This window comes from Centroberyx gerrardi, chromosome 10 (assembly GCF_048128805.1).
Source record: "Centroberyx gerrardi isolate f3 chromosome 10, fCenGer3.hap1.cur.20231027, whole genome shotgun sequence".
NCBI lineage: Eukaryota > Metazoa > Chordata > Actinopteri > Beryciformes > Berycidae > Centroberyx > Centroberyx gerrardi.
Window position 1 is genome coordinate 29646721 of NC_136006.1, and position 288358 is coordinate 29935078.

At 41.9% G+C, this 288358-nt stretch overlaps 4 protein-coding genes across 5 annotated transcripts in view; all 4 read left to right on the top strand.

Annotated features, from left to right (window-relative positions):
- Positions 1-81939: 81939 nt before the first annotated feature.
- thsd7ba (thrombospondin, type I, domain containing 7Ba) lies at positions 81940-209514 on the top strand. The gene is made up of 28 exons (XM_071915740.2): positions 81940-82087; positions 112924-113761; positions 116292-116540; positions 117542-117711; positions 121615-121773; positions 128451-128651; positions 141577-141768; positions 148282-148513; positions 151429-151544; positions 153267-153399; positions 154391-154494; positions 161420-161611; positions 172015-172281; positions 173019-173197; positions 183415-183420; positions 185388-185521; positions 186674-186830; positions 192323-192467; positions 193483-193598; positions 195168-195285; positions 197242-197387; positions 201065-201236; positions 204019-204192; positions 206027-206122; positions 207298-207380; positions 208389-208581; positions 208933-209020; positions 209348-209514. The coding sequence occupies exons 1-28, from the start codon at positions 81940-81942 to the stop codon at positions 209427-209429; spliced, it is 4890 nt and encodes a 1629-aa protein (XP_071771841.2). The 3' UTR covers positions 209430-209514.
- A 5503-nt stretch (positions 209515-215017) lies between these two features.
- hnmt (histamine N-methyltransferase) lies at positions 215018-222808 on the top strand. Its single transcript, XM_071915768.2, has 7 exons — positions 215018-215109; positions 216429-216575; positions 217110-217162; positions 218071-218178; positions 219735-219865; positions 220050-220143; positions 222265-222808. The coding sequence occupies exons 2-7, from the start codon at positions 216439-216441 to the stop codon at positions 222624-222626; spliced, it is 885 nt and encodes a 294-aa protein (XP_071771869.2). The 5' UTR covers positions 215018-215109; positions 216429-216438; the 3' UTR covers positions 222627-222808.
- A 15585-nt stretch (positions 222809-238393) lies between these two features.
- On the top strand, positions 238394-242714 carry LOC139924695 (histamine N-methyltransferase A-like). Of its 2 annotated transcripts, none has more exons than XM_071915802.2 (7): positions 238394-238432; positions 238632-238774; positions 239582-239634; positions 240826-240933; positions 241177-241307; positions 241701-241794; positions 242199-242714. In XM_071915802.2, the coding sequence occupies exons 2-7, from the start codon at positions 238641-238643 to the stop codon at positions 242549-242551; spliced, it is 873 nt and encodes a 290-aa protein (XP_071771903.2). In that variant the 5' UTR covers positions 238394-238432; positions 238632-238640; the 3' UTR covers positions 242552-242714. The 2 variants fall into 2 exon arrangements, with proteins under 2 accessions (XP_071771903.2, XP_078142333.1); XM_078286207.1 differs by lacking the exon at positions 238394-238432 and adding an exon at positions 238490-238513.
- Positions 242715-278275: 35561 nt separating this feature from the next.
- The window catches only part of spopla (speckle type BTB/POZ protein like a), an 11092-nt gene continuing 1009 nt past the window's right edge, over positions 278276-288358 (top strand). Inside the window, exons 1-12 of the mRNA XM_071915706.2 lie at positions 278276-278432; positions 279651-279732; positions 281084-281202; positions 281986-282107; positions 282321-282472; positions 282614-282741; positions 284862-285039; positions 285657-285712; positions 285965-286087; positions 287018-287160; positions 287265-287318; positions 287852-288358. The exon at positions 287852-288358 is cut by the window's right edge and continues 1009 nt beyond it. Of these exons, the coding sequence (XP_071771807.1) occupies positions 281125-281202; positions 281986-282107; positions 282321-282472; positions 282614-282741; positions 284862-285039; positions 285657-285712; positions 285965-286087; positions 287018-287160; positions 287265-287318; positions 287852-287996 (1179 nt within the window). The 5' untranslated portion in view covers positions 278276-278432; positions 279651-279732; positions 281084-281124 and the 3' untranslated portion in view covers positions 287997-288358. The remainder of the gene's footprint in view (positions 278433-279650; positions 279733-281083; positions 281203-281985; positions 282108-282320; positions 282473-282613; positions 282742-284861; positions 285040-285656; positions 285713-285964; positions 286088-287017; positions 287161-287264; positions 287319-287851) is intronic.

A 288358-nucleotide genomic window follows, 5' to 3' on the forward strand; every position in this document is an offset into this window, starting at 1 on the left:
CCTGAGTACATAATGACACTGACATCCATGATTATTTACTGCCTTTATTTACGGAGGGGACAAGAGAATGGCTTGGATTAACACATTAATCTCGGTTGGTACAGGCGGTTTGTCTGGGAAAATGGGTTTACACAAATCAAGGTAAATAGCAGATTGTTTTTCCTAATGTCAGCAAAGCCATTTGGGGGCCAGCCGTCTTAGCGGACTGTTTTGTCAGAGGTTACAAACGCCTTTAAATTACGATGTCAGCATTTATATCAGTTGTTGTTGGCGGAGTGGCACTCATTTCTCCTGCTTTAAGCCCTGTCTGGCTGCTGGTTCCATTTGCTAAACCGCCATAAAGTCTCCAAAAGGAGAGTAAAGCGATGAAGACAGGGTGTTGGAAGAGCCGTAGGAGCATTTATCTGAATGAAATGGAAAGTCTCCTGACAGGTATATGCCGGAGCCACTGTGTAATAAACCAAGCACTGGAGTTTGCTGCTTAATAAAGCCACCCCCTCAAATCTAATAAATTGGCACTCGCTTCATGACGTTGGCACAGGATGGAAGGGTTTTAATTTTTATACGGCAATAATTAAAGCCTCAGCTTTGTCTTGACAAGGCCTCCCTTCAATGGTTTCTCCCCTTTCTGCATGGATTGAGATTCCTCTAATAGTGTAGAGGATTGAAGTGGGCAGGTCGGGGAGCACTGTGTCCCGGGATATTGGGAACAAATTGACAGGGCCGTCTATTCTGTCTCACTCCTCATTCAGGCTGGAATGATCCAGGCCAGCTGGCTGGCAGCCAATTTACCTCAAAGAAGATGAGAATGTGAGGGGGGGGTTCCTGTTGAAACGATGTTATTCCATAGGACTTCCTGAAATGCACTGATGCACACTGGGGGGAAACTTCAGTCTGCAAATCTTCCATTATTTTCAAAAATTGTTACTGCCAAGGAGGTTATATTTTTGTCCCGGTTAGTTTGGTTGCCTGTTTGTCAGCAAGATATCTCAAAAACGTATGAATGGATTTCCATGAAATTTGGTGGGCAGATAGGCATTGGGCCAAGGAACAATTGATTGATTTTTGTGTTGATCTATATGTGGGATAGACAATTATAAGTTTTTAGTTTTAGCCATAATTATGAAACTAATGGAGATAGAGACTTGATTACAAAACATAAGGTTGACAGGTATTCTCTCTCTCTCTCTCTCTCTCTCTCTCTCTCTCTCTCTCTCTCTCTCTCTCTCTCTCTCTCTGCCATTGTCTAGCAGATCAGGGATGTCTATTAATGTGAAACCAGCTCCTGCACCCTTCCTGTTACATAAGGGTCAAGAAATCAATTATTAACTTTAACAAGACGGCAATGATGTCTCTGAAGTTGAAGAATTGTTGGCGGTTTGTGCTCTCCGGCTGCCTTCCAGTTTGTGTTATGGAATCCATTTGATGATACAAAAAAGTAGCAAATTGTAGGTTGTCAATGTAGTCTGACTGCAGCTGAGAGTGACAGATCTTCAGCCACCAGAGAAGCACGTTGAGACTGACAGCAAATAGAAATGGGAAGGAAATGACAAGTGAAAGTGTATTGTCAGTTTACGAACACGTGAGATGTAACTATTCCATGTGTTGGTTGTGTCTAAGGTGAATGCTAACACAAAAGCCTAGCTTGGTTGCTTGTGTAACAAGTTGAGCGTAGGTGTACTGAATCATTCAGTGTCCCTTCACAGATGTTTTGTTGAATCGGGCCCACAACACCACTCTCAACAGTAAAGACCAGAAATACTTCTAGAATCAGAATCACTTCTATAGCTGCTCTCATGGCTGAACTGACCTACATTTATCTACACTACATCTACACAAACACTATCAAAACACATGTGCCTTTGGTTGAGTTCTTGGTGTTGAAGTAAACTACTGTTGAGGAAGAAATGGAGAAGTACCTATACTCAGCAACATTCCTATATGCTGCACTTAATATGTAACCTTTGACCTATAGTTACACCTTAAGTGCCTAAAAGTGTCACAGCACTGTGAGCTTGGAATGTGCAAATGCCCAAATCTCATAGATAACACTGACAAAATAACTTGTCTTCTAGAACAATGGTTCTCAACGTGGGGTCCGGGGACCACCAGGGGTCCTTGGGGGGGTTCCAGGAGGTCCCCAGCAAATTAATGAAGTGTTAACTTGACCATTATTTCATTTACAAGAAGTTAACACAATTAGAGAATGTAGAAGAATGACTGTTTTGATCATAGCTTCACTGTTATCTCTCTACCTACAATACAGATAGTCATGGAATTCTGAACAAAATCATATCTAACAATAAAAATATTCTCAGATTTGGGTCCGAGAGACAAAATCTCATAAAATGGGGGTCTGTGGCTCTAATGTGGACTAAATTAGGGGTCCCTGATATGAAAAAGTTGTAGAAGAAGGTGCTCACCTCTTATTACGCATCTCCTTAAAGTGCTAGAACTACAATTATCCTTGGTTGTTCAGTCTTGTTCATATGACCTTATACTTTTTGACCAATAGCTTCATTATATTCTATCTGTATTAACATAATCATGAATATTCAACACTATAAATCTCTGTGTAACCATCCAGATTTTGAGTTCCTTGGCTCCGAACCTGCAGATTGAATAAACCTGTCAAACTGTCACTCTCTTTCCTGAGTTTTCCTCCACACTAGCCAGACAGAACCAGAATCCCCTGTCCGGTGGCCTTCCTACCGATAAAATCTGAACAGTTGCATACTTCATTGTTCTTCCACACAAACTGATGCTATCTTGTCATTTTTGATCACGCATAACCGGATCGGCGTGGCGCATTTACACGATCGAAATGATCACAAATCTCTCGTCAAAGGCTTACGCTATCATCCCCCGGCGTTTCCAGCTGATTGTTTGTCGGCCCTTTTGAGCGAAGAAGAGCCTTTCACGCGGGGAGTGGTGTGTTGTCTGAATGGTGACCTGCCAATCGTTGCCCCTGATCAGTGCGCTGAACACGCTCCGCCTCCCCGCCTCCCCGCCTGCACCCTCGAGTCTGATTTCCAGCTCCCCGGGTAATTACAGTTCATTTGACTGTGTGTGAAGAGCAACAGCACTGCCCTACTTCCCAGGCTGTTAAGGCTCTGTTGAGGAAACACTGCGCTCAAATGGCACTACTCTATTCTATTCCATTTGATTCCTGCGTAGTCTCGTCGGGCGAATTCTCCGCGCCGAATCAAAGCCTGAATAAAATGTACTTCTTCGGCAAATAACCTCTCTTGAGCAGTGAGGATGACACCCCGACTATCAGGCTTTTCTATCTTTGCAGGCGGTGTTATGAGGGTGCGCGTCGACACGGCGCGGTATGAAAAGCCACGTTCAAAGATGAAGGACTTGATATCCGGAGAAGAGAATGCAGCAGTGCCACGGCGGGCTAGGAGCCATATCTCGCCATGGAGCTGTGACTATCATGAATAGGGATGAAGCAGTTTCTGTTTAATCACTGCGGTGAAAGGTTTATATTCTGCCTTCATCCCTTACAAATGTTCCTTGTTTTGCTCAGTATCTCTTCTTCATGTTTTTCCTGTTTGAGCCTCAGGTTCCATGTTGTTCATCTAAGTGTTGTTGGTCCCCTCTTGATCCATGGGAAATCAATGATGCCATTGAGGATCTATTGGAGTTTATCTCCAGGCCGTGATCCATATTAGCAGCCCCCCTGCCCTGGCACCTTTATTGTAATGATCTGTCATTTTTGAAAAAAAAAAAAAAAAAGCCGCACCAGATTGATCAATGTTGTTTACAAATTCAGCAGGTAGGGCTGCAAAATTATCCCCGATAAATCATGCAACCGTCCCCCGCACCCCCGAGATCCCTAGATAGATATCCAGTAGCAGCAACATCCCTGTCAGACGGGAAGGGAGGGGGGGTGGGGGGTGGGGTGGGATGGCTGGCAAAGTCAGCTCCCTGTATTCTCAGATGTCTTCTAATTAATCTGGACAGCTTCCAGCGATGTGAATGGCCCACTCTGGTTCATCTCTCACCCGGCGAGAGTGACAGATACGCCGTGGCCAAACTGTCACTTCTCAGCACAGCGCCGCGTGAAGACGGTCGCGCTTGCTCACCTCGGCCGTGTCGGCCTGGCGCTCCGCCACATTCCCTAAGCACGTGTTTAGCGGCAGACCTCATGCCAGTGGAAAGTAATAGGCTCTTCAGGGATGAGGAGGGGGGGAGGGGAAAGTAAATATGTTTTTTTTTTTTTAGAGGAACTTGTTCTTGAAGGCGTCTCCATATCTGGCAGAAACAGCAGATAGAAGTTTTGAATCTAACATTCCACGTGGGAAATTTCAGCTTGGCTTTATTGACTTGTACTTTTGCTGTTCAACAAGATTTTATAACCTCCGTCTTCTGTCCCGTGCACATCCAATTATAAGGGAAAGGTACCCCGTGTCCCCGAATCACAGAGGAAATCTCTCTCATTTTGAGATGTGGCACTCAGCCTTGCATCATTGTTATCAGCAGTAAATCTCATAGCAGGATTTCATTTTTGTAGATTGACTTTGTTGAGGTCAAAAGAGAGTGATGTCAGTGTATATCTCAGATATGAATTGTCAAAGCCTGAAGGGAAAACTCTATAACTAGAATGCCATAAAGTACCTCAGGTCCATGTTGCTTGGCAACCAAGAGTCTCTGAGAAGATTTGAAGATGCCAATTTAAATGCAGCTCAGACATGGTTAAATGAAAAGCTGCTTGAGGTAAATATCTGCCTTAGCTGTTTCTTCTCTATGATGTTCTCTAATTATAAGGCAGGAGGCATTTTGAGTATGGAATATGGTTGCATCAAAGCCAGAACATATTGCTAGTCATTCCACATCACGTCTGACATAAATGATGAAGCGTGTTTGTTTTATCTTACAGCAGCTAGTCAAGGTAATTAGCTGTTTGCTTAAGAAGCATAATTAGCATTGTTTAATTACCTTCATCAGATGCATCACTACACTAACAGTTTTTTGGTCAATGAGAACTCAGAGCTCTTAATTTGCAGTTTATCTCATTCAAATAGACACAAAACATCAATACGTTTCTAACTGACTACTTTAGTGAATCATAAACTTGTTTTCACTAAGGTGATCATTCCAACATTTTTCCTTATGACATTACGTTTAGATCTTGATGGTCAAACAGCCAAAATGGGATATTCCATGACCTTTAAAGGGTCTCTGAAAACTTTTAATTTTCCCTATACTGAACCCATAACAACTAACTTTAGATTCCGCCTGACGATGCTCTTCTCTGCCGCCGATTACTTAAGTAAACACACCCCAAAACCTTCACCAACTTATAATAAAAGGAAAATCAATTCTCTGCTTATAGGTTGAGGAAAGCAACGCAGATAAGATAATATGAGGTGATGAAATGCGGAGAAAACCATCTTCACAAACAAACAGACGCACATGGAAACTGATCCGCCCCCGTGCTTAGATTCCCCCCACGTTCTCGACCGCACTGACAAATCACCTTTGGCTGCATTCAGAATCAAACCCCCCCACCCCTCTTCTGAACAGCCCAGAGCTTCATTACAGCGATGGCGAGCCAGCCTCGGCGATCCCCTCCGCTGAGCAGGATGACACATGTTGAAACTCCTGCCCTGTAGTCATACCAGCCACATACACGCCACACGCAGCTCTCCATTCCATGCTCATTGATGCAATTAGAACGGAATTAACATGAAATATGCATGCCGGCCCGAGACGCACCAGACCCGCCAGACAGAAAGTGACGGCCTCCACTTTGGAGCTTGAATTCAGACATCGTAACGGGGGAAAGAACTGGCACCCAGAGACTCAACCCCCCCCCCACTCACCCATATCTCCATTTGTTCTTCATTCTTCTGTGAGTGAAAAGAGAGAGCATAGTGAATAGATTCACCACCACCAGGGTATTATTTGACTGAACCAAATTGGAAGCCAGACAAGGCCGGTGATGTGCTGACAAACGCTATCTATAATTCTCTGAAGCGGTGCCAGTGTAATTCATTATTATATGACATAATTATCTCTCTTCTTTTTTTTTTTCCCCCTCTGCGGGTGAATACTGCTGTTAATGCTTGGTCAGCAGAAGCAGATGCAGGGCTGGCCAGCCTGTGTGTCAGATAGCATCTTAAGGCTCCCAGTCTCCATCTGCCATTTCCTTATTATATCCTACCTCTAATTTGTCCATAGGACCTTATCTACATTTCCATTAGCCTCAGGCCAAAGCTTTGCCATGATTGCTAATTGGATGCACTGTCCAGGCCTCTGGGGTGGATAAGCGTCAGTAGGCCACTGTCTGTTGCTATTGCCCAGGTCTGCCTGCTGTCTCCCATTAGTCTCTGTGGGACTCTTGAAGGCAGAGTAGAAAGTGAGGGCTATTATTCTATTCCTATTTTATATCTGCTGGAGCTGTACTTGTGGCTCTTATGTTTCTGCTCTCCAGCATCTCCGCAGCAGGATTCCATTAAGCAACAGAGGATGTGTGGCATGATATGTAATTTCACAATCCGAACTAACCTGGTACTGAACTAAATGAATTACCTCTACGACCCTCGAGGAGTTCTGATGTCAACGCGTCCCACTGTATACCTCTGTGTAAACTCCCATGTGGCTTGTTTTCAATTCAGCGAAAGGTTTTCACGCCAGCGTGCAGGGAATACCTTCATCTGCTCCCGCAAATACAATCTTGCCTGTTTGAGCTCTGTGGGAATGAGAAGGTCCAAAGCGGCTAAACTGGAGGTCGGGAATCAATGCAGTGTCCTATTGGTAACCAATGACAATTACACTTGGATGCACGTGCTCATTGGAAACCAGCTCAGTTTGGCCTAAGCAGACAGGTGCACGCAAACACTCAAATAAATTGAAGCTATTTTAATTTCTAAAATTCAGCCTCAGATGAGAAGCCCGGGATAATAATAAGCTCTGAATAAGTTCTGTGTTCCTGTCCGCAGCTCCTGCCTCATTACCCCAGTCAACTGTATTGTCTGGTCTTGTTTGGAGAGATAGATTTGTTTTATGGGATTAGCTGGATTTCGACAAATAAATGCAAAGCTTGGATGCACACGGAGCTACCTGTTTATCCCAGGCTTGGTGTGACTTCTCCTTTATTGAAATGGTGTCGTTTTCAAAGCCGCCACTAGATGGCACAGTGTCTTCTCACTATGCAGCAGCAGCAGAGGAGGGGGCTGCTCTCAAATTTAATGACAGGATTGATCTCACGCAGCCTACAAAGCACATTTTGCCCTAATATGTGTAGCAAAGTCTGTATCCACGTGAGGTCATTCCATCCAGTTGTGAATCTTTTGTGTATACATGATCGACTTCTTCCAGTTTTATGCATGGATGAATAACTATTCTGTCACTATACTGTCTCTATTATAACCAGGTCTCATTTAAAAAAGAAAGATATATCTCAGTGACATCTATCTCCACGGATAACTGTTTAAATTGTAAATAGACTGAGCATCACTCGTCTTTCAGGTCAGCCACAGATTGAGATCCTTTGCTTTTGCACTCTCTTTTGTCTATCTAAGATTCAGTGTGTGGAGCAGAGAGAGGGAGAGCTTGTCACAGTAGTTGCTTACCGACACCAGACAGCATACTGCAGGAGTAATGCAGGTAAAGTCAGACAGTTCACACTGAAAGCTCATTCCTATACACTCCTCTATACGCTCCTTTCACTGTGAGTGAATGAGTGCATTTACACAAACACCATCTGGAACAAGCTGCCAGTAGCTTGCCTTTTTCTCTCACTCTCAGTTCAAACAAATAGTATTCTCCTTGTCACCGTGTCAGGCATCCACAGGAGCTTAGAGTTAGTCCTGTTGTTGTCTGAAGGTGCAAGAAGAAGAAGAAGGAGAAAAAAAAACGTTTTCATTTTACCTTAACGTGGCTGGCCTGGAAACAAACAACCTTTCCCTTGTCAACAATGCAGGGCGTGTAGTCAAGCTGTAAGGGTTCACAGTGTGTCCTTTGGCTATTTCTGTACTGGCTGTGTCTAACACGTTCTCGAAGATGTGTTTCTTATAGGGGTGCATCTGCTTCATTGTCATGCTCGCGGTGGCTGATTCTGTTTGGGGTCTTGGAGGACAGCTGGGCTTTGGCCAAGGAGAACAGAGCAAAAAAAGCAGGCAGACGTCCAGTCAATTACTGCCTAGACCTGCTGAATTTCCTTTCCCAGTCAAAACTGATGACAGCCATCCCGCCTTTGCATTCTATTCTGTTTTTAGCCCGTGGTACGCTTGTCACCAAAGGTGCTCGCCGATATCAGGTGGTGTAATCCTTTGGTTAGCATGCAGCATTTTTCTCCAGGCTTTGGCGGCGGAGTCTGGGGGGGATTGACTTGAGTCTGCAGGTGTTCTCCTGCACGCGCTCAGTAAGCCCCGGCTCTATCTCAGGTAATTAGGAGATAATGAACCCCCCCCCACCACCACCCCCCTTCCCTACCCAGCCAAATCATCTGCCACAGCTGAACTGTCAAATCTACACGGGTGACACCCTTAGATCCTCCACGCAGCTTCTCCCGGCCCCGTCATCCGACTTGTCAAAATGGCTCCTTTTCAGCATTCGCTCAATGAAGCAATTGCTAGTTTTATCTCTCACCAAGCACAATTAAGCCTAGCAAGGAAATGTGGGCAAACAACCAATATGAAACGACTCCAAATAGGGTAATATTATAATGTTTCTGTTTTATTACTTCACAATTAAAAGAAAATAGCTTTTCACCTGATTTGGTTACATATAGCCTTTAACTGAGAATTCCATTTTAGTTGAACAGATATACCACAATTGTGTTATTGTGTATAAAATCAATTCAAAGAGAATCCTAGGTATTTTGTATTTGAGAAAGAAATCTATGATGCTTTATTGTTCTGTTTTTCTTTAGGTCTTTGGAGAAGTGAAGAGGAGGCTGTTAGTTGAAGCTGATGATTCAGGAAAGAGCTTGATGCCTTGAGGAAGCACCTGTACCTGCAACAAGTACAATAGCTGTCAACAAATCTGTCTGCCCATTAAAGACGGTGCTGGACACATTTGGACACACTTTGCCCTAAAGTTCTGCGTTACCACCGCTCAGCTTTTCCAACCAGCCATCAGGAAATCTTCCACCGCTGTACAATGATATGTCTGAAAAGCTGAGTCAGTCATGAAGTGTATAGCAAGAACTACTAGAGGTACGGGCCTTAGGAACTCCAATGCAGAGCCTCAGCCTTTTGAGAGAAAACAAACATACACCTGTCAAGGAAAGTTAGGGCCCCGTGCTTAAAGGCGCACCGGTGTTTCGACTCTGCATGTACCTCCGCTGTTCCTTTGTTCAGCCCGAGAATGATCTAAACACACTGTGAAGATTTGATTTTGAACATGAAAACGGTTTGAACCTTCCCCCGTTTGCGTCTTCAAGAGTGGCCAACTTCATCCGGTTGCGAACGTGCATGCAGATCGCTGTTATGTAATAGCAATGAGTCAGTCCGTTTAGACGCCCGTAATTCATATCTGTCAGTGGGTTAGAGAATGCATCTTCTTTTAGAAGTAATATGGCTTAGGAGCAAAATCATAATTATTGCAGCGCCGTTAATCGTGGAGACTGTACAAAAATAGAGACTGTGATGATTCCCTGATGAGTGAATCTCTGATCAGTGACTGGCAGAAAAACCTAAGTGGGACAGGCTGGATCTGAGCGTGCGAGCAAATACATTAGGAATTTGGAGCACTCAATTACCATAGTAAATACAGTGTGGTGAGGAATTTGCTTCTGCAGATCCCTCTGAATATGCAGGACTTTACCAGAGAGGTCAGAATGGAGGGTCTGCTGCTGTTTGGTAGACCATGGATTTTACCTCAAGAACTCTCGACAGATATGGACACACTCTGCTAACGTAACACATTTGCAGAGCCGGGAGATGCCACAGCTTTGCTTCGAGTGCGAGGCTCCATTTGAGCTTAACCGCCACGCTGCAAGGTGATAGTTAGATCCTGTGAGCTCTCTGCGCCGCGTGCAAGGCTGCTCAGTCAAAGGTTTGTCTTCTCTGTTTGCTCGGTTCCTCCAGAGGCCTAGGTGCAGTTGTCGAAGCACCAGCCGCTCTCTTCCAATTGTTCTGACAGCTCAGGTGTCTTATTTAGCCACCAGCAACTGCATCTCTCTCCCAGGGCTTGTCGTCACAGCTCTCACTAAATATTTACCTCCTGCTGTTTAAATATAGAGGTTCTCAAAGCGGCGTGTGAGTGGGAACATATTGTTTAGGGTAATTGGCTATCGGCCACACTGCTATCGCGTAAATATCCTCCCGCACGAACGCTCAGGCATGCAGCAGAGAGGAACCGGGATGATTTCCACGTTGGAGATTTTTCCCTTTAGTTATTTTAGTGATATTGTTTCTCTGTAGTTATTCTCATTTACAGTCTCTCTCTCTCATTTATGGATGTGAAATTGTCTTTTGTTTATAGCCTGTACTCAAAAGGAAAGGAATGAAAGAAGTAAGCGGAAACACTCAGTTCTGATTTGGCATGCCATAAGAGAGTGAACATGAATGCTGGCAAACCAGACAAGGACACAGAGTTATTCTATTATTTTACACTCAGTTTGAAGTGGGTTTATGAGTAAATCGATGCCAAGTGTTAATGATACTCGAAAACTACAGAGAGAATTTTAGATAGCGTGCCATGGAAAAGTATTTCTTATTTTGAATCCAAATTGAAAAAATGTGTCATTGTAACTTCTAGTATACATTGTGATATGTGTGATATGCCAATTAATATACAGTAGAACAAACAAACAAGTGAACCCTCAGATCATTGTCATGTAAAGACAGCCTGGGAGGAAATCTGGAATAGAGAATTTGGACTTCTCTTTGACTTCTGCGCGGATCATGTTAGCTCTTTATAATGCATCTCAATGAGCTTTTAGGCTGCGGCCCAATTCCGCTTAATGGTGCTCTGGTGGTACAAATGCTTGTGGCTTTGTGATGTGGGCTTTCTCCAAACGCATCTTCCTATTAAGTGCAATAAGAAAACGAACCGCAAATTAGTACTGATGATTTACTGGTCGTGGTAGGGTTTTTGAGAGTGAGTCACTCATCCAGCCAGAAATGATGCCACAATTACACTGAAGCAAAATCGTGCCTCTGCTGAAAACCACCAACATCAATCTGAAAACCCTCATATGCGCTGCAACTTGCATGAATCAAATTGGAAACATTTTCCCAGAGTTGCAGAGTTTCCTCCTGGCTTTTTTTTGAGAAACTGATCAACCCCCAAGGAACTTTGACTTCCCAGTGCCTGGAGTTCACTTACTTTTCCTTCAGGGATGCTAAATGTTAAACATGCACACTCTGCATCAAACCCTGAGCAGCAAATCACACTGACATATACTATGGGCACAGTAGCAGCCTAAATGCAGCTCTGTTCTCCCTCACTTCGTCAGCAAGATTGAAACTGAAGATTCAAATTTACATGAGAAAAGTCTGCAGGTATGAGAGAGGGGGGGGGGGGGGATTATTGGTCTGTGTGATACAATACAGTAAGATATTGCTAATCAAAATATGAAGCATGGCATGGACTATACACCCATCTACGCACTTCATATTTACAAGCAAATGGCTTATTTTCATGTTATCATTTGAGTATTTCAGAATAGAATTGCCTCTGCATCAAGGGAATCCACCATTTAAAGGTTGCGGTAAAGGGCAGCGGCCACAGAGGTGGGCAGGGCCCCGGCTGATATTGGCAGCATCTCTAACTGATGTCTCCAGATCCTTTATGCATTATTCATGCATCGACTTGGTGGTGGTGGTGGTGGGGGGGGGTCTAGTCTCGTCGACTAGACTTCCCTCAGAGACTTCACACCGGCCCAGGCCTGTGTCAGCCTTGTTTAGGCTACAGAGCACACCTGGAGGAAAATAACACTAGATTTACCCTCTACATAATTATGTGCACATAGGCCATTGAGAATAAGCCGGGCTTCTTCCTCTGTTACTTGGGAACAAAACTGTGAGGATAGAGAAGAGTAACCGTCTGGTAGTAAAGCAAAGAAAACCAGCAGAAAATATTGAACTAGTGCGCAATATTTTACAGTAGTCTATAGATGTTATATTGTAATAAACGCAAATCTTCACAGGTCACCCCTACGCTAATTAATACAGATAATGAATAATCTGGTCTTATCTCCAACACCTGCTAATTATGTTTAATAGTTCAGAAATACATTCATTTAACATGCTAATTAAAGGCTTAGCATTTTATGGCCCTGCCTCAGAGGCAGATCTCGTTAAAGGCACACAGCCCGACTAATTTTCAGCCACTTAGGTGCCTAGTCCTATTTCTTTTGGTCAATGTTACTCTTTCTTCAATTGATGACCTTTTAGCTGCCACACAATTGTTCATTTATCTCAACAACAAGGGAGACGTTTGACCTTCTCCTCCTGATGAAATGGCATTTGTACCGCCAAGTTGCACCCACAAAACCTCTTGTCGTTGTCACAACAGTGCTTATGTGCCGCTGTAATTCCCCGCTGTTTCCCCACCCTGCTCTTACAGGTGGAAAAAATTGGTACCTTTACAATGAGTGGCAGACGCATATACAGAGTCGTTGTGTTGAAGTGGTAGATTTGCTTTTTGCAGCAAATTTGTTGGTGGGGGCATGCTGACGGAGTTTATCAAACTGCAAGACTCAATTTTTTCCTTTAAGTATTAAGCGATTAGGGTATTAAATATAATATATAACAGCATATGTTCCTTCCTGTATCTTGTTTCTGATTTGGGAAAAATTTGACATTTGTAACTCATAACAGTTGGTACTTTGTACATCTGAGTACTGATGTTGACAAGTACATAGGTAAATACGTGGTAGCCTATAACAGTGGTTGTCAACGTGGGGTCCGGGAACCACCAGGGGTCCATGAGGGGGTTAGAGAATGTAGAAGAATGATTATTTTGATCATAGTTTCACTGTTATCTCTCTACCTACAATACAGATAGTCATGGAATTCTGGACAAAATCATATCTAACAATAAAAATATTCTCAGATTTGGGTCTGAGAGACAAAATCTCATCAAATGGGGGTCCGTGGTTCTAATGTGGACTAAATTAGGGGTCCTTGATATGTGAAGTGAAACAGGTGTGCACAGGTGCAGTTATGAGTCTTTGTCACAAATCAGTTAGAATTAATCTCCACACTCTGTATGATCACGCAGTCTGCTTCTCAGCTTCAGAAGTGGTCAGAAGCCACAATGACAATTGGGCTGACAGCTAATTATTTTGCGTGATGAAATGCACTGCGGATGTGCCCATTCAGTTAGAGCACACTCTATGGAGAGAGTGATGAAAAAGAGCCCAGTTTTCTCTCAAAGCGCTGATGATCTGGGTTGCGACATGAAGGTTGCGTTGCCGTCTGCTGTGAATACTGAAGTGCCTTTACTCCAGTGTAAGCAATCATTTTTGCCAACACTATACTTCAAGATAATGTCACAGTAAACAAAACCACTTTGAGTTCCTTAGAATTTGTAAATTCTCTGGTTGCACCGAATCCTTCTCCTGTCTTGCAGCCATTGCAAACAGGTTTAAGTTATGGAATGAATTAGAAAGGCACAATAAAAGATCTGTTTCATGGTTATATCATGAAAGAGAGAAGTTAAGATTCGATCAGTCTCAATTCTTATGTTATTTGCAATCAAGAAGTTACATAAAGAAGAAGAAGAAGAAGAAGAAGACGGTATGGACGTCTTACTGAAATCTGGCATGAAACAAAAGAAAATAGCGAGTTACTTTATTAAAAGATTGTAAAATATCGACAAAAGCTAGTAGATGCTCCTGGGAATTAGACTTGTGAATTACTATTGAGGATGACGAATGAAAGAGGATTCTTCGAAATGCAAAAAAAAGATTAATTGTTCCAATTTTAGCCGAGAGAAAATGGTTAGACTTGGAGGACAGAGGTTTTTTTTGCCAGGCCTCTAACTGGAGGTGACCGCCTGATAAATGGGAGATGTCATGGCTGTAAAGTTTTATGTGCCATTCCAGATAATGTGGTAATGGACTGTCTGTCACCTTCCAGGGTGGTGACACTGGGTCATGCTCAGGGCTTGATAATAATTGGCCAAGATGGAGGGGTGAGACTCGCATTACTGTATGGTATTCAACAAGCCTTTTTTACCCTCTCGAGCACCCTTGTGGCTTTTGTTGCTCCTGTGTCTCACTGCATGTACTGTTTGTTCTCAAATAGTAGGGATGGGACCAAATTCAATATATCGCAATACAAAAACGTGGGGCAGAAAAATGAATCTTGATATTAGCTCCATTTTATTCTGCTGCCAACATGAGAGTGCTGTGTGCAGTGTACTGATGTCATCTTACAGGATTTCTGGGTATTAAAGTTCAAATTTTTCAGTTACGTTTCGCCATTTGGAGCCTCCAACGTTCGAGGTTGCCTTAAATAGATAGCTTTACCCATCAGCTATACCCATCATATACCCATGTAATCTTCCCAGAAGATGCAAAAGAAAAATACTCCATATAATTATCCAATTCCCTTTAGAGCTACATTGTATACATGCCCTTCGTTTTTTTCTATTCCTGCTTGACTCAGTGAATCCCTGTTAAATGATAGACATTGTTCCTTTGTCAGAGCGGTGGGAGAGCTGGGCTGACATTAAAACAGTCCTTTTCTCTCCCGGGGGAGCCACTGGTGTTTCTGTGCATCAGATTTTCCCTCTAATCCGTTTCCTCCCTCATCTCTCTGTGGGACCGACCCTTATCTGCGGTCTTGATGGAGGAAAAGGGCCACAGACCGAGAGAGAATGGAGCGCCCGCTGCACTGCAGCCTCGGCACAGAGAGCCCGCCGTCAGCCTGCCATCGCCCCGCTCCTCTTTTAGCTCGCCGCGACTCTTAAACAGCTCTTTGTGCCCGGCCAATGGCTGTTATCTCCCATTCACTGATTTACCCCCTTGAGCAGCTGTACAGGCCATTATCAGATCCAGATTCAGCTGTTTTCATTCCCCTTTATTGTGGAAACGTGACCAAAGTCGGCGCCGAAATGCTTAGTGTGCACAATCGCAAATGGCTGCATGCTGGGACGTGCCATAAGGTTGCTGTGAGATTGAAGAAAAGCACATTGTTTCCACACCATTTGAGAACACTAGCAGTGGTTGTGGGTTTTATAAAGTATTAATGTAGGCCAGTCTCCTTGCTGAATGATTGTCAAAGGAGGGCTACTGGTACTTGTCTGGGCCTCTGCTCTACAGCCTGCTATATCTTGTCAGCTAATATTTAACACAGTTTCCCACTCTGCAAACAAATACAATCTCCTGAGAAAATGGAAAATGGACGCTCTATTCCTATTGTGCAATGTCCGATCTGTGCATCCTTTTCTGCACCATGTAACCAAGGGAAAACCTTGAGCTTCAGTTTGTGGTCATTGAGAACTATAATTGGACAGGATCATTGTCGTCTCAGTGGCCTTGTTGCCCACTGAAAACTCCCAAAAATAAACTCTGGTTTCAGCTTTCCAGATTTGAAAGAAGAACTGAAGAACTGAAGAACTGAAGGTGAAATGCTTGGTTTCACAACTGTCACTGTCCTTCAACATTTTGCACAGCCCTGTTACTGCAAATATTTGAAATTGCAATGATTTCATGCTATTAGGGGGAAACCGTTTACAGCTAACAGTTCCTTTCATGATGAAATAGAGTGAAATGACAAAGGTTTAATAGCCCTGGTGAATCTACATTACACTTTTGTCAGCTCGCACTTCCTTATTTTGATGTTTCATTAGCGCAATGTAGAGACTATGCTCAAAACTTCAATTACATCATCTGTGAGCTTCAGTAGGCTGTAATTTGTGGCAATTATACTCTTTCCAGTGACGTGGGTATGAATAATGAATAAGTGGACAAGCTGAGCGCTGCCACTGCTGGAGAGTTCATTGATTGTGCAGCATGGTTGACCTATGTCAAACGCCATCTGTCCCCCGTCGCTGAGGTGCATGGTGCCCAGCTACACACTGCTGATCCAACAAGACGTGAAGGAAGGAGATGGTGGGAACTGTCATAGTGTGCATAGGGATGGGCAGCGAGGCCGTGCTCAGCCACTGTACTGTACAACATCTTTCACTGATCCAAGGATTAGCATTATTCTATTTCCAAGGTTGATTCTTTAGCTTGCTGATGTCGGAGTTGTGAAATCGCCATGGCAATAAGCGTTCAATATAGCGCTATGTTTGTTTAATCGATGGCTTATTATTGCTTATTGCAATTTATAATTTACGGCCTGGCAAGAACCAGAATGGCTCTTGATGGGGGAATTGGGGGAGAAAAAAATAAAATAAAAATACAGTCATCATAATAACTAGTGACTCCTTGTGGTAAAAAGACATTGTTGATTGGTTACTGCAGACAAACATTTGGCTAACCGAGGTTACAGAAACATGGAAGATTTTTTTAATTACTGAATTTATTCAGAGAGTACAAAACTTTTGATTACTGGTTAGAGGCTGAACGTCAATATTACTGGATTCCCTACAGTTCTGCTACAGTGTAGCCAAGGGTGCTAGCTACACTCGTTTTGCTGAACTACGTTTTGGCGTAAGCTTATATATTACTTCAACCACAACTAATTTAAATTAATATTTTGTGTCAAATGATTAAAGCCTTTGATAAGTAACCATGTAATTAGCAGGATAATGTACACCAAGCCTCTACTTTGCATTGGGGTCTTGATTCACCCTGTCGGGGCTTAAAAATACATCCATCTCACCAAGCACAAAATGGGGCTGCAGAAGAAGACTGTCCCATCCCCACTAATTGAGACACTGTAGATTCACACTATTTGCCCAAATCAATTTCTGGTGTTGAGTATGGACACTGGACAAATCTTTTCCGCCAACAGGAAATGACAAATTGAAACCCAGAAGTGTCTCATAAACAGCAGTGAGTGAGCGCTCCATCCAGAGAAAACTGGACTCACCAACGTTAGATCTTTTCCTCTCTAGTCCCTTCAGTATCCTTTGGTATAAAAAATCACAGACCGGCCTGGCTGGTAAACATGAGTGTGCTGTGTGATTTCTGGGTATTGAAGATGAAACTGTTTTCAAACTGTTACTGCCTCGCTGCCATTTGGAGCAAAGCGCCATAACACATTTTAGACAATTTGAGGAGGGGATAATTCTTCAATATGTTTTCATTATCTTTTATTTTTCCCTTTGAAATTTTGATGCATTTCTTATTTTGCCGCTGCTTGATGAGTACCCTTGCGTGGGTCTCCTCTTGGATAATTGTGTATCATACCCAAGACTAGTTTATGGTAAAGGATTTCAGATCCCAATTGTGGGAAGAATCACTCCAATAACTCACGCCTGGTTCTAAGCGGCATGTTGGTGTAACGTTGCTGCCTCAGCACATTAACTATATTTACTACCACCCGTTTCCACAGGAAATTGCCTCGGCGGGGTGAAGAGCCGCTGGGAAGCCATTCTCCAAATTTCGATCAAGTGACAATTTATAAACGGGCATTTTCCGAAGCGCACGTCGCGTTGTAATTCCGCCGCTGTGCCGCCTCGCTGTGGCCCTCGATGAGACTCTTTCCATTGTGATCTGTAAATGCTAATGGTGAATGATGTCAGGGGCAAATGGGAAGCGTCAGATGCACTGTGTAATAAAGCATCTGTCATGGTGGGGTGACAGAGAGAGAGAGAGACGGAGAGAGAGAGCTGCATTGCATTTTCTAAGTTCATATTACATCATAGGAAGCAGAGTTCCGTATGAAAATATGTTTGCACGCAAGAGAGAGTATGTGTGTGCGCATAGAGCAACTGGCTCATGGAATTGAACAGATCATCAAAAGTATCCATCTGTGGTATTTCCTGTATCCTGCACAGAGTTGTTGTGCAGCAAGTTGTCACCCCGACAGGTCCTGTGTCTTTCTCTTCCATCTCAGTGATGTGCATTGCCCCTCAAATTTGGGTGCAATCGTTTCTGGTGTCCATCTGGATGTGAACTCCTGGATAGATTGTCGGTTTAGATTTGACTCCCCCCCGTGCGTGTTTCCAGAAAGCTTGTTCCTCGGTCATTCTCTGTCATGCCATCCTACCCTGTACCCCTCGGACTATTTACTCCTCCACCCATCCATCTCTCTATAGCTTCACCACAGGGGCAATCGCAAGTAAACCCCGGCCCGATCCGTGCGGCGTCAGGCGAAGGCGAGACCGATTGCGGGTGTGAAAGTTCGAGACCAACCTGACATGGGAAGAGGTGCCAGAGATAAAATACTGGCACAAACAGTTGCCTAGAAACTGTCACAGGAGATGAGGGAGTGCTGGATGTGCTGATACAGCCAAAGTTCTTTCGGGACAGTGATTAAACAATAATTTTCACTGAAGGGAACGAGATAAACTGTACACAGGATGGGGAGTCTTTGTGTCTGCGTGGAGAGCTCGGATGAAGAAAGGATCAGATATTTTCTTTCTCCGCAGCTCGTCGCCGGCGTTCTCAAACATCCTTTCATGGAAAATCGGTGAATTAGTTTTGACTTTCAAATAGATAGCAATCCAAGATCCTCGTTTTCTCCCCCCGCCGATTCTGGGACGTTTTCCTCATTAGTCTGTTTTAACTGTTGATGCGGACTTGACATTGCGGCTACTGCAGGGAGCCACCCACACTGAGTGAAAATTTGACTTGGCTGAAAAAATTTCAATCAAATCGCAATGCTCAGTGTGATCTTCTCCTCTCCCTGTGATCTTTCCAACATCGTGCCAGGAAAAGAAGCCCAGTGGTCCTACTGTGAAAGCAATCTGATGACCCCTTCCTCATTTCTGCTCTAAAGAGTATCGCACAGGAGACATCACCCTGAATCCAGAGGCAAATTTTCTGATGTACATGCAAAGTATGAATAATACAGCAGTGAGCGGAATTGCATGTCTCTTGCTCACGTTTCTGCAGCCGTCTGCTATCAGATGTAACGCAAATAAAAGCTTCTGATCCGAGAGCTTCATGCAGAGATTTCATGTTCAAATTTCATCCAGAGAGTGAGGCTTTGCTCTTAGATTTATTTCTATCTACAGCTTTCGTTTTGTGTTCATATGTGCACGCTATTTCACTGTGTGACACGCTATGACAGCCTCTATGACAAACGAATGAGCAGTGGGCACCATGAGCATGCTCCAGCTATAGGGCACACTGATAAAAGCTGTACAGCCGCAACAAGTTCATTGTGGTTGCAGAATAAAGACACATTTCTTTCATTTTTCAACAGTGATGAAAAATGGCTATCCTTCTGGTTTTTGCAGGTTTTGAATCATTTTGCATCTCACTTTGTTCTTGATTTGAGCACCTCCAACCTCTATTTTATGTGATACCCTCGATTCCCTATGCAGTTTAAAGGGCACTAAATACTTGGCATGCATTTTAAATGCCATTTCCCTTACAACACAGAATTTATTGATTCAACAGTAATTTGAGTAATCTGACTTGGTAAAGAATGACCTCGCAGGGGACATTATACCAGAATCAGCTATTACACATACTGTGGAAAAAACATTATTTGGCATGAGTTCATACTCTCTGACTCTGACTTGAATTGCTGCTCTCTAGCAGCCACCCACATAGTGTTCTTCAGAACGAGGTTACACACACACACTCAAACAGACATGCACAAACATGCACATTTATGTTATTTCAGGTGACAGGTGAATGAAAAAATAAAAGAAAAGAAAAATGTCACCTTGTCTTAAAAATTATTGCTGTACAAATTGTTGTAAAATACTATTGACGTTATTGGCCAAACTTACACCTTGATATCCTTATTCATGAAATGTTATCCTTATTATGTATGTAACTACATGGAGACCCTTGAAGTTGTGAAGCCTACACAGATGTGTTTATGTTTGCACTGGATACTCTAAGGTGATATGGAGCATGGTATTCAACTGCTGCATCTCCAACACTAACCAAAGGCATAGAATTACTATAGAATAAAATGGAGAGGTTATAGATTCGGAGGCACCCATGCAAGTAAGAGAGAGTACAAGTGATTTTCTGGCATACTGAATTAATTGGATTGGCTACTACACATTCCCTGTAAACACATTTGTAATTGTGCTCACTCAGGAAACGGTCGTCAGTGTTCCACAAATTACAGCTTACTGATGCTGTGTCTAAATACGGCACCCAGCTGTTCTCCAAAATCCAGCTGCAGAGGTATTTCATTATGATGATGCTGTAGGGCCGCCATTGTATTCAGCATATCAAGTCTGATTTGGGTCTTCAACAAAAACAAATGAGCTCTGCCTACTGCTCAATGACAGCATTTGCATCAGCAAGGACACTTATCAGTGGGGCCATTGAAGTTATTCTTTTGTATGCTGAGCGAATGTGCCACTATGAAAGGGCGAAGGGGAGAAGTTATAACTCTATTGTAGTTGTCTATTCACATGGAGGTGTGTAGTTAGCATTCATTTCTATCATTGTACATCAGCCTAAAACATGACATTGTACAATCACAGCTCAATGACTTCAAAACTCGACACACAAAAATGCATGTGCACACACACACACACACACACGCACACACACACACACACTAACGCACACACACACACACACACACACACACTTCATTCCCTGCACAAAATGGATCCCTGAATTTGTGAACATACCTTCATACATTTTTGAGATGGATATTATAACAGTTTCAAGGCCAGAAATAAAGTGCAATAGTTGGGCTCTGTTTTGCCACACAATGGCTCTAGCAGCGTACACATACCAGCCTTTCCTCTGATTGCCTTTTCCTAATGATTTGTAAGATCAACAGCAAATGATTAATGAGAAGGCCAGGAAATTAAAGCTTGTGAACATAGATGTCATTGTCCCCAAATCATTCTGTGGCTACCTGGGAAAAGCCAGGCTCTCCTTAATCACTCCCAACACCGCCACCACACAGACCCACCTGAACCTCAGCTTGACAGTCACATGACTGTGCCTCTCAAGAGCAGATTAAAAAGATTGTTAACCCTGTCATGAGGGAGAGGGGGCTTGGCTTTAGAGAAAGACTTGTCTAAATGTAAATAAGAGCAGAATTTCTGGTGGAGCCTACCCTCCTCCCAGTACTCGCAGCTGTAATGGATAACACTGCCAAGCCTGTAATTACTCACTGTCTCTCCCCTGCACTGTTTTCATTACTCCCTTTAGAATGTGTCTGGTGTCAGGGCAAGGTGGCTTCACATCTCCCCTCCCTCCTTCCCTCTCTTTCCTCCTACTTCCTTCCCCCGTGCCCCCCTCCCCCTCCCCCCTGATGAAACTTATGAACAGCCAATCTCTTGAACCACATCCTTGGTCTCCACCCTTGACTGTAGACATGCAGGGGATAGACCCTGGCAGGATATAATCACTGGAATTCAGTGGAGATGAATCCACTGTCAAAGTGACAGGGTGACTTGGTTTTCATGTGGACTCTGCAGTCCAGGAGTCTTTCTGGTGTCCGTCTCAGCAACAATGCAATCGACAAATGTCCTCTAGCTCTTCTGGGCACATCTGCATGACAACTGACTACTACTACTAATGCTTCTGCTGCTACTACTACTGTTACTGTCACTACTAGTTATACTGCTGCTACTGCTACCACTACTACTACTACTACTACTTCTTCATCTTCTATCAAGTTGTGTCTACTAATGCTTCTACTCACAGAACTTGAATGGATAGAACGGTCATTCCCATTCAAATCAATGTTCCTGGATGGTCAGAGCGGCGGCTAGCTTCCGTATAAAAAGACTTACGGCAAGTCGCTGAGGCGAGAGGTTTTGCAGCAAAGACCAAAGTAGCTTCTCACCTTGCTGCCATGGATTGCTAATATGCTAATGTTGATGAAGAGCTAGCGAGAGAAATACAATCTTCGATACGATACGTTAACCTCGTCGCTAACGTTAGCTTTCAGTTGAGTTTTGACAGTTTGCTAACAGACATGCACAGTTCTCAAGCAAGTGTGACAGACTTTACCGCCTCAATGCCCAGACTTGCGTTGTAATCATAGCAATTAACCCTTAAAATTCTATAATCAACATTTTATGCAGTAGGCTACTAGCCAAATTACCATGACAAACAGTGGACGGACCGTTCTGTCCATTCAAGTTCTGTGCTTCTACTACTGCTACTGTTAATGTTACTACTTTAACAACAACTACTACTACGGTTGCTACTACTACAGCTGTTCTCGCCCCTGCTTTGCTCTCTCTACTCACTCAGCTCTCTACACACCTCCAAACACCCATCAATAAAACCTTTCTAGTTTGCAGCAGAAGATATCGTCCAATTAGGCCTCATAGCCAGGAATTGAACCAAAATGAGTGGAAATAACAATAGACTTGAGGGAACAACCACCACCGCTCCTAGATGGCTCAACCTTCAGCAGACTTCAGCCATTAAAAGTCTTGGGAACCATTATCTTCCAGGACCTCGGGTGGGAGGAGAACAACCGCTCTATAACCAAGAAGGCCCTGCAGAGGATACGTCCTCTGGCAGCTGGAGAAGTTCGACCTCTTTAGGGTGGCATTGGTTCAATTTTACACAGTCATAATGGAATCAATCATCACCTCCACCATAACTGTCTGGTTCAAGGGCAAACTGCAGCACACATGCAGTGAGTGGAGAGGATTATCAGCTGTCAGTTCCTCTCCATCACTGCTGATCCCACCCACCTTGACCACCATTCGTTCCAGAAACTTCTGTTGGGTGGTGTCAGTCAATCATGGCCAAATCACACCATCACCATGACACCACATGTGCTGTGGCCCTTACTAACCAGCCACCACCTTGATACATCCCACTACATACAGAGGTACAGGAAAGACTACCCACTCACCCCCATCACTCCCTCACTTTAAGTCTGCGACTGAATATTTACATTTTCCTGTTTGTATTTGGACTATAATAAAATGGTAACACTTTATAATAAGGTTAACTAACATGGGTTAATACATTAATTAATGGTGAATAAATGCATACATGAGGCATAAATAAATGACTTCATGTTAACTAATCAACAAATGCATTTGTAATTAAACTCTGTTCATGACCTATATATGACCGATCTGTCTCAGTTTTGGAACTTTGCATCTTCCATTAATAAACAATTTACTAACATTAACAAAACATGTCCAAAACTCATCACAACCCCCTTTAAAAGATCTTCATCCTTCATTAATGGTTTCCTGCTGATTAGTAGACATTAATTCATGCTTGTTAACTTGTTAAATAATCCATTTCACATGTGAAATATTACTTAAGGGTTCCTCAACAATGATGCATCCAGTTGGACTTCCAGAAGGCAAGTATAATACTACCGGCTTACTACAGTCAATGAGACATGAATGCATGCTCCTTAACTCTTCTTCGTTAACTCATGCTTCTTAACAGAATTCATATAAGTTCATATCTGTTCCACTCTGATTTGCAGATCTTTCATGTTTTTACCTGAACATTTATACAAGTACAGAGGGTGAACAAAACAATGGAAATACCACACATAAAAGACTTTAATTGTGAAGTAACAAAATCACAAATATAGTCGGTGTCTGATTTGCAGGAGCATTGGTCACAAAAACAGCAAAATTATTTAATGTTTAAAGGGAACAGTCTGGAAAATCATGACAACATATGTTAAATTAATTGGATTGGCAAAGAGGAACAGCAGTGGCAAGTCAAAGCTCACTCACAAGGATAGATAGTTGTTAAACATCACAAAAGTATCAAAAATGGCCAAAGAACTGAATCAACACCTCTTTTGAGGTGTGTGAGCTGGTATTAGCTGGTATAGGGCTGCTATTCAGGAACTGTTTGTATCCGAGGCCAGCCAACAAAGACACAACCTGGTGTAAGGAGCACAAAACAGCAATGGAAAAGGTAACGTGGTCTGTTGAGTCTTTCAGCCTTTTTCTTCCATCCAGACAGGTTTACATTTGGAGAAAGCCAAAGGAAGCCTTCAACCCACAACTGTTAAGGGTGGTGGATCTGTAATGGTATGACAGCCGTCTACTGGGAACCATTAGTTGTTCCCTCAAGATGTTCCCATATTCCAAGATGAGAATTCCCCCATACACACAGCTAAAGAAAGTCAAGAGAGTTGCATGAACAGCAGGATGAAGTCTAACAGCCTCCATGGCTCCAGTCAGCAGAGCTAAACATCACTGAACCTTCATGGGCTTCATGGGATTTCCACCTCCTCCATCTCTCGAAGAACTTAACCCTCTTGAAGAAAATGTCCACTACACACAGTTCAGCATGCAGGATGACAGCAGGACAAGGAGGACTGAGGCTGTTCTGAAGGCTCTACTCCTTATTACATACTTCACATTCATATATCGTTAGGTATTTTAGTTATTTTCTCCACCCACTACAAGTTTTAAAGATTCTCATGCCCTCTCATCCCCTATTCAAAACCCATTATATGGTTTCAAATATGTATCAGGGCCAATCAGCTTGGTTTCTCTCAATTCCTTAAAGTTGGCTTATTAGAGTCATGCGGTTTAAATCTGACAGCAGCCATATAGACCGGGCCCCGCTGTACTCTAATTGCCTGCATGGTGGTACATGGCAGGGTGTGTTGGTGTAATTGGTGTGAGAGGTTACAACTTCGAGAGCTGACCCACTGCCACCTAATCTTTTACAGGAAGCACTTTAGGCTCCTGCCATCCTCAGTCTTTAGAGAAGTCACAGGTATAGGAAACACAGTTGTGACTGTAATTTGGAATGTTGTGTTTATTCACACAGTTAACGACAGGAGAGGTTCTGTACTTTCACTCCAAATGATCTGGATTAAATTTACAATTTTTGCAAGAAGTGGTTCAAAAAATGTCACAGCAGACTGCCACAGTTTTTCATTTGGAAGACTTCACAGGTTATTTTCTGAGACCTGAACTGAATTCAGGGATGGGCCACTGTGGAAGGTCTGAATACTGGTGGCCATTATTGACTACTTTATATCTATCAGTTAAAACTGACTTCTTGTGGCTGCATTGCAATCTGGTCTGTTGAGCCCACTGTCAGTGGAGAAATTGGTCTCTCTCCTCTTCTACGATGGATTTTTCCCTGTATGATTATTGAAAGTCTCTTGGTGCAAAATAGTGTCTCTAGAAAGAAGCCCTCGCTCTTTGATTCTGCGGGACTGACACCAAAACCTGACCATTTACCGTTGATGTTTTACATCACTGAAACATTTTCTGCTACCAAACTCCATTGTAGCTGTGCTGCAAATATCTGGACAAGATGTCATGTCGTCTGTGGTTGGCCAATTATCTGCAGGAATAAGAAAAATACACCACCAAATGACGTCCACAGTCCAAAGACATAGAAGTCAGGTGGATCGGAGACTCTAAATTGCCAATAGGTGTGAATGTGAGTGTCTGTCTATCTGTGTTAGCCTTGTGATGGATGGGTGAGCTGTGTGGAGTATTTCCACACCTTTTGCCCGATGCTTGCTGGAAAAGGCTCCAGCCCCCCCAATGACTCTGAATAGGACTAAGGGTGAAGTAAATGAATGAATCACCAATTGCTCTTTGGAGTTTTCCTTGAAGTGTTGTGTTATGTATTGGGACAACTGTTCTTGCTGATGTGGACACTAATAGGAATACCTTACAGAGCAACAGCAGACAGCAGATGAATACAGTGATTGGCACACTATCATTAAACCTTCCTAACAGAACACTGTTGACACCTTTTCACTTTTCTCAAGCAGGAGTAAAACAAGTTCAATGGCACCTCGGAGTACTGACCTATGGCCATCAATGAACATAGTCTAGTGAAAAGACACTAGTATGCCGGCAGCATGAATAAAAGCATGGCATTCATCAGAAATCTATAGTTGTTTTAAATGATGTTGTAGCTTTTACTTGACACGCAATGACTCCCTTTTATTATTTCTCCTCTCCGTCTCCCTGGCTGTTTATCACAGCCTCTATGTTTTGCACCGCCATCCTCTTGGGATTTTCCCATAGTCCCACGCAGATTTTTCCCTCCATGTTTAAGCCATCGTTGCCTTTATTGAAGTAGATTTCTGAATGAAACCTGCATGCACGCATATGCCAGTGTGCATTTACAGGCAGATTCTGTTATGCTGACAAAAAAATGTGCATTTCTTCTTACCCGGTGCTTTTTTTCCCTTTGCCGTTACCCCTCTAAGAAAAAGCCAAAATGTTTACTCCTACCTTGTCTGACTTTAATTAATCCAGCAAATGTCAGGGGGTAGGTGATGTGTTCTATTTTAAAAGCAGCTGATAATCTATCTCCTTCGCCGTAGCTGAGGCGTAATTAAGGAGATATGCCACTGCATTAAGAAGCTGATAGCAATAAGTTCAAACAGTACTTAAAAATGAGAAGTGTATCCAACCACAGGCATTTTGAGATATGGCTCCAGGAGCTCGCCTCTAGCTGACTGTGAGGTGCGAGGTTAAACAGACAGGGAACTTGATAGAAAGCCTGGTTGGTAGCTTGAAAGAACGTCTCTAAATAAAACGCATAATCAGATAGCAAACTGCAGGCAGCCATAGTGCTCCTTATGTGATTCCGTGGATGGGAAAAGAGCATCCAGAGGCAGAGATGCAGAGAATCATCTATCAGCCCCAGCAGCACTGGTTGATTTGAATTTACTGTCAGGATTAATGCCATCCCCTAGATTTCGATTTGGTCTATGGCTTTTCAGTTTGTGACTGATTATTCCGAGAATGTTTTTCCATTTTGTACCGGTAAGGAGAATACTGCGGGAGTTCACTCAGTGTGTCTTCCCTTTGTGAGGGGAAAACATCGACAAAAGGGATGCCTTGCACCTCTGATACAGTGTAGCCTACTCGCATTATGAAATTCTTTGTGATATCAAATGAACAGAGGGGACGACACGCAGAGTCCACACTGCTGCTTTATTCACTGCTTGAGGAGAACGGCAGCTATTGCTCAAGTTTCCTCGCCGCATCATCAATAAGCAAAGGAATAGCTCTTTTAAGCAAAAATAAAACAAATCTATACCTGTGACATTCATTTGATTCATCAGTTTTGAATCCTTCCGTTAGATACGAGCACACAAGTTGGTCAACTGTCTTGTGGCTCTTGTCAAAGGGGAGTTTCTTGTTTCTGAGGAGCCACTTACTTGAGGAAGGCGAGTTGAAGGATCCCCAGGCTAGAGAAAAACTTCCAATTATCCCAGAGTATATTTCTCTTTGGCAAAACGCGTTCTATGGCAGAGGGATGTCAGGGCAGAATGACAGCAGCTCAAGGGGGTTATCACTAGCTCAGCCAATTACCCCACAATGGGTCAGGGAGAAAAGTGGTACAGTATAGTCAAATCAAAAGGAGTCCATCAAACATGCAATTATGGCGGACATGAGACCGCCAGCAGACATGCTCGTGTCACAACAGCGAGACGCTCCAACAGTGCGATTGTACAGCAAGAAGACGATGAGGATGGCTCAACCTATCTGGTCATTAAGATGCATGATGAATTGAAAAAAAAAGGAAAGAGAAATGACAGTTTTTGGCAGTGCAAAACACTAATGATTTGACTGTGACAAAGATAGCATGACATCAGTCTCCACTGCATACATCAAGCGATCAATCCAGTGAAATATAAGGTTATATACAGTATAACAGATGTTCTGCAGCTACACTGTTTTTTCTTTAGAAAATTTCCATCACTTTGTTTCTTTGTTTTTTTGCATTCATCCAACTGCACTTTCTTGTTTTCATCTACTTTTTTTTTTCTTTATACGGTTTGATTAACTGCTCAGGCTGTGGAAATTGGAGGGAAATTGGAGGCCACATATCTTTTCACTGTGTGACCTTCTGTCTTTGCTAGATTGGATGCTATTCAGGTAAGAAGTGGACCGTGTTTAGAAACCCTCGATTCAGATCTGTCTGAATCGAGGGTTCAGTAAAGAGTAAAATCTAAAATGGCATCATGGAGCATGAGGAGCTTCAGTTGTGGCTTTGTGCACATTGATCCTGTTATACCCTTATATGAAGTTGAACAAGCTTTCTTCTTCCACATGCATAGCTTAGTGAATCAAGTCACTTGGTCAATGGGAAAATCACAATGCCAGGAACTTTTTTGGTGACTAGTCAAAATCTGATTTATCAACTATTTACCCACCCAGTGTCACATGCATGTGACATTAACTTAGTTAATAGAGTGGCTTTATCGTACTATTTTGCCTTTTTTAGTGCAGAATTTGTAAAATGCTACCAGTGTTGTAAAATTCAGATTTATGCATTTTTTGAAAAACAAAAACAGAAAAGTAATTAAAAAAGACAAGCACACATCTGTGATAAGGATACTAACTGGTTCCACTAAAAACAATTGGTGCACAAGGGCGAGAAGCAAAGCAACTGACATAGTTTCTAAAAGACCCCCAGTGAATGCCCCTATAACTGCCCCAAGAGATGAACCACAAATTGTATACAACTGCAGAGCAAAACAAAACATAAATGGCGTGGGGGAGAAACTAAACTCTTGACTGAAACTGCAAGCTGAAAATATTTGAACTGTTGCCTTCTCTTTTGGAAAAGCTCAAAACAGAGGTGTGCCCTCACCAGCATCTCCAGCTGGAACTCTGATTAGCTTGTCTAGCCAGTACTGGTGAACCAGGGAGCACCCAGACCTTAAAGTCACAATGAAATGAAAAATGACTTTTTCGCCTTTTTAGCTCATACCATACACAATTTATGCCCAAAAACTGACAAAAAGATTTATTTTATTGTATTTTTTATATCAAAATATCATGCCTTACTTCCTGGAAAATAAAGGATCTTTAGTGAATTTCTTCATTGTGTACCAGGAGGCGTACATACAATTTCCAACCAATAAATCACAGATTTTTGAACAATCCTGCCCCTCCGCCTCTCCCATCAAAGAAGTTAGAACGAAGGACGATGCTCTCAAAATGTGTTTTCACTGTGACTTCATTGTGACTTTAGCAGAAGCCAGCTTCAGCATAGAGGGTTTGGGTTACAGCACCATGGGAAGCAAGTCCTCCCTCATTGGCTTAGGAGACTGTAAGTGCAGCAGCAGACGTGGCAAGTGTCTTAGGATCATTTCCATGGTAGATTCTGCGCTCTTGTCCATGATAGCTTGATGAATGAGGGCCAATGTGATCAAGTGAGGATGATGAGTTACCTATAGTGACAGAGAAAGTTCTATTATAGAGGTAGGAGCTGAAGCAGATCAGTGCTATTCAGGGTTCAAATTGAGTCCCAAGGCTTCGGAGGTCCCAAACAGAAAGGGGGTAGGGTGGGAGCAGTGGAGTGAACTCATTGGTGTATTTCTCAGCAGTGCTTTACTACTGAGATACAATATATATTTTTTCTAGCTAGACTGAGGTCTTCTCTAAAAAATGACATTTTTACATTTTGAATAATTTACTGGAAACAAAAGTTATTAATGATGAAATACCACTTGACAACTTGTGACAACTTACCCCACGTCGGGGCATGTTGTCACACATGACAGGGCATGTTGTCACATAGACAAGTGTGCTGTGTTGGTGTACTCAATTCCATTTCCTCTGAAATATACATATTATAATAACATGAAAAACATACTCTTGTATTGAAAACAACATACTTCATCTCAGAAATCCACACCCACCTCACACCAGGTAAAATAACCCATCTGGGGAGGCACAGAAACACAAATTCTGATACAATTTCTTACAGTGTGATATTTTAATTTTAATGTAATATATACACATTTAATTTGATGTTTTATGATGTAAAATGGCGTCTTAGTCACTTAAAGAAAACAGTAGTAATGGTAATCTGCCTATGCAGCCTACCCTCTGTGGCTAAGACTGTTCAGTCTAATAAGAGGTTACATAGGTAACCTCTTATTAAAAAAGTAAACATTTGTGTAGTTGGACTTTTGGCTATAAAATATTTCATTTCAGAAATAATGGCACCGAGACAACTTACCCATGTGACAACTTGCCCTGCTCTCCCGTACTGCCCTGATGCTGAAGTGTGTTGGAGTGCACTGGGCTGACCTGGGGTGCTATCGCTGCTGAACTCTACAAGATGCAACTTAAATATGTTCTAAAGAATGTGTTGGTATCAATGGTACATTATATTTTTAAACATAAAAACACTACATTCATATCCTAATTGAAGCATAAATACAGTTTTATGACACGGTGTTAGAACACATGGACAGGCAGAACACTGAAGTCGTGCATGCTATCAGCTGATTGGCTATCAGCTGACTCTCAATCACCAATCACATTCAAACAACTCAATGAGGCGGTCTTTATAATCTGACAGCCCACACTGCTGATCATTCATGCCGCTGCTGCTGTTGACCCAAGTCGATTCATAACCTCCCTCCACCACCCCAACTTCCTCCTGCTGTTATCTATTTGCAGGATGTTGTGCAAGCTATCTCTTATTATTTGTGCTAGTTTTCATATTATTGAATAATATATATCTGCTATGCCTTGGGGGGTTTATTGCGCTCCCCGCAGAATCTCTGACATGCTGCTTGGATTCATTGGGGAGCATCCTCAAGAGCACAGCCATTTCTGCCAAATACAACTGTATAAGCATTTGTGCTATAAAAGGTCCAAACTCCTTTGACATAAGTGTCTCTTACTGAATTTTCACAACAAGTTGACCATTTCTGGGGAAAGAAATTGGCCTACCCTTCAAATGTCTTCGGAAGCCTCCTCTTTTCCCCTTTCTCTCTCTTTCCATCCATTTCTGTAGACAGCTGTGTTTTCTGGTCAATATTCAATTCTTTTTATTATTTTTTACGAGGCAGGTCCCTTAAAGAGTAACTAAACCCCACCCAAATCTGTGGTGAAGCCTGACACCTAATGGTGAAAATTAAGGTAGTGCACTGGCCATCTGCTATTGGCTGGTCTTTGTGCCAGGTGATGTCACCTTCTACAGAGTACAAGAAGTGGTGACATCACCTGGCACAAAGACCAGCCAATAGCAGATGGCCAGTTCAGTACCCTACTTTTCACCATTGGATGTCAGGCTTCACCACACATTTGGGTTTGGGGTTTAGTTATTCTTTAAGAACAAAATCTTATTGACAAGGATGGCCTGGCAAGAGGTTAGCCTCTTGGGGGGAAGGGGATGGGATAAAATAAAAACTCAAGACATACAAACGTTCAACATTAAGGGACATAACAGACAGACAACATTAAACAACATTACCATTAACAACGGGCAGTAAAACAAAAGGAGAGAGGGGAGCAAAGGGGAGAGGAAATTAAAAAAATTGACAGAGTCAAGCAGAAACACAGTATAAATACTAATAAAACAACACAAATCATACAACAATAGAAATATGAATGAATGAATGAATGAATTTTTTTTATTTTTGTGTCATACCATATAAATGTCCCATCCCACATGGGATTACATGCCACACAATTACAACAACATATAAAACACAGACTTCCAGGTCACTCAACGTATAGCACAAATTAAGACAGCCAATATAATACAAAGCAACTACTTATACAACATGTATTTTCAGAGTGTCCATGCTTTATCTAAATCGTCCACAAAAGCAAGTGTTTCCACCTCGCACAATTTTTTCATGATTTCCGAGTCTTCCATCGATAAACAATTAAGATCTTCTCTATTGATCTTATTAATCGAACCAATTCTGTAGTCATGGTACAAGGGACAATATAAAACAAAATGCATTTCATTTTCAATTTCATTTAACCAACATAAATGACAAACCCTATCCTGTTCATCAGTGCCACCATAACATCCCGGTTCCAAATGTAAAGGCAATATTCCAGACCTGATCTGGGAACATAGAGATCTCTTCCTCTTGGGCAGATTATATTTCACATAGTTTTTAAATTAATTAAAAGGATCATTGTGGGGGTGGAAAAACAGTTGCATGTACCAGAAAGAATGTCTATGAAAGAATGTCTATTCTGCGTGAGCTTTTCTATTACTGCCCATGAAGTAACTGTTAAAATATTTATTGGCTATATCGCACAGTTTATTTATAAAAATCTTCTGTTTCTGTTTCAGTGTAAGAGGCAGTGACATTTGTCTTCCTTCCCATTATTTAATTTACAGTCAGATCTGTGTGCCTGTTTTTTGCCTTATTTTTTTGAGCCGTTTACAGCCGATTCTTTACATCACTAAGCCAAGGAGCGCTCTTGATCTTATTGTAATTTTTTTTTCCAGGGACACACGCTTGTCTAATTAGTTTGTTTACTTCTTCTACAAACAGATCCTGTTGAGACCTTTTGTAAGACCTGTGATAACAAACCTTGGTACCTGCCTTAGGTATGTGACCATAGGCTATGAACAGAGAGAACCTCTGGCATAAACCTGACAATATTAACACGGCGACAGCATAACGTGAGGCCTAGGGCACTTCAGCCAAAGACAACGCTACAGACAACTTTACAGGCAAAACTCTGTAAGCAAGCAGTGTAGACAAAACAGCAGTTACTGTGGTCCAACTCAATGAGTGCACAAGCTGCCCCCATTAATCCCGTTTTACCTTATCGGATCACACAAGTTGCCTAAAATACATTAAAAAAAAGAATAAATAAGCACAAATAAAACCCATCAGGTAAAGTACAACAAACAAGTTAAAACAGCAGCAAACGAAAATACCTTTAAAGTACTGCCACCACATTTCGGAGACTGAGAGAAACCATGCCTAGCTCCTCCTCCTCTTCTGATTATGGCAGAATTAATTGATGATTCTTGCCTTGGTTGAACAAAGTATTAAAATTCAGAATCAGAATCAAAATCCTTTTATTGGCCAAGTATATTTGCACATACAAGGAATTTAGCTTAGTGATTGCTTGTGTACTTTGTTAAAAGACAGAAAGAATAAAACACAATATAAACCAAAAAAATGTAGGCCCCATTCATATTTTGAACAGAATTTTGGATGGAAAAATATCTTCCCCTTTTTTCCATTATTCCACTTTTCCTGCCATTCCTTTTCAAGTACCTGCTTGATGATTCTGCGGCACTCTGCTCTGCCTAGTGGCACCTTACATGTCTTAGTCTCTTTCCATACACTTTGCTATTCTATCTGCTTCTTCATTTCCCTCCACCCCTACATGTCCTGGGACTGGATCTCATTAATAAGGTCAGGTGGAGCTTCTGAATCACTACTCTTTAAAGCCATCAAGGCAGCTGCTGATTCAGAGCATAGTACTTTTGGTCCGCCCCCCATAATGCCCAAATTATTGCTAACAATTCTGAGGCAAAAACTGATGTTTGATTGCCTTGATGGATTTCAAGATGACCTACATTAAAACCCAACCCTGTTTTTCCACTCTCTGGGTCAGTGAAAATCTTTAAATAAGGTCCCCCATGTCTGTTTTAAATGACTTTAAACATCTAGCTCTGAGACACTGACATCTTTATCTTGTCGCTTTTTTGTAATAAAGAGAGAGATCCATCATTGGTTCCGGAAGCCAAAAGGGCCAATATACAGATTTAATCACACTGATGGCTTCAAATTCTAGCTTGCTGATACGACACAAAAATGACCTGTCTTATTCTTGTTCTTAGCAGGAAATTCGGGAACACACCTGGTGCCTGATTGAACTCCTCCTTAAGGTGGACCCATGTGTTAAGGTGGAACAGTTCACCCTGCTACAGGTATTTTAGTTTTTCTTGTAACTGCTATTAGGGCTGAAAGATATTGGCAAAAAATCGAATTGTGATTATTTGACAGAATGGCAGAATTGCAATTGCGATTTAAACTGCGATTCATATCAAGTTTTTCTTGTCGTAATTTTTTTAGAACTTTAAAAAAGAATAGTGATTTTGTTACAAAAAAATAGATGTCAGTGTGCAGGATTTGAGTTTGAGAATGATGAAAGGTTTTCACCAATATTGGACTTGAGCAATAATAGCAGCCTCTGCGATTTGGAAATTGCAGAAGTTCATATTACGATTTCAATTTTTTTTCTATTAGTTGTTCAGCTCTAACTGCTATCAAGCGCCACTGATGCTGCATTCATCTAGTATATTTGCAGGAAAGTGATCTACACATGCATTTGTGACTGTGCGAAGCTTCTCCAGTGGACGTGTGTTATTGAACCAGTTGATATTCAGATCATCCACAAATGATTCTCCATCTAACATTTCACAATTTCCACCTAGATACTGAATATCAGCACTAGCTCTACAGTGTTGGTTTTATGTGGGGAAAATGTAGCTGCATCCACAGCGCATCAATATCACATAACATTAAATCACTGCACTTCTTTGCTGGAATATCCACTCCACCTCTATCCCTGCTGAACAGTGTATATCCTGATATCGACAGTTTTGAAGTAGGTTTCAGATATTGCCATTATATGAATATTATTTGCCTTTATTGTGCAACTTATTTCCTGAATTTTGTTCTTCAGACTACAGATATTTGGCTGAGCCATCAGGAAACCTCTCTTACGTAAATTGAGTTTCCTAGTTATTCTAGGAATTACTCATTTGTTAGACATGATAAAATATGCACATTTATAAATCAGTAACACAGACACTATGTCATTGCTGACACAGATTGCTTGTTCCTGTCAGGCCTCTTAGTGTTTGGGTTTTGTGAGGGGGGTTGGACAATGAGTTTGTCATAGTGCAAATATGCAATGTCGCCATTTTTTCAGGCCTCTGTTAGAGCTGGTATGAGTTCTCTTCTTTTCTGGCACATTGCCTCCTGGTAGTCGTCACTGATGTACGTATGTTTGTTCCTTTAAGTTCTTTCGTCTTTTCCGGCACTGCCAGTTTATCCTTACATCAGAGAAAATTTCCCTGTGATCTTGTTTTAGGTTTTCACTGATCACCTCTCTCACCCCGTTTTCTGAATCCACCCATTTCTCACCGTACGATTTGGGAATTCACTCAAAACTTCAAGGTAGTCCACCTAAGTTGAGAGAGTTAAGGGCTTTCACATATATTAATGTCAGAGTAACACTTTACATTAAGTGTTCATTAACTAATGTTAACTAATGTATTTACTAACATGAATTAAACATAAATAACAACATCAACAAAGATTCATTCATGCTAAATGCACATGAACAACTGTGTTAATAAATGTTGTTTTACATGTTTGTTAATGTTAACAAAAGTTTACTAACATGAATTAGACATGAACAACATTAACAAAGATTAGTTCCTGTTAAAACTGCATGAATTAATGCTGCTATACATGTTTGTTAATATTAATTAAAGTTTACTAACATGAATTAAGCATGAACAGTGACATTAACAAAGATGAGTTCATATTACATACATAACTACATTAAGTAGTTATACATGTTTGTTAATGCCAATGTATTGTCTAAATTGAAACCCTAATTCTTCATGTATTACTTAAACATATCCTGGCTTTAACGAAAGTAAGTCACAACAAGCATTAACTAACATGAACAGTGTGTTATTCGTGTAACATCTTTGTTGATGTTGTTATTCATGTTTAATTCATGTTAGTAAATGCATTAGTTAACATTAGTTAATGAACACTTAATGTAAAGTGTTAACGAACTCTTCTGTCTGGTCTTTCTTTGGGTGAAAATCTCTCCAGTGTGCATTGTACTGCCCCCTTAGAAACTTTCAATTTAGCTGCGATTTGGCACTGGGGTCATTTTTCGGCACTCAGGAGAACAATTTGGCCACAAACTGCTTCACTAAGCTCTTTTGACATTGTTATGAATAATTGGAAAATATTTCTCAATGGAAGTCCTTTTTCAAAGTTAAAGCACTGGCAGTAGCGACAATAACACATAAAGGACCATATTAATTTAGTCAATATCTGGTATTAGTTGTTAAAAGACAGTGTGTATGTGTGTATTTTGAATGAAATGCGACAACAAATTGAGAAAACATTACTAAATGGTGTGTGAACAAGATATTCAGATATTTCAATTTCAAACAAACATTTCAAGTTCTAAAAATTGTGATTAGATTCGATTTTTTTCATTTTCCGCATGTGGGAGAAATATTGTCTCCCGACATACGCATTTCCAACTTCTAATTACTATTTGTAAGATCATAATCCATTGTTTCTTGTCAGTTCTTTGTGTTTATAATAACCTCCCTCTGATGTGAACACTATAACTACGTGACACAGTACATTAAATGAGAAGGCAGGGAAGTATGGAACCGTAATCAGAGATCTCTCTTCATGAAATATTAAAACTCATTTTTTCCAGATCGTACGATAACAATCGTTTTGTGTGTAGGTGACAACAACTTCTGCGTCATCCCTTATTCCAGTCATTGACACCACTTCAGAATATAATTTGATTTATGCAGATTCAGAATTCCATTAATTTGGCCTCCCACACAGCTGTTATTGTTGTTGGTTACATATCTTAATTTTTAATTTTTTTTAATTAAAACCCTCAGCAGATATAGTGTGCTGACAAAATAACTGACCATTCTAATGCTTCAAAATGGTTGATCTGGTCCAGTTTTGACATGACATTCAAAATACCAAGACAAGCAAAAGTTTAACATCTGAAATGAAAGCAATGTGTGCCTTTACTTCAAAATGGTCATTTAGTGCAGTGATTCTCAACCTTTTTCATATCAAGGACCCTAATTTAGTCCACATTAGGGCCACGGACCCCCATTTGATGAGATTTTGTCTCTTGGACCCAAATCTGAGAATATTTTTATTGTTAAATATGATTTTGTCCAGAATCCCATGACTATCTGTATTGTAGGTAGAGAGATAACAGTGAAACTATGATCAAAATAGTCATTCTTCTACATTGTTTAATTGTGTTAACTTCTTGTAAATGAAATAACGCTGAAGTTTAACAATTCATCAGTTTGCTGGGGACCACCTGGAACCCCCTCAGGGACCCCTGGTGGTCCCCGGACCCCATGTTGAGAACCACTGGTTTAGTGTGATTGTGGGTAATATATACGGAGAATGGTGCTGCCCCTTAACAGCATAAAAAGCAGGCTTTCAGCCACAGTCAGAATGCCAGGCTGTATGATATATCCTGTTATGGGATGGGCCTAGACATTGTATAGACCATGCAAACCTAACCATCTTCCTTCATTTGGTGAAAGCTGTTTGAAAAGGCTGGGAAAAAGAGAGAAAAAGAAGACAAAATTGAAAGCCTCAGCAATTGAGAACTGCAATGTTAAAAAAAAAAAAAAAACGCTTGAGGAACAATTGTAAAAATAGACAATGCACATGGAGAAGAGGACTTGAGAGAATGAAGAGACTTGTGCAAGTGCTGGAGAGAGAGAGAGAGAGAGAGAGCGGGAGAGAGAGCGGGAGAAGGAGAGAGGAGACAAAAGGAGTGGCAAAGAGATTCCTTGTAGGCTGCACAGAAGAAGGAATATCTGTGGGTCTCTCTCTCTCTCTCTCTCTCTCTCTCTCTCTGTGTGTGTGTAAGCGTGCGGCTGGAAAGGAGGAGGAGGAGGAGGAGGAGGGGGTGTGTTCACTTGGAGACAGCGGGGATGGCTTATTAGGAAATCATCCCTCTTAGCCAATGGTTTTTAAGAGAGAAGCAGATGTCATTTGACTGAGAAGTACCACCTCCCCGCGCTGGCACATCCCTCTCAGTGTAATGCAGAGCGCTGCGAGAGCACCACTGTCCCTGCTCTCCTCTCTCTCTCTCTGTGTCTCTCCATCATCCTCCACCAACACTTTCTCCCCTTCTCTCTTATTTCCCTCTCGCTCTCCCCTCTCTTCCCTCTCTCTCTCTCTGACTCTGTCCCATAGGCAGAGATAGGATCAGATACACACACAGCGGCGGCAGCATCACTCAGAGCCCAGGTAAGAGCTTTTTCTTTTTGTGATTCATTCTACTTTCCACGAGACCCCCAACGCTCGCTCTCCAACTGATTTCTCTCACATTTTCTAATCTTGTCCTCGCTCTGTTTTTTTTGCCATGGTTAACTTGGAAGTGGGGAGCTGTGAGTGTGAGGAGGGACGGTTGGGAGCTAAGTTGTTTCATACCTTGAAGAAAGGGTTATGTAAGTGCTCTTATTGCCGGTGCGCTGAGACAATGACAACTTCAGGATGCGTGGCTGTGTTTGTGAGAGTGTGTCTGGGAAGCCTCTGTGCATATCTGTGGGTAGAGATGCAGATAGACATGATACAGAGAGAGAGAGATGGGGAGAGAGAGAGAGAGAGAGAGGGGGGGGGGGGGGGGGAGATAGGGAAATGGGCTTTAGTGGATGGAAGCTGAAGCAACTGTTTGGAGTTCAGAGTTGCTGCTCAGGTGTTTCGCTCACACAGCAGCAGGTAATGAGTCCGCCGTCTATTGATCTGGGAGCCGCCGTCCTCCCGGAGCCGGAGCTAAACCCGGAGAAGCCGATGTGGGGGAGCTCATCCTGGGAAAATGCCTGTGGTGTGTTTATAGATTGCTCAGATTTGACTTTTTGTACAGACAAACAAATCCTACTGGGGGAGTCTCTGTGTGTGTGTGTGTGTGTGTGTGTGTGTGTGTGGTGCAAGAATAAAGCAGCAGATGTATGTATAGTGAGCAGGGAGGTGTGCCGTCATGCACAGCCCCTCTCTCTCTCTCTGTGTGTGTGTGTGTGTGTGCGTGTGCATGCATGTGTGTGTGTGTCCATGTTCAAATGGATTTTTTTGCCGCCGACTAATTGACACAAGTTGTAACTCTGTGTGCATGGAACATTAACGCTTAATGTGCTGGAGACAGTGAGGAAAGGGGAATAATTAGATTCAGTCCACTGCCGTGTCACACAGGAAAAACGCTGGGTCATACACTAGGTTATAATTGCTCCTCAGTGATATTTATAGCATTTGCAAAAAGATTCCCCTTTTCAGACTTCAAGCTCCGAAATTAATTTGCGTATAATCATTTGCATAAAGGACTGAAGTAACCCTTTATTCTTGCTCTTCTCTCTCTGTCTCTCTACCTCATTTCGGAGATGTGTAAATGAGTTGGAGATCACCCAAAAGCAATGTTCCGCCTTTGAAGTTTTAATAAACAATAGGGAGATGCTATGTTACTGCTGAGATACAATAGTGGAGTCTCCACTTGAGTCGTGTCTGATGATGGGCTTTGGCTGCCTGGGAAATTCCTTGTGGAGCTTTTGCTTGAAGCCTTTAACCATAATGATGGATGCAGACATTACAGGTTAGTTGGAAGGTGGTCCACGCTGATAACAAATCTCTCAAGTTCATCTTTGGCTAATATTTCCTCGAGGATTAATCCCCCCTCACCCCATCGCCTCTGTCTGCGGTATGGGAATATTCATCACGCTGATGGAAATTTAAATGAAACCTGAAAATAGCTCAGAGCAAAGTTGTGTTAGGCCTCATAAGTAATACAGCCGCGCACTTTATATTTCATTCATGACAGAGTTTGCGGCGCGCGCTCGGACTGCGGAGAGCGACGAGAGAAATAGCTCTGTGATGCGAAAAGACATTGGTTGTTGAGGTGAGAGAACATTTGGCTGCGCTGCGGCGGCAACATTAGCAGCGGGAGCCGGAGCATCGGCGCCACTTTAATCTGGGGGAGCTGCACTGAAACGGACTAGTCTTTACCAGTCCACAGCCACAGAGCCACAGTGGAGTTGTAGCGTGGATGCCATGCGGTGGGCACATCCATCCAGGCTGCATGCAGTATTGAGAAACAATACATTTAGCATGGGTTCCCCCCCCAGTGGGAATCAAACACCCAGCCTCAGCAATGCCACATTTCAGCTGCACCAGGCCAAAGATGTGATATATATAGTATTGTAGTACTGTGTGGAGTAGGCTATATATCAGGCACCTGCGATGTAAAATGAGTATGTTAATGCTATCTGGAGCAACAAAAAGCTGCCTCAGCTCCCTGCCTCACCCAGCCCCAGTCATTAACCCAGCATTCAGCCAGAGACCCAGAAAAATATCCACGTTTTGAGGAAATTAGAGCCAGAGAAATGGGGGGGGAGGCTGCTGCCTTCTCCGTCCGCTGAGGGTTCTCAGCTGACAGTTCCACTCTGTCTTTTTTTTTCTTCCTTCCCCCGGCTGGTTTTGCGAGCCGCCCCAGGTGTGACAGGCAGCCAGAGTAATGGGGGACGTTTGACGGATGCATATTCCCAGCCTTGAATGCTTCATATAAAGAAGATAGACGGCGGGGGACCGGGGCCCAAGTGGGGCGGGACAAACTGTTGGGCCGTGAATCACCCCAACGAGCGCGCCACCTCTCTGCTCGATTGATCCGTCACGTGACTCCCGCGGCCCCCTCCGAGTTACTAATTGCGTCCCGCCCCGATTATTGATTGAAATATGAGGGTGGTGTATTGGACTCCTGGAGGCAGGCGGCGGGTCGTGTCCGCTGGGGGGGGGGGTTTTGGGAGGGGGGGGGGGGGGGGGGGGGGTAACCATCCAGTGATCAAGGATTTCATTTTACAAAACAAACATCCCCAGAATGAAAAGGCATGACTTGGTGCTTGGGGTTTGAGGGAGGGAATGATATTCATTCCTAGGGCGTCACAGGGGATTTGTGCTAATGTTGGAGGAGATTTTATGTGATAATTAATCTTTTATAAGCCTATCGGAGACCGTAATCAGGAGCCGAGGCCAAGAGATTACATTACAGTTTGTATAGTAGAGCACGGCGCTTCTTGGCTAACGGAGCTCATCTGCCAGCCTGAGTCTGAGTCAGTGGCGAACTCTCCCACCATCCAGTGATGTGTCCCTCGCGGGCTCCCGTATGATTTCATCCCCCGTGAGGTTTCACTTTACAGATCCATCTGGCGCTGTTTCATCGGGCCCCCATCGATTAAACCCGTTCAGGCTGTGAGTGATTTGATCTTGATCTCGCTCTCCTCTCATTTGCGCTCATTTTTCACTATCAAACAGCCTTTTGTACAACTGAAATCATCGCATTCATCCCACCAAGGTTATCCCAGTTCAGACTGAAAGCAACGGGAAAAGAAGAGCCGCGGCGCACAAAAAACTGAAAATGATGTGTGAAAAATGTAAATCACCGTGAATCACTTTCGCTTTCAGTTTGTTGATTGTTGCCACACTGAGAATGAGGCGGAGGGAGATGAAAGGCAAATTCTCCATTTGTGTGTGTGGAGAAATTGCCAACACATGGGTCTAAAACTTTAACCGCACCTATGAATCAAATGATAAACGAAACATTTCTGGAAGAAGAAAAACCAAACCTGAAAACAGCCGAAAAAGAAATCAAATTCTACACTCTAATTGAGAATTTGATTCTTTTTTCAGCTGTTTTCAACTTTCACTTTTAGATATTACAGAATGGAACAGATACAGTAAGGGATTAAAATGAGGGCGGAAAAAAAGCAATCTACACAGAAAATACAAAACTATTACAGCCTCGCATTCCACTCAGAGTAAAAGCTGTTCAGGGCCTTATTACCATTCATTTCCCATAGTATGTTGCCCATTACCTACAGGATGAATAGCAGCGGTGTTTAATCCCAGGTCCAACGCATTATTATCACAATCAGAGGCAGTTCTTCGCAACCATTACAGCCCACGTAAGTGCGCTTACTGCATCAAATAGCTGCATATATACTTTGTGGGAACTTGCTATAATGCTTTAACGGCACTTCACACAAATAGAGCTGATCAAAGTGAGTCTGCTGCATCAAATCTACGATGCACCGAATCTATTTCCTCACATCATAACTGCGAGTGACTGCGCTTCTTCTTTGGGTGTTTGATTATTTATTATATTAAGTTATCATATTGATCGCGAGCATTTATTGTTAGCATTTCCAGCTCCAAGTGTAATCAATAGTTCTGTCTGTGATTGAGAGCACATCCATAGGCAGGGGTAATCCTACATGTCTGAAATTGGTCATGGACAGTGAATGGCTATCTGTATAGCCCATGAACCATGAATAGGTCTCCTTTGTTCCCACTGAGAAGCACATCACACAACTGTGTTTTCTTTTTTTTTTTCGTGCTAGAGCTTTGCTCGTTACGAAAAGATGAAAGGGAGGGAAGGCTGCTCAGCGCATACATATTTAGCACTCAGGGCCCTCAGAATTATATCTCTGGTCCTGATACGGCACAGTGAAAGGACAAAGTCAGTAGAAAGCTATTTGTCAATGACATCCTTCCGCTAATATGATCGGTCGCGTTTGAAAAGCTTTCGACTGTTTGCAGTGAATATGCATAGAACTCTATCACCGCAACAATGCTGAATAACAGATGCGGAGCGGAAACTTTGGATTCCAGAAGTGAATTTGCCATTCGTTTTTCACATAGGGGATTTGATTGTTAGTCATAATGTTTTAACAGTGTAAGGTCGACTTACCATGAGCTATCAGATTGTGAAATGACATCATCCCAGGTTCCTTGTGAAATACTACACTACCGCAGGCTTTAGTGAGATCCCACCAATCTAAGATGTTGCTGTTACCATAGAAATGTTACCCACTCCAACTTGGGTGGGTAGCCAGACCAGAGCAAAGGAACATTAGTAGGCTGGTAACCTGTATCAGTCAGACATGATGTCTTTTCTCAGGGATACAATCAGTAATCACTATTATATTATCATATTATTTAGTGTCACTGTTGAAAATAAGGGTATGACATGAGTAGTTCATTCTCTTCTTCAAAACATTAGGTACAGTCTTGGCTTTGTTTTCATTTGTCATAGTATATTGTTTTCTGAAGTTATTAGCTTGTGATTCCTTTTGTAGCTGGTTGCTTTGATTCAAAGCTGAACATTCTTTATATGAGGATTTTCTGAAATGTCTATGGGGAAAATGAATGGGAAATTTACTTCTGGACATGAAAGAAACCCTAATATAAAGTTTTGTTTTGGTGTTGAATGGCTCTTTTCATGTAGCTCTCTCTCTCTTATTGGCTGTCATTGACCTTAATGGACTTTTGACAACTGAACTGATGAAGGTCTAGGGTCTGAACTGATGAAGGTCTAGGGTCTGAACTGATGAAGGTCTAGGGTCTGAACTGATGAAGGTCAGTGTATGTAGTGTATAAATCTATTTTGCATTGGTAAAGCTTCTTTTGTTTGGATATGCCCTTTTTGATAAGGGCGCGGGTTTCCTTTCATGTTTTTTTGTGCTGAGCTTTTCGAAACTTTAGTTTCAAAAAAGCACTTTTAGTACATTGTTGATCAGATGAGGAACGCGGCGCAGGCTTCAAACATGTTCACTGGAGGCGCTCATTGGAAATATGGGGAGTCCATATGTAGAGGAAAAAAGATTATTCTTGGCTGTTAGAAAATGGCCTTCTTGAAACACTGTCTCACTGTTTCAAGCACTTTTAGTACATGTATAGGTCAACATCAAAATCTCAAATCATTAGGGGATATTCTAGTGTAAACATATGTATAGAATATGAACAATCATGCAATTTAATATGCACCGGATTCTTGCATATATGAGTAAAATGCATTGGGATTCAAGGAACCCTCTGGAAAAGAACTCACTAAAGAAATCTATTGAATTAATATTGTTCTTTTTGAAGCACCACCTCCCTCTGCCCTTGCAGTGCTATTGAAATTCCTCTGGACATTGATTGTGTTTTACCATATGCTTTTCAATGAGCCTCTCACAAACTGCTATGGTAATCAACAGTGGGAAGACGGGAGCATGTGTGTGCGGATGGGGATTTTCTTCGGGGTGGATTTCCGGCTTTCTTTGTGTGTGTGTGTGTGTGTGTGTGAGTGTGTGTGTGTGTGTGTGTGTGTGTGTGTGTGTGTGTGTGTGGTGTTTTCTTGCATGTGTGTGTGCTGCTGAGAGCACCCAGTGATTCCCTGGTCTCATTACCTCCGCTGACACAGGGCAGGAGAGCGTCAGACAGACATCAGATGAAGGTCAAGTCACTCAAATAGTGGACCGCTAGTGATACCCACTGCCTTTTTTTGAATGTTTTATGTTCCTACATGTGTTTCTGTACATGCACATGGTAAACATGCATGTTGGGTGAGTGTTTGGGTAGCAGGGGGGTAAATAGACCAGAATAGTGTTGTTGTCATATTGAGACTTTAGGAAACCCCTTAGGATAAGTTCAATGACGACAAAGTATGACTGTGCAGAATTCTGTTTATTTCTGAGCCACAAATCCTTCTAGTGATGCCATTGGCTGCTAGAATGTAAACAACAATTTAAAAATGTCATTAGAAAGTGACAATAATATAATTTGGATGGAGAGCTTGTGAAATTGTGATGGTCAAGCGTCTCATTTGTGATTACTACAGCAGAATAAAATGGAGCTAATATCGCGAATAATTTCTCTGCCCCACGATACGTATTGTCACATTTTTGTATTGCGATATATGATATATTAAATTTCGATATATCGTCCCATCCCTGCTGTCCACAGATCCTTTTTTAGCGGTGAAAGGGAAACTTGTGCCATGCAGCTGAAACTGAGCTAAAATGCTAAGCTAGGTTATGGCTAGCAATTCCCCCCTCCCTTTTTTTTTTTTCATTGCAGCTTCAAAAAATGGTCAAAATCCACCTTAACAAATAAAGAAACACATATTAGAGAAATCGTTTAAAGCAGAATAGTCTGTGTTAACCTTGGATGTAGTTGGAGACAATAATTTTACAGCTTTATTCTCATAATTTCCACATAAGTCTGACAGAAGGTGGGATCCGGAATCTCTTATTTGGGCCTGAAAGATCGTCACGCTCGGCGGGTCTATTGCTACATCGCATTGCTACTCAGAACACAAACACTTATTCGAGTCTATTGGATTTGCTGACCCCCAACACTTTTCAATTACATTAGCCCCCCCTCGGTTGGAATACAAATGCAGGAGCTTGAGTGCATCTTATCTCCGGGGTCTTTGTCAAGTAGCCGGCTTATTTGTCTGCGGATCTTTCCGACTGACCACACAGGTTACGCGTCAGGTCTTATGCATGCAGCTGTCCGGCAGCTGAAGGAAGCTGTCACAAAACCCCGTCTGCCCGCCTTCAGCCCGGATCTCCCGCTTCCATCACCCCTATTACCTTTGGATCACTGGCCATATTCACTCAATCTCCCCCTTCACATAATAGAATTAGCGCGGCGATACGCTTCTCTCTTAATGGTCCGATGTGTCCTTTTTTTTGCCTCCCGTCTCGATTGACTTTTCCCTTTTTTGCTATTCCGCCCGCTGTCTTTGAGGTGTCAACGGTAATTACATCTAATGAGAAAGGAAAGGAGTTGTTCACCTGGAGAGAACACATGACCTCTGGTGAAAACACGCCGCTCTCGCTATCTCTCTTATGCAAATGCGGCCTGTCCGATTTGATGTGACACCGCTTTGATATTCACAGGGGCGAGCGCCCGACGTTACACGCGAGGGCCGAGTTCAAACAGCGCTCTGTGTCCTATTGATTCTGAAAGAGAAATGATATTTTACATGAGTAAATGTCATGATTAATGAGCGGTGATGAAGATGTATATACCACTCACGGCCCACTCGGATGCAGACTTCATGGTGAGGTGAGAGCAGGGTGATGCCATTCTTAGGGGAAAACGTCTCGATTCACTGAGTGACTTTTTAATGCCATGTTGGATTTGCCATAAATACAAGCTGCCAACTGAGAAAAACATTCACGTCAGCCTCCTGGTGGTAATTACTAGTGTTTGTAAATAATTTTCTGTAGGCGCAGATATCTCCTACTTGGCATTACAAATTGCAATGTCCAACATGGCAGCGAGTACAAGAACATTAAAAAGCTGTAAACCATCCAAAACTAAAATTAGCAGTTGTAATCACACTTATACAATCAACTGTACTTACAAAAAGTGAACTATGTCTGGTGCAGTTGGTTTATGGTTGATTTTAACTTCATGAATACAAATGATTTTGATGCTTGACGATTGAAGTTCAATGACGACAAAGTGTGACTGCAGAATTCTGTTTATTTCTGAGCCACAAATCTTTCTAGCGATGCCATTGGCTGCTAGAATGTAAACAACAATTTAAAAATGTCATTACAAAGTGACAATAATATAATTTGGATGGAGAGCTTGTGAAACTGTGATGGTCAAGCCGTCTCATTTGTGATTACTACAGCAGAATAAAATGGAGCTAATATCACGATTCGTTTTTCTGTCCCACGATATGTATCGTCACATTTTTGTATCGCGATATACTGAATTTCGATATATCGTCCCATCCCTGCTTCCAAGTATTGGCAACAAGATGTCGTCCCATTCTTCCACTTCTTCCCATATGACGTGAACGCGGTATAAAGACTGCAAACGGAGGGATGGATCATTATCATTCCAGCTATTTTGACTGATCTGTTACCTCCACACGTCTGTTCCAGTGAGACACGGTGCATCGCTGATATGCAGGCCAGTGCTTCATGCAAGCAGGAATATGCAGTGCTATGCCGCTAAACTGTGTGCAATCCGTATCCTTCCATCTATTAATTACCCTTATTAACAAGCCATGTCTCTGGCACTGTGTTATTATGTGTAAATAGACAAACCCACCCACACACACACGCACACACAATCCAAAACCCTCACGTTTTTTACTGGCTTTGGAAAGAACATTTCATATGACGTGAGTCTATTTGCAATGAGATCTCGCCATCGGTTTTAACAGTTTCAAAATACATCTATCAGTGTATTTGAAGGGCAAGCACGTGTGTGTGTGTGTGGGAGAGAGAGAGAGAGAGAGAGAGAGAGAGAGCAAGAAAGAGAGAGAGAGAGAGAGATGGCTTGGTTTAGCCCAGGGCCCAGGTCTTCAGAAGTTGTTAATCTATTGATGTTAGTGTTGTCTCTCTCTCTCCCTCTCTCTTTCTCTTTCTCTCCCTCTCTCTCACCCCCACCCCCCCCTCTCTCTGTCAGTCTGTCTCTCATCCTTGCGCATGCGGTGGATGACTGACAAGCGTTCACTTTAAGAACTTAAAAAGCTAAGACTCATGAGAATATATGAGAGGGTTTTATGGACCATTGAGAAGCAATTCCTCAGATCTATCAAGTCTGGCCCCATCATAACACTTTCTGGCCCGCAGATTTGGAATACATGCTGTTCTTAAAGGATGATAATGTGAGTACTTATAACCAGGCCATGAAACTCTTTCATCAGCGGGCCACAGTGGCAAGTGGATTCAGAATTTCCTTAACCTGTTAAATTTAGCAGCAGCCAAAACAGTGTTGAGGATAGAAAGGCGGCTTGAACAAACTCTGGCTACCTGCCTAAGTGGCAAGCGGAATTGACAGACACAGCCGAGTTGTAATTTCAGGCTCTGCTGATAATGTTTGAATGTTTATGGATGCAATGAAACCACTCGGCGCTCTTAGAATTGGGTGCTAGGCCGGTCTATTGTGATACAGTCAAGGGTCGCGGAGGCATATCAGCTTGGAGAAAAAGCGGCGGAAACGATGCCTCCTTCGGATGCCAAGTTTTGCGAGGACTCCAGCCAACATCACGGAAAAAAATATGTTTCTCTGCTGTTTCTGTTCAAGGAAACGGTTATAAATAAAAGCTGTTTCGGTCTTTTTGAGATCTGTGGAGGTGCGACTGTGAGGATCTGTCGTGGTATCGATCGCATTCGCCCTCCTGCCCCAAGACCTGGGGCTCTAAATTCGCGAATCAATGGCGCACGGTGCAAAATGTAGTGGAAAGCACACGGCGTGAGCGCACGGCGTGAGCGCACGGCGTAAATTTGTGGCCAGAGGTAAGCGGCGCAACTGTGGCGCAATTGGAAATGGGGCAGGATTAGGGGGAATACATTACCAGCAGGTGTGGTAGGGGTTGGCGTCAGTCACGACCAATCAAACCACCTCTTTTTCTTCCCTTTAACTGCAGTGCGCTCTGTGCCACGACGCTCTGACAATTCGGTGATGGGAGAGAACTTTCTGCCACAAAAGCTTCTCCTGAGAGGAACCTGATGTTCCTGCGCGGGAGGTGTAGAATCGCCACGAGCGAGTCCCTGACATAGAGGACGCAGCCGCCTCCGCAGTCCCTGCTCCGGGCATCATGGCGCATACTGACAGCTCTATGTTGGATGACACTCATTCACACCGCAGCCACAAAATGTTGCATCTTATTTGTTCCTGCTTGAGGGATTTACATCAAAGTCAAATTGGCACATCATCCACAAAAAGGGTTGGTAAGCTTGAATAGGATGTGTTCACGCGTGCATTGCTTGGTAAATCCAAGGAAAGAGCACAGAACACGACTGTGCCTTGCATCAAGCACATGTGACCCGACACCAACATTGTACTGCGCTGCTTGATCGTTCCTGACACACCCTCTACTCCGCCTCTCCTCCCCCTTTGCCGCAGTCTAGTTCATAAAATACAAAACAGGCACAGGCGAGAGAAAAAACTTGTGTACACCTGACAAAAATGCCACTTCGCCAGCGCAAAGCCCCGGCATCCGCCATCAGGAAAATAGAGCCCCTGGGGTGCAAAGATCAGTGCGATGAGTCCTTTGTGATGGGCCTTGGCTGTCTGCTACATTGGCCTGTTTTAAAAAAAAGCAGCCTGTTGGTGTGCTTTGCTCTCCACAGGAGAAGATCCCCTGGTAGTTCATTATTTCATTACACTCCAACCTGCAGCGGCAGGCTATGTGACGCGTCTCTCTGTCCTCATTTGCAGTGCCACTAGATGCAGTTCCTCTGCTCTTTTGCATCTAATTAGTACAGACTGTGTGCCTGCAAACAATGGGATAATGACTGGCACTGGCTGGCTTCTTGTGCCGGTGCTGAGTGCCTCTCGGCTGAGCGCCAGAGCCTTGGAATGGGAAAAATAGCCCCTTATCCACAGTCGTGCTCCAGCTGTGGGTGCCGGGGCATGATGGTGCTTACTGGTTATCCACACCACCTCCTGGGCTCTAGCGGGTCTCTGGATTTGTTCGTACTTTAAATGTATTGTTTATATTCCCTGAAGTTTTTTGGGTTTTTTTTATTTGAAAAGGTTTGAGTCTGCAGTTGGAACGGACCCAATTTGTTATTTTATAAAATATGGCATAGTATGTGAAATCTTCATGCTGGTCATGAATATTCTCTAAAAATAACAAACCAGGCTTCTCGCTGCATGTCTGTGGGTGTGATGGAGGTTGCAAAAGTGCTATTTGTAATTAAAAGTTACTTTTGGCTGTAGAGTTTTAGTCCCGCGGCAAACACACGGCTCTGTGACCAGCAGGTTGTATGCTTTTACCATGCAGTCAAAAAGAAACTAAGGACACATTATGCAAGTACAAGAAATACATCGGCATATACTAGAATATGTCTCCTGAATCAACTGGAATTGCTTTTAGTCATTTGTTTTGACACAAACTGATTTCGCTGACATTATCATACCTTCATTAGACACCACAATGTAAAAGGCACATGTTATAAAGTGAAGATTCAAAGTAATATTTGTTTCCCCCTCACACTGACAGGTTTGATAACATTTCACAGCCATCAAAATCTTGCATGTTGTTTCTGCTGCGTGATCGAAAAAAAAACATACACCTGAATTGATTTCATGTCACAAGCAATGGCATCAGTGCAAATGTGAAAAAAAAAGATTCTCGGTTTCTTCTTCTTTTTTTTCCAAGAAATCGTGAATCCTTTTTCGAAAAGGTTTGTTTTACGTAATGTTCCTTTTAGTGCGTCCTCTGCACCCGGCTTCCACTCTCACTTAGACGGAGTGACCGTCAAATTATAACAAGGGAAGGTTACTTTCGCTGCTAAGGGCCATGCAGGGCCACTCATAGATGCTCCTCGGAGTTTCGCATTGAGAACGCCGTTGGGGGAATAACGGTGTGTTTTTTTGCCCCTGAACGCTCTACTTGATGAGCATGCCGTGTGATATTGAACGCTTTTTCATTAGGGGCGGCAGGAAGTGAGTGAGACTGCGCTCTTGAGAGAGGAAATGCATCATTTCCATATGAAAACAACTCCTAAGTTATTCTGTCAGCTCTCCCCACAATTCCAGCTGTAGCAGCCGCCGTAGCGCTTGACTTCCTCTCCCAACATGTCAGAATTTTCTATTCTACGGTCGCCCCTCGCTAAATGATCCAGGGATCCGGGGATTAATTATAACAACTGGAGGGGCAGAGCAGGGGAAACCAATAAAACCGTTCACTGACACTGGGGAACCCTGCCGATTCCCTCTCAACAAGCTTTTTAAGATCCTAGGAGGAATATCTTTCGCAGGTCCATAATTCCGATTTTTGTTTTTTTCACCTGACATTCAGATGGTTCTTGGCTTAAGAGTCATGTAAGAGTCAAGCGAAAGCTCGTGGGTTGGTTCTTTGATTAGAGCCATCAGTAAAACTGCCGCCGCTAATGCTTCGCTGGGGAAATGAATTGTCACAGGGGCAATTGGACATACATGGACGCAACTGTGACTTATTTCACCTTTAGGCACGAATCAACCTTGTTTAGTATGCGATAAAGTACTGTTGTGGATTAATGATGATTTAAAGGGTAACACCGGTGTCATTTTTTTTTTTTCCTATCGACATTATTGCTCATGAAAAGTCTAAACCCATCGATTTGCCACAGTCAGAAGCTGCTGCTGTCTGTTCTACTGCAGGTTTGAGGTCATAAGCTCCCATTGTTAAAAATACATTCAAAACAACTCCTAACTCATACTCTTAACAGAATTTTACAGAATCACAAGGAGGATCAGGCTTGAACCAGTGTGAATGAAGATGTGTGTTTGCATTCAGTTTGTGGGGAAAGGGTTCTGAATTTAGCCTAACTTGCGTGTGAGCGCTTTATGAACGATAGCACTGTCCTTGTTAAACCTTAAAAATACCTTCATCTACTCATGTAAATATCTGTTGTTATCACACCTGTTGGGCTTGTTGTCAGGCTTTGAATTCCTTGTAGAGATCGGGATGGTTGTCAGACAGATGCTTTGCTAAATTAGATGTGTTGCCTCCCTTGGCGACACAAACTTTTAAAGATCTTTTGCAAAAGGGCGCAGCGATAGCTTTAAGTTCGCCTTATCATTGGCATTGTAGGGAAGATACTGTCATTTCACTTCGAACATCCTGCTTCTTTAAACCGCTGCCATTTCCAACCTTTTTTCTCTTTCTCTGTGAGGATACTGAGCTACGCAGCTAGCTCTCTCACTTCCGCTAGGGATTCTCGAGTCGACTCCAGTTGCAATCTCGACTCCAAACTCTGGAATCAAAGAAACGGTTTAATTTAAACAAGTTCATTCTGATTTAGTCCTATCTATACTAATCTATGTTTGATTGCCTTGGTCTGATCCATTTCACAACAAGTGGGAGGGGGCAGGAAGAAATTGGTTGGCTTATTGGTTGATTGCTGTAAAAAAAAAGTATTAAAAAATTTGTGTTGATTTTCATTTGGAATCCGAATCGAATCCCTTGAATCCTTAAAGGCACAGTCTTTATTTTCAGATGGATGGCATTCAGCAAGTATCAAATTTAGCAAAATTCTGTATAGTCCCGTTTTACAGTACCGGTATACCCTGCGACCCTAGCACACATTAATATGAAATGGTGAATGGAACTTCTTTCAAAATGTAAAAGTGTATAGGCTGATATTAGCGTTCTAATGAAATTCTGCAAAACGCGATTGTGGGCTTCTCATTTACACTAATGCATTACCTTTACCGACCAAATTAGAAGTTGTGGGAGTTGTTTTCTGAATGGGAATGAACAAGCCTGAGAGGTATGGCAAATATTTTCACGCTGGAACTGTCTTTGCGGGGACAAATAATGAAACCTGACGCACTTGCCCCTTAGGTTCCACTTCATTTAACATGCTAAATTTGTCCGATGTTTGTTAGGCGATTGCCAGACCATGCATTCCATTTTCACCTAGTTCTTATAGAGTACTGACAGGCCAACGAACCACATGGAGAAAAGGAATTACTCCGTACTGCGACACGGCATGGTTCTCTGGTTGGATAATATGATTGGCCCTAACTTGTTGTAACAAATCCCTCAAAGCTGTCTGTAGTTCTGACACGTGCTGCTTTGTAGTTTGTATGATCTTGCATACCCGCACTTAAAAGTACAGGGCTGACACAGCTTCAACACTTCAAAATGAAGTTCTTAATTGTTCTCCGACAGACAGATAAGGATGTTTTACATTTGTTGGTTTCTTGATCTTTGTTCGAGAGTTGCAAAGCGATTCATCTCTTCCCGCTGTCACTTAAATCACACATGGTGAACTGTAATGTATAAAGCATCACAGTTGACCATTATCACTTTAAAACATCATTGTAGGTCCATATTAGCAGTCATTTTTTTCCAGTGATTTTTCCGTGTTGCTAGGTTACGAGTTCCTGATATCTTGACCCCACGCCACACCTTCAGCGGACGCCATTGATCAAACAAGTTACGTAAGATGTCAGTTTCAAACTCGCTGGCATTTTATCACACTTTTCACGGCATGCAAATTATTTTGTCACAGCCCTTTCAAGTTCTTGTCTTAAAATTGCACAGAGAGGTGGATGAAGCACAGCAGAAAATCATTAGAGTTCTTTGTGCTGTTGTCTTCGAGGATAGACTGATATTATCACTGACCTTGACGAGCCAGAGAAAATTCAGGCTGTCCTGCTGAAGCCACAGATGGCATGTGAATCTAGATTAGCGTGTCTATTGATTGTGGCTCAGGTTTACTACAACTGGCAGATGGAGCATCAACATTGCTTAATCTGATGAACAAACTGCGCCATCGGGGTTATTTATTATTTATTATTATTGATATCAGAATTATTCTGTGTAACGTCTGAATCGCCTCGTGTACTGTGCTGTATGTATATAATAAAGATTTATTCATTGCAAAAACATCAGGGTTATTAACATTACTGACCATGAATGTCAATCACTGGCTGCATACTGACAGAGCACAGCACTGTGATGAAGTCACTCCATAATAGCATTATATGATTACGATTGCACATTAACTTCTCTATTAAGAAAATCATTAGGTTTTTGCTCTTGACAGTGATTGGCTTGTGATTATACACTGATTGGGCTGAGGAGTAATTGTTTTGGCATATAATAACATTTTTTTCTTGTCACCTGTGTGGTAATGATAACAGCTGTTCCTATTCACACTCAAAACAAATCTGATCCCTCTCCCTTTAACTGTAGCGAAGCATGATGGACTTGTCTGCGCTCTTCGCTGTAATAGACCTTCTCTGGTGTTCATACCAGTTAAGAACACATGAAGAAATAGCTGAATATGAGCAGTTTGCCCTCAGTTCATTTTGTTGCGCTAGGCTTTCTAAGCATGAGGAACTGCTGGCTATCACACATCAACATCTGTCTCCTTATACCCATAAACCCTTGCGTTTTGGGGTCATTTCTTGTAGTTGGTTGGATTACACCTCTTCTTAGAGGACTGAGACTCACATTTTCAGGTGTCTCAGTTCTGTTATTTGGTGCTACCTGAGATCAAATGGCATCGTCCTCACCTGGTTAAACCAACCAAACTAAAGGAGTAAGCGCTCCAAAGTTTGAATAAACTGTTAAATGCTTATGTGAGCACACCCTGACTGGAGATCTCAAATTGCGCTTATCTCTATAAAGACAGGCAAAGTGCTCCCCTGCTAATCTATACTGTACTTTAACATGCAAGTCACAGATTGGTTCTGTTCTGTGTGTAATCCTGTCCTTGGCCCAAAGGTGCTATTTATCAAAGCCATTGATGGTAGGCTTCTGGGGGCGTTATCTCCCACAGTATCAGTACAACAGCCCAGATCCCTCACATCCTCACAGGAAGGCTGTTTAAAAGGATAGATTTCAAACTATAAATCTGAGGTAATGGTCATAAGATGCTACTTGTAATAGTCATATGGGGAGAAGAAAGCTTGTTATGTTCGTGCCCGCTATATTGCAGCTGAAACAGCTTCCAAAAATATATATATACTTGCTGTGTTACAACCAAATTGTTCTGTTGGAATGACGGATCGGTTCAATTTATCACTTATGATGCAATAAAAAAAAGCCCGGCATCAAGATAGCAGAAGCAGAAGAGAAACATCGTATTTTCAATTTCATCCTGTTCTTTTTCCGGTGATTTTTCTCCGGTGTTGTTTCAGCCCCGCGTCTGTAAAAATCTGGAACCAGAAGGCAACAATAGTTATCTTTTAGCCTACCTACCAACCTGAACCTGAGAGCTGAGCGACAATCAGCCGCTGACTGATTGGACCTGTCAGCCCTCAAACATTTGATTGGATTTGGCCGCGGTGAGGTCTCTGCTTTCGCGACGCCAGGCAGCCCTGGGTTCACCACAGAGACAGAATGCTCAATAAAGTCCCACTTTCTGCCTTTCCTGCCTTGCCTCCTGCCTCTCTTATCCGGGAAGCACAATCAGATAAGTGCCTCACCCAACACCGAAGATAGAGCACTCACACTGCGAGTCCATATGTCATGCCGCGTCGCACGTTCTCCACCACGGGGCTGTTAGCACAACAATTAGACCTCTAGTGTGAGCAATTTAATATTCCGTTAATGGTTATTAATGTGTAATACGGTCCTGAGGGCTTTATATCAAAGCAGCAAGTTTAATTATGACGCAGTTACAAAGGAAGACCTGTTATCTTTGCGAGCTTGGAGAGACGCCACTAGTGGCTGTAACTATTTTCTTGGTAAAGCTTCATCTGACTCTTCATTAGCACGCTTTTATCATAGAGACTGTATCTGTGTTATCAGCAAATTCCTGAACATAACCTGGCTCAGACCTGAGAGAAAGATTTTTCAATCAATATTTTATATAGCTTAACTGAAATATTAAAGCTGCACATCAAAGATGATCTTTCTTGACTTTGCAGCAGGGTTCCATTGTAGTCTAATAATTCCTATCCATATATAATGAGGAGGAAGTATTGGCTCAACAGGTTTTAAAAGAAATATGAGAACTTTAAGCTGAACTTGTACGGATTACTTTTACAGTTTGCTTCTTTGTAGTGTGGGCCAGGTTAACAATGAGTAGAGCAGTCAATCCATTGCTAACTCCAACGCTCTGAGGTGCAAACTAATTCACAAAGCCAGTGGCAGTGTCATAGAGCTATGTGACAGGCAGTGGTGGGTAGAGTACTGAAAATCTATACTCAAGTAAAAGTACAATTACTCCCATAAAAAATGACTCAAGTAAAAGTGAAAATTACCATTTGAGAAACCTACTCAAGTAAAAGTAAAAAAGTACCTGGTTAATAAATTACTCAAAGTACAAGTTACTTTCCATTTTAATATTTTTTAGGGTGTGCGGGCCAGTGCAAAATAATGAAAAAACAGCACTTGTTGATAAAACTTTCTTAGCCCTTTATAAAACAGAATATAAGTCTGTTTAACTCTAGTATTTACAGACATTATCAAAGTAACCAAACCTATTACAGCCCCAAAATGCAGTAGATACCGAATACAATACAATTAATTCAAACTCAGATTTTCTGTTCTGTAGTATTACTCCCTGTACCAAGGCCTCAGTCAATCAACTAGAGAATGAAAACTTCTCTCCATTCACATTTTTCATTTGGGGATACCCATTTGTTGGAAGCTGCCTCTTGTTCTGGGTTTTGCTCCGTCATCATCGCATCGTGGTCAAAAGACAGGTGGTGCTTATTTTTCTTCCAGGCAGCTGGCAACTTGGCATCTGCAGTAGAGGTGCTCCTCGCGTGCTCTCCCCCTACACTCAATCTCCGCATTTAGAGCAGACTAGTTGTAACAAAGGTATAAATGGCAAATGTAGTGAAGTAAAAAGTAGATTACTGGCTCAAAAATATACTTGAGTAAAGAGTATAAGTACAGTTTAAAAAAAAGAACTAAAAGTACTCGTTCCTTAAAAAAAACAACTTTTTTACTCATGTGCATTACTGGTGACAGGCGATGTAACGTTGGAGACAAATAAGTCAACATTCAGAAAATCACGAGCTCGGCTATGTTGTAGTTCTAGACATGTTAGACATTCATAATTAAATACTCCCAATGGGCCTCAAAATTTCTCCCAAAAGTCTCTTAAGCACTTTATTCAAGAACAAAGATGAAAACAGCAAATGTAGGATTCATGAACTGTGCATATAGCTTGAAGTTATTCTTACACCAGCTCATGTTTAATGAATGCCAGCTGCTCTTAGTTCAGTCACATGTTTATGCAGCACCTTCATTTCCATAACATCACTCGCCGATCCCCCATATTTTGCAGATCTGGAGTTTGATAATAGTTTCCGTTTTTACTGTGATACAGTTCGTTGCTTTGCCTTTGGTGCCAGACCACTTCCTGATACAAGAGCGATGTTTCTGTCAAGAGCTCTATGCTGACTTCACAGTGTGCTAGGCTATATGAACTGTTAATGACATGTGAAACCACAATAGGCGGAGCCAAACAACAAGTTTTTCTGGCTAAGTAACATAGACTGAAGCCCAGTGAAAAAGACAAGAGGTAAGAGAGGGGGAAGCTAATATTATGAAGCCTAACGCTCTGCTACTAACTGAAAAAATGCAACCTAGCCATACTAAGATATCTAGGTTAGCTAGTTAGTTAGCCTAGCTGACCTTCAAGTTCAAACTAGCCATTCTAGCCTATAGCCGTACTAGCCTAAAGTAATTTATATTTTTAACTATATATTGACCAGGGGTTCCTTCTTTGCCAAATCATGTTTTCCAGTTAGCTAAAGCTAAGGACACACTAGGTGACTTTCCCAAGGATTTTCAGTCATAGCCTTCATTTGCATAATCCTAAAGGTTTTAGGAAAATCATAGTGCGCACCTGTGATATGCAACTAGTGTGATGCCCCCAGTGACTCTTGTTTTATCGCTCTTAACAGCTCTGTGACTGTTTGGTTTGATCTGTTATCTCCAGTCATAGGGGCGGGCTCTCGCGACCACAACAGTCAACAGCCAATGAGATCTCAAGCGGAAGTACAATAGAGAGCCTAAGTCCCTCCCCTTCAGCTGTCCCCCATGGGACCTTATTTCGGAAAAAATATGTACGGTAGTCAACGGCGAGAGACAAATAATTGTTTGATCCCGTTTGAATTGTGCCATGACTTACACATATGATGTTTTGTCAATTTAAAAGATAATTTTGCAAGTCAAGAAAGTCGCAGTTTGTTGTAAAACAGTACAGTAACGTTTAGTTTTGTGTGAAACCGCTCAGTGAACTACATCTCTCGTCTCGCACAATATACGTCACCAACACCAACATGGAACGAAACATAGGAAACACACACAGGCATCGCGTTAACGTTAGCCCCCACTGTACTAAAACTATCCTAAACCAGTTTAAATCCATTCTTACTGTCTACCTTCCAGGTTGTGTATAATACTCCTGCTATCTGAGAGGGACTTCGCTTCAGCGGCTCTGGGTAGCTTGTGGAGAGAGGAAGTTACGTCACTTGCGCGACCTTTGGGTGTGTAGTCTTTCTAATTACGTATTTTTACAGTCTTATAGTTCAACAGTTTTACCACAAACTGCGACTTTCTTGACTTGCAAAATTATCATTTAAATTGACAAAACATCATATGTGTAATTCATGGCACAATTCAAACGGGATCAAACAATTATTTGTCTCTCGCCGTTGACTACCGTACATATTTTTTCCGAAATAAGGTCCCATGGTGGTCCACCGGAAGGGGAGGGACTTAGGCTCTCTATATACAAAGCAGCATGTCTATAGCTTTCTCTAAAGGAGAAGGGAGCAGGCATTTTGGACTTTACATATGGAGGAGAGTAGTCAGCCCTTAATTTCCGCATCCAAACAAATGTGGTCTGCTTCCCGTTTTTCATCTAATCTTCTTCTTTCTTTTATCTGTGCAAATTAGGGCGCACACTGCAGCATTTTGCTTGTTTGTACTTTCGCGCGGTGCTCCTCTAATTCCGGTGTGCCTCACGGTTGGCTGTGAGGGCATGGCGAGGTCGAGGTACTCTCGCAGCGCAATACCAGACTTGGAATCACGGGGAAATGTTGTGAGGAAATCGTGTACATAGTCACCCATCCCCTATGATGCCTAGTCGTCAAATCTGACACCCTCTAGGACAGAGAGAGCAGCAAGATTCAGAAAATGCAGTCGTTAAATTTGACATACTCTCCGACTCGAAGTTGTGTCGTGTACCTGACAAAAACTGTGGTTCTTTGGCTCCGCCCATTGAGGTATAACTCAACCAATGAGATTATTTCTGCCTCCAGAGCAGCTCTGCCTCTGAGAAATGTTTATATAACTAAAACTCCAATCTGCAGATAAATGCCTGACCTTTCTTTCACCTCTACGCTCAAGACAAAACACTCTTAACTGAAGTCACTGAATATTTGGTGCAGAATATGATGAATCTGAAACTTCAACATGTAGATATTAGAATAGATATAACACAATATACTGAACAGATTCAACAAGGTTACTGATATCTGTAAACACTGTCCAATTTCTGCATTTCAGAAGTGTATCTGGAAGATTGAGAGCAGTGTTACTTGTCAGGTTTTCAATTACCATCTGATTCACAGCTGGCAGTGCCCTTCCCTACTCGGTCCCACATGCCTTTGCTGCATACTATGAGTAATGCATTATTCAGTGCAGCAGCCATCGGTTAGTGAGTGTTGATCCAAGACTCCATTTCCTGTTTTAGCTCCGTTTATTCAAATGTGACACTTGCGAAGGAGCCATCTAACACTCTGCTACTGAAGGTCTGAGTAGATTATAAGACGCAACAGAGACAAAGAGGGGCCTATCTCCAGACTGTAGACTGCTATGAGACGGATGAGTCAGATACCGATGAAATCCCCCAGAGCTGCTTCTACTGTATCGCTTTAACAAGACATCCTCGTCTAATAGTGACAGGATGATGATGGTTCTGAAATTAATTCTCCATTTCATAACCAGCTCGGAAATTATGCGCTGCTCCCGAGACAATTGAGAAGAAAAAAATTCAAAATGAAAATGTAGTTTACCTTCCCGGAGTTACGGCTTCCTTGATACGACTTTATATAATCCAAAATTGTCACAGAACATTGTCTACATGTAAAAAACGCAAACAGTAGTCATTTCCACCTTATCGTACATAGAGATAAGACACGTAGAACTTTATTTTCCTTGGGTAACTCAGATCTGAGTTAACATTCATAAGATTCACAAAGTTCCTATAGTTCTCTTCTGTGTCTATCTGTCCTCTGCACAAGTTCTGCTGACTCCACATTCAAAAAAGGGGGCTCATTAAGAACCCAAGGCATCCTAGTGAAGGGTAGTGGCTCTACGAGAATGCTATACATCTGCAGCAACGGTAATGCTGCTAGCAGAAAGTGGAGAGTTATTTCTGGCTCTAATGGAATCGGGACACTTTTATCTCAAGTTTTTATCAGTTGATTAAGTAATGCATTGTTCCTGGTTGAAATGGAGGGGTTGTTTCAGTCACCCCGGGTCGCACGGGTCAAATCAAGGTGAGATCCAATCAAGCCAACCACACTGTCCTAGGCCAACAGGTCCTGGTGTAATTACACTCCGCGAGACTCATGGTGAAGTTCCAGATAAGGTATGGGCATTGTTAAGGGGTTTGGGGAAAGCTTGGCGACACAAACGTATTGTTTCACATTCTTCACGTTAATTGCATTGTCAGGATTTGAGAATAAGAATAAGAACCAACGTTATAAGAATAAGAATAAGAATAAGAACCAACGTTATAAGAATAAGAATAAGAATAAGAAACAAATGTTACAAAGTGCTTTCCAAAACAAATAAGATAAATAAATACAATATAAGAGTATAAGTGTATATAACAGAAAACAAGAGTAGATCAAAATGAAACCAGACATGAGAATAAAGATGAAATAAAATAAAAAATATAAGGAGACAGACAGGATTACAAGCAGGGATAAGCTGTCTTGCAGTTATGCTGCTGCATTTTGCACTAGTTGCAACAGGGAGAGGGAACTGTGACTCATGCAGGAATAGAGGGAATTACATCTAATCTAAATGTAAAGAGATAAAGGCATGGATAACTTTTTCAAGGTCAGCTGGGGATACAAAAGATTTTATCTTGGAAATGTTTTATAACTGAAAAAAGCAAGACTGGACAACCCTCTTAACCTGATCATTAATAGATCTGAATAAAATATCACACCCACATTCTTAGTTACTGATATTGTCGGACAAGTTACCAATATTGATTGCATTTAATATCTAAAAGGCAGTCTTTGAGGCAATTGGGAGTGCTGGAATCTCCTGGTTTTATGGGTATGTCTATCTGAGTGTCATCTGCATAACAGTAAAAATGAATATTATGTCTGTGGATGATGTCCCCCAGCGGAAGCATGTAAATGGAGAATATAGAGATAATAGAGGGCCTAAGATTGACCCTTGTTGAACACCATGGCTGATTATCAAAACCAAGAACGCCAAGTCGATACTTGTGTCCTTGTGGAGAACGTTCTTCCCAAGTTGTCTTGGGGAGAACGATCTTCTCAAGAAAGAAAGCACAGAGAAGCTTCCTTGCAATTTAAGATGGACTGTGTGCTTCACATCGTGCACATGATTAACTAAGACACACAGCTGTTAATTTTCCCAGCTGTTAGCCGGCTCTGTACTGTAGGCTACAGCGCTGCTCGCCGTTGTCGCAATGAATCTTGGGGCTTTCAGTTCGTTCTCATCGGTCAAGTCTCCATCCGGTGCATCCTTGATATTTTGAGGTTGGCAAGGAAACTTCCGGGGTTTCTATCCATCCTCTGTCCTGTCGTTCTTTTGTTTTGGAATCGTACTTCGGCGGTTAGATATTACGTAAAACGCGTCACGGAGGACACAAGAACGCACAAGAACAGAACAACAGAAATCAGAATCAGAATCAGAATCAGAATCAGGTTTATTGCCAAGTAAAGTTCACAATACAAGGAATTTGCCTTGGTATGTAGGTGCATACAATAAACATGGAGGAAAATAGAAAGTAGAAGTAAAAAACACAACAAGTACTGTAAGTCAAAGTCAAGAACATAAATATAAAAAACAAAAAGAGATATTTACAATACAGAATATGAAAAAATATAATAAAAAATGTGCAATATATCTGCTATTGAAGTGAAATGGAAAAGCTGTACAGTTAGTGCAGGAATGTGCAAAATATTGACCAGAGGAATGTTCACTGTACAGAATGCATAAATGTAACGCATTGAGTCAGATGTGGAGACTGTACATTACTGTAGCGTGTAGTGTCTATGGGGGGAGGGGGTAAGGGTCCGTGTCAGTGGGGGTCCCGGGCCTTGTTGATGAGGCCAGCTGCAGACGGGAAGAAACTGTTCTTGTGGCGTGAGGTTTTGGTCCTGATGGACTGCAGCCTCCTGCCAGAGGGGAGTTTTTCAAAAAGTTTGTGTCCAGGGTGGGAGGGGTCGTCCACAATCTTTCCTGCTCGCCTCAGGGTCCTGGAGGCGTACAGGTCCTGGAGAGATGGCAGATCGCAGCCAATCACCTTCTCAGCGGAGCGAATGATACGCTGCAGTCTGCCCTTGTCCTTGGCAGTGGCAGCAGCGTACCAGATGGTGATGGAGGAGGTGAGGATGGACTCAACAATGGAGGTGTAGAAGTGCGCCATCATTGTCTTTGGCAGGTTGAACTTCCTCAGCTGCCGCAGGAAGTACATCCTCTGTTGTGCTTTTTTGGTGAGGGAGCTGATGTTCAGCTCCCACTTGAGGTCCTGGGTGATGATGGTGCCCAGGAAGCGGACGGACTCCACAGTGTCGACTGGGGAGTCTCTCAGGGTGATGGGGGTGAGTGGGGCCGGGTTCTTCCTGAAGTCCACAACCATCTCCACTGTCTTTACAGCGTTGAGCTCTAGGTTGTTCAGTCCGCACCAGGACACCAGGCGGTCGAGCTCCCGCCTGTAGGCTGACTCATCCCCACCAGAGATGAGCCCAATGAGGGTGGTGTCTTCAAGAGCTTGACAGACTGATGACTGGAGGTGCAGCTGTTGGTGTACAGGGAGAAGAGTAGAGGGGAAAGAACGCAGCCTTGAGGGGAACCGGTGCTGATGGTCCGGGAGTCAGAGACATGTTTTCTATTCAGAAAACACGATTAAAAGATTAAAAGGCCCGGGTATTCAAAAGAGCTGAAACGACTAAAAGCCATTTGGGAATATTTGTAGTCATTTTTATGAATGACCGCTAGGCCGCCTCCTCATCCTGATAATCTGGGTTGATGACAATAGGAATTGCCGGGAGGAGAGGCTTCGATTAGTGGTGCAGCTTCACCCTGATTCAGCCATGACTCAGTCACCATAAAAATCTAATTCATTTGACATAATACAGTTCTGACACTAGATCTAACGGTGATTTGAACTGGGATGTGTTAGGAGACGGGGCAGTATATGTCCATGGGATGGGGCAGGTAACAAAGGACAGTCATTTCCTACCTTAAGTCATGTCAAGCATTCACGCAAGCTGCGATGTTTTCAGAGAGGAACAACGCCCCAGACTTGTTGGGATGGAGGCCATCCCGGTTTAGCAGAGACATTAGATCATTTGTCTCTCTTTGGTATCTTTGGTATAAAGCATCACGGATCGGTCGGGTTGGTAAACATGAGCGTGCTGTGTGCAGTTTACTGACGTCACCTTACAGGATTTCTGGGTGTTGAATATCAAACAGTTTTCAGCCTCCAACATGTGAAGTTGCCTTGTGCAGCTTTAAATTTATAAAAGGAAACCATAATCACCCACTCAACTGATTATGAAAACAGCACTGAAAAGAAATCCACCCTCTCCGCAATGCTATAAACATGAACTTAGAGTATCCATTAGCTGAGAGAATAGCCACTAATCAGATTTTTTTGTTGCACACGAAATCCAATTACCCATATGGTGAAGCTCAGCAATATTTCCTATTGGCAGGACATACCATGAAAGCCTCATCGCGCCCAGGTCACGGTCCCCACTCCCCACTATTCTCCCCCCCCCCCCCCCCCCCCCCCCCCCATATGTAACTGAGTCAATTTGTATCCTCTTGTGCAAAGGTGTGTCTGATCGGTGGATTCAACTTTTGCGCCCCTCCACCCCGTCTGGGACTCTTATTGAATTACCACCATGTGGGCCCAGCAGCTGTTCCTTCTGGCCGCAGCAGGCCGCTGTCGTTAATTGAAGCGTAATGGGCTCAGCAGCAGGGAAGGTCAGACAGAGAGCTCTGCTGATGCACAGCCCCTGTCAGACCCTATACAGGACACACTTAGACACTTTTCAACTCCATTGTAGGGTTAGACCGATATTGGCCTTGTGTTAAAAACCACGTCGTCCACCTCTGATATGATGGAGGTTCCTCCCTGACTACAGCTACATAAAAACAGCCTATAAAACCTGCAATCAAATTAGATTTTTTTTTTGCACATTTATCTAGTCATTCAATTGTTCAATACTATTTTTTGTAAATCAATTCTTCATTTATAAGCAGTAATCTATCCCAGAATTTTCTCCACCATTGAGTGTGGGTCACCTTGCTGTAAAGCTACAATATGCAACTTTTCTCCTTGAGACAGGAGGTGTATTGTTAGTCCAGTCCTCCTCCCCCTCACTTAGTCAAGTTCCCGTGTCACTCATCTTGATGAGCTGTCATCTATCCTGAGGCTGAGGTAACAACATCTGTAAAGCCTCCACAGGTGTTGAAGAAGCAGCCAATCTGCAATTAAAAAACACAACACCAACCGAGGTTCACCGTGTTTTTGAACATTTAGCTGTGGCTTCCCTGCTCTGTGGCTGCTAGCCTCACCTTGATAGCTTCAACCAGCTCACCACTGGCCACGCCCATACAACATGTCCACAGCAAATGATTTACGCCGCAAAATGTCCCACATCACTGAAAAGACGATTTGAGGCAAATGGGACACACAGGGTCACAGACAGACACAGACTGATAAGGTATAAAATACCCTATTTATTTATTGTTATTTTAATGTATATATATATATAAAAAAAAGTTGCATATATTGTAGCTTTAAGGTGCTAAAAGAATTTCATTAGTCTGAGTTTTAGTGTCCCATGATGGTCTAAATGCTGTTTCAGAGGTTTTTCCACCCTGGCAGGAATAAAACTGTAGGGGAACACTGAATACTTGTATTTTTTTGGGAGTGAAAATGGGAAAATTAAAGATCCTGAATGTAATATATACTATATGTATGTATATGGCTATTGGCAGCTTCAATAGAAAAATACTGGTATTAGCATCATCTTTCAAAAGTCCATATTGGTTGGACCCTATTCCATTCCCCTCAAAAATGTGCAAATGGACATGTGTCTGGCTCTCTGATTATAACACATCAAATGGCAGAAGAGAGCTTGAGTTCATTTCCCTCCAGCTGTCTGACAGATTTGGATTACACTGGGCATTTTAAGGTACAACCCAGGTGACTGAATTTGAAGCATAACCTAGTTAGAGAGATCATTTCGGGCCGATTTAATTTCCAGTGTAATTTATGTCGACTTTTTATGTAGCCAGACCTCCCCGAAAAACAGTATTACCCTGGGCCCATCTACCCAATGAAAAATTAAAGTTAACATGTTCCAGTAGAACTGAATTAATTTGTGTATAACAACATGAAAAGCTACAATTCCAGGCGGAGCGTGTGTGAGCTTATTATCCTCAGATCAATTTCAGAGATTTGTAAATTGTGCTTTAACCACCCCCAGCCCGTGTGCGGGTACCGGTCTGCATTGCTGTTCATGACTATTCCCTAGCCTCTTTCATTGTTGCCACCCCAGCCTCTCACAATGATGTCTGTTAGGATCTTGTACAAAATGTGCCTCGCCAATTTGGTGTTCTACCCCATTAGTGACTAACAACATCAAGCCGACTTGGGCTGCTGCTGGTGCCTCCTCGCTGCTCGGTATTGTAAGAGCGGATTTCCATATATTCATCAGTTCTGCTATCAACTCGTGTGGAAGTCTAAATCTATTTGGGCATTTCTAATTAAAGTGTAGACAACGTGGAGATGGGCTGAAAAGCTGTTTTCGCTTGTGCTCCTCGCGCCGCACGTCTCGGCGCTGAGGAGTGTCAGCTCCAGTGATAGCTCAGCCATTCATCTCGGTGCTGACACCTCAAAGCACCTTGAATTATCCTCCAGGCTCCACTGATGTTGGAGGATTCAAAAAGATATCATGGATCATTGGCACGAGATCAGAGCGTCGGTTTTTATGAGTCGGAAAATCACATCGCTACTGAACACGGCACAGCGACCGCAGGCGTTGTATGGCTAGTTGGAACTAAGATTTTATTGTGCCGCTGTCATACGGAGCCTTTCCGCACAACATGAGCCGCTTCCATGAAAGGGGCCTTTGAATTTTGGGTTGTACTGTAATGCGGGAGCTATGAAAGCTTTCCGTCGCGGGGCATCCTGGCGGAGCAGGCGGTGTGACTTGTGATGTGCCTCTGCGCTCGCTGTGCGGATGCGTGTGCATGGGTTCGAGTCCCGGTTCACGCTGTGCCGCCACGTCTCTCCGCTTTTTTTCTGTCACTCTTCACCGACACTCGTCAGAAAAGACGAGCGAGTCACACGACTTTGGGCTGCCTTTAAAACAGAGAGAAAGACCGGTACGAGATCAATATTTGTGCCCACCGACAGTTCGATTTCATTTAATTCACCGTTGTTTTCATTCAAAATGTCGGTGCGGCGCTCTGTAGAGGTCAGGGCTATAAATTTGAAGAGACCTGCACTCCAAAGTATGTTGTTTTCTCGCTAACTGGAATTTGATTTAGATAGACTTCTTTCTGAATGCTCGCCGCTGGTGAGGCAGCCATACCCGAATAACAGGGAAGCAGAGATAAGGCAGAAGGATCATTCTGAGTTCTGTATTGTATTATTTATTTTTGAAAAAACACATAGATCTTAGAAGAAAAAACTCCCACTGAAGCATTCCACCCAATTTTCACTCTGAAAATTTAAGAGCAATCCTTTCCGTTGTCATTTTTGGACGCTGGGCACTTGCATCCGCAGGGTCTGTGATCCTGCATTGAAAAATTGTGATAATCAGGACACTGCTGATATAGACAGAACAGAATACGTTGGTAAAATACAGAAAAAATACAGTAACGATGAATGCCTGTGCTACTGGGAAGCCGCTAAGAGGATGGATCATTCAGCTCCATTGTGTTTATTCCAAATCCTCCCCACACTATCAACAATTGAGCCCTTGAAAGTAAAAACCAATTACAGAGACAACTCCTGTGTTGCATTAGTGATTGTTAAATGGGTGAGTAATATTGTCCCTGATGATATGAACATTAGACATGACACATTCTCCATTTCATTCAGTGATTCAAGACTACAGCTTATAGATGCACCACCTTTTTGGATACACTTTTGAAAGATTCCTCTCCCATCATAGGAGGTGAAATATCAGAAGTATTGGCACAAACATCAAATGAATCTTTACGAAGTAGAGCCTCACAAAGAATGTAGAATTAACTGTGTGCAAATAATGGCTAAGTATAAAGAGAAAGAGAGCGACCTGAAAACGATTGTTTTGGTGTGGCTGTAGGTCAATTCAGTGATATTATAAGTAAAAGTATTAAAAAAAGTATAAAGAATCGTCTGAAAAGGGATTGGACAAATGGATTTGTTTCGTTTTAGTTAAGGTTTCTGTGGCACTTTAGTCCTTGCCCCCTTTGTCCCAGTATATACTGCAAAGCTCTAGGAGTTGTCACTTGACAAGAGTCAAATTTGTTAACCTGAACAAAATGTTTTTTGGCTTTGTTAGCCAAGTTGTATGATTAGTAACACAGTCAGCTGTTCACAGCCACTGTTGCCCCAGAGCTGAGGACCTCCAATATGGCCGCCAGAGTGGGTGTTATGGCATCTGAAAGTCTATATACTGTACAAGGTTAACACAAATGGAGATTTATTAGTTGACATTAGATGTGATGTGCCATTCCCTTTACATCATACACAAGAGATAAAGCTAAGCTAATGCTTTTTTATTACATTTATTTACTACATCATATTCATTGATTCCAGGTCAACCTGAAAGCTATAGCATCTAATAAGTCTGTAGCAACAATTAATATACAAATCAATTCTGATGTTGTATACTCATGAAGTGAAATTCACAGTTTAGATCACGCTTCCAATCCAATCCAGATCCTATATGTTATATAAAAACTTCTGTACAACTACAATATTCACATTCCTCCAGCATGGTATCAAAATGTGTCCCTAGGTAGTGCCACTGATGTGCTATTGCCACATGTTATCCAGAGTTTCTGCTGTCTTCTATTTCTGTCTGTCTTTCATGCTCTGACTTGGCAACGTTGCAGGATGAAGCGGCTAAACTAAAGGAAACCTTTCTTTGTGTCTCTCATTCACTTTGTAAAGGTCTCGGCAGCAAATAATGAAAGAAAATACAATAGGGGCTATTTTTGTTACAGAGAGTATAGACTGAGAAGCAGGTTATTGGCCTTTCTGGAACTGGAATTGGCGTACCCTTTCTTAAATCCTAACCTCTATCAAGTCAAGTCAAGTTGATCTTTATTATCCCTGAGAGGGGAATACTGCCAGCAACAGCCTCCACCATAAGAACACATAAAAACATGCATCACAAGAAACTAGCAGCTATATTTCCAACCTCAACCTACACTGGGTCATGCTTAAAGGAATACATAGTACTGTATGTATAATAGTTTAAAGGAGATTACCGTTACATGATGACAACATAGACACTAAAATCATCCAAGTGTCCCAGGTAGATCATTAGCCCCATGCTAACACTTTAGCATACAGGCCACTAGCATTAGTTTTATTCTGTTTTATTAGTTTTATTTTTTTTTATTTTGCTTTGAGCTTGAAAAGCACATAACTCTGTTTTGAAACGTGCTATAGAAATAACGTTTATTATGATTATGATTATGATTATGATTATGATTATGAAGACTGACCTTTTTGTCAAATCTTTTATCAAATCTTGTTAGTGGTTTTTATTATATAGGCAGCAGATTCATACATTTTTTAAATGAAATATCATTAACCAGATACAGCTAATGTATGAGTTTATTTTTGGAACTATTTCAGGTGAACAACCACGTTTTCATCCGCTGCACAGTGATTTTTAGCTGTAGGCCTATACATTCTCCCATCACCCACCACCTTCACGTCCTAAGGAAATGGTGAAAGTAGTACCTGCTAGTTCAAAACAGTACATTATTTATATATCATACTTTATGTCAATTTCACCAATCTCCTACACAAAACTGTCAGACTTATCATTTTTATTTGTCATTTAAGATTACTGACCATTTAGCTGTAGAGCTGCTACAAGTTTTCTCAGTTTTGAAATAATGGTAGTGACCCACTATCACTCCACATATTGAATGCTAAAGTGTTAGCATGCAACACTGGAGCCAATGATCTACCGGGGACATACCGAGGAGTTTGATGTTTATGTTCTCATCTCTTAAACCGGCCAATCTTCCAGAAACGTTGTATTCCTTTAAGGCCTGCACAAACTGAAGCGCAGTGCCTATCAAATGCTCACATGCTCAGTGAAGAGTCTAATTGCTGCTGCCAAAACATTTTGTGGGTACTCGATAGTGGAGTAGTCACTTATTCCCTCTCCTGCTGTAGCCTACACAAACACCCATGGAGGAGTGACAAACTGTATTCTATCATCTCCATTCCCTGCTCATCAGCCCTGTGCATAGGGCCGACACTGGTGACTGACACTGGTGGTCTTGCTGACATACTTCACAGCTCTGTCTTATTTGCACTGCGCATGACTGCTTGTCAGATCTGGGTCAAAGATTATTTGCAAACAAACAATAGATATGATTTTGATCCAGAATCCCATGACTATCTGTATTGTAGGTAGAGAGATAACAGTGAAGCTATGATCAAAACAGTCATTCTTCTACATTCTCTAATTGTGTTAACTTCTTGTAAATGAAATAATGGTGAAGTTTAACAATTCATCAATTGCCTGGGGACCCCCTGGAACCCCCTCAAGGACCCCTGGTGGTCCCCGGACCCCACGTTGAGAACCACTGATCTATTATCGATCACAGAAAAGTAGACTTCATTGGTTTTCAAATACTTTCCTGTGAATATGTGACATTTCTTGCACTTATAATGCACCTGTAACATGGGAAACAATCCCATGTTATATGTTATATCCTCTTAAAGTCGAGATGAAACGGCATTTCGAGAGTATCTAACTTCCGTATCGTGACGTATTTCCGAGTGAAACAGGAAAGACAGGCGGGACATAACGTTGGGAGGAATTTGATTTGAACGTTGAAAAGTGGGTGTGTCATAACACCCGAAGACACACCGAAGTACCATGCTGTTGCTAGCTAGCTAACTAATGAATCTTAGCCTCTTAGCTCTGTGCGCTAAAAGTTGAAGATTGATTGATGGGTGGATGTCATGATATTATTGGTTGAAATTAGTTACGGGCATGCTTACGTAAGCACACGGCATATTTTGTTTTACAGGAAGAAAACATGATTGAATTTTGATATAAGAATACAATGAAATTGATTTTTGGTATTTTTTTTGGCATCTATTGTTAAATAGGTGCACAGTATGACCGGGGATGTGATCTAAAAGGGATAAAAAGGCATTTTTCATTTCATCTCGTCTTTAATGGCACAATCATTTTGAAAATTACCATAAGGAAACACATTAGATGAAGTGAAGTTAGCTACTGAGACCATAACTACTTATGGAAAAAAAAAGACTTTTTTTTACTTTACTTTCACTTTAAAAATTAGATTTTTCGTTTTTGCTAGGATTTGTTTCACTACTATTCTGCCATCCACTGGTCCATGCATACAAACAAGGGAAAATGGGCCTTTGGCAGCACTTTACCCAACAGTCTGATCAACATTATAGGACCATTGAGGCGAAATGGTAAAAAACTGTCTTGAGACCAGTGCTTCCTCCCCCTCGTATCCACACTGGCAAAGTGCATTGGATCAATATAAGGTTAGGGTTTAATCCCTGAATCACCCGTTCGATCAATAGAGGAAGTCACCCATTTGAGACACCTTCCTCTACATGGAACCATAATTCCCAGTAACAGATCCCGGGCCAGCTGCCTCCCCCTCTCCTCTCCTCCCCTCTTCTCTCCATCCATGGCTGCACTCTGATAATCCAGACGGACGTACGGACTAAGCATCTGCTCTCCCAAGCAGCCTCTCTCAATTGTCCCGAGCCCTTATCGCTCGGCACAACACCGGTGCCTCCTTAACTTGTTTCCCCTCGCCCCCAACAACACGTGAACTTTGAGCTCTGATAAACTCTACGCATGTTATGAAAGCGACTTGAGAAGTTGCTTTGTGTGTGTGTGTGCCTACTTGTGTGTCTGTGTGTTTCAGGGTCTACGGTTAATTGGGTGTTCGCGCGCTCAAGTGTGTGCGCGTTTGACGGAGAAATCGGAGTGTTTGTGTGCGCCTGCGGGCATGCGCTGCGATCTTTTGATTGTTTTTCTGATAAATAAAAGAAATGAACTGTTTTGAACGTCTGTGAAGAGCAGACCTCGTTTGATAGAGTGTCTTTTCGAGTATATGAAAAATGACTGCGCTTCCCTGATGTGTGCCAGCCTCTCTCTTTCTAATCCACCCCATAGCTTTGGCTTGATAATGTCACACATATGTTGTCTTTTAGCACAAAAAGATTAAAAGCAGAACTGTACAGAACAGAAGGACGCATCATTGTTTCAGATATGCAGATATATCACAATATGAGATAGTAACATCACTGTGCTTGTCTGGGTTATTAGTGCCACTGGCAGTGTTGATGGGTTTGGAAAGGTCAGTGAACATGGTGAACATAATGTTTTGACATTTACCACTGTGAGAGTGGGAAGGATAATAATGTTTTTGATGACTCAAAATACAAAAATAGCACCTTTATGCTCAAATTCAGCCTTTTCTTTGAATCAGCGAAGCGCTACTTGATTATCAACTCATCACTTATGTTTTCAAGTCCTAATTTACTTTGTTTTGAGCATTGCTTCACTGTCAGTGCCCTACTTTGTACTGCTGGTTGACCTGTCACAGCCTTGCCGGCGAGCTCTCTCCATTTTCAAAACTTTGCATTCTTTAATAACATCTAAACTGCGCCTCGATCTATAAATAAATTGCGCTTAAGATGATGACATGCAATTCTACTTTGAAGACTCAAATTTACACTTTTATTATGCAAAGCCCGCTTTGAAGTGGCATAAGGGAATCAATTTCTCATACAGAAGTTTTCTTTTTAATCTCGGAAAGTCATGGACTGCAGCACTTGATGGGCACCGGATGGGTCAATTGAGTCTGATCCATCTGTAAGAAAAAAGTCAATACGAACCTTCTCCAGTGTTGATTTTATATAGGAAACTAGCTATTAAAGTTGGCATACTGCCTTTCTGGGGCTACTTTTTAGTGTGACACACATTATCTCAGACTGCATTACTAAATCTCGGTGTGATAAGCTATGCAACCTCCTCTTCTTTCTCCAGCATGTTGGAACATGATTTCACACAAGCCCCAGATTACTGCACATCACCAGGACTGGGCTTTTAATTTCACCCATGGTTCCCCTCTCCTCCGCATCTTTCGCCTCTGTGTAATTGACTTTTTACAGGTTCCAGCCATCTCCGGACATCTTCTCCAGGCTAGACTGGTTTCCATGTACCCCCTCCACCCCCCACCTCCCCCTACCTTCACCCCTCAACACACACACACACACACACACACTCCCAGTCCATTAACAGCTATTTTCCAGAGGGATGCCTGTCGGGGAGCGTCGGGGTCCAGGTGTCTCCGTGACTGGCGACCCGTGTTATCAGTCTGCCTCAGCAGCCAGGGCCAGAATAATCCTACCACCCCACACACACACACACACACACACACACACACCGACTACCCCCTCTCTCCCGGCGACAATTCCCTCCGGACCCTCAGACTCAGACGTGGTCACCTGCATGGCTCCACCACCACCGAGGCCCTCTTATCAAATGAAACCGGAGACGGATGGAGCAGGATTACAGCCAGCACTGTGTTAATTATAAGCCGTTTTAAACAAAAGGGGATAGGAGGCCAGGTGGCCACGCAAAACAAATGTGATTATCCCCGGAACTATGTGTCCCTTTTTCCTGCCTGGAACGATTTTCCATCTCCGCTTTCAAAAAAACCACAAGAGGCATCCTTGATGCACTCAAAGACAAGTTATTTTTTTATTTGGTGTCTATTTCCACTCCAAGTGCTCTTTGCTCTCTTTTGCACATACTGTCACAGCTTCCCGAGGGGGAGCCGTTTCTTCATCTCGCTGAAGATGAACTACCTGAAATGCAGCCAATTAAAATTCCGGGTGAGGAGGACTGTGTGTGTTTTTTTTTGTTTTTTTTTTTGCCTGGCAGCGAAGATGTCCTTTCACCTGCAGCAACTTCAGCTGTTTGTTCTGCACTTTCTCCTGGGAGACTTGTCTTATCCCGATCAGCCAAGACATTGAAATAAAGCTTATTATTTTACAGCTTTTTTGTCCCGCTCTCGTTACGGTCTGCTAATTTTTTTTTCCCGAACATTTTCCGAGATCTCTTCTCACGTCTTTGATCAAATGTTTATGTTTAAAATGAAACATTCAGTGAGAATCATCTGGTTAACAGCACGACGTTGTGCTGCTTTGTTTTTACGCGCCGCATCAATTAGAGATGTTTTATTTCGAAGGCTATTGATTCGCTTTGAACAGGGTGATGAGTGAGTTAATGGTGCATGAATATCTAGTTGTGTGCCTTGAATATGGCTAAAGCAGCTTGATGCGTGCAGATATTCAGAGGGAAGCATTCGCTCTGTTCACTTTACAGTGCATCCGTTTGTTAATTAGAATCTCCTGCTCCTTGTCTCTTCACACTCTGCAGTACACAGTTCCCCTGGTTTCACTTTTCATTCCATCAAACATAAAGATCACAGCTAATCCCTCGCTAAGAAACACTGCAATTAAGACTTCTGCCTGAATTTTGCACATTGTGACTCTCATCGCAAAACACACTTCAGCGTGTTGAAGTAAAGATTTCCTCCCTGCCACAGTGTTTGGCATCATTAATTAGATTCAGAGATTTTCAGCGGCTCGTCCATATTTAAACATCCTTGTGCCACATCTATGCCTCTTTCAAATTTACCCTGTCTGATCACATTTGCTTTGTAATTAATCATTCTAATTCTGCAATCTTCTAGAGAAGCATATGCTCCCAGGCCGGCTAATTCAATCATTCAATTTCTGACGCTCCAAGCGATTTCTCATCGCCGTCCGCGCATTGTGGAAAAAGGGAAAAAAACATCAAGATGCGCCGACTGTTTAAATCCAAAATCCCCAATTTTATGGGAAAGTTGATCCTCAAGAGTAGGCGATGGATAACTGATCTTCATGTGGCGAGGCCGGGCGAGTTAAAATTCTCTCCTCACCTGTTATCGATGCCACGACCCCGTCCCGCTCGCTTAACTAGCCATACCTTTGCACCTACAGCACACGGAGCCAGGCAGGCGGAGGCGTAGTATGTTCCGCGGCACCGATGATAAACATGCAGCTGATTGAGTTCATGACCTTGGCTTTGGGAGCAGCTGCTCGGGCTGCCAGACTTTTTCTGAGGCGCCGGCAGAGCAGAGATACCTCTCTCTTTCACACAGTTTGGGATTCATAGGAAGGGCCGCCAAGTCGTTGTGACGTTCAGATGTGATGTCATGAAAGGGACGTATTCTGATTATGGTCAAAATATTCCATGTATAAACAATAAAGTGCTTTCATTGCGAGAGAGAAGACACTCAGCAATCATTTGGATGGAAGGTGATGTGCAGGAGGCCAACTTCAACGTCAGCTTACACAAGCACATCATTTTCACAATATGATATTATGGCAAAAATTCCTATTAAAAGAGCTTTGGAAACTGACTTGAACTGATCAGAAAGATATTTAGGTCCCGATTTCACAAAACTATGAAGATCTCAACAATTTTGCCGATATCTTCACATGGGTTTTCAACGTTGGTGCATATCAGCATCTATTCACCATCAAAATGTTAGCTGGGCAGTGTTCATATTTTGTGTCAGGTTGTTTTGCACCAAGTTGTACTCATCTCTGAATGTATTTAGGTTTGCAAAAGTTCCCCTATAGTGAGAAAGGGACACTAGAAAGCGCCTCCTTTCAGTTGCAACAATAGGTGGCAATTGGGTATTGTAGTGTAAGAGAATGTAACATTAGCTTCAGAGAGTACAAATTTAATCTTTTTTTTAACCATAAAGGAAATACATGATGCCATTCATTGCTGGGTTTGTTCTCCTGAATTTTGTCTGCATAATCAAAATTTGCACTGCTTGCCAAAGATATTACGTCTTCGTTTTAGGTGAGATAACAACTCTTACCGCCCCCTCAATAGTCCAGGTCACAGTGTTAGCAGGAGACTGGATATAACCAAACGTGTAGTATTTTTCAAGAAAATCGAAATTAATTGCTCGAACAGTTGTAGCTGAACAGTTCTGTCTGGGGGACTTTCATCAGTCTGGGATACAACAATAACTACTGAATAATTCAAGGGAAGCCTGATGCAAGTGGAGAGCAGCACAAGCAGCGAGAAGTACCACACACACACTCACACTTACTGAAATAGAAGTCGAAAGTAGAGATTGAATAAAAATTCAATCGTTTGTCCTCACCTGAAACTGCATGTTCGAAATTGATCTTGTTCCAGCCACCGGGAACACCTTCTCTCCATTTGTTGGCTGTTATTTAGTTAGTTGCTAGACATAGGAGGGGGGCGAAGTGCTTGCTGGAAGTGCCTTCCATTTGAGGCACAATGGAAGGCACTTAAAAGCCTTGGGAAATAAGGCCTGGGTCACCGGGATGCGGGGTTTGTGGGAGCATGGCCGGGAAAGTCAATATGGAGTGGAGCTCAGAGCCGGGGCCACAGAGGGAAGGCGGGGGGTGGGTGGAGGGGGTCGGAGGGGAACGGGGAACAAGGGCGCAAGGCGTTAATAGAATCAGGGATTCTCCTGGATGAGCTATCAGAACTGGCTTGGCTGGGGAGTTGACAGGTAATCATTGAATGTCATTGGAGAGCAGAAATCGGAGCTGCGGCTCTCGGATTGCCCTCTTGTTTTCGCTATCACTGTCAGAACGTGGCACCGGCGATGACAAATCATCACTGTAATCCTCGCAGTTTTATGTGAAATTTACAAACAACAACGCGCCCTGTGCTAATACGACGCACAAGTGACGTCGCCTCTAATAAGTCTAAATTTGGGACGCCTAATCATTTTACTTATGCGCAGAAGCTTCCTCTGAGATCTTTCAGCCAGGGTGAGCAGTTGACGGAATAAGAGGGAGAGAAGCTGAATGGATTATAAATCACAGCGAAGTCATATCTCTGGACCGATGCGTGCTGATAGTGTACAAAATGAAAGGACGCTGCCTGTGGGGTCATGCATCTTTATGAAGCCTTGGCGCGTCTAAACACTGTTGTTCATTCCTCTGTTCTTTTTTGCAGCTCTTGTGCACACCGGCTGATGCGTGACGTCGCCATCAACAATGCAATGTATCATGTGAAAGAAATATGATCTTGAGAGTGTCATCGCTTGAAGTGTGAAATTCTACTCCGCCGTAGAATCAAATGTTTATATCAATGTATTTTATTAATAGCGGTACATTTCCCATCTCTTTTTGTGTCTGTGTGTCTCAGAACCTCCAGCCTCGCTGACTCCTGTGCCAGCCCCGGTAGGAACATCAGTGGGTGGATACTTGACAGAGCCAGCGCCAGGGGGTTATCACCGCTCAGTGCTGCTGGAGGTGTGACACAGTTCCAGCCCTCTACACATTGATTCACACAGGATTAAGCCACTGCATGATGCTTCAGGCAGAAGGCCTGGCCCAGTTGATTTACCGTCCCTGTCAGACTTAGCGTCTTGGGAGGCCCTCCTGTGCCCGGCCCCAGCCTTCTGCAGAAGGACCAGCAACCAGCGCCTCCCACCGCACCAACCAGACCACCAAAAGGGATGACTGGCAGTCATCTCATTCAGGTAGAGTGAACAGCAAATATATGCAACAGCATGTAGTAATAGTGATTTACAAAGAAGAAAATGTCTGTAGTGTACAATGATTAAAACACTTCTGGAGTTGTTTACAAGGACAAGTTACCATTTCACAAAGTTGCTCCGGCTTGTGATCAAAGAAACTGGAAAAAAACAAACTGTGTTGTGCATCACAGTTCTGCTTCTTTCTATGTTGCCATGATCATTCCTGCCAATGAAAACAGCTGCAGAAATCAGCTTGTATAGGTGCAGATGGATTTATCCTTTAGCGTTGCCAAACCTTACCAAAAACAATGCACGTGCCACATCATGGACAAAATACTTTTAATCATTTTGAGGTGTACACAGTGTTTGGAAGCAGCAGAATCTACTGGATGCAGCACACAAAGAAGAGCACAGGGATGCAGGCAGGAATTTGAGCGGAGAACACTTGGAGAATGAGCTGGTTGGCCGGATAATTGTATGGAAATCCAGGCAAGAGGGTGGCATCTGTGGTAAACGGACTGGGCTCAAACGCCTTTGTTTCCTCACCAGCCAGAACTGGCTGCTGCCCTTATTTAAGGAGGCTGGAAGATAGCGTGGTGATTGTACAGCGTCCTGGCATACCAAATTAGCTTTTGCCATTGATTTGGGATGATCTAATCAAACATTAATTATTGTGACCACCTGCGAAAGGGGAGGGTTGGGAGTGGAGTGGGTGTGTGTGTGTGTGTGTGTGGATGCTCATCTGTTCCCTGATGATAACTGGAGGGTCTCTCTCCGAACCCAGCGAGTGAATCCCCCAAACAAGGGCCACAGGAGACAGAGAAGCAGATTGCATTCCATCAGATCATGGGGTATCTAATAGGATGCACAGTGAGCCACACTGCTGATTGCCAGGTTTCCTGTGGCCATTGAGAGCCGGGCATGATTCCTTTGACCCAGATATTAAGCAGCTTAAGAATTTGAAACATGAGATTTTCAGGATAGCTGGCACTCTTGTTCCACTGGGCGCAGAGAGGAGGAGAATGAGGCTGAGCTGAGCAAACTCTTCAAAACTTATCGGCATGATGAAAAATATAGCCTACCGACCAGTATGGGTTTTGCAAACTATATCTAATCAGAAGGTAATCTCAACTATAGTATGTCTGTGCACACTTTGAAAAACATGAGATGCCTGGGGGTCATGCTTGTTTTCCATGCTTGTTGGAAGAGAGCGTTTTCCAATCAGCCGTGGCATGCTCGGTCAGCCTATGGAGAGTTGTGCTTGTCCTATGAATAGTCAAATTAGACTGGCTGGAGGAACGATGTAATTTGGGTGCAGTCAGGTATGGCTTCCAGCGTGGTGTGGCCTGAAAGGTTGGCTAGTAATCAGGAAGCAGAGGTGTCTAATTGGCATATGGCTGTGTAGGTGCCAGACTACGCTGCCCATTCATCCAAATAGAATGAATTCTTTGGCCATCAACAACCTGAAACAGAGGTAGCCTTTATGAAAACAGTGAATACATTGTAATTCAGAGTGGACAGGTCCGTTGAAGCAAGAAAGATTACCTCTAGCACTATTCCTAGGGTTGCCAGATTAGGAATTTGACAAAACTGGACAATGTGCCGACATGCATGTGCCCATATGTGAGACCCTCCAATTTGGCGCATGGAACAGAATGGAGACAGATAGACTGTGTAGGATAGACGGTGGCCAATAGACAGAGCAAACAAGAGTTGCATGCTGAAAAGACAAACCCTGATGTATGCTTCTGACTACAATTAGACATCAAACCTAGAGGAAAACTGCAGTCTGGTCAAAAACCGCGCATCTGGCAACCCAGTTCTGAGCCCCCGAGCAGCCATCTCCCTCACAATTTACCTTAATTATTCCCACAGCGGCCATTTTCAACACTCGGGTGGGAAACTCTACCCAAAAGATTGGCAAAACAACTGTTACTTCAACACGTATGTGAGGACTTCAGGTAAACCTAACAGTTCAAATCATTCAGATCAAATTAGCGGTCTAGGGATAAACAACTACAATGACTGTTTGAATTAGGGATGTTAGCTAGCTACTATCTAGCTAGCTAGTTGGCTACTAGCTTGGCTGTACTTGCTCTTAGGGGAGAGTTTCCCAACCCAGTTTGACGTCAAGTTTAAAATGGCCGCTGGGGAATAAAAGACTTCACAGCAAGTCCAATACAACTTTATAGTCTGAAATCCAATAGAAAAACTGGTGCGAAAAACTGGTGCAAGTCCAATGTGAATTTTTTCCTGAAAAAGTTTGCAGCAGAAAAAAACACAAAACCTCTGAAAGGTGGGGGGCAGTGTAAGTAAGTGGCAGCAATACACCTGGGTCTAGTCTTCCAGAAGAAGAAGAACAACAACAAAGATGGAGTTGACAAGTAGCAGCAGTGACAAGGGGCTTGTTATTTATCTCTTGAGCAAGGCAGTTAAAAGACGGCGACACTGGGTACATCCCATTCTTAAAAAAACGGCAAGAGCACGGGGAATTGCACAGGCAGATACAAGAGCTGAAGCTCTACCATGAGTGATTCAAAACATAATTTAGGATGTCTGTGGGGGAGTTGGAGGCACTGCTGCAACTGATTGCACCATGTATTAAAAAGCTGTGGACAAACTACCAGGAGCCAATGGACCCCGAGTAACGTCTGGCTGTATGTTTACGGTGAGTTTGGATTTGAGTTTATTACCAAGTTTGTCTATTGCATGAATTATAATGTTGAAGTAACTTTGAGGAATCTGTGAGTGGAGTTTGACCATTTATGTGAACTTCTCATATCTTAATCATTATTAGGACGGAGTTTGGTACAAAGCAGATGTTGAGTTCTATATTTACAGAATCCTACCAGATTTAAATATCCAGTTTGGGTAATCAATTAGTTTAATTTCTCATTGATCAAATTATGTTTCTACGAAATAATGTTACAGATCTGCTAACCTTATCCATTTCTAACTATACAAACAATTTCAGAACTATACCCTCCATACTATCCATACCTCCTCCTGCCCTACCCAGGACAACACCTAGGCTATCTGAAGACATGAAAATCGCCGCCTGTTCAGAGCAGGCCGACTTTCTGAAAATTGCTTTGTCATCCTAACCCAACGGTGGAGAGTTTTCCATCATCAGCCCTGGTGTCGCAGACATCATCATCTCTGCAACTACTTGCGGCTACCTGGAGCAGAAGAGCAACCAGGACCACAGATTGAACACAGTGAAGAAGATGCCTGTCATGACTGCCCAAATCTGTGGTGTTCAGTGCCTGCAGGGAATTTGGGCATCTACTAAAGCCATCTACTGAGACCATGTCTGCTGTGGTCTGGTTTAGAACACATAGGCCTACACAAGAATTCACTTGCTACGTCCAAATACCTCGAAGTGTGGACTTTGTAGTACAGATGTTCAGTAGACTGAAATTTTATGGTGGTTCAGTAGGCATTTTTGGGTCCACCTTTAGTACCTTGAAAATGCCAGAATGTTTACTGTTTTCCAGGTGTCATATAGTATGTTTGGCATTATTACTTTCAGGTGATTTTAGGGCAGTAGTTCATATTATGATTTTCAATTTATTATATCAATTAATTGTTCAGCCCTACTGCTGTTGTTACAAATAACACATTTTGCTTGTTTATGACCAGTCATTATTTCGAATGCCCCCAGTCAGAAATAAAATAATTCAGCAAAAACATTCGACTCGACTTTAATTTTTAGGTTGAACAAACAGACCGTACGCTGTGGGTTGAAGTGTTGAAGATTGCAGTGTTGGCCTATGTCAGTGGAACATTGGTGAAAAAAAAACAACATAATTGTTACAACAGAAATTATGGGCCTATTTTCTTTCAGTCAAACAACTCTTTTTAGCATAAAAAAAAATCTCAGTTTCTTTTTTCAGCATCATCATGCTCATTCGCCTGTGAAAACATAATTGTTACAACATAAACAATTCTATTCTTTCAGTCTAACAAAACAAACAAATCTCACTGTATCTCCTTTTAGCATCACGATTCTCATTTGCATCCGCCTGTGCTGATTATGAGCTACGGATATATGTATGTATGTATGAAACGACTGGAAGCACTTGGTGTTTGCTCGGGGCGGGAGGAGGGGAACGGAGGAGCGAGAGCGAGGTCGTCTGAACTCAGCTCCATGCAGTAATTGTTGAAACTGCAGTTTGAAAAAGGTTGTGAGCAGGCATCCCTCTCAGTGCGGGGGCCAGGCTCATTAGAAATGAGGTAATATCATCAGCATTGCTCTGTTCCTCCTCTCTGTGCTGCTGCTGGCAGATAATCTGTCGCTCCCTTTCCCACGCATCTTTTGCCTCCAGATACCTGTCCGGCATGTCTCACGGTGTCCCTTCTTCTCCTCTCTGCACTACCTGATGTGCTTGCTGTCACTGTCTGTGTCTGTATTCTCATCTTCCTTAATATTGCTGTGGACTCCAAATAACTCCATAGCCTTCATGTATTTCCATTCTTTTTTCATTCCTGCTCCATGCCTGCTTTTAGTATCGTGCAGCCCTCTTCTCCTCCTAATGTATGTATTAGTATCACAATCTTTTAACCTCATCCACTACAGAAAACACAAAGCTGGAAATGGTCAGAGCATTTTAATAGACTAAGGTTAGTTGCCATAGTTAACTAACAGAGTAGCATGTCTATCAATAGAGACTGTAAACACCCACTGTCCATATTCCCCAGCTTGTCAGCAGTATGTTTTCTTTTAATTGTGTTTTTTTTATACTTTTTTTTTATACCCTATGAGACCCCATGAAATGGCATTTTTACTTCCTTGATTTGATGCATTTCTTGTTGAAACAGGATGTTGATGGCGGGACATAACACAGTGAGGGAGCATTCAAAAGTCAAAACCAATGGAATATCAGTCAGGGAGTTTTATTTGATGGGAGGAGCGGAGGGGCGGGATTGTAAAAAATCAGTGATGGTTTAATTGGTTGGAATTTATATTTGCACCCACTAGTGCAGCATGAGGTCACCGTTAAAGATAGTAGATACAAGTAATGGGAGTGCATTTCATGGGGACTTTAAGGTCTATTCTTTCTCTTAAACAAATCTTACCCCAGCGAGACACAGCAAAGGCAATGAGATCAAAGTCCCATTTTCTCGAACGGAATTAAGCAAAAATCAATTGGCAGCCGGCACCTCCACTGATAAACCAAGTGGAAATAATCCTAAATCTCAAATACATATTACCCTTCGATAGCTCACCTCCCATCAGCCACCCCATCATACTCAGTTACCCAGATAACACTGAATGAACCCAGTGTGTTGTGCTCTGCAACTGTAAAAAAAGGAGATGAATCTAAAATCTAATCTGTATATTGACATGATGCAATATACAGTGAGTCATAGTTTAATATTCAGGACTGGTGGAATAGCCCTTTCTGGGATGACGCATATGACAAATCTGTAAAAAAAACAAAAAAACATGTATCACCGTTTAGCAGAATTCTTCCAGAAACTGAATCATCACAGCCGATCGAGCCCAGAAGATGACTCTCTCTTGAAAGCATCAGGTGCTACAGATCTAATGTCATATTCATTAATTTTGCTGTTCTCGCAACACAATTAGAGGCAGAGTGAATCCCGGACTAATCCCCGAAACACACTTAGGACATGAATCACAGTGGCAGGCGATAGGAATAAATTAGCTGTAATAAAAAGGTGCTAATACCCTCTATTATGCCGAGCTTAAAGTCTCCCCCCCTCCTTCATTACATGTTGCCACTTCTACCTCGGGAGGCTGAGATGTTTCGAGCCTCTCTCTGACTAATTATTTGCGGTGTATGTGGGAGAGAGGCAGGCATGTAATCACACTTGTACAGTAAACTTCTTTCTCAACTTCCATGTTGTTAGGCTGGAGTTTGATTTATTCGACCGGGACGTATTCTGCACAGCGAAACCCTCTCTACTCTCTACTCCCCCACCCCCCCACCCCACCCCGTTTCGAACGAGCGTGGCACAACGTTTAATCTCCCACTCTGGGCTCTTCCGCCTACGTCTTCAGCCGCATGTATGAGCGAGATATGCTGATATATATATATATTTCATTTCCCCCTTCCCACAGGAGTAAGAGAGGAAGCGAAGTCAAAGGGCCGGACTATGATTCTAAAAGATGACCCTGGGGTCACTGCCTGGACGCGGCGAGTGGGGGACCACCTCCCCCTCTTCTTCCTCCTGTCTCTCATCTCCATTCAAGTCCAGTCAGACATCGAGTTTCCCAAGGACCATCATTTCTCATGGAAAACAGGTAAGATGGTGCTTGCTCTCATCGGTTACCAGTGTGTTAATCATAGCCCTCTGTTTGAGGATTTGAATACTCGTCAAATCCGTGGCATCACTGGAGCTACATCATTGCATTTAGTCAATATTAATTATCACACTGTGATACATAATTCCATCTTTGCTCTATAGGCTATTTGCTGGGGTTGTTTTGTTGATATCGCAGGAAAATATATGTTATTTTCCTACTTGCTCCAATGTGAGGAGTCAACAAGAAAACTTCTTTAAACCTCTCTGGGTTCATGCAGCTGGATGTGTTAGCTGTACACACACACACTCCATTGTGGCTGGTTTTCACACCAGAGTGAGGAAGTCATTACTACTTCTCATTACAGGGAAAAAAAAAAAAAATACTGTATAACTAGATTCACCTACAGTGCAACCAATTGTGTGGTGAAAGAGGCTATTTTTGACAGCGCATATTCAGCCGGGCTCCTATTGGTTCAGATGATCAAGCCACCAGGCCAGCACTCCTGGGTGGTTAGCATAATAATATATCCTTCCTGAATGCCTATCCATCTCCAGGCCTGTGGTGACAAGCTCTGCTCGGATTGTAATCATAATGATGTGTATGCTGTGGTAATGTGACATGGTTAATGAGACATCACTGTACAGTAAATAATGATGTCCAGGTATGCACTGCTATGGATTTATGGCCCCAGTCATGGCTTGTGGAGACGGTGTGCTGCATACATGCATTTGAATGTTGAGTCCAAGGGTGAAGCTTTTCCATTATTTACATTTGAAGAAATAGATATTTTCTACAGTTTATTAACAGCTTTATATACGTAGCATTCTGTATGTGTTTACATACAAAAGTAGATTTTGTATCAGCTTGTGCAGGTTTTAGTTAACATCTGCGAATGCATCATCTTTCGGCAAACGTATTGAAAAATGATGCAATCAGTCATTCCCTGATAATGGGAATTTGAGATAATCTTACGATTCATCTATTACTCGCTCCACAAATTCAATTGAAGATGCATCGCCGCAGCAGCTTGCGGAGGAAAAACCTTGCCTTCCCACACAAAAGCCCCACTTGCTGCGCGATTAGCACTTTCATTTCTCACTCTGTGGTTGGGTAATGATACTGCCCAAGTGATAAAGAGATTGATTAATTTCACTTGAAAGAGCGTATGTTCAAAAGGGGATGTAATCGGGACGCCAGGAGTGAGGATTTGACATCCTTACAGGGCTAAGATGGGCTTATGAGTTGTTGCTTAACTGGAAATGGGAATCACTTTAAGAAGCAAGAAAATAAATCTCACACTTAAAAGACGCCTCACCTCTGAATATATCTTCCCGATGTCAATTCAATGCCAGGGAAGGCTATTTAAAGCGGCAGAACAATTGGTGTCACGTCGCTTTGAAGTTAAATCTAATGCCAACGGAAGCCTCAGCTTGAAGAACAGTCAGTCGGAACATGTGGGAAATTAACCGTGTGTCGTGTTACCAGGCTGGATGGGCTAGAGTTTGGTCTGAATGAGGACTTAACAGCTTTTAACAGTCTTTAAAAGGAGCCATGTAAAACTAGGGGGCGACCGATATGTGTTTTTGAAGGCCTTTTGGTTTGATGCTGTTGATAGCAGCAGCTATTTTGTGCCAGTACTCATTATCTCAAGATTGGAGCATTTTAATGCCAATAAAATCCCCCAAAATGACAAAGAGTCAGTGTTTCACCTCAGAGTTTGGTTCTTTGCAGGGTGGAAAAGCCTCTGAAACAGCATTTACGCCCTTACTCAAATTTGCTATCCATAAATGAAAGTGTACTCAGCACAGTGTCGCTCTAGAGTTGCGTATCTTGCTCCCACCACTTGTGTTTGCCTACAATACTATGTGCATCTTACTGTTTTGGAGCGAGCCACTTATAGTGGCGGTTGGGCTTGAAATAACTGGAGACGCATTCAAGGGGAGCTGTGTGTGTGTGTGAGAGACAGAGAGAGAGAGATAGTTTGTTGATGCTTTGCTTTTCCTTTTTTTAGGGGTTGTGCAATGTGGATGTCATTTGTGTGATATTGTCACCAGTTTAGCTCAGATGTTGGGATTTATTGGAAATTTTGGATGTACAATTGATTTTTTTGGGTGGGGGTTTTCACTTGTTTTGTGGTGGGTTGGCTCCTACGCCACACTGGAATGATTTCTCTGATCGGGCATGACTGGCCGATACCCAATATTTGCTAAAAGGCTAATATCAGCCTGATATATTGGCCAACTGATAGATCTTCCGAACCCTATTTAAAACATAGAGCAGCGTTCCACATCCTCATAAAGCAAATCAACGTAGATTATGCACAGCAGTCCCGCCTCTGAAAGATATACAGCTTGCCGCAGCGTATAAAGAAATATTCATGATTCCGCACCACTTGTATCGATGGCTCCGGCTATATTAATGTTGAACTTGTCAACTTAGGGACGATGGGCTCTAAATTATGCGTTGCCAGCCTATTGTGTGCTTGGTGTGTCTCTCCAGGCCAGCAGGCATTGTGGGGTAAATCTTTGTGTGAGCCAGTTCCCAGAGCGGTGGCTTAGCCGGGAGTCTGTGGCCCAAACAGAGAGCCGGAGAGCCATTTAAGCTTGACCTTCATCAGTGTCTCGGAGAGCAGAATGGAGAACGGCTAACAGAACAATCACTCAGCTCTTTAAAGAGAGCGTTCAAAGACACTTAAAAAAAACAATGCCTTTTTAAATAGCCTCAGCTTGCCCTTTTTTTCACAGCGATTTACACATTCATAACTCATTTATGGGACAGCTTATTGCAGTGCAGTACCTCATCGCATTAGAATTTAACATGAGATGCTCATAAGAAACCGAAAGGGTTTTTGCTTAACGACAGCGGCTAGCACATAGTCACAGCCCCAGCTATAAAATCTATTCTCTGTGTATTTCTGATATCAAATTACTTTTGAAAAAAATAAAAAAATAAAAAATAACAACCTATAGGAGCTATCACGTACAATAACGTACCGCTTGTTAACATGTTCCCTGTGCAATTACCCTTACAGCAGCAGTGCTTTTGATTGATACCACAACGTGATTTGTTTTTCCCCATACGTGATTTGTTTTTCCTAGTCATTTCATTACCGCACTCACATGTGGGTTGAGATTGGTTTGGATTGAGACACACTTTTTACTCATTGGTGTATTTCTCAGCAGTGCCTTCCTACTGAGATACGATATATATTTTTCTAGCTAGATTAAGGTCTTCTCTTTACATTTTGAATAATTCACTGGAAGAAAAAGTAATTACTGATGAAATACCCCTCGACAACTTGTGACAACTTACCCCATGTCAGGGCATGTTGTCACACATGACGGGGCATGTTGTCACATAGACAAGTGTGCTGTGTTTGTGCACACAACTCCATTTCCGCTGACTTTTGGCTCTAAAACATTTAGTTTCAGAAATAAAGCCACTCAGACAACTTACCCACGTGACAACTTGCCCCGCTCTCCCCTACTGCTGTAGATTGCATGCAGCAGAAGTAGTAGAGTGAAAGTTGGCAGGTTCATTGGTTGATTAGTATGTGCTCCAACATATTGCCACCTAAACACTTGAGTACACCTCTTAATGTTGTTTTTGAATTTCAAAGATTCGTATAAAGTCTCGTCCGCTTCAGTAGGAGAGCGTTAATATCCTCCGAAACAGCGTTTCAATTGGATTTAGTTTGACTTGCGTCTTGAGCATCTCCATTTCAACGCGACATTGATCCAATGTCAGCTTTAGTCTTCTCAAGAAGTTAGATTCTCCTTTCTCCGGGGGGGTTGGGGGGGTTGCATTTGTCATCTTTGAAATGAGTGTAATCGTTCTGTAGAAGCTCTTTAAAAAAATGCAGGGATTCATCTTTTAAAAGTTATTTATGCGTGTTTTTTTTTTTACAGCCTAGTTGTGCAAACAGGAAGAGAGCTGCTTTATTCTCGGGTAACAAGTGCGAGCTCATCCCAGACGGGGCTGTATGCTGTACATCAAAGCTCCTTCTCTTTTCTCAAAAAGCGCTTTTATTGATTAAGTTCCAACTGAAATACATCCACCATAAAGATGTTTCAGCACACAACATGGGGCTCTACTAAATCTGCACAAAAGAGAACTTAATTTCTTATTGCATTTTTTTTTTTTTTGACAAGGGCATCCAAGCAGTTTGGAGAGTGCAGTATCTTTATCTCTAAGCAGCAAAATGTGATATTTCAAAAGGAATACAGCGGAGACTGCACAAGCCTCTAGCTATCACTACGGTTGAAAGAAGATATGCATTATATTTGTTTAGTGACTATGTATTCTCATTTATGCTCGCTTGTTTTGTATTCATGTTTTTTTTTTTTCTGTCGGCGGTAAATTAAGAGTATGTGATGTGTCGTTGTTTTGATAAATCCTGCCAAGGTCCTCTGGCGAATCAAATGATTAAGCCTTTTCTACAGTTCATCTAAATTATGTGGGAACTTTCCGCTGTACGAATCGGCTGAGGGGCAATGATTTTCAGACAATGAGAAATCAATAAAGGTTTTCATTAATGAGAAGGGTAGCTCCTGGCCCGGATTAATGCAAGGGCTTAAGGCGGCTGAAGCCTCGGGACCCGGGCTTATAAGTGGCTTCGAGGCTTTAAGAAAAAAAAACACATAAACATACTGTATGCATGTGCAGTCACACAGCCAGGCAGCATTTACATGTCATTTCAGAGTCTGAGTGATCTATTTGCAGTTTCACCGCACCTATGTTGCACCATCAGAAGCCGAAATCAAACAGTATCGCTGCACTGTGAGCTTCTGTTGTTTGGCTCTGCAAAGCAAGCTTAAAGGAGGCAGAGTGTGCTAGCTGGCATCTAGCCTACCAGATAATCAAATTTAACCAAATGGCCCTGGGTAATTTACACAGGGCTTATTGCTTTGTGGGGACGAAGAGGAAAAAAAAAACCTTAGATTAGGCAAGCATCCCCTAGTTTATCAATAACTAGTTACAAGAACAGAGTCGAGAAAAACAATAACAGAGATTAAATTAGAGAAAATGCAATTTCATCATTATAAAGTAGTGTGTTGTGGTTCGGGGACTACCCACAATCCCTCATGTTTAGGCTCCTCGGCCCCTCTCACGTGGTTGGAAATTACCTGCGGTGATTGCCCTAAGCGAGCTGGAGTTGCCATGGCTTTCTTGCTGATGGTGAGGAACTATAGGATAATAGGGTTTGCACTGGAAGAGATACTTTATCATTCAGTCTAATTTTGGCTTCTACTAACAACTGCAGATGCATTCTGATGATAAAACACCAAAAGTGTTGCAAGTTGGCAAATTGGTTAATTTTATAGGTCTTGCTGGAAAGGATATTCTCAAATCTCATTCATTTCTTCATTCCTGCCTTCCTTATTTCATTCGTTCATTCATTAAAATCATTCATTAAATGATTGCTGTCGCCACATGTGATTTGTCCTGTGTAGTTTGCAGCTTGAACTTAACTGTGCACATTTCTTTCAAAGTGGGGTTTCTCCTGAAGCATGAGGAGAGCTGCAGAGTCGGCCACTAGAGGCAGTCATTATGAATGTTGCAGGCTAATTTTGGCTCCAGGCGATGTCTCTAACACGCGCACACATATACACAGATGCACATATTTTCGCACACGTATGCTTGCAAAACAAACACAAACATACATTTGAATGAGTGTAGCCAAGGTCTTATGTGTTCACCCATCAGCTGGTGTGTGTGTGTGTGTGTGTGTGTGTGTATCTATGTCCTGGAGCAATGGAATATTGGAAAACAGAGACGAGAAACATCATGTTTTGTGGTTTGAAATCAAGGAACTGTGCTGATGCACTAAGCATCATTCAAGTTCTCTGAAACATCTGACAGGCATGTTTAATTTCATTTTTATTGTTTGCAATTTAGAATTAGGGAAATCAGGGAGCCAATTTTATACCACATATCTATGTGGTCCAGATTGAAATTGAAATGATGTGACTCTATGCAGCTTTTTGCTGTTTACACTAGTTTTACAGTTCTCCACAACAGCCTGGTAATCCTAAATTTATTATCATCTAGGCTAATTAGTGACATTTTGTTCATTTCATGGAGGTTGTGCTGTAGGCTGCTTGTCTTCCATGCTGTGCCCAGATTGAAGCCAATGAACCACAGTTTTTCTTGCTAAGTATCATTAGACTGAAGCCATATTAAGTTATCAAGGTTAGCTAGTTAGCCTAGCTGACTTTCCAAGTTCAAACTAGCCATACTAGCCTGTAGCTATCTAGCTAAGCTAGTTAGCTAGCTGCTGACCTTCAAAGATAATGAATGCCATGGTCATGAATTATTTTTTTATTTATATTCTTACCAGAGTTCCTTCTTTGCCATTCAAGTTTGCCAGTTAGCTAAACTGCGCTAAGCAAAACTGTGGTTCTTTGGCTCCGCCCATTGATGTTTAATTCGACCAATGAGATTTTTTCTGCCTCCTGAGCGGCTCCGCCTCTGAGAAATGTTTATAATCTTCATCAAGACACAGGATTCATTCATTATCCTCTGATAATTTTCACAGTACTATGTAATCACTTAGAAAATAGCGGAGTTTTGACTGCCCAGTCTTCTTGAACACTTTTACTCTTTCTCTTTGTTCACCCTATTGCTCTAAGGCTACAATTGCCGCATTTGTTGAGAATTCAGGAACTCAGAAGTGACATTAGCACACTGTCATTCTTGCTACATTTTAGATGGAAAAGCAGTAGGAACGTTTGGTCATCAGGCCTTCATCAAGGCGTTTGAGTTTTCTCTACTGAGGCATCTGTTTCTACATCAGTTGTGAAGCAGCGTGAACGCCAGTGCGCCCGAGCCGTTCTTGTCTTCTATTCTAAGCACCTAGAACAAACATGGGATGTGCAAGCTTTTTAAAATTTCACACATCTAAAATTCAGCATGCTCAGTGGTCTTGTAGATCGAGTTTCACCCCGAGATTGAGAGCTTGGGGGTTCATTCCCTGTGGAGTCATAACACGCCTCTTTACTTGGCACTGTACAACATAAGATCTCTGTGAAGTTAAGGCCTGTAACAGAATGAAGACCTGTCAGGGGGTGCTGAGACATCAATCTGTCCCTGACAATGCTGTTTCGTTCGAGGCTGGAGTTGCGGAGTAAAATTTTATATAGGGTGCAGACATTTCAGAAGGAAGAGGATTTCCACTTTTATAGATATGAGTTCTGAAGAGCTCTGAAACTCTGAAAGGTGTCTTAAAGCATTCGGTTTTTATTGGTGTAATGAAACGCCAACTTTTTATAGGTTTCAATGCACTAATATTTTCGGTCAAAATACTCACCATGCGGGAACTTGGTACTTTGCGAGTTATTTCCGAAACTGGCAAGATGAGTTTTGATGTCGTTCGGTTGGTGGCAGCTCAGTCACCGCTGTCCCCGTCTGTTTGTAGTGACATGCGTTTTGTGAACACTGTAATGCTTTCAAGGTGTTTCCTCTGTTCTATTCACACAGTATCAATTATGCAGCTTGGTGTTACATCTCAGCGGATTTCTGCAATTGTGCACAAATGTTATCTCATTAAAATTTGAAATAAGGAAATACCATTTTTATCTGCCTCCTTGTCTGTCTCCCATGGGTCGACCAAATCTAGTACAGCAAGCTAGTCTGCCTGATTAGGATCAAGGTGGAGAAAATTCAAAGTTGACTATTGATCTGAGGCTGAAAGATGTTGCTCCAATCTCAAGCTTTTTAAAACCTACGCTCTTCTACATTTACTTCATTTTTGAAATAGTGTCTTCTGACAAAAACAGTAACAAAAAAGCCAATAACTCTAGCAAACATATGCTTAGACTTATTTTGTTTTGATCGGCGTTGAACGCACCGTATTTGTAATGGTCAGCTGTGTGTGCCGGCTATCAAAGTAACCTTGACAGAAGTTGAAGGGGTCTCTTCAAAGGGCCCTTAGCATTGATTATGCGATCGAGATCTCTTTTTGAACCCCGCTGTACCTCTATCTGACTGGGAGCGAGCTGATTGAGGTTGTCATAGAAGCTGGCGGCCAGTCTCATGGGAGCCACGAGGCGGGAGTCTCCTCGTAGTCAGATCCCTAATCCCATGAGAATATTCTCAGAGGAGAGTTAGCTTTCAGAGCAGCTCTCCTCTCAGAAGTCCTTTTCAAGTGGTGAAGGGCTTTCACGTCAACCTTATGCAAAGTGCACCAATGCTAGTCAAATCTCCCAACAGTTGAATTTTTTTTCCATGGAGGCTTCGACGAGGAGAGGGGAGTGACGCACAGCCAATAACAGTTTGTAACCGAGGACAGGAATAATTATTAAGACTCGCTGTAGCAACTGGAAACATCTTGCCTGGAGTGAAGGAGACACATTCAAGAGGAATGAAAGATGTAAAAGGTCATTATCTCATCTATGAATGGCTACTCCTGCTTCTATTAATATATATTCTTACCTGGAGCGTACATTTTTTTCCTATTTAAAGGGATCACTCAGATTAATATGTTATATATCCTATGGTGTTATTTGCTTTCTAAGATACGTGCATGTTTCATATCTAGCTGTAATTGATGTCCTCCTTGACTGTTTTTTTTATAGATTATTTCAGAAACTGTCTTAGATTCTCTTTCAGCTAACATCAAATTGACATTGCACTAACACTGTACACTAACCATGGTTTGGCTAGCCAACATAGGGATAAACAGCATAAGGACCCTATGTGAACCCTATGTGAACCTACAGTACACACAACCTTTTAGTCGTGTGCACTGTATGTCTATATGAAGGTCTATGTGTATAGATCATTTGCCACTGAATGGAATGAACAGGGCATTTGACAAAGCATCTAGCATCCCCCTCTGCTACTATAGAATGAACTCGGTCGCAGTTTCATATAGCATTATTACTTTATCATTCTGTTGCTCATGTTTTTGCACCGTACAAATGCTCAGTGGAGAGAAAATCTGGAAATTGGAATTTTAATTCCTCCAGAAAAAAAAAAAAAAGCCATTTGCTGCTTTAACAACACCAGTCACACCTGTTGTAATGACAATAGTTTTAATAAAATACTCCACTTTGCTGGTGCGAACTCTGTAAGCCTGAGGGTCTCAGCCAAACTGAGTCAGTATGTGTCCAGACAGGAGCAAAAACAGTTTTTGGACAGCATTTACGGCGGTGTTAAAAAATCCCCAAATTAATCAAAAACGGTCTGGAAAATCTATATGCTGTCTCCATCTTCGTCAGGGTGCAGTTTCTTTGACAAGCTGCTCTCCGCGCTGTGCTGCTCTGTCTTTGTCAGCACAAATGATTATCCTCCCTACTGCAGAGGGAACTATAAGTAAATAGGTTACCGAGTGATAAGATTTCTCATTTCTTTCTGCGAGTTCTACTCCGTCTCCGGGTTTAGCGCTCTGTCTTCCTGTGTCTGGTAATTAATAACATGCTATTTCATGGCCTGGGGTGGATGTGTCACGTAGCAGGAAAGATCTCTTCACAATTATGGAAGGTGTCAACTCCTTTCTGATGCACTGCCCTGGGTAAGAGGAAAGGGAAATGTTAATGTTCTCTTTATTTAAACAGCAGCCTCCGCAGGGACGTGTTAAAATAACCAACTCTGTTTTCAGTCTGTTTGACCCGGTGGGGGAAAAAATGCACCGGAGAGGCTGCGAGGAGGAGAAACCAGATGGATTTTATCACTACCTGAGAAACACTCGCGTATGAGTCATTTTCTGATTGCAGAACACTGTCTATCAACAGCACTTGTTTTATTTTGTCCCTTGGCAAAGTGCTGCGCCGGATGAGACGAGTCCTCTGAAGTGATGGACGGAGGAGAGGAGATGACAGGAGAAGAAAGGAGGGGAGGAGAGGGAAGGTGAAGAAGGGATAGGAGAGGAATGATCCAACCAGCACTAATGAGATGTGTCTGACATGCCAAGTGGTTATTATTTAGGCTTGGATATCGCAATATTTTTCGCAGTGTCGAATATTTGATGCAATATAATAAATTATGTAAATAAAATAAAATACCAAAAGAAATGCCCCACCACGATAATATCGTATATCGCGATATTTTGGCAGGACAGTATCACGATATTAAATTTTGGATATCGCCCAAGCCTATCACTATACATTTCAAATGTTAAAGGAACAACTTGGATCAATAGATGTATACAATGAAAAACAGCCAATCTATGACATTGCAAATCAATAGGAAACTCAGATGTCAGATGACCCATATTGATTTCAATGCGACTTTGCAATCAATAGATTTAGATGATAAAAAAACACAGCCAATCATGAAAGGGGGAGGTGCTTAAATTACATCACCAATTGACAGAAAACTCGAGTCCAATGAGCCGTCACACATTTCAATGTGGTTTTCAGACTCGCTAGATATAGATGATCAACAAACAGCCAATCAGGAAAGGGGAGGACCAATCTATAGGACGCTCTGTCCCAGGTTCAACAAGCCATCAATGCCGTCAATGTGACTTTGGAATCAGTCGAAATAGATAATCAAAACACAGCCAATCAGGAAAGGGGGAGGGGCATGTAATCATGTAATCAACACAAAATCCTGTCCTGTGTCTGACAAGCCGTTATTCATGCCAATACAACTTTGGTATCAACAGATATAAATAGTTAAACGTTTCAATGTGACTTGGGGATAAATAGATATAGATCATCAAAATAAACCCAATCAGGGGGAGGGGCTTATATGACATCACCAATTGAAAGGAAACTCTCTCTTGAGTCTGACGAGCCATCACTCATGTCAACATGACTATGGGATTACTAAATATAATGATGAAAAGCAGCACAATTTTTTTTCAAATTTCTGGGACGGACAGACGGACGATGAACAAACAGCCAATTGGGAAAGAGGGAGGGGCTTAAATTACATCAGTAATCCATAGGAAAGGCTCTCCTTAGTCCCATGAGGCAACTTGCAAGAAAAAAAACAGCCAATCAGGAAAGAGGGAGGGGCTTAAAGTGACATTACCAATCGATAAGACACTCTCGAGTCCAACAAGCCATCACACATTTCAATGCGGCTTTGGGATCGCTCTCCTGAATCCGATGAGCTGTCACTCATGTAAATGTGACTTTGGGATCAATAGATATAGATGATCACATTATCTCAATGCCACTTCAGGATCAATACAGCCAATCATGAAAGGGGGAGGGGCTTAAATGACAACCAATTGATAGGAAAGTCTCCTCCGAGAAAACTAAAAACATCAGCCGTAAACGTCAGGTTTTGGTGTCAGCCCCTCAGAATCAAAGAGCGAGGGCTTCTTTCTAGAGCCGCCATTTTGCATCGATGTTGAATAATCATACAGGGAGAAATCCATCGTATTAGAGGCAGACAGACCAATTTCTCTACCGACAATAGCCTCAATAGACCAGAATGCAATGCACCTACAAGACATGTTGTGTTTTGAGTAAGGGGCACATCAAGGGGATATTCATTTTTCCAACTTCGATAACTTGTAACCCAAACAAGTAAATCCACATCAATAATATATTTGTGATTACTGACAAAGAAGAATTCACAGTCACTGGTTTGAATATTTTAGAAAATATATCCACATAATATCCCAATATCAAGCTAACTTTATTCTGGTCATGTACAACCCACAGCTAAATGAAACAAGTCTGTTCTCTGGAGATTGTCAAAAGGGCTTTTGAGAAACGTTGGAAATCACTAACTGAAGAATAAATAGACGAGGCAGGTTGAGGGAATGTGGGTACACCAAAAAAGTCAATTATAACACTTCATCGCAAAATATTCTGGAACGCATTCAACATCACAGATTGATGATATATAACAGTGGGTGAAATTTTCCTTTAAAAATAACGGACGCCTCTTATGTTTCAAAGGAGGTGTTGACTTGAGCACGGTTCATACATCCCACTTATATATTTCCCATTTGAAATGAATTAAATATAGGCTATTTGATTTGGGCTAAGTTGGAAGTCCTGCTATGTCTCTGCAGCAGTTCATTTGTTCTCATTCTCTCTGACCATTTGTTCATTTTCATTTGCCTTGCCTTGGGATGAGAAGCTGAATAATTTGAGAATAGAGGGAGTGCTGGAGGGACCTATTGGACTTGATGGGCACAACAAACCACTATGACTGATTCATTCTGCTAATGCTCCACTCTCCAGCTCTTCGTTTTGTTTAGCAGAGCTAGTGAGTAATTCTTAATCACAGTTTTGAGGAATGTTCTGCTTTATTTTCAACACTTCAATTTACAGGAACACAATTCTTTTGCTGAACTGTATTTCAAAGCAAGCATTCTACGTTTTACTCGCTTTCATATACCAGAAGCACTATAACTGCTATTTTCACAAAGATGATTTTGCCACATATCTGATGTACGTTCCAACTTGAGTCCAGTGACCTTTAAGAGGAGGCAATCATGTATGAATACTCTAACTGCACCACTGAAGCTACACAGGTTAAGCAAGCAGAAGGTAAATGCTTCTTAAGACTGATAAACTACAAGTACTTCAATAAATTTACTTAGGCAGTAGATTACGTTCTGTTTTCACAGTTATTTCTACTTTTTCTTGATAAAAGATTATTGCACTTCCTCCATCCATGCTTATCATTAGCTAACACAGTGAAATAGACTAGATGATCCCACCAGAAAAAACCTAAAATAACCTTAAGACATTTGATTTATGTTAAGATTAGAATAATTCCCAAAACATTTTTTTCCAACCGGAAAGCGTGCAATTATGTTGAAATTACATCACCCTGCAGATCATTTGAAGTCTTTTAATGTCTTTAGAGAGGTCAACACAATTGGTTTTAGAATTGTTCATCTCAGCAAAATGGCTTCACCCAGGTTTTCCACCACCCCAGCCTGGAGTCTGTGGAAAATCTTATTTCAAGTTATGCTGAAGTTGTGTGGAACTCAACTGGGAGCGCCATTCACAGATGCAAGGTGTGAGAAATTTAAATGAGGCGCACTTCGTAGTCACATTTCAATAAAACAGCACTGAGGGGCAGAGCGCTAGTGTAGTGATAAACAGACAGGGATGGGAAATGGGTGCTGGTGGGTTTTGCTCTAAGGGTGCTTGGGGGGCTTCCCTTGATCAGGGATAATGCTCTCAGACTGGTTTGGTTTTGGCAGCACAAGGCCTGAGCTGGTGAACAGCAGAGGCAGCAACACAATGACAGAATATCCAAAGGAGCTACTCTTCACTGCTAGGTTATGTTTTAAAAATGAATGTCATGTACTAGAAATAGTACAGAAAATAGAAATAGAAATAGAAAATCTGATAGTAAAATGTTAGCACTGGGTGTAATTCTTTGGATCAAAGCAGTAGTATAGCCTTTACGTCTTATTTACAGCTGAAAATATTTATTTGCACATCAAAAATAGAATATCAACGATTGTGCAAAATAATTTGAATATTCCAACACAGTCTCATAAAATTTCTTGAAATTACCACGGACTCTGAAACACAGATTAGCCTACACATAATTTGTGTCCACAACACGTTAGCTACATTATGATTCTCCACCACAGAAGGATTATGTGACAATAGTAAGGTTTTGGTCATGGTTAAACAAAAACAAAACTTTCACTAAAAAGTAAAACTTAACTGACAGTAGAAAACTTGCACACCCGTACTTTCCACCACGTTATTTCAATGTCAAACTACTGCCTGTTTCTAGTCGTGTTTCCATCACATAATCCTTTCATGTTGGAGAAACATATTTCTATGACTTTTCATGTACATATTTGCATATTTTAAAGATTAAATGTTAATATAATAATATTTCTGCTCAACATAACATGACTAGTAAATATTAGCAGAGGTTCAGGTAGTGAGTGAAACAAAGAAGACTTGGACACAGTTCTCCGCGAGCTAACATTATGCAGCTATCTTGACGGGAGCGTGTCTATGTTCCCTCAGCCCTATGTTCCCTCAGCCCTATGTTCCCTCAACCCTATGTTCCCTCAACCCTATGTTCCCTCAGCCCTATGTTCCCTCAGCCCTATGTTCCCTCAACCCTATGTTCCCTCAGCCCTATGTTCCCTCAACCCTATGTTCCCTCAGCCCTATGTTCCCTCAGCCCTATGTTCCCTCAACCCTATCCCAACTTACCTTCTGACAGCCTTGACCGCAAGCTTCCTCTAACCTTAACCTCAGTGATCTCATGCCTCAACCCAACCTCATCTGACCTGGAACCCCTAACCTCAACCATACGAGCTCCTTGCCTAAACACATAGGGCTGAGGGAACATAGGGATGACCCCATCTTGGACTAGTTAGCCTCCTAGCTAACCAATAGCAACAATAAGTGGCTCGTAAATAGCAGTTCTGCCATTATTGAATATGTCAGCTAACCTCACTAGAAAAATCTCCTGCACGTTTTCTAATTCATTATTTTGTTAGTGTTCTACGTTAGCCTTTGTTATGGCTAACGTCTCCACGCTGCTTGTAGAGAGAACATCAGGTCAAGATCTGTTCAAAAATCTGGCAATTTGTTTCTGTCTTGTATATCGGCAAAAAACATAGGCTACATCAGAAAATATAACTTGAGACTTTATTACTAACCAGTAGGGTGTTCTGGTAAATTCGGCATGTATATAATCCTCCAAACAGCTCGAATTTTAAAGTGGTGCTACTTCACACACAAAATAGCGACTCCTTACCTTCGATATGTTTCAAAAAATCCACAGACAACAGGAATCGTGGGAATGTCAGTATTCTAATCACAGCAAGTGTCCATGGAACAAAAAATATTTATAGAATAGAACGTTCATTGTTGTTGAATTGGTCGCTATTTTCTGAGCCTTTTATCATTTTTTGCGGCTGGTTCTTGCAGGTTCACTCTGCTGTGTTACCGCAAAGCAGGTTGTCAGATCTCATGAGAGAAACAAGCAAACTAGCATCCAGACTGTCAAAAGAAGGCCTAAAAAGGGTTAGGGTTAGGCGATAAAACATTAATCACTTACTGGATAACACTATACAGAGAGAAAGTAGGCTCATTTATGAACAGTGGAAATGTAACTCATTTGATTTATTTAGGTATTTATGTCACTCTTTATATTCAGTAGCCTACACCCTTCTCACGTTCATCATGACTTCTTGCATGTAAATAAATAAAAAAATATAGATTGACTATACACTACACTACACTATACACTATACAGGCCACTATAGACCAGACAATTGGGTATCTCTAGAACAGAAAATAGTAATTTTGCCCATTTTGTAGGTGGCATCTTGCGTTGTCAGACAGCTGTGCCTGCTAACATCACTTGAGAGAGAGAGAGAGAGAGAGAGAGAGAGAGAGAGAGAGAGGCAGCTCTGTGCTGGCAACAGGTTGGGATGATTGACAGCCTGTTTTTCATCTGAAATCATCTCACTGATTTGTTTCTGTGCATTTGGGGGACAAACACAAATAAAATAAAAGCAGTGGAGGAGCGGCCAAGCCTTGACATCACTGTATTATAGAGGTCAGCACTGGACCAGAAATTACACCTAGACCCTTTAATAACATTGTGCTCACCAAGCTCAAATATTTCCACTCAGCTTTTCCTTTCCGACTGTTGTGATTTACTGTGAAGTGAACAAAGAGGCAGCGTTCTAGTATTTGTTTGGTGCTCTGGCTTAAAAGGCGTCAGGCACATCTGCGCCATTCCTCTCAGGAAAACACCATTTTCCTGTACGCCATCCATCCCCTTCCATGGCCACTGGAGAAGAAATTGTAATGTACTCAAACTTCTCTGCGAAGTGTGAATGATGCTAACATCTCTTGTTTATCAGAACGTCTGAAAGGGCCCCGGCCATCTGAGACAGTCAATGTCATTAATCTCGGAGAATAAATGAGCAGACATCCTCCTCCGTTCACCGACGTCCCAAAGTTGTTGTCGCTCCTTTTCCTCAGATGGTCTGAAGTTGCGTTCGGGGGTGTAGACGCGCCGGTGTATTGATTGCCGATCCTCTAAAGTGCGATGTGAGGGAAGACCGTTTACGATTAGTTTACAGGATGTCATTTTTGCCAGACACTAATGGCAGGTAATTAGTATACCTGTGAAATGGCAATACACCATGCATCAATTTCCTTCCTCAAACGCCCTCACTTACTCATGAGGAAAGATGCCAAGAGAATCTTAAACTAGGATTGGTGGTAGAATGATATTTTGATCTTTTTTGTTTCTCATTTTTTAATATTTGATCCAGAAATACTTTTTGCTGTGGTTGCAGGACCTCAACAATAGTCATAGCTCTGCTCTAGTTTACAAGCTTTCCTCTGGAAGGGGAGGAAAAACTGATTGAATTTTGGGGGAGAACCGAAATCCGATGACAAGTCGGCTGTCACGCCTCTTCCTGACAAAGACCACGTAACCCTTGGAGACAGCCGCAGCTTCTCCATCCTAATAGGCAGGGGATTTGAAAGGCTCATCATTATCCAATTATCCGTGCTGCTGCATCTTTGAATCTGCATGGTTTCACATCGCAGCGTGGAGGCTGATTCCCGACGGGGGACGGGAGGAGACAGGTGGGGATCTGCGGAAGGTCCCGGCAGACGAGTTCTCAACAAGGTCATTGCTTCTCCAAATTCCCTAGGCAACTGGATGGGAGAATTTGGGCAGGAGACATGAGTGAGAAGCCCTCTCACCTTTCTTCAGTAGCTAACGTAGAAATGTCCTTGACCAACGTCCAGTGGAGCTCCTCAAGTTGAAGACTGTGGTTAAACTGGGCAGTTCCTAAGTGGGAGTGTTTGCATGTGTTATCCTCCCTCTCTCTGCATAGACTCCCCTAGGCTGTTACTGTAAATGAGAGTGTGTTCTTCGTTAACTTGCCAGGTTAAACACAGGTTAAAAGCATTTGTCTGTGAGATCTAAAGAGCTAACACAGCTATAGCTGCCTGAGAAGCAATCCAAAAATATGGTTTCAGCCTTGGGATGTTTACTTCTAACGTCTATAGACATTCATTCTATCTGTTGGAGGCAGCATTCTGCATCTGTGACCCATTTAGGCCATTTATATTCCTTGTGTGACATGGCTGATATCTAGTGAAATGCACTGTCATTAGATGTCTTCGCCAGCTGCATCAGTCCTAGTTATTGCCTACAGTAGTCACACAAAGCACCACACGACTCCTTTGTGGCGAATATCTTACAACAGCTTCTTTGGATCAGGCCTAACTTTTTTTTTCGAGGCTTCTGGTGTCCCTCCAATATCGCGGTGGATATTCGATTCACAGCTAGTGTTATGAAGACGCCATCTGTCCAGAATCAAGAGCTCCCTTCCCGCAATGCCCGGTCCCGGCGTCTGCCGTGCTTTAGGAGCTGTCTTAACGCGAGCCACACAGCTGCCTTTCAAGGATGGGCTGCGGCGAGATGTTGTTTAATGTAGTTTAAAATCCATGCATCACACCGGCGCCCGCTCTACGACGCGCCTCTGCGCTTACGTAATTGCCTCTCCAATCTTGTGTGAATTCGAGGATGAAGACGACAACGCCGTGAGTGCCGAAAGGAATGTTTTCAGCATCCCATGACACATTGAGCAATGTTGTCCTCTTTAACGGCTTTTCTCGCAAGTTGCAAATGAGACGTTCCCCTTGCGTTCTGACGAGGCGTCAAATGCACACAACAAGATTGCATCACAGCTTGACGGTATGTGTGTGTGTGTGTGTGTGTGTGTGTATGTGGGGGGGGGGGGGTCTTACATTTACCAATCAAGTGTATATTATAATTTCGACGATACATGGCTTTTACGCTTTGGACTGAACTGTTTTGACCGAAAGTTATTCTGTGAGTTACGAGTCCCATCAGGCAAATTAGACCTAAGGGTAAAACAGATTAGCTGGAGGTAAAATAATTGATAAATCCTGAAACCTAGTGCAATAAGCCCATATTACCCCGTAGAGTGCAGTGCATTCTAAAAACAATACTCTCCTGTAATTTGTACCATACCGTGCATTCCTTTGACTCAGCTTTGGGTCATTTGCACACCACAGCAGAAGTGTCCTCCATCTTATCAGGGGGAGATGAAGGAAGGTACATCTCCAACCTGATCTATCGGCGCTCCCGGACTATCCATTAGTCTTCTGTCCTTTCCAATAAGTCTCATGGAGGAATGGAATCTGAAGCGTCTGCACATCTCTAATGGACTCGGTGATAACAACTAACATGGCTCCACCGCGGCTGATGACTTTGTCTCCCTGATAAAGACGGGCCAGGGTCTGTGTTGTTGTGTATTTTGGTTGAAGTTATCATGCGAGTACAAATGTTCATGCAGCATATGGCAGCCTTGCACTGTACAGGGAGTGATTTTTCAATTGAACATTTGAAAGTGCACTGCATATGTCTAGGTTTCTGCGTCTGTGCCATGCTTTCATTGTGCAGGAAAAAAATGGAAAAAGCAAAAGCAGTGTTCTTGCGGCTGTATCCTCTGAGACTTTGCTGTCTTTCACAGCGGGGAAGCAGCAGCCTTTTCTCACAGTGATGTAGGAATTGTTTCCTCAAGTGTCACGTATCCTTCATTGTTTCCGAGGATGAGGACTCATCGATCGGGCTTGTTGTTCCAGAATGCTGAAATTGCCGACAACTTTTGAAAGGAAGCGATAAAGATGCTGGGAGCTGTGTTAGTTTGTCCAGTCATTATTTATTTGACCTCCCACAGATGACCATAAAACGAGGTAGAGGCTGATTAATAACCGGGTAATCAGCAGGTTACATTGTGCAGGCTACCTGACTTGGGTAATCACCTCCTCTGTCAGGGAAACTCTCTTGGTTTTCAGTCCGCATAGAATTGGTCTACAACACAGCGGAATTGGGGACCATTTTGTTGTTGATAGAAAACAGCTGGTTCTGATTTAAATCTGTAACACAGAATGAATCTGGGACACGGAAACTCTCTGAAAAAAGGTACTTTCAAACGCAGCAGCGGATTCACTAGTTGTCATTCGCTTTGGACAAGTGGTGCAGAAATCAGCTCAGCTGTGGTGAGGAGGGTGAAAAAGTTCAAATCAATTGAGAACTTAATCTCACAGCCAATCAAATTTTAGTAGTGGTTGACATCAGTTCCTGCTAAATCATTCAATTTGGCGACTGCTGACTAGCTAACAGCTTAGTATGCAACCAAATAGCACCAATGTTAGCAAGCTAAACAGCTATCTTTGTAGGTTACCTGCTTGTGTGGTAAAAGCAACATGATCTCATCAAATTTTGTGAAATGAGCACAAAGTCTGAAATGCAGATTATATGTTGTGGACACAAATTATATGAATATAAATTCCTCCACCACAAATTGGATTCTGTGACAATAATGACGAATTAGACACGGCATTTTCACCTAAAGGCTGACTAGCGGTTAAGATTACTGATGTATCTGACTTTTCCTTCTTTATAGATTCCTTGGTAGCACGCAATGATCCTGTTCAACAAACGTTATGACATTACAGTTAAAGTTAAGTATATTGGACATCTGTCATGCGAAGCATAATTTAATAGAGAGAAAATGTGTCACTCATAAAATACAGGTTGTATCAGTTGCTACAAGGTAGCCTACATACATAATGTGGCATTTTATGCTACATTTATGCCTTCATATGCCAACAATCTTTTATGAAAAATAATATAAAATTGAACATGTAGTCAGACTTTACATGTTAGTCAAGTAGCACTTTACTTGAAGTCAACAATGTACTCTAACATGTTTATATCAAGGTCCACAAGTGGTAATTTTAGTATGAAGGTTGGAGTGTACATTACTATGACATAAGTACTTTTACCGTATGAGTTATACATTCTTGTGCCTGGTGGTTATACGTCCTTGTATCTAGTAGCATCCATTCCCCTCTGTGTTCACCACTTGCCAATGTGCCCCATTATTTTATTATTAGAACTAGCAATAAAACCCTCCAACATACAGTGAGTGTACAAAACACGAGGGCCACTTTCTCTTTCCACAAAACCGACTGACCAGGTGAACCCAGGTAAAAGCTATGATCCATCACAGATTCCACCAATACAATCCTCTTCAGCCTTGAAGGGGGATCCCTGGTGAGGACTGGAAGAACTGCCCTCCAGTCCGCTGCTCTGTCTGAAAGCACCTTAAGGATTCTCTCTCGGGTCCATCGGTAATCAGCATTCACCTATTAATTGCTGCAAAGTAACTGGGGGGAAAAAGCAACACAACAGCACCGGGATCTCCACCGTTGGATTTAATTACAGTCTTCTTTTAACAGCATAGTCAGCAGGTGTAGCGCATGTACTGTAGCCTACTGCATCGCCGTTGTCACTTTATCTCTGTCACACGCTGACCCTGGGGACCTGCATTATCAAAACACCCGGGTCTTTCCTCAGGTTGCCGCCTGTAGATATGGCCATTAGTTCTGCTCCTGTGCTTATGAGAGAGAAATCCCAGGTCAGCGGAAGACAGTCAGACAGAGGAGTGAGTGACATCCTATCCAATTACTTGTCACCTCTACACAGGCTGGTGCCGGGACTCATGAGACAAGCAATTACACTGAAAAAGATTCTGATCACCACAGAGGTATAGCCCACTTCTGCCTGGCCCCTACTGTAGTCTCCGTGTCTTACAGTGATACTGACTAAAGTGCTGTGGCATTTGTGAGTGTAAACACATTGATTCCCGCAGAAGCCCCCGCGAATAGATTTTCCAGCTTAAAAATCAAAGCGGGGTCTAAGTGTATAAGCGAGAACTCAGAAGAAATACAATATCTGCTTTACAGATGAACTGCTAGGGCTCCCAAGGCTAGTTAATAGTAAAGTCAAACACTGATGTCAGTGGGAGATGAGGTGCTGTGTAGATCGGACCATAAGTGTACATTTATTCATTCTGCATTTTTAGACAAAGCCTTTAAAGCGCATTTCTGCAACAAATTAGACTGTCATGTTTCATATTTTGATTCATGTTCACCCGTCAGATCAGGGTTTAGTTTAGCAACGTCTTACTGCATTTCACACTGACCAGTAATTCTCCTCCCTCTCTCTCATACCTGCAGACCTTTCTCATGTAAATTTGAATCTTTTGTTTCAACCTTGCTGACGAAGTGAGGGAGAACTACGGAAGAGGATTAGGGCCACGTGAAAAATGTATTTGAGTTCTGAGTTTAAAGTCAGAATACTGAGATTACAGTAAAGTCAGTATTCTGCAACTCAGAATTCAGAGAAAAAGTCAAAATTCCGAGAAAAAAAAGGGAGTTTAATCTGAGAATTAGGACTTTTAACTCAGAACTCCAATACATTTTTCACACTCTAATCCTCTTCCATAGAGAATAGACTTTATTTAGGGCGCTACTATGCCATGCTATGCCTCTGTCAGTGTGAGTTGCTGCTGGGTTTGATCCAGAGTGTTAGTTGAAGTCGAAATGAAACCTGCGTCCTTGGATTCAACCAAGCTGCTACCACTGCAGCCTGCTGTGAAGTCTGAATGGAAAAACAAACGCCTTACTGCAGCACTCTCCATCTATAACAGGGGCCTAAATGAGTTTAGTGCTGACGTGGCTTAACACAAAACTGAATGGCATCTGTCAACAAGTTGCATGTCTAACACAACACATGCTGGCTTTTTTTTTTCTTCTCCGCCTTCTCAATTGAGTAAGCTGTTATGAATTAGTTATCCGGGGTTTTTAACATGAGGGCATGGAAACGTTTCAGGCAGACGATGTTCATGTCAGCCGCTTTTAACTATTTATCCATCTACCTGCGCTTGTTTGTTTTGTTGACTTGTGAAAGGTGTCAAGGTTTTCTGAGCAGCACCCATTCGAAAAACCTCAGAGAACAAACCGCTGTGGGCAGGTTAGGGGAGAGAGATTAGAAACAAGGACGAATGTGACTCGAGCAGTGACCCAGAAAAATATGTCTAGTTTGGAAGAAAATAGGGAATGGAGGATTATTCACCCGACTGCGTGTGTGTGGATGGATCTGTCTTAGCCACTACTGAGCATGAGCTTCACTTTGGTGAGCGACCATAATGATCAACAAAACTCTGAAGAATCAACCAAGCACACACCAGAGTGATGGTGTGTGCTTTGCTCTGGCTGAAGTGGGGAATTCCCTTTAAAAACAGGCATGTGCGAATTCATCAGACAGCATTACTTTCTCATGACCCCTGATATCGCTTGTGGTTTCACCTGACTGGGCCGCCTGGCAACCTGCTGTGCAATTTAAAGACTGTCTTCACCTCACGGCGTGATAACTCTCTGAAGGAGTCATGCAAGCACCGAGGTTACCGACAAAAGATGATTGATTATTCACTTAGAAGTCTTCACGGCGGTATTAAAATGATTCTCCGCGTGATTGAGCGCCGTATTGATTTGCGATAAATCAGAGCAGAGGAGCTAGTCAATAGCGCATATACTGTAGTGTACAGTATGTGGGACTGGCTCCTCTCATTTATATCGTCGGCCGTTCAATTACAGATGAGGCGTTCAGGTGCATCTGGCATTAACGCTGTGAGGCTAAATGCTAAATTATAACAGAAGCCCATCGGAGACAGTAATGCAGCCTCAAGGTAATTCATTAGTGCGGGGTGTTTAAGCTGCATCTGATGCTGTGCCTTAGGGCAATGCTATGCTGCTATGATTCACCTCATTACACGGGCAAAAATACCAATACTGAACCCCATGCGCTTAATGAACGTTTACGGAAATAAATCATTAATGTTCAAGCATACGAGAAAGTCAAATAGATCACAATCGCTGCTTATCAATCTGTTTTTTTATTTATTTTTTTTAAGTTAAGGTGGCGAGTGCCGCTTGTTTTGCTTGTGAACTATCCCCCCGGATAATTTAAACATTTTTTGCTCATTTCCCAAATCTCCTCTAACTTCGCTAGTAAACACCTGGTAGAAATTAGCTGATTCAGGCCTTCCCGGAGATGGATTGACTGCCTGATGATAATCTCATGAATTCCTGCATATATGAATGTTGTAATTAAGGATGCACCTCACTGCTCATAAATTACATCTGATGGAAGTGTGGCATGGGGGACGGCTCTCTGCATAATGGCGCTCAGCGGCATAGGTATCATTTAATTAAAAAGTGTTGCGACAAAGGACCCGCGCATCTAAACAGTCAAACTCAGCTCAGGCGGAGAAGTTGAAGATGGATGGCTGGAACACTCAGCAGATGTTTGCTTATAGAGGAAGGTGAAGGAAATGTATGAAGCTGCAATGCAGATTAAAAAAAAAAAAAAAAAAAGCAGGTTTTTCCATCCCACATTAATTGGCTGCCCCAAATGAAACACATGCCTTACAATGTTTGGCTCCCACTGAAAATGTGTGTAATAGCATGAATCTGGTTTCACTATAGCAAATCACCAACTGAATCTCACATCAATAAACATGGAATTATATGCGTGGTGCCGTTCTTCATTTTACATTTCGATATTGAGCGTTGTTAACAGAAAAGTCTATCTTGAGCTGAGGTAATTGATTTGGAATCCGATACAATTCAAGTTGAATAAAATGCTCCGGACAAAGCAGCAGATTTTGACACAGATCAGCATAACGATTTCACTCTTGCATTATTGGTGAGTCTTTTGGTGTCTATAAGTCTATGGAAATGACTGCATTATGCTTACAGTATTCACATAGTAGCAATAGTCTATGATTGAATATGATGCAATCTCAATTTATTGCATTATTTATTGTTTCCGTCATAGACCTTTTTCAAAGCAGCAAACGTGGAAATGATACCACCTGTAGGCTACATATAGATTAGGTCATCATTGACAACAGGTGCAGGACAATTGTCAATCAACATAACACATTAGCCTATCAACATACATATTACATCAATACATCAATAAAAAGGTCAGCATTTATGAATAAAAATCAGTGAATAAAAATAATAAAAATCAGTTTGTATAATAAGAGATAAAGTATAAAGCTCCTAGCTATACAAAATGGCCTACCTTGAGCAAATATGTCTAAATGCATATAAATAGTACAAAAAAATTACCTTCAAATATTCCCCTATATACATATACATTCATACACATACAATAGATATACATGTATGTCTATACTCATAAGCATACATATACACATTATACACATTATGTTAAGCAGTAATTCGTCATTTAGGCCTTTTGATCTCAAATAACTGTAATGTAAATATCCAAAAGGCTTCTCTTTCCAACAGCTATTCATCTAGATTGCCACCTCTAGGGGGGTTTTAACCCGTTCTGTACCGCAAAACCAGAGTGTAGATACAATATATCATATCTGAAGTCATTAAAGTGTACTGCACCAGGGAACAGAAACAGAAATTCTGTAGTGTGACGTTAGTAAACTGCACATAGCACACTCATGTTTACCAACCGGGCCGGTCCGTGATGCTCTATACCAAAGATACCAAAGAGACAAGAGAGGAAAAGATCTAATGTTTGTGTGGATTTGACTCTTAAGTGTCACTTCATCACTTCTTGTGTTTGGAGAAGATTTCCCACCAGTGACCCTACTGACACCAGAATTTAATCTGGGCAAATTGAATCTATGGCGTCTCATTAAGTGGGGAGGGGACACTGCTCTCTATCCCAGCCCCGCTTTGTGATTTAGGCTGATCAGACCGGTGTATTTTCACATACAAATCTTGCCTAGTGCACATTGAAGTGCAGCTCTATAATTGTGGCATTGATCTCACGATATCACAGTTAAAACGCCTTGTAACTCTACCAGGTTTCTGTTGTTTTCAAAAGCATTTCAACACAGCTTTAGACATAGGAGAGACAGAAACTTGGTCCGGGGACCACCAGGGGTCCTTGAGGGGGTTCCAGGGGGTCCCCAGCAAATTGATGAATTGTTAAACTTCACCATTATTTAATTTAAGTGAACACAATTAAAGAATGAAGAAGAATGACTGTTTTGATCATAGTTTCAATGTTCTCTTTCAATATCTCTACCTACAATACAGATAGTCATGGAATTCTGGACAAAATCATATCTAACAATACAAATATTCTCAGATTTGGGTCCGAGAGACAAAATCTCATCAAATGGGGGTCTGTGGCTCTAATGTGGAATAAATTAGGGATCGTTGATATGAAAAAGGTTGAGAATTATTGATCTAAGGGACCTGACTCAAACATTTCCACTGGAACTGAGGACTTCGGACTCAGATTGGACTCTAGGTTTAGTGATTGTATTTTTGCATAAAAATCCTCCCTAGCGCAGCTTTAATATTACAAAGAAATGTGCAACTAAACAAATTTACTGTCCGAAGTTGCTGCTAATTGCCTGTCAAGCTCGGACATGATCTCTGGCCATGTTTGTTGCCTTCCGAAAGACTTGCAACTTCAAGTTTAGCGCGATGGAAGACGAACGCACTGGGAGTTGTAATTGCTTTGAATAACTTGTTGACTGGTTGTCAGAGAGCGCGGCGCTGCTGTTCTCTCTCCCCCTCTCTGTCTGTCTGGTTTCGGGGCATAATGGAGATTGCTGTTGTTATTTCGGTTGTTATTGTTGTACAACTTTGCTATTGGTACAACTTGAGTATTCAGCTGAAAAAGAGCGCTCAGTCGGGTTTAATTTGTGCCGTTTTTTTTGCCATTTTAATGCGGTATTGTAATGTAGACAGCCCCAATTCTTTTTTTTCTCTTTAATCAGGACGTTAATGGAATAGTAAGTATAGCAGGGAGCCCCGGGGGTGCAGGGGACCCCCGGAGGTGCAAGCGAGTGGACTAAGTGCGACAGGAGCGAAGGAGTCGTGGGCGGCCGGCGCCTCCCGAGACCGAGCCGAGGGGGCTGACAGATGCTGATGCTGACAGATAGAGAGAGTGATTATTCAGAGCTTAGGAGAGGAACCGGTGCTCGTGTTAGCCGGCTCCCCCCTGTCAGTGGAATCACTCCCGATCACACCTCCATAAATCACGCGCGGCGATGTCTCGGCGCAGCTGGACGGAGCGGCCCCCGCCGAGCGAAGGTGGCGGCGCTAAAAATATGCGCGTTGACCGTGAAATACGGCCGCCAGTGACCACAGAGGAAGAGGTTGTGTGAGAATGCAGTGTGTTCAGCGGGAGAACAGGGAGGAACATTGGCTACAGTCACACCCAGGCCTTCATGCTCAATTACAAATTACTGCTCATGTCTGATTTTTTTTGGATGAAATCTATTTTAGAACATAAACCATATCCCATACTAATATGAACTGACTGAATCAAGTCCTGTATTTGGCTTTCTTTCAGAGAGTTAAATTATTGAAGCATGAACCTGTAAGAAGTATTTTAATGTTGTCGGTCTAACTGCTCCATATACTGTTGGAGAGTTTAAACTCTCTCTAACAATGCAACATATTCTATGAGCTTATCCTATGTTTTGCATGTAAAACCTTATTCTGCAAAGTAACTAGTAACTCCAGCTGTCAGATAAATGTAGTGGAGGAAAAAGTACAAGATTTCCCTCTGAAATGTAGTGGAGGAAAAGTAGAAGTCTCACAAAATGTACTTAGTTACTTTCCACCTCTGGTTGTGTGTCTCAGGTGAAATATTACAGCTGTTATACATACAGTACAGTACAGTAACACCTATTTGGTCTCAATAATTAACTTTATTCACAGAACAAATCAAGGAAAGCAAATGTGTGTGTGTGTTATCTAAAATAACTCTTAAAATTAGGCAGGTGAAATGTGATGATTGTGAATTCCTGTCCTGTGTGCTTTGTCATCAGTTTGACATTTCGTGTTTGTTGTATCGTACCTGCTTTGAAACCAAAGCGAGCAAATGAGACAAATGATAATGCGAGCGCGATGACTTGAGCTACACAGTAAGTCTCCATTAATATCGCAAAGCTGGGACGAATAAACTCAATGATGTGCTCCGATGAACTATGAAACAATTCAGCAGTTTGAAATATTGCCCCCTTAAGCAGAAAGCAACAGCTTCAAAGCAACGTTGTGTTGATCGCGGGCCGGGGAATATAGAGTTAACAACACATTTCTCTGGCAACGCCTTTGAAAAAGCACAAAACTGTTTCAGTCAGTCGTCATTTGAAAGCAATTTGTGAAGCACTAGGATCTCATTATTATATCAATTTAATTCCAATTAGAAGAGATGAAACAAATTATCCTTTTCATAGCATGTGGCAAAATGACGATGAGGATGAGAAGTGAACGTGACCGACTCGGATAACCAAATTAGATCAGCAAATTGATTTCGTTTTTTTTTATTTTTTTTTTTATTCTGAGTCATGTCTATATGTGTTGAAAATGAGGACCAAAGGACAGGGAAACTAAATTAACTGGGCAAACATTTCAATTAAAGTTATTAACCTCTCTTTTGGATGGGGCTTTATGAATCACAAATTAATGGTTCTATTTATAAAACTGTGGTTGAATGGACAAACTTTTTCCAGCCAATTAGCTATTTGGGAGTGGATTATTACATCATGGTATATTCTGGTATAGACTCGAATTTGAGTCCCTAGTCCTCAGTTCCAATGGAAATGTTTCAGTTAGATCTGTTAGAAGTTTCAGTCTCTCCCAAGTCTAAATATGTGTTAAGATACCTTTCAAACAACAAGAATAACATTTATGAGCAGTTAAAAGGCATTTTGATTGTGTGACTAAAGACACAATTATGGACGCTTTACAACAGCACAGTAGCATTTTACGCATTTTAAAGCTGCACTAGGTATGAAAGAATGTCCCGCTGTAGATTGATCCTATTTGTCCAAATTAAATTCTAGTGTCAGTACGGTCATTGGTGGGGATATCTGCTCCACACAGAAAGTGATGAATCAAAACTAAACAGCAAAATCCAAACTGTCTCCTAAACTAAACAGCAGTGAGCGAGCGCTCCGTTCAGAGAAAGCTGGACTCACCATGTTAGATCTTTTCCTCTCTCTCGTCTCTTTGGTTTCCTTTGGTATAAAGCATCACAGACCGGCTGGGTCGGTAAACATGAGCATGCTGTGTAGTTTACTGATGTCACATTTGATGATTTCTAGGTATTAGTCCGCAAAATTCAAGCAGTTACCTCTCCATGCTATTTGGGACCACCGATGTGCAAAGATGCCTAAGTAAAGCTTTAAAGCCGGTGGCAAATAATACTAAATAAGGTTAAATTGTGTGTTTAACTTAAGCAAAGCAATCCAAATGTGACTGAAAGTAATCCAATTATGTTACTGATTTTGAGTAATCCAGTGGATTATACTACTCAATGCTGATTTTTCACAGGTATTAAGTAGCCTAATTAGTAATGGATTACATTTAAAATTAACTTTCCTGCGGGTGAGGAGGAGGAGGAGGGTTTGGGAAGTGGGAAGTCGATTGAGACTGCCAATCAGTCAAGTTGAAGGAACACAAGAGCATGCCAGCCAGCAGATAAATAGATTAGAAGAGAAGGCATGCAGGCAATCGCTGGGTTATCAGACGTGAGCGATTAGGAGAGAAGATGCTTCACTTTGGCCTCCTGGTGAGTGACAAAGCTGTAGGAGGAACTTTGTTTTGTCTGTCGTACTTAGTGAGTCCAATTTGACTCCTAAATCATTCTAATTGAGTCAAGGTCCGTTGCCTCTGATATATTGTTGTGCAAAAGTAAAAATGGAATGCACTCTTTGCGTCGAAGTGAAGTGAAATCTGGATTTTCAAATCCACTCAGGAACCCACGTCACGTCTTCTGCACACAGAGCGAAGGGTTGCTGTTTTCTGTACGTTTAAAGGGATCTTTGATGGTTTGCCTTTGAGCCTCCTGCAGCCAGCCTCCACATATCTACACTGGCCCTCACTGTCTAGTTGTGATGGGAGGTATCACCCACCGAGTCTGCATGCCATAGCCTCTTGAACCAGCAGGTCTCATCTGGAGGGCAATTAGTTCTATAATGTTATTGTCTGTGTTGGGCAGAACTAGTAATTGTAATCTTTGGGTTGGCTTTGGGTTAAATTGCTACTTGTAGCATTTTAATGCCAATAAATCATTACCACATTCATTTTGAGACATTAGTATAATTACCGTAAACAAACAAGACCAAAAGACGGAAATCTGCTGGATTGCTTTATAGCACAAAACTGTTTTACTTTGCAATTAATCCACAACTTTATTCCAGTTCCACTATTCTAAACTGCATTGTTTCCACTACCATTGTTACCAAGAGCCTTTTTGCCTCTTGCCAAACACTCAATGTAAATCCAATTTTGTTCTTAATTGACTTGGCTGGTTAATTAAAGGTTAAATTAAGAAAAAGGTTTGAACTTCACGTTAGCTTACCTCAACTGAATGCATATTGGCTGTTATCAAGGCCTGTTATCTGCTCTACTCCTTCGTCTTGCTCTTTAAAACAGAGTGGGAAACAGGCTTTATGGGAAATTTTGAGAAACACCTTTAACCATACCACAGAAATGAAAGGCGTAACAATGGTATTGCTGGTATCAGATCAAAACCATGTGTCTTCATATTGACAACTTTTAAGTCATTTAGAAAAACAGCCTCATATTGACAACGATGCCTTTTAGGTTTCATGGGCCCTATAGTCTACAAAGCCCCTATAAAGGACTATGTAAATCTTCATTTCAAGTAAAAATATGAAGGATTGTCTGTTATTCCTGCAGCAGCAGCGGTATTCAGTGTATAACTGGATCAGTGGGGCATTTTAGGGATTGCAGTTACATTTCAGAGTACTTAATGATTTATTTATTCGGAAAATTGGAAGCTGCAATTGTGACAAGGGGATTAACCTGCGGCTAAGAAAATACAGCAATTACATGACCTCTCCCCCCATTTTGTCAAACTTCATATTGTACAAACAGCCCTATCAGGCAAGAATTGAGCAACTTTGGGAATTTGGTGAAATATGAAATGTAGTTAAGCACACGGGTTACAACAGTGGCCAATTGACCTTTCTGAACTGTGATCTTATTACCATTTCCTCCAGCTATCAACAAACAAAAAGTGAATTGTGCTGCCCTTTGGGTTTTTGCTCTGTATACCGAGAATTCTTCTCTAAAGGGCAGCACCATATTATTAGCAACTTGTGGGAAGAACATGTTCGGTGTTAAGTCACAGTCAACCACAGGGATGGAGTGGATAGACATTACGGGCCTGAATTTTTAAACTAGCGGAATCGCTATGCAATCGGTAATTAGTAAATACTTCCTTTTAAAGACGGATAATTAGTCAGGATTGCATTCTTAATTCATTTTGGCCAACATTGTTAATTGCACATTATTATAACTCAAAGTCATCTAAGAGTCTACTGTGGATTTCAGCAGTGCAAAGAGTCAGACCACAGCAAAATATCATACCTGTCTTTGGTTGGTTAAGGTCATTTATGGTGGAAATTAATAGTCTTTGTCACAGATCTATGAATATCCTCCACACCCGGGTTGGCCTTGCTTGCCTTTTGTTCTGTCCTCCTTGACTGTCTGTCTTTCTCAGACAAAGCCATTGCATGTCGGAGGTCTGGCTTTGTATGAGGTGAAATAGTTGGCTTAAGCTAATATTGATCTGAAGCCAGGCGATGGATATTGACGAGGCTTCATTTTGCAGTTCGGCAAGGTAGTGACAAATCTTAATTCCTGATTGAACTACAAATGTGATTGCACTGCTGGCTAAATCTTACATGAGACGTTGGACGAATACTCATTAGTCTGTCCTCAAGAACTGAAGTGAATGTAGCCCTTTATGAGCAAGAAAATAGTCATGTTTTATATTGATGTCCACTGTTGGTGTGATTACTTTGTGTTCCTTTCTTCCTCTGCTCATGAATAAGGCAAACATGAAGGTTAAGTGAATGGCCTTGAATTGTGCTTGATTGCAAATTGCTTGATAGCTGCAATTTAAACCAACACCCTTTTTTTCTAAAGCTCCAGTTTTTAATGAAAATGTCCTCTCCGTGTCTCTTGTCTTGGTTGCAGGCCAGTGGGGGCAGTGTGTGGGGGAGGAGTGTGGCTCCGGCGGGGTTCAGACCAGGACACTATGGTGCGTCCACACGGAGGGCTGGACCACGCACCACTCCCACTGCCAGCACACCGACAAGCCCGAGAGCCAGCGCCACTGCTTCAAGGTCTGCGAGTGGCACCAGGACCTCTTCGAGTGGGAGGTGTCCGACTGGGGGGCCTGCGTCCTGGTCCCTTTCTTTTCCAACGAGCTCAAGCTGAGGACGGCCGAGTGTGTCACGGCACAGCACGGCATCCAGAGGCGCAAGGTCCAGTGCGTGCGCACCTCGAACCGCACCACGGTCACCTCGAGGATATGCGAGTTCTTTTCCCAGAAGCTGGCCACGGAGCAGGCGTGCCTCATCCCCTGCCCTCAGGACTGCGTGGTGTCGGACTTCACCTCCTGGTCGAGCTGCAGCAAGACCTGCGGCGTTGGCCTGCAGCATCGGACTCGACACGTCCTGGCCACGCCCATGTACGGAGGGGCCAACTGCCCCAACCTGACCCAGACCAGGACTTGCTCTAGCCCCGCGGCCTGTCCCGCCGGTGAAAGCGAGCACCAGTACAGCCTTAAAGTCGGGCCCTGGAGCGAGTGTCGACTGCCCCATCACAAGGGCGTCCTGCTGAGCGGCAGGACCACGGTGGATTTCAGCAGCAGCTCCAAGGAGAAGAACACAGTTAAGCGGCACACGCAGGCTTCCCACCAGCACCACCACCACGCCCACAACACCCACCCCATGTCATGGGAACTGGAGGTGGGATACCAGACGCGACAAGTCCGCTGCACGCGGAGTGACGGCAAGAACGCCATGCTGAGGTAAGCCAATCACACGTGGCAACATGCAGCACTTTTCATTCAGTGAGACAGAATGTGTGTACCTGAGATGAATACTTGGGAGATAAACACACTGTGGAAAAATAGGGCATTTCTTAAGGTATAAGTCCCAGATTATCATGAAAGCAAGGTGCCTGTGTGAGAAGAATTGGTTTGCAGTTGGTTTGGGGAGCGGGGCCTCTATAGCTAAATCACTTAGTCTTACATTAATCTCTTTTTCTCTGATGCAACATATGAGGTGAATGGTAAGATGTGCTCTGTAGGTGAATGGGGGGCCCTGATTGAGTGGATTATTTTTAATATGTTTCCACACTCGTTTTGTTTATTAACACGAGTGGGACACAGTCAACGGTCATTCCCCTTCATGATACCCGTGTGGCATGTTCTCGGTACTGTGGAGGTGTGTTCAGTGAAATAAGCAGTAATGAAAAGCAGTTATTTTATGGCTGTTAACTTTTCAATTATAGCTAGATTGCGGGAGAACCGGTGTTTCAGCACCCTATTTGCATGGCAATGCCGCGCTATTGTGGTAAATGTCAAATGCTGCTCCCCTCCAAGCCCTGCTGTTCGGGCTAACCCTGGTATTTGGGTTTGATAAGAATGGATTTTTCTGCATAACGTGCACACACACACACACACACACACACACACACACTCATACAGCTTCCTCCCTGTGCATGAAATACAGTAAACAGCATTCCATCTTGTGAATTGTATGCATGGAGAGAGAAAATCATTGCATGTACATTATATTGACTAAATGCCACCTTGCCATCTAGTTGGTGTAAAGTGACATGATTAGCCGACTGCTTGAATACAAATGACTGGATGACAGCCACTCATAGTAACCATGGTATCAGAAACAGACTGAGGCTGATTTGGAGGGGAATTAAACAGTTTTATTGTTTGATGTTGCCTTCATATTTGTCACTGTAAACACTGCATTCCAGTGGATTGATAGTGCTCAGTTAAATGAAGTGGCAACTTTGGGGATTTGAGCTCTAAATGCCTTCCTGTGAAGCACTGTCATTTCCTTTCATGTGCAGCTTTGAATTTTTGTCAGTTTCGATGGAGAGTTTTGTTCGCCCCACGCTGTTTGGGGGACAGCGGGGACGCAAAACATTTAAAAGATAAAAAGGCGTATGATATCTTTTAATATGTTTGATATCAACATGTCATCCATGGCGAGGCAGAATCAGTGGCTCTCACAGAGAGTGCGGAGATCACTTACAGTGCCCGATTAACATATTCACTTATGAGTGGGCTCGGAGCTTTTGAATATATATTTCCCACCTGAGTTCTGCTTCATTCTGCTTTTCTAATTACAGCCTAATTACCAAGTAAAATTCCTCCTAAAATGAGCATTGCACTCTCAGTATAATACACCTAACTAATTAAATTGTCCAAATTAAACAATGGAAATTGTAATTACGTGACTAATGCATTTATTCATATTTCTAAGTGAGCGTACGAGTTCTCCTCATTTTAAGGCTGGCTTTATAAACTGAGCGTTGTGTGATTATGATGTACGATACTGGTAAATATGACTTGCTTTAGATGATAATGTCATGCTCTGGAGTGGAACCTGAAAAGGTCATTTGTCCGTCAGGAAGTCCAGATATCCACCAGAAGGTTCTCCAAGCAAGATGGTATTTCTTCCATCTGATGTGTTATTTCCACTTCTAAAGAACCGCCTGCCTTACAGAGGCAGTCTAATCAAATCCCAACCTCAGCTGACATCTGTCATCCTTCTGCACTGTTCTCTCCCACCCTTTGTCTGGGAACCCTATTTCTCAAACGCTGAAAGAGGTGACAAAGGCATTACTTTATGAAATTAGACTTTCTTTCATGTGTCAGAGATGTATGTTTTTCTCGGATATATATTTATGTCAAAGTCCCTTTAAGGAAAGTTGGTTCACTCGGGCTCCATCTTGGTAACGCCTCCTGGGCAGTAAGTTCGTGGCTAAGAAGACAATGAATGGGGAGTCGTCTATATCTAAAGTTCTGACACACATACAATCTTTTGCATTACACATTTACAAAAAACCAATGCTTGTATGCAGCGCCGTCCACTGCTTCATAACAGTGAGATTGTGACATTCAAGACAAATCTGCTTTACGGCAGTCCCATACATACATTTGTCATTGTGTCAACAGTCATGTCATGCATGCAGTCCACAGTAGGGAGCTGATGGTTATATATCTGAGAATATCATGTTATTAAATTATTTCAAATGTATTAACAAAACAGTTGCTGGCAGAGATGGTTGATGTTGTCCCCACCAGTTGTCGTAAATAACAAAGTTCTGCTGTTGCGTACACTTGAAAGTATGATTGGTGGATGTTCTTTACGATATGCACAAAAAGGTGTGTCGATTCGCCGATGACGACACGTTTTACATTGTCGCGGCTGGATTTCCCCATTCAAAACTGATAGAGCGCACTGTCTCTCTATACAATACTGTCTCTGTTTATGTCACTGTGACTTATTCCTCACCTTCTCCTCCTCCAGTCTCTGTATGCAAGACAACTCCCCCCTGACCTTCCAGGCCTGCGTGATGCCCAAGGATTGCGAGACGTCCGATTGGTCGCCGTGGAGCCCGTGCTCGAAAACCTGCCGGGCCGTCGACCTGTCGCCCGGCTACCGCCTCCGGACACGGATCATGACACAGATCCCCATCGGCGGGGGCAAAGGATGTCCTGCCCTTGAGGAGAAAGAAGCTTGCAACATCATAGGGGATTTACTTCCAAACTGCCCCAGGTGGTCTAATCTAAGTGCTTAATATTGATAATAATAATAATAATAATCCTTAGAAACAAAAAGACTGTTCACATGGAACCTCAGGGGTTTATGCACAGAATGGCAAACTGTAAAACCAAACAATGATTTTTAATTTTTGCCTTTTCGGGCCATTTCACTTGAATAATTACGAGAGAAAGCCTAGAGGCTACAAATATTCATTGTTTCACCATAAAAAATGTCCCATGTAAATACGTTTTTGCATGTATTTTTGTCATTTCTTCAATCATCTTGTGACCCCTAAAATAACCTTGTGTGCACCTGGGGGGTTCTGACCCCAAGGTTGAAAAAAAAAACATTCTATAGAACCTCATTCCTATAGGGGGGGTTGCGTGATGAGATGGGGTTTGGCTGATATTACGTGCAGTAAACAAAGTAGTCAATAGAGAATTATTTTCCCTGCCGTTAGATTTGATTTTTATTTGCTAAAGCTACATGGAATGCCTCAGAGCAGAGGATTTACATGATTAGGGAAAACTCATTACGGAAATTAAGCATTTGATAGATTACTACAGGCTGTTGTTCCATTAAACTCCACGAATATTATTGCTTTCTGCATCACAACATTTTTCATAGTCAAAGCCAAACAGCTGGTTAGAAGTTTTTAAATCAAAATAATCATGTCCCCCCTTCCTCCTGATGTGAGGAAGCCTCTTGCCAGAGAAAAGCTGCTTTTAATCATTTTTCTATGGCATATTGTGCCTTATCCGTAACTGTTGCATCGGCTGTGCTGTACATACGCTGCTAACTCATTTTATATACATTCATTTATCAATTCATTTTTGAATGGATTGCAGTTTCCTTTCTGAAAATACACAACTGTGAGACTCTCTTTCAACTTCATAAGGCATATTATCAAGCAGGGAGGCGTTTTTACTGTAATTGCAAAAGACAAGTAGTATCAACATCTGTGTGCAGTAACCAATGCTATTATGGGTGTTTGCTTCTGTGCGCTTTATCAGGTATATTTGGAGAACCACGGACTGGGGTGAGTGTCGCATCGCCCCCCTGCTGAGCCAACAGGACCGGCGGCTGGCCAACATCAGTATTCTGTGTGGAGGCGGGATCCAGACCAGGGAGACCTACTGCGTCCAAGTCCCTGACGACTCAGCACCACATCACAGGAAAGAGGGTAGGGAGAACACCTTCATCAGAGTTGACCTGAGGCTCGCCAGAAGCACGCGGAGGCTCAAGAGATGCACCATAAATAAAGTCTGCTGCGTGTTTTGGTATAAGCTGTGAACATGAATTATTAAGGTGAAAGTCAGCGCCAAAGCATTATGTTGGCTATGCAATTGGAGAAATGAGGCTCATGAACATGCTGTGTTGGGTAGCCAAAGCATCTATATTTGAAGTTGAAGCGGACAATGAGGATCATAGTCTTAGACTGTATTTTCTATATCTAAACATTAGCTAAGGCACTGGACTAAAATAAGGATTCACTGTATGTGAAAGACCAGCAAGGGACCGTCTTTGTCTTGGGTGTATTGACCTTATTCACGTGGCGGCCGTTTGGAATACTCGGGTAGGGAAACTCATTTTAATATATTTAGTCCTCTAGTTAGAGTCTCCTAGGTAGCTAGTAGCTTACTAACTAGCTAGTAAGCTAACTAACTTCCCTGCTAAATTCAAGTGTTGTTCTCAACATTGCTGGCTAATCAGGTAACTGTTAGGTTTATTTGTGTTTTTGTCCTGACTTATGTGTTTAAGTAGTGCTACTTTTATGCCAATCTTCCAGGTAGAGTTTCCCACACCAAGTGTTCAAAATGGCTGCCGCGTGAATGTCTCATTCCCTGTTTACAGCTTCCCTGTTTTATCTCTTCGTATAACCTGCCTCCACCTTTCCTCTTAGTAGGACATCTTCATTAATGTCCAGTTATTTCACAATATCTATAACCTAATCTTAAATGGAAAGAAACTGAAAACTAAAGTTGTGAATGAACTTGAAGACTATACAGAAGACTATATCAAGGATGCCAATTACTTCCTACCATTTTTCCTAGGAAAAACCTACCAGACACCGGGTGTTTAGAACAGCAATTGTAAAAGCTTTCATGGCTGTAGGTTGAATCACTCTGGTGTTATAGCAATCGGACATAGAGAGTAGCAATATGAAAATGTCACAGATTCTTTCTCTTTTTTTTAACAAACTCTGGCAACCCAGAGTCACCACCTGTACTCTGGCTTTTTGTCTGACTTGTTGGATGAATAATTCCAGACTAAATTACTTCTGGAAAAACATGAATATGAATACAGAAGAAAAAAAAAATGAATCTGAGTCACACCTGCATAGTTAGCAATAGTGATTTTTATGCCTCTGTGCCGGCGACAGCTGTGGCCAGAGGCATTATGTTTTCGGGTTGTCCGTCCATCCGTCCGTACGTCTGTCCCATTCTCGTGAATGCGATATCTCAGGAACGCCTTGAGGGAATTTCTTCAAATTTGGCACAAACGTCCACTTGGACTCAAGGATGAACTGATTAGATTTTGGTGGTCAAAGGTCAAGGTCACTGTGACCTCACAAAAGACATTTTTGGCCATAACTCAAGAATTCATACGCTAATTATGACAAAATTTCACACAAATGTCTAATAGGATAAAATGATGAAGTGATGACATTTTATATCCAAAAGTTCAAAGGTCAACTTCACTGTGACATCATAATGTTTTGCTTACCACTGTACCTGAGAAAACGATCTTGGGTCATTCTACCAAAACGGTGGAAGTGCTGTCACTTACTTTTGCAGACACCAAAATCCTTTAAGTTGACCTAATAATCACATGAATTATATATGTTCAATAAATAAAGACTGTCCTTGCAATGATGAAACAAAGTTTATTGGCGGAGGCATACAACCGCGAGGTGGTTATTTCTAGTTAGACTAGGATTTCAAAATGAAAGCATACATTTGACTTTACTGCAGATCACCAAGGCAGCCAGCATAGTGGGTGAGTGTTCATGAACTCAAATGGGTGTGCTGAAAAGTTAAAGTGTTTCCAACCAATTAAAGAAAATGAATGTTTTTAGACTTATAAATCTATTAGTAAAGTACAAAATGAAGAGCACTTGCGTAACTGCTATTTCATTTATCTCTTTAATTAAGCACACTGGGTAGTTTTTAATGGCTTCCATCTCTAGGTAAAAACCTCTTCTTTGCAAATCAGACTCTTTCATGCCTAATAAACATCATTACCATTTATTTCATTTTGCCATATTAAATCTCAATCCACTGATTTTACAGCACGTGCTTGATGGCCTCATTTCATACCTGAGGTGTATTTTTCTGATTTATTGTCTTACATAAAGTTGCAGTAGGATGTCCCTTTATTCATCAACCGTGTTAAGATCAGAGTGGTATTTGGACAGTGGATGTGCTGGCTGGGTATTGAATATGAATGAAGTTAGCTCTTTGAATCAATGCAATCGTGGGACAAAGATCAATAAAAGTCAACAGTAATGTTTACCTCAGCATGACCCGCACAGCTTTAGCTAATGTAAACAGATTGTACTACGTGCCTGCAATATGGACAGCAGCTCGCTTTGGTAATGTGGAAAACAATTTGCACCTCTTGGATGTCGACGGCAGTGAGGGAATTGTCAAACACGAGAAATCACAATTTAGCCAACAAAGCCGAAAGAGCTGTATTATGCACTTTAACAGTCAGGTTCAAGCAAGCATCTCACTTTTTACAAAGAAGATCAAAGACCATGTAAATTACTTTTGGTAAGAAGACAAAATCCACAATGGACATTTAGTGAATTTCTCTTTGGGCTTTCATTTAAATGGAAATTTGCCACTCAATGATGTGCAGAGGTGCATCAAAATGGAATATTAGATTTAATAAATCCCCCTGTTGTGGACAGGCAAGAAAAAAAAATCCCTTCTCATTCCCTGAAAAATTTGTCTGAGAGACTAACGTCAGAGCCTATTACAGGTGGCTGAGCTCCCTGTGATCTCCAAATGATGCCAGCTGTGCTTAGCAGTGAACTCGTTATGCCGTGTCTAGCCTTAACGTCTCCATATCCAGCTCCTGTTTACTCCCCGAGCTGGGCACTGCCCTCCATTAAATATTCTCTAGAGCTCGACATGAGATGAGACCAGCAATTTTCCTTCTGTTCCTTCCTTTCTCTCCTTTTTTTAAAACTCTTTCCTAAACTGTGCTAAAATGATTCTGCCTCTCACCACAAAAAAACATCCACAGTACCCAAAACTTGAAGCTTTAATTGCCTGTGCTATCCAAATACACTATGTTCTTTCCATTATATTCAAATTACGCCAGTACCTCCCATCTGATCCAACCCCTAAAATAGCATCGCTGCTTCTCTATCTTCACCTTTCTCTTCATCTAGCTCATACTTCTATTTGGATCTCATCCATTGTAAGAAAGATGCCATTTTTATCCCACTTGATCCAATTTTTAGGGTCATTTTGTCCTTTTTGGGGGCAATTTTATTGAATTACGAAATAATAGATTTGTAGGCTACCACTAAGATTTTACTTATTTTAAATTATCCCACACCTCCCACACTTCTCTCCCACTGCAGGATACTCGCAGCAGGCCTTACAGAAGATGATGGTGCTATTTTTCTCTCTGTCCCCAACTCACCCCTCCATTGTTGAGTTTTTTCCCCCCATATTGATTGTTTTATTTTTTGTTGAGGCAGTGGTTTGATTGGGGTTGGGAACTGCTTCAGGCTACGTACGTGGGTGTTTTTCTGATCAAAAAACATTAAATTTTTCTCTAAATATTTGACAACTCAATTAAAAATTTGAACACATGAGCAAATTTGAACCGGGTGAAATGCTAAAAAGGATACTCCTAATTATTGGAGCATTTTTTGCACCCTTATTCTTAATTTTGTGAACTTCCAAAGCCTCCGAGCCACCGGTTAATTTCCGACCCTGATCCCCAACACAGTACTTGAAACCTTCCAAACACACACACATCCTCCAGCGCTGCCTGTGTGTCCTTCGGCTTGACTTAAGCCCACTTATCCTTGCCTGTGTCTCTGATGTCCCTGTTGTTTGTGCAGTGTCCAGGCCTGTGAGTGCGAGGCTGTGTGCCAGCGGGGAGCCTCCCTTGGCCGTCCAGCACTGCTCCGTCCCCTGTCAGCACCACTGCCCGCTCTCCCAGTGGTCACCCTGGGGTGCCTGCCTACACGACAACTGCGAGGAACCACAGGGGAGGAAAGGTACGGTGGGGGGAAAAAATGGGAAGTAAGCGAGAGAGAGTGAGAGAGAGAGAGAGAGAGAGAGAGAGAGAGAAAGCAAGAGAGACTACAGCAACATACATAATTGTACACACACATGCAGATACACACACATATGCACATGTGAAAACAAATGCAAATAATGAATAATAATGAATTTCCCTTGCTTTTGAATGATTTGCAGAACTACATATTGTACATTTTGGAACTGTTTTATGTTATTACCTCCGCCAAGGAGGTTATGTTTTCGGTGCCGTTTGTTTGTTTGTCTGTTAGCAGGATTACGGAAAAACTACTGGCCCGATTTTAATGAAACTTCGTGGAAGGGTGTAGCATGGGCCAAGGAAGAACCCATTAAATTTCGGAGCGGATCCAAATCCGACTCACGAACAAGCAATAATAGCACGAACCTTGGCGGAGGTCTGCGCTCTCCGAGTGCCCTTGGTACTACTGTATAGTACATGTACATACAAGATCATGAATGACTTGTATTACAAGTCATTCATGATTATTATAGTTACTGGCGATCATGTACTATAGAAGCTTTGCAGTTGCATCACAAATCCCCCAGCAGCTGTGGTGTCAACATGGAGGTCTATTGGAGAACTGACTGTATGCGAATAATGTCTTAATCAGGTTAGAAAAGAGAGACCTGAAAAACATTGGTGTGGTGTCGGTGTTGGTCAATTCAGCAGTATTAAAAGTAAACAGTGAGTAGTCTGATAATATAGATGTGTTGTCCAAATTTATGAGGCCAGGTCTCCCAAAATGCAAACACATGCTCCATGCTCGAAAATTACTCCCACCACAAAAGGATTAGGTGAAGGATACATGACTATAGCTTGGTGGATGGGCATAAACATTTGCTTTCAACTCCATCTATCTGGGTTCAAGTCCCCAGTCCTGTGAAGAAGTTTTCTACTGTGAGTTCATTTTTAATTTTTAGCAAAGGTTATTTTTATTGAACCATGACCAAAGCCTTAACCTTAACCAAATTGTTTTAGTTGTCTAAACTTAACCAAAGTTTTAGTTGCCTAACCTTAACCCTAACCTTAACCAAAGTTGTTTTTGGCCTACTAAAGTTAGCTAACCTTTTCACATGACAAATAGTTGAAAATGGTGTGTCCAATTTGTGATCCAGTTCCATAACACTGAGTTGTAGCTTGAGAAGAGTCAGCTCAATTAACCTGAACAAACTGTTGGTTTTAAGCTTTGTTAGCTAGCTAACTAGCCAGCAGGCTAATTTAGCAAAGAAACTGACGTTAATGTTAACATGCAACTACTAGCCGCTACTACCACTAGCTTCTATGAGATATGTTAGCTAGTTTGCTAATCAGATGGGTTTAAAACAAGACCTCCCTTTGGGCCAATCTGTAACAAGATGCATCATTCCTACAAGTTTAAAAATTGGACCGACGTGGCAATTATGGGCTGTCAAAGTTCGAATTTTGGGGCTCAAGTTCCATAAATCAACAATGAACATACACTCACAGAAGTTCCAAATATGTAAAACAAAAAAACTCATGCATGTTGCACGTATGCAAGTTATTCCCAATCGACAAAAAAAAATACTTTTTCACTTGTGACTTGTAAACAGACATTTAAATGAATATTAAATGGCATTGGAAAAAATCCATCTTTTGCTAGAACATATTTTCCAATCAAAAATGCATTTGTGGATCATCAAATATTTGTGTGTCCCGCTGCATTTTTTGTGTGGATTTTCGTCCCTTTGGTTTCCCGTTTGGGGTGGTGGTAATGACACACAAATACCTAGGTTCTCCTGAAGTGGAGAAAAATATAATTTTTTGGAATAGCCATCGTTAAACAGTCAATTTTGGTGACTTTAAATGGGAGACTTTCATGAGTTTGATTTGAATGAAATAGCCCAAATTCTTCTGCTTTCAGTGTGTGTGTGTGTGTTCCCTTGTCAGTCTTGTCACTCTCTCAGATGCCGAATGTCTGCATTCCTCCATAGCAGGAAAATTAATCCAGTGAATTATCACTACACCTATTAAGCTTTTACGTTTTTATCACAACTCCCTGGAGAATTTACACATACATAACAGTTAACAAACACACAATTTGTGAAACCAAAAGTTGCTATGGTTTGACATTTTCATTAGGCATTTGAAGGCTCATTTAGCATAGGCCTACAAGGGAACTTGAACAAATGTCACCATATTTGAATAGGCTGTATAAATCTAGGTCATAGGCTATATTTCAAAGCCAAAACTTGAATATCTGACATGTCTCAAAATTTTGCTCACACATTGCCAAAAGTATGCTGGAAGGTTTTCATCAGGGAGCGAATATCAATCTTACCTGAAATGTCACTGTGCACATTCATTATGGCCAGGTGGGTAAGTCTCTCCTGTGTCACAGTGCCTTCAGAGAAAGAGCGCTCCAAACCCGCGACAGAGATGGCGACTGAACTAGATTTTCCACCTTTAACAGCATGCTCCGGGTTTTGCGGCTGCAGGCCTTGGAGAACAGAACATGCTTTGGCAGAGAGCGAGAGACAGAGATTGAGACTGAATTGAACTAAGAGAGAGAGAGAACGAAAGAGAATGACAGACAGTGAAAGAGAGATGTTGACAGAGAGAAGGCAGTATGTGTATGAATGGTAAATAGTGTGTGGATAAGTGGCTGGCTGAGAGAACACATGCTCTGGAAGAGTGCAGTACATGTATAAACCACAGCTGATGAAAGACAGAAAGAGAGCAGACCTGTAGTTTAAGCTTGAAGTCCCAAGGGGGGGAGAATGGAGCATCAGCAGATGCGATGCTTCCTGTCTGTGTTTGTGTGTGTGTGTGTGTGTGTGTGTGCTCAACTGTTTGGTGTGCTTGCACTGTCTGAGTGTGCTTGTCTTTTTGCACAGGTGAATGCGTAGTCATATCCGACCGCTTTAGGCTTTTGAATGTGAGAGTGCGTTTGAGTGAACGAGTGCGGCGGCACCGGCGGAGCTGTTAGTGCGTTAGCGCTGTGCTAAAAGGGCAGCGTGACCTCGTCCCTGCCGTGAGTAAATGTGCATGAAAGCCCCCCGGGGAGCGACTGAAGTGAGGATTGTTCAGGTCAATGACCACACAGTCCAGCACTGTGGATCTCTATGGGACGAGCCGGCTCCACTCCACGACAGTATCATTAATATATTTCAAGGAGCGGAGAACACGGCATCTGTTGTTTTGCGCAGGCCTCTCTCTTTCTCTCTCTCTCTCCCTGTACTCTCTTTTCATAGCATTCATAAAAGCCCCATAACCCACAATAGGCACAACTATGAAACCAATAGAAAATCACTTGCACTGTCCCCTGGTAGTGGCGAAGTAAGGAAGAACTATTAAGGAGCCGGGCATTGTTATGATCCAGGTTGTTCACCAGCGGACCTTAAGCTCCAGAGCTTTTTCTTTCCCCTCTTGAATTTGTACTTTACCTTTGTGTTCCGAAACATCAGAGTGAACTGTGATCCCTCTCTAACTTGAAGCCCCGTATCATCCCAGTGTTGTTCTGGCACAGGAGCTAGCCAGGCATCAAGAAGAGGCTTTTAAATTTAAATTTCCCCACAGTAACTTCATGTGCTTTTTCAGGTTATCTTGTCCTATTGGTTTTTCGCAAATATGCAGGGAAATGAATTGAACACAGAAGGTTCTTGGTAATGGCATCACATAGCTAATGCTAGGAAGGTCTGAACAAGGTGGTGAAACCCAGTGGATGGCCCTGTTTTCCCTGAAATAAATCTTGTAAGACCAAGAAACCTTTCAATTATTAATATCCACGGGGATTTGCCCGCGCCAAATTGTTTTTCACGGTTTGCGTGTGGGCAGCAGTGAGTACCCAGGGCAACGCTGCGATCGATCCACAGACTCTCCGCTCTTCGGGAGCAGGCCCGGGCCAGGACCCTTAGGATCAGGCTCCTGAACCGGTGGCTCCCACTACTAGATGATTGGTGGCTGTAATTTGTTCGGCGGGCATCCTGGGGTTGGACAGCCTTGTCTGTGGAGGGAAAGAGTGGGGGGACCTCTCAGTTGAGTGTCAGGAAACTGTGGTAGAATTAGTGTGACACAAAAGGAAAAGCTAGATTTTAGCTGCCCCCAAAGTGTCAAGGAACAAGCGCTGGATCTAAGAAACCAGCACTTGCCACTTTTTCGTCTGCAAGAACATTTTGCTGTGCCATCGGGGAATTGGAAGCGCTCTGTGGTAGATACAGAGTCGATTAAAACAGTGTGGTGTCCACTCAATGATAACTTTTTTTTTTTATGAAGAAATAAATATTTTCTGAAAAAGCTAGCTAGAGAATCAGTGCTTCAGTGGAAAGAATAACAATCATGATGAGGTCCAATTAGGTAATAATTGTAATTGGCTTCATGATAATGATTGTGTCAAAGTGTTGATCATGTTATTTGATGATACCTATTTGCTATAATTGCATCTGTGAACCAGATTTAGATCGACTTACTGTTAATGACATTGAGCATGCTACCCCCATTCCCATTTAGATCTCACTGCCTTGTCATTTGTTTCTTTCAAGACCACAACATGGCGGCCAACAATGTGTCCACAGACAGGAATGATCTAATGTGTGCTCAAAGTGCTTTACGGCTGTTTCCATGGCTACCCCATTGCACCAGTGATACTTGAGATTTATTAGGGGAAACAAGGCAGAGAGTAAAAAGTAAGAACCCAGTGAGAAAGCTACACAAGGCTCCAGCCCCCCAGGTAAACGACATTGATGTATGAGAGAGTTTGTGCTATTTTGTGTTTCCACAATACTCCAGACTGCAGGGCTTTAGTGATTACTCCATAAGCTCAGATCTCTACAATCACTGTCTCTCGTCTTTCAGCACAGAGCTAACACACTGCTTCTCTCTGTCATGATTTATATTTAAAGTAAAGAACAGAAGTGCTTCAAGTTTTTTTTTACTTCGCATTTGAAAATCAGATGAGATTAGTCTGCTCAGTCTCAGCGCTCAGTTTTATTCATGTTTTATCTGGAACGGAGCAGAAATGAGATGAGCATGTCCTTTTCTCTCTTAGCTACTATATGCATTCCAATGCCATGATACAGTGGATGTATGCCATAGAAAGAATGGGACCTCAAACTGCCTTACACCGTATGCCTTATAAATAATAATAATAGTTAAACAAACTGTGCATTTTAAATGATAATCAGATGCTCAGATTATATTATTTGTATTTTGTAAAGACATTTTAAATTGTTGTTTACATGCTGGCAAACCAATGTCATCGCTAGAAAGATTTGTGCCTCAGAAATAAACAGAATTCTGCACATCGTATCATGGTTGTATTGAGTCGTGAACCCCATATTGTGTATCGTATTGTATCGCATCGTATCGTATTGTAACGTAACATATCGTATCGTGAGATAAGCATATCATCCCATCTCTAGTATCTAATAATTTAATAATGAGTCTTAAAATCTTAAAGTAAAAAGCATTCTGCCAGTCAGGTGGGATCATTTCCAATGCAAAGCAACCTCTTGTTTGTGAATTAAGCGTTTTTTTTATTTTTTATTCTAGTGGAGTAGTCTGCCTTATTCTGCCTTGTTTCAAGATATTGACACAGTGTATCTAAAGAAATAACCATGAAACAAATTAAACTACAGTGGAAAAAAGTTCTGAAATTGGCAGATTTTTTCACTAGAAGGGTCAAGCTCTCAAAATGTTCCTCCACAACTTTTCCTAAACCTTTGTGTACAAACCAGTGTTTGTACCACAAGGAAATAATTAGATTTATATTTATCAAATGATGGTGTTAAGAAAATTTGCATTTGAAGACTGAATGTGAGCTGAAATGACTTGTTAAGATGGACATTTTATTTTTTTTTCGCAGCTTGGACGACAGAGAAGTGCAGCAGTAGGTGTAAGAGCCAGTACACCTTAGCAGGCAGACCCCAATTTAGTAGCAGAAACAGCAACAGCAGCAAAATGACAGCGAGATTCAATTATTGGAGAGACAGGTGTCAGTGTGAAAGTGTCGCCAGCTACTGTACCTTGACCCCGCTCACCCACGCTCTCTCTCTCGCTTTCCATCTTTACCACCTCCTCCATTTCGCTCATTATCTCCCTCACCCCGTCTTTTCTCATCTCTCACTTCGGGGGGGGGGGCAACAATGGATCCGTCTCCGTTCGTTCGTTTGTTCTGTTCGTTCATTTGTCCCTCCATCGCATGTGATACCTCAGTCACCGCTAATTGGATTCTAACAAAAAACTTGAGAGAATGACGCATCGCACGACTGAGCTGTAGCACTTTTAAAATGTTAGCTGTTCAGTGGCCAACAGTAGGAGACCGTGGTTTTTCCACATACTCCCACCTGTATGTGGAATTGTATGAATGTGAAGCAGGATGCTGCTTGGAAAAGACTAAGCATGCTGTGTTGACTTTTCTTGGATAAATAAAGGTTAAAAAAATCTCACTACTTTGTTCTGGAATCTTCAATAATATACTGATTGGCTCAGGAGGGGGTTGCTACAATTACCGTTTAAAATAAAATGTCAAAATTTGTTGCTGATTGGCTCCGAGGGGGTATGCCTCATTTGTGGGAGATGACATGTTTACTCTTGCCTTGTTTCTTTTTGTGTTGTTGTTGTTTCAATGCATTACAACTTCTTCCGTTCTCTCCCTCCCCACTGTTTATACCTCAGGTTTCAGGCAGAGGAGGAGGCAAGTGGTGTGGGAGCCCAGCGGTCCTCCAGAGACCTGCCCTCACCTGGTGGAGTCCATCCCCTGTGAGGATCCTGCCTGCTACCTGTGGCAGGTCCAACCGGAGGAAAGATGCATTCCCGCTAAAGGCTCTTGTGGTCCCGGGACTGTCGTCCAGAATGTGACCTGTATCAACGTGGAAGGTACTGCCATCAATCTGTATCTTAAACCTGCAATAAGCGATATCAGACCTTATAACCAATCCTGAAACTAATGTGTGCTATGTGGAGATTTCATTGAGACATAATGATATAAACCAATATCCACACAGCAGCAGCAATGTTGCACTTTTCACCTCTTTTCTAAAGAAGATCCTCCTGCTCCATTCAGTAGCTTCTCATTTTTTTTAGCTTGTCTCCTCCCTCGCTGTTTGTGGCACTCACCCCCTCCCATTGCTGAAAGCTAGTAAACTTGCTACCTACCTTCACTTGTCATTGTGGGACATGTAACCTTCAGTGGGAGAAAGTTCTAGCAAAGTGAGACTGGAAACCGGCAACACTTCTCTGTAGGTACAGTTAGCTTAGCTGTTAGCATTTATGGATGGTGTTTTGCTAGGTTTCTCCTTAGTAGGCCTCTGTAGTGCAGTAGCTTTGCTGTGCTTTATTTACAAATGTGTTCCGGTTTCTGTCACCCTCTAGTAGTCAAATCTCTTCTTGCAGCTTTAAAGGAAACGTTCATTCCCATGGAGATATTCCTGAATCCGAATACCAAATCCGTCAAAGCACGAATAATGCGTTTTAAATGAATATTTGTTCCTTTTGAAAATTTTCAATATTATTCAGATGTTTTAATAGTATGCCTTAGGGCTGAAACGATTCCTCGAGAAACTCGAGTAACTCGATTACTAAAAATCATCGATGCAAATTCTTTGCATCGAAGCTTCGTTTAATCCATATAACTATATACACGCTCAGTGTTTCGCACGGATGGTTATTACTGTTGCACAACGCGCTGGAGAAAGAGAGAGAAAATAGCGAGGGGCGAAGAGAAGAGACACACACACACACACACACCTACTCCCCTCACAGTGATGCATAAAATACCCCAGAAAGCAAAATATCAGGTGGTGTAAGTAGCAATTGGAGCCTAAAATGCACCAGTCCAATACAGCAGGTATATTCAGTTTAGTTTGATTGCAGTGAGTAGGGTCAGCAGGTGTAGGGCAACCCTTCAACATAGCAAATAAATGTACATTAGCCAGTCTTATGAACTTGTATGATATTTAGGCCTAGTAATAAATATCAATAATAATTATTATTTCACCTCGTTTTCAGTAAATCACAGTGTCGTATGGACAGCTTCGTGCGGACAGCTTTTCTCTTTTGTATATTTACTATTGCTCTTTAATAAAGCAAAAGTATTTCTTATCCGATTACTCGATTAATCGATGGAATAATCGGTAGAATACTCGATTACTAAAATAATCGATAGCTGCAGCCCTAGTATGCCTACAGTCATGGAGAAAACATTTAATGAAAATAACGTGACTGTTTTTTCTCATTGAACTCAGCAGAGAATGGGCGACATTTGTTTGAGTTCCTCTGTCAGTCTGCTAGCGCCTGCAGCACACATGGAGCTGCAATGGAGAGACAGAAAGAGAGAGATGATGTCTGTACACTTTTGGTTTGCTCTGGGAATAGTTTTGAATTATTTTGATTACTAATTTAGCATTAGTGAGGCCAGCTTTTCTCTTCTGCTCTGCTGATAGACTTTGCAGGGGGAGTTGGTGTGACTGGGATGAAGACTCCCTGTCTGTCCTCTGAGTCTGTTCAGTACAGCAGGATGTTGTATCTCGCTCCACACTACTGGTCTTCACAAAATACAACTTGGAGAAATATGACTAGGGACACAGTGGCAAAAGATAAAGGCTACTCCTCCTATGAAAATTTTTGATTTTTCCTCATTTTTATTTATACCAGAATATGCAGATTAAGCAAAAGGTAGAGTTGTAGTAAGAGTTTTTAAAAATAGGTTTAAACACAAACATACTATAAACACTAAAAAGAGCATGCTATTTCATTTGCACTTTCCATGGTTCAGGGTGGAGATTTTTTTTCCTTCCTTCCTGTTTATAATTGTTTATGGCAATGGTTGTTTCTGGCTTTGTTTATAAAAGCTTATGTTTATGGCTACATAACATCTAGGTTGTTGTTTGTTAAGTGCAGCTTTAAAAGCAAACTTGATAGGTTGTAATAATTTAGTTTAATGCTTTAATATGTCAAGAATAGCAATGGCAATGATTTCAAGGTAAAAAACGAAGAATTTAAACTCTGCTCACTTCCAGATTTATCCGAATACAAATACAAATACAAATACAACGATATGCAATTGTCAAGATATCAAGTTTAATAAGTTGGATTTACACCAAAGGTTCATAATTTCTTCCATGCCACATTGCCAACGTGTGTCACATTAGGAGATGCTCACATTTTCATGACTGGATCTGAAATGGGACAACATTTTACAGCATTTTAGTCGATTATTGCAACACCTTGTGGCCAATCAGCACTATATCTGTTCAGTGGCCATTAGTGCCGCCCTTCTACCACTGGACCAAGTTTTGGAAAGGACAGTCTAAACAGGGAATGAGCTCTCCATTGACCCCATGTTGTTTGATTGGGCCAATAATGGAGGGTTTGCCTCTTCTTTTGTCTGCTGATAGGCCACAAAGTTTGATGGTGTTACGTGAATCTGTTCGTAAGTTAGCCTTCCAAGTGTTTTGTAGAAATAGGTTGATCCTGTTTACAGTTAGCCAGCCTCTGTTACGGTTTTCAATTAGTCCTTGGGTGTAAATGAGAGCTACGATTATTTGCCATTGCCCAGCACGAGCTCATAATTGCGAAATTTGTATCCTTTACAAATTACTAGACTGCATCACTTATTCAACAATATAATTAGACTCAAGCTAGTGCAGTTTGCAACTAGCTGTAAAAGTCATTGAAGCCATGGCAGAGTCATCAGTACTGTGTTCCTGACACGCCTAAAGAGATCAGTACCATTGTAATGTGTGAAGCATCAGGTATAATGTGATCCATTGTGTTCAGCCACATCATCACGCTGGATGATAGGAACATCAGCACTAACAGAGCATGCATTATTCATGAGGGACCATTGCCGGAGTTTATGGGAACAGAAAACACTGGCCTGATTAAAAGTCAGAATCACGTCTTCCTACCAGGCCTTAATTGCTCATCTCCACAGATTATAAACCTAATTGCGCCTTTTTTTTGCCCGTGTTTTATTATTCTGTCACAATGGATTATGTGCGCGTTTATCAGGAAGGCAGCGAAGGGTCCAAACATATTTCCCAATGGGAGAGTCTAACGAGCTTTGACAGGACGACTGAGAATGCGAGCTTTGGCAGGTTTGAACGAAAGCCTTATGAAATTATCTTTGCCGGTTCTATTGTTAGTGACTGTTGACAAGTTGTTCACTGTTGCTTTGTTAATTGGCTCATTGGACTTACTGGTTGAGCACAATGGGTTAGTTTCGCACATCGTCACGGCAATGTCAGGGCCAAGTTGTAAGTAAAGCAGACTTCTGTAAGGAGCGTCGGTAGGATGCAAAATGTAATCGACTTTCATATTTATGGATTAGTCAGTTAATATGAATATGAAAAGTTAAAGGCACAGTAGAAATTACCGTTGTTATTATCCTTTTGATATACTTCAAATTAAGGATGTAACCTGCAAGAGTTGAGAGATTGATTTGAATTGATTTGAAGTGTCAAATTGTCATTACATGCAGGATTGTCCCTGAGACCCCTTGAAAATTGCTTGTTGTCATATAGAACCAAGCTAAACGCAAGGAAATTTTAACACTGTCAAATGCTATGTTGTATCCATTAAATAATGCAAGTCGCTGGAGATACAAAGCAGTTTGTGTTCTGAATAGTCCTGACACAAAATAAGACCGAAGAGAGAGAGAGCAAGAGTGAGAGAGTAAGATGGCGTGCTGTCTCCCGGACTTGACACTGCTGACAGGCTCAATTCTCTCTCCATTCAAATGAATGGGCCCCATCTGCATGCTCATTACACCTGATAGTGCCCACAGCTACCTACCACTGCTCTAAAAGCCAGTAACAATCTATACTTGTAATGCTTTTTTTAACTTGTTTTTTTCTGGATGGGTTGAGCAATGGATGGATGGAAAAAATAGATAATTGGATGGATAGATTCTGCTGTTGCTTGTGGCTACCATTAATGCAATCAGACACTAAAGGCGGTGCCAGTGACCCCTCTTGATCATGTTCATAAAGTTTTTTCTACGGCTACAATATGCTTTTAGCTGTTCTTCTGTTATGCTTGACAGATTAATTTGGTAGACCTTGGAGAGAACGGCATCCAATAGCCATTCTGTCAGAGCACTCAGCCCAACACATTCAGCTCTCCCTCTCAGCTGCAATACAAGTGTAAATGATGGACACTTCAGTTCACTTTCCACACAACACTTAGTCTTGGCAGAGGGCAAGAAGACATGCTTCACTCCTTGGGAAAAAAAAAAAAAAAAGTTTAAGCTTTTACCATTCACAAAAGACTCATTAGCAGTGCCACCTCAAGGCTTACATTGAAAGAGGCATACAAGAACAAGTCACTGGACAACTCAGAATAGTTTCAATACACTCTTCAAAATCAGGTACCAGAGTGAATATATTGCACTTCCCCATGGCTTTCCCTTTCACTGTCACATCTCTCCAGCTGTTTGGGCTCAGGAGGCAAATAAAGCATGTAAAGGCAAATAAATAAACTCTCTACAAACACCACTTCACACTCATGCTGGCATGCTCTTAAAGGAATAGTTCACCCAAGTCGGGTGAAGTTTCTTAGTCCTCAAAACAGTCCTGGAGCTTCACAGCAAAACAGCGTTGCAGCATTCTCCTAAACAACCGAAGTTGCTGGGGACCTGTCCAGAGATCCAGACGAAGAGCAATTAGCCACAGCCGTAGTCTTTCTGGGTCATGTAGTGGTAGTTTGTGAAAAGTCACCAATACGTCCCGCGATGAAGAACGCACACAAAATCTCACACGCTTCTCTCTGTTGAAGCATCCAGGAAAAGAACACACTCGAACCATCGTTTTATATATCGCCGCTATTGAAAGAAGCTACAACGGTTAGGTAACAGATCAAAGACCGAAAATGTAACGTTAGATCCGACAGAGGCACTTCAGCAGAGCTCTCTCTGTTGTGTGTGACGCTAGCTTCTGGGTAGCAGTGTAAACACGGAGGTATGGAGAGATCGCGAGTTCCCGTTGATCTCGTCTAGTGGCGCATGTACACACCTTTGAGCTCGTGCACCCACTTCAGACGGGTGTGCGCTAACGTGAACGCGGCTTTGAGCTCAGCGGCTACAGTGAAGAAAAAAAAAATGGGTGTAAATTACGTCTTTTCAAGTCAACTTGGGATCTCGGGGCTTCCGGAGACTTGGATTACGCCGGACGAGCTGTATGGAGCCATTTTGTGTTTTTTTTTCCAGTTGTTTTTTTACTTTTTAAGACAGGTCCCCAGCAACTTCGGTTGTTTAGGAGAATGCTGCAACGCTGTTTTGCTGTGAAGCTCCAGGACTGTTTTGTGGACTAAGAAACTTCACCCGACTTTCCATCGGCATGGGGGTGAGTAGATAATGACTGAATTTTCGTTTTTGGGTGAACTATTCCTTTAACCTTCACACAGAGAATGTAAACCACTACAAACTGGATGCCGACCCCACCCACTCAGCTAGCCTCTCCGTAACCGGCCCCACTGCTGAAGAATAGGGAGAGACAAAAAAGGGAGTGAATCATTCATTCAGGACCAGACAGATAGTTGAAGCACTAAAGGGGAAAGGAGGAGAAGGGACATTATGGCTGCCTGCATGCGCCCAGTAGAGCTCTTTTTCCTTATCTGGTAGATTGGGGGATTTACAGATTCAGTCTTAACAGACTGATCTGAGCAGCCCCAATAATATCAAACATGTTGCATAATTACGAACCGACATCTGGACGGCTCCTGAACAAGTCGTGTAATGTGTGGGGATCACAGGCCGCTAATAGCCAATGTGAGCCCATTATTATTTCTAGTGCAGCTTTATTGTGGTACAGGGTTAAAATCTTATCAAACTCCAGGCTAAGGCTAATTCAAAAACTTCTTTATCAGTCTCAGAATCTAGAATAATTAATATCTTAAAGCCTCTGGTGCTGATAGGTAGAAGACCCCTCAATAAATGTGATTAAATGGGCTAGTATATACAGACACAAAATTCATATGTGGAAAATGAAAGCTTAGTCACAATTAAATGAAAAATGACCTTTTCACCTTGTTAGCTAATTCCCATTTCGACACCGTACACCTGTTTAACAATGCCCTGAAAAATTGTGACATTTTTAATTTCTCATATTTTAATATCAAAACTTTCAAAGTAAGTGATAACATGTTACAGTCGTGCATTGTTCTGGATATTTGGCCTTATGCTGGGACAAAATATATGTCCTCTGAATGGACAGAATGGTCCTTCCACTGTTTGCCATGCTATTTTGGCTAGTAGCCTACAGCATAAAATGGCGATAATGGAATTTTAAGGGATAGTTGCTATGGTGACAACTTAAGTCTGAGCATTAAGGCTGTAAAGTCTGTCATACTTGCTTGCAAAATGTGTCTTTTAGTAAACTGTCAAAACTCAACTGAAAGCTAACGTTAGCAACGAGGCTAACGTAGCTTTATCAAACATTGTACTTCTCTCGCTAGTTCTTCTAGTCAACACTAGCATGGCAGAAAGGCAACGGAGAAGGTTCTTTGGTTCTTGCTGCAAAACCTCTCCTCTCAGTGACTTGCCATCAGTTTATAGGGAAGCTAGCCCAACAATACACATAAAAATGGCCGCCACTCCGACCATCCAGGAACCGTTCTATCCATTCAAGTTCTGTGGTCCTCTCCTTCTTCCTCCTCCATGTCTTGCACTGTAAGGGTTTGGCCCACTGCTGCTCCACTGGTGATGGAGGACGAAGCCAGTGTTCCTCTACAATGTCATCCAGTTCTTTTGAGTCTCTTTCCATGTTTGTTATGGTCCAACCACTGAACATTCCCTCCCCAAGCAAAGTCCCACCCCAACATCCTGGTTCAACCAGAATTACATGGAATTACGGAAGCAAGACACCGTCAAAATGCCTTTTCCTTGTGACTCTAAATTGCCATTCTGTAATTACTTCACGTCGCCGTTACTTCCACTCTTAGCTCAATCTTTCACTTATTGAACCTTTCATCAACATGATAATATTTCCCCAGCTGTGTGAATAGATTCTCTGCCATGGTTACCTCACACATAAAACACAATCAACATTTGTGCAAGTCTATGTCCTCCCCACCCAGCGTCACTCTCTGATGAATCAAAGTCAGGGTTCCATCGGCAATATCTCCACTAGCTGACTGCGGTCATATTGTCACCGCTGTCATTAAAATGCTAATAACTTCAGTGAGCGATCTGAAATGAGACGACAGATTGGCGCGCTGATCAATAGGAGCCACTATGCAGTGTAAAGCGATGTCCACTGTAGTTAAAGTTGTTCCCCATCAATACAAGCGCAGACACGTTTATCATTAGAGTAATTAAAGACGACATACCTTTTTTGGTACTAGTGATTTTTTCTTTTTGATTCATTTATCAGCGTTCAGCCTGGATAACTACATGTCCAATGATCTGATTATGATGCGATTTCAATACAATTCAAACATGTTACTTATTCGTACATCAGCAATCGATTAGCGCTTGTCTATACAGCTTTTCTGGTCCTTCAATTATACTTTTTATATTTTTCTTTCTGAGCTTAGACATGAAAAGGCTTCTATGGTTTGTCTTCTTTTTGTGTTTATTGATTGATGACCATGAGCAGTTGATTATATACTGTGCTGACTGTCTGCATCAAGGGTATGATTAACAGCACAGATGTAATTTGCCAGATTTCCAAAAACTCTACTCTCCTCAAAACCATCTGTGTCCTTAAAGCCCCTATTCTTAATCTAAATATGAACATTAGGGTAGCACTGCCACTGAATTAGAGGCAATTTTCCAACAACTATGATCTACAGTATTTTCTTTCATTAAAATTCTGTTTCTCATTAGCTAAGATCCAGCCCCTTGAATCACTTTTTGTTTTGTTTTTGTTTCCACTAAAATATTAGGGGCATCTTCCTGATACTGAGTTGCAGCCTCTTTTGCACAATCTACATCTCAGTTGTCAAAGCTTAAAAATCCTTCCCTAACTCGTCTGCTGCTCTTTATCTACATCTCCTGCTTTGTAATTGGTAGAGATTGAATAAGGGAAATCAATTAGGGATAATGGCTTTTCCCTGGGTTCACCTCATCAGTGTACTTCACAAAAAGAGTAAGTGTCCCTAATGTTTTGCACATTCAGTGTATTTTCTTGTTAAATCTGCACTAGCCAACTTCGCATTTTGCAATGTTTGATTTAGGCTGATGGGTGGATTTTTACATACAAATCTTACCTAGTGCAGCAAATTAATTTCACAATTCATGGGACTGGAGGTAGTTTCCTCTGTAGAGGCATTTCGCCCTGTGATTGAGAGTCACTCATTTCTGGACTGGGCGCCATGAGTCCAAACCTGTGATCGGAGAGGAACTGAAATCATTGCTGGTCCAGGCGATGATGAATTCAGGAAAGGCGCCCTACAGATAGCTGTGTCAGTATCATGGATCATAAAATTGTCAAGTTCATGTGGTTGACAAGCAAACACAAGTGAAAACAAAAATGAGTGATCCAGGCTAGCCCAGTATGTTTTGTCCCATTTGCCAAACCCCCCCCCCCCCCCCCCCCCCTCCCTCCTCGCTACACTTGCCCACTTGCCAACAGCTGCCCGTGGAGAGCGGATGTGGTTACTAACTTTTAAGCGAAGGCGAGGACTTTTCCAATTTTCCCATACCTGTCTAAATGATAATAATGAAGAGGATTAATTGCCGGGTGGGTGTGCAGAACAGAAATCGTGTCGAAATGGCATGCAGGAGGCAGTGGTATTATATCTGAGTAGGAGTCCCAGCTACAGATCCATGTATTAATAATGCAAAAGGACCCCTAGGGCAGCCATCTATTTGCAGAGCAACCCCCCCCCACCCCCTTCACACACACACACACATGCACGCACACACAAACACACACACACACACAATAGGTTAGGATTCCCACTCTCTCTGTAAACTAACTCTCTGTGAGTTCCGACTTTGGATTCATTCTATCATACCATTGAAATTTCTTCATTATGATTATTATTACTTTTATTTCATGATCATAACCCAATGTTCCCAGGCAAGGCTTTGTGTGTTTTGTTATTCTGTCTTTGCTGACATATTCACCTATCTCCTACCTTGTGATTTTCATGCAGATTGATTGCTTTGTTCTCCCCTTATGTTCATAAAGGGAGAACAAATAGCTCTATCTCTGGCAACAATACAGCTAAACAGCTCTACTGAAGCACTGAGAAACCTGATTTCTTTTACATGATGTTCCTTACAAGAATAATCTTTCATCGTCCTGGATTTATTAGATTGATTAGAAGGACATAGTGCTGTAAATGCCCCCAACTAACCTACAGTGTGAGTGCTGTTGCTTTGAGCTAATGTTGGTGTAGAGGGGAGAGAGTGCAGAGCTGTGATCTGCGGTGCAGGGTGTTATCACTGCAGCTCTATGGAACTGATAGCATTGTGTTAAATGACCTTTCTGGCCAGGTAGCTTAGCTGCCAGTAGCTCTTCTGACTGTGAATCTTTCTGTGGTCAATGCTCTGGTGACCCTATGAGTCCCCCAGTCGTTTTCACAGAGAACATAGCACGCATTTTGGCGGCTATATTGGAAGTCCTCAAGTCTTCAGCAACAGTGGCTATAACAGCTGGTTGCATTTCTAAATGTACAATTTTGTCCATCTCAACAGAATTCAATAGACATGGTTCGTTTCTGAGCTGTTTTTAACTGGGAACTGATCATTTTGCCACTGATACATCTGATCAATTTTGTGTTTGGATAATGTTAGCTTGTTAGCTAGCTAAACACACTACCTGGTCAGCTAAGCACTGTCGTGTTGCAAACACATCTGACTCGCACACTAGCTAAAGTATCTAGTAGAAGCCAGCGTAGGTAATGGCTAGTAGTCACATGTCAACATTCACATCAGTCGTTTTGCAAAATTGCTTTTAGCTAACATGCTAGCTTTTAAAGCTACAACTTTTGGAGTAGAGACTATAGGGGACAAGACCTTTTGATAAATAACTACCATATCAGTTGTCTGTTTGTTATCGCATTATCACAACTAATTCTCCAAAGGACTTCAGTACCTGTTGCTGAGAGATTTGTGACGCGACTGCAAAGCCTCTATATCTTGCCTAAGCAGCAGATAATGAGTGGTTATGTCAAGATGAGAGAATATGTTCACAATGGGTGAAGAAGGAGAATTCCTCTGTATAACCAATCGTGAGCCGTGATTTTTCTTTCATCCAGCATATTCATTAAAAACCAACAGAACTTTCAATAGAAAAGCATTTCCCTGCTCAAGCAGTGAATAGTCTACTGGCTGGAAAATGGCAGATGGTGGAAGTCTACATTCCATTCTCATAGAGATAAAAGATTTGTGTAGGTGTTGACTATTCAATATATGACAATATGAGGCGATTCACTGAAACCTTGGTTATAGTTTTCCTAATGCAGATAATTGAATGGCCTTGATTTGAGGGTTTGACTGTATAAACTCCATCATTTTGAAATTTATCACAAGTACTACAAACTGTACTGTGTATATGATGTCAGTGACTATCAGTACTTCTCTCAGCGTTTGTGTGGACAGTGGATGTAACACTGCAGGCACCATGACTATCTTGGCATGCCCTCTACCCAAAAAACTAGAGCTGAATCTCCTGTATTTCTGCCATTCCTCCTAAAAGTAATACAAAGATTAAGGCAATGTAACTGTTAGGCAAAGGGGGAGAGCATGTGGGTGGCTCGTCTTTCCTGCTGAACAGTACGTTTCATGAAGTTTTCAAAGGAGAGAAAAAAAAAAAAAAACAGATAAAACTTTCTGCTTTGCAATTCCCATTTAAAGTTTTTAAGCGTGGACTTGCTGTATCTCATTGTCCGTTTTCACTTTGCAAGGGAACAAAAAGTCTCCTATCTCTATTACATTTGCACAGAGACGATATAGACGCCGACGACGCTCAGAGTGTCAGTCACTGAACGCGGGTTGGAGGAGGTCGATTCTCACAATCTACTGTACACGCACCTCTCCATTGTGTGCTCACTTAGCGTAACGCGTGAAACTTTTACAATTACTTCAGTTAGGTGGGAGACACGCTGAGCGGAGACAGTGGAGTCCCACGCAGCTTGAAATGTCACTTTCAGTTCAAAACAATTATGTTAAGTATCAGAAAGTTTCCTATTCGAGTGCCGCAGGCTCCAACTCTTTGCTCAAGTGGGCGTATTTGCAGATATATAATCATATCAATTATTCCTACACTCAGTCACGGAATAAATTCCCTTCTTTGTCAGACCAGTAAATGTCATTCGACTATTTGTGGAAGTGTGCCTTCGAAATACCAACTCCATCATGGTGATTTTCACCTGTTGTAAACCACAGGGTACACCAAATTGGCTTCATTTTTTCCCATTCTGGAATGTTGTTGCCAGGAGTATCGCTCATACCAAATTATGTTTTTCTTTTTCAAAATCTCCGAGATGTTTTCAATCAATGAAGGAGGGGCATTTTTGAGTGTTGTTCTCTGTTTGTTAACTTCAGCCAGAGGGCTCTCCACCTCATATGCACTCCACTCATGAAAGGAATACTGTATCCCATATAGTAGCCTGGGGTACTCTCCCACCGTTTCTATCAGGCCGCGGACTCCTGCTGCACACACACCAGTTGCTTTGATGGCTGCAGATCTCTGCCGCTTTAAACTTTCTGGGTGGAAGGTTCTCCAGCTCCCCGGGGGAGTTCTTCATATCTATCTGATGAGGCGATACCTCCGTGTGCTCCTTCTCCGCTGCCCTCCTTGGCGTGAGGGATATTCACTTGGAGAAGAAGGAAGAAAAAAAAAGACAAATTGATGACAAATCTGCCCCGGGGTTGTTATTGTTAAACCATAAGTCTTTGATGGAGTGGCAGGGTTCAAGCGAGTTAATGATACCGCTTGTGTGTGAGAGCGTGTATCCGAAAACACTGCTTCGGAGGCTGCTGGCGTTGTTTTGACATCAGGATGACATCCCCGTTTCTGAAATTGATCCATCACTTTGCGAAGGTTCTGAGACCGCACAGAAAGTGCGTGTTGCCCTGCTAACTCTGGACAGAACGCAACAAAAGGTTTATTCCAGAGCCTGGGCTTTATTCAGGCATTAATGTTTCAGTCGGGCTATTTTGCAGTCATTTCAGTATTGAATCGCAGCTGAAAAGCCATTATCATTGAAATATAATAAGGTAATAAGAGATCTAATAATGTATTTCCTTATTTACTGAGAAAAGGCTCCATCACTCCTGTAGCTATTACACTCTGAAAACAGTAACCTTATTGAAGGACACTTAACAAAGCACCATCCCTCTCTTGAAAGAAGACTTAACTGGGAGTTTTGATAAATTTTTCATAACATGACTGCGAGATGAAGGCTGAAGGATAGCTTTTAAAACTAACTCAGAATACCAATGGGATGGCCTTATAATATTCATTAGATAAAATGAAATTCTAATTGTGTGTGACAGAGTGTTTTCCACTTAGGAGGGGCGCCTGCATAAGTTTGCTGTGAATCTTTCAGCGAGGCAGGGAAATCATTTTCTCAAAGGATCAAAAAGTTTTTGCAATTGTCTTTCCTCCAATATACGAAACATGAATTTTAAAACGGGAATTGTTATTGTATTCGTAAAAATCGGTTCCATCATGCTGCAAATGATAATGACAAAGTCGCCAAACTGTAAAATCATTACCATCTCCACCCGCTGCCCTTTACAACCTCATACTCACTGTGTGCTTCCCTCAGGAGCTTGTTACTAGAGGTCAGTTTGAATGCTGAAAGCTGATTCCCACATTTCGCTTCTTCTTTACCCCGCCTCCCCCAGGCGAGGAGGTGCCCAGCAGCCGGTGTGCGGACGACCCTCCCCCGGCGGTGGTGGCCTGCGAGGTGGCCTGTCCCGGAGACTGCGTGGTCGGCTCCTGGTCCCCCTGGTCCTCCTGCTCCCACAGCTGCGCCACCAAGAACGCCGAGGGTCGACAGAGCCGCGCCCGCAATGTGCTGGCCCTCCCAGGGAATGGTAAAGCCGCATTCCCTCTGATTCCTGACACCGGGTGTTTAGAACAGCAAATGTAAAAGCTTTCATGAACTGGGTATAGGTTGAATTATTGTTACATTAATCACCAATAAAGAGGAGCAAAACAGACATTTATTTATGTGAAAATGTCACACATTTATTACTTTAAGATAACTTACTTACAAGTAATTTGATTTTTCCAACACTCATGGGTAATTTCAGTCAGTCTACCGGACAGTAAAATAATTTCCTGAGGGACTCTGGTAATCCTGGACCCCGCCATACAACTGTACAGCAAAACTGGAAAAACTCTCTTCAAGTGGCTCAATATGTTTGTAACGCCAGATGCAACAGCTCCTGCACTCTTTCCACTATTTTCTCTATTTTTCTTGGCACCAAGTTATGCTTAGCACTTGCAGTTGCACTTTGCTGCTGCAACGATCTAATTTCCCCACAGGGACCATCAATCATCCACTTCGAAGACATCAGAGTCCTGGGGTAATTTCAAAATACAGTAGGTAATTTCAGTCTGAATTTTTAGCGCGGTAGACAGAGAAAATCACTGACATCTTCGTTCCAGACAGGATAAAATTCCCATGGTCCTGAGGTGAAAATTCACGACTGCCCTCCACATTTGTGTGTACCTAGAAAGGGCATGCATAAAATAACGCTATGCTTTAGAAAATAAATAATCAGAAAAATGAACAAATCCCCATCCCCTGTTGAATTTTACTCCCAGAACGCTGTTGGGGTGCGTTTCAGCCCATTTCCAGCCCTGCGTACATGGAGCCAACCATTAAGCACACACAACTCAAACAGGTGGCTGGCAGCATGGATGGTAAATGTCAAAATCGATCGTCAGGATACTGGTAGATGAGAAACAAATATGAGATGAGATGTTTGCTGTCAATAATAAAGGACATGCATATTATGAGAGGAAGTTCTGTGCGCAGCAATCTGTGTTTTTAGTACACATTAAGGCCACGGACCCCCATTTGATGGTCTCTCTGACCCAAATCTGAGAATATTTTTATTGTTAGATATGATTTTGTCCAGAATTCCGTAACTATCTGTATTGTAGGTAGAGAGATAACAGAGAAACTATGATCAAAACAGTCATTCTTCTGCATTGTCTAATTGTGTTAACTTCTTGTAAATTAAACAATGGTGAAGTTTAACAATTCATCAATTTGCTGGGGACCCCCTGGAACCCCCTCAAGGACCCCTGGTGGTCCCCGGACCCCACGTTGAGCACCAATGATCTAGATGAATCATATCTTGACGCATCCTGGTTAATGCCAGGTGGAAAGAAATCCTCTGATAATGAACACTGCACACTATGTGAAAGGTGTGCCTCTTTTGTATGGCCTCCTGGCTGGATGCTCTGCCAAGAACTATGGACTAACTCACAAAAAAATCAATGAAAAACACAAGAATAATAACCCAAACCCTCCAAAAAAATATGAAATAATGGCCATATCAGGCCGACCTGTTTGAGCCAAAGCCTTCACCAGAGCGCCTTCACAAACACTGCAGGTTTACTTTGGCCCTAAAAACTTTTTCGTGAGATGTCTGAGATTCCTTTTGAAATTTTTCATCTCAAAAACACCTTGAAGGGCGGGGCGACCATCCATTATCGAGGGCTCTGTCTTTGGCCCGTATTCCACCACGTACTCCAAGACCGGCGCTGTGTTTTCAACTCAGACAGTAGAGCCTTGGCAGCGCGCTACCGCCAATTAATCCCTGTAACCGAATGCATATCTGCAATACCAGCTGATAAAAGAATCTCACAGCTTAAGCCAGGTTCCACACAGTGTTGTTTATTACCACGTTGCTGGTTATCTCCTGGCTGGCAGAGGGGCTGTGTGTGCGTGTGCGTGTGTGTGATACATCTGCGTTAATGCCCGTATGTTTGTGTTTTGGTGTGAGGAGGTGTGTGCGACAATATGAAAGACCCAGGGAAAGGGAGAGGTGCAGGCAGGCGTTTGGCTGTGGCTTCAGTGACAAAGGGCCTGTTCGGAACCGCATACTAACGTACTGCCTACTAAATACTCAATGAGTATGTACTGCATACTGCCTACTAAATATGAAATTAAGTATGCCATTACCAGCAGACTGTTCACATTGAAGTATACAGCCAAGTATCCCAGAATGCATTTCGCACCAGCCGGCAGCGATACCGAGGATTTTAAAGCAGGCTAAAAGCTGTTGTAATTTTGGCTCTACGACTGTTAATATGTCACTTTATTAAGTTTTAATATTTTTTCAGGCGAGAAAGTAACCATGTAGATTGCCAATATGTGGTCAGTTTATCCAAATAACGCCTGTTTGGAAATCTGCACCGACGTTTTCGGAGATCTGAGGAGCCGCCTATGGGAGCCGCTGGCCGGGACCAGCCGGTCATCTCAGCTGCTAGCAGCCCGACTCCTGAGCTGATCGGCCGGTCAACGTCCGTCGTCATACCGGGGAGAACACGATCCGATGAACTGGTCTGTGCGGCTCTTTGGTGATTAGACCTCTGGCTCTAATGTCTCCGTAGCATTTTGATATATGATATAATTCCTTTTGGAAGATAAATGTTGGTCTCACAGAAGAAATCTAACAATTGTAGCTGCCACATTAGTTTGAATGTAAAGTGAAGCTTCATGTTTTTACTGGACAGAACAACAGCGCTACCTCTGGGGCTCTATATGTACAGATATCACATTTCAATAAATATAAATGTATTAAAATGGCCTGGTAACTTGTGAATTGACTTGCATCAATTTATATAATGATCATATTTATTTATCACTTTTCAGAGAAATGTTCTCTGGTTAGTATCTATATTATTCGTTAATGTTAATATTGATGTGAACATGTTACAAAACTTTTCTATTCTTTTGCTCATGGCAACTTACCTCTGAAAGCTTCGGATCTAAACATTGATTGAGAAACAAGAACCTCCTGAGAAAGATGATTAGCCGAATTAAAAACTGATTGTTAGTTAAACTATCAGTCAGCTAGTGAGCTGATAATAGTTGATAGTGATAGTTTCAGTCAGCTCACTAGCTCCCAGTATATTAATGTGATGTGAACAGTTGAGATGAGAGAAAAAGTGAGAATCTTCTTAAATTACAATCTCTTATAGTATCAGAACACTGACAGACTCATGAATAAATTAATCTTTAAAGTGATCATTTAATCTTCATGCATCAAACACATTTCTAAAAGTGAAAAAGGCCTCATTACATGATCATAGAAATTGATACATACAGTATGTTTGATCATCAATAGATATATAAACAAATAAGTAACTAATAAGCAAAATAAATAATAATCATAAATCATTTAATAGACAAATAAATTATAAGAATAAATAGTCAATCTAAATAATTTCATAAATATCACCGACCATGGAAGGGGGAAGGCATTTGAGGTTCTTGTATTTGTGTACTGGTTGGCTAGTGCCACATCCTACAGGGTTGTGTCAGAGGCCTTTGACATTCCCCGCACCACGTGTCACGACATGGTGCACCGGGTCAGCAAGGGCATCCAAGGCAGGTTTAGGAGGCTGATCCGCTTCCCCAACAGGGATGAGCTGGAGGAAATCGGGGCTGGGTTCCAGCAGCTGTCTGGTTCCCCAGCTTTCAGCAATGTGGCAGGGAGCATAGATGGGTGTTCCACTCCATCCAGTTTCAAACCGTCTGTGACCACAAGGGTCGCTTTCTGGATGTCCACGTGGGCTTCCCTGGCGGTGTGCACGATGCCAGGGTCCTCAGGTGCAGCCCCTTGTATGTGCACCAGCTGTACCCACCTCCAGGATGGTGCCTCATAGGTGACGGATCCCTGCTTGGCTCAACCCATTTGCCTGATGACCCCATTCCGTGAGCCTGTCCGGAATGCTGTTGAGGGCAGGTACAACACAAGGCTGTCCAGGGCAAGGTGTGTGGTGGAGAGGGCATTTGGGGTGCAGAAGACCAGGTGGCGCTCCATCTTTTTGACAGATAAATATTCAAATTCACCAGCCACTAAATAGTAAATCATTATATTGTGTCTCAAATCTACCAGCCACTTTCATATTTTACCAGCATTTGGCTGGTGGCTGGTGCTAATTTCCCACCCTTATGCTCATTGCAATGATCCCTTAACGGCAAAACTAACTGGTCACCAGCAATATGTACAATTATACATCTCAGGAGAGCAGAACAGTAACTTATAATGAGCCATGACATGAAAATTACAACACTTAATTTTCTTACTCAAAGCCTTTCATGGCAGCATTGCGCCTGCCGGTGAACTGGTCCTCATTTTTAGCTCTCCATTTTATAAGGCGCTCGGTGTCTTCATCTGTCCCTTGAAGAAAGGAACAACAATACGCCGTTATTAATCACGGTTAGCGTTACCCATCACACGTCAAGTCAAGTTTATTTATATAGCCCTTTATCACAAGCATGTCTCAGAGGACTTTACAGAGAATGTGTTTAGCTAGATCTAACTAAACACACGTCCACATTTACAGCTCAGTTGTAGTTAACTACGGTGTTATTAGCCAACTCGCTAACCTCTAACGTTATGCTATATTATTAAATATTATTATTGTGAATATAAACCCCGTCATTCGAATATTATTTGACCACATACAAGCCGTATTACAGTTTGGTTACTCACATTTGTACGCGCTCTGTCGCTGGCTGGTGCCAGGACCGTCTGCCTCGCAGTCCGCCATTCCGCAGTCTGAAGAGACGCAATGCATTTTGGGGCGGTTGAGTATGTCCAGTAACCTCATGCCGCATACTCAGGAATTCTTGATAATCTAGTATACATCCGGGCATTTCTCGCGTACACAAAATTCACATGCTATGCAGTTGGAACGCACTACATACTCAATTTCACGTCATATTTAGTATGAATAGTACGTTAGTATGCCGTTAGTATGCCGTTAGTATGCGGTTCCGAACACGGCCAAACTCATCCATGCCCTTCTCTGAGTCACAGTGCACCTTTGGGCACCCACCGCTCTCCAAATAACACCCATGATCCACCTTAAAATGAACTCTCCCCCTGTTTCACCTCCCTTCAGATTGGACAGACCCTGCACTGATTGATGCACTCCCGATACACATAAATTATATCTTTGAATCTCAGCACAAATGTGTGTGTCATGTGGACATGTGCGTGGGTGTGTATATGGAGTATTTGCTTGTGTGTGCGTGCACTTGTTTGTGTTTGAGTGTGTATATGTGTGGCTGTATGTTTAGCTGCGTGGGTGTTTGACGATTCTCATTTGTTCCCAGAACGCCACTGTGTTCTTAGATGGCACCCTCATTAATATTCAGACAGTCCATTGGCTCATTTACTGTACCACATTTTGACAAAAAATATTTTTTTTTTAAATAAATCCATAGTCATGAAGTGTTCCAGACCACACCACTCTGGAATCACAACTGTGACCAGATAGCAAAGAGCTAGCTTATGGATGATGCTGTGTGTCACTCAGATATTCATTCTAAGTTAAATTTGAGCTTTTGTCTGAGACATATTACATCATGTCACAAATCTCCTGTAAACAAATGTTTGGCGCCATCATAAAGGTCCATTGGAGAATTGGCTGTATGCAAATAATGGCTAAAGGTGTAACAACCTAGCTAGAAAAAGAGAGATCCCTGAAAGAGATTGCTGTGGTGTAGGTCAGTTCATTAACATTACAAGTAATTGTGTGATGAATTAGATTTGTTTCCAAATTTACTGTAGGTTACTGTGACACAGCAAACGGTCTTGTCTTTTAATCTCTACTCAAAAGCACTACAAGTTGCAGCTTGAAAAGTGTCAACTCAACCTATTTTTTTCACTTTGTTTGCTAGCTAACTAGCCAGCAGCTAGCAAAGCAACTGATGATATAATTATCATGTGACTATCCACTACTAATACTAGCTTCTACCAGATATGTTAGCTAGTGTGCTAATCAGTTATGCCTACAAGACAGTGATGTTTCGATGACCCAATACTATGGTTAGCTTGAAAAGTGTCAACTCAACCTGATTTTTTTTGCTAGTTTGCTAGCTAACTAGACAGCAGCTAGCAAAGCAACCATTGTTAATATTATCATGTGACTATCCACTACTAACACTAGCTTCTAGTGTGCTAATCAGTTATGCTTACAACAAGACAGTGATGTTTCGCTGACCCAACACTATGGTTAGCTAGCTAACAAGCTGACATTATCTAAACACTAAATCAGCCAGATATACCAGTGGCAAAATGATCAGTTCCCAGTCAAAGACAGCACAGAAATTAACCACGTCTATTGAATTCTGTTGAGACAGTCAAGTTGTATGTTTAGAGAGGCGATTAGCTGTTGACCACAAGCTTTCGACCGCCAATATGGTCTCCAGAGGGTGTGTTACGTCACCTGAAAGCCCTCCATAGGCTCAAGATGTAGGCCTATAATGCGAGCAAGATTGCTCCTTTTGAGCATCTCTCTGTAACTATACATTTCTTTGATGCTGTGGCTCTTTCATGTGTGTTGACGGCCAGAAGGGACGGAGTGTCCGGCGGCTCCGGCACTGGAGGAGTGGAGAGTCTGCAACGATCATCCTTGCATGGTGTTCTACTGGGAGGCCTCTGCGTGGGGGCCCTGCATCGAGGACGCCTCCATGAATCTCAACGGAACCGGCTTCTGGAACGGGACCCCAACCTGCGCCGTCGGCGTCCAGATCCGCAAAGTCAACTGCATGAAGATGAACGTCGGACAAGTCATAAGTAAAAGGTATGTCCTCTGACCGGGCTGCTGATTTCCAGCATGCATATTTATGTGACCCCGCAGCCATGGTTTTAGATCCCAGACCACGTGTCCTGTGGGAAAGGGATGGTAAATTATGGGTAAGGAGTAAAAGAGCTTTCTAAAAGCAGGGGGAGGAGTTGAGAGGTGATCATGTTTCTCTTTCAGAGAAATCATTTAAGAACACCGTCTCCATTTTCTAGAAGCATCTTATTTGAAGATACACAGCGTATGCTTTTATTCACTGACGGATGACCCAGAGGACCTGATGTACTGCGAAATTCTATCCCCAGAGTGTTTTGTACATCAATGCCTCCCATTGTGCTATCTGCCTGTGTTTAGGATTATTTTTTTTTGTGAACCTGAGATCCATTTTGCTTATGCGCCACCATTATCTACTCCTCTTTCAGCAATACAATATCAAACACTGCTAAAGGCTTTTGTACGGTGGCTATAATGATGTTATAGCCCACACCAGGAAGCTAGATTTATAAATAATTCAGTCAGTTTGTCCTTCTTTAGCTCGATATATTATTGACAGGGCCATAAAGTGGGTTATGGAGAGGCGTTTTTCATGTGCTCGTCCTATCCCCCACAACAGAGGTTTTAATGAAACCTGTCATTTGTGCTCCGCCAGCAGATCTCGTGTGTACAGTATGCCGCTAGTTCAATAGCGTCTTTAGTATTGCTCTGGCCGGAGAGTGTTCATTTAATGGAGAAGCACCCCACACATAGCCTTGTATGTTACTGTTCATCATAGCTGCTTTTGATTTGGTGTGTTTGCCGTGTGAAGCTGCCTTTTCCTGCGGCCCTCCTGACCTGTGCAATGCTAGACATACACAAGGTTAGCGTGTGCCCTTGCGGACACAACACTGATATGACATATTGAGCCTCATATGGTATGATTAAGACACCAGAGACATCACACACTCCGCTAGCATATGTCTTCGAGACTGAAGAAAGGGCAGAATATTTTCAAGATTTTCTTTTTTGTTTTTTATTTTAGTGAGCTGTTATTTTCAGCCTCGCCTCAGAATCTCGATCTTAAAGTTTGATTGCGGGAATGTCCTTCGCATTTCTGAGTAGTAGAAGAGGACGCATCACACACACTGTTTTTTTGACTTCAGTCAGCAGGCACATCTAAGCATGTCTTGCCTAGCCATAGTCTTTATGGCCGTGGCTCAATAAAAGGTTAGCTTTCTTAGCATCAGTATCAAACCCTCAGGACACATTATATAGATTTGAAATTACTTCTGCGTCTATTCCCCTCCCGTTCCTCACATATTGAAGCTGAAGCAGCAGTAGTAAGGGCATAACACAACATGGCACTCAAAAATGTCAACCCGCCACTTTCGGTGTTACTGAAAGCGGTGGGTTAGGTTACTGATTACAATTTTGAGCACGCAATCAATAATGTGCAAGAGACATTTGAAAGTTCTTCACTATGTCGCCCTCAAACACTGTGGCCTTCTCTGCAGCGCCTGATCTGCAGCTTCTGTACCCTGATTCCTTCACTCTGGGATTACCACATGATATCCCCCCAGCTGCTCCGTTGCTTTGCCATGCCCTCTGGCGTGCATCACTGGAGAGAGAGAGAGAGAGGAGAGAGAGGAGGGATAAAGCTGGGGAAGGATGGGTTTTATATGTCTTGCCTCTTCTCGCTCCGGCATACTTTGATCTCGCTCCTTTCTGCGGCTGGCAGGATGTAGCACCATGCTGGGTCTCCAGTGAGACCCTGGATCTGGTTGTTGAGTAAAGGGAGTCGGTCACACTGGGGAGAAACCGCGATGTCCCGTTGGGTGAGGGGGTGGGCGGGGGGGGGGGGGTCTCGGGGCTGCTCGTTGATGAGGACATCAAAGCACATGACTTGTATTTGATTTTTGCATCGGCGCACTAAACCCCACCTATTCAAGGTTGCGCGATGCACAAAATAAAATGCACCCAAAGGGGCTGTTTCACAAAGAATACAGCATTGGTAAATGGAGGGAAAACACATGACGATTTGATATTTTAAGACCGCGTAATTGGTGAATGTAGGTGAAGTGCCTCTTTAAAGCCCGCATAATGGCGTCCTTGGCACCCCAGGAGTGATTCATTGGTAAACAGTTTGCATATCCTCACTTTTCTCAGCTTTAATTAGCAGCCATGCTGTGGACTTTGATTGATTTCCCTCCTCTAGCAGTCCTGTCTCCCGGGTGGCAGCGAAAGGCTACTGTGGTCGCTCTGCGTATGGGGAGATGGATACACTCACGCAGTTCTTCAAACACATCCAGAATGTCTGTTTTCTCCTTGTTATATCGCAGCATATAAACCCACACACTCCTATTAACGCTAGATTCCGTATATGGTAATTGCAATGTCATCCATTCTATCTACCATATATCGTTTCACAAATACAAGCATGTATTTGAATCGGTGTTTTCAATTTAATGAATGGCGGTGTTGTTTGAAATGAGTGAACAGTATTGTATAATTCAGATGATAATCAGGAAGGCAGTCTCAGCCAAGGTGCGGCGTCCTTGGAAGATATTGCATATTAATGACTCTTAAGTAAGCTAATTGGTATTCATAACTGACAGTGGGATATGATCCATAAACTACAGGTGCTTTGCATGCTTGACTGGTGAAGGGATCTGTTCACAATGCAAGATTTAGGCCTGGCAGAGTGGCCGAATCTGTGAGAAAACTGTAAATCTTTGCATTTCTCCACATTTTTCCAGCGAGCGAGGCGGCGGGAGAACATGTAATCAGTCATGTTGGCCGGGGCGAGATGTGTGATGTCAAGGACAGGGCAGCTGTTCCGCCGCGCTGTCCTGCTACCAGCGTGACCCGGGACGCTTATCATTCATCGCCCAAGGGGGGGAAAGAGAGAATTTAAGACCTCTGTCTGTCTGTGCATTTAGGTGTCCAGATTCAGCCCGACCAGAAACCGTCCGGCCCTGTTTGCTCCCCTGTAAGAAAGACTGCATCGTGACACCCTTCAGCGAATGGACAGCCTGCCCGTCAGCCTGTATGCCAGGTAGCCCTCCGGGAAATCCGCTTGCATCACTCTGAACTCAATTTTGCAATGCCTGTCTAACACCTCCACAACCCTTTTCCAAATTAATAAGATATCCTGCATCTAGACACCTACTGGGACTGTTACTGAAGTTAGTGGATATTTTAAGGCCTTTGTGTATAATGAGGCAAATCAGTGGTGTGGTGGTACATAAAAAGCTGGGTAAACTATCACCTCCAGACAGTGAGCATCATAATGCATCACAATGTGAACCACCAAAATAAACACAAATCAGTTATATTTTCAGAAAAAATAATAATTTAAAAACACTCTATCCTCATATTACATCAATTTGATAGTTAAAACGCCTACATTTGATACTACTTACTTTTATGTCAGCCTAAAAAGGTGGTAAACTATATTCTGCAAAATGAAAAGGTAGGCAAACTGAGTTTAGGTGGGTTTACAATTATATATATATATATATATATATATATACAATTACCATATATGAAATCCTCCACTACATCTCTGTGTTGTATACTATATATTGCTGTTGTCGTGTGAAAATGTCGTAACTCCAATTGTGGTGATTTTCATATTTGAACTTAAATTAAAGGATGGCATGGAGTTCTATGGGTTGAGAAAAGTCTACGACCCCTTGGTACTTATTAAACGCTTTCAAAACCCATTGGATAAACTCAAAAACGCATGGTGGTCAATCTGAAAACATGGCTATTTTTGACATGTTGGAGATCCAAGATATTCACCAAACAGCGATGATATTCAAATTTCTATATCAGAAATGAGAAAACTTTTTGTTGCCATGCAACAGATGGTTGCTAGGAATTTGTCTTGGTGTTACATAAACACAGAAACAACAACAACAACAATAATGACAACAGCAAAAGCAGAAACAACAACCACTGTATAGCATGAAGTAGGCATAATAATTATATTTACTGTAGCTGCAACATAACAGTAAATGCACTATGGCAACTATTGTTGGATATTATATATAGTGTGCTGAATGAATATGAGTAACAGCAATACAGTGCCATAGGGACTCATTTAAAATGATAAAATATTGCCGTACAAACGTGCTCCCCACTCTTGGAATGGGTCTCCAATGTATTCAATGATTACATTTTAATGTAAATGACAGTGGTAATTGTCCATTGCATTAAGCCGACTCATCAAGAGGAAAATAGATATTTAATGGGTTTGACCAATATGTGTACTGTAAGTGTCTCGGAAATCAAAAGTATGTAATTGTTTTAAAAGAACTGAGCCGGCTTCTCATCTCTGTAAATATGCTTTAGTCCATTGGGTCCCGCTGACGATGTGATCACTTTCTTAATTGCCCCATTTTCAATGTTTAGTAATTAGTGTTGTGTAATGAGCCTTGGAGCCGGAGCCAAATGAAGCCATTTCAGTGGGATGTGTGTCGGGAAACAGGCTGCGAAGAAGTGGAGGACATCGCAAGTCACAAGGGCTAGTCAATCATGATCACATCGACTTTCATTTTGTCTCGAGTCCTCTCTTTTTTTCCAGCCACTTCCTCTAGATATTATACAGTACTTGAGATACGGTGTCTCCATTTGCTCTGTGTCCCAGGTCATTATCCATCAACCGTTGTCATTTTACTTTCTGTCCCCCTTAGTAAACATTCACTTTAATTCAACTGGGGACTCGAAAATGTGCAAATGAAGGCAGGTCAAGAGTGTGTCTCTCGTTCGACAGCAAACACGACGGAGGCCACGCAGTCTCGATACAGGACCATCGTTCAGAGGTCCGCTAATGGAGGACAAGAGTGTCCAGACACACTGTACGAAGAGAGGGAATGTGAATCGCTGCCTGTGTGTCCGGTCTACAGGTAAACACACACACACACACACACACACATACACATAGAGACACACACACAGTCCAATCCATAATCTCAGGAACAGCTTTTTCTTTTAGCTTCAGTCCAAAGATTTAGCCCCTTCATTCATCTGCTGTATAACTGACCTCATTCACACGGCGGCCATTTTGAATACTCAGGGTAGGAAACTGTGCCTGGAAGAGTCCAGCTCTGTGCTACTGTTGTGAACCAAGAATGGAGCTCAAGTATCCAGAGGGATATGTTTACATTTTAATATATTTAGTCCGTTATTGTTAGCTACCAGAGTCTACTAGCTAGCTCGTAGCTTAACTAGCTAGTAAGCTAACTAACTTCCCTGCTAAATTCAAAACGTTGCTGTGGTTGTTGTTGTCAAGATTGCTAGCTAATTTGATGACGGTTAGCTTTATCTGTATTTTGTCTTCACTTTTGTGTTGAAGTAATGCTACTTTTATGTCAGTCTTCCAGGTAGAGTTTCACACCCCAAGTGGTCAAAATGGCCGCTGTGTGAATAAGGTTCAATAGCTCCCAGTAAGAACACAATAATTCATTATAAGTGGGATCTATTTTTAAATCCCATCTTCTGGCTTGTCTCTATTGATGCCAGTAAAATCACACCTAAAGAAATGTGATTAATGTACATGTTCTGACTGGTCTATTAATGCCAGTCAAATCTGAATATGTTACTCTGATTCTTATGCCACTGCAGTCGCATTTTGTGTGCATGCAAACATTTTCGGGCCATTTGTTTTGCAGCAGAAAAATTACACAATTATCACATAACACAAAGTATAAATAGGTAACGGTAAGCTAAAATGTGACTCCATTCAGCTGTTCACACCGAGTAGAAAACATCAGATCGGTGTCACATGTGAGGGGAAAAACAGACTGGGATACTTCAAGCTGCAGTGTGAAGGCAGCCTCAGTAATTCACCGTGACACCATGGTCTTTCTCAGTTGCTGCCTCTGTGCTTACATGCAGGTGGAGGACACATAAGTGGCACAGCTGCACGCTGGTTCCAGATTCCGTTCGACAAGGGATAGCTGGAGCCGGGGAAGCTTGTGGAAACGGTTTAGAGACAAGAGGCGAGTGTTTTCCTTCTTTTTCTGATCTATTCTGTCCTGCGCTCTTCCTCTCTACACCTGCCACATCACCAGTTTAAGCCTTGTTCAACCATCTATGCACTGTCCTCATTTAATGAGACCTAATAGCCCTTTCAGAAGCGCTCCTTTAACAAGCAGAAGTGATGGCAACATAAAAAAAAAAAAACGCCAATTTGTCCAGAGAATGTTGCCAGATGAACCTGTCTGTCTGCTGTTTGACGATCTCATCACAGCAGCGGGTCTCTTATTAATGAATGCCACAAATCAGATGGCAGCAGCGCATCTTAGCAGCAGGCTGGAAGAATAATAGACCCCTTGCACACATAGCAGAAGCGCAAAACACATGCACACACACACACACACATCAGGCGTGCACACACACACAGTGGAAGAGAGAGAAATGACAGTAAGCGGGTGAGAAAGTGAGAGAGGCAATGAAAGGCACCGCAGCTAAAAAGCATCCATCCTGATTGCGTGCCGTGTATCAACCTCATGAGTTTTAAAACCATTTTTAAAAACCACACCACACGCACCACAATGTCCTATGAATACAAATTTATCGTGCCCGTGAAAATGAATTTCATTGCTTGTTTTCTGATGTCATTAAGTCAGAAGTGGATGTTCCCTTCGTCACCAGACAGGCGCATGTCGGCGCCATTTTCGTCTCTGTGCAGATTCCCGTACACCGTCCTCGACGAAGAACCGCGTTTCTCCGAGCGGAGCCGCCAAGCCGACTGCCGCCGCCGCCCCAAATCGTTAAAAAAGCCAAGAGTGTTAATTGGATCATTTCAGACTCGTTTAGAGGAGAGCAAAATGTCCCAATAAATCCCAAAAACTGGCTGTTGTGTCTAATTTACTGAGACGATTCGAGCAAAGTTTTCAGTCGCTTACTGTGCCGCCTTGAGAACTTTCCCTCGCACTTCCGCTCTCAGCGCCGCTCGCCTTTACCCGGCGGCCCAGTTATGAGTGACATTTCTCAAGTGAATTTATATGACTTTTCGGCGAGGGTGGGAAAACGTCGGCGGCGTTCCCAGGTTTAGAGTAGCCCTCGTTGACCTTTTAGAGCTTCCTATTTGAATGTGATTAGGAGAGCGCTAAGTTAAATACCTGTGACATTTCAAAAACTTTAAGTATGAGGTTGGAATCGCTAGAATGTTGGTCATTAGAGACACTGAGTGGAAATATAGTATAACAATCCAGTGAAAAAACAAAAAATTTAATTTTATTGTTTTCGTCTTTAGTTATGTCTTGACTACTTTACTTTACATGTCTGAGAGAAAAACAGAATTGTTCATATTGTAGGACTTAAAACATGCTTTAACAGTCTTTGTATGCCCTAAAAGTTATTGTAATGTGTGGTTATGGTGCTTTTAGGGGTATTTTCCTATGCAAAATAAAGCCTTAACAAGATCCTCTTAAGATATACAGTATTGCAGAGTCCCAAAATAGTCTGGTAAGCCTTGCACTGTACAGCACAAAAACACACTCCATGCGTCCACACAGCCTTAATTTAGCAATATTTTGCAGCAGCAGATACTCAGGTGCACCAGCAGTTAAAAGTAGTTTTTAAATAAACCCTCTGAACCACAGATACAAATGAGAGAGCCGGAGAGTGTTGCCGTGCAAACAGACTTGCTTCATCAGCATATGGCTGAATAAATAGGGCGAAGTAGTAGGCTGTAAATTGCGCCCAGTCAACCAGCGAGAGTGGTACCTCTGCAGAATGCAAGGAGACAGAGCTGTAGTCTTGTGTGCTGTCTTACGGGAGCACATACAACATGCATGTAGATATAGAAATTGCATTAGATAGTATTAGTGCCTTTTAACCCCTCAACAACCATTTCGCCATGCATGCACAGATTCATTATTCACTTGGAGTTGGGAAATATTAATTATATATATACAGTGTGTATAAATAGAGCAATAATACCTGAGAGGGTAGAATTCCTACGAAACCAAACCCCTTAATTTTATCCCTGAAATGTCCTTCATTTCTCATTACATAAACATTAATTAGACCTTAAAAATAACAGCTTTAAAAAAGTAAGGTTAGTATCATTGTTTTTTTTAAGGGATTTATTCATGGGTTGATTCATGGAGACACTAGTCATTAAGGGATTTTTCATGCTTTTTGTGCATGATTTACAGGGTTATTAATGAGTTATTCATGGAAAGTTCCTGTCTCCCTGAATTTTACATTCAATTAGAAAGTAAGGAGTCAAACATTAAGGGGTGTTTAAGGGGGTTTTGATGGGGTCTCCTCCATTAATAACTCCCTTAACTCATTTTAAGGGGATTTTGCATGAATTAAGGGGTGAATTAATGTAAATGTAAGGGGATTTTAAGGGATTATTGGTTGTCCTCAAGGAGAAAACAAGAAAGTTTTAAGAAACTTTACCTCCCTGGTTAAAAGAAGAGTTTAGCCATACCAGTAAAGCAGGAATTATCAGCACTGTCAGGACGCGTGTGACCAATCAGATCGCCAGATAAACTCTGAACCCCCAAACATGACTCGGGCACATAAGGCCAGGATCCGGGCCGAGTCGTAGGGAAGAGCAAGCCATAAGGTCCGCGCTTTACAAAGCCAATTAAACGCTTCCTCGCGTTTTCAGTGCATCTCTGGCCCTATGCAAGATGCCAGGCTGCATGTCCAGAGAATGCTAATGTCCGACTTCAAGCCTGGAATGAGATGAGGTTGGCGGTATGTATGCCGGCCCGACATGTCGGGGGTCACAGATAAGATGCATTCCTAAATAACACAAGAGTTGAGGGGATGAATCTTTACCCTGGCCCCAAAAAACCAAACTCTTCCACTAAACAGGAGAAAACTCCGGGACGCGTATGTGATCTCGTAGCTGGAAACTTGGGAGTCGGTAATGAGCTCATAGATTTTTTTTGCACTAATTAAAACACCCCCCACCTCATTTGAATTGAGCCAACCCGTGGGTCATAATCGCTTGGATGTGTTAAAACCCTTTCTGAGCAGAACCGCCACTGTTTTATTCAGTAGAAAACGAGTCATACCGATCAAATTTCAATTAGAAAATGATGATGAGAGATCAAACTTCTCCTCGCTACACTGGCTTGTAACAGTTGGCGGTAGGAAAGATCTGGGTCCAGTGAGTCCGATCCACATTACTATTCGCCCTGGAACACATGGAAATTAAATTTGCTGGGAAGGGATGGAAGAACTGGTGTCCATGTAATGATGTAAAATATAACATGCTGTTTTGGGTCGAAGCAGCTGTGGGACCGGAGCTTGATAATGGCTATCCACAGAAAGGGAATCTGATTAAAATGTGATTATTAAAGACTGTCCTTTTGCCTCCAAGTCCACAACGTTCCCCTTCAGAAACTTGAAGGCAGAGTGCAACGAGCCTCTTCAAAGACTGGGCGGTCCCTTCAACCAGCCAGCCCACAAACATAGCCACCTTTCTAAGTAATTGCGTAATTAAAGATGATCCTTGTCAGTGGCAGGGATACTGTGGCAAAAAAAAATGTTAACGATTTGGAGAGGAGATAATAAGAAAGGCCACGCAGACGGGCTTAGGTGAAGAAAGGCTGGAATAATTGCGCTAAAAATGGACGGTTCGCGATTTAAAATCAGAATGTCACTACTGTCAGCACTCGCAGGCCGGGGCTCCGCTAATAACAGACATTGGGAATGAGAGATCGGGGGTGTGGGAGGGAAAGAAACAGTCTAGTTAAGTGGGCAGAGCTGAAATCCAACAGAGAAAAATAGTCGCTTTCTGCTGCGGTATTAATTAAACTAATATCTCATTAGCTGTTGATGATGAGATGTGTTATTCAAACCGTTTTGTTTACAGGAAAATAAAAATCTATTGTTGAAGGTTTAGCATAATATAATCGGTGCTGTTTTCCGCCAACTCTGTGAACTAAGGATCTACTAACCGTAGTCTTATTAAGAGAATCATTTTCATTTCACCAGCCAGACAAATTACAGTGAGACAAACAAGTAATCAACATTTGTAATATACTTTAGATGCATAGAAAGGGCGCCATAAAATACCAGGTGATTGTTTTTTTTTTCCATAGCGTTGAATGCGAATTGTACATAAATGCCTTAAAGAGCTCTTTAATGTGGACGACCCTCCCACACAGCTGCAGCGAGACGCGCAGAAGCCCGGCGCTTTCTGGCAGAGGGCGAAATTTAAAAGTCAAATAGGAATCAATACGATGGGTTAAAGGCATGTTTGTAGATCAATGAATCCTCAAAGACATGGGGGTGGGGCACATTCCATGATAACATTCCTACACCCCCACAGGGATGGTTTTGTCTATGACCCCCCCCCCCCCCCATCCGCTTTTTTGATTTTTCATCTATTTGAACACGGCTGGTTAGATAAACAAGAAGCAATATTAGAGGTGCTCCATCCCTCTTTGTGTGATATTTTCCCTCCTCTTCCATGCCAAATGCCACGCACTCTGAAATGTCAATGTTGGCAATTAGGGAAATGATTCCTCTCGCACTTGGTAGGACTACTGATTATTATGATTCAAACCTCTTTCCCGGCGAGTCCCTCAATCAGGTGGCGCGTTCTCATGATTCACATTCTGTAAATATAGCATGCACTCTGTATTGCTATTATTCTTCTGACCCACCGCCATGTTGCGCTTGTGAATATAATAACTCAGGAAAGAAACGTGACAGAAACGTCATACTTACACCACAGGTTCCTCCTGTAGAGTAGGTGATCGGATTTTTGGAGCACCTTGCTGCCTACATTTGCATATTAATGAGGACAAAATGATTTTCTTGAAACGACTATAACACCTTAATGCTTTAAGATACAGAGTTCATATTAATGCCACCCGTGTGTTACGTGAAGACAAGTATGTTGACATAGAAATATTCGCTAATTAATGCATTCATTAGCTTAATTAATGACTTCATAATTGGTTATGTTTAATATATGATGGTGATTATGGCGGGACATTAGGCAGCTCAAGTGCCTCCTGTTTTGTAATGAAATTTGGAAACTTGGAGAGAACATACATCCTCACACTGTGTTCCAGCATTTAAAAAATTACACTGGTTGGCCCAGTGGGGGCGCTATAATTCAACTAAATAAGGTCAAAACTTTTAACTCAAATGTGATATCTCAGATACTGCTGGACCGATTTTGACAAAACTGGGAGGAATGATTCTCTGACGTTTAAAAACATTATACTGATTTGCCTGATGGGGATGTTATAATTAATGGTCAAAAGTCCTAACTCCTACACTATAAGTACAATGGACATGAAACTTGCTACACACACCCAGCTATCCATACAAATTTCACTGCCTGGACTAATGAGAGCACTATAATAAAAGGTCAGAATTTTAAACTCAAATGTGTTATCTCCACTGGTCCAATTTTGACAAAACTTGGAGGGAAGATGCATTTTGGTAATGCGTTCTTATGTTTTACAAAATTAAATTGATTAGCCTGATGGAGGCGCTGTAATTAAAGGTCAAAATTTCTAACTTTGAAAAAACATAACAGCTACACCGCTGGTTCGAGACATTCAGTGAAACTTTTTTTTTCCCCAACAAGGACAATTTCTGTTTTTAAGCCAAGTGTTTGCCATTTAAAAGCGACTCTGCCGTACCTCTCACATTAATCCTGCCTTCTGTTCTCAGCCTTTATTACAGTATCTACTTTTTCCTCCTCAGCTGCAGCCAGCTCTTTCCTTTCTAACAAAAAGCGGCCCCCACTTCTTTGACAGTTTTCTGTCTCCATTGAGGGATATGAAAGAGTTGCCAACACTTGTGCAAGGGTATATTCCAAAAGTCCTCAAAGGCAGCCGAATTGGATTGACTGTGCAATTCTGCTTCTAGTTAAACAAGTACTACATGAGGTGCTTAGTAATAGAAATAAGCCATCTGGTCTTCCTGTGAGTTCCAAGTAATTATTCCAACCACACATGGACACATATTGCAGCTACAGTACTGGGTTGTGATGTCTTTATTCTTCTTTGATCAGATACTGATACTTTGATTAGATACTCTATACATCATTCTATCATTACAATGACAGACTTAGCTTACATATTAATCTGTTATATATGAATACCTTGCTTTGGTAAAATAAATCTTAGTTATCAAAGAAGTTAGTTAGCATTAGTATTTCAGTATGTCTTTATAGCTATGACATGCACATTGCACCAAAACTCTTGCGTGTAGAAATCTTTTCTTTCAAAGTTCATTCAGTCAGACAGAAACAAAGCCAGAGAGTGAGAAGTGAGAATCTGCTGGATCAGCAAACTTCCTTCCTGTTCCTAATGAGTCAAGCCCTTGGTCTGAATGTGAGTTAGGGTTAGCATTTGCTGGAAGAGGATCTGAGCTCATATTTAAGAGGGGATTATTTAAAGGTGCAATAAGTATGGTATTTACTGCCCCATTGCCCAAAATGACCATAATATATCTGCAGGGCGTCGATAGGGTTGTTGATTAATACCAATGACTCAACAATTGCTTGGCCAGGTGTTGAGATTTTTGGCTTTCAAAACTCACTTTCCAGCCAGTGCTCTGTTTTGGAACAAAAACTTGTTGCATTTTTAACTGCTCAACGATTAAAAACAATACTATGAGTGAGCAAGACATTGCAAGACATTTCAGCTATGAAGGCCTAAAGCACACAATACGCAGTATCATTATTCCAATATTGTGCATGGTGATCCCTCTTCACTAGACATTTCTGTTGGATCTCTGCCGTAAATAGCTACCTTACTCCTCTCTATTGTGAACATGTGACTTCATTATTTGCGTCAATTACAGGCAGTGCCAGAGATCTGTCGATGTTGTCGAATTTCCCGCTCCTAGCGGAGGTCGATAAAAGTCACAGATTACTTCGCGCCCCTTTAATCGGAGTGCCATCATTGCCCACCTCTATGTCCGCAGGAGTCCGATGCGTCGGGGAGGACGGAGAGCTGGTCGATATGACGGAATGCCTGCGCTGGGCCGGTGTCCTGCCCCCTCAGATCAGACGGTGCCGCGTGGCCTGCAAGGACGACTGCGCTCTGACGGCGTGGTCCAAGTTTACCGAATGCGCCGGCTGCGGCAGCTCCCGGAGCCGCAAGCGCTCACTCACAGGTAAAGGCGGTACTCTCCCGTTCACAGACCCAGACGCTCTCCAGTATACCGTTCCGTCACTGCCAGTAGAGCAAATGGATTATCCTCTCAGGCCAAGCATTCTCACGGAAAAGCACACTCCATCTATACTTAGTAGCCACTTCTACGAGTAAAGAGCACTTAATCCTAGCCATTGGTTGCTCTCTGTCTTTCTCCCCATCTCCAACAGCCAATGTCAGTGCATTGACAGTATGGTGTAGCACTAGCAGGCAGTTCCTACAGCGGAGTCTGAGCATCCTTGTTAAAATAAAGCACACTGGCACTCATATGGACCCCAATTACGCATATTCACCTTTTACACTCCCTTCCCAAAGCACCTCCAGTGCGTTCGTTTCAGCCTATATTCCCTGACCATTAGAGCAGTCCTAAAATTATCTCAGCATCCTTCTTCTCCGTGCAGCTTATTCTCAATGTACTGTAAAGTTGCTGTGCTTTGACATACATAATCCACTCCCAACCTCTTTTCTCGCTCTGGTTCTGTTACTGTAACTCTCTACTGTCCCCGCAGTGTTGTGTCAGGTCTAAATTAGGCCTCTCACAGTTTGTAATCCCTTTATTTCAGTGCCGATGACAACGTCTGAATCACATGCTGTGGTTGCAAACCGGGCTGGATACTATTTGTCTTCATGAATATTTGATCCAATGCCGTAGGGGCTGTAGTAAACATACCCTGTCTCCTTCTATAATGCTCTTAAAATCCAAGACATGAAATCAGCCCGAGTTCAGTTGGGTTTATTTGCGAGGAACATGTGTTTATGTTCAGTGGGGCGTAATGGTCACAGTAGGTCAGTTTTTCAATTCCTGCATGCCAACTTTAATACTTGCTTACCTTTCTCTGTCAGGTGAATTGATGGGCAGCAAACCTACTGTGGGGCTTGAGGTCTTGTACATAGCTAATACAAGCTATACATATGCTAGCGCAAGTTGGCAACACACCAAGCTCTTTGCCTACAGAGCACAGGCACATCGATCAGCCATTACTTTTTTTGTGGTAAAACATTCACTTTTAATTGCTATTAGTGTTGGAGTTTGGCTTTCCAAGCTCCAACGAAACTATCAACGTAACTTGAGACTCTGGAGCAGCCAATTCTGAGCGGTGGTGTACTGGATAGTATTGTACATGCTAACGCTAATGCTAACTACCACGTTAGCATCGTAGCTATATATTAGCCCGTTAGCTTTTGTGAGTAGTATTCTACAACGGCAGACACAGCATCTTACAGTATTGTGAGTGTTTACATGTACAAACTGTTTGATCCTAAGCTCCCTACAGTGTCATGAGTGTTTACGTGATCAATAAGCACACACTTGTCTGTTGCCTGATGTCATTAAAAGTGCGACGGCAGTAAAATCGACAGAGTGCAGTTGTGAATTCTGACCAGAGTAGCTGCTGATGTGCCAAGTTACCACATAGAGCTTTAAAAATGGCCACTGTGGAGGAATGTCTAATTTTATACATTCTCACTTCTGACTCAGAATTCATACAGTTATGTGTCTCTTTCTGCAGATAAAACACAATACTTCATTCATGTGTGATAATATAACATTTATTAGAAAATGTATTTTAGAAATGGGAAGGGAATGAGAGAGATGGACAGAAAATGAGAAACCACGCCTTAGTCCCCTGTGACTGTGGCCATTTTAGTACTTCTCAGCTGCCACACACACACACACACCTATAGTTGACAGGATTTACGCCTCTGTCTTGCATCTGCAAAGCACTCTCTCTCACATGGCAACCCCACAGGGCAGCATGGTGGCTCAATGATTAGTGCTGTCGCCTCCCAGCCAGAAGCATGTGGGTTTGATTCCTGGTCCTTTCTGTGTGGAGTTTGCATGTTCTCCTTATGTTCTCCTGGGATTCCTCCCACAGTCCAAAGACATGGACATGCCCCCTGCCACCCTGAAAAGGAATAAGTGGATAGGGAAAATGAATGAATGAATTAATGGTTGCCCCAGTGGAAATCAACCCCCTAACCTGGCAACATTGGACCAAGACAACTCATTGCCTCAAGTGAACTGATGAATAGAGAGCATACTATGAGTGGAGTGTACAGTGGACATGCTGCTCCAGGCTAGTGCCAGGTGAAAAAGAACAAACGAATCATTTTGAATCATTCTCGAGCTCGACACATACCAAGTCTACAGTAGTACATACTGGTACAAGTAAATTGAACCTCCCACTCCAAGTTTCCCATCAAACCCCATTGAGTGAGTCCAACAGTCCGGCTAGTCGCCTTTCTCCCCGCCCACTCACTCACAAGCATGTATTGAACAAGCTAAGCTCTGTAAAGCCTACGCACTGAGACAAATGGCTTCTGTAAATGATCAAAGTACAGGCTATGGTGAGCCACAGAACCACTGTCAATGATCGCGATGTAAGCATTGCAAGCTTAATGCTGTGTAGGCTAAATCGATCCGTTGCGGTATACCTTAACAAACAAAGATATCTCACTTTCAAACCCGCTCTTTAAGGAAGTAGTGCATCGCTTTGTGCTTTTGTGTTTCAGTATACATCAACCCATATACTGAATACTCAAACTCGACATGACAGTGATATCGAAAGCTGGAGAAGCTGCTTGTCTCGGACAGCTTGCAGATGCTGTGCCTGCAGTGTTTGGTGAGGCATGCTGCTGCAGTTTTCAGCTCGGTTGGTAGTTACTTGTTTTGCCTATTGGTATAACTAGTCTTTGTCTCTAACCATATTACAATTAATCTTAGACAAATAACAAATACAAACAACAATTAACAAATAACAATTAACCTCACACATAGTTTTGACCATTGTTATAGGGACATTATCAAGTAACACCTGTACATTTTCATTGTTCACATGAGGTTTGGAACCAAAAAAGATATTATCAATATTAAGAGAGTTTGTTGACTTCAAACCATTTTGACAGCTTGTGTAGCTCTTCATTTACGACTGTTGTTATAGTGCTTACATTCCTATGGGAATAAAACACACTGGTGCCATCAGGAAATAGCTATCTTGGAAAGCTTGTAGTGTTTGGCAAATCATTAATGTATACAAGAAATAAAACTGGGCCACGGATTGATCCTTGTGGTACTCCACATTCAATAGTAATTAAGGGGCAGTTGTTGCCTTTAAGTGTTACAAATTGTTTTCTGTTTTTAAGGTAACTGGACAACCAAAGCAAGGCATGTTTATTCGGTCCCAAATGAGACAGTTAATGAATTAATATTTGGTAATTTATGGTCACAAATATATTCTTATTGTGGATTATTTTTTGTCCCTGGCTTTGTGTAGTTGATTTATGTGATGGGTAATAGCCACATAGGTGGAATGTGACTTTCTGAAGCCATATTGATGTGTGTATAATATTTTGTGTTCATCCAAATATTCCAAGTCTTGTATAGACAAACTTTTTAAGAACCTTTGATATTGTAGGTAGAATTGAGATAGGTCTATAATGATTGAAGACTGCTGACTCATCGTCTTCATAGAATGGTATGATTTTAGCTAAAGAAAAGTTGAAAATATGAGTCAAGAGTTCAACAATGAAATGGTTTTCAATAATATAGCCTTGAGATTGTCATAGCCTGGTAAAGAGCTCTTTAAGAAATTCAAACTCTTCCAAACTTAATTGTAAGAAACAGACAAAATATGGAAAGTGCCATAAGGGATGGGTGGCATGGGATGGGACTTAGATTTGTTTAGGCCCAGGTGGGTCCAATTTCCTTGACAACTCATAATATAATTAAACTGGAAAATAAACCATGCCGTTTTTGAGGTAAACACAGCAAAATATAATTAAGATTAAGTTAATTTTCAACAGAATCAAGTGTCAGAATGCATGAATAGACACCAAAATAAAGCTTGTTCATCAGCTTTTTCTCTTTGGCTATCTAGTCAATGGGCTTTTGAAAAACACTGATACTATGTGATAGGCTATTATGTTTTATGTTGATGTCAGCATCACTTTTGGAGGGGAAAAGTGATATGAGGGGTAACTGTCCTTTTTGTTGGCAAGTATTCGGCTGCAGCTCATGTCCCTCGCAGGAGGTGTGTGGTACAATCGTTTGACTGTCATTTCTGTATTCAAAGGTTACCTGCTGTGAATAATTTCAACTGCAGAAAGTGGAGTTTTCATGTGTAGCCCTATGAGTTTGATTGCAGATAGTTTGTTCCAGCTCCACTATGCTGATTTAACACTGAGCCGTTCGACATACATATAGCTCACCTTCTGTTCTGTGTCAGTGTTGGCTTTGAAGTACTTCACGTGTGAAATCCACTCCAATGACCATCAAACTACCAAAAAGGGGGACATTTTTTATTAATGAATGAATGATAATATCTGGATATCTGGCATGTCTGGACATCTGGCATAATACAATATAGCATTAGCCTGGTTCCAGACTCCTGAATCGCGTCCCGCCCACTTTTCAGATTTTGTCGAGGGATTCAGAGAGTCTGGTGTTGCTCTAGTCAACGGCTTGTTCTCGCTCTGAGAAACAATCGAACCAATCAGCACCTTTGTGGGCGGGACTTTAAAGTTTAAACCGTTCTTGCAATGGTTTTTCATTGGCATTTTGGCAGAATAGATTTTGGCCGGATACGTCAAGTCACTAGTGATTGGTTCGGGGAAAATCAACCCGCCCGCACACAGAAAACAGCTAACAAGAAGGCAATCTCAGGCTGAATAATGGAGTGGAAACGAAATGGCCATTCAGTCTGAATATCAGGCTAATGTAGCATAGGTCTAAGTGTAGAGTGAATGATTTCTATAGGATATGTACACCTTTCTTTGTACATAGGTCCAAGATTATCAGGCATTGCTTTAAAAGGAATGGTGGACTTCAATATGTTACTGATGCGATACAAGGTTATTTTCTTTTCTTGTCTTTCTCTTAGGAATGTCTTTTGCTGTATAACTGTCAGCTGTTCGGGGACTGAATGCTTTTTCATGTTGTGAACTGAATATCTTGTATGGTGGCCATTGTTTGTGTACTTGTATTTGTCAAATGAAACAAAGGAAAAGCATAATTTATATATTTTGAAAAACAGGTTATTTATACAATATGCAGTTAGCCTTAATAAGATATTAAAACAGAGAGGAAAGGAATATACTAAGTTAGTGCTACAATATGCAACTGCTGAACTTTCTGATGAACTGAATGATAATCTAGCACTGCTAACTTGCTACGTAGAAAACCTAGCAAACAGGCTAGCATCCTAGCTGTCTAGCAGTATACGAGCAGCTCTGTGTCACTTCTCAGCCCTTTTGTCTATTTAGATAGCATGGTTCTTTCTTTACTTACTGCTTTCCTCCATTGTTGTTGTTGCTGTGGCTTCCCTTTGTGGTTGCTGGCCTCACCTTGATAGACCCATAACATCCCCAACATTATTGAAAAGCCAATCTCAGACAACCTATTTAGGCATGAATACACAGTAACAGACAGATACAGACTGATAATGTATAACAGGGCTATTCAACCATGTGCCATGGAGGGCCGAGTGTATGCAGGGTTTCATTCCAACCACAGACCACACCGTGATTTCACTTATTAGCACACCTTCAACCAGAGAGGAGGAAATCACCAGTTGCAGTCTGCGGTTGGAATGAAAACCTGCATCCACTCGGCCCCTGTGGGACATGGTTGAATAATAAATACGGTTGAATAAATAATATATCCTATTTATTCATTATTATTGTAATTAGGAAAAAAGGTGCATATTGCAGCTTTAAAGCGGAACTAAATGGCAGAGTTTTTGGCTGACGTGCATCTACTTTGGAAATTCAAAAAATGCCTCCAGAATGTGAAAAAAAATATCAATATGGGCAGATCCTCATCATCACTGATCAGCCAATAGCAAAATCTAGTTGCAGTAGCCAAATGTAGAACACAATCTGTAGAATCTAACAACTGTAATAAAAATCTATCAACAACACTACTAAATTACTAATTTTTTTTTTCGTCCTTCCTTCTTCCAATGTGTGAATGTATATGTGTTATATCTGTTTTCCTTATTCAATTTTTGCTTTTATGTGAAGCACATTGAGTTTCCCTGTGTAGGAAATGTGCTATATAGCCTACAGTAAATACATTTTTACTTACTTACTTACTTACTATATACCCAAATACATAGATTTTCAGCTGACAAAACTGTTTTTGGGGTTTAACTGTAGATTGCCCATGGTGGGTGTAGGTCTATGCAGAGCCGTTAAGTGAGAGAGGATAGTAGACTGGCACTCAACCACCAGCAGTGGCGTAGATTGAACAGATTGTTGGTGAATTGCAGCACGGCAGTAGTGAGTTCACACTCGGCGAGGAATATGTGCAATCAGATCCTCTTCTGCAAAAGCACAAACAGATGGGCCGCTCGCTGGGAACTCTGTGGGAAGGCAGAGGACACCCAGGGCCCATGGAAGAGGATACTGGTGCACTGTAGCTGGACTGGGAAGGCTGCAGCGCAACTCTCTCACTAGCTGTCTCTCTCTCTCTCTCTCTCTCTCTCTCTCTCTCTCTCTCTCTCTCTCTCTCTCTCTCTCTCTCTCCCTCCCTCCATCTGGCTCAGGTCAAGGGATTCTGTCGGCACTTTTATTTTACAGTACAGAGGCAAGGTGTTTACTTTAATTATGATGACACGCCGTGTTTATTCTTTGGGGAATATAATTCATTATAGCTGCCACATTTGGGCAGAAGCTGGAGGCATGCTGCATACACTTTTGACTGTGTGGTATTAGCCTTGCGTGAGGACCAGCAGGTATTAATTTGAACCTAAGAAAATAACCACTTTCAAAGCATTAATTATGAGTGTAAAAACAGTACTATGTAATATGGGGTGCCTCTCACATGCTGTATGCGTTGTAGGCTCTTATCAAATACAAGTGTTTATTTGGATAGCTTTGACACGAACACGCAGAGATACGTTGACAGCGCTGATTTTTTTTGTGTGACATTATAGTAGCAACACTGCCATCAGCGTCGATGCGAGATGGCAAGATATCCATAAGGACAAAACACACATCACATTGAGATAATACCGTTTAATGATACGGAACAGATAGATGGCCGATCAATCATAAGAAAAATTGTTGAGCAGCCGGTGGACAGCTTGACAGGTTGTGTCTGTTCCTAGTTCAGATATTGGAAGTGACAGTGTCTGAGAGGAACACACTCCCTCCGGCTGGCTGTGTTACTTCCCTGCTCATGCTAATCTAATAATACTCATCAGATATAATGGACAGGACTAATTATAAGTACCACAAAGTAAAGTCTGGTGAGAGTCTGGCACTAATAGCCATTCAAATAGAGGTCTTTAGTGTGAAATACGTTCATTTTTCTCCTCATTAGAGGAAGGAGATGGAACTGGTTTATGGAATGTGTGTGTTAGATGTTAAAGGAAAAATCCACCCTAAAACACTTTGGGCCCTATTTTGCTTAATTGGCACAAGCTCACTTGGGCATGACCAACAGATTTTTGCTAATTTCATGACCAGTGACGCTGGCGCAGCGGAGGCACACCGGCAGTTTTATGTTGAAAGACAATGATTCACACATTAACAACATGTCCAGCTACAACTAACTTGGTGGTGTAAAAAAATGTGTTTCCATTATGTTGTTGGTTGCTTGTAGTTTGTTTTACCTAAGTGATTAAAAACGTTGCATTCAGTTAGTCATATTTGGCAACGTTTGCAATTGCCAATTCTGCCGGAAGGCAATAGTCTGTTTAACCTATTTACATAATTGTATAAACGGACAATTCCCCATAATAATCCTGTTTACATGACTGAACTTCTTATTTTGATTATCCAGAGAGAATTGTGGAAATCTGAGTTTTTTGCTGAAAAAATATTATGTTTTCGGTCCTGGCAAATTTAACCAAAACAAATACAGCCGTGATTCCGCTCCACTACATCATGTTGTTCATTGCAGCCATAGGCCTATCTCTACTGCAATTTTAAAAAAATGCGAGTGAGGATTGGGTGGTCCGGAGGGAGTTCAGCGATGCAGAGTGGAGAGAGAACTTTAGAATGGAGCTGTGTGAACTACTGCCTCCGATGCCTCCCCAGCATATCACCGTCCATGCTCCAATACCCCTGATGATTTGCACTGTACAAACTTGGAAGCTGTGTGGAATATCCTGCCGAGATAGAGCCAACCGGTGTGGAGTGGACAAAAGCGCAGACGTTTGTGTACCTATTTTTCCACAGCCTGATGCTAGTTGCGCAAGATTGAATCAACGTACCCTCGCTGGATGAGGCGTGCGGAATTGTGTGCCGCTTTGAAAATGCGCGCCACAACCCATAAATTAGATATTTATTCCCATGGATAACTGGACAAATATAGACAACATGATGTGACGTTGAGATATTTCCAGCGCAGGTACAATGTAGTTTAATAGCAGAAAAACATTCTAAAACATCAATGGTAAACCTGGTTTCAGCCCCTCAGAATCAAAAAGCAAGGGCTTCTTTCTAGACTCACCATTCTGCACCAACATTCAATAGTCATACAGGGAGAAATCCATCGTAGAAGAGGCAGAGAGACCAATTTCTCCACAGGCAGTAGCCTCAATAGACCAGAATACAATGCAGCTACAAGACATGCTGCATTTTGCATCAGTGGCACAACTGGGAAAACGCTCTTGCTACTATCACTATATTGTTATTGCTCTTTCCACAGCTGAATGGAACAAGTTCAGGCACGTTCTCTGGGGGTTATCAAAGGGCACTCTGGGAAATGTTGGAAATCACTAATGGAAGTAGAAGTAGACAAGGCAGGTTGAGGGAAAGCAGGTGCACCAAAAATACACCGATCATCACCGACTGATGATTTACAATAGCGTAAAACTATCCCAAGGGTGGAATTTTCCTTTAAGCTTGGTGGCCTTCTCTCCTCAGTTGTCGAACTCTCGAAACGACGGCTATGTCTGTGCACCCTCGGCCATGAAAAAGTAATGGCAACCACACTGCGCTGGTGAGAGGTTGTGAATGAAAAAAGAAAGAAAGGGAATACATGTATGACAGGAGAGACAGGGCAAGTGATAGGGTTTTAAGAAAAAGAGCTCGCAAAAAAAAAAGTGTCAGCGGGAGACTAGTCAGCTGTAGCAGTTTGTGCGCTATCATGAAGACAAGCAGGGGGTCCAGTGTCTCCTCCTGCTGCGCATTTGCATACAGTTGACACACATAAGGTTTAAAATATAGGAATGAAATTGAATGAAAAATAATCTCCTCTGAATTGCGCTCTCTAGTTACACAAGAGGTGTCAGTGCTATTGACATGACCCAGAAAAATAATTATTCAGCTCAAACCTTTAGGGCTTGCAGTGGCAGTGATGTAACACAGATAGGGAATGTGCGGCACCATTTCCTTTAGGGACTTCAAATAAAATGCTTAATATAATCATGCGCTAATCATTCCCTGGGGAGATTTAGAGTACTATCTGCATATGCATCATATTGGGGAAAGTGGTTCCTTGCTAAAGGTCATAGAGCACTTTGGATTCATTTGCATGTTATATTAATTTCCTCTAAAGAGAATGAAGTAAAACTGCTGTATAATGCTTTATGCACTGTTCCAAAATGTATCTGCATGGCATATTTTAAATTCTGTACCATCCACTTTGGCAGACTGCCAAATTGTCTTCAGTCTATATTCTGTTCTAAAAACCATTTTGGCAGCTAATCAATCACATTGGTGGGGTGATATTCTGAATTATCTTTCCACTGTAGCTGTTTGGTGAAAAACTTGCAAATTGGAGAAAAAGAAACGTTTTTTGGAGACAGAGCTGCTCTGGAGGCAGAAATAATCTCATTGGTTGAGTTAAGTCATTGGTAAGAGAGGAGGTAGCTAATATTATGAAGCCTAGCGCTCTGCTACCAACTAAAAAAATGCAGTCTAGCCATACTTAGTTATCTAGGTTAGCTAGTTAGCCTAGCTGACCATCCAAGTTCAAACTAGGCATACTAGCCTATAGCTATCTAGGTAAGCTAGTTAGCCTGCTGACCTTCAAAGATCATGAATGCCATGGACATGAATAAGTGAATAAAAAGTCATTGCCATTTATATTTTTTATTCATATTTTGACCAGAGTTCCTTTTTTGCCATTCAAATTTTAATTTTAATTTTATTTTTTTTTTAAATTTTTTAATTTAATTTAGTTACTTCTACGTGAAAAACTGTCGTTGTTTGGCTCCGCCCATTGAGGTTTAACTCAACCAATTGAGGCTATTTCTGCCTCCAGAGCAGCTCGGGCCTCTGAGTTCTGTTTGTATAACTAAAACTCCAATCTGCGAGAGTGAAAGTTAGCTTCAAACCCTATTCATTATGAGGTTATCACCCACCCAACACACAGTCACCTTTTTGTTTCCATCTTGTCCTCCATCTTCTCCTTAGGGCGCAGTAAGAAGAAGGAGCACTGCCTAAAGGAGGAGTTGTACCCGCTGGTGGAGACAGAGACATGTCCCTGTGATGAGTTTTTGTCCCAACCCTATGGGAACTGGTCCACCTGCATCCTCCCTGATCCCTCAGCACCCGGGTCCCTGCAAGGCTGGACGAGCCACCGGGAGGTAAAGGAGTGCGGCCAGGGCCAGCGATACAAGGCTGTGGCCTGCATTGACCAGCAGGGACACCTAGTCAACCCCACGCTCTGTACTGACTCAGGTAGACACCTCACAGAAATTTACTGCAGCAATTAGGGATTGCACTGATAGCACTACTGGTATCAAATATTGGGCAGATATCAGCCTACAACAGGGTATCAGTTTCAAAAAAATGTAACCAAAACTGAAATCTGTTACTAGCAATATGATTTTCTGTCTTTTTCACACATAGACAAATGTTACATTTCTCTGATAGAGAAAAATGTAATATATATCTCAATGATTTGGGCCCCAACCAATGGTCTGTGTGGTTCAGTAAAAGCAATGCACTCAGTATTGGCAAATACTTAGTGAGTATGAGTTTAGTAATCAGAATGTATCAGCAATAAAAAGGTGGTATTGGTGCATCCCTAGTGCATCTTGTGGGTGGGTGGTTGTTCAAAGGCTTTAGTTGCTGCATCCTTTGTCTATTTTTTTGTCTTAACTGTATCTTTCATTGTAATTTGAAAGAAAGTTAGGAGGATAATGCGGTTAAATTTATGCAAAAAGTACAAACAAAGGCTGCTGTTTAGTATAAAAACCTTGAACATTTTCACTCTGTCGTCTTGGCTCAGTGTTGGAATGAGACAGTCATTAGTCAGATTATCAACTCCCGGTGTCACTGTAAGTGAGTCAGAGGTCTGGCAGAGCACGAGTCAGGGGAGTGTCTCCTGACATTATGTGATCCTCACCGTGGTCCCCGGCCAACCCTGACTCAGACTGCCCCCCCCCTTCCCCTCTGCCAATGCTCAATTCCAGGCTATGTGGTGGAGGTGTGCCACATCCCCTGCCCCCTGGACTGTAAGCTCAGCGACTGGTCGGCCTGGTCGGCCTGCAGCGCGTCCTGCGGCGGCGGGCTGAAGATCCGGTCCAAGTGGCTGCGGGAGAAGGCCTTCAACGGGGGCCGACCTTGCCCCAAACTGGATCTGAAAAACCAGGTGAGGCTCGCGCCGGTGCTCATATAGCCACGACACTCTGCACAGTGAAAGAGTGGAAGGAACTGTGGAATTGGAAGGTAGATGTAATCATGAGATTCTGAACCACAAATAGAAATAATTATGATGATGCCTATGCTGTCAGTATGTCTGGAGGGGAAATTATTTAAGTCAGATTAGTATTCTTTGGAGCCATTCTGAGCCATTCTCTTACTGTGTTTTTCTCATATACAATTTAGCATATTGCTTTATGTAGCTTAGAATAATGCATTTCGATTTCCATATGGAGTCACAGCAACACCTAACAAACAAAGTCGATCTCATCATCCATCTGCATTGTCCTTCACTTCTTTCTCGGGCTTGTGCCCATGCCTACAGAAAGACTAATGAGAAAGAATCCACTTAATTTATTGTATCTTGACCATAACAATAGTTGGCTGTGCGTAAACTCCTGGGCTGCTGGTGACAAGAGAATGCAGATGAGGACAACCTATGGCCTTTGTGACTCCGCTGCCCTTGTTCATTACCACAGCACATATAATTGGCTTGGCCATGCTGTATGCAGAAAAAATAGCATACATAATGCTGATAACGCTCGCAGGGTTCCAATGTTTTACACAGACAAACAGCGCTGTCTCGCTAGGAACATTGGTGCCGCGCATGCAGTAGTTTGCATCTTAATTTTTTATGCATCTCCAGTTTGTTTTTTTGGAATATATTCTCCTCCAGTCACGGTTTGCGCTGCAGCCCTTTGCTGTTTCCGAAATACACGGCGGAGTTGTCGCATTCCGCTCACATTTCAATGACAAGGTTTATTACCCATCAGCCAGTGGGACTCCTGGGTGTCCTGTTTGTTTTCCAGTGTCCTCAGCCAGATCAAATGTGTTGGCTTGCGAGACATGCCCTTTCCTTGACATAACCACAGAGTGATGTGAACGAAAAAGGTGGGGGGGGGGAGTGGACAGAAGGGAGCCTTTGATATTCCACAGTCTGGTTTTATCCTTCGCTCTGAATATTTTGTGACAGCATGTCTCTCATGGGGTCACGGTTTAAAGAGGGGAAGTGTTTTATGAATGCTGCCTGTATGCTTGAATGGGCTTGAAAGGACACTTGAGTTTGTAGAGGTCACTATGCAGATGAGGCGCGGCGGCATGAAAAATATTCCGGCGTGCTCTCGTGGAGATTTGTGTACAGATGGTTAAGTGCCCACTAACAAGCTCTGCATGGCCCCCGCTGTAGTGCCCTGTAATAACCCTCTCCACCCAAATCAGAGCATTTATCCTGGGGGCGAACGAGAATTCATTGTTAACATTATCAAAATGGGCCATTTAAAGTGAAGTACATCTGTCCAAGGTGCAGGCGGAAAGGTACTGTAACCTCCACTCCGGTTCAATACACACCGACAGGCAAGGTCACTTCTCCCTTGTGGCACGCTGAGCACGGAAACACCTGGATGCCCAGAGGTGACTTCTCTACAACGCCTTGGAGAGAGCTACTTTCTGCTTGAGCTACCCAGTCCCATATAACACCATAGTAGGAATGGGACGATATATCGAAATTCAATATATCGCGATATAAAAAGGTGACAATACGTATCGCGGGGCAGAAAAATGAATCGCGATATTAGCTCCATTTCTGCTTGACCATCCCAATGGCTTACATTCTAGCAAGCCAATGCTAAAGATTTGTGGCTCAGAAATAAACATAGTATCATGGTTGTATTGAATCGTGAACCTCGTATTGGGTATCGCGTATCTTGTATCGTATCGTATCGCATTGTATTGTATCGTACCGTTCCGTACCGTTCCATATCGGATCGTATCGCATCGTATCGTACCGTATCATATCGTATCGTATCGTATCGTACCGCACCGTAACGTAACGTAACGTAACGTACCATGTCGTATCATATTGTATCGTACCATATCGTATCGCATCATGAGATAAGAATCCCGTCCCATCCCTACACCACCATATCCACCCTTCATACGGACAATTGCTCCTCACTGGAGCTGGCTCGACGTGACAGAGAATATTCCCGTTCCTAATGGTCAGCCTCACCCCTCTCAACCAAGACTCATGCTCTCTTATCACCCGCTGCGACCCGCACTTTAGCCGTCTCGCCTCGCTCCCGCTCCCGCTAGCAGATGTTTCCCCTCCAGCCGCTGCCAGAAATGACTGGCTTGACAGAGATGAAATTTACAGTGTACCACAGCTCATCCTCTCTTCACACAGTTGAGTGAGCAAGAAAGATAGGGATAGAGATAGAGAGATGGAGAGTGAGAGAGAGTGAAACAGAGAGAGAGAGGGAGAGAATGCCACCATGAAAATAATGAGCAAAATCTGCCACAATGCCGAACAGACTGTGTAGGAGCAGTGCTATTAAGTAAACTGTAAGTAAGCTGTTAATGAGGTAGTCTCCGAAGAGTTTCAGCGATGGCATATGTGTAAAATGTTATCAAGAGGCAAGAGATTAATTCATGAAACGCCTCTGTGAAAAGCCTGTCATCACGGAACAATGCTTAGCAAAATCTGGTCTTCAGTGGGAGTTGGAGAAAAAAGTGTTGAAATCTCTTTCAGAGGAATGTACCTAATTGCAGTCATGTGAATTGCATGTAGCTAATTTATTTATCCAGAAGATGATCAGTAGTAGCAAACTAAAACGGATGCACAACATAAATATTGTATTTTAGACATTTAGAAGTTATCCACAGGTAGAGGATCAAACCGCCACGTTTTCATTACAAGACAATTTCTAGCCACTATGCCAGTGATTCTCAACCTTTTTCATATCAAGGACCCCTAATGTAGTCCACATTAGAGCCACAGGCCCCCATTTGATGAGATTTTGTCTCTCGGACCCAAATCTGAGAATATTTTTATTGTTAGATATGATTTTGTCCAGAATTCCATTCCATAGACTAGTAGGTAGATAGATAACAGACTATGATCAAAACAGTCATTCTTCTACATTCTCTAATTGTGTTAACATCTTGTAAATTAAGTAATGGTGAAGTTTAACAATTCATCAGTTTTGCTGGGGACCCCCTGGAACCCCCTCAAGGACCCCTGGTGGTCCCCGGACCCCACGTTGAGAACCACTGTACTAGGCGACCCTGCAACTCACATTTGTCTGTGTACTCCATGGGGTAATGAATATCTAACACTGAAAAAAACACAGCTTAGTGACATTTCCACAATATTTGACTCCATTTTTTTTGCTTAGAGAGTTAAAGTCTTTCTCATACTTGCTTATCTCTCTACCACTGCCGTTTGATTAATATTCATATTCTACATTCAAATACCTCCACATTTTTTCCTCTCAGGGAGCATTTCCCAATCTGATATGTTTGACAATAGCAAACTGGCTATAAAGCAGTGGATCTTTATGAATCCATTTTAAAGCACTTATTTGTTGCCTGTGTCTGGAGACAAGACGCCCGAAGAAACGTCTACAGAAAGCCCACAGATGTCGAAGCAAAGCTCCCAGAGAAGTGTGCAAACCGCGTCGGTAATTACAGGAGACGTCGGAATTTCAGCGCAACTCCCACAAGTGCTTCGCCGCCAAATGTGCTGCGACGCCAAGCGGGTCCTACGCACTATTTCCACGAGTTGCAACAGATAGTGTTATTGTCCTTGATTGTCTGCCAGCTGCTGCGACAGCTCAGATAGTTATTTCTCATGCCTTTAACGCCCGGGGCCTCTGCTCCATCCACTCTGGCCCCGTCCTGTGGAGAACATCCTTCCTGTCCACCTCCAATGTTCCTCTGCCATATGGTGGGTGTTTTGGGGAAGGTATTTGTGTGTGTGTGTGTGTGTGTGTGTGATTTGTATGTGTGCAAGACAGGTGTGTTTGTTTGTGTGGATGATTAGCTGGCATGGAGCCTGGGGAAAATTTCACATCCAAATCAAGAAGCCTCTCTTCTTCACACTTGCCTTTTTCCACTCGCGCTGCCACTCGCTGTTTTGAAACGTACCTACTCAGGGAGTTCCCCAAGCGCCGGCTGCCGGCTATTTAGCCGTCTACCCACCTCTGTCTGGCCGGCTACTTTTATAACTGAATGTCACTAAGGCTACGTACACACTGCCAGAATTTGGTAGTGACAACCGAATTGAGTGAATGCGCATATGTATGGTACGATCTCACGATGGCTGTAAATAATGTCTGTAACCATAGTAACGTTTACTTCAGATCAATATGGCGGCTACCATTGCCTGTATTTTCGGTTTACTTGACACCAGTAACCAGAGGCGTCAATTTATCCATAAGGTCTTAATAAACCGTCACTGACAGCGGCGTCACATTCTCTTTTTTCACCGCATGGACTCAATAGTTTTAACCACAACATTTGCGCCGAAGACCTGGTAGGAAGAACCGCAATGTTGAGGAAACAGACTGGATAGAAGATTTGAGAATGTCTCACAACACTTACCTCCGTCTCTTTCAAATTAACGATGGTAATGTTACGTAACGTAACGAGTGTTTCACCTTACGTCACATAACAAAAAGTTGTCCAGTCCGGTTCTGCTACACCCTACTCGGACTAACCCAAACCGCTCTCAAATGGGGGGTCTAAAGAGGCTATTGACTGAACAACGTCATGTTAATCTGCGCGAGCCATTCTGGTCCTTGATTTTGATGTTGCCACCCAAGTTTAACCAATCCTGACAAGTCCCAAGTTGCACACTGACTCCATTTTGCCAATGTTCAAAATAGAAATGGGAGAAGTAAAGGGAGGAACAGGGAAAGATCATAGGGCTTCTGTTTTAGGAGGGTTTGTTAAAGCCCCAGTATGCAAGTGTTATGATCATGAAAAATTGGGGCATTTCCTCATTATTTAAACTGATTTATGTTTCCATAATTATTGGATCTTAGTTCTGTGAGTGCAGTAGTAATCAGGAGATCCAGTGTTGCTCTGAGAAGACTAAAATATGAACTTTGTTCTTATATTTATTACTATTATAATATTTTTGTTTTAGCCTACTTATTTCCTACAATTAAAAATTGCATTTCTGCACTGACTCAAGAAAGTACATTAAGCATTCACAATTAATAAAGATTATCCGTTTATTTTTCAATTGAGCATTGAGCCTTTAATAAAAATGTTTATTCATGTTATTTTAATTGTCATGCTTTCATAAACATATTTAAGGTTTGGTAAAAAGTGGCATCACCGGTTACTTTTCCCATCTGGCTGGCTACTTAAAAATTTGGGGAACCCCCTGCCTACTGTATCATATAGGTTTGTTTTTTTTTAGTTAGCGCATACACAATTTTCCTGCTAAGCCTGTAAGGCTGTGCTGTATTGGCAGATTAGTCATTTCCCCAATGTCTATTCCAATAATTGGGGTCGTGTTGAGCAATTCACTGATAATACCAAGTTTCAGTATATTTCTATTAGATGAATATCATTCCCGCTGCGACCGTAACAACATGCCATCCCCATTACTGTTGGATCGCATCCTCCTATTTATCGAATACAACAAAATCAATATGTTTTCCATTTGTGCCGCTCGTGTTTTGATCTGCCAGTACCGAGCGCACATTGGGGGAAAATGAACCGCGGCTTGTTGAATGAGATGTTCTGCCTTGATGCTCTCTGTCACATTGATGGCTTTGGTGCCGTTGTTTCATGTGAATGGCACACATAGACGGGGAGAATATGCTTGGATTTGAGGATAAAGCCTCTTTTCATTAGTGCGTGCGGTCCTCTGCGGCTTGCCGCGGCCTCTCACAGTGGGAAATGTGTTTGGTTCTGCTAAATTTGTTATCCTTCCTCTCAACCCCACTCAGCTATTCAGACGTAATTAGTCATCTCAATAAACTGAGACTGTCTCTCTGGAGGTATTGTCAGGGGAGGGAGGAAAATGAGACATTTGGCCTCAACCAATCATCCTGTTTTCCCTTGCTTTGAATCATATTGACATTAGCCTGTCAAAGTGAAAATTGTTTAGGTACTTTCCGATATTTATGAGGAAACCATCAAATGTGAGAGACAACATTGCAGGAAACGTCTTCCACGGGATGTTGCTTCTCGAGATTATCTTTGCACTGCTTTTGCTGCAGTTGTATGACACCGTGCATGAAAATATCTAGACCATCACATTATCATGTTGCAGCCATTCAGAGGTTTTATTACAGGTCGTATGGAGTACATACAAGTATTACTGCTGAGCTGTAGTCCATTACATGCAGAGCTGTAGACCAACTAGATCGAGTCCAAGTTAATTCCAAGACCAGGTCCAGTCGAGTTTAAGTTAAGACCAGGTTCAAAGCAGGTCGAAACCAAGTCAAGACCGAGACCAGAGCAGATCAAGTCTAATTCAAGATCAAAATAGGCAATAAACTGTACATGTCTTTTCAAATGTAAAAATACTGCTTAAGGAGTTTCTTAAAGCAGTATTCCACTTAGTTTTAACACGGGGGTTATTTGGCTCTTGACCACCATGAAAACCAGAATATAAACTAATCACCAAGATCAGATGCAGCTGGACGAGTTTGTAGCATTCAGATTTTTACTTCCCATTCATTTGAATGAGGCATGAAAATACACTGAAAACTGACATTTAACACATTCATAAACAGATTCAACAACAGATCCTGCTTTTAAGACAATAAAGCAGTCCTGGGTCCATCCTCATTTCTATTCTTGGTTTACACTAAAATTAGTATTTAAAAATAAAAGTAGATCCAGTCTCCCAAACAGTAACTATCTTTCCTAAATGGTATCCGAATAACCCCCATGTTAAAACTAAGTGGAATATTGCTTTAAGAATCACTAGAGATGTTTCTTAAGGAGTTTCTTAAGGATCACTAGAGATGAGCTCTGTACTAAACCCCTCAATATTCAAGTATGTATGGGTCCTCAAGTTTGAGGACCAATACAGGCGTAATCCCTTAAACTGTTTGTAGTGCTGGGGAGAAAATAAACAAAGGTGGCCCAGGTGGAGAAAAACGTGTCTTGGACATTTTTAGATGGATGGGAAAAAAAGTGGCTAAGACCAAGACAAGTCCGAGTCAAAACAGGCATGAGACCAAGAAGAGTCCAAGGGGTCAGGAAAGTGGTACTGGAAACGAGCCTGAGCCCAGACTCAAGTAATCTCAAATAAAAGATAGGGAATGTTTGATTTTTACACCTCAGTCCGGCCAGGTGCTAAACTCCCCCATCTCTCCGCTTCATTAGAATGAAAGGTTTGTGGAGCCAGTTGGCGGCGGAGCTACCTGAGGCCAATGAGGTGTAATTACTGGAGAGCAATGCTTGGGCATGTGTTATTCTCCCCCTGCAGGCCCAGCCCAAACAGCAAGGTGTCTCCCTGCATTACAAACCATGTGAATCTGCATATTGTTCCGGCGGTTCTTGAGCGCTGCCAGCCAGAGAGGCCGAATCCTGGAGCCTCTCCAGCTTTGTCTGAATCCTCCAGCCATCCAGATGGCCCAGAGCGTTTAGTTCAGATGCAAAGGTTAGCCGTAGCCTCTATCTGCTAATTAGAATAACAAAATGGATTGAGTGGCGGGGGAAAAAAGTGAATATTAAACGCGTGCTTATCATCTGATAATGCTCTCAGTGTTAAGGATGTCTTCCTTGGAGAAAAAAGGTTTTTGGCATGTTTGATGTTTAATTCACCTTCACCCAGTAAAGCACCCTCAGTGGCTTAACAGTTTGTCACAGAGGGGGAACAGAAGTTAGTTGTAGTTTCTCCTTTTTTTCCCCCTTTTTTATACGGTAAACAACATACAAGCACCATGTCCCCTGTAGTGTTTGTTTCAACACTTAAACAATAAAGTTTTCTGTTTATATTTGATTTAATTTCATTTCAATGTCTGTGTTTCTCAGTAAGTATTCCAGGTTTTCCTGTGAGCTTTCCACTTGTTAAGAATCCAACCAAAGGATCAACTCTTTGAATCATAAAAGATATTAAATGACTTGATGAGGTTACGTTTGCAGCTACCTGCAATTGTAACCTTTATGCAAAAATTGAATGAGGAGAACTATCTCATACTGTGTACATGCTGATATTTTTATCAAATGTTTATACATACATAGCACTAATTTATAATTTAGTAATCCATTTTTAAGTAAGCAATCATGACTGCTAGTAACATCTGTATGTAACAACTGCAAGGTAATGCAGTAACAATAATCAACACATTAGTAATCCATACACCATATTTCCAACCAATACAGTCTACATAATGTGTTTAAACTGACACCAGCTTACATTTATATATTATTGCTTTATTCTTTTTATTAGCTTTTTACTGTTTTGTTGCTTATTTCAATATAGATATATATTTTATATTTGTGTGCTTATGTTGTATTTGTCTTTTTCCCTACTCTAGTCTATTACTCTTGCTGTTGCAACAACCTAATTTCCCCACGGGGATCAATATAGTTTCATCTCCTCTTATCTCCACCATTTTATGAGCTTGAAGTTCAGTTTTCAAACGAAGCCAAGCGTTCCATCGCAGGCCAGCAGTGTGAATCTTCCCCCAGACACACAAATACCTGTCTCATTCAGACAGGCAGTCGTCTTAACGCCTGCGTTTTACATCGGCACATTTTTCCTCTCATGAGTGTATTTGAGAGGACATCATCACATGGGGATCCATCTCCTCGTGTTTCTCAGTGGAGCCATTGTTTTCTATCTCGTCCACAGGCCTGCTGACAGTAATGGCCCAATCTGTTTGAAGTTTTAGTCACACACTGACAGTTAGAGAGATTTATAGGGGGGGAGCGCTCGTCTTTAAGGCTTCCCATCCCATTCTCTCTCTGTTTACAATAAAATGCCATTTCTTCAGGAGAGCCCGCTGGCACATTCACATGTCCTTTTGTGTGTGTGTGTGTGTGTGTGTGTGTGAGTCTGTGTGCCTGTTTGTGTGTGTATGTCCATGTGTCCTTGTGTAAGTATGTGTGACAGTCTGTGTGCATAAATGCATGCATGTGTGTATGTGTTTTCTGGGTGTAAGCCATAACCTTTATCACACAGAGGACGTAGATGAAGCTTAAAGTAATACCATTTCATTTCAGTGCTATGTACGGAAGATGATTAGTGCCAAATTTTAAATTTTAATTTAATTTTAATTTATTTGAGTTCTGAGATTAATGTTCAGATTCAGTTTAAAGTCAGAATTCCGAAGAACTCAAATACATGTTTCACATGTGGCCCTAATCCTCTTCCATGACTATGCACCAAGCAATTTCAGTACACAAATATGTTTTCCCCAAGACGTTTGAATGAGTGAACCTGTCCCCCATAACCAAAAATGAGAAAGAAGACTTTGCCCTGCCCCTTAGTCTGTGATGTCATTCAGATGTACAGCTGCATTGAGAATGAATGAATGAAGGAATTAATGAATGCCCCTGAGTCTGTGATGTCATTCAGATGTACAGCTCCACTGAGAATGATTGAATGAATGAATGATTAAATGAATGAATGAAAATGTGACTGAGCAGCCGGGGTGATTTGCTGGACATATCATCACTCTTTGTGATCATTCATCACTGCTCTAACATGACACATACAGTATTTGGTCGTTAAAGCTCAAAGAAACCTTCTGTGAGTCCAGTCAGTGTCTCCCATTCATTCGGTCGTGCATTGATGCCGTCATGGATTATAGTCTTGCCTCTGTGCTTTCTAGCTCAGAGAGAGGTGTTTATGTTCACAGCTATTAATAGCACTGTCTTAGATCAGAGGATTTGCATATTTTAACGTCCTTTTAACTATGTAAAATAGACAGCAGAGCAGTCTAAGCAGTGACTTGTCAGAGACATAACAGTTACTTTTAACAACCTTGTTTAGATACAGAGCACACAGCCCTTCTGGAGCATATGCTCATTCAGGCCGACTTCCCCCTCTCCACATCTCCAGACAGATTAATTTCTCTGAGTTGCCTTCAGCTGCAGGTCTGGCTCCGGCACAGCTGTTGCGGCCAACTGCAGCACTTTCACGCTCTCCACACCATGAATCATTCAGCCGGGCAAAATGTCCAGGACCGCTAGCTTCACTGTCGATGATGAGGCACTTAATCATCCTTTTCCCCTCATTAATGAAGCACGGAGCAGAATGCAAGGCTTTTCTGATCAAAAGTTAAGCAAATCTATATATTCTGTCAACACAGGCAAAACAAAAACTAATGGTCATATTATTGTTCTTCTCTCCCCCCCCCCCCCGTCCGACTTCTGGCTTGTCATGCACTGCTAATACGGACATCCACGCAGGCTCAGGTCAGTGTTGTCCATTCTGTACCTATGCTCTGCTTTAGCTAATGAAACCGACTTGCATGCCGGGGTTCTGTCCGAGTCCCACACACACTCCTGTGACACCCCTCCCCCTCCAATCCCCCCCACCCACCCAATCCCCCCCACCCCCTCGCTGTCTTTTGGACCCCGAGAGACAGAACAATAGTTTGATCAGAGAGAGTGCGCCACGTGGACGGATGGGAGAAAAAAATAAAATAAAAAAAATATTATGTGAAGTGCACTTGGATGAAATTCTGTCTCCTTTTCAACTCGGAGGCTCTCGGTTTGACATTTCTAAAGGAGCTGGGGACTTCATTATATTGTGAATAGTCGGTAAAGCTTTTGAGAGCGCGCTCAAAAAGAAACTGAGCCGGGGTATCGTTCTTGTATTTCTCCTCTTGAAAAAAAAAAAAAAAAAAATGTACTTGAATTCCAAAGTGTATAAAAGAGACTGAAGCAGGGAGAAGATAGAGGCTGACCCCGCGGCGCAGAACCAATGAGAGTGTCTCGTTTGAAGCGCTCGATTCTAGCCGATAGCCTGTTCCTCTGCGCTCGGCGATATGAGCTCTTTGTTAATGCGGGTGGCCTAAGAAGCACTTCAGAGCAAATCCGGCGTTCTTCTTCTTCTCCTGTGCTCGTCAAGCGTAGAGCAGTTGACTCTCTCGGTCAAACTATCCCCTATTTCATGGCAACGCATCAGCTTTAACCTGCCAGCGCTTGATTAAATATCCACCTCGACGCCTGATGCGTTGTAGCGCCGCAACCCGTGTGGTTAAGCGACAACTATTCCGTGCTGAACAAACACTTGCTCAGCGTTAGCGCTTGGAAAATTGTGTATATCTTGCGGGAAATGACTAGACAGTCGTTTTTTTTTTTTTCTTCCGGGGCAATGAGAATAAGCTGTTTAGCTGTGATTGTGCTCAGACTGTAGTGGTGGAGAAAGTAGGAGTGGAGCGTTTGCCAGTTTACCCAGCAGGGGCATCTGCAGGCACAGATGGGGGATGATGAGGGTGTGTAATGGGCGTCTGTGCGGCCCGTAGGGGAGGGAATACTCAGCACTCGTTCCCTCTCTCTAGTCTGCACACACACAGGCACACAAACGCACACACACCTTACAGCTTGTCATAGCTTTTTCCACAAATTGTCCTCTAGAGTACACCTTTCACTGTGGCAGACTGTTACATAGATTGAGAGTAAACATGTGTTTACAGGAGGCTGGGTAGCATTGCGCTGGATGCTCCCTAGGTTATACAGCAGCGTAGGGGCTCGATGTTCGAGCCGCAGTATTAACATCCTCAACCCGAAGGCTCTTCTGCCATGATCACTGTTATTTTACACATCCCATGTCGTCCTCTCCATATCATGCGCAGGGTTTTTTTTTTCTCAGTCTGAATAGCTTTTTTCCTCCTTTTCAGCAGTGGTAGCTACAGCATCGCAAGTGCACATCGGTTTGTTTAGAGGCCCTCTCAGGTGAAGGGTGCACATTCCTCTCTGCATCTCTATTTCTCATGACTGAGCTCCGTGCCTGTGCTTTTGAGTGTCTGTTGCACACCGAATGTACAAAATATTTGGGGCATCTTGCTGAGGTTGAGTCGCGCGATCCACATCTCGGTTGTCAAAGCTTAAAAATCCTTCTCTAACTCATCTGCTTCTCTTTATCTACATCTCCTCCTTTGTCATTGGTATAGATTTAATAAGAAAAATCAGTAAGGGATAATGGCTTTTACCTGGATTCATCTTATCAGTAAAGTGTCCCTAGTGATTTGTACATTCAGTGTATACACCAACTCCCCTACACATGTAGCATGCTTGCGTGTGCGTGCGCGTGTGTGTGTATGAGCTTATTCGTATGCGCGCCCATGCATCCAGGTTACAGCTGCTCTCTCTCTCTCTGCAACCCCTGTGTGTGTGTGTCCCTGCACGTGTGTGTGTGTGTGTGTGTGTGCGCGCAGGTGTACGAGGCCACACCGTGCCACACCGAATGCAGCCAGTACGAGTGGAGGACCGAGCCCTGGTCCATTTGTACCATCAACACCGTGGACGAGCTGCCAGCCTGCGGGGAGGGAGTCCAGAGCCGCAAGATCAGGTCAGCGTGGGGCGCCGGGCACGGCAGCCTGGCCGCCTGGCACCGCAACACATACTGGGAGCGCTACACTGGCGCCGCTCCCGCAGCTGGCACTTGCACTGGTCCGGACACTAGCAACGCCAGGGGAAAACAAACAAAACTACTAATGCAATGCAATGCCCATTTACTAGTGCAATTAGACACAGAGTAAAGCGGTAAAGTCTTGACCTTTTTGTAGGTGTTGTATCGAATCCCGCGCCGTCTGAAAGGTTCGATGCCAAGCTGTGCGACTGTGCCATTGTGTCAAAACAAGCCGAATTGATTTTGTACAACACCAAGCCTAGTTTTAGCTATACCTCACAGCTACAGAGACCTAGCGCTGGCCCTAATTACAACAACCACCCAGCTGCAGAAATAGAGCTGCAAAGCGTTCGCCCCCTTTTCCAGTGGCCCTGGTTTCCGGTAGTTAATTCATTTTCTCCATAGACATTTCAGAAACTCCCCGATATAGAAAGTCTTAAGCTTTGAAATGAACCATCTAGCTTCCTTGAACTGTAAGCTTATAACAGTAGATTCAGACAAACAATATATGAAAAACTAAATAAAATAGACAAGGGCAGAAGACTGTGCACACAAGAGGGAATGAACTATTCATCCCATACAGTAGTGTAAGTGATCTTATTGACTTCCTTTCCCTTATTTTCAACATACTAAATAATATCATATAAAAGTAAAGCTCTAAAGCTTGTTGTAGTGTAGTATTTTACAAGGAAGTCAGGAATAAAAGACTATTTCTTAACAACAGAGCTGAAATCAGACTGACTGATGGCTTCTACAGGAAGATATATAATCGTTTCATAATGTGATTGCTCATGGTAAGTCTACCTTACGCTGTTAAAGGCCAATAATCAAATTTCCTATGGGAAAAAATCAATGGCAAATTTACTTCTGGAACCCAGTGTTTCAGCTCTACATAGCTAAATGTTTAGAGAACCCAAACAGATGGTGAGAGTTGGAGAGAGCCAGTTAAAATACACTCTGTCCTGGGGAAGAAAACAGTCTATTGCGAGACAGAAACTTAGTAATGTGCTTGGAAACCAAAAATAAGGACCCAGTTAGCGGTGCCCCAGAGACTAGTTATCCAACAGCAACTGCTGCTCTCTCCACTGCCAGGTGTGTGAGGAGGGGAGCGGCGGGCGGCGAGGCCGGCAGCGTGGAGGACGGCCTGTGTGATCAGGACGAAATGCCACCCAGAGCCCGAGTCTGCTTCCTGCCCTGTCCTGACCACTGTGTCACGGCACCCTGGGGACCATGGAGCCACTGCCCTCTGGTAAGAAGCATTCATTGAGTGGTCGGTTTATTGATTGGTTGGTTGGTTGATTGATTTTGCTAATTGAAAAAAATGCCGTAATCCAGAGGTGGGGACTCGAGTCACATGACTTGGACTCGAGTCACAATTTTAAGTGCTTGAGACTTGACTTGATGCATGAAGAGACGACTTGAGACTTGACTTGACTTGGGTTCTGGTGACTTGGGACTTGACTCTAACTTGTACCTTGATGACTTGAAAAGGTTTCTAAAGTCTTGACTTGAGATCTTGTGTTTGTGTAAATGACTTCCAGCAGATGACTGAATTTAAATTCTGTTTTCTGAATTTGTATGGAATTAATGAATTTATTGAAGTTGAAACTGATTATGGAAATCAAACTCATGATGCTCTTACCAAGTTTTTATCCTATTAAAACCATATTGCATTGAAAAGTCCTAGATATTTAAGATATTAAATTGATACTGGACTCTTGATTTGTTCTGACTTGACTTGCTGTTCTACATTTAGACTTGAGACTTGATATTAATGTCATGGACTTGACTTGGTAATCTACATTTAGACTTGTGCCTCAAGACTTGAGACTGACTTGGGACTCGAGTAGAGTTGACTTGGTCACACCTCTGCCATAATCCACAACAAACAAGTGAAATCTGAACATAAAGCTACTTTAGAAGGAGGGGGAAGAAAGGCCAGATAAACTGATAGTCATGAGATATTGGGATTAGAGAGGTTAGAAAAGCAGGCTTGTGACCAGAAGGTTGCTGGTTTGAATCCCTGAATCAGAACATTGGAAGCTGGTGCCAGCCCAACACACTGTTTTTCATCCGCACTAGCTGCACGCAGGTAAGAAATCGCAGTCTAGCTTGAGTGACACCTAATAATTCATACCAAAATATGAACATATGAACTTGGTGACATTACCAAAGTAGCTAACCTTGAGGTTAGGAGATTGACAACCTGGGGCTACACCCTCCAGCTTCAAAGTTTGCTTAATTTGTCTAATGCTTGAGGCTCTAAATGTATTTTAAAAAGCAATAGTGGAGCAACAGCGCTATTAAACATATTAGCATACTAACAAATGTCTTCCCAATATGCCAATGTAGAAATTCTGCCTACCGTGGCTTTAAGCAGTTAGTGTGTGCTTCATCATGCTTAGTCAGCTTCCGTGGGTAAATAAAGGTTAAAAAAGACACACATTCACAGCTTTCTAATACATCAGTGTTGTATAATACAGAGCTCTTGTATGTACAGCAACCAAGCTGCTCTGTAACCCTGTGTGGTTTGAAATCACATTTAGCGTAACACTGTTATCTGCGGCGTAGTTAATTCAGTTTATTTAGTGCCCTTCCATTCTCCGGTGAAGGTTAGCCCACAGGCTAGGAATGAGTAGCATCTGTCCCGTGTCTCTCGCTACAGGCTCCTGGTCCTGTCGCCATGTTGCTGTTATAGGTTTCCTGTCAAACCGCTCACTGGACTATAACATTGGAGTCAGAGAGAGGAGGTGTTGGGTGGGGTGGGATCGTCTAATTAGTCCAAGATGTCTTCACAGGCATTTTGTCTCATTCAATCTTGTCAATCTATGAGCCTTGGCAGCACTCCTAAACCTCACTGAAAATGTAGCGACTATAAGGCTAAAACACTGTTGTCTACAGTTAACTTGAATGCCAATCAAACCGTAACAGCCTGATAAAATTGTTATGGCTGATTGGTTTCTTGTTGTTGTTGAGGTAGAGCTACTCTGGAGGCAGAAATAATCTGATTGGTTAAGTTATAGGAAGAATCCAACCTATAACACTTTTAACAGTGTTAAAAAAGACAGCTTTTGGTGATATACCTTGCACTTCTGGGCCCATTCTGTTGTTTGGGGGTATATTTCTTATCTTAGCTAATTTCTTATGCCGTGGATAACTGGCCAAACATAAACAGCATCACAGGATATTTGCAGCACCGCTACAATGGGGTTTAATAGGAGAAAGTGTTTCAACTGTCTAAAACATTAATGGTAAATCAAAGAGCGGGTGTGAATCAAAGAGCGAGGGCTTCTTTCTAGAGCTGCCATTTTATACCGACGTTCAACAATCATACATCGAGAAATTCTCCACCAACAGTAGCCTCAATAGACCAGAATGCAATGCAGCAACAAGACGTTGCGTTTTGAGTAAGGGGCGTAAGTCTCACTTTTTCTCAACAGGAAAAACTCTTCTGCCATCGCCACTGCTATTACTCTCTCCACCTACACTTATAACCCACAACTGAAAGTAATGAGTTGTCGAAAGGCATTCTGGGAAATGTAGGAAATTACTAACTGGAGTAGAAGTAAACGAGGCAGGCTGAGGGCACACCATAAAAGTAAATTCAGTCAGTAACACTGCTAAAGATTCAGGTCGGAATAAGCAGCACAACCAGTCAACCACAGGGAAGAATGAGGATTTGACTGGAAGCGCATGACCCCCCAGCACAGGTACTGAATGTACCTAGTCTATGTGTAGCAACAGCATGTTGCAATTCCCCTTAAATGCTTCCAATGCCCTTCTCGTGTGAGGCATGGAAGCTCAGCAGCATGCTAAGTGCCTTCAAATGAACATACGGAAAGATGCGCATCTGCAATCTAAGGGAAATATTCTATGCCACTAAATAGTAGTATGTGAAGCAACAGCATGTTGCAATCATAATGTGCTTTTCACTGAGGTGACAGCCAGCAGCATGTCAGCATCTGCCAAAATGCACACTGTAATTTACAGAAATAACCTGACATTGAGAATGCAGCCCAGCCAACCACCTATTAATGATTAATACTTTGGGATAAATGCAGTTTTAGCTGTAAATACGTAGCAACATGAGGAAAGAACAAATCTATTAAACATTAATACTGATGAAGCAGGATAAAGACTTGTTTCAGGGCTTGAGTGGAGGCATTCATGTGACCAAGTGATGTCTGGATACGATATACGAAGGGCGGCGAGGACTGGCTCGTCGTTGCGGTAGAAGTTATCTGAGTTTTGACTCACACTAGTGGGAGTCACAGCGCCAGCAGTGCGAGCATGGTTCTTTCTTTTTGAAGAAGGAAGCAAGTAGCAGCACAACCAGTCAGCAGCAGCATGTAGCAGATAGTAGTAAGCAGGTAGGAACTGCAGGGAAAAATGAGGAGTTGGCAGCTTCAATAGAACACCTTGTTTGAAGGGTCAAACATGATTGGTGTTTGGATGGATCAGCTGATGGTCAGCTGATGTGGCACGTATGACTTTTGTGTCTTTTCCTTTAAACCTCAATGGGCAGAGCCAAAGAAACAGTTTTTCAGAGCGCAAGTTAGCTAACTGGCAAACTTGAATGACACTGGTGTGGTGGTGACCGAGCTGAAGAAAAGGAAATTAGAGAAAAGAGGTAGTAGAAGTTAAGTTTGAACCTTAACCTTAACTTTGAAACTGGACAAATTTATCTCCCTCACTATTGTTAAGGACTCCATTGCAGAGTTGTTCACACACACCTGCAACTGTCACCCAGCCTTTTAACTGACAGAGAAATTTGTCTGTTCTGCTTCATGACTTGCATGACTTGTAATTTTATTTGGTTGTTTGTTTGGTGTGTGTTTTGATTATTTCCCCGTTCCCATACTGTGTTGGGTTTCTCTGCCTCTGCGAAGTATGTAACATTTGTGTCTGATAGTCTTATCTGGATTGTTCTTTGTTTAGTTTCTTTTGCGTGTTCTTTTTTTTTTTTGGTCCCCTTTTCCCCTTCGAGAGGTCCTTTTGTCCTCTTGCTAGGCCGTCATTGTAAATAAGAATTTGTTCTTAATTGACCTGCCTGGTTAACTAAAGGTTAAATAAAAAATAAATAAATAAAAAGTTGTAGCTACCACTCATGGGAATAGTACCAAAAGAGTAGATGAACAAAGCATACTAGCCACATTGCTACTGGATAGCTAGTTAGCAAGGGAACGTCAATGTATTACCTACAAGCTAATTGTTGCCAACTCTCTTCCAAGGAAAGTAAGTATTGGCTGGTAACTGGCTAACTTACTGTCTTACTCATCTCAACACGGGGATTACTTTGCCGAATCCAAAATGTCAACGTAGAAAACCTTCTTACAGTGGCTTTAAACTCCGATCTGTTTGCCACCGCAGTTGAGTGCGCTGCCGTACGCTGCTTGTAGGTGTTTAGCTGAAGTACCACTGTATTATTATTCAATTATAATTTCTCCTGCTTGTTCAGATTTGTTGTTGTGTTGTTGCTCACTCCCCGTGTTGTTCATTTTGCGCACTGAGTTACAACCTGTTTTGGTTCTATTTCTAGCATTTGGCAGTTTTCCTGACAGCCTGCATACAAACAAACTATTATCTTTTCACAGATCAGGATTGCATAATTAGTTCCTGTTATAGATAATGAAAAACCCTGGCAAGGAATCTCAATAGGGTAAACTGCTCTGCGTGTGCGTGTGTGTGTGTGTGTGTGTGAGAGAGAGAGAATGAGAGTGAGAGAGGGAGGGAGTGAGTATGTGACGTGTGTGCGCATAAAGCAAGTGTGTAATCATGCTTGGCGGCGTTTTCACTTGTGTGTGTGCGTTTCTAGGCATTTTTGCATGCGGCTGCTTTGGAATGCATGTGTGCGGCTGTGCGGTGGTTTGAGTGTGTGAACGTTAGCGTTACAATCACTCCAGTTGATCCATGAGCCTCATTCAAAGGCCACTCATCTCATTAGAAAGTGACGGTGATGGAGGTGTAGATTAGCCCAGCTTCTAGCCCAGCATCAGGACCGGAGGGACAAACGCAAACAGCCTTATCAGTATGGCTCCTGCTTCCTCCCCCCAGAGACCAGGCCGGCCCACAATTCCACATTGTCACAGATCCTCTCGCTCCTCTGTTCATAGATTCAATATTTCCATTACACTGTCGTATGACTTGAGGGATTTGTTCACTGCTCTCTCATCATGCGACCGCGCTGTCCCTTGGTAAATTCGGCAAAAGCTGTGTTCTTACAGTTATCGTGATTTGCTCTCAGTTATTATCGCGCAGGTTTTCATCTGCCTTCCACTGCACCTTGTAAATGCCTACAGTATCATAGAAAATTCCACGTTTTCGCACTTTGTCGGGTCGTTCGTATGGATTCAGCCGGAAAGTGCAATATTTATGGCATCACATTAAAAGAGGCATTTATATGTATTGAATAAAGCTGAAGTCCATTCAGACAAGTGCGCTAGTGCTTTCTAGGTGCTAGGGTGGAGAGGTGGGGAGGAGGGGGGGTATGTGCATGATTGGAGTGAGTGAAATATTTAATTCATGCATTGACTTTGACCACTTCCAGATGTGTGGATGTACAGCCACCAGCCTCCAGTTGGTTGATGGTTGTTAGACTTCTACCATACTGTCTGGTGTATGTGCGCACACTGGATTTCCCTTGGTGGACTTCATGCGGTACTGACCTGAGCTGAAACACTAAATACTAAAACTGCAGTTATGTGGATTCAAATGTTTATTGCTGTTGTTGTTGTTGTGCAGCCATGTGACCAGGGCACGGCGCGGAACAGGACCAGACATGTGGTCCGCCTCCCGGCCTCGGAGGACCCGGCCTGTCCAGAGCTGGTCCAGTCGGAGCCCTGCGTCCTCAACAGCACCTGCTTCACCTACCAGTACACAGTCTCAGGTAGGCGGGTCTGAGCTGCCAGTGGCCGAGCGTAGAAGACTGTGGTTGAATTCCCCACATAAAAAGTTGGGTAAATTGAGTCTAGGTGGTTTTACCCTCCAGTAGATCTGTCCTCCGTTAGATCAGAACCTGTGTATTGGTAAATACATAAGTCATAAGTCATCATTGATTGATTAGTTTGATTGATTGATTAGTTTATTATTTATAAGTGTCATACAGTATACACAAGGTGCCCAGCCCACATGGACTTACTTGACACCACCTAATTAGTTACATGAGTGTAAATCATAAAAAAAAGAAAAGATTCAGCAAACTCAGATATCACACAAACAGAATATCCTGCCTTTCCCCCCATGCTTTACAAATGAAGTGAGCAATATAGAAACTACCCTTTCTAAAAAATCCAGCCAAAAGAAATATTGCTATACAACACATTTCTTAAATAGAGAAATAATAGAACATAAAATTAATCTCATTCTCAGTTTCTCCCAAATCACAAATTTCATCTTGAGAAGTATTACTATATCTACCTGTTTCAATGGCTAGTGGTAATGTACCAGACCTTAACTGTGCACAAAGAGATTTGTGACTTCTAGGTAAGTTTAACATAACTTAAGGTTCTGTAGTATGAGTGCTCTTGATTTGACAGTATGTCCTTAATTTAGGTTAAACCAGATACAGTATCATTGGACCACTTTTCTTTCTACATAAGGAATACCTTATCTTTCATTTCCTGCAAGTTACACCTTAACCTAATGTGAAAAAAAAAAGAAAAAACTTTACTTCACTGGCCCATGGATAATTATTGAAGACTTCCTGCTCACTATTTTTCTAATGAGCCTACGTTCGGGTAAATTTACTGTCCGAATCATTGCACATTTGCATCTCACCCCACTTGGTTCCCACCCCACATCACCACAAACAGACAGATTCAGTGTAAGCTCGTGAACTCCTAGAAATGATCGAATAGCTCTATATTGGATTGTATTACATTTAAAGTGTGTATGTATTGCAGAGTGGAGTACATGCCAGCTGAGTGAAAACGCCATCTGCGGTCAAGGGTCACAGTCGCGCCTGCTGGACTGCGTTCGTAGTGACGGCAAGGTTGTGGAGCTGAAGATGTGCAAGCAGGTAACCTCTGTCTAGTCAGTCCTTTAGTTAACTAACAGCTGGAGACGTCTACTCAGGAACACTGACACAGGGAGGGGATCTGCCTGACTTTCAGATAATATGACTGTTTCAATAGGGGACATGAAACTTAAAGGGGCATTATGTAATGACTTCTATCAGCAACCCCCCACAGATATAATATGCAACGGTTTCATGGTTTTAAAATTATTATGCGGTACTTCATTTTATTTTACACAAAAGACAGGGAAAATCAACTGCACATTATATAACGAAAAGGTTTTATTGTATTCTTTTGTGGCGGACTCTATGGACATTATTCACCATAATCTGTGGTTTGGATATGTTTAACACACACAGTTATATTGTGTGCTTCTCAGGGTTAAGGAGACACGGTCCCTTTAAGAAAGTCTGGTTTTCTGAGTCTGACGTCAGCTCGACGTATGTTGTGTTTTTGAGCGCGAAGTAAATTGTCTTGTGCTGTGGTTAAAATAAATGACACATGAGTTGGTGTAGTCAACTAGTGAAGTTGTCCGTCTCAACCTTCCTGCCACTTCTACACTTTCATAATTCTTTTGTAGCTGCAAAGAAAACATGTACTCATACATATTGAAAACACATTTGAATATGGTTGGGAAAAAAAGTATGTAGTTGCCTTTTAGAATTCACAGTAGCTGCCCTTTGAAACAAATGATAATACAGTAACTGCCTTTGGAAAACAAGGAGTAATGGATTGGACTTAGTGTAATAGGTTAGTCTTTTAAACTTCTCCTATACTTATTCCTTACACTTGCACCTATACAAATTGATCAATATAGAGGGGAATGAGCAGGAAGTAAATGATCGCAGCAAATGACTTCTCACAACTCACCGTCTGGCAACAATTGGAAGACACACTGATGAGAATAGACTTTAACTTTGCTTGGACTAGATTACTGTACATGCTGTTTTGTTGAGCTTTTTAAAACGGAAAGTAATTGATGGACACTGCAGTGCTCCCGCTCCTGCTTTGTTGACGCTGGCTTACATTACTTAGAAAGCCCTCTGAAGTCGACTTTGTTGATTTGTAATTCACGATTTTGTATTTAATCCCTCTACCAGCATTACTTGCCACCAAGCCAAACATGTTTCAGCTTAGTTTCTTTTATTACCTTGACTTGCATGTAGGGATGGATGGCGATCTCGAAGAAGTTTTTCGAATTGGATATCAGTCTTCTTTAACAACCCCCTGAAGTTGCTTTCAGGGGAACATATGGCTGGGAATTTGTCTCCTCTCTGTTAGCTAATGTAGCTGACACACAAACAACATGATTCACTCTCATGAGAAGTTTTGACAGGTGCAATCTCATGCGAAAGCTTCATTCAAAGAGCGTAGAACCTGTAGACAGATGCCGTTTTAAAGTGCAGTTAACAGTGACATCGTTTCGCTCTCATGAGAGCTGTGTCCTCAAATGGACCCCTGCCTTGAAATGACTTATGTTGCCATCTCTTTGCTAAAATATGCAAATGTAGGCTCTCCCTCTTTCTGCTTATTGGAATTAATTGGCTGGTTCTGCTGTTGTTTTTCTGCAGTTTGGTCTGATCAACAAGTGGAGACTCTCTGGAAGCTGCGTGGTCGACTGTCCCGTCAGCTGCCTGCTCTCCGATTGGTCGCCTTGGGCGGAATGCTCGCACACCTGCGGTAACCAAGGTAACGCAAACATACCGCCGACCAATAGGAACACCCACCTGTTGAGCTGATGCATGACCGACCGCATGCGCGGCGGTTCATTATTTCAACGAGTCAGACATGCATAAAGATGTTGAACTGTGGAGGAATACATTTAAATGCATTAAAATATTTATGAGCGCGTGTAATCCAACGCCTTATTATACGGGGGAACTGTGCTGTGTTTTCTTCAATAATGTATACAGTAATTTTCCCACTTCATTATAATTCTGTGTAGAACTGGGGTTTTGTTTAATTATGAAGGGCAACCTTCCCTTATGAGGTCATATTTTAAAAATAGCAGGCTAATTTAAACTAAACTTCACAAACCTCACCTTTATAGATATCATAAATGATTCAGCGTTCCTAAATAAAATATTTACCCTACCTCGGCATGGTTTCAAAAATGCAATTAGTAATTTCCAACCTGTGGCATGTTTGGCATCACTTTGAGGAAGCAGTGTTATAACCTCATGCAATATACAATAGTTAATGATTTAACCTGGATGCATACATTGTTTCTTAGGCCTCCCAAAGCCAGTCTCCTGGAGAGATGGGCTTGTTATTCTGTTAATTAGGGAGACTCAACAGTATCTTCTCAAGTTCATTAATTTTAATTTGTCGTTGGCTTGCCTATCTCCTCCGTGCAGTTTGCCACTTACTCCAAGAAGCTCATCCATACACAAGCTGTTCACCGGGGACTCCAGCCCTCTCTCTCTCTCTCTCTCTCTCCATCGCCGTCTTCCCGTCTCTCTTTCTGCCACTCGCTCTCTCAGTTCATACTCGCACATTCTGAAACACATCTGTCAGCCTTGTTGAGGGATTTCTGTCATATCTGTGTCAGACGGCGCTAAGATGTTGTTTTGTCAGGGTGCCACAGGAGCGTTAATGCTTTGGGTTTGATTTTTTTCGAGATGGCGGGGCGGCATGTCCTTCTGCCGTGTCTGTCTGTGACCGCCCAGGGCCTGGCGTCTCCCCCGGCAATATGGAGACGTAGCTTCTGTCCTGGCTGGCTGGCTGGCTGGCTGGCTGACTGATGGAGGACAAGTCTTCACTGGGCCTCCACTGGGCCCCTCGCACCGAGCTATTCTACAAAATTGCGAACCCGCTATGCTCCCGCTCATTTTTATTGTCGCCTTTTCCCTGCCTCACATTATTAATGGCACACTTGAACAAGGCACTTGCGTAGGAATCGGTTAGACGTGGGCACGAAGTGGCGCGGTGACACAGAGACGTATCGGCCTGTTGCGCTAATTTCTCTTTTTCATGAGCAAAATATTTAAGCGGGTAAAGACAGGAGGCAGCCTCCTTTTGTTAACTGTTATCCCAAGATGCCTCATGTTTATGCATTCATGCGCTTATTTCTTGACTCTCACATGTAGTGCAGCACAGTGTCGTAACACCTAATTATCCAATACTGAATCATCTCAGTTTTTATTCTTTACCTCCGCCAACAGTGTTGGATGGGGATTATGTTTTCGCCCCGTTCCGTCTGTTTGTCTGCTTGTTTGTCTGTTAGCAGGATATCTCAAAAAGTTATGAATGGATTTGCACAAAACTTTGTGGAAAGATTGGTCATGGGGCGAGGAAGAACTGATTAACTCGTCACACCAATTGGCCAAAGGGGGGAGTGGCGGTGGGCGTGGCTTCTCACTAAAAGGCGTATAATGTACCAACAGATTCACATAACACCATCAAACTTTGTGGCCTATAACCCTCCATTATTGGCCCAATCAAACAACAGATAACAGACATAACCGCCCTGCTAATTTTTCCAAAACTTGGGCCAGTGGTAGAAGGGCAGCCGTTTAATTAGAATATACCTGCAGTGATGAAAACAGCATTCAGCTTGTACACTAACAGTTAGGCCAACCTGACATCTACGCACTAAGATTGCACCTCGCAAATGTATTCTTTTGTATTCCTGGTGTGCTGCAGGTCAGACTTTGCGCTCCCGGAGGATCCTGCAGGAGGCCCACGAGGAGGGCCGGCCCTGTCCCACCCAGCTCGCCCAGACCAAGCCCTGTCCCGTAAGGCCTTGCTACACCTGGCTGCTGAGCAACTGGTCCCCGTGCACTGTAGAGGTATGATCTACTAATGATGACTTACCCAAAGGTGGTATATAGTGGTATGGTATGGTTGAGGTTTATTCTATCTATCCTGCATAATGGGAGCCATGAAGCTGCAGCTCAGTGAGTTGAGAATGCCTCTAGCACTTTCAGGGAGAGCGGTTCTATTCCCGCTGAGGTCATCCATGTGAAAAATGTAGGCATTCATGATACTGTAAGGAAGATTGGATGAACATGTCCACCAAGTGGCATATGCACAGTAAATCCACCATCACACACCTGTCATGTATCTATCCTGCATAAGTACGACAGCAGCCATGGTAGATAAGCCTTTCCTGTGTGCACAGTAGAACAAAATGATGCAGTTAAAAGTGAGTTATTGTTATAACATGGTTACCTACTGTATACGATACACCACACACGCATATGAAATGGTAGGGGATTAATAATGTAGAGGTATTATATACTTAGCCAAGGTGTCTGCCTGCACTTCAGCTTACACACTCAGTATATGTAGCTATATTGTAGCAATATTGTAAATAAGCAAGATAAAAATGGATGAAATTTTTGAATCAAGACGGAAAAAGCTGTAAAAGCTTCATGGACCAGATCGAGTCCATGAGCCTTTATCACTTCTCAGAGTCTGCTGAACAACAGGGATGTAATAGCTTGTTTACCAACAGGCTATGGTAAAAGTTTGATTTATCAAACTTGCCTGACAGCGTGTGATGAATTACATGGGAGAGAGAAATATGTTTCTATAGCTATATATCAAACATATCGATGACAAAACCACAAATACCAAAGAAAATGGAAACAAATTTTCCCTTAAAGTCGAGATGAAACGGCATTTCGAGAGTATCTAACTTCCGTATCGTGACGTATTTCCGAGTGAAACAGGAAAGACAGGCGGGACATAACGTTGGGAGGAATTTGATTTGAACGTTGAAAAGTGGGCGTGTCATAACACCCGAAGACACACCGAAGTACCATGCTGTTGCTAGCTAGCTAATGGGTGGATGTCATGATATTATTGGTTGAAATTGGTTATGGGCATGCTTACGTAAGCACATGGCATATTTTGTTTTACAGGAAGAAAACATGATTGAATTTTGATATAAGAATACAAAGAAATTGATTTTTTGTATTTTTTTTGGCATATATTGGTATATAGGTGCACAATATGACTGGGATGTGATCTAAAAGGGTTAAAAAGGCATTTTTCATTTCATCTTGACTTTAAGACGAAGTCATGACCAAGCAGAGCCTTCCTCTCTATCATTCATGAGTAATATATTGTTATTGTAGTAATCCAAGTATTAGCAAAGTAACTAGGGATTAACCAAGGCAATAGTTTTAATTTAGAAGCCAGACATAGCTCAGGCCAGCATCACATCAGTTTTGTTTTGCTAGCTAGCTAAGTGTAGCAACCTCCTTCTTATTCCTACAAAGTAAACAAGTGAGCATTCTTGCCATGTTCCGCTGCATGTTGGGATAGCTTGAGATGCGAACTGAGCTCACGAGGCTGCACGAGGCTGCTCAAGTCAATAAAATGTAAATGAGCGCAATATTCGCAGCACAACAACCAGTCACATTTGGGGGGAAGAGGCAGCACAGCCAGGTAGCCAGAGACTAGATCGATAGTAACTGAATCGTCATGGTGAAGGAGAAAAGGAGTTTCTGTCCTGTCAAAGTACTGAGCCCAGCGGTACATACTGAGCCAATGATGTTAACGTTAGCTGTAAAGGCCAAACGTTATTTCAAAGTGACATTTCCTTAAACACTCGTGTGCTGGGATAAATGTAAACAGTTACATAAAAGTAGGCTTAAAAGACTACATTTCAGAAGGAAAATCAATAAAAAAGAGTGAAACTATGTAGCGTAAACAAGCTCGATGAGTTGAACAAAGCACAACCTAACTTGTTTGCTGCTGGTTGACGGCGATGCCATGTGAATTCATCGGTGTGGCTTCAACGTTAGAGCTGCCAGAACTTCTCATTTTCTCACTTTTGAGATAATGCTTGTAGCCTACTATCACATAGTGTATGTTAAAGTGTTAGCATGGAGCCTACTATCACTCAACATAGTGTATGCTAAAGTGTTAGCATGGAGCCTATACTATCACTCAACATAGTGTATGCTAAAGTCTTAGCATGTTAGCATGGAGCTTACTATCACTCAGCATAGTGTATGCTAAAGTGTTAGCATGGAGCCTCCTGTCACTCATCATAGTGTATGCTAAAGTGTTAGCATGGAGGCTACTACTAGTTTAATACATCCATGGGCTACTATCACTCAACATAGTGCATGCTAAAGTGTTAGCATGGAGCCTACTGTCACTCAACATAGTGTATGCTAAAGTGTTAGAGCCTCCTGTCACTCATCATAGTGTATGCTAAAGTGTTAGCATGGAAGCTACTATCACTCAACATAGTGCATGCTAAAGTGTTAGCATGGAGCCTACTATCACTCAACATAGTGTATGCTAAAGTGTTAGCATGGAGCCTACTATCACTCAACATAGTGTATGCTAAAGTGTTAGCATGGAGCCTACTATCACTCATCATAGTGTATGCTAAAGTGTTAGCATGGAGCCTACTATCACTCAACATAGTGTATGCTAAAGTGTTAGCATGGAGCCTACTATCACTCAACATAGTGTATGCTAAAGTGTTAGCATGGAGCCTACTATCACTCATCATAGTGTATGGTAAAGTGTTAGCATGGAGCAGCAGAGCCGACAATCACAAGGATGATTTTGGTCTCTATGTCCTCATCAATTTCTTTTTTATGTTGAGGTTATCACTACACTATACGATCACCTTTACTTGATTCTCATATTCCTCTTTTTTCTTTATTGAAGTATTTCTTACTCATTTTTCATATTCATCTTTATATTCAGAGACTTTCCCCCAATTTAAAAATGAACCGATAGTAAAATATAAAAAGGAATTGAGCGACTTCAGCGAACTCTGATTCCAAAGGGTGGAAATGAAGAATCCCTCTGTCGGAGGTTACTGCTGAAACATGCCGTAACTGTTAATGAAACAGCTTTTCGGCGGCACACGCTAGCGTCACTGAAGCAACACCAGAGGCTGCTCTCTGATGTTCATCTCATCTCCCCCTTTATTCTGTGTCTCAGCTGAATAGGGTTTTAATTGAATGTCTTTCAGTCCTCTGTAAATCCCCAGAGTCTATCTCCCCATACGACTGGATTAACAAAGGCTTCTCTGTTGTTGTGCAGTTTGGACTTATTAATTGTGAATGTCATATTTAAGTGTTTTTTTTTTCTGTTGATGAACTTTAATGGCGTATAGAACTGTGTAAGCCCGAAGGCTATTCCCTTGAAGATGAGGGCTACAGTGAATGTACAATATCCATCACTGTAGATGTACAGTTCAGCCAACTACATTACATTTTTACACCCACCTTCAGCCTTTAAACACCCCTACATGTTTATGGATGAAGTGAAATTTTGATTTTGATATAGTACATTCTCTGCCTCTGTATTCTCTCCCAAAACATTCAAAATGCCTAATGGCAATTCCTTCAAGTCAAATTAATGCTTCTGTAATAAGTTTGCTCTTACTGTAAAACTAAATTATGATCACTGAACCTGTGTTTAATCCTTTGGGCATCTCACAACAGTTCTGTGTGTGTGTGTGTGTGTGTGTGTGTGTGTGTGTGTGCAGGGTGCAGAGTGTGGTGAGGGGCGTCGGAGAAGGAACCTGTCATGTGTGGTCCATCGGGGAGAATGGCCTGACTCGCCCTCTGCCCAGCCAGTGCAGGAGGAGCTGTGCGGAGACAAACAGCAGCAGCAGAGCCAACAGGAGCTGGAGCTGCCCTGCTTCGTCCCCTGCCCAGGTACAGAAAAATATACTTACACATTTGCAGTTCAATCGGATTGGCAGATGAAGGAATTCTAATTTAGATGATTTAGAAGTTTTATCATTGATGAAATGAGCTTAAACAAAGTACCATCATTTCAGCTGGGTTCCAGACTCCTGAATCTCGCCCCGCCCACTTTTCAGATTTTGTCGAGCGATTCAGAGAGTCTGGTGTTGCTCTAGTCAACGGCTTGTTCTCGCTCTGAGAAACAATCGAACCAATCAGCGCCTTTGCGGGTGGGACTAAAGTTTGAACCATTCCTGCAACTGTTTTTCCTTAATCGATTTGCTGAAATCACCCCCTTAACCAACATATTGTCCTTGCAAAGATCATATTTCGATAAAGTTGGTAAATGGCTGGCTAACCATGGATGCAGAGGCTAACTGGCTGCAGCATCAGTGTCGACTGAAGTAACATCAGAGCGGCCAGATATGTCAATCACTAGTGATTGGTTAGGGGAAAATAACCCCCCCCCACACACACACACACACACACACACACACACAGAAAACAGCTAACAAGGAGGCAATCTCAGGCTGAATAATGGAGTCGTAATGATTGGACCATTCAGTCTGAATATCAGGCTAACCATCATTTATGACTCAAATAGAGCTAAAATAATTAGAATGAATGTATTTAAATGTATGCAGTTTGGGCTCACAGTGTCACTGCATTTCAAATGTTTTAGTTTTCTCAGGATCTAAATGACAAATTTCCATCAAACTGAAATAGTTAAAGGGTCAATAAGAAAGGTTTTTACTGCCCCACAAAATGCACCACATGACCATATATATATGCAGGGGGTTGATATGGTTGTTGATCAATGCCAGTGACTCAACGATGGTCAGGTGCTGAAATTTCTGGCTTTCAAAACTCACTTTCCAGCCCGTACTCTGTTTTGGAATAAAAACACAGCCAGACACTTCAAACAATTTTAGTTCATTTTATCTGTTTCAGTCTAGTTTATATTAAACCACGCAAAATTGGGTTGCTTCTATTTTGTTTTTATAGGTTCTCTTGAAACGCCGTATATTTGGATAAAAATAACTTTTTTCTTGATACCTAAACGGGTCAGTGTTCATGTTTTTTTGCTTTGCCCTTGGTGAACCACCTGGCTCTGTTGTGAAGTAGCGGTGTGCATCAGGAGAAGGTCGTGGATCAGCTTCCTTGTCCTGCAATATTTACTCTGCATTCACATTGTGGCGCTACGCGGTAGATGGCAAACCAGGTGCTCAATGTTTTCAGTATGACATTATAAAAGCACGGCAATGCTGGTGGAGAGTGCCTCCTACCGCCTGTAGATGCAACTTGGCGACAAAAGTTGAATTTCCCCACATGGTTTGTGCTCCATCCAATGAAGATTTGGAGTGAATAAGCAAGGGCTGTCTTCTTCTGACAGTCAATTTTGGCATCTGGGAGAAAAAAAGATTATCTGGTCAAACCTCCTGTTTTTCAAAATCGCCATGGCAACAGGAAGTCAGCTCGCTGTTGCGGTTGACTGACACGCCGCGATGCCGTTCAGCATGGCTTTTTTTAGGCCACATGTGAATGCAGCTTTTGCCATTAGTGAGGGAACTGCTGACCAGCCATCATCTATGAGCCATACCACTTGACTCTATCAGGCATTTCACATTCAGAATCTTTTGTTTTTTTTGTCATTTAAGGCACACTTACTTCGAGTGCTACATGTAGCATATATCTGCATTCCTGTCATCTTTAAAAGAAAAAAAACTAACATCATTATCATCAGATGAAATGCTTTGACACCCTCGGATCTCCTTTGGCACGGCTGTTTGAAAGAGGTTGTTCTTTTAAGCTTTCGCCTTGAAGAGACACCATCTTGCAGAGGTTGTTTTTGCTCGGCTGTATCTCCCCTCTGATCCCAGCCTTGATTCATCACTCAAGCCACCTTTGCTGTGAGCCTCGGCTCCGGATCAGGAGGATGTGATGGCAGTGGCAGATGTGCTTGTGTGTGTGTGTGTGTGTTGGTGTGAAGGCTGTAGGTGTTTGTGCTTCTGTGTGTGTGCATGTGCATGCACGTGCGCTCGTGTGCGTATGCGAGGGTGTTTGTAGTGCACCGCAGCTGCCTCCACAGCCCCAGCAGCGTGAGGGAAGAGCGAACAGAGTGGATTCCTATGAAGATGAAAGATAATGAGCTGCGTCAGTCCACAGATAGCCACTAATGGCCGGTCAGGGCAGAGAATCAAAGGGATGTGCTGGCTGAGGAGCTGTGGCAGTGGGTGAAATTATCACTGCAAGATGTCCTCGTCAAGGATTACAGCGGATATTGATGTTTGACCTTCAGCGGAGCAAGCGTTGATACGTTTATAGACTTGCAGAATAGATCAGCCACCTTTTATCAACTCAGTGGCGGATCAGAAAAACGGAAACCAAATAATTTTTGCTTTTCTTAAGAGACAAATTTCAGTGTTGGGTGTTGCATTTATAGTTGGTCTCAGAGTTATAGATTGCATTGTATAATTTATAACTCTGGTTGGTCTATTACTTTTGAATGCCCACTGGGCTGTCTGAGTAATTTGTTTGTGCATTTGGTACATTATCAGCCGCAGATATGAGTCGAAGTAGCTTTCGATCTCATTTAAATGTTCCAGGAGCTAGCAGGGGAGCCAATAAAATGATCCCTGAAATAGTCCAGGCAAGCGGAATATAAACCAGCTTCAGGTGTCCGAGAAGTACAGTATTATTGACTAAGTTCTGGCCGTCGGTGATCTTTGTTGTTTTTTCTCTTTGCCCTCAGGAGACTGCCATTTGACAGAGTGGTCATCCTGGAGCTCGTGCCAGCTGACCTGTCTGGAGGGGCGGAGCTTCGAGACCACCGGTCGCCAAGCCCGCTCCAGAGCGGTGGTCATCCAGGTCATGGAGAACCAGGACAGCTGCCCACATCAAGCCTTTGAGACCCAGCCCTGCAAAGGTACCGGGGAAACCACTTAGATATGAATAACATCGCTTTACTCGCCTGTTATAAAAGACTTTTTGTTGACAGCGATGGAGAGACGTCTTGATAACCTACAGTACATAATGACACAAATATTACAGGGACAACAGGGCCTCACATACGGCGCAAAGGGACAGTGCGAGACATGCTATGGACAGTCAACCAGATATGTGACTCATAGTATATGGGGGTGGACAATAAATAAAGGAAACACCTAACAATATATTATGAAGTATGTAATAAGGAGTAGGGCCTTCTGGATATCGTTCTTCAAGAAGGAAAGCCTCCACTTCTTTGAGAGATGAAGGAGGTGGAAATCCCATGAAGCCCATGAAGGTTCAGTGATGTTGAGATCTGCTGACTGGAGCCATGGAGGCTGTTAGATTTCATCCTGCTGTTCATGCAACTCTCTTGAATTTCTTTAGCTGTGTGTATGGAGGAATTGTCATCTTGGAATATGGGAACATCTTGAGGGAACAGTTTTTGCACCCTAGGGTGACCGTTACACGACTATGTAAGAGCAACCATCAGACCTAATGACTCCCAGTAGGTGGCTGCCATACCATTACAGATCCACCACCATGAGTAGCAGTTGTAGGTTGAAGGCTTCTTTGGCTTTCTCCAAATGTAAACCTGTCTGGATGGAAGAAAAAGGCTGAAAGACTCAACAGACCACATTACCTTTTCCATGGCTCCAGGTTTTGTTCGTTGGCCAAACAGTTCCTGAAACAGTTCCTAACCCTAATCCTAGACCTAACCCATAAACCTAACCTTAACCAAGTCGTTCTAGTTGCCTAACCATAACCTTAACCCAACCCTTGTCAAATTTGTGTTGTCACAGAATCCAATTCGTGGTGGAGGAACGTAATCTTCACATAATTCATGACCACAGCACATAATCTGTGTTTCAGATTTAGTGCTCATTTAACAAAATTTTATGAGATCACGTTGGCTTACTGTTGCCTTGTTTTGAAGTCATGGTGTTTAACAATTATCCTGTTAAGTGTCCATCTATCCCTGTTGGTGAGCTTCAACTTGAGACCACTGTCCCTTTTTGCCGATGCAGTTAGTCTGTTTGGCATCCTCTATGTTGTCATGATTTTCCAGACTGTTCCCATTGCCAAATCATTTTGCAGTTTTTGTGACAAATGTACCTACAATTCCAGCACCAACTGCTTAGCCGCTTCGGTTGCCTCATTAATTAGCTGCTTTAAAAACTCACATGTAAAAGTGGTTATTGTCAGGGCTCTTTTAAAGCTCACAGACTGCTAATTGGCATTCAACTTAGCATGGCTCACCAGTGTAGCTGTCTTTTGTAATTGTGATTTAGTTATTTCAAAGTCAAAGTCCTTTTTCCTGTGGCGTTTCTGTTATTTAGTCCACCCCACATAAACATTCAAAGTTCAAGACTATATAAGTGGATGGATTTTCTTTAATACATAAAAACGGGCTCAAGTGCCTATGACTGTTGCTCTGTTCAAAATCAATCTTCCCTGATAGCTGCCCTCAGGAAAATGAGAGCCCTTCTTTCATAAAACAAAAGGTGTCTTTCATATATTTCCACCCAATTCCTTCCATCTCATTTCCCCCAGAATACCTTTGTCTAGTAATCGTGGCACACCGCTTTACCGCTCAGTGGAAAATGTGCTCCTTTAGTTTCGCTACAGCCAGAATATGCCTTTCCTGATAATGTGAAGTTGCAGGGCTGCGAAAGAGGCGGCGGCTAATGTTCAGGGGAGCCTGAAGTGATGCCTGGATGCCCAACACAAACTGCTAATGAGCACTGCCTGCCTCTCTGCCGTTGTTACAGGGGGAAAATGCCACAGCTACCAATGGAGGACCGGGGGATGGAGCGACAATGAGAGAGCCGTGTGGTGTCAGCGCTCTGATGGCGTCAATGTCACAGGTGGACAGTTCTAGTGTCTTCTGGACACCCTGTAGATGGATCATGCAGATACACTCTCTCAGAAACACACACACACACACACATGCACACAAATATGAAAATCTCTGTGTCTTTTTGGCTCTGTTCACACTGCAGCTGAAAGTGACCCGATTGAGATTTTTTCCTTCACATGTGACACAGATCTTATGTTTTCTAATCAGTGCAAACAGCAAAAAGAGACAAGTGTAATTTTGGCACCATGGCATCTTGGCTGAGCATCATTAGCATGCAGGACGACACACAACAATGGAAAGAACAACAAATGGCCGACCTGATTGGTATTTTGGGAAACTTCAATTCAGTCAAAACTCAAAGGCACATGAAATGTGTTGGAAACAAGCAGGAGAAGCACACACATAAAAAACAAATGTGACATTTTATGTTATTATTAATCTGTCAGTTCGTGTTAGTATCAGATATGGTTTACATGCTAGACTAGATATGAACAGTCATCCAAAAAATCAGATATGAGCAGCAATTCAGAATTGAACGTGAAGGCCTGCAGGGTCAATGTACTTACTTTCCCTCTCTCTCTCTCTCTCTCTCCACAACGCACACATGTTAACACAGACACAAACACACACACATACACACACACACAATAACGCACACACAAAGAATAATTTTGCTGGAGCGTTCTAGTTGAATTTAACACCTTATTTGATCTGCCCATTCTCATCGCAGCTTCCATTGATTTCTCCGCTCTCTCTAAACATAAGTAATCAATAAGCCAGAGTCTAAGCCGGGAGGCTTTCAATCCATATAAATATAATCATGCATTTGTATTTGTGGGAAGTGAAGCAGGCACAGAGAAACAGAACAAAGGTAATTGCGCAGAGGGAATGAAAGCTTTAGGCGAGCTTGATGTGCCGTAAATAGTAGGTGAAAGTGATCTTATCACTGTAAGGAAGTGTCTTTGGCTCAGCAGGAATAATCTCTCTCTGCAGAGAAGGCGAGAGCCCGAGGCATTACTCTTTGATATTTTGACATGCAATTTTCCATGTTGGAATTAAAATGTTCACAGATTGATCAGGAAACCTGATAGGCAACTGAGCCCATTAATCAGGTGTGACACTACATTAATTTGGTGATCAATGGGTAAAGCAACAGTGGTAAGAACCTGTGTCTTTCTCCAGGGGGGTGTTTCCCGCAGAACAGGCCGACCACGGTCAGACACTGCCATCCACCGTGCACCAAGCCCTTCTCCCACTGCACACCGGTAAGATGCATGCACCTCGGCGCTGGCATTGTGCTCTTTCCCCGTAAACAGTTAGTTCTCAGTATGTCTGTTTGCTGTTTACTGCTGATCCCAAATAGGAGGTGGGGAGTTAAAATGGATTTTGATAGATCCTATTTTTTCTCAATTGTCAAGAAGCAGCCATTAGAGGATTATCAGATTAAGACTACTGCAGTATGCTTGCGGGCTCAGTGTGAGTGAGGGACTACACCTGGATGTGGGAAACGGCTCATGGGCCGCAATGAAAATGACAAAGTACATGTTTAAGCTTGAACTTTTACTGCCCCTTAGAGTACCCCCCATGTAACTGCAGCTAAAGTGGCAAAAATAATGGTTAAGAGGTTTTGAAGCTTACACCGCCTATTATTTAGGCAGCGTCTGAAGTGTACTTAATAGCATTTTGAAATTGAATACAGATAAAAAGCCTGAAAAACTGAACAAATGTTGAACCCACCAGGCTTGACATTACATTATGAATTTGGTATATTACACTTGGTGCATGCTTATATTCAGTATGCACAAAGATTTGCTTGCTTTTCTCTATTTCATATTATAAAATGAATACTTTGGGTTTTTTTTGGCTGCTGGTCAGACTAAGTAAGCAATGTTAAGACATCACTTTGAGCTCTGGTAACTGGTCGGAAAAAAAATGCAATAAATTAATCGATAATGGAATTAATCGTTACAGCACCGTTAGTGCATACTGTTTTTTTAGCCTTTCTAGCCCTAGTACAAATCAGCCCCCTAATCCTGGAAAAGTTAGTGCAATGCTCTATCCATCAAGCTACTTGCTTTAAAGTTTTAGGGTCGGGATAAATCAAATGTGTCACTTTAATAGTAGAATGTCTTTGAAAGAGTAGAGCGGAGTAGTCCCCATACATCACAGACTATTTGTGTCAATGGTGTTTTGTGGCTATGGGAAAGTAATGATCACGCCGATCGATCGCGGCGGCTGTAAACGAGGTTCGTCCTGCCCCCTCTCCCATGCAGAGTGGTGTGTGTGGGTGTGAGAAGGGTTACACCGAAGTGATGACCACGCACGGCTTCCTGGACTACTGCACGAGAACCCCGGGGGCGGACAACAAGAAAGCTGACGTGAAGACCAACTCGGGAAGATTAAAACCGGGGCCGTCCCAGGCGCAGGACTTCTTCAGCGAGTGGACCTTGCGACCCGTTGGCCCAGGTACTGAAGTGGAGACGACTTCACAGCTCGGCCTGAAGATCATTCCCGCCTTTGAACCTGGCTTTGCAGCTTCAGGATCACTAGGCTGGGGATGGAATTCATTCTAGCTCTACCTTTTATGTGTTTTTATTGGAAGAAAAAATTCCCTGGCTCACCGTTATATGCTGTACAACCTTAACGTACTCAGAAAAACAAATGTAATTGCTTCTCTGTAGTGTGTTTGAAAGGAGAGTTAACATACTGCTTTCTTCTTCTGGCTTCTAAGAAAGCAAGCTGTAGAGATACGCAGACAAATGATGTAGACATATATCCAATACTCTGTATTAAAGCATCTGCTTTCTGATTGCACAGATGGAAGATTAAAGCTGTGGGTTTACGGCGTGACTGCTGTTGGATTCATCTTAATACTATTCATTATTGCGTTATCATTCCTGGTCTGGTACGTATATTACTTTCTCGACGGATTCCTCACCATGCACCATTCCGCAGCCTTCCAAGAATGAAAAATCCATTGCCGGTCACAGGCTTTGTATAAGAGGACAGTGTGAACAATGAGAAGCAGAGCAAATTCCTAACCGTCTTCCTAGCATGAAAATAACCCTGTCAAGTGATGACGTATATTTCAGACAATATTATGCCTGCTGCCGCTATCAGATAATGGGATTCTTTGTCGAGGCTGAAATTAAATTTAACTTCCCCCCGTGGGACAAAGTCAGACGCATTCACAGTCACCTGTTCTCTCTCTTGCATGTGTTTATTTTTCCAGTAAGCCATCCAAAACCGCAAAGACGTCCTCTCCGCCACAGAAGCCCTTGACCCTGGCGTACGACGGCGACATGGACATGTAACCGGGCTCCTATACCTCACAAGGACACACTCTTCCGCACGGACTCCTAACTACGTTCAGATTGTTAGCAAAGCACATCGCCCATCACACACACCTGACTGTCGGACAGTTTGAGCGGGGCGATTGCTTGCTGTAGTGCCAATAGTGTTGCGACTAAAGAGTGGACAAATGTTGGTAGGTTCGTACATGATTTGCTGCTGACGGGCGATGTAGCCCGAAGTTTCAGCTGCGGCCAACGTTTCCTCGAGAGGAAGCAAAAGTGTCCGCGGTCAACATGAGCCAACTCGAAAATGAATGGACCTCCAGTGACCCTTTTCTCGAACCGCTCGCGATGTGGACATACAGCAAAAGTACCGCTTGTGACCCTCAACACACCAAGACCCCTCGGAGACGGCGTCCTGTTTGACTTTGCAAAGACGAAGCGGATCCTCAGGTGTCGGTTTTGGAGTTTTTATGTGCCAAGAATCGCGGCGGGCCACCTCGTCGTTGGACTCGGGCGACGCGAGGGAGACGACATGTTTCGGGTCAGCAGCCGGAGTCAAACGAGATGTTCGAAGTCGGACCGGCGGAACGTTTGACATTTGAATCGTAGGGCGTTTCATCGGTCCGGGACATTTGTAAAGGAAATGTCACAAGTCTTTGGGTAAATTAACAGCCTTTTTTTGAATATCTTGAGAGTATAAAAGATGATTTATGCACTACATTAGTGCTGATTCATTTTGGTTTTTCCTTTCAAACGACTTTTCTAGTGTTTTCATTGTAATGGGAGTTATTGCTGTCAAAGTGTGTTTTTGTTGATGATGCCATATGACGTGTATGTTTGAACTTTCAACAGTAAACCAAAAGCAGGCTTGCCTTGAGTTTTGTTTGAGTTTGAGGATACGACGACACAGCACATTGCTTCCCTGATTCTTATAAGAGGCTCGGCCACCAAAAGAATGAATTGAGAATTTGGGAATTTGTACCGAAACACAGATTGCTTTGATGACAAATGCAGTCGAGAATTTTTCTTAACACGATGTAGCAGCCGACAAAACAGCATAAACAGACACTTAATGCCAGTTATCAAATACCAGCATGATAAATATCACCATACCTCCTACACACTTTCTGATCAAAGAAGAAGAAAACAACACACACCTCACAAGGAAGTAAGATATTTGGTTTTGGAAATAAGCAAGTGATCAGCATAGTGCCATACTTCAATGATATTCTTTTCACATTATACCATTAAATCCAAATGCAAGGACAGACTGCACACAGCAAGGGGGAGAAAAAGAAAAAGAAGATGAGGGCTTATTAACATGAAAGACACAACAAAGGAGCTTGGTGGTTTTGATAGATATTAATACATACTAAATATTTGTGAGCACATACATACATATTAAGTGGGCTATTTATTCGTTTGTTCCTTCTTTCCTCCCCTTCTCCATTCCCTCTTTCCTTAATTCCCTGTCTGTATGCCACCATGACGACAGACGGTTGGAAGTCTAGCTCAAGCACAAAAATAAAAACCTTGTTATTCGGCCATAGAAATTCTCCAAATGTCCACACTGCACTTGCAAAGCATCACCGATTTTGATTGCCAGTGCATCAACCCAAAGCACTTTGGTGGAGCTTAAACTACACTTCTCTGAACTCTTCTTAACATGGATCCTCGAGTGCATTATTCATAAGACCCAGTAGAGAATGAAGTTACTTTCGCTAGGTGATTTTGACACTGACCAGAGTTTATGCTGTTTCTCTTCTCTCTCTCTCTCCACAAACTGGAGATTTGGCCTTGTGCGAATTGAACTCATTCCGAATGTCTTTTACCGACAACTCTATAATCTTTATGGTTGTTAGAATACGGTTGTTACTGGTTGTAACAATTCTATTTCAACAGCCGATTGTATGTATGCATGCTTGATCTGTTTTGGCAGAAAGTGCTCCAAGTGGCCTTGCAAAGATTCTGTTTTACGCGTTGCCAAACATTTGGTAGCAGTGTTTTTTAGGCAATGTTTCCACTGATATTTGGCTAGTGCAAGGACAACATGGAAAATATTGATTTGATATTGAGTTAGTTTGAAAATTGCTAACTCAATATCAAACCTACTTGTGAAATATTGGTAATTTCTAAGTAATAACTGTGCAATTACCAACTAATAAGCAGGTTGTCTGGTAACTTCCATTCTAACATAAAGTGCAGCCAAACCATTGCTGACCTTCAGAGAGGTCTGACCTGGTAAACATTTCTATTGGGTTATGACACAGAAAACCTAATAACTCATTATTTACAGTAATACCATGCTATTTGTGTTACTATTGTGTGTACATGGAGAGTTGGACAAAAATGCAAATAAATTGTGGTACTCTATGTGGGAAAAAAAACAAACACTGCATCCTTTCTTCTTTGTTGCACATCTTCAGAGTTAAAATTGCTTCCAATTTGAACTCTGGTCTTTTTGAAAGAGATTCACTTTTCTCAGGGCCTGCTATGATCTCCATCGACTCCTTGGCACTGTCTTGATAAATTATAATTACTGATACAGGCTCCAAGGCAGAGCCCAGATTATATAAGCAGCTGATAAGATTCATCTTGCCATCCAGTCAGATAGCCGGTCTGATAGTCCCAGGATACAAACAGTGTTTAAATCTTTTGTCTAATCTAATTCATTTATTTAAGACTGTCACTTTTGCTTAAGAGAAGGTTGAATTCGAGCGGTTGTGTCATGGCCGTCTGATTTGTGGCAAAGAGACGGGCTGATCTTGTCATGTCCAATTCGTCTCATTTTAGTCGCTCTCAAGACATATTTGCAAGTTTCTGCGAGGATCTAGGAACAGCTTTACAATGACTGGGTTTCATTTTAATCATGATTTATCTATTACCTCCAGCTGAATCATTTTAATAAAGTCTAATAGACTGTAGTCTGGACCCTGGATGAATATTTAGAAGGATAGAGAATGAACAAAGTTGCCATTAACAGGTGCATCTTTCTTTGAGGTGGAGAAAATGTGAACTATTGATTTCTGTTGTCCTCTGTCACTTTTAATGGGTAAACTGGAGATCCATCAGGAAGTGTTGTAGTCAGGTCATCAAGCCTTGAGTCCAAGTCGAGTCCCAAGTCCTCACAGTTCGAGTCCAAGTCACCAAGGTCATAGTCTAGTAATCCATACTAGAACAAATTAAAAGAACATACAAATTCACATCTGTCACATTGAAAGCTAGTTTATTGGTTATAATGGTGACACTGAATTGCAGTAATTTCATTAAAATAAATGTTCTTGACATATTGACACATAGACTTTGATATATTATATTTTCATGGGCTTCATGTCTTCATGTAGGCCCATATTCTCAACCAACCAGATAATCAGGTACAAATTTAGGGTTAACGTTGAAAAGATGTGTAGCCTGTGTCTAAGGTGATCAAGTTCAAGTCCAAGTCCTCAATGCACATGTCTGAGTCCAAGTCTGAGTCATCAATATTCAAGTCTGAGTCATCAATATTTAGGTCCAAGTCTGAGTCATCAATATCCAAGTCTGAGTCCAAGTCCGAGTCATCAATATTCAAGTCCGAGTCCATGTCTGAGTTGTCAATATTCAATCCAAGTTCAAGTCCGAGTCATCAATATTCAAGTCCGAGTCATTAACATTCAAGTCCGAGTTGAAGTCCGAGTCATTAACATTCAAGTCCAAGTTGAAGTCCGAGTCATTAACATTCAAGTCCGAGTTGAAGTCCGAGTCATTAACAGTAAAGTAAGAGTCGAAATCCGAGTCACTAACATTCAAGTCAGACTCGAAGTCCAAGTCATCAATATTCAAGTCCAAGTCCATGTCTGAGTTGCCAATGTTAAAGTCCGAGTTCAAGTCCGAGCCATCAATGTTCAAGTCCGAGTCGAAGTCTGAGTCATTAACAGTACAATCAGAGTCGAAGTCCGAGTCATCAATATTCAAGTCCAAGTCATCAATATACAAGTCCAAGTCCGAGTCATCATTATTCAAGTCTGAGTCATCATTATTCAAGTCCAAGTCATCAATATTTCGGTCCAAGCCCGAGTTATCAATTTTCAAGTCCAAGTCCAAGTCATCAATATTCAAGTCCAAGTCATCAATATTTCGGTCCAAGCCCGAGTTATCAATTTTCAAGTCCAAGTCCAAGTCATCAATATTCAAGTCCAAGTCATCATTATTCAAGTCTGAGTCATCAATATTTAGGTCCAAGTCCGAGTCATCAATATTCAAGTCCGAGTCCAAATCTGAGTCATCAATATTCAAGTCTGAGTCGAGGCACAAGTCATCAAATCTGAGACTCGAGGAAGGGTCCAGGACTGGAGTACTACAGCGCTGCCATCAGGTGTGTTACCTCACTGAGTGGCTGCAGAAAACATTCATACTGTACTGTACCTCACACTGTTCACTAAATAGAATTATACAAGCCTGTGAGGAATATTGTGCATACAAGTGGATTCAAACTGCGGTTCCTAATGTGGAGTCTGATGATCCGCTGCGTTCCCTGGGGATTAAGTCATTCACCACAAGTGTATGAATACAAATGGCTATTTTCATGCTCTCTTATCTCAACAACGACATTATGGATAGCTAGGCTACTGAATCATATCTGATGAAACACTCCTCTCAGAATTCATTCCCTGGCTTAAAATCTTGAAAATAAAATAAAATGACGGTCCGTGGCCTAATTACAATCTAATTTGGGTTCCTGGCCTAATTCATGTCTGTCTCGGGGTCCTTGACATGAAAATGTCTGGGAAATCCAAGGGCCATGGAAATGCCAAGGGACACGGCACTTCATTCATTCTCTGTTTAAATTAGACTGTGATCTTGCTTTCCTCTCAAATTGACCCTCCTCTCAAAAACACTAACTATATTAGAATGATTTACGTTGAGACAATATATAAATCACAATTCAAAATGAAAACTGTCCATATTACCCCTAATGAAAAATCACTATAATATTCCTATAGGGACTTATAGTGTCTCTGTGGTACTCGATAGTAAGTTTACAGTGACTGTAATACTTACTGGATATTTTTTTTTAATCTCCTGTGGTATCACTATAATATTCCTATAAGGACTTATAGTCTATCTGTGATGCTCAAGGTGATCTTATTCTACTTTTTACGTTATTTTTTGTTCAATATAATATTCCTCTAATATTCCCATAGGATCATAGTGGTAGGCTGCTCAATGCTGAGTTTTAAGTGACTTTATGATATTTAAGGGATTTTTCATGCCTTTTATGCATGGTTTAAAGGGTTATTAATGGAAAGTTCCTGTCTCTCTGAATTTTACATTAAATTACAAACTAAGCAGTTACAAATTAAGGGGTGTTTAAGGTGGTTTTGATGGGATCTCCTCCATTAATAACTCCATTAATTAATTATAAGGGGATTTTGCATGAATTAAGGGGTAAATGTAAGGTTATTTTAAGGCATTACTGGTTCGTAGAGTATGGCGTCACTATAATGCTTCTATAATATTCCTATGATATTCCTTTAGGGTATCATACTCGAAAATATCATAGGATTCCATTTTCTTAAGGGATATTCTCAGCCACCTTTGACCGTCTTTCGGAGGCAGAAGTGAGAGTGGTGGGAGGGTTTTATTGCAGTCTTCAGGTTTTGCTGGGTGTTCTGGTTCCGCTCCCTCCCCGCTCTGGATCCTGCTTTCTCCGCGACGCGTAAGTGAAAATGTCGCGTTTTGTCTCAGCCTATCTGCAGTATAAACGCCACATGCATAATGCGTTGACTGTACCGTATAAAACAGGTTCTGTCACGTTCACTGAGAAAACAACAGTTTGTGTGCACTCAGGTTCACTTTCGCCTGGCTGCAGATATAACCGACATGCATTCTAATCAAGTGCACGAGAGAACAACAAATCGCCAGAAACTAAGACTCTATTTCTATATTTGGCGGTTTTGTCAATAGGAAATGACTCGATGTAAACGGCCAGGCTTGTCATGACGAAAAAATCTGATATAATATTCAATGTCGGCATGTTTCTCGACGCTCCCCTAGCGAAGGTCGACATCCGCCGGTGTGAAGTTGGCTTCATGTTGGAAATTTGTCTGTTTTCATTTCATTTCCACCGTCAATAACTTGTGAAAGAAACAAGTAAAAGCACATTGAGGAATACATCTGGATTACTGGATGAAAAGCATTTACAGCATATTACATTATTATTATTATTACATTACATATTACATATTAGATTTTTTAATGGAATATTACAATTTCAACACACATTCAAGTTTCAATAGCTTATTTCCCATATGAACTAGAGGTCTCCAGACAAATGTATTCTAATATATGATTTCCACTAATCCTTCCATTATACATTTTTAAAATTTTTTTATTGAATTATTAAAATTCCTCTAAAAATGTAATGTAAAATTTTGAGAAAGAGAGATTAGAGGGACAGCAATGAAAATGTATGTGGTTTAGCAAGCTATTGCATTTTTAATTTGTCATAATACATTGAACAATATATTTTCAAAGATAGAAAAAAATATTTCTTGCAATTGTGGAATAAAACATTTCCATGAAATGAGCTATTCAAATTGGAATGCGGGTTGATACATAAAATAAAAAAATAAAAAATATTCATATCAGTGGTTATACATTTTTCTTCCTCTACCAATAATCAAATGCATTCATCTAGTGATTTTGATAGCGACATGTTTTATATTTGCGGCTTCTTTGGAATAAATAGAAGAACTGGGTAGTTAGCATGAGCAGCAATAGCCACCATGGCTGAACAGACAAAGAAAAGAGCGCCACCTACAATAAATCAAACAGAAAACCCAAGGAAAAAGACGTCACGGTCCCGCCCTACTGTTTGATTGACAGGTGATCTCTGGGAAGTGCAGTGCAGAAACACTGAGCGCTGAGCACCAAAGATGGAGACAAAATTTTAAATAAAAACCAAAACACAGATGTCACAGATTGCCACTTTAACCTCCTTTGTTTTTGATGGAAATATCTACTGTGTTTTGATAGAATACCTGCCATGGCATCCCCACTGAAGAGTCTGGTTCATGATGACAGCCGGTACCAGAAGTCCTTCAAGCTGTTCTTGGAGCGCTCCTCTGAGCATCAGTGTATGCAGGACTTCATCCACAGCACTCTGCCAGACATACTGGCCAGGTAACCTGCCTACAGACACAGGCTACATCTTAAATGGAAGAAATGCTGCCTTCCGTTTGAGATAGAGCCATAGGGTGACGTGACACATTCTCTGGCGGCCATATTGGAGATCCTCAGCTCTTGGGCAACAGTGCTTCTGAACAATTGGTTGCATTTCTAAATGTACGGCTTGGCCATCTCAACAGAACTGAATAGACATGGTTAATTTCTGTGCTGTTTTTTAAATCTGATTGATTTAGTGTTTAGATAATGCCAGCTTATTGTTAGCTAGCTAACCATAGTGTCTGGTCAGCTAACCATCACTGTCTTGTTGTGAACACGTCTGATTAGCACATTATAGCTAACTTATCTTGTAGAAGCTAGCATTAGTAGTGGCTAGTAGTTGCATGTTCTGTTGGGAAAAAAAACAAACCTCACCCGCCAAATTGGCTGGTAGAATTGACAGTTACACGCCACAGCTTACCCACATTTGGCAGTTTGGCGGGTGTCAATTTATCTATCTTGAAGGCTCACAGTCTTGTGTTCTTCCCTTAGCATTGGAGATGGAAAGTCCCTGCTAAACGTCATTGGAGTTGGAAGTGGTGCAGGTAAGAACACATTAACACACTTAAACTACTGCAGTATATGTTGAATGTGATACAATGAGTAGCTGAACAACCTCTGTGGCAGACAGCTAAGGTGGTGAAGCATTCATGTGTCGAGCTACTATCAGCACGGTGCTGTCATTTATGGCCGTGGTAGACGGTTACATAAAAACCTTTACCCTGATCATTTTCAAGGGTTTGTACGCAACTGTCCAGCTGTCAGGTTAATCTTTAACCTCAACAACAGACAATGTCACCTCACTGCTCCAAAGTTTTATTGCACTTTGTCTCCAGCGCTTCCATTTATTTCTAAGAAGTACCCGCTACTCGCCCATGAGTGCTGTTACCCTTTTAGTTCTATCAAAACCAATCCTTTTAATTTACCTTGTGTGTCATGTTACAGCTTCACTAATGGACTATACATCTATTAGAATAACTACAACCTCCCCCGCAGGGTATTATTCAATCTAACACCTGTCCATATGAGCTTCTTGGGCTAAATTTACTCCTTTGTATGGCATTCAGTCAACTTGTCAGCTTTAATAAGGGAAGAAGAAAGTAACCTGCCTATGGCCAGTGATCCTAGAATAAGTGTTATAGTGATAACTGATATTCTATCATTCATTCTCCCCTGGTTTTGAGTTGAAATGAGTTTTTTTTCCTGTGATTATTGCAACCAAAATTCATTATTTCCTGGAAAACTGACAGGTGCTATCTGACAGCAAACGTGTGAGGATTGTGATGCTGTGCTAGCTGACGAAATTTGCAAATGATTTGTTCAAATTGTGCCCGTCAATCTTCTGGAAATGATTTTTAATGGTTTGTTTACCGCAGTAAAAAATAGGTCAAAATTTCATTTGCAAGGAATGGGTTGGTTTTGAGAATAAAAAACTATATGCCGGTGCCTGTAGGTGAGATCGACCTAGAGATGTTCTCCCAGCTCCGTCTGAAGCACCCAGGGGTGACAGTGGATAACGAGGTGGTGGAGCCTAGCAGCCAGCAGCTACATAACTACAGAGGTACACTCCTTACAGGCATACAATTCTCTGGCATACATTTATAAAAGATACCACACTGAGATATATCTGCATATGTGTTCGAATATATTCTAAAAATGTGTTAAAATATTCTATTTTGTCCATTCTTAAATAGTTTTGATTAATAAATAATGTGGAACAAATAAGGAATAGTTTTACTAGAGAGTTACAAAGTTAGAAAGTTTAACTAGTGCTAATACAATTAATTATTATTATAACGTGTAGTTATATTCCTTAAATATATTTAACACTAGAAAGGCCAATGGATTTTGGGAGTCTTAAGAGAGGGCCAGCAATCCGTCAATTGAACGGGGTAAATATGATTATAACGAGGATTTCCTTCTGTTATTTTGAAAATCTAATAGCACTGGTTTGTACAGAAAGAGGGACTAAGAAAAGTCATGGATGAAAATTTTGAATGCTGAAATATTTCAGCTCTAAAGTGGCCATTAGTTGACGCTGGCTTGGCTTTTCTAGTGTTTTTTGTCTTTGGTGGCTATCACTGCTCATGCTAACTAACCAGTTGAAAAGCTAACTTTCTGCCGCCCATAACTCTGTCTGTGTCACTTATTTTGTGTTTCAACATGATGTATAACACAATACAGGTGTTGTCATTGACATATCTTTCTGTTTCTGTTGTCAGACAACTGTGCAAATAGGGCCACAAAATGCTAATTGGCTAACCAAGGCTAACACTAATTTATGTACTGTTAGCATTTTGTGACCCTCGATCAAATCACAGAGGAGATTCCACATTTGTCCTTCCACTATCCCAAAACTGCCTTGTTAGCATTCCTCATGAAACAACCGGCACTGCTAGCTAGAATCTAATGAGCAAGCTTGTGGAAAGCGGTCGCCATCGGTTTCCATGAGGAATGACACCGATACAAACAAGCTGTTTTTTGATGGCGGAGGTGTACATTGAATAAATTCTCCCCTACATTGTGGCAGGAGTGGGATGCGGAGGAATAATGTGGTAAACGACAGCATGTCAGCATCGACGATTTAATCACTGTTGTTGAAGTTATGATGCAATGAATTCTAAAATCTGAATCAGTTTTCCATTTGCCAAGTACAAGAAATGTGCAGAAAGAGTTTCCTGGAAAAAACTGCAAAACTATAAACTATTTATTGGAAAAATAATAGGCAGAGGTCAATCTGGTAGCCCAAGTCATTATTCATATAGTTATTTGTTGAATTCCTTCTCTAATTTCAAATTTACTATATAACTACTACATAATTTCATGGTTCTGTCTTGGAAACTCTAAAAGAAATGACCAGGTACTTACCAACTACCAACTACCATTGAACTCTTTCTCTATTTTCCTTGTAATTAATACATAATGTAATGGTTCTTTCCAGGAAACTTCCTAAGAAATTAACAGCTCCTTTCTAGGAAAATATTAGGAACTTGTGGACCCAGAAAATAAAGCGGTACCACCCAAGCGACAGTATTCCAACACACATTCTGATTCTTGACATTGTGATATTATTGGGTAAATATAATGACCAATCGGCTGTCTGTTTTGTGTCTATAGTTTTAGTGTCGAAGAAACCAGATTTAGCTTACATCAAATTCACCTGGAACAAGATGACCTCCTCCGAGTTCGAGGCGCACTGGAGAGAGAAGAAGATGACCAAGAAGGCCGACTTCATTCACATGATCCAGGTTGGCATTGGAAACGCAGCGGCGTCTCTGGCACGGATACTGTATTTGTGACACATCTAGGTCACGTTCATTTGGCAGCGCTCCACGGCAATTAATCCCATTAGAACATCTGTCTTCCATAGCGTTATAATTAGGTGCTCCGTGAATCCAGTTACCAGCTCATTATCTGTGGTGGAATCAACAGATGCTGTACTATGTCAAGGATCCTGGAGCGACCATCGGCTTCTTCCGGAGCCTCCTCCACAAGAACGGGAAGCTTCTCATCATCCTTGTGTCTGGTAAAGGGGGTTGATCTTATGCGGGATCATTAACTTTAGCTTTTATTTGGCTGAGATGTGTTGGGGTTAGAGTTGGACTCAAAATACTACAGATTGTGTTTGCGGTGATGACATATGGGCCTAATTAATGATCAGTTCATTCTGAATGTGATCTCAGCTCTCTGGCTGCCTAGCTGATCAGCTGCCTTCTTCTTCTGTGGTGGATGCAGTAAAGTTAGGCTAACTGCCTTGCTAGTGTAACCCACTCCTGGGTAAGTACACCTCGCTCTAGGTTCGAAAGGAGTGCAATAACCATAGACACAACACAAGTGAATTCAGTTAACTGCTACTTTAGTTTGCCTATGAATAGCAAAACAATGCAACTTGCATCACATTTACATGAATATGAAAAATAAAAAACTGGGCCCTTTAAACCAAAGAAAATTGTCCTTAGTTGTATCAATTGTCCTTATGTGGGATTTCTCCACAGTTTCAAGTAACTTCCAAGTCAGTGTCTGATGACCATAGAGGAAAATTGGTCAAAGCCAACTCTGTTTGAGTTCAGATCAGATGGAGTCAGAGTGCACTCTTTAAGTATAATGTGTGTTCGAGTTGGTACCAATCCAGGTGACTAGCATGATCCTACCACAAGGCAGATAGTTCATCCGGCTGTTTCAGTGGCAATGTAGATCCGGGTTCCTGGAAATCAAGCTGGGATGCTCGCCATCTACTGGAATTGTTGGATCTTCTTCACTGGATCTTCTCACTCAATAAAAGACCTGACCGAGGCATGTGAAGTGCAACTAATTAAGATGAAACCGGCACTTCTGGCGGTCTCGTGGCTTCTGCAGGGAAACCGTTTCGCTATCATCTGATAACTGCTCGACTTCAATAACCGTTTTGCCTTAGTTCTTAGTGTTTCTCAACTTTTGTGAAGCTCAACATTGTTACACGGAGCAACTACTTTTAGCTCAACATGGCGACTCGAAGGAACTGTATCACGCACTTTTTTCCACTCGTAAACTGCACTGCGCAACTTCCGGTTGATTTTAGTAAGGGGTGGGAATGGGTGAAACAAAAGATTAACTTCAAACTTAAGTCAATAGTTCAATTGTTTATAACTTTATTCATTTCTATTTCAACCAGTTTGTTCAGCTGGGTTACACTAGCTAACATTAGAAACTGAACTGTTAGCAAACGATAGCTTATAACATCTAACATACATACACAGAAGCACTGCTTATAGCTAGAAAATGCTAGAGTATGTGTTGTCTTACCATCATACAAAGATTTTGCGACATATATATAGCAGTCATATCAATGTAAACTTCTCAATGTTCTGTTATTGTGATGTTGTCAAAACTCATTTGCATGAAAAAAAGGATTGTGGGAGATTAAAATGGCAGCTAAGGCTGACAGTAAAAGCGATGAAGGTGAAGCGATAGTTCTCACTTCCCATTACTTCCATTTTCACTGAAAATACCGTTAGGTAGACTAGACTGCTTCTGCTTTTTTGGCTGGGAGTCAATGAGTCAGACCAATACATTTATTTCTGTGAGAGACTTGTTTGATTTAGGCAAAGAAGCATAATATGTGTCTTTAAATTAGTAAAAAAGCAGGTGCTCATGTTTCATACATGCATATTATGGTAATATTGTAATGTTAAATAGTTGTACACATGTGCAAGATGAATTCCCCACTTCAGCAGACAAGGGTTTCCAAAGCTGGAATAGCATGTGCAGGATCTGCCTTCCTTCTCTATTATTCATGGATAATGTAAAGTAAAAATTTCACAATAATACAACTTTTACTTGGTTTTAGAATTCTGACTTTAATTTCAGAATTCTGACTTTAGACTGACATTTGTTTCCATATGTGGCCCTAATCCTCTTCCGTTCATGTCTGACTTTGGTTACATGGGGTTTGATTGAAATACCTCTATTATACATGCTCTCCAGAAAATATGAAAACAGTCTTTGTTTATTTCCGTATGTGGTGACCCATTCCTTTTCATTTTGAAATATTTTTCAGCAGTAGAACTCAGGCAGATGTTTCAAATATGTCTTTCCTGTTGACATGCCTTTGTTTGCGTGCTGTAGCCTGACCTGCGCTTGTCCCATCTTCCCATGTGGCCCGCTCCAGGTGAGAGCGGCTGGGGGAAGCTGTGGCGCACCTACGGGAGCCAGCTGTGCAACTCGGAGATCAGCCAGTGCGTGACCACGGGAGACATCAAGAGCCTGCTGGACTCCGAGGGGGCGAGCTACCGCAGCTACGAGCTGCTGTCCCAGATGGACATCACCGAGTGTTTCGCCGAGGGAGACGAGAAGGGAGAGCTGCTGCTGGACTTCCTCACCGAGGTGCTGGACTTCAGCAAGACGGCCTCCCCCGAGCTGAAGGCGGGCGTCCTGGAGCTGCTGCGCCACCCGGACTGCAGCGTGGAGTCCGACGGCAGAGTTATCTTCAACAACAACCTGGGAGCGCTGCTGGTCGACCCCCTGCCTTAGTCGTTAAGAGTAATCAAAAATGTGGCATGTTTCAATAGATTGCTCACCGAGTCGTTGATTGCAATTTTTTGAGGCGTATTCATCATTGATTGTATATAATTAAGCTTTTAGCCTTTGCGTAAAGTGAAAATATCTTGTTTTTTTAAGCTGTAATTCTTCATTGATTGTATATAATTAAGCGTTTAGCCTTTGTGTAAAGTGAATGTATCTCGTTTTACCTGATTAATTCTGTGAAAACTTACTTTTACACGACCTGCACCCCTTTAGGTGTCTAAAATCTGTTTGGATGTGTTTTGATTGATTTTGTTTCTCAAGAACACTTTTTTTTTTATAATCAATTGCAGTGTTTTTCATTGATTGTTTGTAACCTTGTAAGTTGTGCGCAAAGGAAAAACAGCTTGCTTGTAAATTTTTCCGAGCACGTTTTTTAGTTGCTTGTAAATTACCTGAATTCCTAGGAGTGTGAAATCCAGAGTTTTAATGAGATAGAGAGAATGCGAAAGTTAATGTTTTGACACGTTGGCAGCCGATGCTGCTCTTTCTATCATGGGTCATATTACTTTGGAAACATCAAAATGGATGGAAAATGGATTATTTAATTCTCCATGCAGTGTAGGCTATTAATTTTTTATGGACTTAACGCACTTGTGTGAATTTTTGTCCATATGAATTTTTGCTCCCTTGCTGTTTACTGTTTTATCTTGAAATGTATAGAAATCATTTTTAGATCCACCAGAGAGCATATAGCCAAGCAACTAAAAAAACATGCACCAGTGCCTGCTGATAATGAATTATCTTCTTTTTTTGCATAGTAGCCCTACTTTTCAATATTTTGGAATTAACGTTTGACTACAAAAATTCGAATTGTTTTGACTAGTCCCACATCTGTATTTACATTTTTTAAAGTGTTTTTTTTTTTTAAACTATGAATTACTTTAATGCAGCGTAGTAACTGTTTAAAAACACTGTTTGTCCAGTTCAATGTTATCAACGTCAAATAAACTAAAGCAGCAAAATTCAATTAATTGACTTGAAGATCAAGTGATTCATCGTTTAATGAGATGTATCACTTACTTTGGCCAATTGTTATTGACCAGAAAATGGAAATGACATGATGATTATATGACAAATTAAGTAAATATAATTAAATATTTGATATTTGCAGTATAAATTCTTCATGCTCTTCCAGGTCAATGTCATACATTTTATGCCTCAACCTACTGAGCATTCTGATTTTTGTTTTAGGGCTCTAGCTTGGTCAATGCACACAAAACATACCAACTAGAATACAACTCTGCACACTTCAAATGTAATTATAGTCTGACATACAGTACTGACATAAGTCATAGGCACATGTAAAAAGAAATCTTTAAAGTGAAGATGCTTTCAAAAATAATGAAATAAGTTTCTAAATATAAACAAAAAATTACAATAAAGAGCAGTCTATGCTGACACACTAGTGCGGAAAACAAATAAACATCTAAGACAAAATGTATATAAAAAATCTAGGGTGCCTAAGACTTTTGCACAGTACTGTACATTTCATACAAATTGTAGCTGTGTTATGTATTGTTACAACCCGGCTCAAGGAAGTAACAATGAGGGGAGACATACGCCAAAGTAAAAGTTAAAACAACGATTTATTAACTAAAACTAAGGGGTAAAGAAACTACATCAAACCAAAAGAACAGAACAAAAGGTGTGCATAGGTGAGGGGGGAGAGAGACACTGATAGTCCGAGGCCTTCTTAAGCCCAAAGACGATCCCGCCTACCAGGCTCCTACAGGACAGACAAGACACACAGAGCAGCAGCCGGCAGAGCAGGAGGGTCGTCACAGTATATACTGATACGTGCAGCATATTGGTTGTAATGTAAATAGACATGTACTGTATATACCCAGCTGCTCTCACTGTTCAACCAGAAGGATTTTTGCTAATATAGCTGAAGTATTGGCACCATCTTGAGGTGAGCCTCAGTAACTGACAGTAGAAATACATTAGAGTCTGCCTTTCCACCTCATCTTCTATTGATATATACTGTATTTCATTTACCAGTAACAACATCTGCTCTGGGTAAGTTGTGTTGATATTTTGCAATAGGGACAAATTTCATATTAAGGATATTAGAGTGATCCAATAATTAAGAAAATATAAGCAGTCAGTACTTTAACAGCTTCCCAACATGAAAAGTTAGGTATTAAAGGGGCCCTAGGAATTCAAATTTTCCTCTATTTATTATCATGTAATAGGACCCCCCTGAAAATGATGGTGCATCTCAAGGGGTTTATCCTACAGGCAGTTTCAGACTAACTCCAGTCAATGCCTTACTGAAACCCTTCCATTCAGGCCAGTTATATACCAAAATAAAAATAAATAATAAACTAGACTTTGTGAAAAATCAAAAATTGAACTAAAGCTATCTTGTCTGTAAAAAAAAAAAAAAAGCTAAATATGAGAAATGTATAGAATGAATGAGAGAATTTTTGGCTATTTTTCCTGAACGCTAACAACGCCACTAGATGCTGCTGTCCTGTAGACCGACTTGTTAGGCCGTTGGCACACTGTACATGAGGAGCAGTAGAGGAGGACAGACTCTTTGAAGCTCCTGTACAGCTAACACTCATACAGGCCATTATAAAATCAAGTTAAAAATGTATGAGTTTTCACAGCACCGCAGCAGACAAGGCCTGCGCAGCAAGAAATGCATGCACTCAATTAACTTCCATGTTCAATATGAATATTAAAGCTATCTTTGAATCTTGGGGATGTATTTTTTTCCCAATACAACAGGCAAAAGACTAAGCCATAAAGGAAGAAAATACATTGGCTTAGCAAAATTCTGTTCACTGTTCTCTTGAAACAAGGACCAGCGGTCTGTGACATAACCAGTAGCTGTTCATGCTCTTTAAAGCTGCAACATGTTCATTAAGATAATTGTCGTCTCCTCATCATTCTCTGAAGATAGGAAGAATATATTTTAAAATGCATTCACTAACAATGAGGGGTGTCACTCATACAGGCAAATGAAATGAAAATGTACTAAAAATGATAACTTAATTGTCCCATGACTGTCTCAGCTCTTCTGTCACCACATACACACTCCATTTCCCATTTATCTGCACCTGGATGTTTACAAAACTGCTCATTGGCAGTTTTCAGTCAGCAAAGAAGAGAAGAGTAATCTGGATTTACTTTGTAATTTCTATTTTTTCCAATTAAAAGAATCTAGTTTGAACTGTGCTCTCATCCTTTTTGAATTGCATGGAAAAGATCACACGTAACAAAGTTCTCTTTTGTAACTCTGAGTACATTTTAAATAAGCTTCTTTTTACTTTTACTTCAGCAGATTTTCACACCTGAAACTTGAGTAGGATGTTTTAGTATTCTTTCCACCCAAACATACCCTGCACCCCCATGGTCAAAATCATACACACTGCAAATAAGATCACTAAGATCACCTCTCAGGCCGCAACACCGATGCTGTCATGTAAAGCACTCCATATAACACAACCTGACTGAACACTCCCTCAAGCGTGTTTCACCCTCTTCCCATCTTTATCTGCAGAAAGCCTGCTTGGGCGGGAGCTTTGTGCTCTCAACAAACTACCTCAGTAACATCATGGACTACTTGAGTGTAATGTTTGTACTTCTCTAGCGCCATTATGTCTATATTTCAATCAGGAGAGAATAGGTTGAATGCTCAAATGAAAACTTTATTCAGAAGCGAAACATGATGGAAACTTTGGCGTAAGCTCCATGGAGAAACTCCTCCCATGAATCCCATTCATGAAGTTAGGAGCACATCCGTGGATGGACGTAGGAATTAGGAAGCCCCCCTGGGGAGTTCCTCTGGAGCCTGGACATTGGTGGTGATGGGTGATGGAGGGACGAAGGTAAGCACAGCGACTGGAATGACAGCAGCATACAGTATAGATCTGTGAGTAGCACAATAGCATGGTCTGTGATGTGTTTATACTCCTGTCACTTAGACGACTGGCTCTCTGAAAAAGAGAGGGAAGTGACGGCTAACTCTGATTGGTTCTCTGGAAAAAGAGGGAAAGTGTTCGCCAACTCTGATTGGGTAAAGAGAAAGCATGAATGAAACTAGAGAGAGGTGGGTGGATTTAGTCTTCCTGATAGAAACTGTGTAATACTTCACGTGTGCTGTGAACTGTTGCAGTCTTTGTATTTACACTTTCTAGAATTTGCTGTACCTTACAAAGATAATACAAATTTTATATATTTATATAATATCAGCTACAGTTTCTATGCAATGATATTCAGTTATTAAACAGAAAAATCTCAGTGTTTTTCATTTGGATGATTTGATAACAACAAAACAATTCGCCACTAGATACATAGACATTTACGGACCCTAAACATTTGTCAAAAATGAAAACTAAATTAAAACTTCAACTAAACTGAATTTGAAATAAAAACTGAAAACTACAAACAAATGAAAAATCCCAAACTATAATAATGCTATTTTGCAGCATTTTGAACTGGAAAGCCTCCACTCAGCAGGGTTTCCCTCTTTTGAGGAGCTGGTGCTGTCGGCCAATCAGAGTCCAGTATTATGACTGTTCTGCCTGTGACTCAGTCTTCAAATTCATTCAATTTAACTAATTCAATTACATTTTTAACTAAAAATGTATTTCCAAAACATTATGAAGAACATGATTGTTATCCTGAGCCATAGTATATCTGAAAACAAAATCATGACAATGGAATAATATGACACCTTTAATTTATGCATGACTGTAAGACAGAGTTGACCCGTACCCTTCTTTCTCAGAGGCTCTCAGTCTTTTTCAAGCCAAGTCCCAGAGTCGGAAGATTTATTCTGATCATTCCGGTTGCTTGGATACAGTGTTTTGACCGGAATGCATTGAAAAGGAAATTCACTCACAAAAGTGCCAAATCCTGAGGCCTGAGCTTCTCTGGTTTCTACTGCCAACTGAACACGCATTCAAACAGAGCAATGAAAATCACTTCATATTTAAAACCACTTGGAGTTTAGAAACACTTCCCCTTGTTTCACCCCCCGTCTCTGCTGAAGTGAACGCTCAGCATCAGAAAGAACAAGGCGTGTATTAAAGAATGACGGCAGGCACATGGAGTCCTTCCAGGCCTGTCTGGTTCTTGGAAACCTCCTTTTAACACCAGCGTTATTGAAAAAAAACACCTATATACTCTATTCTCTAATACAATTCTCGGAGGAGAAACTATCTTCCCGCCGCTGATACTTGATTCTGCATATCAGAATGTACTATATGCATTAATGAGGCACGCTCTTCCAAGTATAGATTCTGATTTGCAAAATTGGAGATAGAAAATCTGATCTCGTTGTCATGGGCATTGCAGGTGGAACATGTGAGAGAGGCAGCAGGTAATTCTGAAAATATAAGCAGCCTCCTAGTACTAAAAGTTAGGTATTAACTTTTGCGCTGACTGAGCTGACCCATATACTTTTTTCCGAGCTTCTTAATCTTTTTCAACCCAAGTCCCAGAGTCGGAGGATTTAGTCTTATCCTACTACCAAGTCTAAGGGAAACATGGTACTTTTGTAATGTGGGCATCAGAGAAAAACCCATAGATTAAGAAGCACCGCTCTATATGAAACCTCATTCAAATGTCACAGAAAATGATAAACTGTGGGCTAATGGTGCAGCAGGAGTTATTTCAGGTCAATGAGAACATGATGAACTCTTGACATGGATGCCGCCTACCTGTGGTTTGGATAATGGTAGATAAGCACTTGTAAACTGGGGCAGAAGCTGTTTGAAATTTAACCAAACTGTATTAATGATATACCCAGACAAGCCATAACACCGCTTCAATCAAAGTCATGGTTACATAAGCTATCAACAGACTGTATACCAATACAGAGACGCACATATAGTGAAGTACAGGCACGTGCTCTGATGCAACGCATTTGGTTTAAAATATTGATAATCCGCCTCCATACAATAAGCATCTTTTAATGCCAGCAGGAGACTCACTCCAAAATAAAATAGCAAAAAAAATCAAAATACTCCAGCAACAACAGTGGATCAGTCCATATTTTTCTATCTTCAGGATATAAAACATGATGTCATTTTACCTGCTTCATCTTCCTCTTCTCTAAAAGGCCCAGTCCATAATAATGGGAATACAGTGTCCCCTACTGATGCACTATCACCCCACTATGCTATTTATTGAACTTTTGATGCAAGAACTGATCGAGTGATGCAATCATTGGAGTAAAACTTGTAGTTTGAGTTATGATTATTCTTTCTTAACACAGATATGCTGCTGACTGCTTGACTGCTGCTGAGCTTGAGAAACACTGGAAAGTGAAAAACATGACCCAACATACAATATGAGCCAGGTCAGAGTCATCAAAGGTTTTCTTAAAAAATAAAAAAAATAAAAAAAATCTCTTATTTTCATTGCCCATTATTTATGAAAATACAATGTAACTTCTTTATGCACAAATATATTTAGATAGTGAGTAAACCAATAATCTTCTATTATGTGTTTTACTCTCTTAGGTTGGGGTTAGGGTTAGCAATCCTTTTTGGAAGAATACAAATTATTATTATTTTTATTTTTCTAATTGTGGATATCCCATTGAAATGAAAATCTTAACTTCATAAAACACAGAAAACATTAGTTCTAAAGTACCTGATCCAACTCTTTTTACAGTTTCATAATGTACCAGGTTTCGTTACATGATATTATTTATGGATGTTGTATGTCAACCCTTTTAACCACTTGAATAGTTGTCCAGATTATGTACTGTAATCACTAATACAATAATCTATAAGTATAAGTGACATTGGATGACTGCTGGTAAATTACATTGGTTGGAGAAGCCCTCAAATGCATACATATACATTGTCTTTTTTTCTTTTCATGTTTTTTTCTCTTTTTCCTTCTTCTATTTATTTGTTTTCATTCATTCATGTATTCATTCAATATTTATTTATTTAAATTGCTTTAAGCAGCATGGACTGAATATGTACCAATTTTTCATTCCTGATGAAGGAATGTGAATATAAAAGCATATGTCCTCTGTAGACCTGTTAATGTGACTACATCATGTACATTCACATGTCTGTTTTCCTCACTTCAGTTCACTTTATTATCCACAAGGGAGATTCAGCCTGCAGCAACGCACAATAAAAACACAATGACAACACAGATACAACACAAACACAAAAATCAATCCCGATACAATTAAAAAGGATTAGATAATAAAAAAGACAAACTATGCCAACAGAAGAGCATGGAGTGGCCCAAAATCTGTTATTGATTGGACATCAATTATTTGTGTGTACATATGTGCATGGGTAAAGTTATGCACAGTATATATGTGTAGATGCTACATTAATAGGTATATCAATTTATGTGCATATGTACATACATGAGTACACATGTATATTGTATTTATTGCACTGTGACAATGTGACTCCTCATGGTCATCGCACAGGTTTTTCCCCCCTTTTTATGAAGTTATTATTATTATAACTAAAGTTCGGGAACAAGACCACGCCTCAAGCACACATTCAATTTCCTGCTCCACCCTATTTAAACGCGCCTAACCATGACCTTTTCTCTCTCTCGCATGTCTCAGTTCTCACGTTTTGCGTACGTTCTCAGACAGACCGAGCTTTGATAAACTTATACGTAATCGATCCCTTACCTGATCTCGCCATGGATCACGAGCTCCAGCTTTTCATCTCGGACAACGACCTGTTCGACCAAGATCCACCAAGATCCGCGGTCTCGGAGTCTCCCCCGTCCGTCGATGAGCCCCAAGCGCCGGTTCAAACTTTTCAGCCATCCCGGTTACGCTCGGTGATCCAGGTTCCTCAACAGCCAATCGTCCATTACTCTCCATCCAGCAGTTCCAACGAGATTCCCCCCTCACCTCCGCGTTCCGACAGAGGTAGAAGTCGCCGTCGTCGTTCGAGGGGAGACATCCCCTCTTCCACTCATCATCTCTCCAACCGTTCAAGATCAAGGCGATCTATTCCCAGGCAACGCCAACAAATAACTCCGGATTCACCCCAAACACACAATGTGTGTCGTCGCGCCACCGACATATCCGACTGGACAGTCGCCCGCTTGCAGCGTGTCCTCAAGGAAAAGAAAATCTTCTTCCACCGCAACGACAACAAAGCAAAACTTTTTCAGCTTTACACGAATTCTCTCCGCACTAATCCTCCCGCGACAACATCAGCAAACACTCCCGTGCTTCCGGGTACTCAAACCAACGTCGCCGCCGTCGGGACTAACCCCGATGACGTCATCACGCCGCATCCAGCCACTCCAGCCCTCAGTCGTGAGGGCCAGGTCGTATCTCCCCCTGTGCCTGCTCCCTTTGTTTCCGATCTGTCTCGTCTCTTTTCTTCTTTTCTGTCATCCCTGTGTCCGCAGGCTGCACAAAACACCCTTGCACATACATCCCTTCAACCCAGCATCCCTTCATCTTCCCTTCCTTCAGCCAGTGCCAGTACAGCTTCCTTGGCTCCTTTGGCCCCCTCTTCCTCCTCCATCCCAGTATGCTCTACTAACCAGAGCGCCCCGACAGCGGCAAGCCATAGCGGTCCCACACCCCTACTTCCTACTAACCTATCCTTTTTCCCCTCCCTCCCCAACCCCTACCCCCCCTTCCCCATCACCCAAATGTTTTTTACCCATCCGATAATCCTTCTCTACCTACAGCGCTTCCCACAGCCAGCCCTTTCACATTAGCCTCCGCGCAGCCTCCAGTTCACCCTGCTTCAGCGTCGCGACCATCCCCGGTCTCATCCACCCTCAGGCAACACATCATTTCGGGTAACTACGTCGATCTCGCTCAGCTCCTTCAGCCTTCCATGTCCAATCACCATTATCCCAGGGAGCTGCAAAGCACCCAAGGACCAGTCCTGCTGAGACATCCTCTGCCAAACCGTTCCAGAGAACTCACAGCCACAGAATTTGCATATGCCTTCTCTCTCTACCGTGACACCATCTGTTCAGTTTTCCCCGACCGCAGGGCAGAGCTTGACGACTACATGTCCATTATCCTGGACATGGCCCTGCGGTTTGGTGGCACCGGATTTTACACTTACCATATTCTCTTTGCCTCCCAAGCAGCAGGACGCATCAACCAATTCAACCAGGGCACATACTGGGGCTCCCTGGACTCAGAGCTCTACTGTCGCGTTTTCACAGCCCGTTCCGCCCTAGCGTGCGAGCTTTGTGGCGCACCATCCCATCCTGCTACAGCATGCACCATCGCTGCTCCTCTTCCACGCTCCTTCGCTCCTGCTACACGCCACCCTGCTCCTGCTGCACGCTTCTTTGCTCCTGCTACTAACCCTCCAGTTTTTTCTCGCCTCTCCCCCGCAGCCCCTCCTCCACCCATCACTCCCAAACCGGTTGATACTCAGCCACTTCCCCACAGCTCCACACCTCAGGGCTTCGACAAAAGGGGAAGACCCATCCTGTACCAGGGCGGCAGGATGGTGTGCAATAATTTCAATGATTTAGGCTGCAACGTGTCCAGCTGCCGTTTCCTTCACACCTGTTCCTTCTGTGGAGGCGCCCACTCCAGGCCCACCTGTCCTCACAACCCCACCAAACACAGTTCATGACTTTCTAAGCACCTCAACACACCAATTAAAATCGACGCCCTAGCCACCGCCTTAAAAAGTCACCCAGATCCCGAGTTCGTCAACTTCCTCATCCACGGCTTCACACATGGCTTCCACCCAGGTATCCAGGTCATCCCAGATTCCTCATATACATGTCACAATCTTCAGTCAGCCCTCGTGGAGCCTGACACCGTCGATAAACTCCTAGCCAAAGAGGTAAAGGAGGGTTTCATGATTGGCCCATTTAACAGCCCTCCTTTTCCACTACACAGAATCAGTCCAATCGGCATTGCCACCAGGAAATACTCTGGCAAGAAGAGGCTCATCATCGATCTTTCATCCCCCCATGGTTCCTCCATTCCCAGCATCAACAGTCTCATCCCCAGTCCAGATTTTTCCATGCAGTACGCAACCGTTAATCACGCCATTTCACTCATCCGTCTTGCAGGCCAAGGCGCTTGGTTGGCCAAAGCAGACATCACCAGTGCCTTCAAAGTCCTCCCTATACACCCAGACTACTGGCGTTTTTTCGGCGTCCTCTGGAAGGGCGCTTATTATTTCTCCGTCCGTCTTACCTTCGGGTGCAAAAGCAGCCCCAAAATATTTGACTCCCTCTCCGAAGCACTCTGCTGGATCCTCACCAACAACCATAAACTCCCATATGTCGTCCACCTGCTAGACGACTTCCTCATCGTTACACCACCATCCTCACCCCCATCATATGGTCTCACGACTCTGACATCTGCTTTCTCCGAACTCGGCGTCCCTCTCTCCTCAGAGAAAACAGAAGGACCCAGCACTTCACTTGAATTCCTCGGCATCACACTGGACTCCGTCTCTTTCCAAGCCTCACTGCCCGTCGAGAAAATACACCGCATCTCCCTATTTCTTTCAAACTACCTCCTCGCTCACACATGCACCAAACGCCAGCTACTCGCTCTGCTCGGCCATCTCAATTATGCCATACGCATAATCCCTCAAGGTCGATCTTTCCTCTCTCATCTCCTGTCCATAGCCGCTGCCGTACCTTCTCTGCATGCCCACATCGTCCTAGACAACGCATGCAAGATGGAACTAAGGCTTTGGCAACACTTCCTCTCCTCCTGGAATGGCATAACCTTCTTTTACGAAGACCACATCACCCAGCCCGAGGACATCCAGCTGTACACCGATGCAGCTCCCTCTATTGGATTCGGCGGCTATTACGGAGGGAGGTGGTTCTCATCCGAATGGCCGCCTGAATTTTCTTCCCTCTCTCCTTCCTCCGCTCTTTACGAGCTGTACCCCATCATGATAGCAGCACTCCTTTGGGGGCACGAGTGGTCCAAGAAGGCCATTCTGATGCATACGGACAACACCGCAGTCGTTGACATAATTAATAAAGGGCGGTCTCACTCACTGGACATCATGCAGTTCATGCGCAAGCTTACTCTGGTCTCAGCTCAACACCAATTCATCATCCGCGCCAATCACATTCCCGCTTACAAGAACACCATTGCTGACTCCCTGTCTCGCTTCTCATTCCAGAAATTCAAACTCTTGGCGCCAGACTCCGACTCCCATCCCACTCCAGTTCCACCGTTTTCAGCCACCATCTTCAACTAACCCCGCAGCTCCAACACCTGGCCTCAGCATCCCAAGAAGCCATCCTCAATAGCCTTGCTCCCCGAACACTGTCATCATATCTTACAGGATGGAACTGCTTCAAAGCCTTTCACACATGCCACAATCTGCCGTTTCCTTCCTTAGATGTTTTAACCTTAACCAATTTCATCACCTACGCCCATTCAACCCTCCATGTCAGAACTTCAACCATCCATGTCTACATCAGTAGCATCAACTTCTTCGTGAAATTACTCACTGGTGCCCCATGCCCTTCCGTCTCTCATTCCCACATCAGCATGCTAATTAAAGGTCTTCGAAAGGCCGAGCCACAACTCCCATCGAAACGGTTACCCCTCACTTCAGACCTCCTCACACGTTGCATCCAAACCCTTCGCACAGGATACTTATCCCCCTTTATCGACGCCACCCTCGAATCCATGTTCCTCCTGGCCTTCTTCGGATTTCTGCGATGTTCAGAATTCACCTCCACCACCTCCATCTACGATCCGTCTCGCCATGCGAGTCTTTCTGACCTCTCTGTCCACACTCCCGACTCCCTCGTCTTCAACCTCAAATTTAGCAAGACCGACCAACTTGGCGTGTCACATCCCATCATCCTGTTTCGCCTAGATTCATACTTAAGCCCATTCGAACCTTTATACAACTACATAAATTCCAGACTAGCTCGCTACGCTTCACCCCGAGACCCTCTTTTCATCACAGAGTCCGGAGGGATCGCAACACGCTTCTGGTTCCACCAACATCTCCGCCGAGTACTGTCAAAATCAGGAATATCCCCCGAACTATACTCCGGCCACTCATTTCGTATCGGAGCTGCTTCCACTGCTTCTAGGCAAGGAATTCCTGACCATACTATCAAAATTCTCGGCCGTTGGTCATCCCAAGCCTACCACAGCTACATTCGCAGCAATCTCAGTGACGTTCGAAAAGCTCATGCTCATCTCTGCGTATGAAGCTCTCTTTGGGGGATATGATGGAGCCAAAACGACTCCCCATCAGCGAGACAGTACCCCCACCCTGAGTCTCAATTCCCTGGTTCCTCGAGCTAACCATCGACCCCAACTCATTCGACCCCCTCGATTCATCCCTTCATCTCGACCCCTTCATCTCGACCCCCGATTCATCCCACCACCCTCGACCCTTCTTTCATCCCTCCATTCTCGACCCCTCTTTTCCTCAATAAATCATCTCATAGTGGCGTGGTCTTTGTTAGTGAAATGAAGTTATTATTATTATAACTAAAGTTCGGGAACAAGACCACGCCTCAAGCACACATTCAATTTCCTGCTCCACCCTATTTAAACGCGCCTAACCATGACCTTTTCTCTCTCGCATGTCTCAGTTCTCATCCCTCCCCCCCAACCCCTTGCTCTTCTCTCTCTCAGTACAGGAACCACAGGGGGATATGATGGAGCCAAAACGACTCCCCATCAGCGAGACAGTACCCCCACCCTGAGTCTCAATTCCCTGGTTCCTCGAGCTAACCATCGACCCCAACTCATTCGACCCCCTCGATTCATCCCTTCATCCCTTCATCTCGACCCCTTCATCTCGACCCCCGATTCATCCCACCACCCTCGACCCTTCTTTCATCCCTCCATTCTCGACCCCTCTTTTCCTCAATAAATCATCTCATAGTGGCGTGGTCTTTGTTAGTGAACTCTTGTTTAGGTCCATGGACACGCATTCATTACTTTATGCTCCCATAATATATTCATAGTCCGTACATTTGCTGTATATACTGTACATATTCCTTCATCCATATGCAAATTTTTCAGCCAGATTCTAAATGTCGGTTTAGGTTAATCATGACCATCAGAGCAGTCCTGTCAACATCAAACATTTGGGTGAACCAAATGTTTTTAGGTTTTCAGACAAATTGTTTGTTGCCAGTTTCTGCTTTTGGAGTATAGGTCCTTTGTTAATTTTGTTTATGGATTATGATAATGGAAGGAAACATGCATACCTTGATGTATTGTGAAGGTAATATCTAGGAAATCATTATGTTGACTAAGTTTTTCTATGTTTTAGGTGAAGCTTTAGATCACCCCTGTTCGCTCAGGAGTTCAGTTGCTATGGGACTGAACTGAACGAACCGTTCAGGCAGATAGGCAGTGCCACCTTTTGGTCAGAAAGCATGGTACAAGTGGGAGTCATTTGTTCATTCAGTGGGTTAGCAGCTCACTAATATTGAGCAATTTTATATAAACTTCTATTTTTACAAAAGTGTAATTTTTACAAAGGTGACACAGGTGAGAGGTGAAGAATTCAAACATTACTACTGTGGCTTCCTCTTAGTAAATTCGTCAACATTTCATGAGTCTACGTTAGTATGGGCACTAATTAGCTTCGGTAAAGTGTAGCCTATGAACAAGAAACAAACAGAGGCGATGGCATTAGTGATTTCATTTGCCAATTGCCAAAGTTGGCTACCTTCAGCTAAACTAACTGGCCACGTGTCTATATGGAATGTGTTTGATTTTTGTTAGAAGTGACACACATTTTTTTTTTAATTTAATTGTTTTAATTGTTGTGTTGTAAGCTCTTGTCTTACTGGCTAGAGCTAAATTGCATGGCTAAACATTCTAGCTAGCTAGCCAGATCCAGCTCATACCAGTTTGCTAAGTTTTTTTCCCACAATGCTCTAATATTATGCTCAGTTGGTTTTAGCCTAATGCAAGATTTCAAGACAGTACTTGAAATACTACTTGCGGTAACATTTTCATAGGCTACTCAACTTCATGTGTTCAGAGGTAGTTAAAATGTTCAGCAAGCCAGCAGAAAGGCAGCAAACAATAAGTAAGTTAACTTATACTGCATTTGGTTTGATAGCTAACATATGTTTTAAAATAGGAGGGCGTAGTCTTTTCAAATGCTAGTATAAATTCCAACGTTGTTTGGCACTTATTTTTTCAGTGCCAGAAAGAGCAGGAACGGACCATGATGATCCTGCGCAGGTGAGGAGTAAGTTGCTGGGAATGAGATGGCCAAAGGAAATAGCTAAAACTTCTGCCTGATATTAGCTAATGTTAGCTAGCTAGTTACCTTGGCTTCATACACTTAGCTGGTTGATGATCGTAATATTTATTACAATTTACGGCAGGGGGGCAGCAGGTGATTCTGCACAGGTGAGGAATTACTTCCTGGGATGACTGAAGGAAAGAGCTAAATATTTTACACCTAGCTACTGCTAGGCTTCATAGTAGCTCGTTGACACTCATGGCATTTATTACATAGGGATACGCTTCTCAGTTACACTTACAGTATTGTTTTCCCTGCCATGTTAATAGAAGAAGCAGTGTTACCTGTTTCTTCACGTGATGTCACAGGATGTCATGTCTCATGAATGGATGTTCAATTAATTTGCTGATTGTAAAAATGCACACACAAAGATGTATTGCAAGATTTTAATGAGATAACATATTTTAACACAAAATATTGATGTAGCTTAGGAGAGTTGAGTTTCAACTTTAACAAATCATATAGTATTGTATTGTATAGTTCTGGAAACACACACACTCAGGAGCAGTTTCTCCTCGATATTTGTACATCAATGCGTAAGTCACATAAAGCTGTAATCTGATTGGGAGTGCTTTGAAAGGTCAGCAGCAGACTGGGTCAATGTTGAAATAATTTGAACTTTGACTACAGAGACTCAGTGGAAATTGGGAGCGGTGAGTTCCTCTGAGGTGCCACCACTCTCTCCATAGGAAAACAATGGTCATGTGTAGGCTACCGTGTGTAAGAGCTGTGAATATTAGTTATTAAAATTAACAGGCAGTGTAGAGAAGATAAAATAGGCGTAGCATGATCCTGTGACATGCATGATACACGTTGAGTGCCTACATTTTCATACTTTCATACAGATCAATTCATTTTTAGTGACTTTATTCAAACGCCTCTCACAATCTTCATTTTAAACATCAGCCTTCCACTTGACTAACAGGAGGCCAAACTGCTTATCCCTTATAAGACGTGAGTCTATTCTGTGTTGGGAATGACCTGAATACTTGCAGAGTTCAATTTGCTATTCACACTCGTCCTATTATGCAGGAGCTGTTGAGCGTTTGCTGAAGAAAGGTTCACGTCGCTGTGAATGGGCATTGCATTCAAAGTGGGAGACAAATCAGATGCCAAGGCTGGCCTGTGGCTGGTTACTAATAAGAGTTTTCCTCGTGGCTCTTAGATAACCTGGGTGTATGTCTGTGTACAGAAGAGGTCATGCATACAGTAATAGTTCAGCTAATTTTATGCAGTACATGTATTTCTCCGCAGTGGGTATCAAATTAATGACTAAGATGCAACTATGAAACTAATGTTCCAATGTTTGATTTGGTAACCGGCCATTGAAATAGAGCTGTGGATATGAATCTTGCACCACAGCTGCATGGTCTCTGATGAGCAGTCAAGGCCAAGTCTTGTTTAAAGTGTTACGCAACCGAAGCGCTATGGGATGACACTGAGCCAGCCAGCCTGTGGGAGGGGACGGTAACTCAACTCTGCAACTCAGAGGACTGCACTCCACTCACTCTCTTCACTCTCCACGCATTCAAGGTGATTGTTTAATACTTCTTGCTTGCTCCACTTAGTATAGGATTTACGATGTACTGCTTGTGTCTGCTTCAATGATTTAGAGTATGTGAAGGAACTTCTCCAAAGCAACTGTGAATAGTTTTGCGATAGCGGGTTATGGAATGCATAAATTATCTGCTATTCGCGGCGATTTCTAACCACTGTGTTTAATGGATTGCAGGTGTCAGTCATGGCTGCAGAGGCAAAGCAGAGCGGTTATGAGGGCCGTTATGTCCAAGGCTTCCAGTTCTACCTGAAACACTCGGGGGAGCACAAGGCCATTCTCCGGTTTATTGACAGCGTCCTGCCAGGGGAATTTGAAAGGTAGTGCAAGCGGGGTTGGGAGGGCTGCTTGCTTAAAAATCAAGCAGCCCTCCCAACCTATAAGATAGTCCACTCCCCAAAGTGCTTTGTTTTAAATGTATTAAGAGTGTAGGCAGGCTGGAAATACCGATGACTCAATGATTACTTGGTCAGCTGCTGAGATTTCTGGCATCAGCACTCACTTTCCGGCCTACACTCTGGAACGGAAACTCCCCACCCATTGGAGTTTCATACAGCATACAGACGCTGCTATGAGTGAGTGACCGGCACCACAGCACATTTCAGCTGTGAAGGCTAAAAAGCCTTGTTGTCAGGCCAATAAAGCAAATCACAAGGCAGTATTATTATGCCAGTACTTTGCATGGTGATATTTTACCTCTTCATTAGACATTTATGTTGGATCTCTGCTGCAATTAACTAGCTAGTGTCTTGAAAATAACCTTTGTGTCTATCTTATATTCTAACTGCATTCTAGTCTCTCTGCATAATCCAACAAGTAATTACCTATTCTTTAAAAAAAATTTAAAAGATGAGTTGCCTTTTTTCTAATGAGATTACTATAATCCTGCTACATATAATCCATTGCTCTCCATTCCTGAGTACAACTGTGAACACACTCAAAAATGTAGGTGTGTTAATTATATATATTATATTATCCAACACTTTATCACCAAGAATTTACTTCCAAACCATATACAAATGGCAATAGCTTCATTCAAGTGATACACTGATACATTTAAACTAACTCAAATTGTGTTTCTTAGTATATTTACACAGTGCGTATTCTATCTCTTGTGTTATGTACAGAATTGGAGCAGGTAAAAGCAACCTGGATGTTCTTGGTGTCGGGAGTGGTGCAGGTGAGTGATGAAATAAGTGTTTTCTCTGTGACAGGTTGTTGTTTTGGTCGCTGTTTTAGTCCAATTAGCACTTAAGTGTAGGCGAAAATTCAGGGGGGTGTGGGAGTTTGCTTTTGTGTGTGTATGTGTTTATGAATTTGTCAACAGGTCCTGCATTAACATCTCAATAAAAAACTACTTAATATTAACAGAGTTCTGCTTGAGGCTAATTATGCAGGAAAGGTAAAATAATCTCAATACTACTAACTACTGCTTAGTTACAGTCATCTTTCAAATTTAACAGTAACAGAGTTCTGCTTGAGGCTACAGGCTACAATTCCCCTTAAATAATGAATACTTCATCCGAAGTATACTACTGAATATTCTTATCGCAGGGGATTAGAAGGCTTGGTACAAGCTGTGGACTGGAGCTATTACTTTATGATGCACTTAAAGTGTAAACTGTCAGCTTTGATGTGAGGGTATTTTCAGCCATATTGGATTAACAATTAAAGGACTGCACCCACTGTTGCTCATGCTTGCTTCTAATTTTACAGTGACCAAATGCATTTGGAAAAATGTAAGAGTTTAATAGGAGGATTATTAGGAGAAAACAGCTAATGAAGGTATTAATGTCTGTGTCTAAGGTCTGTAACATGATGATTTAAAGCTGGTTTGATAACTCAGTCTAGTCTACCTAATGGTATTTTCAGTGAATACTTAAGTCATTGGAATACTGTCTGGTTCCATCAACGTTGTTGCAATTCCCACTGGTCTCCACTAGAGGTCAATATAGGTCATAGATTACTAAATGCACCTTTAAATGGCTGAAATCCCATAATATTAAAATGAAACAGTCTGGACTTTAACCTCATAGTCACTGTTGTTTCATATCCAGAGTGATAAGACTATAGAGCACACACACACACATATATATATTTTTTTTATCAGAGTGTACCTGAACTTTGAAACAACCCTGTTTGCTAAAAGGGCTCTATAAATAAACTTGACTTGAACTTAGTTTTGAATCATTGTCTTGGGTCCTTGCCCTCAAAAGAACTCAAATATTCAAACAAATATTCAACTCAAAGTAAAAACACTGAACAACACTGGAATTGCAATTCATTTAGGGTCATGAGGTTGTCAAACCAAAGCAGCGTTGCACCAGCGCATTTGCATCGAGCAGTCTGAAGATTCCCTTGTTTATTTCAGGGGAGATGGATACCCAGATGCTCTCTATCTTCAAGTCTACATTCCCTGCTGTTCCTCTCACTGCTGACATAGTGGAACCCAGCACTGAACTCACAGAGGAGTTCAAAGGTACTGCTGTTTCAAAACACCACACATGGGAACGTACCTCTGCTGTTTCATTGATGTTTTTATTATGCTCTGGAAACGTACTTTTAAAAATTAAGATTGTATACGAGTTCATTGTTTGTATTGGTTTTGTATCTTGTAATCAGTGTTTAGGTCATGTCTTGTTAAATGTTGCAATACTGTATATACTCAAGCCATCAGCCTCATCAAGTGCTTTGTTTTTTTTTTTGTCTAACTTGTATGTAGCATCGGTAGCAAAGACTCCCAACCTTCAGAAGATCCCATTTGTGTGGCATACCATGACAAGTGGAAAATATGAGAAGCAAGTCAGAGGGAAGGGAGACATGAAAAGATTTGATTTCATACACATGATCCAGGTATTAATTCAAATTATGTTACAAATGATGTCACGACAAGAAGGGTGTGAGTTTGATTCCCAGTTCTTTCTGTGTGGAGTTTGCATGTTCTCCCCGTGTTCTCCTGAGTTTCCTCCCATAGTCCAAACACATAGAAGTCAGGTGGATCGGAGAAATTGCCCATAGGTGTGAATGTGAGTGTCTGTCTATCTGTGTTAGCCTTGTGATGGACTGGCCTGTCCAGGTTGTCTCCCTGCCTTCCACCCAATGCATGCTGGGATAGACTCCAGACGATTTAGTGGGTAGAGAAAATAAATGAATGTTACTGTGTATATTGCAGATTTAAATGTTTCTAGGGTTCGGTTGTATGGGAAAGGCTTGCCATAAAAGCACATTTGTCTCTCTGCTTAACAGATGCTCTATTATGTGGATGACTATGCCGGGGCTCTCAAGTTCTTCCACAGCCTTCTGAAAAACAACAGCAAGCTTCTGATCGTCCATGAAGCAGGTCAGTAGAACATGATACAGGTTTACTTTACTTTCATGAACAACATGGATTTAAAGAGGCTGTGTAGCATTTTTAAACATCAATATAGTATTGTCAAATGAACTGTGATACCTTGGTACAATTACCATAAACAAATGAAACCATGATCAAGAACATTGGTAGACTCTACCTCTACGTCCTTGGCTTTGGAAAACTTGGAAGTGACTTTTCCATCAGCCTTTCATTCCTTCACCATCTGCCATGTTGAGAAACTCTGAACTCAGTTTGTAATGGAAGAACAACAGGCTGATATTGAGACAGTTGCTCAACATCCTTAATACGAAGGCCAAGAATCTCTAGTTCTGTAACACTGTTGGTCCATTTTTTCTGGAATTCTGCCTGACGGTGTTTTCTCTCATATCCAGCCAACAGTGGCTGGGACATCCTGTGGAAGACTTTCAGGAAGGAGCTCTGCACCAAAAGCATCTCCGACTACCTCTCGGCGGGAGACATCGAAGTCCACCTGAAGAGTCTGGGTCTCAAATACGAGAAGCATGCCATTCCCAACACCATCGACATCACTGACTGTTTCACCCAGGGCAGCGAGCTGGGAGAACTTCTGCTGGATTTCATGACAGAGCAAGATCACTTTCACAGCTCCCTCACCCCGGAGCTCAGAGCGGGCATCTTGGACCTTCTCAGGAACAAGTGCAGCACCGAGAAAGATGGCAGGATTCTGTTTGACTGTACTTTGAGCAGCATACTCGTCTACGCTTGAGTATATCCTTGAATTTTTGGAAAATCTCAATGCATTCTCTTTTCTCTTCTTGTATGTCACATTTTCTCAAGGGTATATTTACCTGTACCGAAGCTGCCATGCGCAGTATTTCTGTCTTTTTTGCCTACAATTATTCAACAAACTATGGTGTTTTTCTAATAAAATGATCAATAAATCAGTCCCATCATGATTTGGTGATGTTATGGTCATATATTACTGCTACAAAGACACATCATACCTGCCAAAACACATATTCAAAGCCTTTACAGATTGACACACAACTATTAAACCATGCAGTAAACCAAGTATCATGTAAACCACTGGTTCATGCGCAATCATAGAAAGCACTTTAGTTATTGGGTTATGAGCTTTTCACATGAGAGCACTGAGAGTTAAAGTTATAACCCATTAAATTTTCATATAAATAAATGTTCATTTTGTTACTCTGAGTGCTTAGCTCCAACGATGGATACAAAATAAACAAGCAGTAAACATGTCATCCCCCCACAAATGATGCAGAGTTGTAGTGGGTTCATAAGTAGAAAATATGGTACCTCATATTTCTTGATTGTATGTGGCAGGGAAAGGGCAAGAGAAGGTGCCATTCATTGGCATCCAAGATACTGTGCGTAACATACAATTAAACGTTGTGGTGCCTCCTTAGGCCAATCAGTGCAATTTAAAAAATTGGTGGAACACAGCAATGAGACGCATCATTCCCAAAAGTTTCATCAGTGGCATCCGAGATATTTTGCATGACATACGAATGGACGGATGGACTGCAGGGGCCCGATCCATAGCCCGTCCTGCAATGAGCAGCAATGAGTGCTTAGCACCAAAGATGTTGACAAAATAAATAACGAGGATTACTACTTTAATTTGAAGGTTCAGGTGGATTTACACTTAGAATATGAATATTATTACCCGATTTTTCCTGATCATACTTAATTTTTTTGAGCAATGCCCAGTGTCATTTTCATTTGGTTCACAACCATAACATAAAAGTGACAGTCTTGACAGTCTAGACCATATGTATGTGCTGTGCATTCTGTGTTTGCATGCCTAAACTGTGAGCTGAATTTCAGATTTATTGCTGTCTGAGAGCAGCAGACCGTAGGTCTCTTTGCAGTTTGACTATTTGTGGTTTAGTATAGTGGTAATATCTGACTTCAGGTAAGATGAGGTTGTCTTTCCTTTACTGGACAAATGAAGGTGAATAAAGAATTTAGTTCCAAATTGAGATATCTACCATTTGAAAAAAGTTACATCTACTTTTACACAATGAAAGCACAAAACTAAAGCACAATATGATATTTTTGAAGGCTTGTATGTAACTTACATCAGTTGGCAGCATATTTGGAAGGTGTCTCTTACCTGGTTGCCTGGCAAAAACTACCCATAGTCTATTTATGTGCAGTGATGGAAAAGGTTATTAATTTGAAAGGTTTTGCATGCAAAATCTCTGATGTAAAAACTTGTTAAATTTCCCTTGAGGGAGCTTAATTAGTAATCCAAAGGACAGGCCTCTAAAAATGCTGAGCTTCCCCATGATGCTGTTCAACCTAAAGCCAGCAGACGGTGCTACGTGTCCGAGAATACAAGGAATCTTGCATCTACATGCTCTAATAACTCCCCAGTAGATGGTGCAGTGGATTTACACTTAGATATCACATTTTAAACCAAGGATGATCACACCAACTTTATTAAACATAACCAAAAACAGTCAGATATTTGTATTGTAATGGTAAAACACTATGCTTTTGGAGAACATAACCTCAAAAACAGTAACCTCCATCACATGCTGTAGTATTACCCCTATGCCGTCATCTCCCACTCATGTAAGCTTACACAATGACATCCGCAACCTCCATTAGCAGAAGCACCACGCATGCAACAAACTCCACGCCGTCCACAGCGCCCGCGCACGCATGAAACCCCCGTCAAACCGCAGAGGAAGGTCTCGTCTCAGGCTATCCAGCAAATGTATTCTGGCTGCTCATTTACCTCATTAGCTTTAATAGATCAGTAATTGAAATTCATCAGAAATTCTTGTCAGTGCACTCCCCCCTGATGTCAGCGGGCTTTCAGCACCTGCTCAGGCTCCATTACCGGGGGTCCTCGCCGGGGCCCTCTCATACCACGGAGTGACAGAACATTTGTCACCGAGATAATCAACCTCAAGACGTTGCGCGCCGCTAATGCTCTTCAAGAACTATTTACTTCAAATGCCAGTTTGGCGCCTTATCGCGGAATAAGTACTCCACTAGATAAATGTTGTGAAATATTCGCGGATCACCTTGTTTTCCAGGAGATTGAAACACAGGAGATTGATTGTAATCAGAAGTGCTGAACAATGAGGAAGCTGGGTATTGTTATTTAGCGTATTGCTTATTTTTTTTAATATCTCTATTAGCTGGTGGCATAATGGCGAGCTAGCAGGTCTCAGAGATACGTTTACCTTCCCCCCTTCATCATTAGCTTCAAACTGTAAAGAGCTCATCGCCTTCATATTGTACAGATGACGCGGTGAAAAAGGCGGCCTGAGCATGAAACACTCATTCTATAAATACTGTTGGACTTGGTGCAGCTGTGTCTTGCTCGCCAAAATGTTGACATGGTGGTGAGAAACATCCAGGTGAATGCCGCTGCTTCCCGAGAAAAGAAAGCAACCCTGTTGGGACCATCTGGCCAATTATCAAAGCTGAACTTCCCACCTTTGGCTCTAAGTTGTTCACCAGTGCGTGCTCACACACCTTTAGTTATCTAATGTGAAAACAGGCCTGCACCGTACGTATGTGCTGTGCGTTCTGTGTGTGTGTGCCTAAACGGCAAGCTGGATTTCAGAGTTATTGCTTTCTGAGAGCAGCAGATCTCTTTGAAGTTTGACTATCTGTTGTCTTTCAGCGCCGCGGTTTAGTATCGTGAAAATATAACTCGAGCTTGCCTTTCTTTTCCCGGAATAAATGAGATGAATAGAGGGAGAGTTTGGTTTACAAAAGGAGATATCCGCCGTTTGGAAAAAAGTTCTACACAGTACAAAACTAAAGCATGATATGATGTTTTTGAAGGCTCGTATGTAACGTCAGTCCTCCGTTGATAAATTATAACACCGATGATAACACAGGCTGGACCCTCCAAAAGAATGACACCTACTTTCATGAAATGATTAATGGTACAAAACTAAAACTTCATATGATTTTGTAGGATAGCACGTAATTTCCACATTTTGACATTGAATAGATGTTGATGTGAAAGTCCTTAGTCGTCCATAGCTGCTACCTGCATGGTTTTGTGAAATTAGGACCCAAATATCTTCACGATATCAGTTCAAAGAAGCTGCTTTGACATAAATGTTTACCACATCATAATGTCATATTGTGGAAAATTTTGCGTAACTTCCTGCACATTGTCGTCTTTCAAATGCTTGCTGTGTTAAATCCTCCAATGAAAAATAGTAGCACTTGTAATAATATAGGCTGGATTGAGGTATTGGTCAATGAACTTCATGTCATGGTATTTTTCTACAACGGATCTTCGGCGTTTGGCGAAATGAACTCCTCAGATGTCTTTCCCCTTTAATACGGCCTCCTCTCCTCCTCTGATCCCCTCTGTGTGGAGAGCCGGCAGCAGCCAGAGGCCTCTTCTATCAGCCATCATGTCAGCAGTGTAGACCTCTCTGAGACCGGAGCAGGACATAAACTGGCCCTAAAATACATCACACACAGTTTAATGGGCAGAGGCTGCGGCCAGGCCTTGAAATATAGCTCTGATACCGGTCCTGTAAATGGCTGGGGCTCTGTGGCGTATTTCATTCTGGAGAATTAGTCCTGTTAAGCAGCTGCTGTTATATAGCAGCTGTCCTCCACGGGGCCCGGCAGAATATGGCTCTTTGATTGACGATTCCCAGGATTTTTTGGGTTCTGTCTTGTTGACGGCATCAATTAAATCACCAAGAAACAAGGTGGAGGGTGGAAATTCCGGCTGCGGGGTTCTCTGTCTTCTCCCTCCCGCTCCGGTTGAGTTGTGCTGCAGAGAAGGTCTTAAGAGATCCTACGGAGACTCGCAGGCTTAAATCAATCCGAGGCGATTAACTGCAAATCAGAAAGGGTGGAATGGCTCGACTCCGCTGTAATCAAGTTTATCTTTGTCTGTCTCATTAATCTAGTGAACCCGGGCCTTACAGTCTGAACTTTGGGATCGTTCCTCCGGGTTTAAATATGGAGAATCGTCACAGATAAGCAGCGATGTTGATGTACGGGCGTTGCGATGGTGCACCGTAGTTATTCTGCATGTCACGTATTGAACCTGTGGTGTGGGAAATAAACCCTGCCAAAAAACGCCATTAATTGACCCCCTCTGTTCATATCTTGATCCAGATAACAAAGCACATTTTTGGGGGGGAGATTCATAAATCATATACTGTAGTTTGGGCCTTTTGTTTTTGTGTGACAGCTGTGAGTCTCATTCTCCGCTGAGGAAAAGTTTCGAGTGAAAAATAGGCTACTTCAGAAGAAATTTATATGTGCCTGAGAACATGTGATAAAATGTTGAGAAGTAAACTGATATTGGCTCGGAGCCATGCTCTTTTAAGCCTATATTTGATAAAAAGAGTCACTGCCACATGTTCACTTTGTCAATAGAGAGAGTGGCTGAGGGCAACATCCTCCTTAATTACACTCAGTGACATTCACCATCGAGAAGTGCCTGAATTCTCCTCACATGTTGCAGGCTGTTGGGCGCTCCTTGCTGTTTACTGTTGAGGAATGTAAAGGAAAAAATGAGAAAGCCTCACGCAACTTTTGTTTTTCGCTCATAAACTTTTTGCACAGATGAGTAGGGTTTGACAGGTGTACCGGTTTGCTGATATTGGCCTTTTATCAGATAGGGGAGAGCGGGGTAAGATGAGCCAGTTTTTACTCAACACGTTATCTTGGCAAGGAAAAATGAGACGGAACTAAAACAAATGCTTCCACCGATATTTCAGGATGTTGACTTTCAAATGAACTTGGAAGAATGCAGTTAAACGAAAGAATAATGAAAATACAACTTCTTAAAAAAATTTGGTCCTTTGGCTCAATTTGCCCCATGGCTTTTGGCTCAACTTACCCCACAGCCACCTTTTTGAAAAAAATTGGTCTTCTCACTTTTTGCTAATTAATTAATGTGGTTTTAGTCCCTGGTAATAGACCAACATTTATTGTATACATGTTTGAATGTAGCTAAATTGGTATTAAGACAACAGCCAATAAACAATGAATGTAAAGAATTTACTTTTTGTTGCAAAAAACAGTTTTATGAGCATAAATGTACTTACTACTTGTCCTATGTGGCTGGTTCCGTCGTAGCCATGTTGACATGGAAGTCTCTTCCTAAATGCCTGGTCATATGATACATAGTGTTTATCATTGCTAGGATACAGGGGGTGTCTCATCTTACCCACTGGCTCATCTTACCCCGCTTTCCCCTATCAGCCAGTTATGTCGTCCACCTCTGATATGATGGAGGTTCCTCCCTGCAGAAAAACAATCTGGAAAACCTGATATGACATTTGAGTTTCTCCACACATTTTATTTACTCATATAACATTTTTGTAAATTAATTCATTTAAAGGCAGTAATGTATCCAGAGTTTCCCTACTATTGAAAAGCTGAGCTGGGTCCTGCCTTAAATAACCCCAAAAGAATTCATTAGGAAGAGTTTTAGTGTCCCATCATGGTCTAAATGCTGTTTCAGAGGCTTTTCCACCCTGACGAGAATACAATTCTGGGATGAAAACACTGAAAACTTGTCATTTTTTGGCATGAAAATGGTCAAATTAAAGATATTGAATATTGGCTTAAAATATTGACTTGCATCGGTACTGGCCTTCAAACACCCATATCAGTGGAACCCTACAGATGATATCAGCTGTTTTTTTTTTTTACTGCTGCATTACTGCTGAGGATGCTGTCTGCGTCTCCTGCAGCCACGTTACAGCACAGATCCAGGCCTCGCACTAAAAACTGATCATGACACAGAGCAATCTTGCCAGAGGTTATTACCAGTAGCGGGGGTATTTGTATTTAATCCCTATCCTGAGTAAAAGAAAATAAGACCTTACATTTCCCCGCAGACTCGCTTCGGCTTTATTATCCTACTGTGCATTAATCAACTTGTATCTCGACTTTTTGCTTTTATTAAATGCCGTTTCCAGCTCACGCCCATTCATTGGATCTTAAATATCCCCCCCTCTCATGGGTGTGAGCTTGATTGTGCATAGGAAATGAAGTCGGGAAAGTTTGGAGCGCTATTTAAAGTGCGGGTCCCCGGAGCGGCCCCTCGCGCCTTAATAACCTCCGATCAGGATCCCCGGGTCCTCCCTTTTCATTTAGCCTCGCCGGTGTTCCTGGCTAAACCCCGCTCTAATGAAATGTGCTGCTAAATTGTCGAACAGCCGTGTTTTCCATCTATAAAAAAAAAAAGAGATGTTTACAGCCCTGGTGAGAACCCAAACACAATAAAGACGGTTGTTTAACTTGATAAATCGCACTACAGGTGAGTGTTGGTATTTGCTATCTCATTTAGGACACTCACAGAATCACTTGGAGGCTAACTCACTTCTAATAGAGGTGATGGCAGTTTGAGGAGTTTCCGGTGTGAATCACTGCCAGTCTGCTTCTTTGTACTGTGGATTTTCGATGTGGAATTCTGAGCAATGAATTTTGGTATTTTATTTTGTTTGAGTTAAGAGTCTGAAACAACCAAATGCATCCATGGCAAACAGTCTGATGGTTAATACAGGCAGGCAGCCAAGCTATGAACATATCTCTTATCCTATTCTAAATTATTTTTCAAAGATTACAATTTTTTTTTTTATGACGGGATCGAGTTTCAAACGTTTACAGTTCAACAGCTTTTTGCGCTATTAAATGTTCAAATACTCGTGCTTCCCTGAACTGGAATAACGTCGCAGTGTAAGGAAAATCATGATGGATTAACAGCTGTCACTCTCCACCTTACTACATTTGTTGCAGTGGTGATCAGATATTTGTGTGTGTGTAGCATTTTTTTTTTCTTCCCCCCCAGTTCTCACAAGATTTGATCCAACTAGCAGATCAATAACCGTATTGATGAGTGTCAGATAAAAACCATTATGGCTACCAGCCCTAATTCTTCAGCTGAATTGATTTCATTTTAAATGATCCATGTACATCCAGCGGAGCACACTATCACCGTGAGTGTGTTTTACCTTGACTTCATGCGAGAGAGATGTTATTCATCACCGAGAGAATGTCCCTTCTTCACACCCCAATAAAAAGCAGAGTAATGAAGCTTCTGTGGGTGCTGTCACCCCAACACTGCTTTATAAAGGATGACACAATTATATTTTACCAGCTCACCAAAAATGCTGACAAGCCCTGGTTCAATAAAACGCAATCTGTACCGAGTGAAGCGGGCTGGTTTCTTTGCTCTGGAGTCGTAGCTCATCAACTACCGGGTGTCTGTCTGCAGCGTTGCACTGGGATCCTCCTGAAACAACCTTTTACCCTGAAAATTATGCTGAAAAAATAAAAAAAAAAACTGAATGTGATGATATTTGGAATGAAGACTGATATATCAGTTTTGTTTTAGAAACGTTCAGTCATGTCACGCTCCCTTGTATCCACCCATGCAACGTATTCTTTCTCGCAAAAGGTCTTCGCAGGTCTAATACGGCGAATTTGAACCCCGCATTTCCCCCCCCATCGGAAGCGCATAAACACGCATGACATTTGCCTCTGAGCAAACAGAGGCTAATGCTGCATTACCGTCAATCAGTCAACTTGGTAAACGTTTGTCTAAAGTATGATGGATGATGTGTCGACAACATTAAAAGGCGACCGCTTCCTAAACCTGAAATCTTGCATATTCAGAGACAGCCGGCGCTGACGCTCCAGACAGCCGACCGCCGACGCCCTGCTGCTCCGCGCTTCCCAGCGGCAGGATATGGCTGCTTCTTAGAGGACGGCCTGTGTTTTTTTTTTTTTTTTTCCCTGGGAGAGAGACACATCTGGCCTCGGATAATCTCTCCTTAGTCTTCCACTGTGTAACACACGCAAAGCTCGGCTCCATGTAATTCTCTGACTGCTCTCTTTTTTTTCTCCCCCCCCCCCTCCCTCTCTGGCAAGGGGAACAGTAGCGTGAATTATGTTTCATGTTTGTGCACTTCCTCTCACTACGGTCAGTGTCTTTTCCCCACTAAAAACTTATTTTACATAAACGCCATTGAAGAGTACAATAATAAACGGAGCGGAAATGCTAGCGGAGCTAAATTAGTGAGCAAAATTCAGCAGTCAATGGGGAAGTAATGGTGACTCAAAATGGGGTCCTATGGTTAATCATTAGCATTCTTGAAGGCTTCAATGTAAAATGTAAAAATGCCATAATTATGTATTGAAAGAGGAAATCAAGACAGGAAATTGTGATTGAACATCATGCAGTCTTAATGGTAATGAAATGTGTGGTGCGCAGCCAGATGCCCGGAGCCGTAGGAATATAATACGTACTAGCAGCGTCTAACTTGTTTATTTATTAACAGAGGAATTGTCTGCTTCATTTGCTATCACCGAGGCATGACAGCTGCAGAGTCCAGGTGATGCATGAGCCAATATGTGGACTGGAGAGGGCTCAACGTCGCACATCAATATGAAAATCAGTTTCTGGCAGAAATAGCCCAGGGCAGTACATCCAGCTCCAAAAAGTGACTAATCTTAGGGTCATAAACCCTGCACAAGACGCCTAAGGTCTTTTTTGAGAGACAGAATTCAGAAATGCCATCATTTTCCATTCCAGAAGCCAAGGACTTCATTCCCTGCATTAGCAGATTTCTTTTAATAGTGTGTGAAATAGGGGAGTTGCCAGAACTAAGCAAGAGCAAATAAAAGAGAGAGAGAGAGGGAGAGAGAGTGAAAGGTGACCTTAGTCTCTGGAGCGCCAGATTAAAAACTTCAAATGCTTGGCCAGAGGCTCTCCTAAAGAAACAAAGAGACCATAGGCACAATGTTACAGTAGATGGAGGTGGCTGCCAAATATCATCCTCTTACAGAGAGGGATTATACATTTCAGAAGGCAATAGCAGTAGTCCCATTGGCGAGAATATTAGTTCACATATTATTGTTCTCTAGATCTGAAATATGTGCATATTTCTGTTTGCTTCTGCTATTACTGACCTCTGTAGCTTTCTATCAGTGCAATCAGCAGTCAGGCTCCAACAGAGACCATGTGTATATTGTATAGCATTTCTTAAATTTTTATTTTACATTTTTTTTGTGTGTGTTTTATGTGACTTACATGAGCAAACCACCAAGTCAAACTTGGCCAATAAAACTCATTCTCATTCTGCTATTAGAGTGACTATTTATGTTACAATAAATTGTCATTTTCTACAAACACATTATGTAACGGCATACAGTGAAGATACCGTAGATGATTAAATATAGAACTATAGTTGCAGCTTATATCTATGACTTCTGTCTTTTATCTGCCCTCTGAAAAATTCACTCACAAAATGACAGATAGCAGAAAATGAAAACAAATTATATGACTTTTTAAAGGAGTTTTGAAATAATAAAATCTGTTCCAAATTGGTTATATAATATTTTGCAACAGACCCTCTTCAATGGTTTCAAGCAGCAGCAGTGGCATCCTGGTCATCCAGCAGCTGTATTGCCTCCAACACAGTCACTCATTCAAACGAGTGGACAATTTGCATTGTGTAATAGGTGAACAGGCAGTACTTTTCCAGTCCCTCCAGTGGCGTGATAATAACTCAGCTCGCTTAATTACAGACGTGGCTTCACAGAGAGAGAGGAAAAAAATAGCAAGAAAATGATTTTACTCATGAGGAAAGTGAAACAATGGCCCCTCCAAATCCTGGAATGGATTTCTATCTCAAGGCTCATGGTGGAGACTGTATGCATTGTAGCATCGCCGGGTGCTTTAATTACTGTTCAATGACTTTACTCTGAGTCCTTGACCCAGTTTAGATGCCTTATCAAAAACAGCCATGCTCTGAGAAAAGATTACTTTTTAAACTTTGGGAAGAGGGGAGGGCGGATAGAAAACAAGCTAATGCTATTGCGCAAATACATGGAGGGACACACAGCCCAGAGCCATTTGGAAAGCAATAGCCCATTCCAAGATGTGGCATCGGGCTGGCATCCGCGCATCTCTTAAATTCCCTTTCTCGAGCCAGATGGCTATGGAATTACACATTTTTTAATCTAAAGCATGAACCTCTCCAGGCTCGAGGAAATCTTCTTGGGATAACCATTTTGGTTTTATTTGCAGGGGGAGGCACAGTGTTGGCCCGGGGGCGACATCCGTTGGTAAATATGAAGTTTGACACTGAATGTCCTCAGTCCAGTAGGTTATACACTGAGAGATAGATCAGTGCAGACTGTAACAGCATGCTGTTAATGGGGACGGATGGCCTGAACAAAGAAACACTGCGGAGTCCTTTCAGTTAGTTTGTAGGAAAAGAACTTGAAAAAATATACAGTACTGCGCAAAAGTCTTAGGCACATGTAAAAAAAAAATTCAGTAAAGCGAAGATGCTTTCAAAAACGATGAAATGGAAATTTTCTAAATATCCAAAAATGTACTATATAGAGCGGTCTCCTGACACACTAATGCAGAAAACAAATAAACATCTAAGACAAAATTTATATAAAAAATCTAGGGTACCTAAGGTCCAATAGTTCAGCCTCCTCTAAAAAGCATCAAATTTGCACCCGGCCCTGCAATTTATTTTACTCCATTTTATTTATTTTCTAGTTTTAATAAGTGTTGATATTTCAGTGACTATATGACAGTTGACAGTTGATTGAACAGTTGCTTGTTCACATACAGAGCTGATATGGCTCTGGGGCGTCTGTTCAAAAATATTTGAAGTGTTAGATTAACTCTGATGGGTGTGGACTGATAGAAACACTGACAGTGTTTTTACACATATCATAACAGTGATAATTTTGCATCTATATCTGTACATCTATATCGCATCACTGCAGGGTTTTTCAAACAATTCCTTTTGCAGCAAGACTATAAGACGACCTTTTATAGCGGGTGCATGTGTTTATTTACACGGGCTTGAGCTGAAGTGGCCTGGATACAGTTCAAGGACAAGTATTGTCTTCTATACTTGAGCGAGACAAAGAGAGAAGGGAAGGCATTCTTTATTTTGTAAACATCCAGGATTGGTAAAAAAAAAAAAAAAGGTGCGGCAGGTGCCCGGCGGTCCTTCCACACGGAGAATGCAACATCAAGCGATGCACTTAAAGGTTAATTAGAAAAATTATCTGTTGAGCTGAAAACAAATGGCGGCGCGGAGTCCCCCTGCTGGCAGACGTGTTAATCTATGGCAGGTCTCCTCGCCGGTCCACCTGCGATCCGTCTCCGTCACTCTGCTGACAGTCCCTACGGGCCGCCGAGAGGATACGCTCCATCGCGCCGCTGTGACTGGCCTGCTAATGAATACAGAGGAGCCCAGGACGTCCAGACTCCCACAGAACGGCAGGGAAGACTCTTCTGGCCCGCGCAGATCATCCTCTGGCCGGATGTCGGCGCAAATGAAGCGGAACGCGGCCGCTACTCTTCATGACTGAGAGTGTAGAGAGGAACGCCACTCGGCCAGGCAGACGATGATTGCTCTGATGTTTGAGATTCGTTCAATGAAGCCCCGAAGATCCCTGAGGGCAAGAGATTAGTTGAGATTTTCGCAGTTTATGGCAGCCTTGATAGAAAGGGTTTGATACTGTATGTCTGGAAATTATGCTGTATGAAAGAAAAGGGATGCAGAGAAATGGCAAAGAATACGGATGGTGACATGCAGGAGGAGAATTTAACGACAAACCGAACTAGCACAACATATTCACAGTGTGATATTATGGCACGGTAAAAAAATCATATTGAAACAGCTTTGGGAACTGTTTTGAACCGATATAAAGATATTTAGGTCCTGACTTCACAGAACCATGCAGGTAGCATCTATGGACGATTACGGACGTTGTCTCAACTTTCGTTGTGGTGCTGTTTTTACAGGTTTTCAACATTGATGCAGGCCGTCACTATCAACATCTATACAATGTCAAAATATTGGCTGGGTACCCTTGCCTCAATAAAGCTTGCATGCATGCAGAAACATAAACTGCTGGTGATATCTTGTCAAAGATAGGTCCATGGAAGAAGTGTGTTTCTCAATGCCACATAGAAATGAATGGTAACGGTGAGAGTTCAGACTTGGGCAGATCTCAGAGCGATGCTATGATGTTGAGAGTTGAATTTGCCCAATATCAATGCATAATGAGAATAAATTGCCAAGATCAGAGATCCTGTCCGAGTTCCACTTGATTCGAAGGCGTGCCTGTCTGGACCGTGGTGCTATGTCACAGCTTAATTTGTTGTCTCTGCTGACATTCACAGCAAACCATTAGAAAACCTGCTTGGGCGATCGCCGCGTTCATCCTTTCATTAGCGACTAAGCAACGGCAATCGGATATTACCTGATCTCCTATCGACACGAGAAGAGGAGGGAAACTGAAGGTCACTTGGGTGTGGAAGATTATAACTCAACGCAACTGTACACCATCAGCCTCCAATAAAAAGGTTGGATCTTTTGTTATTTTAGTACAGGCAGCTGAGTAGTAAATGGGTATGCAGGTATCTATCCAACGTCAAAATGTTAGCTGGGATGCTACCTGTTTAGCACTCAAACTAGTGTCTGTTTTGGCTACAATCAAGTTCAATTTACTCCTCTGAACTGCTGCAGTTTGTTAAGATTGTTCGGTTGATGTCATTACCAATCCAAATGAGATCTGTTTTCCCTGGGATGAGGCCATATGTTGGCAGGGACAGTCAGTGAAGCGACTGAGGGCCGACCACAGGGAGCCTGTTCCTGCAGGCGCTACAGGTACACTGCTGCCTGTCACAACACAGCCCTCAAATGACACACACACACACACACACTCAGGTTAGACCGATACATGGGGCCAATGTTGGCTTTTTATAGTCCATCTCTGATATGATGGATATGATGCAGTTTGTTTGATCACATATTTATTGTAGAATTAATGCTACACTGGTTGTCTGTAGGAAGCCCTTAACCTGAATTTATGCTAATTTGATTCTAATCAGATGCCATACAAGTATGCATGGATATTATTATTATTAGCATACTGGGTTTAAATTTCTTGTTTCAGGTTTTAGTGTCCCATGATGGTCTAAATGCTGTTTCAGAGACTTTTCTACAATGACAAGAATACAGTTCTGGGGAAACACTGAATACTTGTAACTTTTTGGCATGAAAGTGGTCAAATTTAAAGACACTGAATATCAGCACAAAATATCGGTTATCAGCAGTTTCAACCAATAAAATAATGGTACTGGCCTTCAAAAACCCATATTGGTCAAACCCTAACACACACACTCCAGCCCCTCTCTTTCCCACACACACACATACACTTTGCCGTCTCTCCAGTAATAGGGCTATTTAAATGATTGAAAATGTGTCCACTGATATCTGCCATTCATTTGTTACCACGCTAATGTGAACATGATACATGGGAATTTCCCTGTTACAGGATAAGTGAGGAGCGTTAGTGAGTGTAATTTCCACAGTCATTATTGTATGTGAATTGTTTCTTATGGTGCTGTGTATAATGTAATAAGCATAATTTGATAAGTATTGTGGCAGCCATGTAAACACAGTCGGGAAATGCATTTGCACACATTTTATGCACTAGGAACACATACTCAGCAGTCTACACGCTCTAACAGTGCATAATACAGTATGGATATGTGTTGTATCATTCAGCAGGATGCGCATTTCAAACTGTCCGCAGACGACAATAAATACATTACATTCACACTAATAATTCTTTCTTAACCCGATTAAGGCAATACTTCAAATTAGTGAAATTGTCATGTAAATGCCTTTATCTCATTTCTTTTTGCTTTATCAAACTGCACATGTCAAAGGTCACCAGACGCAGAAACCCGGATGTTGTATTTACAAAGCAAACAACAGGCCACAGTGCAGTGGAGTGGCAAGCGGTAGACCGATTATTAAGTAAATCCATGTAAACCGGGTTATTAGAGAAATTGCGTTACTTCAAACCATGTAAACGTTGTAATCGAAATATTGCCATAAGCTGATTACTCCCAGTAATCGGGGCACTGGAATGCATGTAAACATACTCCATAATCATTGTCCCATGAGTGATAACGGCCTTGTCATTTCAGAGTGACGACCCGGCAAACATTTTCACATTGAATAGATGTTGATACGACACTAGCGTTGAAAACCAGTGTAAATAACAGCAGCAAAATGAAAGTTGAGACAATGTCCGTAGTCGTCCATAGCTGCTCTCTGCATCGTTTTATTAAATCAGGACCTAAATATCTCTGATTTTTTAAATTGTGACGTTTAACTTGGCCACCTCCTTCATATTGACATCCATCAAATGCTTGGTGGGAGATTTTATGAGCTAATAAGTCACACTCAGCGTAGTCTACACTCTCTAACAGTACATACCGTATGTACATGTGTTGTATCAGCAGGTTGAAAGTTTCAAACTGTCCCCAGAAGACTATAATCTTTGTCCCATGAGTGATGATAACCACGTCATTTAGTTCTACATTGAGGATGATAGGGCTCATTCACTGTAATCCTCAAGTGACACTACATTATGAAGAACACGAGCACGTCTCGGGCCTGACGGCGACGAGGGTGTGAAATCATGTCCCCTTTCATCCAAAGAGTTACGATCAGTCAAGTTGGGCTCGTAATAAATAGTGGGCTTTGCGCTTTTATCAGCAATGCCGTGACCCTCAACGCCGTGACCTCATCATTAATATGGGAAGGCCGGATGATAGATCAAAGCATGGTTCAGTGGAGCATCCCTGGGCCAGAGCTGGCCTTGGATCGTTCATCACAGCGTCCCCACGGGGACTTTATGAGGGTCCAGGGAGAAAGCACGCTCTCCAGGCTGTCACATTTGTTTTAGCGTTTCTGATAATGGCTCCCCTTTAAAGATGTTACACATAGGGAGTTCTCTTTAACATAGGGCTGTGATTTTAGCTGTGATGACACGTTCTAATGTTAATAAAACGGGACTGTCGCCAAGTAGTTACAACAATCGGAGTCCTTGAGGCTTGATTCTTTATAAAATAATGGTAAGCCAATAGAAAACAGCCAGCAGGGGCTAGAGACTGTAGTTCTGGTGGTTGGTATCACAACATTTTAAAAAATAAGCTCCTAGTTTGCCACCTGGGAGCAATATGGATAAATAATGCAACATCGTTGTTGTTATATTGTTATAGACACTAGTTTTATTTAATTTGTTGTTATGGTTAAAACAAAACAAAGGTGTGACAGTTTTATTATTATTATTTTATTATTATTTATTTATTTTATTAAGTAAAAAGATTCCTAAATTTGAATTTGTCTTTCAAAGTAAAAATTAAACAACATTAAATTACATTGATTAATTAGCGGTAAAAACCAAAAAATAGATTACCGAAAGCCATCAGTAAATGTACAAGTGTAGGAGATAGCGTAGGTTACTTAGGCCTACTTGTCATCATCATCATCATCATCATCATGACCAATTCATCAATCTCTAAAATAAAACCAAAAAGTAATTCTTCCTCACGCAATACAGGCTATACCTTCCTCCGTCTCCTCATCATCATCATCACCAACATCATCATCATCATCATCACCATCATGATCATGATCATCATCACCTTAATACATGAACTGGATACACACCTGCATACAATGAATGATTAATGAATAATTAAAAGATTCCTTCTTCAAGCAGAAGTTATGTCTCTTTGTACAGTAACTGCTTCTAAAGGAATGGTTTTGGACAACTTTCAAAAATCCTCTGAAAAGGTATGGCTGTTCCTTTACAATGGACTGGAAAACATTTCCCTTACAAAAAAAGTACCATGGTAATACTATAAAACAAAAATATAATGGTATTACCATGGTGTTTTGGTCACTACCATAGCAGGACAATGCCATGGTAAAACTGAAAATACCACCCAGTGCCATCATACTACCATGGTACTTTTTTGTAAGGGTTTACATCACAACTACTGCCACCTTAAAATGATCAAGCCTCTCTGTGATACCTGATGATGATAGATAAGAGTTACTGGTGACCAGCGACAATCACACAAAACAGTTGCTCCATTATTGAGTTTTGAAAAGCGACTTGAAAAATAACAGTGAAAGACAAACAAGCAATCACGGCTCACAATTTACAGCTTTAACTACAGCTAACTTCGCTAACCAAGGCCTAAAGTTCTGTCACTTGCAGTAGCGTTACCTCTTCAACAAGGGATTAATCCCTCTTTCCAAAATATAATTATGAATATAAACACATGACACATAAATACATGACCAACATTTATGAAACACACTAATGTTGTAGAATCAATTCACTTACCTTCTCAAGAAACGAGGGAATTTGGCATACTGCTGTCCCCAAAACCACTTCCACAACTGATTTAAACAACACAGTCATATAAAATGTCATGACATGAGCACAAACACAGATTATTTATTGTGAACATGACTAAATTGAAGATTACGTTCCTCCACCACAGAAGGATTAGGTTACAATAGCTTGAAATGGATACGCCATTTTCACATGTTCGTAAAAACGTTTGCTAACAGTTAAGTTTAGGCAAATAAAACAATTTTGTTTAAGGTTACGGTTAAGATTTTGGTCATGGTTACAGGGATAGTTCACCCAAAAATTAAAATGTGGTCATTGTCGACTCACCCTCATGTTAGTTGAAACACTGGTGAAGTTCGTATGTCAATATAACACAGCGAGTTAGCTAGCGCTGCTCTGTAGCAGCCTTCTCCAAAACGACTGGTGTAAATGGAGACTGTTTCTTTAGAGTTCCAAAAATCCATAAAATTAACCAAACCAAACCACAAAATTTGTTTCTAGAAGCTTCCCTGCTAGTGGCAAGCATAAAAATTCCTCCTGGGTTTTCAGTAAACATTTGACAGACTGTAACGTGTAAAGGTTTACATCTATGCTGTGGCATTTAAGCATTTCAATTTTTGTTTATATTTTTCGATGTTATAAGGTAAAATGAAGAAATTACATAAAACATGAACTGTTAACCACCCATCAGCCTCCTAAATTCAGGCTTTATTTTGTCTCTTATTTTATTTGCATACATTTTGAATATCTGGTCTAAAAATCCTATTTGTAATTCATATAAAAAGTACAGCAATGCAGCCACTGAGAGCATTACTTTTTCTTTGTCCAGGCTTGTAGTTTGTGCCATTAAACCTATACCAATAGATTTTTAGTATTTGCTTAAATGCCATATGTGTGTAAATGTGACCAATAGATTCATATTTTAATGGAACAAGAATGTACAGCCTAGAGCATTTTAAATACTCAGTGAACTTGACTCTCCAACTAAAATTATTCCTATTGTCAAGGCATCATTACAAAATGAGATAGGGAAATTTTTTGACACCTATGTACTCAAAAATGACAAAATGATTGCTGTCATGATGACATAACTTAATGATTAATATTTAAGTTTTCAACCATCTTGAGCACTTTGCTTACTAAACAAATTAAATCTGAACCTAGATATCTTTCTGATATCAGTTCAAATCAGTTTCCAAAGCTGTTTCGATATGAATTGTTTTGCACCATAATATCATCTTCTGAAAATGTTGTGTCTGTTTGGGTTGATGCCATCCGTTAAATGATTTCTGGGATATGTTCTGCTTTGAAAAAATTATTCATTTGTTTGAAAAGCTTAATATCATAGACTTTAAAGCTGTACTAGGTAACTTTCCATGTTGGCAGTGCCAAATTGCAGCATGAGGTAACTGTTTGAAAGGACTTCAATACCCAGAAAGCTTGTAATGTGATGTCAGTAACCTGTCAGTAACCTACCAACCTGGCCGGTCTGTGATGCTTTATACCAAAGGAAACCAAAGGGATGAGAGAGGAAAAAGATCTAGCGTTGGTGAATCCAGCTTTCTCTGGACGAAGCGCTCGCTCACTGCTGTTTAGGAGACACTTTCGGATTTCGCCCTTAAGTTTCAATTCATCACTTCGTGTTGGCGAAGAAGAGTAAATACCGAACACCAGAATTTCATTTGGGCAAATAGAGTGAACCTACGGCGTCTCTATTAGTGGGAATGGAAAGTTTTCTCTGTTGCAGCCCCACTTTGTGATTTAGCCGGATAAGACACGTGTACGTTGGCCTATATGCAACTTCCTATCATTTACCCAACACTAATACTTTTCATAGACCTACTTTTCGAAATCCATTACCGAGATCACCAAACATTCCTTCCCGTCGGTCCGGAACGACTTGAACGTGTGGCGAAAGTCCAGCCAGCCACATCTCTCAGGCTGTTTTCCACCTTCTGCGATGAGAGGGAGAGTTTCTTTCAGCACAGACAGACATAGCTCAACTCCTACAGGTAGCAGCTGACATGACTATTAGTCTTTCTTCTGGTACTTGCAGGTGTCAGACTCGCCGGTGCTCAGTTGTCAGAGCTGCTCTGTGTGCTGTCTGAGGTGATTCATCTTGTTGCCAGCATCATTAACTTCCTTGTGAAAGGACTGGCAGAAGGAGAGTCAAAGCAGGGCTCCAAAGAGTTTATGTGCCTTGTCAGTAGCTACCTCTCTCCCCTGTAATCAGATCGAAACTTCTCCTTCTCCTACTTGCTTCTTTGCTTTTTAATTGTCGCGCTCAGTCTTCTCGAGCTCCGGGATGGAAGTCAATGCTATCAGATATTTATGTCCCCGAAAGTGCTTCGCTGAAAGCTGGGGATTCAATACTTTTAGTTATCGCAATTGTTTCAAATGTTTCTCGAACGAATCGCAATGGGGACACCATTCAATAAGAGAACAAATATTGTAATTATGATTGCAGAGTTTAAGACACCTTCTAAAAACACAAAGGGGAAATTTAGTCCTATTATTCATCCAGACACATTTATCAACATGAGAAAAAAAAAAGAAGACAATGGCATAAAATACACCCAGAGCCCAATTATATTTTTTAATTTCCTCATTAAACTAATGATTTTCTGTCTTTCACCATTAATTGCTTCATTTCAGTTCTGCTGTCTATGTTTATTCCTGCGGTGGCATATGTTTACTCACTGTTTGTTTTACGCAGGCTCATAAGGAACCCAATTAATTAGTGATTGAGATGTAAAGACCTGTCAAATTAGCCTTTTTTCCAGTACATTAGATTTCTGCATTAAACCAAAATGAATTCTTGCATTGGCACATGATACCAGCATATAGGTCACACTTGAAATAAAAGATAAATCAGGGCTTGATGAAGCTCTCATAAAGAGCACAAATGTTTAAAGATGTCATCATGTGCTCCCGTGCACAAGAGCAATGACCTACAGCATAATTGATGAGACGCAAAGCATATCTATTGCTTTGCTAAATGTAGCGTAACACTTCCATCCTTGCTCGTGTGTATTGGCCCAGTCAAGAGTTCATGACAATGAATGACCCGCAATCCTCTATTTTTATATTCCCCTTATTAAGCGAAGCGCTGGTGGTCTATTTTTCATTGTTTTTAGAGATCCTCCCTCCACTAAAAGCCTCCGCTGCACTTTTCTTATTAATAGCGAATGAGATGTGTTAGATCTGTGAGATTGTTTTCTTCTAGGAGAAAATGAAAGGTAGCTCACCTCCTGACCTTTTCTCCAAAATGTACTTCTGTTGGAGTTGCTTGGTAACAAGTTATTATCCAATATGGCAGCCCTTTCAAATCCAGTGAAAAGAAGCAGAGGCTGTATTTTGGAGTGTTATTAAGCTGGAGTATGGACATTTAAGGACTGCCACAGCCTGTCCTTCAACCTCCAAGTGTTTTAATATGGAGCCATTTGGCTTCAAATTCAGTATGTCTTCCCAGGTTGCTTAACCGAGGAAGTCTTCCGCTACTTCTCGAGCTGACTTGCTGTCTGCGAGGAGATACAGATAAGAATTTTATTAATGCATTACCGTCAGACATTTTTCACAGGTTCATTTTGGTGTTTCACACTGGCGCCTATGGCTTTGTTTGTGCCATTAGGATTCGGTGACACTAAAAAAGAAAATGCACTCTTTTGAGCTGATGCAATTGCAGATGTAAGTAAGCCTAGTTGCAAGGAAGTAAACCCATTCTATTTTAATGGAGCTGTCACCGGTATGGAGATAAGTGCATTTTATATAATACTATACAGGTACTACGCTATACAGTACATGTCCAGTGCAGAGGATGATGTTGAAATTGCTGTTCCCTATCGTTAAGCACTTCAAAGACAGAGGAGTCCCAGAGACGATTCTCTCTCCTTGTGTAATAATGCGGCTCATATACAATACACGGCCATTTGTTTAGGATCATTGTTTGCTCTGTATACGTTGCAGACAATTGAGCCGGCGAACCTCCTCTTTGAATTTACACTGTTGCGTTAATAGAGTTATGGGAGGGAGAGAGAGGGAAAGGGAGCGAGCGCTAATAGGAAAAACACTGAATACACGGGGAGTTTCATCTCTTGTGTCTCCACTTGATTAGTTTAACAGCTCCTTTGATCTTTTGCTGTGATTGAAGTGTTTAAGTGGAACATGGGGGGCAACGGTGGAGCCAGAGAGCAGGCGCCGAATAATGTGCCACCAAATGCCTATGAGGCACAACATCTTAATGTCAGGGGGAAATTAAAACACTTTTCCATTACCGGGGCCCTTGAATCTTAATTCATTTGTCCAAACACTATACAAAGTAGGTGACAAGGTCAGTAAATACTTATTGAATAAAAGGTGAATGTTGACCTTTGAGAGCAGGTGGAAATGAATATAATTTCAAAAGATATATTTGGGAGGGAGGGTTCACATTATTTCAATATTGGAATTGGGTAGCCTTTGCAGTGAGGGGCAGTTTGCATCGACTAAAGCTGTACCAGGCGCCTTTTACACATTAGGAAGCGGTTTGAAAAATTGGGACCTCAATACCCAGAAATCCTGTAAGATGACGTCAGTAAACTGTGATGCTTTATACCAAAGAATACCAAAGGGACAAGAGAGGAAAAGATCTAATGTTGGTGAGTCCAGCTTTCTCTGGACCGAGTGTTCGCTTACTGCTGTTTAGGAGACACTTTGGATTTCACTCTGAAGTTTTGATTCGTCACTTCCCGTGTGGAGAAGATTTCCCATTTGGGTAAGCAGGGTGAATCTACTGGGTCTCAATTAGTGGGGATGAGACACTCTTCTCTGTTGCAGTCCCACTTTGTGATTTAGGTGGACAAGACGGGGGTATTTTTACATAAAAATCTTGCCTACTACAGCGTTAAACCAGCCAAATATCAGAGTAAGTGTTTTTACTGGAATAAGCGCTTTAGATTGGGGAAACCACCCCCAAGAGAATCACACACGAACACACACACACACACACACAAACACACACACACACACACACACAAAGCAGAGGTCAGCATCCACCTGTATTTATGTACCTATGCTAAACCACACCACAATATGTTATTCCCAGGATATATCTCCTCTGCCTAATCCAGCGATGCCATTACTCATTTGTCCGTTCGCCAACCATCAACCATCAAGTCTTGAAAACACTGACACAGTCAGGAGCTTTAAGACTCATAAGCTTTGAGGTATCTCCGAGACACACTTCACAACACAAACAATTTGGTACCTGTAATGTTATGTCAATACCGCCGGACACAAGACAGATGTTGTTATTATTTTGTCATTTCAACATTTTGCACGAGTTGGAGAACCTCAGAGATCCTGTTACCCCGCACCAGAATGTCAACTAATGACCGGACAGTCGGAAAAGAGCAGCAAATTTGTTACCACTGACAGAACGCAGTGATGGATTCAAGAGCTGGTGAACATCCACAAAACAACAGCGGACAGACAGCCTTAAAGGTCTAGTAACTCAGCTGTGTGTTGTTGCACAAGGTACTGCTACAGATATGACTACATGTATAATAAAAAAATAAATACATAAAAAAGCACTTTGAAGTTGTTAATGAGTTCAAACTATGTTGTTAAGAAGCCAAAGCAATTATGCAGAAAAAGGGCTATTCATTGTTTCCTGAAATGATGAAATGGACCATCAACTCTGCCACAACTGGAGCTCTACATGATGATAAATACATACACGCTGTGTGGCAGGGCTGTAGTGCTTGAGTCTGGTCTCAAGGTCACTTTTGTGACATGTTGGACTTGTCTTGGTCTTAACCACAATTGGATGTTCACTTCTTTTTTCTCCCTATGTAAAAATGTTCCTATCTTTTAAAACATGGGTAATTTCATTAATATTTGGTTAACTAGCACTACAACCAATTTCAGTGATTTCACTAGAAACCTGTCCTCAATCTTATATACAGTGATTAGTTGGATCTTGAAGGGTAAAGTCCTCAGCTCCTGCAGATCGAAATACATCTCTGTTGATCCTTAAAGGAAAGATCCTCTTTCACTGGTAGATATCATCAATCTGTGCTGTTCAATCCATTTCAGGAGTTATTTTGTGATGAAGTGTTGTAATTAACCTTTTTTGGTGAACCCACTTTCCCTTAACCTGCCTCTACATCTACTTCAGTTAGTGATTTCCTACTTTTCCCAGAATCTCCAGAGAAGGCCGTTTGAACTTGTTGCCTTGAGTCAAAGGGGGGTGTATGGGCATAGAAATATAGCTAGCTAGCTAACCAGTTCTTGAAAGATTGGGGTGTGTCTTTTGAGGCTATTGTCGGTGGAGAAATTGGTATCTCTGCCTCTTCTACGATGGATTTCTCCCTGTATGATTGTTGAACGTCTCTTGGTGCAAAATGGCGGCTCTAGAAAGAAGCCCTCGCTCTTTGATTCTGAGGGACTGACACCAAAACCTGACGTTTACCGTTGATGTTTTAGACAGCTGAAAATGTTTCTGCTAACTCCATTCTAGCTGCACTGGAAATATCTGGACATGACGTCACGTCGTCTGTTTGGTGAGTTATCCACAAGAATAAGAAAAACAGACCACCAAATAACAAAATGGACGCAGAAATGCAAAATACATCACCAATTGCTGAGTTTAATAGTGCTAAAGAACCCCCTTAAGCATTGTTTTTAGCCATATGACAGCAGGGGTTAAAAGCTATTAGCTTTTTAGGGGCTATTACCTTCTACGGTGAAACAAGGCTCCATTATGCGATTGCTATCATCAATGATTGTGAATGTTTCAACCTCTGTGTTGAAAAATATGCTTTTTTACCATCAGACACGCGTGTCCATGACACCTACTACAATACCATAAGCCTCGCCAACTCCAGACCAATAACAAGATTAGAACTGCTCTTGCGCTATTACGCTCGTTCCACTGTGATGCTCTCCTTAACATGGTAGCTAGCTCTGTGCTCCATTGCAGCCCGTATCCTAATACCCTGCACGGCTGTTTGAAAGAAATTTAATTTTACCATATCAGTCTGATCCGTTCTTCCAAGCGTTCACTCTTGGGGAATCTGTAGAATGCTTTGCAATTGGTTACAATCCGGCACAAAACCATTTTTTATCACGGAGCGCCAGCCGGTCAATGGAAAACACCTAAATGGAAATTGTAGTTACCTTACCGAGCTAAGGCTGTTGTGTATAGTCTTGTACAATAATTTTTTTCTTGTTTTTCTCAAATTTCAAAATGCAAATGCAATTTAGTTATCCAATACTCTTGAAGCATAAATTCTCTGATCGATTGAATGAGTGGAACCATATGGAACCCAGATATGTTGAAATTTAGGTGCTACAAATTAATGGCCAAAACACTCCTGGAACCTTGATGACATCGGGATTACCACGTGAGTAGCCAGGCCTATAGGACTCAATTTGCTCTGGTCTTGGTCTTGACTGGTCTAGACTGAACTAAGGTGGTCTTGACTAAAAGCCTGCTATGTAGTTATCAATGAACAAAAAGGATTTCTATGCAGCCCTTCATTATAGTTTATCTAGCACCCTGGATCTTACAGGTACAATATGTCACCTTGAAACATATACAGTAACAAAGGGGAATGTCAAAAGGAAATGTCATCACAACCTCTTTCACACAATTCGTCCTGTGTCCTGGAAAACTTTGACATATTGCATGTCACCTTGACACAGTACAGTATGAAGCAGTGCAGGGTGTCATTATAACCTCTTCTCTCACTATCAACTCTGAACTCCTGTGATCTGCCACACTGAACCATGCTGTGCTTCGATACCATTTCTTAGTGAGCTTGTTGTCGGCGGCAGCACGAGTTAACATCAGGAGAGATTATCCACTGATTCTTGTTAGAATTCCAATCACTCCAATTACATTTGCTCCAAAGTGACTTTTCCCAGTCATCCGTCCAGGGATTTCTTTAGCCATCAATTAGAGACGTCGCTTCTAATCTGAGCCGGCTTCCCAGACACTGGTCATTTCCCATTAGAGTCATTTTCCCCAGGATCCCGTGGAGCGATAGACATCTCCGCGGCTCAATAGAGGAGACGTGGAGGAGACCATAATTAAAGAGGTGGCATTTACTCCCAGTCAGGCCCTCTCAGAGATCTGAATCTGCAATTACCTTCCAGAAAATAGCATTGTCAGGACAGGGCCCACGTTAATAATGGCCCCCATCTCTTGGGCAGGGTACAGAATGCAATCATTTCCACTGAAGCCGCACTTTGATTGTTTATCGCTTTACCCAGGGTTATCGGCCACTCTACTGTAGCAAATGTACACAGGAGGAAATAATCCTGTGGGCCACTAGCCGGGCTATTCAAGTATTTTGCTGAGTGGTGCCTGTGCTCATAAAGGGTAACTTTAACACCATACTCATAAGGTTGTAATATCATGGAAAGGAATCACTGACCAGCCGCCACCAAGTCTCACTATCTATATGCTTGTATCTCTCTCTCTCGCTTTCTCTTTCTCTCCATCTCTCTCACACACTCACTATCTCTTTCACACACACGCACGCACACACACAGCAAGTCTGCAAATGCCCAGACTCTCCCCTAAGCCTCTACCAGCCCGTGCCTGACTTTCCAGATACTTCATCAAGTGCATAAGGACCATTTGCACAGAAGGCAATTAAAAGCTTTAGTGGTTCCTGCAGGCAGAGGGGTAGTTTGGGGGCCCCAGTCGACACATGAGCCAGCACCTTATTGGAGAGGGCTGGCTTTGTGCAGCAAAATGGCTTCAGTAATTTATACCAAATAGACTCCAGGTAGGGTATGAGAGCCAAGAGGAACGCATCTGCATTAATCAATATGAAATTATCCTGGACGTAATTTGTGGAGGGCAGCCATGCACCTGCCTAGAAATGTGATTGGGGGAAACCTGCAGAAAAATAAGTGACTAAACACTGCTGTAAAATCTGGTGGCTAGAACAAGAGACGCGATCTGCAATCAGATCCAATTGTCTGTCAAATTCCAAGGAGCTGAGATGACAGAGGGCTGAAACAGTAGAAATAATTAATGCTAAACCCTTTTGAAAATAATGATTTGTGGAACACGCTGGGTGATCATTTGACAAATAGTCTTAAGGCTTGTTTGGATTCCTATGAGCTCTTCAAACAACACCCTGAGCCCACATTGATGCGAAACTGTCAGTTCGGTAGATGTGACTTATAGGCGAGCGTCCCTAAACAAATGCAAATGTACCCCGCTACTGATTGCAGCGGGTTGTGGGAAATAAATCTATGGGCCGTGGTGAATTCTGGTGCTCGAGATAAGCGTGTCCTTAAAATGACCATATGCAAAGGTGGAGATAGTGAAGATGTCCAGCGGATTATCGCGTTTGCATATCTCCCGATCAATCTGCTCGCGCCATTCACGTGCAAAGGCCAAGATCAGTGTGTCATGATTCCTAATCGGTCTTTTATATATTCAGATTCGGTTGTCTGCCTCCCCACATTGTTAAACTAACAACACGGTCCAGGCGGTGCGTAGCCAAGTATTCAGGTGCAACAGACTGCAGTTTGGCTTTTCCCTGCCCTCGCTCGCTTCTTCTCTCCCCCCCAGTCCCCTCCTCCTCCACCGCCACCGCCACCACCACCTCCCAATGTCCTTAGTGTCCGTAAATAGAGGAAGGTGAGGACATTCTGGAGATGGTCTGGCCCTTCTTTGGCAGCTGGTGACCTTCCTGCTCAATGTGCTGCATGACTCTCTCCAGCCTCCTTTTTCAGGTTTCAGACAGCCCGGCTCTCTTTATCACTCCCCAGGATCAGCAATTGCTCACTGACCAGTCTCTCAGTAATGCATCCATGCTGGGGCGTCTCTTCAGAGCGCCGCGGCACGCTCTGCAAATACAATGGACACGGAGTGAATACAAGAGGGAGAAAAAGTGGGGTGGAGGGACTTTGAGTGGAGCGTGTTCCGTGCAGCGATCCCGAAGAGGAATAATTGTGGATATTTAAAGCTGCGTTAGGCAAGATTGCTATGTAAAAATACAGCCATCGGATCAGTCTAAATCACAAAGTGTGTCCCATTCCCGCTAATTGAGATGCTGCCGATTCACCCTTTTTGCCCAAATTAAATTCTGGTGTCGGGTACGGTCATTGGCAGGAAATCTTCCTTGCCCACAGGCAGCGACGAATCAAAAATATTGTTTGGTGTGAAGCATCATTGGTAAATATGATACTGAAGTCCTTACATTTTTCAGTACAGTACGTGCAAGGTTACCTAAGACTGCAAAACAGCATTCACAGTCAATACAGTCAAACAAAAGGTTACGTTAACTTTTAATTATTTAACTTTATGGCGTCTCAAAAGAGCTTGCCAATTATATAGACTGAAACATTGAAAAACATTTAGAACCCTTCCTGTGCGCTGTGATGCATGATTCATGCTACTCAAAGCATTGTCTTAGCACGACAGGCTTAATTGGTTGAATTTTTTTCCTCTTGGTGAGAGAGGGAACCGTAGCCCCAGGCGCAGATAAAACACTTCTAAACTCTCTTTTGTGGAGCGTGGAGATGAAAGGGCAGAGAAGACGGGAGCTTGTCAGGAAGAAGCCAGTCCCGGCAGTCAGTCAGCGTACAGGTGTAGCGGACCAGAAGAACGACAGGTTATCATCAGCTCCCCCTGCTTAAGAAATGAGACGTACACCTGCCTCGCCGCCGAGTCATAACGTCTTATTTTTCCCTCAACTCTCGCACCCAATCATCCTCAGCTGTGACATGACAGAGGGTATGTTGTTCTCGCCAGTATGACTGACTGGATGTAATGGTATTCTGCTGTTCAGACAGGATAGTCGGTGAATTGGTCGGGATGTCCGTTATGTGTCATCTCTTTATTTTTAATGGCATTCGCATTTCTTTTTTGGTGCGAAATAAATAGACAGATAAACAAATAAACAGACAAACATGACTGGCGCGATACAAGAGCAGCTATTGAAATGCACATAAAGGAATCATGGACAAATGATCACTTCTCCGCAATCAATCTAATCTGAGTGAATAATGTGGAAGAATGCGGTAGAAATGCATCATTCTCATAACTAATAGGAAGAAGATAAATTTTCAAGAACGCCATAGTTCATTTGACAATCAAGCCAGAATAAAAACTGTGCATTCTGGTTAAATTAGTATCTCATTTCCATACGAAGCAGCTCTATTAATAACACGCAGCCACTGTGCAATTTCTCTCGCCGCTCTATGGGAAATGAGCTATGAAGAATGGCAATAATTGTCAATGGACATCTCGGCAACAGAGCATCTGCTCCGGTTCTTCATGCTACATAATCAGCCCTGTCAAAATCCTGAGCAGGCTCAAAGATGGCTGGGAAGGAAAAACAAGGACAGCACTTAATTAAGAATGAGAGGAAACAAGTGTAATTTCATCTTGTTTGCAGTTTCATTCCATTCACTCTCCCGATCTTCCCTCGCCGTTCATTTTCTGGCAAACTCAAGTGTTAGACTCGGGTGTTAAGACACACACCTTTCGGTGCATCACAGATTTTAAAAAGATTTTGAATTTTCACAGTATTTAAATTTGTATGTTTGATTTTTTATTTCTTTTGGGGCCATTTCAGAATCACTTCTCTGGCTGGGTTTTGCTCATAAAGTACAATACCCTACAGCATGTGAGATATTGTAAATTATTTCTCTCCTCATCTATTTGTTTCTTGTAACTATTATATGTGGGGTTTTTTAACAGTGAATGTTTATAAGATCCTTGGGACAAGGGTCCAATTAGCTTTAGCTAGAAACCCAGTATGCAGTACATCTGCTTCATGTATTTTTAACCTGTAATAATGATTTTCTGTATTGCCCCTGACAAATAAACCAATAAATGAATAAATAAATAAATAAATAAATAAACATGAGAAATGTTACTACCTGGATCACAAAAATGCAACTACAGACCTTCATTATTAATATGCAACAAGAGGGAGTTGTTTTACATGTTCACTGCATGTAAAAGGTGACCTTGCATCATCTAAAAGTCAGACATTGGAGTTTAAAAATTCTTTGAAAACATTTGATTTTGGATTATCAAGGCACTTCATAAAGGTGAATCTTCAACGCTGAACCATAGTCATTTGCGTGACATTGCACTGCACAGCCAACACAGTTGTTACTGTGATTAAAAGAGCTGTACGCATGGTTGGTGGGAAATAATGGATTTAGCTGGATCAAGCTCATTATACATGCAGTTATTCAGAAATCTGTCCATGGATTATGTGTGCTTCACCTCTAGACTGGCAGCTCATGTGTGAAATGTAGTGTAGGACAACAAAGCCTGCTGGACTCCTACTGACACCGCTGCTTTCCTTTGTTGTACCTTGAAAAGATTACCTTGGTCCCATACAGCTGATGGTACACACTGGGATTCCCAGAGGAAACGTCTTTATTTCCTTTCCATATTTTTCCCTATTGTAAGCAAATACACAAACACTACCTGAAGGCATTTGGGAAACTGGGCCTAGTTCGACCTTAAAGTAACAATCAGTGCCATTTTTATAGGAATAAATGTGTATTTTACTACTATCTATCACCAACTGATATAACGCAATAGTGACTCAAGCTATAGCCAGTTCATGAAAGCTTTTAACTTTGCCTTTCTAAACAGCCGGTGTCTAGTAGGACTTTCCTGGGAAAAATCCTCTGGCGCACAGGAAGTGATGTGCTTATGTTTCCGGTTTGTTTTGAATCAACAGAAGAAGAACTGGGAAGTTAGCATGAGCAGTGATAGCCACCATGGCTGAACAGACAAAAAAAAGAGCACCACCTACAGAAACTCAAACTTAATCAACAGAAAATCCAAGCTCCGCCCACACTGTTTGATTGACAGGTAATCTGTGGCAAGTGCAGTGCAGAAACACCACAGCAATGAGCGCTGAGCACCAAAGATGGAGACAATATTATGAACTGATTAAGATTAATTTAGAGATATGTTGTTCAATGTCAATTATAAAGGCAATGGATGAGAGGTGTGCATATTTCAAAATATTCAGTAATTATGAACCGTGCCTGCTGTGAGGAATTCCGATGCAAATTGAATTGAGGTAAAGGACACGGATGTCACGGAGATTGAAATCGTCTTCTCGGTTAAAGCAGAGACTAATTTTCCACTTTGCATATTTTTCATGAAAGATTCCATACATTCCCTTGTGTGACATTCACTCTCATCCCCAAAGTTGAGCCACAGAGCGGTTATTGTCCTTTTATGGTCAACCTGTGTGATTACTCTGACAAGGAGATTCAAGGTGATAGACAAAGTTAATAATAGCCCACAGAATGCTTAGCATTAGATCCTAATGAAAGGTTGTACTTGGGATTAGATTCATCATGTTCTTTATTAGCAATATTTAAATGAAAAATCCACCCTAAAACACTTTAACACTGTTGCTATTAGTGATGTGCCTTGCATTTCTGGGTCCATTTTGTTGTTTGGTGGTGTGCTTTTCTTATTTCTGTGGATAATTGGTCAAACAGATGAGGTGACATGTTGAGATATTTCCAGCACAGCTACAATGCAGAACACTGTTCGGCTATCTAAAACATCAATGTAAACATCAGGTTTTTGGTCAGTCACTCAGAATCAAACATCATCGTCTTTTTCTGTGTTCTAATTATTTATGTAAAATGTATATGGTGTAAATAACTTGTCGTTACCTTTTCACAGTTATCAAAGAACTGCACTATCATTAAAATGTTTTTTTTTCTGAAGTCACAAAAGGCTAACAAGCTAGCAAACTTCCGTGATATGACCCGCTCTATTTCTATGGACAAAACAAAAAATCTTCATTTTCTGTGGTTGCTTTTTCTGTATTCTGATAATTTATTTGAAATGTATACTGTGTAAATAATGTGTCGTTACATTTTCGCAGTTATCAAAGAACTCCATTATCATTCAAATGTTATTTTCTGGAAGTCACAAAATGCTAACAAGCTAGCAAACGTCCGTGCAAACTTCCGTTCAAGAGGACTCGTGTTAGCATTTTGAGACTTCAAGAAAAAAAACAATGGTAATGCTTTATTTATTGTTTTGCTCATAGAAATTGAATAGGGTTTCACACTTGTATGGCGATGACGCGGCAAAAAGGCCACGCCTACAAAGTGTGGTACAAGTGTGAGAGGCTATTCAATTTCTATGGGCAAAACAATAAATCGACATTTTCTGTGGTTGCTTTGTCTGTTTTCTTATAATTTATGTGAAATGTATATAGTGTAAATAATTTGTCATTATCTTTTCATGGCTGTCAAACAGCAAGATCAAAATGTTTTTTTCTTTAAGTCTCAAAATGCTAACACGACTCCTCTCTCGAACAGAAGTTTACTAGCTTGTTAGCATTTTGTGACTTCCAGAAAATAACATTTTAATGATAATGGAGTTCTTTGATAACCGCAAAAATTTAACGACACATTATTTGCACCATATACATTTCAAATAAATTATCAGAAAACAGAAAAAAACAACCACAGAAAATGAAAATTTTGTTTTGTCCATAGAAACAGAACGGGTCATATCACTTGTACCGCACTTTGTGGGCGTGGCCCATTTGAAACATCACACCATTCTTATCTACAGTATGCCCCTTCTCTGTCGGTTGTTGAACAGCATTCTGGGAAATGCAGGAAATCACTAACTGAAGCAGAAGTAGATGAGGCAGGTTGAGGGAAAGTGGAAACACCAAAAAAGTAAATTACCACACTTCATCACAAAATAACTCCTGGAAAGCATTGAACAGCACAGATTGATGATATGTAACTGTCACGGGTCAGGAAGGACTCAAGTGCAGAATTACAGGCAGGAGACAGAGGTAGAGTAAGAACAGCAACTTTACTTGGAGGATTAGGCAGCTCGTAATACAGTCCATTCCAAAGGTCAGTCCAAACAGGCAAAGGTACAGAATCGTGAGGCAAAGAACCAAACCAAAGTTATAGGCAGAGATCATAACGGGCAGGAACAGAACTAAACAGGCGGGATACGTATCTGGCAAAAACACAAATGACGATCTGGCAGAGAACAGAGACTGGTATATATATTGCTGAGACTAATGAGGAAACTAGGAACAGGTGTGTGGTAAAACTGGCAGGCAGGTGATTGGATAACAAGATGATCAGGAGATGTGCAGGAAGGTGGAGCAGGCAGGTTGGCGGGGAACAGGATAAACAGGTGGGCGGGAACTACAGGATCTGCACAGAGACAAACAGCACAGACAGATAAACACAAAAACACAGGGAGAGACTAGGGGCCTGTACTACGAAGCAGGATTTGGGGTTAGCGAGCTAGCTTTGGGTTTAACCCTGGCTTTTCGGTCTCACGAAGGTGGTTCACTTTTAACCGGGGTAGATCACCATGGTAACTTATGCTGCACGGCTAACCTGCTCCGGAGCAGGTTAAGTTCAGGGTATCGGATCAAAACGTATGAAAGGCCCACCTTCTGACCAATCAGCTCTCTGGAAACAGGGAGTCACCATTCCTACAGGATCCCGATATGGACAAATATACAAATGAAAATCCCATTAAAAAGTGAAAACTGTTATTTTTGAATTAACAGACAGTAAGAAGTGCTGTTCGCAGGGCGACGTGTTTACAGACCAGTAGAATCACGTTGTTTTCCATGATAACTATTATATCGGAGATATAGCAGGTAGGCTACTTAATTGACCATATTATTAATGGATTAAAGTTACTGTTGCATATATTAATTGCGCTGACTTTATTTAATTGGATTCCCAACAGTGTTTGGTTCAATGTCGGCTATTTCATATTCCATTACCGCAGCCCTGAAGAACAAGAGACCGACTTTATGAATAGAAAATCTTTTTACAGCCTCAATGTGTCCACAAACTATTTTATCAATGAGAAATATGCCCACTGTGTCCTAATGACGGGGCAGTTCCTCCAGTAATCCTCTCTAGCCTTGGAAGCAGAAACAACTTTTACTTTTCGCGGTTATGTTTTGTAATGCTGACAGTTATTCATTATAAGAATTTGTTCTTCTTAAGAGAAGAACCCAATGTTAGTAGCTATCCATTTCTTTCCGATACCCATGTGTTGAAAATGTCAGCAGGAAATATTAGGGCTTATATCATCCTATAATTAGGTCTATTGTTTATGGCTTTTATTGTTTGATTAGCCTATTTTATTATTTTCGCCTATTTTTAGGCTATTACTTATTTTTATAGTTTTGCGCTTATATTCTATGTCCTTTTCCCCGCTGAATCATATGACTTTTGCTGCACAACTATCTAATTTCCCCACGGGGATCAGTAGTTTCATCTTATCTTATCCGAATTGTCTGATCTGGATCTGTCCATGTTGCATGTAATTGGCTATTTGTTACAAACCCCGCCTCTTTTATGTGAACGCGCTCATAGCTGGACAGGTAAATCCTGGGTTGACAGAGCCAGTTGATAACCAGCTACGTGAGACCGGTTATCTGGATCGCCAATGTTAGGTTTAGTGAAGCCGGCTAACTCAAACATACCCTGACTTTGTTGAACTTGCTTCGTAGTATAGGCCCCTGGAGGCTCTGGCAGAGTCCATGACATATAACAGTTTAAGAGGATCTCAGGGGGGAGTGTTGCTTTAAGCCGGGATACTCGCTCAATGTCTCAGAATACATAAAAGACTTTATTGTGAGCTATTGCTAGATGCCTTTTATTACCTGAAACTATGGCCACAGTGGTGAATAAAGAACAGTCTTCAAAACTATTGATAATCTGATCAACAAATAGCTCTCCTTTTTTATCCATATACTCTTGTACATTTGGGATATTACCATATATTTCATTACTGAGATTTCATCAAATTAGATGAAATTGGAATCACTGGTCTCTTCTATCGTACCCCTTTTTTCAGCGTCACGAAGTTATTTGCAAGACAGTGGGGCATTGTGGTCAGACAAAAGTGTGTGACAAATGTCTCTCTCCATTTTCTCCCCTCGACATCTGTATGACTATGTTCTGGTAAGGTCACCGTTGGGTCATCTAGTCACGGTGGCCTCATTCTCCCCACTCATAAGTTCTGTCTTTATCATTCTTCATCACTGAGGACATTGACAACCAGTCAGGAGTAATATCAGCAGCTTTTTTCGAGATCCTCTTCATCAGAACAGTATTACCGTCCCACCAGGCAGAGACTGTCACAGCTATTGTTTAGGGAGATATTCATGCAAGCGGCTATTCATATGTGATGAAGAACGTGTCAGTTAGGACAAAGGCACTCGGCTGATATTCAGTGCCATTCATTGCCACGACGAACACGTGGATTTTAAAACCAGCGACAATCAAATTGATCTGAAACTTGATTGAGATTGTTGTGTGTTTCAACGCGGCAAGGATTAGCCCAGTGCGCACTGTGCGCTCCACGCTCACTTACTCAATGTCAGCGCTTTGAAAAGAATAGCAGATAAATGCAATTAAAAGAGTATTCTTGAGCCTTCCTACTCGTGAATTATTAGCCTGTATTGTACGTGGCCGCGCCGAGCAAAGCCCGTCTCCCTACCCTTAAATTAAACTGATTTAAGTTCACGATAAGCATCTCTGTATCTGTTCAACAGTGATCTTATCATCCATCCGCTCCACTTCAAGATGGGTCAGTATATCATCTCTACAACATCAAAAGCATTTGATGTCGGCTTCAATATCAAAATTTGACATTTTGCGGCTGTGTTTCCGGAATCATATCAAAATCACCAATAGAGGCACACATAGGTATTTCGTTGTTTGTGGTCACCAGCATGAGAAACATTAGTGATGCTCAGATATATCGGTTGAATATTGGAAATGGTCGATTTTTGCATTATTGACTACAATCGGCTCATCGGCCGATAAAATTAAATCCACCGATGGCAGTGGCCAATACTCATTAACATATATTAACATTATATATTAACATATATTACATCACTAATCTGTTCCATGTGCAGAAAGAGGCGAGATAAAGAAAGTGATCAGAATGAGTGTTTACATGACGAAATTTTATCCATCGACTGGATTATGAAAGGGTTATACCACCCCTCTCAAACAGAATGAAATTTCATTTGGATCGGGCCAGTTTATTCTGATTGAGGCGTTTATATGAGGCATTTTTATTCTGATTGGGCTGCTATTCTTATTAAAAGGCTCCATGTAAACACAGCTAATGTTATTTGTTTATTTTAATTAAAAAAGGCATTTTTGGCTTTCTATTTATTTGGTTCAATTTCAAAAAGGGCATTTTTGGTTATGTGAAAGTTAATAAAAGCTGATCCTTAAATCTATATTCATTGCAAAGTATAATGAACAGCAGAATATAGATTATTTTGGCAGGGCACAAATGGGTCAATACGAAACAAAATATCGGCAGGCTATCGGTATTGGCCCAAAAGTTCCATATCGGTGCATCCCTAAACATACCACCCTTTTCTACAATGCAAGAATCCGATGACAGAAGAGTATTTTTACTTCAGCCGTGAATATAGACTGATTGGTGCAGAGGAGCCATTTATCGCTCATTCTGTGGAATAGTGTCCATCCATCTGAATGGGAATTAGTTATCACAGGCCTACAGGGTGTCATTACAGAGTATTGTTTCAGAGAATGGCTTACCCAAAGCTGCTTTGTGTATGCTAGACGAGAAACATCAGAGGCAGACAGAGGAGACAGTGAGAAGGATGGCTGAGAATGAGTCACAATTGGGGGGTTTCATCTATCATGTAAGCTAAATTATATCAGGACCCCATTTTTTATTCTTTATTTATTTATTTTTTGCTGTGTATCTGTTCAAAGCCTAGGAAAACAGATTATTATAGGCACATAATAGGCAAATGATAAGCCCACCTCCTCTCTCCACACACACACACACACACGCACACACACACACACACACACACAGGCTACACACAGTTTTGTAGGCTGAATTTTATGACTTCCCATGAGCTTATTTCCTGCAATCCCAGTGACTCTCACAGTGTCTACAGTAAATGAGAGTGGTTGAATAAACTCATATTGTATTCCCCAATTTTAAATTCTCTGCTTTTAAATAGGTACCATAACAATAAATTATTCTTCTGCTTCTTCTTCTTCGGATGACATGCGATAAATGTCATTATTATTATTATTATTATTAGTTTTGTTGTTGTTATCACTATTATTATTATTAGCTGGATCAGCTGATCAGATGACGACCAGAGCAGGAAGTTGTTCTGTTATTGCACATGCGCTGAAGATATTTGTTGCCTGTGCAGCCTCCAGCAGCTAGCTAGATGTAGCCTAGATATAAATTAGACAAAGAAACCTTGTGAAGAGACTGAGTGAAAAAGAGTTTAAAATAACGGACGGTGAAAGGAGCGGCTGTGATACAGAGCTGTATGCGTTAGTCGATATATATGGAAGTATGAAATTGAAAGGTATGCCGCCATCACGTCTTTTTAAACTTTTTGTAAGCATTGGTTGCACACATTAGCTTTGGCTAGCTGCTAGTTAGCGTTGTTTTCCCACCAGCCAATGATAGCGATAACGTTAGCTAGCTAGCATCTTATCATAGGATTAGAAAAGGCCCTTTGTTTTACACCGCGGTATACAGGGGATAAAAAGCAGCTTACTTAAATAACTTAAGCTAGCCTTAGTTTGTTTTCCAACGTAAAGGGGAATTAATGTAACTTTGCTTGTTAATGCGTGGACAGTGATTGATAGCTAACGCGTTTTGTGTTTAGTTAGCCAACATTAGCTGTAACGTTATTTACGGTCTGATGCTAGCGTCAAGTATCTCGCTAGATAACGTTAGCTATCGTTAAATGTAAATTGCACACATAATTGTCGGTTTCGGGGAATTGTTGTACCCTCATATCTTCATCCTTGACTAACGCTAATGTTTTTAAAGAACAACCAGCTACGTTACATCGTCAAACGGCATTTATGTTGGAACAAGCTTGGTGTTAGCATATTAGCTGACGTTAGCTAACGTTAGTTAACGCGGAGTTGTTCCTTTCGACTGAATTTATTTATTCAATCAGGTCCGCTTACAAATTGTTTAACTAGACTGGCGAACTATACACTGACAAGCTCAATCTGGATATGCCACGTCCATTTAACTTTATGTAACATAGCGAGTTAGCTTCCCAGCTGTTCAGATAACATTAACATACGTAAGGCAGAGCGAGACTTCAGTTGCTAGCTAGCCAAACAACTGAAAGTTGTACCTGGATCTTAATGTTAAGTTAGCTAGCTAATTTGACTGGCTAGTTTATGGGCAGAGCAGTCAGTTATAGGCTAACTCATACGACTAAGTTAGTTAATAACATTTACTAACTAACTTAGCACGGTAGTTAAATCATGCAGTGCCAGTATGGGCTTGCTAATTGTTAACTGTTAGCGTTAGTTTGGCGTTTAAGTAACGTGGCGTTTCAGCCGGGATTAGTAGCTAAGCCTAATTATTTAAGTGGTATCAAATATTGACACCTTGATAAACCAAGTTAGTTGGTAGATGAGACGGCCCTGGTTTGTTGGAACAATCGCTAGTTGTTCCTAAGCCTTAGTGCCTCAGTAGTCACTAACGTTAATTACTTGTAGACAGATTTATTGGGCCTGTTTCCTAGGCCTAATGTCTGTGTATTTCTTCCTTCCAGAGTGGGACCTGAAGATTGGGCCATGAAGGATCCAGTGATAACTTAATAAACCTCATCTTTGTACATTTCTACCACTCAAGAGGTGAATATGTGGGTATGAATGCCCCCAGCTGATGTTCCATTATTACTGTAAATATGTAAACAAGGGTGTAGGTTTTATATTTGTCCACTCTAGCTAAAGGTGGGCCAAGAGTCCCACTGACATTATGGCCATAATAACAGTTGCAACAAACACAATTATTTCATCAAATCATTTCAGATCACTTTTTTACAACATTGATTTTTTTGTAGATGTTTTTTGTTGACAGTCCAATCCCTCTTGTATCAAGGCCTTATAAATGGGCTGAAGATGTAACCTGGAAGTTTGTAGAGCAATACAGACACATTTGAAAAGACCCTTGAACTAACTTTATCAACTTGCATGTTTACTTTTACTGGTAGCAGTTTAGGGAAGCTAGAAAAGCTTTCTTTTGACAGGTGTGGATAATCTTGGCCTGCATCTCAGATGCCTTAATAGTGCTAGTGTTTTTTCCATTGTATTTCACCACTTTATGGTGGTACCTGTTCTTAGCTGGCAAATGTAGGCATATGTGAGATTAGTCACTTAATTCATTAAGGGTGATTATACAATTATTAGATGTGTACAGTTACTGCACTGTATTTGTAGCTGTTTACAATTATATAATATCTTTTACTACTAGAAAGGCCAAGATGTCTGACCATGCTGATGGTTGTTATCAATTTTAGAAATGAAATATCTCATCTTTTAAAAGTGTGCACTGCTGTCCCTCCATGACTTTCCCCACTTCCTGCACAAAGCAGTTGAGTTAGATTTTCAAAATCACACAAGGAAATTAAAGTTATAATTATATGTACCCCACTTTTGTCAATTGATAGATATTATGGCGAGACCACACTTGTCTGCATTCTATTTTCATTGATGTATGCATGTTTGTGTACTATTGTGTGAACTGCCCGTTTCTTGCAATTGAAACTGCTGATGAGCATCACCAGTGGGCCAAAATTATGGCAAATAGTCTTGTAGAATTGATATGAGTAAATGATAGGAGCAATCTATTTTATTGGGAATGATGAGCAAGTAGCAAAAAGAACTGCTACCCAATGCATATAACATAAGTCTGTTTATGTGCATTGGCTAGAACACCCAGCTGCCCCCCAACCTCCACACACACACACACACACAAAATAACCTAGGTAGGATAGGACTTTATAGTTTTAACCCCTTAAACCCATGCCTTGCTCTACACCAGTCTGAGTAAGGTCCGTTTGGCTTGGCTTTATCTGGCCAGACAATTTAATCTGCTAATAACTGTTCATGTTGGAATTGGTCTGATGGCAGGGTTGGGATACTGGTTGAACTTTATTCTGTTTGATTGTGCCTAAATAATGTCCCTGATTTTCTCCTTGTGAAGGTTAGTGCTTTAAGGACGTCAGCGGTTCCTCTAAGCTGGTGATGTCACGGGTTCCCACCCCTCCTCCACCTGGGGAGATGTCAAGTGGACCTGTGGCAGAGAGCTGGTGTTACACACAGGTAGGGGCATGTTCAAGCTACAGCCACACAGTACAAAAAATGGAACTCACAACATTGACTTGTTGCCAATTTTCAAATGCTATTGGGCTAGAAGTTATCCTGAGGTGTTTCAGATGGCCTCCTAAACAATATGGCGTGCAAATGGCCTTGAAATCATTTTGCACATCTGGGAAAATCTTAGATTATATTAAAAAAGAGCCAATCCTAAACACTGGCACCTCATCCTCTACCCGTACTCCCGCTCACATGTATCACAGTTGCAATGCTTAAGGAGAAATGCTTACCATACCATCACAGGGGACTGAATTCTTAAAATTCAGCCCCATAATTAGAACTATTGTGCTAATAGTATCTGGACAGTCCTGAGTTTTTATCTGCAACATTATTGATACAGTTTGAGGAAGTGACACTATTATGTTAGGACATATTCAATTCCAGAGTAAACAGTATTATTGTTGCAACAGTATTTGAAAGAAGGGCAAGGCAATTGTAATCTGCGTCTGATCCGTTGACATCTGTTAGATCCATGAGTAAAGAATGTTGGGCTACTGGATCGCAAACATGAACATGGTGTAGACCAATTGGCCTAAGGTGATCTTATTACACTCATTCTTCGGCTGTAGTCAACATTTGTCTCCAAAAAACAAAGACCATCAAGTTTAACTTGTGAAATGTTTGTGTAAAAAAAATTTGTTGTATACTTTTTTTTATTTTAATATATCTTGGAAAAATCATGTGCACTTTGGTTAGATGGTTCTTTGTGTTTCTTATTCCGTTTCTAAGGTCAAAGTTGTGAAGTTTTCCTATATGTGGACCATCAACAACTTTAGTTTTTGCAGAGAAGAGATGGGGGAGGTGTTGAAGAGCTCAACCTTCTCCTCTGGTCCTAATGACAAGATGAAATGGTTAGTACTCAGGCTAAGCTGCTCACTAGAATTCTTTCATTTATCACATCAATAATAGTTCACACACTTAGTCCCTCAAAGCAGGAGAGAATTTCACCCCAGAAGGCTTATCATTGCCTTGTGTTTTGACAGAAGTGATAAATGTAGTTATTACTGTGTCTCCTGTAGTTTGTAATATAACTGATATGCTGTGTTTGTCTGTTTACTTGCCAGGTGTCTGCGAGTCAATCCAAAGGGACTTGATGATGAAAGCAAAGATTATCTGTCGTTGTATTTACTTCTTGTTAGTTGTCCAAAAAGTGAAGTCAGAGCAAAGTTCAAATTTTCCTTGTTGAACGCTAAAAGAGAGGAGACGAAAGCAATGGGTGAGTACAAGCCAGTAGCACATTATCAAATCCAGTTATACATTTGGCATTGCTTTTTACCATTGCTACTCTTTAGTTTTTAAATTTGCAAACTTGAGAAAGGGAATATCAACACTTAGCATTACTTTTTCCTCATTACAGAAAGCCAAAGAGCATATCGATTTGTCCAAGGCAAAGACTGGGGCTTCAAAAAATTCATCAGGAGAGATTTCCTGCTTGATGAAGCCAATGGACTCTTGCCAGATGACAAGCTCACACTGTTCTGTGAGGTAATTTTTGATATACTTTGGATTTCCTTTTGTTCTCCTTTATAGCCAATGGAAGTGAAGTGTCCTCCTTGATCAATGCTGTAATTGTTTCAAATTGCAGATGACATTGCAAAAAGACTCTGTGTCTCTGTAGAGCGGTGGTTGTCAGTTGTTCTCTCTCCTAATATTTCAAATATTTTTGTGAGCCAGAACTGATTTTGTGGGCTGTTGCCTTATTAGGGCTACTAACCTTGTTGCCAACAATGGGCAATCTGGGTAGGGAAAGTATTTTGGGTTTGGATAAGAGAATGAGTGAAGGCTGATTTATAGTACGACGTCGAAGTGTCTTTGCTGTAGGGAATGGGAGACAAGGACTTTGACAAAGCAGATTCTGACAGTATATAAAAAATCATCCATCGGCATAAGTTTCCTCCGACCAGATTTCGGTGTTACACTTGTTCAAACTTAAAGGTTTAATGAGCATAAAGAAAGTCATTCACTTAACCACAATTCAGCACAGGACTAATTTTTTTGTACAGAATCTGCTTTGTTTGCGTTTATGTGCTAGAGGGTGTGATTCTGCCGTACAGTGGCAGTGAATGGAGAGGAAAAAAAACAATTCTCCAATCCCCTTTCACAGAGCACAGGAACAACTGATAAAGAGGACCGACTATTTTCAGTCTTGTATCATGGCCAGAAAGCTACACAACCCAAGGTACTAACAAAGTTCACCATCACTTTAACGCTCGCCTCACCCTCAATAGCTACTGCTGAGGTGCTCTTAAGCAATTAACTCCCTATTGCTCTATATGAGCTGCTCAGTGGCCAACAGAAGACAGGCTGTACTGGAGAGCTCACAGGTATGAATGTGTGGAACTGTATGTGAATATGAAGCACAGCTTGCTGAAGAAGAGTGTATGCTCAGCGAAACTTTTCTGGATAAATCAAGGTTGAAAGCCTAGTTTATTTAGCCTACCTTATTTTGCAAGGCAGAGGACTGTAGAAATATGCAAACTTTATAAAGTCTTTATATAATTAATTCTACAGTGTTTTGTTTGTTTGTAGTTCCTTGCATCTATTTTTTTCTTCATTTCCTTTTCTGCCTTGGTGCTCAGTTTTGACACGTTTATTTTGTATACATACTGGATATGTATACTTGTTGGAAACTGTTTTTTGCATTAATACAAAAATGGAGCATTCTGTGATTTGATCTAGGATGGGGAAACCCTTTTTTACTTCATGTTTACATATGCATGACCATGACAGTCACAAAGATTTGTTTATATGCTTTATTTTCTTGACCAGCGCCATTAGACACACTTTCAAACTCATTGCACATGGTTAGTGAATAGCACGGCATTGTGATTTGGTAGTTTTGGTGATATAGCGTGCTCTTCTCTGTGCAAACCTTCAGGGAATCTGGGCCAGAGTCTCTTAACTCTTCGTCATGGCCAATTTACACCTGTCTGTTGTGGACACACAAGCCGCACTGTTGCCATTTAACTACAAACATATTGTTGCCATTCACTTCAAATGAAATCAAACTGAGGAAGTGAAATGTCTTCCCCCAGCTTACACCATTTACTATGTCACTAATTGCAGTTGTAAAACAAATAATTGAATTCAATGTGTCAAGAAGAATAAACGTTTTCTAAAATGTCTCTTTAGAGGGACAAGTTAAATGAAGTGCCCAATGAATTTTGATGTAAATGCAATTAGCCAAATACTGCCAGGACTAACTGCCAGTCTGCCTGACAACAGTTTTAGCAAGGTTTAACATTTTCAGGGAAATTGGCAATTTCATAAACAAATTAGATTCAAATTGAAGATGGAATGTCTCTTCTCATTAATTAGGTGTTTGAGCAAAGTTAATTAATTTGTGTTACAATTGGCTGTGTTTTCGCAATTAAGTGTCCCTCCCATTGTAGGTTCCTCAGTCTTGTGGTGGGTCTTAAAAATACCATTTAAAAGGGAGAAATTTGCTCGACTGAATCAACTTCACAAATGACATTGTGTCCTCCCAGTGCAGTAAAACATGATGCTAGGTCCTTGGATCTGTAGGCTGTTTACCCTCGACAACCATTAACTGTGACTGTCATGCTTCAGCACATGTTTTACTGTGTGTGTGTTTTCATGTCCAGGTGAGCGTTGTCCAGGACTCTGTGAACATTTCTGGCCAGTCCAACATGAACATGCTGAAGGTACCGGAATGTCAGCTGTCTGACGACCTGGGGAACCTGTGGGAGTGTTCACGCTTCACAGACTGCAGCCTCTACGTGGGAGGGCAGGAGTTCAAAGCCCACAAATCCATCCTGGCAGGCAAGACCTCTATCCTCTGCCTCCAGCATTTTAGCAAGCGGCAACCAGGAGACGAGCCCCAAGATGGCCTAGCAAGACGCCTCTACGGCTCTTCTTGATGGCCTCTCATGGAGAGCCATAAGCACCTTGATAGGCTACCGAGGGTCCGCTTTCCTGGCCTGATTTTCAGCAGCCTAGTTCTGCTGGGGGCTCTAATCCACCCCGCTAGCCCTGCTTGGCCCTGCTTGGCCCAGATCACTGCAGGATCAGGGAGATTGAGAGGCTAGCTCTCCATCTCCAACTCTTTCTCCATTAGGCATGGTGGCAGCTGCAATGACTAGAGGGCTGTGGTCATAGGAAATGTTGATAAAGTGGCAGCTATTAGGATTTTGCACCTTTTTAAAAAAAAATAAAAATAAAAAAAAATTTGTTCCGTACAGACGTTTTCTGCACTTGTTTGTTATTCATAGAAAACAGCGCAGTGTCCCATTAAAGGCCATTTGTTTTATCTTGTCACCTGAAATGATTTTGGTTTGTCATGATAAATGCTGACAGTTAGTTTGTTATGCTAACATGCTTAATCTTGTACTTGTCATTGTGAAATTTATCAATTTTCAATGTATGTATTTCTTTGACAGCGAGGTCCCCAGTCTTTAATGCTATGTTTGAACATGAAATGGAAGAGAGTAAAAAGGTAAGAATAAATGTTTTTTGAATGTTTCCTGTCAGAGGTCATGTTATTCTTTCTTCAGTAGTTTATTTGTAATTACTATGGCACCATCTATATTTCCTACAACTACAGTAGTTATTAGTTAAAATATTGGCATATGCTTTATTGCATTATGATCTTGATGTGCTCATTTGGCACCTTTTTTTCCAGGTATGTTTTATAGTTATTGACCAATTTTGTATGAATATTATAGAAACCTCTTGTCTTCTCTTGCAGAACCGCGTTGACATCAGTGACGTTGACCCAGATGTCTTCAAGGAAATGATGGGCTTCATCTACACAGGCAAGGCTCCAAACCTGGAGAAAATGGCAGACAATTTGCTGGCAGCTGCAGATAAAGTAAGTACTTAAGTAATAGGAAGTTTAAATTATAGTAAGAGTGATGAGCGACACCATAAATTCATTTCTACCTGATTGCTATTTTTTCAACACAAGTGGCTCACAGGGCATTGTTCATTAATGCTGAAGACTAATGTCAAAATGTGGAAAGATGGATAAGAGTAGACTGAAAATTGTTTGTGGAGCATTACTCCACCCACTATGAAATGTACATACAGTTCCTGATCAGTGTCCAAATTTCACTTTATGACTCACTCAAAAATAAAATAAAATTCAAAGAATAATTTTTCTGGCCAAAATTAACAAGCATTTTTCTTAGAAATATGCCACCCCAAACCTTTTTCAGTGTTATTTTGTGTATAGAATAATGTGCTGTGTGAAACATTAAATACATATAAAGCAGATTTAGAGTTTTAATTCAAAACTTGCTCACTCACTTAGACAGTGGCTCTTTTTTTGTCTTTTTGTCGTTAGGAATAACATTAAGTTCAGACGCTACTATATAGTTTGTGTAGATCAGTGTAACAGGCAGACAGTCAGAGCCATCGTTTTACTTTGATTTGATTGGTTCATGGTCAGAGAGAATGTATGGTCGTCAGCAGGGACACAGTTTGAGAACAGGCAAAGACTGTAATAGGCATTCAAATGTTATCGTTTCAAAAAGTGTGGCGTGTGACCTGTGATGATTTATCTATCAAAGACAAATTTTGCCAACATTTGGCGCTTGGTGGGTGGTAATTTCTGACCCAGGCTATGTTTTCCCCTAATAGGCATAATCATTTATTTACAGTTGTAGTAACTGACTGCACCTGCAGCATTAATGCATATTCTGCGTCATTGAGTCAAAACCACGAGGTGTAACCATAGATTTCTGTTTTGCACCCCCCCCTCCCTGTCCCCCTCCCTGTCCCCCTCCCCGTCCCCCTCCAGTACGCTCTGGAGCGTTTAAAGGTCATGTGTGAAGAGGCCTTGTGCAACAGCCTTTCGGTGGAGAACGTGGCCGACACCCTCATCCTAGCAGACTTGCACAGTGCCGAGCAGCTCAAAGCACAAGCCATAGATTTTATCAACAGGCAAGTATCGCAAAAAAAACAAAAAAAACTCCCCATGATAAATTCCTGCTGCCATTTCTGTTTACCAGCCCTGAATGCTTACCTTTTTATCTCCCCCGCCATAGGTGCAGTGTCCTGAGACAGCTGGGCTGTAAAGATGGGAAGAACTGGAATAGCAAGTATGTAATTAGCTGATATATGTGACACAAGATTAATAACACACTCTTATCTCTTCCCCCAACCAGATGCATTAGAATTCATTGTTTTAGCCCAGGCAGACGGAGTGCTATTTGGCTGTTCTGTGTGAAGCTCCATATCTTTGTATCCATGTTATTAATAGACTCATACCTGGATAAACCCTGGAAATGGAATATTTCTTGAATTTTAAAGCCAAGGGAAGTGGTCCTGCCTGGGAAGTTTTTCTTCAAATTGATTTAGTGTGTTGTTGTTGTTATAGGACACCTTGAAATGTTTACTTATCTCCAGCTCCATTGTTTTCAGCATGTCAAGGCACTCTAGTCCTACATTAATTTCAACCTATAGAAAGTGCTAGCATCACCGATGGTCCTTTTGCAAGTTCCACAAAAGGCTCTTCAATCATGTCCACCTTATTTGCTCTGCCATTACTATCTCATTTATCTTGATTGATTTTTAATGTGCGCATTGTCATGACTGAGTTGTTAACGTCCTTTTTTTTTGTCTGTGCTTACAGTCATGCTACGGATATAATGGAGACTGCAGGCTGGAAGTCAATGATCCAATCCCACCCTCACTTGGTAGCCGAGGCCTTTCGCGCCCTGGCTTCAGCACAATGCCCACCCTTCGGTCTTCCCAGGAAGCGTCTAAAACAGTCCTGACTGCCCTACTGTGCCCTAGGACTTTACTGGAGGTGTGAAGCATGGGTTTACAAAGGAAGGACTAGGAAGGGTACCGCTCTATTTCCACCAACACCCAACCCACTTGAACAGAGAAGCGTGGAACTTTCTGGCCGGGGAGGTGGGAGGCTGGCACGTGGACGACTGACATCAATGGATTGGAAAAATTGGTTAAATCGGTGTTTGCTTGCCTTGCTGCCCCAACTGAATTCTCTTCAGCCAGGGTAGCAAGTCAAGTTGTCTGCTACTGTTTTTTTTTTTTCCTGTAATTTTCAAAATGGCCTTAATATATCTGCCATTGCTCTGGAGCTGCTCTAGAGTACTTTGTCTATTTTACTCTGTGC

Excerpts from the sequence above, each read along its gene's own strand:
- thsd7ba (XM_071915740.2), top strand. The coding sequence starts at position 81,940 with ATGATTCTAAAAGATGACCCTGGGGTCACTGCCTGGACGCGGCGAGTG. Across the intron at positions 116,541-117,541 it reads TTACTTCCAAACTGCCCCAG|GTATATTTGGAGAACCACGG; the intron begins GTGGTCTAATCT and ends GCGCTTTATCAG. Across the intron at positions 186,831-192,322 it reads CATGGAGCCACTGCCCTCTG|CCATGTGACCAGGGCACGGC; the intron begins GTAAGAAGCATT and ends GTTGTTGTGCAG.
- hnmt (XM_071915768.2), top strand. The coding sequence starts at position 216,439 with ATGGCATCCCCACTGAAGAGTCTGGTTCATGATGACAGCCGGTACCAG. Across the intron at positions 216,576-217,109 it reads CTGCCAGACATACTGGCCAG|CATTGGAGATGGAAAGTCCC; the intron begins GTAACCTGCCTA and ends TTCTTCCCTTAG. Across the intron at positions 218,179-219,734 it reads GCAGCTACATAACTACAGAG|TTTTAGTGTCGAAGAAACCA; the intron begins GTACACTCCTTA and ends TTGTGTCTATAG.
- LOC139924695 (XM_071915802.2), top strand. The coding sequence starts at position 238,641 with ATGGCTGCAGAGGCAAAGCAGAGCGGTTATGAGGGCCGTTATGTCCAA. Across the intron at positions 238,775-239,581 it reads CTGCCAGGGGAATTTGAAAG|AATTGGAGCAGGTAAAAGCA; the intron begins GTAGTGCAAGCG and ends TGTTATGTACAG. Across the intron at positions 239,635-240,825 it reads TGGTGTCGGGAGTGGTGCAG|GGGAGATGGATACCCAGATG; the intron begins GTGAGTGATGAA and ends TGTTTATTTCAG.